At 47.1% G+C, this 234213-nt stretch overlaps 2 protein-coding genes and 1 long non-coding RNA gene across 12 annotated transcripts; 1 reads left to right on the plus strand and 2 right to left on the minus strand.

Moving 5' to 3' along the window:
* Positions 1 to 21902: 21902 nt before the first annotated feature.
* MKRN1 (makorin ring finger protein 1) lies at positions 21903 to 40999 on the minus strand. 2 transcript variants are annotated; one of them, XM_037991167.2, is made up of 8 exons: positions 40654 to 40999; positions 33847 to 33975; positions 27706 to 27935; positions 26983 to 27209; positions 24698 to 24912; positions 23835 to 23945; positions 23136 to 23274; positions 21903 to 22773 (listed from the first exon to the last, which is right to left on the minus strand). In XM_037991167.2, the coding sequence occupies exons 1-8, from the start codon at positions 40836 to 40838 to the stop codon at positions 22561 to 22563; spliced, it is 1449 nt and encodes a 482-aa protein (XP_037847095.1). In that variant the 5' UTR covers positions 40839 to 40999; the 3' UTR covers positions 21903 to 22560. The 2 variants fall into 2 exon arrangements, with proteins under 2 accessions (XP_037847095.1, XP_037847096.1); XM_037991168.2 differs by lacking the exon at positions 40654 to 40999 and adding an exon at positions 40091 to 40113.
* A 36519-nt stretch (positions 41000 to 77518) lies between these two features.
* DENND2A (DENN domain containing 2A) lies at positions 77519 to 204952 on the minus strand. 9 transcript variants are annotated; one of them, XM_037991169.2, is made up of 20 exons: positions 204638 to 204952; positions 172217 to 172318; positions 167918 to 169056; positions 152128 to 152255; positions 150124 to 150245; positions 138056 to 138256; positions 133603 to 133696; positions 132711 to 132761; positions 131018 to 131205; positions 123004 to 123113; positions 121399 to 121468; positions 119242 to 119319; positions 110884 to 111024; positions 108717 to 108865; positions 88031 to 88208; positions 86469 to 86510; positions 84137 to 84254; positions 82378 to 82623; positions 79430 to 79516; positions 77519 to 78535 (listed from the first exon to the last, which is right to left on the minus strand). In XM_037991169.2, exons 3-20 carry the CDS (start codon positions 168910 to 168912, stop codon positions 78504 to 78506), a joined length of 3030 nt encoding a protein of 1009 aa, XP_037847097.1. In that variant the 5' UTR covers positions 168913 to 169056; positions 172217 to 172318; positions 204638 to 204952; the 3' UTR covers positions 77519 to 78503. The 9 variants fall into 9 exon arrangements, with proteins under 9 accessions (XP_037847097.1, XP_037847101.1, XP_037847098.1 ...); XM_037991173.2 differs by having other exon boundaries at positions 138056 to 138253; positions 204638 to 204943; XM_037991170.2 differs by lacking the exon at positions 204638 to 204952 and adding an exon at positions 204074 to 204538.
* Positions 128526 to 138105, plus strand: LOC103227019 (uncharacterized). The gene is made up of 5 exons (XR_012090444.1): positions 128526 to 128934; positions 129528 to 129596; positions 131637 to 131784; positions 131908 to 132795; positions 134789 to 138105. It is a non-coding gene; the product is annotated as an uncharacterized lncRNA (long non-coding RNA).
* Positions 204953 to 234213: the final 29261 nt, after the last annotated feature.

The following is a 234213-nucleotide window of genomic DNA, read 5'->3' on the forward strand; positions in this document are numbered from 1 at the left end:
GTATTCTAGATAGCTAGTGAGATGTGAAAAAATAATATTTCTCTCCTAACATTTTTTTTTTTTTTTGAGACGGAGTCTTGCTTTGTTGCCCAGGCTGGAGTGCGGTGGTGCAATCTCAGCTCACTGCAGCTTCTGCCTCCTGAGTTCAAATAATTCTCCTGCCTCAGCCTCCTGAGTAGCTGGGATTACAGGCGCCCACCACCATTCCTGGCTAATTTTTGTATTTTTAGTAGAGACAGGGTTTCACCTGAACTCTGCCAGGAGCTCACCAGACAGGGTCTCAAACTCCTGACCTCAAGTGATCCACCCACCTTAGCCTCCCAAAGTGCTGGGATTATAGGTGTGAGCCACTGCACCTGATGTCTCCTAACTTTTTATATGAAAAACTTCAAACACAGAGAAAAGTTGAAATAATAGAACAGAACAATGAATGTCTACCTATCACCCATATACCTAGATTCGAATTTTGTTATAATTTTCCCATATTTGATATATAGTAGATATCACACTTCAGCCCCCCAAAGGTTTAACATGCGTTTCCTACAAATAAGAGCATTCTCCTCTTAGCTGGGCGTGGTGGCCCACACTTGTACTCCCAGCTACTCGGGAGGCTGAGGCAGGAGGATCAGTTGAGCCTGGGAGGTCAAGACTGCAGTGAGCCAAGATCATGCTACTGCACTCCAGCCTGGGCAACAGAGTGAGATCCTGTCTCAAAAAATAATAATAATAATAATTCCAGATGTGTGCCAACATGCTTGGCTGAATTTTGTATTTTTTGTAGAGACAAGGTTTTGCCATGTTGGCAAGGTTGATATCGAACTCCTGACTTCAAGTGATCTGCCCGCCTTGGCCTCCCAAGGTACTGGGATTTGGCTACTGCGCCTGGACAAAAATGTATGTTTCAATTACACACTCAAGGCCGGACGCAGTGGCTCATGCCTGTAATCCCAGCACTTTGGGAGGCCAAGGTGGGCAGATCACCTGAGGTCAGGAGTTCAAGACCAGCCTGGCCATCATGGTGAAACCCCATCCTACTAACGCTACAAAAATTAGCTGGGTGTGGTAGTGGGCACCCGAAATCCCAGCTACTCGGGAAGCTGAGGCAGGAGAATCGCTTGAACCTGGGAGGCAGAGGTTGCAGTGAGCCGAGATCACACCATTGCACTCCAGTCTGGGCAACAGAGTGAGACTCTGTCTCAAAAAAAAAAAAATTACACACTCAAAAGAAAGAACACAAAACTTGACAAACTAGTACAATCCTAATGACACTCATCAATCTACCTGCATTTATCTGCACATCAATTCCAATCAATATTTGGAAAGTCTCATCAATTTCTGGGATCGTGCACTTTATGGGATTATTTACCATTGAAATTGTCCTACCAACAAGTTACACAACAGGAGAACATAGTCACTGAAAACCATCGATCTGTAATTAACCAGCCTTTGCTTCTGTTGAAATTACAGTGTGAGCTTGAAAGGGATCCATAAAATTTACCAGTTTCCCTGAATTAGAGGCTACAAGGGTCTTGTCTGCTTGAAAACAGGGACAACTTCTCTGAAGTTTACCACGGTCCCATAACTGGCACTGTGAAACTGCCTCAGGCAGACTTTGCTTTATAGATAGTGTGTGTTAATTCTGGCATTTTTTTCACATCTTCCAAATTGTGTAATTGGTAACAAACAAATGATATGAAATTAAGTGAGGGCCAAGCATGGTGGCTCACACCTGTAATGACAACGTTTTGGGAGGCTGAGGTGGGAATATTGCTTAAGCCCAGGTTTTTGAGACTAGCCTGGGCAACACAGTGAGACTCCCTCTCTATAAAAAATTAAAAAATAAAAAATTAGCCAGGCATGATGGCATGAACCTGTAGTCCCAGTTACTTGGGGTTGGGGGGAAGCCTGAGGCAGGAGTATGCCCAGGAGATTGAAGCTGCAGTGAGCCATGATCATGGCACTGAACTCCAGCTTGAGCAACAGACAAAGACCCTGTCTCAAAAAAAATAAATAAATAAAAATAAACAAAAGTTCCAAGAGGAATATTTTGGGTTTTTTGTTTGTGTGTGTGTGTGTGTGTGTGCGCTTTGTTTTTTACTTTTTTTTTTCTTTTTTGGAGATGGAGTCTTGCTCTGTCACTAAGGCTGGAGTGCAGTGGCTCGATCTCGGCTCACTACAACCTCCGCCTCCCGCGTTCAAGCGATTCTCCTGCCTCAGCCTCCCGAGTAGCTGGGATTACAGGCACGCGCCACCACACCTGACTAATTTTTATATTGTTAGTAGAGATGGGGTTTCACCATATTGGCCAGGGTGGTCTCGAACTCCTGACCTCGTGATCTGCCCACCTCCACCTCCCAAAGTGCTGGGATTACAGGCGTGAGCCACCGCGCCCAGCCATTTGTTTTTTACTTTTTAACCCAACACAAATATGTCTGAACAAAAAGTACATTTCAGAAGAATACAAAAATTTAATATAATTTATTATATTATATTATAATATTAATTATAATATATTATAAAATATCTCAATATTTTATTTTGTCTGCTGGTGTCAAATGCACTTTCATGTGTGGGGGAATCGTTCAGTTAATATATCCATGTTCATAAATTTTTTCTGAATCTCTTCCCCCACTTTCTTACTTTTAAGACCTATTGGCCGGGGAGGTGGCTCACGCCTGTAATCCCAGCACTCTGGGAGGCTGAGGCGAGCAGAGAGGAGAGTAGATCACCTGAGGTCAGGAGTTCAAGACCAGCCTGGCCAACATGATGAAGCCCCATCTCTACTAAAAATACAAAAAAAATTCAGCTGGGTGTGGTGGTAGGCACCTATAATCACAGCTACTTGGGAGGCTGAGGCAAGAGAATCACTTGAACTCGGGAGGCGGAGGTTTCAATGAGCCAAGATCACACCATTGCACTCCAGCATGGGCCACAAGAACGAAACTCCATCTCAAAAAAAATACATATATATATAATTAGTATTAATAGTAATAATAGCATAATAGTAATAATAGTGGTAAACACATATGGCAGTTACTACGTCCCAGCACTGTAGCAAACAATTTACCAACTATATTTTGGACTATGTACAATTTATCATTCCTATTTTTAAAATGAGGCTATGAGACACAGAGACATTAAGGTTACACAGCTAGTGAATGGCAGAGCCAGGACTCAAATCCCAGCAATCTGATTCCAGAGTCCACTTTTTTTTATTTTTTTTTTTTTGAGACAGAGTCTTGCTCTGTCGCCCAGGCTGGAGTGCAGTGGCCAGATCTCAGCTCACTGCAAGCTCCGCCTCCCGGGTTCACGCCATTCTCCTGCCTCAGGCTCCCGAGTAGCTGGGACTACAGGCGCCCGCCACCTCGCCCGGCTAGTTTTTTTGTTTTTTGTTTTTGTATTTTTTAGTAGAGACGAGGTTTCACCATGTTAACCAGGATGGTCTCGATCTCCTGACCTCGTGATCCACCTGTCTCGGCCTCCCAAAGTGCTGGGATTACAGGCTTGAGCCACCGCGCCCGGCCCAGAGTCCACTTTTAACAATTATGCTGGACTGGAGGCTGTGGCTCACGCCTGTAATCCCAGCACTTTGGGAGGCTAAGACGGGCAGATCACTTGAGGACAGGAGTTTGAAAACAGCCTGGCCAACGTGGTGAAACCCCGTCTCTACTAAAAATACAAAAATTAGCCAGGCATGGTGGTGCCTGCCTGCAACTGGAGCTGCTTGGTAGGCTGAGGCAGGAGAATCACTTGAACCCCGGAGGCGGAGGTTGCAGTTAGCTGAGATGGCACCACTGTACTCCAGCCTGGGTGAAAAAACCAGACTCTGTCTCAGAACAAAACAAGCAAAGAAAGAAACAAAAACAATTGGCCGGGCGCGGTGGCTCAAGCCTGTAATCCCAGCACTTTGGGAGGCCGAGACAGGCGGATCACAAGATCAGGAGATCGAGACCATCCTGGCTAACATGGTGAAACCCCGTCTCTACTAAAAAATACAAAAAATTAGCCGGGAGAGGTGGCGGGCGCCTGTAGTCCTAGCTGCTCAGGAGCCTGAGGCAGGAGAATGGCGTAAACCCGGGAGGCGGAGCTTGCAGCGAGCTGAGATCCGGCCACTGCACTCCAGCCTGTGCGACAGAGCGAGACTCCGTCTCAAAAAAAAAAAAAAAAAAAAAAAAAAAATTATGCTGAACTCCCTCTCAGATAATGGCCAGCATCAGATTTGGGTTCCATCATATTAACCCCTCATCATTCTCAGCGCGCGCGCACACGCACGCACGCACACACACACACACACACACACACACGAGAGCGAGAGAGAGAAACGTATCCACTCCAAGATATACTCTCATGCATGTATTTCAATGTCTTCCAAAGTAAAATTGTGCAGCTCTCTGTAAAAGAAGCTAAATAGGGAGGAGTAGGTGGGGTGGAGAAGGTCTAGATGGCTGGGTGGAGTAGCCCAAACCCATCTAACTGTAGGAGAATCAGGGGCAAGCTGTGCCTGTAATGTGCTAGGCACGGCCTGTGTACACTCTCTTAGATCATGAGGAAACGCCAGTTCACTCAGTGCAAGGTTATTTGGGTGAGCCAGGGCAAATCAGGCTGAGCTCCACCCTATCATCCGAGTCCAAGGGTTGGAACAGACACTGGAAGGCAATCCGGGTGGGGAAGGATGCAGTAAGGCAAGCACAGATCAGCGCCCCCTGCAGGTGGTTAGCAAAACTCCGGGTCATTGAGACGAGTTTCTGAGGATTCCTTATCATCAAAGGCAGTAACAGAATGTGTTTGGCCGGGCTCGGTGGCTCACGCCTGTAATCCCAGCACTCTGGGAGGCCAAGGCAGGTGGATCACGAGGTCAGGAATTTGAAACCAGCCTGGCCAAGATGGTGAAACCCCTTCTCTACTAAAAACACAAAAATTAGCTGGGGCGGTAGCCAGCGCCTGTAATCCCAGCTACTCAGGAGTCTGAGGCAGGAGAATCACTTGACCCCGGGAGGCAGAGGTTGTACTGGGTCAAGATCACACCACTGCCCTCTAGCCTGGGCGACAGAGCAAGACTCCATCTCAAAAACAAACAAAAAAAGTAGCTGGGTGTGGTGGCGGGCGCCTGCAGTCCCAACTACTCAGGAGGCTGAGGCAGGAGAATCGCTTGAACCCAGGAGGTGGAGGTTGCAGTGAGCCAAGATTGCACCACTGCACTCCAGCCTGGGCAACAGAGCAAGACTCTGTCTCAAAATAATAATGATAATAATAATAGAATCTGCTTCAGTTTTTCATTTTCAAATATCAATATCCAGGCTGGGTGGGTGGCTCATGCCTGTAATCCCAGCACTTTGGGAGGCTGAGGCGGGTGAATAACCTCAGGTCGGGGGTTCGAAGCCAGCCTGACCAACATAGAGAAACTCCATCTCTACTAAAAATACAAAATTAGCTGGACATGGTGGTGCATACCTGTAATCCCAGCTACTCGGGAGGCTGAGGCAGGAGAATTGCTTAAACCTGGGAGGCAGAGGTTGTGGTGAACCAAGATCGGGCCGTTGCACTCCAGCCTGGGGAACAGGAGCAAAACTCCGTCTCAAAAAAAAAAAAAAAAAAAAAAAAAAATCAATATCCAGGTCAGTGGCTCGTGCCTGTAATCCCAACACTTTGGGAGACCAAGGTGGGAGAATCACTTGAGCTCAGGAATTCAAGATCAACCTGGGTAACACAGCAAGACTCCATCTCAAAAATTTAAAAAGTAGCTGGGTGTGATGTCACATGCCTGTAGTCCTAGCTACTTGGAAGGCTGGGGCAGGAGGATCACTTTAATCCTTGTGTTCGAAGCTGCAGTGAGCTATGACTGTGCCACTGCACTCCAGCCCAGGTGACACAGCAAGATTCTCTTTAAAAAAAACTTCTTTAAGTACATCAGTAATGGAACCGGTTCAAGAGCTGTGATCAATTACTAAATGAACATATGCAAATGCCCACAAGAGGCACGTGGCTGGTTTACTTCAGCAGGATACTGCTAGCTTCAAAAATGGTCTTGACATCCATCCTACAGTTTCTTTTGTTTGTCACTGTACAGTGTTTAATTTGTGCTCAAAAATATTTGCCAACCCAGACACAGTGGCTCGTGCTTGTAATGCCAGCACTTGGGGAAGCTGAGGCAGGAGGATGGCTTGAAGCCAGGAGTTGGGACCAGCCAGGGCAACATAGTGAGGCCCTGTTGCTACAAAAAAAATCAAAAGAAATTAGCCAGGTATGGTGGCATATGCCTGTGTTCACAGCTACTTGGGAGGCTCAGGTGGGAGGATCGCTTGACCCCAGGAGGTCAGGCTGCAGTGAGCTGTGATCTGTGATCGTGCCACTGCACTTCAGCCTGGGTGACACAGTGAGACCCTATCTCAAAAAAAAAAAAAAAAAAAAATCCCTGGAATCACCAAGCATGCTAAAAGTAATAAGGAGCACAATAATTTGGGATAATTCTGCAGAATCATCCAGAGGTTGCTTTTCGCCTGATAGACGTTGCATTTGCTTATTAAAAAAAAATTTTTTTTTGAGACAGAGTCTCGCCCTGTTGCCCAGGTTGGAGTGCAGTGGTGCAATCTCGACTCACTGCAAGCTCCGCCTCCCGGGTTCACACCATTCTCCTGCCTCAGCCTCCTAAGTAGCTGGTAATACAGGCGCCCGCCACCTCACCTGGCTAATTTTTTGTATTTTTAGTAGAGATGGCATTTCACCGGGATATCCAGGATGGTCTTGATCTCCTGACTTCGTGATCTGCCTGCTTCAGCCTCCCAGAGTGCTGGGATTACAGGCATGAGCCACCGCACCCAGCCCAAAATTCTTATATAGTGTATCAAGATATTTCCAGAACTTGAAAGATAGATATTTAAAATAAGTAACATAGCAATGATTATATTCAATAAGATTTTCACTTGTTGGTATTAAAATTATCTGCATATAATTTTTTTCTTTTTTAAAGTTGCTTGCAAGCTGGGCGCGGTAGCTCATGCCTGTAATCCCAGCACTTTGGGAGGCTGAGGCATGCAGATCACTCAAAGCCAGGAGTTGAAGACCAGCCTGGCCAACATGGTGAAACCTCGTCTCCACTAAAAATACTAAAAAGTCGGCCAGGCACCGTCACTGATGCCTGTAATCCCAGCACTTTGGGAGGCCAAAGCGGGCAGATCATGAGGTCAGGAGTTCGAGACCAGCCTGACCAACATGGTGAAACCCTGTCTCTACTAAAAATACAAAAATTAGCTGGGTGTGGTAGCATGCACCTGTAATCCCAGCTACTCAGAAGGCTAAGGCAGGAGAATCGCTTGAACCCGGGAGGCGGAGGTTTCAGTGAGCCAAGATTGTGCCACTGTACTCCAGCCTAGACAATAGAGCAAAACTCTATCTCAAAAAAAAAAAAAAAAGCCATGGTGGCACATGCCTGTAGTCCTAGGTACTCAGGAGGCTGAGGCAGGAGAATCGCTTGAACCCAGGAGGCAGATGTTGCATTGAGCCAAGATTGTGCCACTGCACTCCAGCGTGGGTGACACAGTGAGACTCAGTGAGTCTAAAAAAAAATAATAAAAATTTAAGCTGGGCGTGGTGGCTCACACCTGTAATCCCAGCACTTCGGGAGGCCAAGGCAGGTGGATCACATGAGGTCAGGTGTTCAAGACCAGCCTGGCCAACATGGCAAAACCTCATCTCTACTAAAAATACAAAAAGTAGCCGGGCGTCGTGGCATGTACCTGCAATCTCAGCTACTCAGGAGGCTGAGGCAGGAGAATCGCTTGAACTCAGGAGGCAGAGGTTGCAGTGAGCTGAGATTATGCCACTGCACTCCAGCCTGGGCAACAGAGCTAGACTCCATCTCAAAAATTAAATAAATAAATAAAGAAATGAAAATTAAGACACAAAATTTCAAATACAAAAATAAATTGTGGGCCAGGGCACAGTGGCTCACGCCTGTAATCCCAGCACTTTGGAAGGCCAAGGCAGACAGATCACCTGAGGTCAGTAGTTCCAGACCAGCCTGGCCAACATGGCAAAACCCTGTCTCTACTAAAAACACAAAAAATTAGCTGGGCGTGGTGGCGAGTGTCTGTAATTCCTGCTACTTGGGAGGCTGACACAGGAGAATTGCTTGAACCCGGGAGACGGAGGTTGGGGTGAGCCAAGATTGCACCATTGCATTCCAGCCTGGGCAGCAAGAGCAAAACTCTGTCTCAAAAAACTTAATTAATTAATTAAAATAAAAATAAAAAATAAAATTCAAGCAAAGTTTAACATAATTAAAAATAAACTGTGAACATGACCTTAAATAGTCACAATATATATATTCTGCATATATATATTTTTTTCAATATATCAACATAAATTGTCAATATATCAACATAAAGTCAATATAACAACATAAATTGAAAACTCCACTCTCAGTAAGAGTTGAACAGCATTGTGAATATAATTAATGCCACTGAGTCGTGCACTCACAATGGTTAGAATGACAAATTTTCGGCCGGGCACGGTGGCTCATGCCTGTAATCCCAGCACTTTGGGAGGCCGAGGCCAGCAGATCACTTGAGGTCAGGATTTCACGACCAGCCTGGTCAACACGGTGAAACTCTGTCTCTACTAAAAATACAAAATTAGCCAGGCATGGTGGCGCAGGCCTGTAATCCCAGCTACTTGGGAGGGCGAGGCAGGAGAATCACTTGAACCTGGGAGGTGGAGGGTGCACTGAGCCAAGATGGTGCCATTGCACTCCAGCCTGGGCAACAAGAACGAAACTCAGTCTCAAAAAAAAAAAAGGAAATGCATTTGCCCAGGCTGGAGTGCAGTGGTATGCTGCAGCTCACTGCAGCCTCCATCTCTTAAGGGATCCTCTCCACTAAGTCTCTGGAGTAGCTGGGACCACAGGCACGTGCCACTATGCCTGGCTTATTTAAAAAAAAAAAAAAAAAAAAAAAATTGTAGAAACAGAGTCTCCCTCAATTTTTTTTCTAATATATCATTTTTTAGAATTTTTTCTTATGCTACTCATTGCAGAAAAAATTTTCAATTACAGAAAAGCTTAAGAATATTAAAATCAGCTTAAAATATTAAAATAAAAATTTAATATTTAAGAATATTAAAATGCCTGTAATCTCTGCTACTTGGGAGGCTGAGATGGGAGAATTGCTTGAGCCAATGAGAGCAGCCTGGGCAACTCCATTCAAAAAAAAAAAAAAAAAAAGTCGGGCACAGTGGCTTATGCATGTAATCCCAGCACTTCGGGAGGCCGAGGTGGGCCGATCACAGGGTCAGGAGATCAGGACCATCCTGGCCAACATGGTGAAACCCTGTCTCTACTAAAAATACAAAAAAAGTAGCTCAGCATGGTGGTGCACACCTGTAGTCCCAACTATTTGGGAGGCTGAGGCAGGAGAATTGTTTGAACCCAGGAGGCGGGGGTTGCAGTGAGCCAAGATCGCACCACTGCACTCCAGCCTAGGTGACAGAGTGAGACTCCGTCTCAAAAAAAGAAAAGAAAAGAAAGAAGGAATATCAAATCACCTGGGATCCCATGCAGAGGGACTTTCTCAACATGATTATGTATATGTTCTTTTTCCCCCATACCTTCACTTTCTACAATATTTTGACATGCACAAGGAATTAGCTATCAGGTAGTCCCCAAGGGGTGTCAGTCCTGCCCATGTCATTTACAATATGAACTTGACAACTCATTTCCATTTTGGGGATCTTAGTATTCTCAACTGAGAAAAGAGGTGACTGGACTAGACAATGCTTCCTCAGGCTGGGCATGGTGGCTCACGCCTGTAACCCCAGGACTTTGGGAGGCCAAGGTGGGTGGATCACCTCAGGTCAGGAGTTCAAGACCAGTCTGGCCAACATGGCAAAACCCTGTCTCTACTAAAAATACAAAAATTAGGTGGGCATGGTGGCACACACCTGTAGTCTCAGCTACTTGGGGAGCCTGACACAGGAGAATCACCTGAACCCGGGAGGCAGAGGTTGCAGTGAGCTGAGATTAAGCCACTGCACTCCAGCCTGGGTAACAGAGCGAGACTCCGTCTCAAAAAAAAGAGAGAACGCTTCTCCCTGTGTTCTTAATGTAAAGGCTGGAAAAAAAAAAAAAAAAAAAAAGGAAACTGCTTCTCCATCTTGGCTGCGTAGTTGTGTAGTGACAGGCCTCAGTAGTTTGCTAAGTGTACCAATTCCTAAGTCCCAGCCTATAAGATCAGCTTCAGTAAGTCTGGAGTGGGGTCCATATGTACATTTATTTTATTTTATTTTTTTTAGACAGGGTCTTGCTCTGTCACCCAGGCTGGAGTGCAGTGACACAATCTTGGCTCATTGCAACCTCTGCCTCCCAGGTTCAAGTGATTCTCATGCCTCAGCCTCCTGAGTAGCTGGGACTACAGACATGCACCACCATCCACCATGCCTGGCTAATTTTTTTTTTTTTTTTTGAGACGGAGTCTCGGTCTGTCACCCAGGCTGGAGCAGTGGTGCGATCTTGGCTCATTGCAACCTCCGCCTCCCGGGTTCACGCCATTCTCCTGCCTCAGCCTCCTGAGTAGCTGGGACTACAGGCGCCCGACACCACGCCAGGCTAATTTTTTGTATTTTTGGTAGAGACGGGGTTTCATTGTGTTAGCCAGGATGGTCTCAATCTCCTGATCTCATGATCTGCCTGCCTTGGCCTCCCAAAGTGCTGGGATTACAGGTATGAGCCACCGTGCCCGGCCAACTTTTGTATTTTTAGTAGAGACGGGGTTTCACCATGTGGGGAAAAGAAAGAGAGATCAGACTGTTACTGTGTCTATATAGAAAGAAGTAGACATAAGAGACTCCATTTTGTTCTGTACTTAAGATGCTGTTAATCTGTGAACCTACCCCCAACCTTGTCCTTGCAAGAGACATGTGCTGTGGCGACTCAAGGTTTAAAGGATTTTGGGCTGTGCAGGGTGTGCTTTGTTAAACAAGTGCCTGAAGGCAGTATGCTGGTTAAAAGTCATCACCATTCTCTTAATCTCAAGTACCCAGGGACACGTACACTGCCAAAGGTAAAGGTCGCAGGGACCTCTGCCTAGGAAAGCTAGGTATTGTCCAAGGTTTCTCCCCATGTGATAGTCTGAAATATGGCCTCGTGGGAAGGGAAAGACCTGATCGTCCCCCAGTCTGACACCCGTGAAGGGTCTGTGCTGAGGAGGACTAGTACAAGAGGAAAGAAGGCCTCTTGGCAGTTGAGATAGAGAAAAGCGTCTGTCTCCTGCCCGTCCCTGGGCAATGGAACATCTCTCCCTGGGCAATGGAATATCTCGGTGTAAAATCCGATTGTATGTTCTGTTTACTGAGAAAGGAGAAAACCGCCTTAGGGCGAAAGGTGGGATTTGCTAGCAGTGCTGCTCTTTGTGCACTAAAAACGTTTATGGAGATGCTTGCATATGCATATCAAGGCACAGCACTTTTCCTTAAACTTATGTCACAGAGATCTTTATTCATATGTCTTACTGCTGACCTTCTCCCTACGATGATCCTATTATCCTGCTACTTCTCTTTTTCTAAGATGGTAAAGATAATGATCAATAAATACTGAGGGAACTCAGAGACCGGTGCCGGCGCGGATCTTCTGTATGCTAAGCGCCGGTCCCCTGGGCCCACTTTTTCTTTCTCTATACTTTGTCTCTGTGTCTCATTTCTTTTCTCAAGTCTCTCGTTCCACCTAACGAGAAACGCCCACAGGTGTGGAGAGGCAGGCCACCCCTTCACACCATGTTGGCCAGGCTGGTCTCAAACTCCTGACCTCAAGTGATCTGCCCACCTCAGCCTTCCAAAGTGCTGGGATTACAGTTATGAGCCACCGTGTCTGGCCCTTTTTATAAGTCTCTTCACGAGCAAATTCTCACAAGCCAATCCACAGACTGACATTTGGAAATCATTAGATTAAAACTGATCTCTCTTGTTCCTCCCAGCTCTCAGAGCTTCTGCACCCAAAGCCTTAGTAGCCAGAGACCACAGAGATGTAAAGCATAAATTGACATGCCAAAGAAGCCCACTGCTTTCTAGAAGCTTTTGCTAATCCAAGAATGTGTACCTTCTGCTCAAGTTAAGCCTTACTATATATTTTGTCCTGGGAGATGTGAGAGATAAAGAAGTATCAAGGAGTTTCCTGACCTAAAAGAACTCAGTGTTTAGCAGGAAAGAAGCTGACATACCCAGAAGGGGAAACATGGCATAATTTGTGGCCACCAATGTGGACTCGCAGGGCAGTTCAGGGTGGTGAGAAAGCCCCAGGGCTGGCTGCAGAGTCTGGGAAAATGTCTTCCAGAAACTGGGACCCCAAGGGGTCCTGTGACAGAAAGGACTGCCAAGGCTGACTAAATGACTGGGGTGTGAACATGAAGGTGAGGAGGAGGACACAGCCCAGTGCTCCAAGTGAGGAAGGGCTGGTGCTGGAATGCACTGGGGTCTGGGCCATTCTGAAGAAGCAGAATGAAGAGGTTCATTGATCTGATCCTAGTTCTGCAGGGAGCAAGAAGTACCCAGGGATTTGAAGGAAGGGAATTATATGATGCTATGAACAGAAATACATGAAGGCAAGGGGTGGGGCCACATTTGAGATGAGGATGGTTTCCAGTTGCAGAAACTAATAATGAGGTGATCTCGGGGTATCACAGCTCTCCAGCAAGCTATTACTATTAGAGATCACACCAGCACTTGACAGAAGGCCAGGACTCAGGCACAATGTGAAGTCATGTGACACTGGGGATCATTATTATTGTTTCGGTGAAAACACCACTGGACACAGCTATTTGTGTATCTCCCTGGAGCTCCTCCTTCAAGGCAAGTGTTGTGTTGTCATTAGCTTTGTGTCCCTACCATTGTGCCTTATATACAGAAGTTGCTTAAAATGTTCTTTGGTGAGGCCAGGCACAATGGCTCACGTCTGTAATCGCAGCACTTTGGGAGGCCGAGGCGGGCGTATCAGCTGAGGTCAGGAGTTCATCCTGGCCAACATGGCAAAACCCCATCTCTACTAAAAATACAAAATTAGCCAGGCGTGGTGGAGAACACCTGTAATCCCAGCTACTTGGCAGGCTGAGGCAGGAGAACTGCTTGAACACGGGAGGCAGAAGTTGCAGCGAAGTGAGATCACACCAAGGCACTCCAGCCTGGGCGACAGAGCAAGACTCTATCTCAAAAAAAAAAAAAAAAAAAAAAAGGGAGAGACAGGGTCTCACTATGTTGCCAAGGCTGAAGTGTAGTGGCTATTCACAGGCATAATCATAGGACACTGTGGGCCTCAAACTCCTGGACTCAAGTGATCCTCCCACCTCAACCTCCCATGTAGCTGGGATTACAGGTCACCGTGCCTGCCCATCCCCTGAAATCTTGAGGTTTAGGACTCCACAGGGTCAAAAGAAAACAGATAAGCCACAGACACAGGCACAGTACAGCGAGGAAGAATGTAAATCTACTAATGTCACCCAGAAACGTGAGATAGGTGCACAAAGGCAGCCAACAGTAGCAGATCTATATAAACAAACACAGATTTGGAATCCAAAGCTGTAGCACTTATACACTAGCTGTTAGACAGGGTTAGTTGTTTAACTTCTAAACCTTAGTTTCTTCATTTGCAAAGTAAGAATAATAAGGGCTTAACTTCTTTACAGAAATGGGAGGATCAAATATGACAGCCATGAAAATGGTTTATAAAGCATCACACAAGTGGTGTAAGGATGGGCGCTGTGGCTCACGCTTGTAATCCTAGCATTTTGGGAGGCTGAGGCAGGAGAATCTCTTGAACCTGAGAGGCAGAGGTTGCAGTGAGCTGAGATGGCACTACTGCCCTCCAGCCTGGGCAACAAGAGCGAAACTCCCTCTCAAAAAAAAAAAAAAAAAAAAGGTGGAGAAATTAGAACCCTCACACATTATTGACAGGCATGAAAAGTGGTACAGCCACTTTGGAAAACAATTTGGCACTTCCTCAAAACGTTAAACAGTTACCATATGACCCAGCAATTCTACTCCTAGGTATACACCCCAAAGAATCTGAAAACATATCTTTACACAAAAACCTGTACACAAATGTTCATAGCAGCATTATTCATAGCCAAAAGGTAGAAATGACTTCAGTGTCTATCAAGTCATGAATCAATAAACAAAATGTGGTATATCCATACAATAAATTAGCAGTCCCCAAACTTTTTGGCACCAGGGGCTGGTTTCCTTTAAGACAATTTTTTCCATGGATGGGGGTGGCAGGGATGGTTTCAGGAAGAAACCGCTCCATCTCAGATCATTAGGCATGAGATTCTCATAGGCAGCACGCAACTGGGATCCCTCGTATGCACAGTTCACAATAGGGTTCATAGTCTGAGAATCTAACGCCGCTGCTGATCTGACTGAAGGCGGAGCTCAGTCAGATTACAAGCAAGGGAGCAATGCTTGCTTGCCGCTCACCTACTACTGTGCAGCCCAGTTCCTAACAGGCCATGGATTGGTACTGGTACTGGTACTGGTACTGGTACGTGGCCCGGGGGTTGAGGACCCCTGCAATAAAACACTGTCCATCCATTGAAAGAAATGAAGTACTGATAAATGCCACAGCACAGATGAAACTTGAAAACATTATGCGAAGTCAAAGAAACCAATCACAAAAAGCCACAGATTATACAATTCCATTTATATGAAGTGTCCAGAACAGGCAAATCCATAGACAGAAATCCTGTCTCTATGGAGTAGCAGCATGGGTTAGTGGTTGCCAGGGGCTAGGGAAACAGAGAAATGGGGAGTGATTGTCAATGGGTATAGGGGCTTTTGGGGTGATGATGAAAATGTTCTCGAGTTAGTGGTGAGTACTGCATACTCTTTCTGGTTGGTTGTTTTTGAGACGGGGTTCAGAGTTTCACTCTTGTTGGCCAGGCTGGAGTACAATGGTGTGATCGCTGCTCACCGCAACCTCCGCCTCCTGGGTTCAAGCGATTCTCCTGCCTCAGCCTCCCAAGTAGTTGGAATTACAGGCATGTACCTGGCTAATTTTGTATATTTTAGTAGAGACGGGCTTTCTCCATGTTGGTCAGGTTGGTCTCGAACTCCTGACCTCAGGTGATCCACCCACCTCGGCCTCCCAAAGTGCTGGGATTACAGGCACGAGCCACCGTATCCAGCCTGTTTTTTGTTTTTTTATGAGACAAAGTCTCACTCGATCATCTAGGCTGGAGTGCAGTGGTGTGATCTCAGTTCACCGTAGCGTCCGTCTCCCGGGTTCGAGCAATTATCCTGCCTTAGCCTCCTGAGTAGTTGGGACTACAGGTGCATGCCACCACACCAGGCTAATTTTTGTGTATTTTTAGTAGAATTGGGGTTTCACCATGTTGGCCAGGCTGGTCTCAAACTCTTGAACTCAGGTGATCCACCTGCCTTGGCCTCCCAAAGTGCTGGGATTACAGGTATGAGCCCAGCCAGCATTGTATTTTTAAAACCACTAAATTGTACCCTCTAAAAGGGTGAATTTTAGGGTATGTAAATTAGATCTCCATAAAAAAGAGAAGTGCTGGCATGAGAAATAGATTAGTCTAAGTTTAGCTCATAGATGGTCTTTAGGGTGTGATGGAAGGAGGCAGTTGACAAGCCTCGACGGGGAGAATAATAATGGGATTGAAGGGAGACATATGGGGCACCCAGCAGTATGCAGAGTGGTGAAAGACGATAATGGGGCTGCGATTCCGAGCAAAAAGTTCTACATTCAATGCTTTTGAAATCACGTGTCCTCTCAAACTCAACCACTTCCCTGACGCCACCCATCATAACAGAAATATGTTTACTGAAGACTTACTGGCTTAATAGAATAATAGCTGTTATTATTAGAATACTTCAAAAATCAGACTAAAGAAAGGACTGGGCCTTTCAACGTTGCATGTGTGATGGTTTATCGATCACTAACTTGCTAGATTTGACTGGTTATTGAACCCCAGCAGGGTAAAGGGGTGTTTGGAGTTCTTTTACTAGTACCCTTGCTACACCCCCTTACTTCTTAATACAGTCTGCACTTCCACATGGTCATTTTCAGTTGTAAATTATTTCAAATGTTAAATCAAAGTTCCTCTGCATGCATTTGGCCTGCAGGATTTGCTCTTACTGGTTTTGGTCTATGGAACCAAGTTTAAATTTTTTTTTTAAGTGGCTGGGCACGGTGGCTCACGCCTGTAATCCCAACACTTTGGGAGGCCAAGGCGGGCTGATCACGAGGTCAGGAGATCAAGGCCATTCTGGCCAATACGGTGAAACCCGTCTCTAATAAAAATACAAAAATTAGCTGGGTGTGGTGATGCACACCTGTAGTCCCAGGTACTTGAGAGGCTGAGACAGGAGAATCGCTTGAACCCGGGAAGTGGAGGTTGCAGTGAGCCAAGACAGCGCCACTACACTCCAGCCTGGGTAACAGAGTAACCCAGTCTCAAAAAATAAAAGTGTCTTGTGCCTATTCCAGACCCACTGAATCAGAATCTGCATTTTAACAAGAACCCCCTCCTCTCATTCATTTGCGCATTAAAGGCTGAGAAGCCCTGCGCTGGAGACTGGTTCCAACTGCAGCAGGTCATGATCAGGTGAGTGTGTTCCAGTTTATTAAAGCATAAAATTGTAGAATGTTTTTGATATTTTAAGGCAATCCAACATTATTCCTGTAAATGTTACTGACATTGTTATGTTACTAACTTAAAAGTAAATGTTATACCTAACACAGGAAGCTGAATGTGCCCTGTAGGCCACCAAGTGTCCTTAATGGTGATGTCCAGGAAAAGCTGTTGGATGTCTTGCCTTTGCCTGCCTCAGGCTTTAACACAGGATGTCTTCTGTCTGCAGGGTAGCTTTTCTCCCATTCAGATCTCAATTCAAATGAGCTTTCCATGGCCAGACTAGCCCAGGCCCCCTATCGAAAGCAGTCACCAGTTTTATGATGGGCCACAACTGCCTTATTAGGATATTTCGTATTAGGCTACTGGCAAAACAAAACAAACAAAAAAACTCCCAAATCTCAACTTATCTCTTGTTTACACAAAATTTGATTTTGGGGGTGGGAGCTCTCCCTCTATCCATGACACAGAGATCCAGGATCCCTCCTGTCTTCTGACTCTGCCACTTTAACACATGGCTTCCAATACCTCCATGAAACAGACACGATGACAAGGAGGGCACACGGCACATGATGTGAGTTAACCACGCAGCACCAACCAGACTGCAAAGGGCCTGGGAAGTGGAAGGGACCACATGGGCTAGTTTGATGAGCACTTGTTCTGCAAACTTTGTTCTGCTCACAGCATCTCTAGCACTAGTACAGTGCCTGTATGCACAAGGACTCAAATTATCTCTAAAATACGTGGATACCTTCATTTTGCTAAAGAGGTCATCCATTAAGTGTTATAGGACGGGCGTGGTGGTGCTTGTAGTCTCAGCACTTTGCGAGGCAAATCACCTGAGGTCAGGAGTTCCAGACCTGCCTGGCCAACATGGCAAAATCCCACCTCTACTAAAAACACAAAAATTAGCCAGGCGTGGTGGCTGGTGCCTATAATCTGAGCTACTTGAGAAGCTGAGGCAGAAGAGCTTGAACCCAGGAGGCAGAGGTTGCAGTGAGCCGAGATTGTGCCATTGCACTCCAGCCTGGGTGACAGAGCAAGACTGTCTCAGAAAACAAACAAAAAACATGGCGAAACCCCGTCTCCACTAAAAATACAAAAATTAGCTGGGCGTGATGGCATGTACCTGTAGTCCCAGCTACTTAGGAGGCTAAGGCAGGAGAATCGCTTGAACCCAGGAGGCAGAGGCTGCAGTGAGCCGAAACTGCGCCACTGCACTCCAGCTGGGGTGATGGAGCAAGACTCCGTCTCAAACACACACACACGCAAAGCATATCACTAGAACCTAAAAATGCTTTTATTTGCTCAGGTACTGTGTGGTGTTATTTCTTCTATGCACTGATGAGGGGGCTGAGATAAAGACCTAGTGAACTAAACAAAGAGCCCAGGACAGTTCTGGGGAAGTAAGATCTAAGGCATATTCTATTACCAGCAACAGATCTCTTCCTGTCATTCAATACAAAGAAATAAGCGGTGTCTTAAGACAATTTACGACAGAGCACTTCCTTTATCAACAATGTAAACTTGTTTAAAGGTTTGCGAAGTAAGTCCTGGACACTGAAAAGCAATAAAACACAGCCACTGCGTGAGAGTGAGTTTGTATTAACCACTTCAGATGAACAAGTATGCCAGTAACAGGACTTACTGTTTTTAAAAATTATTTCTCAGCTGGGTGAGGTGGCTTATGCCTGTAATCACAGCACTTTGGGAGGCCAAGGAAGGTGGATCATGAGGTCAGAAGATGGAGATGGTGAAACCCCTGGCCAACATGGTGAAACCCCATCTCTAAAAATACAAAGAAAGTAGTTAGGCGTGGTGGCGCACATTTGTAGCCTAGCTACTCAAGAGGCTGAGGCAGGGAAATCGCTTGAATCCAGGAGGCAGAGGTTGCAGTGAGCCAAGATTGTGCCACTGCACTCGAGCCTGGTGACGGCGAGCCTCCGTCTAAAAAAAAAAAAGTCTTTTGCTTAATTTTCCTTATACAATGACAGTTTAAACAAGATTTCAAGACAGGACAGGCTGTTTGGCTCAGTGGCTTCTCACCCCAAAGGTTTACCAGTTGCTCACATTTCATGTCCCTCATGGATTAACTGAGTGTTCCAGTTAAGTATACCAGCATGGTGACCCGGGCTGGTTGAACAGTCACCTTCTCAAACTTTAGTAGTTGCCATGGAAAAAGGATCACATGTGGGCTTTTAAACTTTCATCCAGAAACGACACTTCTGCTCACATTTCAGCCTAGGAAAGTCAGCTGGGCCTTGCAACGGAACCACAAACCCACAAAGCAGGATTGGAAATCTGTTGCCAGTACTGTGACTACCATTTCAATACCTACCTTTATCAATATCAAGCCTCTTTCTTCTCCTTTATCAACTACCTTTATCAATACCAAGCCTCTTCTCTCCCAAATCACCGGCACGATGCGATGTCATTTATTGTGTATATTGGCAGGGAAGAGGTTGAAATTGTAGTTTTGCACAAATGAGAAAGTAAGACATTCCATCCATCAATGTTACACCTCAGCTTGTTTTGCAACAGGCAATTAACACTAGGGGGAAGAAGAGAACTCACTCTCAAAGGATCCAGCGAGGGGGGCAATCTGCATTCCAGATTACTATGACGAATACAGGAGCTTCCACTGCCTTTTCCAAGATACAAAAGTTGCTCTAAACATACACTTCTCTACACCCCAGAAGTGACTGATTGCCACTCCCTGGACCTTGCCATACCCTTCTCTCCCTGTTGCAGATTCAGATATGCAAACAGGGTGCTTCTTCCTACTTTCCAGAAGTGCTCAAGGCTCTCTCCACCTCCTAGCTCCAGCACTCCCAACCCATCTCTCAGGCTCTTTCTTCCCCATCCCTCTGCAGGTCCCCAGAATGGCCTGATTAGTACAGCTGAGGGTGGGCTTAACTCCCCCAGGGAGCTGCTGTACTGCAAGTTTACAGAAAGAAACTACTCAGTGGATCTCCAGTTATTGTCATGACTACAGTAAGCACACTCAGAAATGATTCCTAGATGGTTAAACATTTTACAATAGCATCAATTCTTTTTTTTTTTTTTTTTTTTTTTGAGACAGTCTTGCTCTTTTGCCCAGGCTAGAGTGCAGTGGCATGATCTCGGCTCACACCTTTCTCCTGCCTCAGCCTCCCAGCCTATAAGCTGGGACTACAGGTGCCCACCATTATGCCCGGCTAATTTTTTGTATTTTTAGTAGAGACGGGGTTTCAGCATGTTAGCCAGGATGGTCTCCCTCTCCTGACCCCATGATCCGCCCGCCTTGACCTCCCAAAGTGCTGGGGTTACAGGCGTGAGTCACCGTGCCTGGCCCCAATAGCATAAATTGGGCCGGGCACGGTGGCTCAAGCCTGTAATCCCAGCACTTTGGGAGGCCGAGACGGGCGGATCATGAGGTCAGGAGATCGAGACCATCCTGGCTAACACGGTGAAACCCCGTCTCTACTAAAAAATACAAAAACTAGCCGGGCGAGGTGGCGGGCGCCTGTAGTCCCAGCTACTCGGGAGGCTGAGGCAGGAGAATGGCGTGAACTCGGGAGGCGGAGCTTGCAGTGAGCTGAGATCTGGCCACTGCACTCCAGCCCGGGTGACAGAGCGAGACTCCGTCTCCAAAAAAAAAAAAAAAAAAAGCATAAATTGTTTCTTTCTTTTTTTTTTTTTTTTTTGAGGTGGAGTCTCCCTCTCACTCTATTGCCCAGGCTGAAGTGCAATGGTGCGATCTCGGCTCACTGAAACTTCCACCTCCCAGGTTCAAGTGATTCTCCTGCCTCAGCCTCCCGAGTTGCTGGGATTACAGGCACGCAACACCACACCCAGCTAATTTTTGTATTTTTAGTAGAGACGGGGTTTCACCAGGTTGGCCAGGCTGGTCTCAAACTCCTGACCTCGTGATGGGCCTGCCTCAGCCTCCCAAAGTGCTGGGATTACAGGCATGAGCAACTATGCCCGGTCATAAATTCTTAATATAAATATTAAAATCGAGGAAGTTATTTTTACAAGTGTGGAAAAAAGGTCACCTGAAGGTCTTCTATGAGAGTGGCAGAATGGTTCTTAGTCACAAAAAATTCACAATAATGAAAACTCCTTAAAAATTCACAAAATAATTATGCAGAACAATAAGCTTTCAAAACACAATTATGTTATGACCTTCCCCCGTTATCTGAGGGCATGAGGCAAGTTCAACCACAAGTGCATAGTGGCAGAAAATTGCTGGTGCCTTTTGCTGATCAGGCGGCTCAGCGTTAGTCTTGAACATTTTCAAGTACAGAATTGTTTGATGACCCCAGCTAAAGTTCCCCTTTCTCTCTCACACACATTTCTCAAATTACCTATCCTCACGAATACCTGACAAGAGACCGATCGAAGAGTCAGTGAAAGAAAAACATCATTATTCTTTGACATTGGCACATTTCAAAACAGCTCATTACACAGAACAGCCAACTTTTTTTTTTTAATTGTTTTATTTGGGAAAAGTGCTTCTTACAAAAGGGCAGCTGCAAAATACAGAGACCTCTGCAACAATTATTTGTTTTTTCTTAAAGTGAAAGAATGGGCGGGATCCAAGGAATCAAAGCAGTAGATGGACAAACCAGGAGCATTCCCGAGTTACTTTTCAGGAAACAGAGCAACAAAACACAAAGGTAAAATTTCCAATCAAGGAATTCTTCCAACAACTTAACTTTAGCTAGTCTCAGGGATTCTCCCAAGCCCTCCCCTTCGGTGGAAAAGTATGACTTATCACTGCAAACCCATTACTCCACTACAATAAACACCTTAGAACAGAGTTGTGAACCACATCTGTCTACCTGAAAGCTCAGGGGTGGAATGAGGCAAATACTCACAAAAACAAACACTAAAAACCCGACAACAAAATGCCCCAAATGAGGACAAAGGTTTCTCAGAAAGTGCCTGTACTGGAAAGGCTAGATCGTAAAACATTAAATACAACTGTGTATCCAAGACCCAGTTTGTGTTAATATATGGGATAACCAGGTAGTTTTCACCTCTATGGCTAACCCCATTTCTCTATTTATATAGACAGAGCTAGCACTGCTATATTGACAACTACCAATATACTGCTTTGCCCTTTAAGATCTATCCGTCACACAAGGCCAAAACCACTAAACCAAGTTTTTCTACTAAGGCTAAGAATACTGCATCTATGCAGGGATGAGAAGCTTATCACACACCCACACTCACACACACCACGTCAGCCCTTGGGAGTCAACTTCCAACTCTGCATTGATGTTATGCCTCTCTATCTTTTATATGTATTCTTTCTCAATTTTCCTATCATGCAAAACAGTAGAAATCTCAACACATTCACACCTGATTCTGGTTACCCAGTAGTATTACTTGTGTGCAATTAAACAAGAGACCAAAACCACAGAACAAGTGCACGTGGTAGGGATTACAGGGTAGGGAACAGATAAAAAAACACAGATGTGCAGATTTCACCAGAAACCTCAAGGATCCACATCCCATGTCTGGGGCAGAGGGTTATTGGCCAGCTTAGGTCCCTTCACCCATCACTCCTATTCTTGGACCCCAAAGCAGGGCCACTGCTTTTACTTTTGAACCTGGGGTCCTCAAAATGAGTGTGTGAAAAGTCCATAAACGCAATCTGGTTGAAAACAGATGACGCAACACACCTACACTAACTGTCTGACAGTTAAATTTGTGTTACAAAAAACTAACTTTAAGATTTATTTTTGTAACTTTTTTCAACAGGGAAAACAACACACTCCTCAGGGAAAGGTGAGGGGTTGAGAAGACAGGCCCTGGGTAAAAATTCTTAGGACAGCACCTGGAGTTGAGAGGCCTGCCTAGGAGAGAACACAGGCCCTGTCACACCACCACAGGGCACAGCTGCTGTCTGGGGTCAGCAGACCAGTTCACACGCCACGCAAGGTTGCTATAGATCCAAGTCATAAAAATCTTCCAGCTCATCATGAAACAAGTCCCACTCATCTTCAGAGTCTGTTAGTTCGTCGTCCCCACCTGCAGCCAAAAGCATAAGCAACATCTCGCCCAGCTCAAAGGTGACAACCTCTTCTTCATCGTTGTCAAAGGGGTTGCTGTTCTCTCTTTCCTCAATGAGTTCCCAGAAGTGGTTCCTTCGTTGGGCCTGTAAAAAACAAGGCCATGATAGGGATGGCACTGTCGAGCAGTATCTTCTATCCTGTGGTTTATAAGGCAAAACGTCCAGCACACCAGAGGGCATGACGAACCAGACTTCTTAGTTAGGGTTTCCATTTACCACTTCCTCCCCTATGGTTACTTGATGGAAATCGTTTAGGCTAGAACTTTAATACACATTTTTTCCTTTCCTATCCCTCCCAGACTTCTGAGGTTTGTTTCCTCCTCTAATACTCTACACTTTTGCTCCCAGACCTGAGCGTTAACCTTTTCCTTCCCCTACCCCAGTATGTGCAGGACTCAACTGATACCTTGGAATTTCCCCTCTTTTAAAAAAACAGTGAGAGTTACCCGGTATCTGCTTGATGTTCCCACTTTCTGTCTCTGTGGCTCCTCTCTACGGCCATCAGGGTACGCATGCTTGTAAAAACAGTTCCCTCCAAATGGGCAGCTCCCACGTCCTTCATCAAAATACCTGCACGCCTTGTTGCTGGAAAGGAAAATATCGCAACCCTTATTCACAGTGGATTTCAGGTCTGTATTTGACTATCATCCGGGGATTCTTTAAACAGGTAGGGATAGAACCAGTATGTCAGCTTACAGCCCTCCCCAAGATGTGTTCTTATGAACATGTGTGTGCCAATGCAAGAAACACTAACTAGAAACCGGTAACTCTGTTCAAGTCTATGCTGGTTAATAGCTCTAGTACAAGCAGATGCCATAGAGAGAAAATCTTCTAGAAAGCCAACACACAAGAACACAGGACAGCTATGACATGGATTCAGAATAACGTAGAACCCCACTCGTGGGGCCTCACTTGTCAACAATAGAGACCTCTTTATAACACAGTCCCTTGGTATGGACCCCAGGGACTGTGTTATAGCAACATACGTACTGGGTAAGTGTTATCAGGGTGACAAAATAAACTCTCCTGGGAAGTCAAAGAAGGGTAGGAAGGAGGTAGGAGTGTATAATGCAGCACCATTCTTTTCAAAGTGAACCCAAGCTCTGTTGGGCTCTTCGCTTGAGAAAAGGCTGCAGTGCTCATACCTCATTGCCTCCTTGTATTTCAGAATGAGTTTCTGCTTCTCTTCTTTCTCCTCCACCCAGTACTCACTTGGAATGACAAAGTTAGATGTGATCCGGCATTCTGGGCAGGACCTGGGAAACAATGAACAGGCTGCAATGCAAATTCCCCTTTCACAGGCCCACTCTTCAAGGACACACCCTGGTGTGTCGTCTCCAGACTTAAAGACTTAACTGAAAGGCACATGGGCATTTCCTGAAAGGGTTCCACATACTGTCACACAACTGACCATTTCTTTCAAGCAAAACAACCTCCTTTATAAATCCAACTCAACGGCTAGCCAGTTCATTTTTTTTTTTAATATATCTTAGGTAAAAAACAAAAACAAAAGAAGACATTTCACACAGACTCCTTTTTCTTTCGTTTAAATAAATTTATTTCTTGTAGCTTTGCTCTGTTTAGATTATGTGTTTTTTGTTCAGTTATGAGAACAAGCTTTAAAGGATGGTGGATTATTGGCTAGCTTAATGAATGGAATAGGAAAGTGGAAAATGTAAAACGTCAGGAAACATACATTCAGAGCTAGATCAGTTTGTTCACTGAGCCTAAACTGGCTAATAATCCATTAAACACAATCTCCTCAGAAAAAGCACGAAGATTCTACTAACTGATACACAAGGTTTCCTCATTCAAATAAAAGTAGATAGATAGACCAACTAACCTAGAAGCTAGCTGAAATACAAAGAAGAAATCCCCATTAGAATATCCCAGTTTCAAGATAAAATGCATGCATTTAAATGCGGTCCATCTGGTTGAAAGTTGGCACAAGTTACTAAATTCTTCCCCAAAAGAGAAAGCACAAATGAAGACTGGGGAGGAGTCTCACTTTATGATCTTGCTCTCAAATTGCTTAGCACTCCTCCACTTGCGAATGCACTTGAGACAGTAGGTGTGGTTGCAGTTGGAGAGGATCCCGAAGCGGCGCTCACTGGGGTTGGCTTTCTCATAGACCACCTCCATGCAGATCCCACACACCATGTCCTTGCTGCGCTGCACAGCAAATGAGAGCTCCATGTCCTTCTCATGGGCCTCAATGCACGACTAGAGAAGGTGGAGAGAGAACAAGTGGAATCGAGTCATTGAATCCTGAAAAACTTGACCAACAGTTAATGATGCCCGTTCAAAGAATCAGTCAACTGAAAAACAATGTTCCCAAGCTGACACAAAAATATGACTAGTAAACACAGGTGTGGTGTTTTTTGGGTTTTTTGTTTGTTTGTTTGTTTTGCGGCGGTACTTAACAATACTAGAAAATCAAACTATGAAGACTCAACTTTGGGAACGGAAAAATTACCCAATTTTCTCTGCCCCAAACCTGGAGCTCAACTACATCAAAGACAGCTTTCCACACTGTTTGTTATTTCTGGTTTCTACATGAAACCAGAGGTTAAGACCCTAGTTAAAACCTGTCAGAAAATAAGGGTGACAGGCACGTAACCCTCTTGTGCCTTTAAAGAAAAACATCTTTGAGATTTTTCAGCTACTCAGCTTGATAGATTGATGCACACTTAGGTTAGGTTAGATTAGCCCACTTTGGGGCTATTATAAATAATGCTGCCAAGAACATTCATGTACCAATTTTTGTGTGGACGTCATATTTTAACTTATAAAAGTCCAAGGTTGGGTGGATCACATGAGGTCAGGAGTTCGAGACCATCCTGGCCAACATGGCAAAACCCCGTCTCTACTAAAAATACAAAAATTAGCTGGGCATGGTGGTGCACGCCTGTAGTCCCAGCTACTCAGGAGGCTGAGGCAGGAGAATGGCTTGAACCAGGGAGGCGGAGGCTGCAGTGAGCCGAGATTGTGCTGCTGCACTCCAGCCTGGGCGACAAAGCAAGACTGTCTCAAACAAACAAACAAACAAAATACAGAAAAGCAATGTCATCCATAATCTCACATCATCACTAAACATATCTTTTCCTAAACCTTTAAAAGAAAAAACATACATATATTCAGAGGCAGGTTCTACTATTTCAATATATAGCTATAACGTACAGATAGGGATCAAATTATGTCTACCTCATAACATGCCTCACTCCCTACAACCAAATTTAAACAGATGGAAATTTAAAAGAGATAGAAATGATTAGAAGCAAACTTTGCTCCAATAAATTTAAAGTTTGTAATACAATGTCTTCTGAACCTACCCTGGCTCCCATACATTGCTGCTGGAAATGTAAAATCCTAAAGCCACTACGGAAAAGTATGGCAGTTTCTCAAAACATAAAGCATAGAGTTCCTATGTAACCCAGCAATTCCACTCCTAGGTATATATACCCAAGAGAACTGAAAACATATCTTCACAAAAAAATCTATATACCAATATTCCTAGCAGCCTTATTCATAATAGCCAAAAACTGGAAATGACCTAAGTGTCCATCAACTCATGAATGGAAAAACAAATGTGGTCTAGTCATAAAATGACAATAATTCAGCCATCAAAACTAAGAACAGATACACACAACCACATGGAGAACCTTGAAAGCAGTATGTTAAGTGAAAGAAGCCAGTCACAACGGACCACATTACAGGATTCCATTTATACGAAATGTCCACAATAGGCCAATCCAGAGACAAAGCACATTGTTATTGCCAGGAGCTGGAGGAAGGGTGGAACGAAGAGTGACTGCTAATGGGTGTAGGATGATCAAAGTATCCTAAAATTTGTAAAATGGCGATGGTTGCACATCTCTGTAAATATTCTAAAAACCAATGAAATGTGCATTTTCAAAAGATTAAACATGTTCAGCGTGAATCTCAGAAACATTATTTTTTAAAAGAGAAAAAAAATGTTAGAAGTCCATAGTCTGAGGTTCTGGAAGTATGACCTCTTTTTCTCTTTTGCCTCAACCTCCCGGGGTTGAGCGATCCTCTTGCCTCAGCCTCCCAAGTAGCTGGGACTACAGACACACGCCTCCATGCCCAGTTAATTTTGTTCACTGGACTTCTTGATAAAGCATCCAAGAAGCCTAAGGAAGGAAAACTTCCCTACTCACTGATAACCATTCAATTCATCAAATGTTTCTCTGAAATAAATCCACCATACTGTGAAAAGGCAAATAATGGTTATCACACCTAATAACACACACACACTCCCTAAAGACTTACTTTGATATGCTGTGATCTCTGGGCAGCATCCATCGGATGCAGGACCTGCAGCCCACACATGTCACAAGAATCTCCGTGGAGATACACACAGTTCTCCCCGTATCGGCACTCTCCCACTGCAGCATAGGGGCACAGCTGCTTCTTTGTCTCCACGGCGGTTTGCTCTTTCTCTGATTCTTCCTTGGTTACTGAGCCCTGCAGGGGTGCTTCAGTGCAGGAAGGTGCAGCTGAAAATGTGTAAGAGGGTGATAAAAGTCCAAACGATAAGGCAGATACATGAACTATAAGGGAACTGAGAATCTAACTTCAAAAAATGAAAATAAAACTGCAATTAAATACCAGAACAGTCTACTGAACTAATTTCTTCACTTGAAAGAAAGGAATGTTTTCTAACGCTGGTATTTCCAAGATTAGACTTGTAAAACAAAACAAAACAAAAAACACTGCTTCTTTATCTATGTCTTGGGTAATTGAAATTTAATTTCAAAAAGTACTCATTAAAGAGAGGATTCAGTTTTTCAAAACATTCTGAATTCATTTCACTGGGATTCAAAGTTTCCTTCACTCTATCTGTAAATCTTAGGTAATCCAAATTAAAGTACTGTACTAAGATTAAACTAAAAAAGGAATGGAATCAGAAAGGGGAAAGTTGTCAAAGCTAAGCAAATGGATGAACTGCTATCCAAGCCCTCTAACTCTTATTTTCTTCCTCAGAATACTTACTACGGCCACAGTAGGGTTGCCCAGGAACAAACTCAATAGCATTCACCCAGTCCTCTGAACCTGCTCCTACAGTTGCAAAGTTTGAATTTCTTGACTCAGCTTCGCCTGTATTCATTTCAACAAGTGGTCCAACTATCGATGAGAGACTCGAGGAAGCAGCAAGGGATGACTTTGTATTTAGCTCTGTAGCAGTTGCTTCTTCCTGTTTCAATGGCTTGCTATGTTCATATCTAAGAAAAAATTCAAAAGTAAGCAGTTGGCTGCGTGTGGTGGCTCACGCCTATAATCCCAGCACTTTCACCAGAGGTCAGGAGTTCGAGACCAGCCTGGCCAATGTGGTGAAACCCCATCTCTACTAAAAATGCAAAAATTAGCTGGGTATGGTGGTGGGCAAACAAACAAAACAACTCTGGTTTAAAAGATAATTTAAAAAAAAAATTATTTTTACACACTTTCTATCTTTTGTTTTCTTTGAGACAGGGTCTCGCTCTGTCACCCAGACTGGAGTGCAGTGGCACGATCACAACTCACTGCACTCAACCTCCCTGGGCTCCCCAGCAGCCGGGACCACAGGTACACACCACCACACGCAGCTAATTTTTATTTTGTAAATACGGGGTTTTTGCATTGGTCTCCTGGGTTCAAATGATCTGCCCCGCCCAGCCTAGTATAAATGTGTAAGGAAGTTTAATCAATTTTTCTGTCTCTGTGAGAGAAGACACCCTTTCTTTCCCCGGCTGGTTTACAACTCCCACCCCATTGCTTCTGTGGCCTTTAGTATTTTAAAGTATCAGATTCTTCTGTTGGTCCAAAAGTCAAAACTCCAAACAAGAAGTCAGCCAAGCCAGCCCAGGCACAGTAGTTCACACCTGTAATTCCCAGCACTTTGGGAGGCCAAGGCAGGCGATCACTTGAGGGCAGGAGTTCGAGACCAGCCTGGCCAACATACTGAAACCCCATCTCTACTGAAAATACAAAATTTAGCCAGGCGTGGTGGCACATGCCTGTAATCCCATCTACTCGGGTGGCTGAGGAGGAAGGTGGAGGTTGTGACACTGTGCCACTACACTCTAGTCTGGGCGACACAGCAAGACTGTTTAAAAAGAAAGACCACTACATCCTAGTCTGGGCGACACAGAGAGACTCTCTTAAAAAAAAGAAAGAAGTCAACCAAGCCAATATCACCCCTTTCCCCAGAGGGTGTCCAGAAACAAAGACTGGGAGTTCTAATGGCATTCTGGGAGAATACTAGTTATCTGCAATATGCAAAACAGTCCCAAAGAACAGTCCCAAAACAGCAACAAAGAACTGGCCTCACTAAACAACAGCACCATCATTACAAAACATTGATGCAGAAAATCCTCTGAACTGTTGTGGCTACGATGCTATCCTTCATTATCAATGATCTACTCCCTCTATGAAGAGGGAAATCCCTGGGCATTGAGCAAGTTACATAAAAGGATCCCAACACTAAGAGTAAGAAGTAGGTGGCCAGGCATGGTGGCTCATGCCTGTAATCCCAGCCCTTTGGGAGGTCAAGGCGGGTGGATCACCAGGTCAGGAGATCGAGACCATCCTGGCCAGCATGGTGAAACCCTGTCTTTACTAAAATACAAAAAAAAGTAGCTGGGAATGGTGGTGGGCGCCTGTTGTCCCAGCTACTCAGGAGGCTGAGGTCGGGGAATCGCTTGAACCCAGGAAGCGGAGACTGCAATGAGCTGAGATCACACCACTGCACTCCAGCCTGGCGACAGAGTGAGACTCCGTCTCAAAAAAAAAAAAAAAGAGTAAGAAGTAGGTTTAAGTTCCTAGATGTAATTTTAATAGGAAAACAAGCAATCACAGAGCAAGCCTCTCTTTAAGATGCCTTCTTTATCTAGTCCATTAAAAAAAAAAAAAAAAAAAAGAGGCAGCTACATCCTTGTTAAAAAGAAACCTAAGAGGTCAGGAGGCCCAGTAGGTCCACACCTATGATCCCGGCATATTGGGAGGCAAGGGTGGGAGGATCAGTTGAGGCCAGGAGTTTGACACCAACCTGGGTGAGATAGGGAGACCCTGTCTCTACAAACAAAACAAAAAACTTAGCCAAAGGTGGTGGTTGCAGTGAGTCGTGTTCACATCATCGCACTCTAACCTGGGCAAGGGAGCAAGACCAGATCTCAAAACAAAGAAAGAAACAAACAAAAAAAACAATTAAGGTTCCTTTCAGCTTTTTTTTTTTTTTTTTTGAGACGGAGTTTTGCTCTTGTTGCCCAGGCTGGACTGCAATGGCACGATCTTGGCTCACCACAACATCCACCTCACAGGTTTAAGTGATTCTCCTGCCTCAGCTTCCAGAGTAGCTGGGATTACAGGCATGCGCCACCATGCCTGGGTAATTTTGTATTTTTGGTAGAGACGGGGTTTTCTATGTTGGTCAGGCTGGTTTCGAACTACCCATCTCAGGTGATCCACTTGCCTCAGCCTCCCAAAGTGCTGGGATTAAAGGCGTGATCCACCATGCTCAGCCGCCCCCTCACCCCCCACCCTATTTTAAGATGAAGTCTCATTCTGTTGCCTAGATCGTACGATCTAGGTTCACTGCAAACTCCACCTTCCGGGGTTCAAGTGATTCTCCCACCTCAGCCTCCCAAATAGCTGGGATTCCTGGCACATGCCACCATACCCAGCTAATATTTGTACTTTTAGTACAGACAGGGTTTAGCCCAGCAAATATTTTTACTTTCAGTAGAGACAGGGTTTAACCATGTTGGCTAGGCTGGTCTTGAAATCCTGACCTCAAGTGATCCACCGTGCCCAGTCCCTTTCAACTTTGAAGTTGAGCCATTTGCATCTGCCTCAACATCAGAGGCTCACCAAAATAGGGAATCTACCTAATTTCTTCTGGTCTCAAAACTATTTGGGGCTGGCAAAGTTGCCTGAAAAAATAAGCTGGTTAATATGCAAAGCCTAGGGCTTAGCACAGATTTCTTCAATTTAACCTTCAATTTTTCCATTCACTCATCCACACAGTCCTTCAGATGAGCACTTCTTCTGAAATAGGGACCAAATGTTAATTAACTATAGCCTTCTGATTCTATCTCAAAGTCTATTCTCATCCCTCTGCTTGGGAGGTTGGATTCTTCACTCTCATCAATATTCAACTCCTCCTGCCCCAGTAACAGTTGGCAGTAACTCTCAAAAGACTGGAACTCAGTTCAAGGAACACAGCTCCCTTACAATTAGCCTCAATACCTGCAGAGACTGTACCACCACAAAGATTCCCCCATTCATCACTGTAGGGTGAAGTTCTCACTACTTTTTCTGCCTTTTACAGTGGGACTGCAGAAGACATGTCTAGTGGAGAGGCCGGGCGTCGCAGCTCACGCCTGTAATCCCAGCACTTTGGGAGGCCAAGGCGGGTGGATCACCTGAGGTCAGGAGTTCAAGACCAGCCTGGCTGGTATAGTGAAACTCTATCTCTACTAAAAATGCAAAAATTAGTTGGGCATGGTGGCGCATGCCTGTAATCCCGGCTACTCGGGAGGCTGAGGCAGGAGAATTGCTTGAACCAGGGAGTCGGAGGTTGCGGTGAGTCAAGATCATGCCACAGCACTCCAGCCTGGAGACAGAGTAAGACTCTGTATCAAAAAAAAAAAAAAGACATACCTGGTGGAGAGTTTGAGAATAATGTCACTGTGTCAATTTCCCCCTTTTCAGCAATACTCTAATGACAAATTAGCAGAGGGCAAAATGAATAACAACTAAATAAAGTTTTCATGGGATCAACTTCTGAAATCCTACAGTCATTTGAGAAAGATCTTCTCTCCCCCCCCATCTTGACTGGACTCTCTAATAAACAGATGTGGGATGATTAATATTAATATCCCACCCCATCAACAATGTCAGGTTCTGAACTCTAATCATTTGAACCCAGTGACTCACACTAGATTTTCTGATAATGACAGTAAAATTGACTATGACACCAGGTGCGGTGGCTCATGCCTGTAATCCCAGTCCTTTGGGAGGCCGAGATGGGCGGATCATGAGGTCAGAAGATCGAGACTATCCTGGCTAACATGTTGAAACTCCACCTCTACCAAAAACGCAAAAAATTAGACAGGCATGGTGGCGGGCGCCTGTAGTCCCAGCTACTCGGGAGGCTGAGGCAGGAGAATGGCATGAACCCAGGGGGTGGAGGTTGCAGTGAGTTGAGATCGTGCCACTGCACTCCAGCCTGGGCGACAGAGCCAGACTCCATCTCAACAACAAAAAAACATTGACTATAACACTGTCAAGTCTTACTGAGGGTAGTGGTTTAAAGTATGTGCAAAACTCTTTGACATGTCTCCCTTCAAAAGTTGGAGCCCAATCCTCTCCCTTTACATGTGGGCTGGACTTAGTCCAGAATCAGTGGAAGTGACACTACATGACTCCTGACACTAGGTCATAAAAGGCATTGTGGTGTCTCCTTTGTTAAATTGTTTGCTCTAGGGAAAGCTAGCTGCCAAGCAGCAAGGACACTAAAGCATCCCTATGAAAAGGCCCATGTGGGCCAGGCATGGTGGCTCAGGCCTTAATCCCAGCACTTTGGGAGGCAGAGGCAGGCAGGCAGACTGCCTGAGCGCAAGTGTTGAGACCAGCCTGGCCAACATGGTAAAACCCCCTCTCTACTAAAAATACAAAAGTTAGTGGGGTGTGTGGGCCGGGCGTGATGGCTCATGCCTATAATCCCAGCACTTTGGGAGGCTGGTGTGGGCTGGTCAGGAGATTGAGACCATCCTTTCAACAAGGTGAAAACCCTGTCTCTACTAAAAATACAAAAATTAGCTGGGCGTGGCAGTGCATGCCTGTAATCCCAGCTACTCAGGAGGCTGAGGTAGAATTGTTTGAACCTGGGAGGCAGAGGTTGCAGTGAGCTGAGATCGTGCCATTGCACTCCAGCCTGGGTGACAAAAGCAAGACTCTGTCTTAAACAAAACAAAACAAACAAAAAACCAAACAAAACAAACAAAAAACAATCCTGGCTGGGCATCGTGGCTCATGCCTGTAATCCCAGCACTTTGGGAGGCCGAGGTGGGCAGATCACTTGAGGTCAGCAGTTTGAGACTAGCCTGGCCAACATGATGAAACCCTGTCACTACCAAAAATATAAAAAATTAGCCGGGCATGGTGGCACACAGCTGTAATCCCATCTACTCGGGAAACTGAGGCAGGAGAATTGCTTGAATCTGGGAGGCAGAGGTTGCAGTGAGCCCAGATCTTGCCACTGCACTCCAGCCTGGGTGACAGAGGAACAAGACTCTGTCTCACAAAAAAAAAAAAGAAAAAGGAAAAAAAAAAAAAAAATATATATATATATATATATATATCCTGGAGTACCCATCAAGTCTTCAGATGACTACTACCCTTGTTAAAATTTTGACTACCATCTCTTAAGAGTCTCTGAGCTAGAACCATCCAGCTAAGGCACTCACAGAATCCACAACCCCAGAAACTGAGTTAATAAATGTTCACTGTTTTAAGTTACTCAATTTGGGGGTGGATCAGGTTCCGTGGCTCATGTCTGTAATCCCAACACTTTTCCCAAGGCCAAGGCAGGAAGATTGTTTGAGCCCAGGAATCTGAGACCAGCCCATGCAACATAGCGAGACCCCCATCTCTACAAAAAATTAAATTTGAGGGTTACTTGTTTAACATATATAGATAATACACCTAAGACATTTCTGAACTAGGAAGACAGAAAAGCCCTACCCAATTTTCTTTTTAAGGTGGAGTCTCGCTCTATTGCCCAGGCTGGAGTGTAGTGGCAGACTCTTGGCTCACTGCAGCCTCCATCTCCCCGGTTCATGCAATTCTCCTGCTTCAGCCTCCGAAGTAGCTGGGATTACAGATGCACACCACTATGCCCAGCTAATTTTTCTATATTTGTAGACACAAGGTCTCACTAGGTTACCCAGGCTGGTCTCAGACTTCCAAGGTCAAGCAATCCTCCTACCTCAGCCTGCCAAAGTGCTGGGATTATAGGCATGAGCCACTGCCCAGTCAAGAGTCATTTTCAAAGCATTATTTTTAATCAATGACATATAAAGCTATCAGAATTACATCTTTTACATTTTTCCTCCAACCCACCCCCGAACAAATTTATAAACAAATTCTTACCTGCAGCGGTCTCCATAAATACAGTACCCTCGCTGAAAATACTTGCACACTACACTATACGGACTGTCAGAGAGGTCATGCGAGTAGCGACAGTTGTCTCCTTCCTTACAAACCCCATGCATAAAATACCTGTGAGACAAACGACCACAAAACTAGATTAAAACCAATCCTTGAAAAGATTAAAACCAATTAGTATTCATGTCTAATATATTCAACCATCAAATACATAAACACACGAAATAAACACAAAGCAAGGGCCGGGCTCGGTGCCTCATGTCTGCAATCCCAGCACCTTTGGGAGGCTGAGGCGGACAGATCACAAGGTCAGGAGATCAAGACCATTCTGACTAACATGGTGAAACACTATCTATACTAAAAATACAAAAAATTAGCTGGGCGTGGTGGCAGGCGCCTATAATCCCAACTACTCGGGAGGCTGAGGCAGGGAAATCGCTTGAACCCAGGAGGCGGAGGTTGCAGTGAGCCAAGAGTCTGCCACTACACTCCAGCCTGGGCAACACAGTGAGACTCCACGTTAAAAAGAAAATTGGGTAGGGCTTTTCTGTCTTCCTAGTTCAGAAATGTCTACGTGTATTATCTATGGATGTTAAACAAGTAACTCTCAAATTTAATTTTTTGTAGAGCTGGGGGTCTCGCTATGTTGCATAGGCAGGTCTCAGATTCCTGGGCTTGAGATGGCGCCACTGAGCCACTGCACTCCAGCCTGGGCAACAGAGACTCCACCTCAAAAAGAGAGAAAAAGAAAAAAAAAAAAAAGAGTCTACGTCAAAGAATTTCTCCTCCAAACAAAAACCAATGAATATAAGTAGGTGTCTTGTTTTTAAACGACACCACCAAAAAAAAAACCATCATCCAAATTCACCTTAATGTCACTACCCAAGTTGAGTTTGCCTTCGGTGAAAGCCTGGGCCATATATTATTTCTGAAGTTCCTTCCACTGTGCAGACTGACTCCATGAGAGACACTGTCCAGTAATAAAGACAAAATTTACTAGAATCCCCCTACTGCTGTGCCTCTTAGAAACCTGATAGTGGCCGCCAAGATAGAAAACAAACTGCCAAGTTACCCTGTAAGGAAGGGTACAAGAGAACCAAACAGCACCCTCAGAGTATCTCTAGGCATCTTAACAACCTCTTTAGGAATTTCTATAAATTATAGATATGGCATTTAATCAATTCATCTGCAGTGACCATTTCTTACTTTGATATTTAACTTTTAATGAGTGAGTACACTGTTTATCAAACTAGATTATAAATTCCTGATGGGTAAAGACTGGTTTATTCCCCCTATTATCTCTCCTATTATCTATGCACATAATATGTACTTGTCAGATAAAGGTAGAAGGCTGGGCGCGGTGGCTCCCACCTGTAATCCCAGCACTTTGGGAGGCCAAGGCAGGTGGATCACCTGAGACCAGCCTGACCAACATGGTGAAACCCGTTCCTACTAAAAATACAAAATTAGCTGAGCGTGGTGACACAAGCCTGTAATCCCAGCTACTCAGGAGCCTGAGAGAGGAGAATCACTTGAACCCAGGAGGCAGTGGCTGCAGCAAGCTGAGACTGCACTGAGCCAATATTGTACCACTGCACTCTAGCCTGGGCAACGAGAGCAAAACTCCATCTTAGATTAAAAAAAGACAGAGAGAGAAGAAAAAGAAAAAGGTAGAAGAGCCGGGGTGGTGGCTCATGCCTGTAATTCCAGCTACTCTGGAGGCTGAGGTGGGTAGATAGCTTGAGGCCAGGCCAGGAGTTCAAGGCTAGTCTGGGCAACACCCTATCATAAAACAAAAAAAAGTAAATAAAATAAAAGGCTATATAGCCCGGTATGGTGGCTCACGCCTGTATTCCCAGCACTTTGGAAGGCTAAATTGGGCGGATCATCTGAGATCGGGAAATAAAAAAAAAAAAAAAAAGAAAAAAAAAAAGAAAGAATAAAAGGCTGTAGGGTGGGCCCCGAGGCTCACACCTATAATCCCAGCACTTTGGGAGGCTGAGGCGGGTAGATCACCAGAGGTCAGGTGTTCAAAACCAGCCTGGCCAACATGGTGAAACCCTCTACCTACTAAAAATACAAAAATTAGGCTGGGCATGGTGGCTCACACCTGTAATCCCAGCACTTTGGGAGGCTGAGGGAAGTGGATCATGACGTCAGGAGATTGAGACCATCCTGGCTAACACTGTGAAACCCTGTCTCTACTAAAAATACAAAAAAAATCCAAAAAATTAGCCAGGCATGGTGGCACGCACCTGTAGTCCCAGCTACTCGGGAGGCTGAGGCAGGAGAATTGCTTGAACCTGCGGTGGGTGGCGGGCCCAGAGGTTGCAGTGAGCCAAGATCACGCTACTGAGACTCCGTCTCAAAAAAAAATAATAAAAGGCTGTAGAAGACAGCTAGATGTGATGGTGAATCACGGTACCAATAGCAAATTAATTTTTCTTTCCCAGCTGCATAACCTTTTTAATACCATCTAAATATTTATTACTTATTTCCTCTCACAATCACTAGGTAGTTTCCAAGTAATAAATTTCACTACGGACATCACAGCACTCAGATAAAGAATTTCTAGAAGGATTTCCTTCCTTCTTTCTTTTTTTTTTTTGAGATGAAGTCTCGCTCTGTCACCCAGGCTAGAGTGCAGTGGCACAGTCTTGGTTCACTGCAACCTCCGCCTCCTGGGATCAAGCAATCTTCCCACCTCAGCCTCCAGAATGGCTGCAATTACAGGCGCCCGCCACCACGCCCAGCTAATTTTTGTATTTTTAGTAGAGACAGGGTTTCATCATGTTGGCCAGGTTGATCTCGAACTCCTGACCTCAAGTGACCCGCCTGCCTTGGCCTCCCAAAGTGCTGGAATTATAGGCGTGAGCCACCATGCCCAGTCGATTTTTAAGTTATGTTAACCACATTTTTCAAAACTTTTGAGACCAGGTACGGTGGCTCATGCCTGTAATCCCAGGACTTCGGGAGGCTGAGGCGGGTGAATCACCTGAGGTCAGGAATTCAAGACCAGCCCGGGCAACATGGTGAAACTCCATCTCTACTAAACATAAAAATAATTAGCCGGGTGTGATGGCACGCACCTGTAATCCCAGCTCCTCGGGAGGCTGAGGCACCAGAATTGCTTGAACCCAGGAGGCAGAGGTTGTAGCGAGCCGAGATCATGCCACTGCACTCCCGCTTTGGCTACAGAGAGCTTAGGAGTTCAAGACCAGCCTAGGCAACAGGGTGAAACCCTGTCTCTACCAAAAATGTAAAAAATATTAGCCAGGGGTGGTGGCATGTGCCTGGGAGGTGGAGGCTGCAACGAGCCAAGACACTGCCATTGCACTCCAGCCTAGGGGACAGAGAGAAACCCTATCTCAAAAAATAAAAATAAAGAAAAGAGTTTTTTGAAAAATCAAAAAACCTTTGGTTTTTGTGTATTATTTCAACTACCAGAACACTCATCTACCATTACAGAAGCACTCTAATAAAGCAGGGTCTAAATTCGAATTACAACTTCTCTTTAAGTATTAATTGTTCTAACTGCACACACTCAAGGTAACTCAAAGTAGCAGATGCAATAGCATATTTCTATTTCTTAGTATTCCTCTAATAAAAGATATGAAAAACAGCCTGGTGGTGGCAGCATAACACAGTTTCTGAGGAAAGGTATTCTTAGGTTTTACTTAAGCAGCAGAAGTAAAACACAATGAAAACCTCAGGAGAAACATCAGAAAAAATGTAACCAGTAAGAAAATACAGGTGATTCCGAGCAATTAAAAACATTCTAATCAAAACTAACTTAAGAGGATTATACCCTAAGCGAAGAATACAGCTTTAGTCAAATTCCTAGACACAGGAGGGATGTGCTGTAGGGAGAAATCAGCACAAACACTAAACCACACCTCTACCTGATTCTCTTTAGGGGACGTTTACCTAGCAAACATATTGAAAATGTTTATTTATAATATAGTATACACATCTGCACTCTCTTGAGCACCTGATATTGTGTCTCCCATTGCTGGCGTGCAATGTTTACTTACTGAATGACTGAACAAGGTCAAGTTCCAGAAAGATACACATGTGGCCGGGCATAATCCCAGCTACTCAGGAGGCTGAGGCAAAAGAATCGCTTGAACCCGGGAGGCAGAGGTTGCAGTGGGCCGAGATCTTGCCACTGCACTCCAGCCTGGGCAACAGAGATTCCGTCCCAAAAACAAAAAAAGAAAGCAAGAAAGAAAACAACAAAGATACACGTGTTCTATTAAGTACTTTGTCTTTAGTAATTTACAATTTTTTTTTTTAAATGAAAGGAGAGGAATCTTACAAAGTTCCTGTTAAAGTGGGTAATTCTAGATATGGCTTTATCAACATCATTCAAGCATTTACTGAGTATCTGCTCTATGCCAGGAACTGAGGAAAGAAAGTCCTGCAGATAAAATAGGGCCCTGCTCTCAGAGAACTCAAAGTGTACAATACAGATCACAGGCCGGGTGCAGTGGCTCACGCCTGTAATCCCAGCACTTTGGGAGGTCAAGGGGGGGCAGATCACCTGAGGTCGGGAGTTCAAGACCAGCCTGACCAACATGGAGAAAGCCCTCTACTAAAAACACAAAATTAGCCGGGTGTGGTGGTGCATGCCTGTAATCCCAGCTACTGAGGCATCTGTAATCCCAGAGACTGAGGCCGGAGAATCAATTAAACCTGGGAGGCAGGGGTTGTGGTGAGTAGAGAGCACACCTTTGCACACCAACCTGGGCAACAAGAGGGGAACTGTCTCAAAAAAAAAAAAAAAAAGCTCATAGTTGACATTCCTCTATCCAAATGAGAAAATAGTTTTTAGTAAGAGATCATGTTGGTACCTAGAACAACCGAAAACAATGTCAAACACTAAAATCCCAGACCTATCAAGTAATCTGCACAACAACAACAAAAAAAGTCTCAAGCAAAAGCTATACAAAAAAACCCCCAAAACTGGTAAATCTAAGGTCTTTCTCTCTTTTTTTTTTTTCTTCTGACAGTTTCACTTTCACCCAGGCTGGAGTGAAGTGGTGTGATCTCGGGTCACCGAAACCTCCGCCTCCTGGGTTCAAGCAACCCCCTGCCTCCGCCTCCCGAGATTACAGGGTCCTGATACCACGCCCGGCCAACGTTTTTTGTATTTTTAGTAGAGATGGGATTTCACCATCTTGGCCAGGCTGGTCTTGAACTTCTCACCTCGTGATCTACCTGCCTTGGCCTCCCAAAGTGCTGGGATTACAAGTGTGAGCCACCGTGCCCGGCCTAGTTTTCATATTCTTAGTAGAGACAGGATTTCACCCTGTTGGCCAGACTGGTCTCAAACTCCTGACCTCAGGCGATCCGCCTCTGCCTCTCAAAATGCAGGGATTACAGGCGTGAGCCACCGCCGACCTAGCCACCCGGACAGGCCGGCTTCAATTTTTAAAAGACTAACTAGCACATATAAATCAACTGTAGCATTGTAAAAGGGAAACAGATACTCAAATAATTTGCTCCATGAGTAGAAACTTTAAAAATCATTCCTTGCAATATTCCACTTTTACAATCCACCGATGAATGAGACAAGCGATCTAAAATTGCGTTTCTGCTTTCTACATCCCATTATGTAAAATAATTAAGCTTATTCTTCATACCTCAAATGTATCATATCAAAGGCTGAGAGAGCTTCGAAGGTCGCCAGGATAAATGTATCCCATCAAAGACTGGGAAGGTTTCAAATTTCACCCTTAATACTACAAGTTCTTACTAGGAATCATTTTTACATACTTGCATTTAAATTACACCACCTAGGTGAAAACCGGCATTTCAGCTGATTTATTCAACTGATAGAAAATGAAAAGCTTACAGTCGCTACTGAACTGTAATATAAAAAACGTACAATTAAATGCCCTCTTCTGCGTAGAGCTAGATAGTTTTTTTTACAAGCGTACACATCCATACAACCGCCATCCCTTAATTTTTCTAATATTTAAGTCTCGCATATCAAACCAAAACCAAACCTCTCTCTTCCGGGAGCGAAGAGCCCTTTCACTCCCTTCAGAAGATGCGTAAATTTCAAAAGAGGAACACAGCGCTGGGGGAGGGTAATAATCTGCAGCTCAAAAACCCGCAGGTGGAGAAGACGACCCCGGCCCCCGAACGCCTGCTTCTAAGACAAAGCTCAGCACCGCCAACCTCGACAAACATACAAAGAAGAAATACAAAAGCTTCTTCTCACAGTTGGGCGGAGGATGGGGGGCGGAGGGACCGAGGGACGTGAAAAGACGTTACAAACGGATGGCACGGAGGGAGAAGAGGGCCGGGAGCCAGGCAAGCTCGCTGGGGCCCTCGGCGGGGTATCTAGGCCCGGAGAGGATCGCTGGGAGACCGGCTGGAAGAGCCCACCTCCCGAGCCCCGGGAGCCGGAGGCAGCGGCGCGGGCATCCTTCCAGCGGCAGGGGAGGAGCCAGACCACCTCTCCCCGATGCGCTCGCAGCCAGCTCAGGCAGCGCTCAGGGAAGGGTAAGCGGCGGTGCAGCCCGGCGGCTCCGCAGCAATCGCGCACCGCCAGGCCTCCGCGGACAGCGCTGAGGTCTCCGCGGCCCAGCGGGGGTTGACGCAGTGACTGGGGGAACGCGGCGGCGGCGGCGGCGGCCGCGAGGGCTGCAGAGGTCGAGACAACGCCGGTCCCCGCCCTCCCGCGCTTCTCGCCGCCGGCCGGCCGCTCTCCTCCCTCCCGCGCCGCAGGCTTGGCCCGCGGCCCCCTCCCCGCGGCAGGCGCTCCGCCGCGCAACGTCCTACCTGCAGGTGACCTGTTTAGTCCAGCCGCCGCCGCCGCCGTCGCTGCCGCCGCCCCCTCCGCCCGCCCCCAGGGACGGGGCGGTGACTGTGGGGATCGGGGTGGGGGAGGCTGCTGCCGCCGCCGCCGCTGCCGCTCCTGCTCCTGATGTTGTGGCTGTTGTTCCGGGAGCTGCAGCCTCCGCCATTACTGTTTATCCCACACAGCAAAGGCCCCGGAACTTCCGGGATCACATAGTTCCGGTCCGGCTGCGGGGAGAGGACTGCGAGGCCAGGAGAGGGGAGGGGAAGGACACTGAGGCACCCGCTCCGTCCCCGCCTGCTATGCGTCGCTTCTCTGAGCGCTCTCGCCACTTCAACTGCGGGCCCGGAGCGTGCGCGCCCGCGGCCCGCCCACGGCGCCGCTGATTGGTGGAGGGGACGTCTCCTCCGGGAAAGGGGCGGGGCTACCGGGGGGTCTGTACAGGTGTGTCCTGGGCTCGAAACCCCAGCGACGAAAGTCCACAGTTAGTGGCTTGCTTCCTGGCAGAGGCTGATATAGTGAAGCGGGGGCTGGGGCCACTAGGAACCCGCAGTCGGAAGACCTGGGTTTGAATCTGCACTTTCCCAATTCTCTAGTAAGATTTGAGCTAGGTACCTGTTCTGAGCCTCAGTTTCAGCCTCTCTCAAATCAGGATGACAGCAGACCCACATATGGTTGCTGTGAGGATTACATGATGTCTTTAGAAATCACTGAACTTAGTGCCTGGTACATGGTAAACAGTTAATAAAGGTTATATCATTCCTGGTATCAGAGATGTCATCTTGGCCAAGTATTTTGGCTGAGCAATGCTCTGAAGGGCTGTTCCCCTTATCTCCCGGCTTCCCTTTCTAAGCTATGTGTGTCTTCCAGCAAATTATCCCACCTCTTGGTGCTCCTGCTTTCTCCTCTGTAAAAATGACAATAATAATAATAATAATAATAATAATAGCAGTCCAGGCGCGGTGGCTCACGCCTGTAATCCCAGCACTTTGGGAGGCCAATGTGGGTGGATCACCTGAGGTCATGAGTTCGAGATCAGCCTGGCCAACATGGTGAAACCCCTGTCTTTACTAAAAATACAAAAATTAGCCGGGTGTAGTGGCTAGTCCCAGTTACTCAGGAGGCTGAGGCAGGGGAATTCCTTGAACCCGGGAGGCGAAGGTTGCAGAGAGCCGAGATCGCGCCACACTGCACTCCAGCTTGGGCGGCAGAGTGAAACTCCGTCTCAAAATAATAGTAATAATAGATAATAGTACCTACTCTAGAGATGGCTGTGAAAATTAAATGAGAGTCTGTTTAAAAACCTTTGCATTGGCTGCGCGCAGCGGCTCACGCCTGTAATCTCAACATTTTGGTAGGCCGAGGGGGGCGGATCACGAGGTCAGGAGATTGAGACCATCCTGGCTAATGCGGTGAACACCCCATCTCTACTAAAAAATACAAAAATATTAGCCGGGCGTGGTGGCAGGCGCCTGTAGTCCCAGCTACTCAGGAGGCTGAGGCAGGAGAATGGCGTGAACCCAGGAGGTGGAGCTTGCAGTGAGCCAAGATTGCGCCACTGCACTCCAGCCTGGGTGACAGAGCAAGACTCCGTCTCAAAAAAAAAACAACAACCCTTTGCGTTGTGCTTTTCACACTGCAGTGAATACAAAATGAGTAACAAAATATGTCTGGAATATCCTAGCTTTTTTTAAAATGCATCTTTAAAATTGTATATATTTAAGGTGTAAAACATTGTTTTAATATACACGTACATAATGAAGTGATTACTACAGTCAAGCAGATTTAGCATATCACCTCACATGAATATTTTGTGTATGTGTTTGTGGTAAAAACCCAAGCTCTACTCTTAGCAATTTTCCAGTATACAATACGATATTATCTATTAACAATAATCATAGTCTTCGTGTGGTACATTAGATATCTAGACTTATTCATCCTACGCAGCTGCAACTTTGTCCCCTTTGACCTAGATGTCCCCACTCCCTACTCCGCTCCTGGTAAACCACTGTTCTACTCTGTTTCTATGTATTCAACTTTTTCACATCTTCACATATAAGTGAGATAATGTAGTATTGTTCTTTGTGTCTGGCTTATTTCGTTTAGCATAATGTCCTGCAGGTTTATCCATGTTGTGGCAAATAAAGGCTACCATACAGGTAGTAACCTTCAGAGACACAATAGGTGGTAAATGTTTCTTTCAGACTTTCAAAGTTGTCAGACTCTCAGTTAATATCTCCTAGATCTGGGGAAGGGAAGGCGCCAAAGAGGTCTCTTGTAAATACAGCCTTCTATTTTATGGCTGAGAAATAAGGCATATCCTAACTTCTGAGGGTTACTTCTTTTTTTTGTTTTGTTTTGTTTTTTTTTTTGAGACCGAGTCTCGCTGTGTCACCAGGCTGGAGTGCAATGGCACAATCTCGGCTCACTGCAACCTCTGCATCCCGGGTTTAAGCGATTCTCCTGCCTCAGCCTCCCAAGTAGCTAGGACTACAGATGCGTGCCACCACACCCAGCTAATTTTTGTATTTTTAGTACAGACAGGGTTTCACCACGTTGGCCAGGATGGTCTGGATCTCTTGACTTCATGATCCCCGCCAACCCCCCTGCCTAGGCCTCTCAAAGTGCTGGGATTGCAGACGTGAGCCACTGCGCCCGGCCTGGATTACTTCTAAAACTATGAAAAGCAAAGTGTACTTAACTTTTAATTTTGTTTAGAGATGGGATCTCACTATATATTGGCCAGGCTGGTCTCCAGCACCTGGGCTTAAGTGATGCTCCTGCCTTGGCCTCCCTAAGTGCTGGGATTATAGGCATGAGCTACCACTCCGGGCCTTAGAGCGTATTTAATTATTTTTCCCCATAAGGCCTACTGTCCACTAAGATGCAACATATTAAACTCTGAGCTTCCATAGGCAGTTTTTCATAAGCCCTTAAGTTTGACTTTTCTTTAGTCTCTACTTTGAGAAAGTGAAAATCAGCCTATTGATCATCAGACCACAATGCGCCCAACACAGGCAAACAAAGAAGGTGGCAAAAACAGAAAAGAATACATCTCCCAAGGCCACACCACAGCAAGATAACTAATAATTTCCTTGAAGGAAACCAAAATATTTCACTTCACCTCAAAATATATACTTCTGGCCAGGTGTAGTGGCTCATGCCTGTAATCCCAGCACTTTGGAATGCAGAGGTGGGTGGATCGTGTGAAGTCAGGAGTTCGAGACCAGCCTGGGCAACATAGCAAAATCCCCGTGTCTACTAAAAATACAAAAATTAGCTGGGCTTGATGGCGTGCGTCTGTAATCCCAGCTCAGGAGGCTGAGGCAGGATAATCTCTTGAACCCGGGAGGCGGAGGTTGCAGTGAGCCAAGATCACACCACTGCACTCCAGCCTGGGCAACAGAGTGAGACTCCATCTCAAAAATAAATAAATTAGTTAATTAAACTTATTTGACATATTTTATTATTTCATAATAAAAAAGAAAAAGAAAAAGAAGATACCTCTTCAGAAGGGTTGCAAATATAAGAATAGAAGGAAAGCTGTCTGGCCGGGCGCGGTGGCTCAAGCCTGTAATCCCAGCACTTTGGGAGGCCGAGACGGGCGGATCACGAGGTCAGGAGATCGAGACCATCCTGGCTAACACGGTGAAACCCCGTCTCTACTAAAAAATACAAAAAATTAGCCGGGCGTGGTGGCGGGCGCCTGTAGTCCCAGGTACTCGGGAGGCTGAGGCAGGAGAATGGCGTGAACCCGGGAGGCGGAGCTTGCAGTGAGCTGAGATCCGGCCACTGCACTCCAGCCTGGGCGACAGAGCAAGACTCCGTCTCCAAAAAAAAAAGAAGGAAAGCTGTCTTTTATGGGAAAGATGTGCCTCTGTAGAGAAAATCTGCCCTGAGGCAGCCAGGCTTTCTTTGGAGCGCTCCCTTCTCCAGATGTAGAAACATTAGCTGAGAGCCTGACAACTTTTAAAGCCTGAAGGAATATTTACTACCTATTTTGTCTCTGAAGGCTGCTACCTGTATGGTTTCAATGACCTAACAGACCACTGTGGCTAGCCAGGCTTCCGCTTCTCTCCATCCCGTAACTGCTGGCCACCATATGATTTCCCCTTATATCCTGTTTTGGGGTATGTTCCCCATTCTTTCAGTAACATCAAGATGGAATATAACCTTCCCTTCCCCATTGAGGGGCTGGGATCATCACTCTCTTATTCTCCCTGTGCGCATTAATAACTTTGTATGCCTTTTCACCAATTAATCTGCCAGGGTTTTTGTTTGTTTGTTTGTTTGTTTTGAGACAGGGTCTTGCTCTGTCGTGCAGGATTAAGTGCAGTGGTGCAATCTCGGCTCACTGCAATCCCCCCACCTCTTGGACTCAAGCGATCCTCCTGCCTCAGTCTTCCGTGTAGCTGAGACCACAGGTACACACCCCTATGTCCAGCCAATTTTTGTAGTTTTGGTAGAGACAGGGTTTCACCATGATGTCCTAGCTGGTCTCGAACTTCTGGGTTCAAGCAATCCTCTCGTCTTGGCCTCCCAAAGTGCTAGGACTACAGCCTCTCAGAGGACTGGGATCTTTGCAGAGATATATCCTAAGTGACTAGAATAGTGTCTGGCGTATGGTAGGTGCTCAGTCTCTGATGTTATCAAAATTACCCAGCAATAAATACTATGCCTTGGCTCACCATCCATAAAACAAAAGTAACAACGTGTTGTATTAAAAGGAAACAAAATAAACAAAAGCCATCTCTCCTTTAGTGTGCGGGGGTAAACATGCAGCAAAAGGGCAATTCATGCATTTATTTCCTACCAAACTATTTATTAGGAACCCTACTGTGCCCAGCACTACATAGCCAGGTGTTTTTTGTTGCTGTTGTCGTGTATGTGTATGTGTTTGTGTGTGTTTGTGGGATGGAATCTCGCTCTGTTGCCCAGGCTGGAGTGCAGTGGTGTGATATTGGCTCACTGCAACATTTGCCTCCTGGGTTCAAGCGGTTCTCCTGCCTCAGCCTCCCGAGTAGCTGGGACTATAGGAGCCCACCACCATGCCCAGCTAATTTTTGTATTTTTAGTAGAGATGGGGTTTCACTACGTTGGTAAAGATGGTCTGGAACTCCTGACCTCAAGTGATTGGTCCACCACCTCCTCCCAAAGTGCTGGGATTACAGGCATGAGCCACCACGTCCGGCCCGTGTTTTTCTTTGTTTTTAATAGAAACCAGGCTGGTCTTATCCCCCCTTCCCTTCCCACGCCTTGGCCTCCCAAAGTGCTAGGATTATAGCCTTGAGCCACCATGCCTGGCCTAGGTTGTTAATTGTAGGCAGAGTAAAGCCTTGGTGTGATGTGAAGGTACCCAGAACTTTCTCCGATTACTAATGCCTTCTCAGATGCCAAAGTCCAGAGGGGGATGCATGTATGCTGGGAAGGACTCCAGTAGTAGCAGAAGATCTTTGCCTCATCCATCTCCACTGACTGGGGTTAAGGCCAGTAAAGGAACACAGGGAACTTCACCCCAAAATATGACTCCCTGGTATAATGAGTCTTTTGAAATAAATATGCCCTAGAGATCAACAGGGTCGGAAGAGACTTCCCCAATCTACATAAAGACCCAAGGACCCTCCAAGAGCAATTGTTTTTCCTCCCCCTGTCTATTATCTTTTGATCTTTTGCAGGAAGGAAGACCAAGAATGTAATCACATCAGAACAGATTCTTTTACAAGACAATGTCTGTCTTTCAGGCTCATTCAGTTTCCAAAGAGAACCATTTACAAGTTAATCTCTGTTCCCTTATCCATTCATTCTGACTTGTAATCATTTATTGCCCCTTAACAGAACTGCTGTGTTTCTGATCTCTCCCTCCTCTCTGAAATAAGGCTATACAACTACTGGGATATTGGGTAATTACTGTGTGATTTGCCCCACCCATACCCCGTGCATGTTAATAAATGTGTATGCATTTTCTCTCTTAATCTGCCTTTGTCAGTTGATTTTTCAGCGGGGACACTAGGTAGAGAAAGCAGGAATAACAAGAGGCGGTGGTGGGTATCTCCTTCACAACTTTACATGAAACTATAGTCATTTTCTTTCTTTCTTTTTTTTTTTTGAGACAGAGTCTGGCTCTGTCACCCAGGCTGGAGTGCAGTGGTGCAATCGCGGCTCACTGCAAGCTCCGCCTCCAGGGTTCATGCCGTTCTCCTGCCTCAGCCTCCGGAGTAGCTGGGACTACAGGCGCCCACCACTGCGCCCGGCTATTTTTTTGTATTTTTAGTAGAGACGGAATTCCACCGTGTTAACCAGGATGGTCTCGATGTCCTGACCTTGTGATCTGCCCGCCTTGGCCTCCCAAAGTGCTGGGATTACAGGCGTGAGCCAACACACCTGGCCGAAACTACAGTCATCTTCTGAGTGTGGTGATCATACTCATTAGAACAAAATGTTGCATGGCTTGGCAAGGAGTGTTGAGTAGAACTAGTCAGGTTAACAGAATACTGAAAATCACAACTGCGCAGAAAATCTGAGCTATATAGGAGTCACATGGGCACTTTTGTTCCTGTGCATAGTGGCTGTGTGGCATTGGGCAAATTACCACCTCAGTTTCCTTGTTGATGAAATAAAGCCAAAAACATGCCGGGTGTGGTGGCTCACGCCTGAAATCCCAGCGCTTTGGAAGGCCGAGCTGCTCGTGTAACCGCTCAAGGAATTCACCTTGCGCGCTGCCTAGAGAGACCCAATTCATCAAGATGAGAATTGCAATAGAGAAAGAGTAACTCATGCAGAGCCGGCTGTCCGGGAGACCAGAGTTTTATTATTACTCAAATCCGTCTCCTAGAGCATTCGGGGAGCAGAGTTTTTAAGGATAACCTGGTGGGTGAGGGGAAGCCAGTGAGCCAGGAGTGCTGATTGGTTGGTCAGAGATGAAATCCTAAGAAATCGGAGCTGTCTTCTTGCACTGAGTCAGTTCCTGGGTGGGGGCCACAGGATCAGATGAGCCAGTTTATTGATCTCTTTCCTGGGAGCAGCTGGGATTATAAGCACCCGCCACCACGCCGGTTTAATTTTTTTGTATTTTTAGTGGAGACGGGGTTGCTCCATGTTGGCCAGGCTGGTCTCAAACTCCTGACCTCCGGTGATCAGCCTACCTGGGCCTCTCAAAATGCTGTGCACTGATCTTAGGAGAAGTTTAGGGAGGGTCAGAATCTTGTAGCCTCCAGCTGCATGACCCCTAAACCGTAATCTCTAATCTTGTGGCTAATGTTAGTCCTACAAAGGCAATCGAGTTCCCAGCCAAGAAGGAGGTCTGCTTTGGTAAAGGGCTGTTATGGTCTTTGTTTAAACTATAAACTAAATTTCTTCCATAGTTAGTTCAGCCTGCACCCAGGAATGAACAAGGACAGCTTGGAGGTTAGAAGCAAGATGAAGTCAGTTAAATTAGATCTCTCTCTGTTTCAGTCATAATTTTGCAAAGGTGGTTTCAGCTGGATCACTTGAGGTCAGGAGTTCAAGATCAGTCTGGCCAACATGGTGAAACCCTGTCTCTACCAAAAATACAAAAATGAGCCAGACATGGTGGTGTGTGTCTGTAGTCCCAGCTACTCAGGAGGCTGAGGCGGGAGAATCGCTTGAACCTGGGAGGCAGAGGTTGCAGTGAAGCAAGATAACGCCACTGCACTCCAGACTGTATGACAGAGCAAGACTCCATCTCACACACAAAAGAAAAGAAAAGAAAAGAAAAGAAATAAAGCCAAAAGCAAAAAAAACCCAAAAAGCTGCACACAAAAACACCTTCCTTATAAATACTAAAGGAGTTAATGGATGCAAAACTCAAAGGATATTCACTTCATTTAATAACTGCTAGATATAGGCCGGGCGTGGTGGCTCATGCCTGTAATCCAGCACTTTAGGAGCCCAAGGTGGGCGGATCACGAAGTCAGGAGATTGAGACCATCCTGGCTAACATGGTGAAACCCTGTCTCTTTTAAAAACACAAAAAATTAGCTGGGCATGGTGGCACACACCTATAGTCCCAGCTACTCAGGAGGCTGAGGCAGGAGAATCATTTGAACCTGGAAGGCAGAGGTTGCAGTGAGCTGAGATCGCGCCACTGCACTCCAGCCTGGCAACACAGCAAGACTCCGTCTCAAAACAAAACAAAACCTATTAGATATGTGTTTGCTATTGTTTTCATTGCTGTTGTTATATGACATTAGAATAGGGTTGTTAAACTTAGCAAATAAAGATATAGAATGGCAGGCGACCCTGGCTTACATCTGTAATCCCAGCCCTTTGGGAGACTGAGGCAGGAGGATTGCTTGGAGCCAGGAGTTCTAGACCAGCCTGGGCAACGTAGTGAGACCATGGCTACAAAATAAAAAATTTAAAAATTAAATCAGGATGCCAAGTTAAATTTGAATTTCAGCTAAATAATCAGTATTTAGTATAAATATATTCCAAATATGAGATATACTTAAAATTTATTCATCGTTTATCTGAAATTAAAATATAACTACTGTGTTGGCTTTGCACAGTGGCTCATGCCTGTAATCCCAGCACTTTTGGAGGCCAAGGTGGGAGGAACACTTGAGGTCAGGATTTTGAGACCAGCCTGGCCCACATGGTAGAACCCCATCTCTACTAAAAATACATAAAAACTTAGCCGGTTGTGGTGGTGAAGTATGCTGTAATCCCAGCTACTCAGGAGGCTGAGGCACCAGAATCGCTTGAACCCTGGAGGCAGAGGTTGCAGTGAACCAAGATCACGCCACTGCACTCCAGCCTTGGCGACACAGCAAGATTCTGTCTCAAAAAAAAAAAAAAATAAAAATACATATATAATAGTGTTAAAGGAAAATAAATCTTGGGGCCTGTAAATCACTAAACTAAAGGGAAAAGTCAAGCTGGAAACTCCTTAGGGCCAACCCGTCTCCCATTCTATTCAAAGTCACCTCTCTGGTCACTGAGATAAATGCATATCTGATTGCCTCCTTTGGAGAGGCTAATCAGAAACTCAAAAGATTGCAACCATTTGTCTGTTATCTACCTATGACCTGGAAAACTCCTCCCTGCTTGGAATCTTCCCTTTTTTTTTGCTTCAAGTTGTCCTGCCTTTCCAGACTGAACCAATGTTCTTCTTGCATATGTTGATTGATGGCTCATGGCTCCCTAGAATATATAAAAAGCAAGCTGTGCTCCAATCACCTTGGACACATATAATCAAGAACCTCCTGAGGCTGAGTGCAGTGGCTCATGCCTGTAATCCCAGCACATTGGGAGGCCGAGGTAGGCAGATTACCTGAGGTCAGGAGTTCCAAACCACTCAGGCCAACATGGTGAAACTCCATCTCTACTAAAAATACAAAAATTAGCCAGGCATGGTTGCATGCACCTGTAATCCCAGTTGCTCAGGAGGCTGAGGCAGGAGAATCACTTGAACCCTGGAGGTGGAGGTTGCAGTGAGCCAAGATCATGCCATTGCATTCCAGCCTAGGGGACAGAGTGAGATTCTGTTTCAAAAAAATTAGCTGGTGGGGCACACCTGCAATCCCAGCTTCTCCCAAGAAGCGAAGGCTGCAGTGAGCCAAGATTGTGCCACCGCACTCCAGCTTGGGCAGCAGAGCAAGACTCCATCTCAAAAAAAAAAAAAAAAGACGACCTCCTGAGGTTGTGTCACAGGTGCACATCCTCAACCTTGGCAAAATAAACTTTCAAAATTAACTGAGACCTGTCTCAGATTTGGGGAGTTCACACTAGTTAATCTATATTCTACCTGGCAACCTTATATAAAGAACCACACTTGATGATTTTCAAAGGCCTTACACCTACATTATTTAGTTTGAGTCCCGCAGTGGCCTTTAGAAGTAGAAGTACAGAGTACTTTGCCATTTTAAAGCCCGGAAAATGAGGTTGTCAAGTCTTGCACAAATGCCCATAATCACATAGCCCGTAAATGAGCTTGGAACTTGAAGAATTTAAGCTTCTGCTCTATTGTTTCCCTAGTTGGTGCTGGAGATGAGGCCTTGCCATAAAGGAGCTTTTCCTTTGAAAGAAAAGACTATGGCTGGGCGTGTTGGTTCACTCCTGTAATCCTAGCACTTTGGGAGGCCAAGGCAGGCAGATCACGAGATCAGAAGATCGAGACCATTCTGGTTAACACGGTGAAACCCTGTTTCCACTAAAAATACAAAAACAAAATTAGCCCAGCATGGTGGCGGGTGCCTGTAGTCCCAGCTACTGGGGAGGCTGAGGTGGGAGAATGGCGTGAACCTGGAAGGCTGAGCTTGCAGTGAGCCGAGATTGCACCACTGCACTCCAGCCTGGGCGACAGAGCGAGACTCCGTCTCAAAAAAATAAAATAAAGTAAAATAAATAAGATAAAATAAAAATAAAATAAAATAAAATAACTCATGGCTGGGGGTGATAGCTCACACCCATAATCTTAGCATTATGGGATTACCGAGGGAGGCCCAGGCAGGAGCATTGATTGAGGAGGATTTCAACGTCAGTGAACCACTGGCCTACAAGAGAATACAGACTGTTTTTACAGGGAACAAATCATTAATTAAACTCCCTTTGGAAAGAAAATAACACATAGATCGGCCAAGCGCGGTGGCTCACGCCTGTAATCCCAGCACTTTGGGAGGCCGAGACGGGCGGATCACGAGGTCAGGAGATGGAGACCAACCTGGCTAACGTTGAAACCCCGTCTCTACTAAAAAAATACAAAAAACTAGCCGGGCGAGGTGGCGGGCGCCTGTAGTCCCAGCTACTCGGGAGGCTGAGGCAGGAGAATGGCGTAGACCCGGGAGGCGGAGCTTGCAGTGAGCTGAGATGTGACCACTGCACTCCAGCCTGGGCAACAGAGCAAGACTCCGTCTCAAAAAAAAAAAAAAAAAGAAAAGAACACATAGATCAACATTATGTTTATTGTGTAGACTATAGTTTCCAGATTAAGGTTGTCAAAACTTGTGTAACATAGTACAAACCAGATCTGCCGACAATAAAATATTCCACACTGGCTTGGGAAGGTGCCAGACAAATCTCTTATCTTTTAATTTTGCAGCACTTAATGTGATTGTGTCTTATTTGTAGTCTTCTCTTCTTTTTTTTTTTTGAGATGGAGTCTCGCTCTGTGGCCCAGGCTGGAGTGCAGTGGGCGGGAGTGAACCCAGGAGGTGGAGCCTGCAGTGAGCCGAGATCACACCACTGCACTCCAGCCTGGGCGACAGAGCGAGACTCTGTCTCAAAAAAAATAAATAAATAAAAGTAAATAAATAAAAAACCAAATGAATGGATGACACATGAATCAATGAATGCAAATGTGAATTTGTGGGGCCTTACCCTATCTCTAAGCTCCCCTCCTCCCTCAAAAGGGTTAGGAACAAAAGGATTTTAGGAAAAGATCAGGCAAACTTAGAGCAGTTCCTCCCTAGATATGGCAAGATATCTCAGCTCTCCCACCCCAGCCCTCACCCCTGGAGGGGATTGTGCTTATGCTGCTGGAGGGCTGTCTTAGGGAGGGGCAAAAATACCAATAAAGTTACCTTCTTCTGTTCTGTCCCCTGCTACCAAATCTGACCTGCAATCAGCCCATAGGTGTCCTAAAGTATGGAAATGTACTGGGGCCACCTGCTAGTGGGAAAAAGATAAATTAGATTTCAGAAAAGGGCTGATAGTAAGCATTTTGAAATATAATACCGTCGACGGGCACGGTGGCTCACGCCTGTAATCCCAGCACTTTGGGAGGCCGAGGCGGGCGGATCACGAGGTCAGGAGATAGAGACCATCCTGGCTAACATGGTGAAACCCCGTCTCCACTAAAAACACAAAAAATTAGCCGGACGTGGTGGTGGGCACATGTAGTCCCAGCTACTCTGGAGGCTGAGGCAGGAGAATGGCGTGCACCCTGGAGGCGGAGCTTGCAGTGAGCTGAGATCGTGCCACTGCACTCCAGCCTGGGTGACAGAGCGAGACTCCTTCTCAAAAAAGTAAAAATAAAAATAAAATAAAATATAATACCATCGAGCGCGGTGGCTCATGCCTGTAATCCCAGCACTTTGGGAGGCCAAGGTGGGTGAATCACCTGAGGTTGGGAGTTCAAGACCAGCCTGACCAACATAGAGAAATCCCATCTGTACTAAAACTACAAAAAAATTAGCCAGGAGTGGTGGCGCAGGCCTGTAATCCCAGCTACTCTCAAGGCTGAGGCAGGAGAATCACTTGAACGTGGGAGGCAGAGGTTGCGGTGAGCCGAGATCTCACCATTGCACTCCAACCTGGGAAACAAGAGCAAAACTCTGTATCAAAAAATAAAATAAAATGAAATAAAATAAAATAAAATACCAAGAAGCTATATTTATAAAACTCTTACATGCTTGAACCTTTACTTCCTTCATTTTTTTGTTTCGTTTTTTGGCTTAACATCCATTTACAGGCCAGGATTAATGGTTCATGCCTGTAATCCCAGCACTTTGGGAGGCTGAGGTGGGCAAATCATTTGAGGTCAGGAGTTCAAGACCAGCTTGGCCAACATGGTGAAATCCCATCTCTACTAAAAGTACAAAAATTAGCCGGGTGTGGTGTTGTGCCTCTAATCCCAGCTACTCGGGAGGCTGAGGCAGAAGAATCCCTTGAACATAAGAGGCCTGGGCAACAGAGTGAGACTCAGTCTCAAAAAAAAAAACAAGCCAGGCGTGGTGTCTCATGCCTGTAATCCTAGCACCTTGGGAGGCCAAGGCAGGCGGATCACCTGAGGTCAGGAGTTTGAGATCACCTTGGCCAACGTGGTGGAACCCCATCTCTACTAAAAATACAAAAATTAGCCGGCTGTGGTGGCAGGCACCTGTAATCCCAGCTACTCGGGAGGCTGAGGCTGGAGAATCGCTTGAACCCAGGAGGGAGAGGTTGCAGTGAGCCGAGCACGCCACTGCACTCCAGCCTGGGCAACACAGTGAGACTCCATCTCGAAAAAATAAAAATATATAAAATCCATATATTAGTGAGGAGTTCTTGATTTTTTTGTGTGTATGATTTAAAAGTTATAAATGGAGGCCGGGTGCCGTGGCTCACGCCTGTAATCCTAGCACTTTGGGAGGCTGAGGCAGGTGGATGACCTGAGGTCAGGAGTTCGAGACCAGCCTAACCAACATGGAGAAACCCCGTCTCTACTAAAAATACAAAATTAGCTGGGCGTGGTGGTGGGCGCCTATAATCCCAGCTACTTAGGAGGCTGAGGCAGGAGAATCGCTTGAACCCAGGGTGCAGAGGTTGCTGCCAGCCAAGATCACGCCATTGCACTCTAGCCTGGGCAAGAGGAGCGAAACTCCATCTCAAAAAAAAAAAAGTTATAAATGGAACTACGATGTATTAATGTGCATGAGTTTGTACTGCAGTTTGATAGAAAGCCTGACTGCATTGTGTGGTAAGCGTGTGTGAGTGATTTGTGTGCAGGTACCTTAGCCCTTCGAACTAATGCTGCTCCAACTCTCCTCTGCCATAGCGGAACCCAGCCTTCCAGGAAAGAAAGGCCAGGAAAGGCAGCCTAGTCTCTGCAGAAACTAGGAGGTGAATGCTGAGAATGAATTGATGAATTTCCTGGGCTTATTTGGTGAAAATGTAGCTTGCTTTAAAAAGAAAGGTCTCAGGCCAGGCGTGGTGGGCTCACACCTGTAATCCCAGCACTTTGGGAGACCAAGGCGGATGGATAAAGAGGTCAGGAGTTCAAGACCAGCCCGACCAACATGGTGAAAACCCGTCTCTACTAATTACAAAGATTAGCCAGGTGTGGTGGTGCGTGCCTGTAATCCCAGCTACTCAGGAGGCTGAGGCAGGAGGATCACTTGAACCCGGGAGGTGGAGGTTGCCGTGAGCCGAGATCGCACCATTGCACTCCAGCCTGGATGACAGAGCAAGATTCTGTCGAAAGAAAGAAAGAAAAGAAAAGAAAGAAAGAAAGAAAGAAAGAAAGAAAGAAAGAAAGAAAGAAAGAAAGAAAGAAAGGAAGGAAGGAAGGAAGAAAGGAAAAAAGGCAAGAAAGAAAGAAAGAGAGAGAGAGAAAGAAAGAGAGAGAGAGAAAGAAAGAAAGAAAGGAAGGAAGGAAGGAAGGAAGGAAGGAAAGAAAGAAAGAAAGAAAGAAAGAAGAAAGAAAGAAAGAAAGAAAGAAAGAAAGAAAGAAAGAAAGAAAGAAAGAAAGAAAGAAAGAAAGAAGAAAGAAAGAAAGAAAGAGAGAGAGAGAAAGAAAGAAAGAGTGTCTTCCAGGTGCAGCCTAAATGAGCCACAGTCTTAGGGGATAATGGCATCAGTGGATTCATTCATTCCTTCATTCAGGTACGGTGGTCAGGAAAGGCGCTTCTAAGACAGTATTTGAAAGTAGTCCTAAAGGAGTGGAAAGAATGAGCCATGTGAAGACATGAGGGCAGAGTGCACAAGCCAGAGGGAGCAGCAGGTATGGCCCGGAGGCCGGGCACTGCTTGGGGTGATCCGGGATCTGCTGACGCCACTGTGGCTGGACCCAGGGAGCCAGGCCAAGGGTGGTCAGAGACAAGGCAGACTGGAGAGCAAAGGGGAGATGGAATCAACCGATGGGTTCTTCCTGCCCGCAGAATAGACAAATTCGATCCCCTGAGACCATGGCACAGCAGTAAAGAATGCTGAATTGACAGAAGCTGGCTACGAATCAATCTCCTTGAAGTCTCTGAGGTTAGGGATTTTCTTTCCTTTCCTTTTCTTTTCTTTTCTTTTCTTTCTCTTTTTTTTTTTTCTCCATATCAATACCTGGTTTAAATTTTTTTTTTTTTTTTTGAGATGGAGTCTTGCTCTGTCACTCAGGCTGGAGTGCAGTGGTGCGATCTTGGCTCACTACAAATTCCATCTCCTGGGTTCAAGCGATTCCCCTGCCTCAGCCTCCCAAGTAGCTGGGACTACAGGCGCCCACCACCATGCCCAGCTAATTTTTTGTATTTTTTTTTTTTTTTTTGAGACGGAGTCTCGCTCTGCCGCCCAGGCTGGAGTGCAGTGGTGCGATCTCGGCTCACTGCAAGCTCCGCCTCCCGGGTTCCCACCATTCTCCTGCCTCAGCCTCCCAAGTAGCTGGGACTACAGGCGCCCACCATCTCGCCCGGCTAGTTTTTTCTATTTTTTAGTAGAGACGGGGTTCCACCATGTTAGCCAGGATGGTCTCGATCTCCTGACCTTGTGATCCGCCCGTCTCGGCCTCCTAAAGTGCTGGGATTACAGGCTTGAGCCACCGCGCCCAGCCAATTTTTTGTATTTTTAATAGAGATGGGTTTTCACTGTGTTAGCCAGGATGGTCTCGATCTCCTGACCTCATGATCCGCCTGCCTCGGCCTCCCAAAGTTCTGGGATTACAGACGGGAGCCACTGTGCCTGGCCAATTTTAATTTCTTTTAGAGTAAACACTATAATCTTTTTTTTTTTTTTTTTGAGACAGAGTTTCACTCCGTCACCCAGGCTGGAGTGCAGTGGCATGATCTCAGCTCACTGCAACCTCCACCTCCCGTGTTCAAGTAATTCTCCTGCCTCAGCCTCCTGAGTAGCTGGGATTATAGGTGCCCGCCACCACACTCAGCTAACTTTTGTATTTTTTTTTTAGTAGAGACTAAACACCAGACCATGTTTTTTTTGGAGAGACTAAAAACCTGACCATGTTGGTCAGGCTGGTCTCGAACTCTTGAACTGGTGATCCACCCACTTTGGCCTCCCAAAGTGCTGGGATTACAGGTGTGAGCCACCGCGCCCAGCCGGAAATACTATAATCTTAAAAAGGAGTTCCAAAAAACTTAACAGCATTTTCAATCATGACTATTTCTGAAATGTAAAGATTTGAAACATAATTTATACAAAACTAAAAACCAGAAAGATTCATTTTTGCTTTTTCTTTTAAAAAAAATCCAGATAAAATTTGTCACAAGAAAGTTCGGCAAGTTACTGGGCACAGTAGCTCACATCTATAATCCCAGCACTTTGGGAGGCAGAGGTGGGTGGATCACCTGAAGTCAGGAGTTCAAGACCAGCGTGGCCAACATAGTGAAACCCCATCTCTACTAAAAATACAAAAATTTGGGGGACTTGGTGGTGCGCCTGTAATCCCAGCTACTTGGGAGACTGAGGCAGGAGAATCACTTGAACCCATGAGGTGGAGGTTGCAGTGAGCCAAGATCATGCCATTGCACTCCAGCCTGGGTGACAAGACAAAAACTCCATCTCCAAAAAAAAAAAGTCATTCTACTCAGTGTCTGCATTGGGGGTTCTACATCTTATTTCCAGTCACTTAAACCGGTTGCGCCACCTGAGGTTAAGGGTTTTCAAGGATTGTTTGGTGGGCAGGGGACTAGGGGTTGGGGAATGAATGCTGGGGATGCAATCGTAGGGGTGTGGAAAATGGAGCTTGTGTGCTGAGTTCCCCTCTGGGTGGGGTCCACAGGACTGGTTGAGTCATGAGTCACAAGTGCAGGTGGAGCCGTCAGGTAGCCAGAAATGTAAAAGTGTGAAAGGACATCTGGGAAGGCCAATCTTAGCTTCTACAATCGTGATGTTATCTACAGGAGTAACTGGGGAAGTCACAAATCTTGTGACCTCCAGAACAATGGCTGGTTATCCTTTAACTATGCCTATATCTCAGCAAAATTCAGGCTCCTCTCATAATCCTAAACTTATGGCTTTTCATTAGTTTTACAAAGGCAGTTTGGTTTTGGGAAGGGCCATTATCATCCTTACTTTAAGGTTAAATTATTTATTTATTTATTTTGAGACGGAGTCAGGCTCTGTTGCCCAGACTGGAGTGCAGTGGCATGATCTTGGCCACTGCAACCTCTACCTCCTGATTTCAAGCAATTCTCCTGTCTCAGCCTCCCAAGTAGCTGGGATTACAGGCACGTGCCAGCATGCCTAGCTAATTTTTGGTATTTTTAGTAGAGACAGGGATTTCACCATGTTGGCCTGGCTAGTCTTGAACTCCTGACCTCAGATGATTTACCCGCCTCGGCCTCCCAAAGTGCTGGGTTTACAGGTGTGAGTCACTGCGCCCTGCCTAAGGTTAAACTATAAACTAAATTTCTCTCAATGTTAGTTTGGCCTACTCCCAGGAATGATCAAGGACAGCTTGGCGATTAGAAGCAAGATGGAGGCAACAATGTCAGGTTTCTCTTACTGTATTCATTTTGCAAAGGCGCTTTTAGAGACACAGTGAGAGCTAGTGTTCCCACTGAACAGACTCCTCCTCCCCAGCTCGCAGCGCGCTTTAGGGTATCTTTGGGTGTTACTCTACCAGCCATGCAGAAGTTATCAAACCCAGTGAGACTGCAGCAGACTCAGGCGGCCGGGATGGGAGCGTTCTGAGTGGTGGGGTAGAGGGAGAACAGACTCCTTTTCCACACTTGGATAATCCCAGGTGTGCAGTGTCACTCTGGCTTCATGGCTGCTGCGGGTCCTGGCCTCACATTTGTCTGGGGGCTACAGTCTGAGGGACTGCAGCAGTACATTCTGGATTTGGTAGTTAGCTAACATAGTGCTCAGTGTCGTGTGCCTACTGTCCAAAAAATAAAATCGCACATGTCATTGATGGCTGAAACCTGTTGATAAAAAGAGCCAGATTCTAGGGGTTGGGCTCAGTTGCTCATGTCTGTAATCGAGCACTTTGGGAGGCTGAGGAGGGAGGATCACTTGAGCCCAGGAATTTAAGACCAACCTGAGCAACATTGTAAAAATTTTAAAAAATTAGCCGGGTTTGGTGGTACGTGCCCATAGTGCCAGTTCTTGCTCTTTGTTTTTTCATTAAAAAAAAAATATTCTTAGGCCTGGCGCAGTGGCTCATGCCTGTAATCTCAACACTTTGGGAGGCCAAGGTGGGCGGATCACAAGGTCAGGAGATAAGAGACCATCCTGGCTAACACGGTAAAACCTCATCTGTACTAAACATACAAAAAAATTAGCTGGGCGTGGTGGCGGGCACCTGTGGTCCCAGCTATCCAGTTACTTGGGAGGCTGAGGCAGCAGAATGGCATGAACCCCAGGAGGTGGAGTTTGCAGTGAGCCAAGATCGAGCCACTGCACTCCAGCCTGGGCAACAGAGCGAGACCCTTTTTTTTTTTTTTTTTTTTGGTGCAATCTCAGCTCACTGAAACCTCCACTTCCATGGCTCAAGCAATCCTCCCACTTGAGCCTCCTGAGTAACTGAGACCACAGGCATGCTCCACTACACCTGGCTAAAGTCCCAGCACCTTGGGAAGCTGAGGCAGGAGGATTGCTTGAGCCCAGGAGTTCAAGACCAGCCTGGGAAACATAGCAAGACCCTGTATTTATTTATTTATTCGTTATAAAAAAAGTGTATTTATTTATTCATTTTTGAGGTGGAGTTTTGCTCTTGTTGCCCAGGCTATAGTGCAATGGTGCAATCTCAGCTCACTGCAACCTCTGCCTCCTGGGTGCAAGTGATTCTCCTGCCTCAGCCTCCCAAGTAGCTGGGATTACAAGCGCCTGCCACCACGCCCGGCTAATTTTTTGTGTTTGTAGTAGGGACGGGGTTTCACCATGTTGGTCAGGCTGGTCTTGAACTCCTAACCTCAGGTGATCCACCTGCCTCGGCCTCCCAAAGTGCTGGGATTACAGGTGTGAGCCACCACGCCCAGCTGACTTGGGCAGGTTTCTTGCTGGGTTGTTACAGTGACCTCCTAACTGGTCTGTCAACATCCACTCTGACCCCTTCTGTTCTATTGTCTGCATTGCAGTCTGTGATTTTCTAAATCCAAAGGTACTTAATGTCATTCTCCTGCTTAAATTTTTTTTTTTTTTTTTAATTTTTTGAGACAGAGTTTTGCTCTTGTTAGGCAGGCTGGAGTGCAATGGTGCGATCTCGGCTCACGGCAACCTCCGCCTTCCGGTTTCAAGTGATTCTCCTGCCTCAGCCTCCTGAGTAGTTGGGACTACAGGTGCCTGCCACCACGTCCGGCTAATTTTTGTGGTTTTTTTTTTTTCTGAGACGGAGTCTCACTCCTTCACCCAGGCTGGAGTATAGTGATACAATCTCAGCTCAGTGCAACCTCCGCCTCCTGGGTTCAAGCAATTCTCCTGCCTCAGCCTCCTGAGTAGCAAGGAGTATATGCATGCGCCACCACGCCCAGCTAATTTTTTTTGTATTTAGTAGAGACAAGGTTTCACCATGTTGGCCAGGCTGATCTTGAACTCCTGACCTTGTGATCTGCCCGCCTCGACCTCCCAAAGTGCTGGGATTACAGGTGTGAGCCAACGGGCCCTGCTAATTTTTATATTTTTTAGTAGAGATGGGGTTTCACCATGTTGGCCAGGCTGGTCTTGAACTCCTGACCTCAGGTGATCTACCCACCTCGTCCTCCCAAAGTGCTGGGATTATAGGAATGAGCCACCATGCCCAGCAAAAATTTTTCATAATTTCAGATTCCTTTCATCTGATTTTTAAATTTTTATTTATTTATTTTTTTTGAGATGGAGTCTCATTCTGTTGCCCAGGCTGGAGTGCAGTGGCACAATCTCAGCTCACTGCAACCTCTGTCTCCTGGGTTCAAGCGATTCTCCTGCCTCAGGTCCCAAGCAGCTGGGACTATGCCATGTGCCACCATGCTTGGCTAATTTTTTTTTTTTTTTTTTTTGTAGCAACAAGGTCTCTTTATGTTGGCCAGTTTGGTCTTGAACTCCTGGGTTCAAGTGATCCTCCTGCCTGAGCCTCCCAAAGTGTTGTGATTACAGGCTTGAGCCACCACATCCAACCTCTGATTAATGTTAAAGTTAAAATTAAAATCTTTAACATGATCTACAGAGCCTTATGAAATTTGACCCTTTTGTGAGCTAAATTGTATCCCACACCCCTAAATTCATGTAGAGTCCTAACCCCCAGTAGCTCAGAATGTAACTGTATTTGGAGACAGGGTCTTTATTGAATTAAAATGAGCTCATTAGGATGGGCCCTAATCCAACATGAGTCCTTAGAAGAAGAAGAGATTAGGACATAGACACCCATAAAGGGACGGCCTTGTGAGGACACAGAAGACTCCTCTGCAAGCCAAGGAGAGAGATGTTAGGGGACACTTGCCCTGCCAATAAAACCACGTTTGCCAAAATTATAACTGACAGAATTATTACAGTGAAAGAGATCTGACTTAACTGACTCCGTCCTGCTTCATTTTTTTCTTTTTTTAAGACCAAGTCTCACTCTGTCACCCACGCTGGAGTGCAGTGGCTCGATCTCGGCTCATTGCCACCTCTGCCTCCCGGGTTCAAGAGATTCTCCTGCCTCAGCCTCCCGAGTAGCTGGGATTACAGTTGCCTACCACCACCCCTGGCAATTTTTGTATTTTAGTAGAGACGGGGTTTCACCATGTTGGCCAGGTTGGTCTCGAACTCTTGACCTCAGGTGATCCACCCACCTCAGCCTCCCAAAGTGTTGAGATTACAGGCGTGAGCCACCACACCTGGCCTGAGCTGTGCATTTATTGTTGGAGCGTAAAGGCCTAGGCAGCCAGGGCAGCTTGCAGCCAGCTGGTGGCTAGACTGAGTCCTGCAGGCCACAGGGAGCCCCTGGGTGGTTTCAGGCAGAGGACTGGTATGGTCAGATTACATTCTAGCTGTGGAAGAAAGGTAGCTCTGGGCCCTGCAGCTGCCAGTTTTGCTGGTGTTATCTAGCCTTCTAACTGGGATGTTTCCAAGTTCTACTCAAGGTTTCTACACACAAGCTGTTCTGAAAAACAAATCAACTCTGTTAATTGAGTCAAGTAAACAAGTCCTGACCATTTATCAGAGACCTTGGCGCCCGCCTTGAAGTCTTTCTATGCCAAGCCATATCAAAATTCTGGACATCTTTAAAATCCACATGTGGGCTGGGTACGGTGGCTCATACCTGTAATTCCAACACTTTATGAGGCCGAGGTGGGAGAATCGTTTGAGCCTAGCAATTCGAGACCAGCCAGGGCAACATAGTGAGACTTGGTCTCTACAAAAAGCAAAAAATTAGGCCAGGCGCAGTGGCTCATGGCTGTAATCCCAGCACTTTGGGAGGCTGAGGTGAGTGGATCACCTGAGGTCAGGAGTTCTAGACCAGCCTGGCCAACATGGTGAAACCCCATCTCTACTAAAAATACAAAAATTAGCTGAGTATAGTGGCAGGCACCTGTAATCCCAGCTACTCGTGGGGGCGGAGGCAGGAGAATTGCTTGAACCCAGGAGGCGGAAGTTGCAGCAAGCCAAGATCACGCCATCGTAGTCCAGCCTGGGGGACAAGAGCGAGACTTTGTCTCAAAAAAAAAAAAAAGAAAAGAAAATTAGCCAGGCATGGTGGCGCACACTTGTAGTCCCAGCTACTCGGGAGGCTGAAGTGGGAGGATCACCTGAGCCCAGGAGGTTGATACTGGAGGAAGCTATGAGCTCACCACCGCACTCCATGCAGTGTGTGTGACAGTGAGACCCTGTCTCAAAATAAAATAAGAAAAACATAGTCAAATTAATACAGACAAAAAGTAGAATGGTGGTTGCCAGGGGTTGGAAAAAGGGAGAATAGGGAGTTGTTTCATGGGTATAGAATTTGGGAAGATAAAAAAAATTCTAGAGATGGATGATGGTAATTGTTGTATTAGGTTGGCACAAAAGTAGTTGCAGTTTTTGCCATTACTTTCTTTTTTTTTTTTTTGAGATGAGACGGAGTTTTGCTCTTGTTGCCCAGGCTGGAGTGCAATGGCATGATCTCAGTTCACCGAAACCTCTGCCTCCTGGGTTCAAGTGATTCTCCTGCCTCAGCCTCCCTAGTAGCTGGGATTACAGGCGCCCACCACCATGCCCACCTAATTTTTTGTATTTTTAGGAGAGATGGGGTTTCATTATGTTGGCCAGGCTGGTCTCGAACTCCTGACCTCAGGCGATCCACTGGCCTCAGCCTCCCAAAGTGCTGGGATTACAGGTGTGAGCCACCATCACTTTCAATGGCAAAAACCACAATTTATTTATTTATTTATTTGAGACAGAGTCTCGCTCTGTTGCCCAGGCTGGAGTGCAGTGGTGCAATCTCGGCTCACTGCAAGCTCTGCCTCCCAGGTTCACGCCATTATCCCGCCTCAGCCTCCCCAGTAGCTGGGACTACAGGTGCCCGCCACCATGCCTGGCTAATTCTTTGTATATTTAGTAGAGATGCGGTTTCACCATGTTAGCCAGGATGGTCTTGATCTCCTGACCCCGTGAACCTCCTGCCTCGGCCTCCCAAAGTGCTTGGATTACAGGCGTGAGCCACCGCACCCCTGCCACACAATTACTTTTGCACCAACCTAATACAATACTTAATGCCACTCAATTGTTTATTTTAAATTGATTAAATGGTAAATGTTATGTTATATATATTTTACCGCATTTTAAAAAAAGATGTATGGTGTAAGCCGGGCCCGGTGGTGCACGTCTATAGTCCCCGCTGTTTTCCAGCCTGAATAGCATAATTAAAAAAAAAAAAAAAAGTATGGTGTGTGGTAAAATGCTCCCTTTAATGGTGGGCCTTCACCAACTGGAACCAGGGAAGACCAGCTTGTTTTATCTGAGTTTCTTTCTCAGGAAAGACTTTCAATCCTCTAAAAAAAAAAAAAAAAGAACAAAAAGAAAGAATGTATCACGTCAGGCATGGTGGCTCACACCTGTAATCCCAGCACTTTGGGAGGCTAAGGCAGGTGGATCACTTGAGGCCAGGAGTTTGAGACCAGGCTGACCAACAGGGTGAAACCTTGTCTCTACTAAAAATACAAAAATTACCCAGGCGTGGTGGTGCATGCCTATAATCCCAGAACTTTGGGAGGCTGAGGTGGGTGGATCACTTGAGACCAGGAGTTCGAGACCAGCCTGACCAACATGGTGAAACCAGGTCTCTACTCAAAATACAAAAATTAGCTGGGTGTGGTGGTACACGCCTGTAATCCCAGCTACTTGGGAGGCTGAGGTAGGAGAATCGCTTGAACCTGGGAGGCAGACGTTGCAGTCAGCAGAGATGGCCCCATTGTACTCCAGCCTGGGTGACAGAGCAAAACTCTGTCTCAAAAAAAAGCCTATCAAAGAATTGAAACTCACCAGATCACTACCTCCAGACAATGAGATACCTGATCCCTCATTCATCATGATTGTTGCTTCCTTGCCCCTCTCTAGTTCCTGTTTTTTTACACATTGTTACATTTCTTCCCTGCTATATAAATCCCTGGCTTTAGTCCATCAGGAAGATGGATTTGAGACTGAGCTCCCATTTCCTGGGCTGCAGCGCCCCTCGCACCCCCCACTCCAACACCAATTAAAACCTTCTTCTTGGCAATACTTGCAGTCTCAGTCATTGTCTTACTGTGTGGTGAGCAGCAGAACCTAAGCCAAGCTTATCCAAGCCGTGGCCCAGCCTGGCCAACATGGCGAACCCCATCTCTACTAAAAATACAAAAATTAGCCGGGTGTGGTGGCCCACGCCTGTATTCCCAGCTACTCACGAGGCTGAGGCAGGAGAATGGCTTGAACCTGGGAGGTGGAGGTTGCAGTGAGCCGAGATCGCGCCACTGCACTCCAGCCTGGGCGACAGAGTGAGTGTAAGATTCTGTTTAAAAAAAAAAAAAATTGGCCGGGCGCAGTGGCTCACACTGTACTCCCAGCACTTTGGGAGGCCGAGGTGGTTGGATCACCTGATGTTAGGAGTTTGAGACCAGCCTGACTAACATGGTGAAACCCCGTTTCTACTAAAAATGCAAAAAAATTAGCTGGGCGTGGTGGCACGCGCCTGTAATCCCAGATACTCGGGAGCCTGAGGCAGGAGAATCGCTTGAACCTGGGAGGTGGAGGTTGCAGTGAGCCAAGATCGTGGCATTGCACTCCAGCTTGGGCAACAAGAGCAAAACTCCGTCTCAAAAAAAAAAAAAAAAATCTTCCCCACTAGGTGGGATGTCTCCTGAGAACAAAGAATGGATCATTTTTCTTGTGCCATTGCTTGCTGGAGTCTCCGGCCCATAGAAGATACTAAAGCGACATGTGTTGAGTGGAATCTCAATGGATAATTCCTTTAGGGGTGGACTGTGATGTGGGGAGGGGTGGAAGGACTCAGGCCTGTGGAGCATTGTGTCTTGATTCACGGTCATTGCTCAATGTGTTTACATAGACATGTGTCTATGTTAAATGCTGCCTCACTGGCCACAGCCTCTACTGGGGAAATCCTCGTGGCGCAAATGAGGCCTGGGAAGCTTGGTTTGAGGTGGGACCCATGTGAGATGGGCAAGTTGGAAGGCCATCAGAGCTGGGAGAGGACAGCAGTGACACTGGCTCCTTGAGAAAGTAGCAGGGATCTATGGGAAAAGGTGTCCGTCCAGAGGTCCCGGGAATCCTGGTGTGTCTGTGCTGTGGAGGACTGAGGAGGGTGAGCCTCAAAAGCCCAGCCAATGCTTTGCCATGTGAACCTCTCTTTGCCCCAAAAATCAAATTTGAGGAGGAATCCAGCTCAGGATATTCTTTGTAAAATCAGAGAACAGAGGAGGGGAGTCGTAAGAGTTGACTAGGGCTGCCATTACCAAGTTTCACAAACGTGGCTTAACTAAGAGAAACTAATCGTCCCCCAGTTCTGGAAGCTGGAAGTCTGCGATCAAGGTGTTGATTGGCAGAGTTGGTTTCTTCTGAGTCTCTCTCCCTGGCTTGTAGATGGCCACTTTCTCCCCATATCCTCACACAGTTTTCTCTCTAAGTGTGTTTGCGTCCACATTTCTTTCTTTTTTTTGAGACGGAGTCTCGCTCTGTCACCCAGGCTGGAGTGCAGTGGCATAATCTCGGCTCACTTCAACCTTAGCCTCCCAGGTTCAAGTGATTCTCTTGCCTCAACCTCCTGAGTAGCTGGGATTACAGGCATGCACCACCACGCCTATTTTTTTTGTGTGTGTGTTTTACGTAGAGATGGGGTTTGTCATGTTGGCCAGGCTGGCCTCAAACTCCTGACCTCAGGTGATCCTCTTGCCTCGGCCTCCCAAAGTGCTGGGATTACAGGCATGAGCCACTGCACCTGGCCCCAATTTTCTTTCTTTTAAGGACACTAGTCATGTTGGATTAGAGGCCACCCATAGGCCCTCATTTTAACTTAATTACCTCCTCCAGACCCTATCTCCAAATACAGTTACATTCTGAGGTCCTAGAAGTTGAGACTTTAGCATATGAATTTTGGCATGGACACAGTTCAGCCCATAATGGGTGGGAGAGGAGAGACGGGTACCCATTGTGCCCCCAAATGCATGACAGGGTGGAAAGACTGGCCCTTTAAAGATTCTGGGGGTTAGCAGGTGTCTTGGATTGGTGAGAGTACATAGGCTACAGTGATCACCTCCAAACCCTGGCCAGTCACAGAGGGCATCCTAAACCCCATTATCTTCTTTTTTTTAAAGTATAGATGGGGGTCTTGCTGTGCTGCCCAAGCTGGTGTCAAACTCCTGGCCCCTCAAATGATCCTCTGGCCGCCTCGACCTCCCAAAATGCTGGGATTATCTTATGTGTATTTTAACACAATTAAACATGTAACGGCTATGTAAATGACTTTAAAGGGCGTTTGGAATAGGTAAGTCTCACACAGCTGTGAGCCTGTTCTGTGTAAAGCCTGCAGGAGACTGAACTGCATCAGGAGCCTGGGCTGCTTGTCAGGAAGGCAGGCATCCCTGTGGAGAGAGGCCGCAGCCTGCAGTGCAGTCAGCTACCAAATAAGGAGGCACCCGAGCTATAAATAGCTGTTAAGGCAAGCTGAGGCATGCCCTGACTTTAAGGTCAGCTCAGCTGTTAGCTGCTTGGCAGACATGGGGGCAACAGCTAACTCTTGTCTCCTCCCTCCTCAAGCACCCCCTTGTTTTGCACAGGGCTCCAGCTCCTCCCTGCCTCCTGAATCGGACAATGTCACCATCAACTGAAGGCCCTGGACCAGGCTTCCAGGTCATCCATCCTGGGTATGGTCACAGGTGTGCCAGGTGTCAGACAAGGCTGGGGACAGGAGGGACCTCTTCTGTTGTACAGATAGGGGAACAGGGGGCCAGGAGGAGAGGAGTCATGTTCCAAGTTCCACAGTAAGCAGGTGGCAGTGCTGACGCAGCTGCTCCATGCCTCACTCTCTCCTGTGCCCCTCGGCCCCTTTGGTGCCCTGGCCCCCAGAAGGGAAGGTAAGAGTCTGCAGTAATGGCTGGCATAAATCTCCTCCCCTCCCCCAGGAAAGGCCAAGACAACCGGTTTGCCATTGAGATGCTAGCTGGGGCCGTGTGCGATGGCTCACATCTGTAATCCCAGCACTTTGGGAGGCCGAGGAAGGCGGATCACCTGAGTTCGGGAGTTCCAGACCAGCCTGGTCAACATGGTGAAACCCCGTTTCTACTAAAAATACAAAAAAATTAACCTGGCATGGTGGCATGCACCTGTAATCCCAGCTACTCGGGAGGCTGAGGCATGAGAATCACTTTAACCCAGGAGGCAGAGGCTGCAGTGAGCTGAGATCACACCACTGCACGCCAGCCTGGGTGACAGAGCAAGACTCCATCTCAAAAAAAAAAAAAAAAAAAAAAGAGAGAGCGAGAGATGCCAGTTGCCTGGGCTTGGCATAACATGAAAGGGGGATGATGACTTTGTTTTGAAGATTATTGCTTTTTCTCAGCAATGTGCACAGTTTAAATGGAAAGGGATCAGGTTGTGCCAGCCCCAAGCAATGCACTTTGGCATAGGATTATTTTGAGCTGAAAGAAATTGAGGATCAACAGATGGAAGAAGGTTCTCTGCCCTCTTCTTAGCCAACCAAGAGCAGAGCAGAAATTTCCCTCGGTGGTGTGAATTTCCCTTGTGAAGGTGCCTCCCTTCTTGTACCAGAAAGAGGAGAGCCGCTCTTATCACCAGAGACAGAGAGCTGGCAGCAGGGTGAGTCTGCATAAACAAGCCTGGTGAAAATAACCCTTGTCTGCCATTAGTTTCTCCTGTATTCCTAGTCACTTTCCCACAAGTAGTCAATCAACCCTTGAAGCCCAAACCCCCTTTCTTTTGTTAAAATGGTATATAAGCCCCAGAGTCTAAGCGACCTTCTTTGAGTTTCAATTTTCTGTGAACTCTTGTGCTCATAAATATTAATTAAAAATTTATGCTTTGGGGGCTTGGTGAAGTGGCTCATGCCTGCTACCCCAGCACTTTGGGAGGCCAAGGCGGGTGGATCATTTGAGGTCAGGAGTTCAAAGCCAGCCTGGCCAACATGGCGAAACCCCCCTCGACTAAAAATACAAAAAAATTAGTTGGGCATACCTGTAGTCTCAGTTACTCAGGGGGTTGAGGCAGAGAATTCCTTGAATCCAGGAGGTGGAGGTTGCAGTGAGCTGAGATCGCACCACAGCACTCCAGCCTGGGTGACAGAGCGAGACTCTGTCTCAAAAAAACAAAAAAAACATAAAATTGGCCAGATATAGGGGTGTGTACTTGTAGCTACTTGGGAGGCTGAGGTGGGGTTGAGCCCTGGAAGTCCAAGCTGCAGTGAGCTGTGATGGTGCCATTGCACTCCAGCCTGGGCAACAGAGCCAGATCCTGTCTTAAGGAAAAAATAAAAACAACTAATCGTTTGTTGGTTATATGTGTTACAAATATCGTTCCCCAGTATATGACATATCTTTTCACTCTCCTAATGATATTTTTTGATGAGGTGACTTTTTTCCCCCAGTATTTTTTTCAATTACACTTCTCAAATTGAGAAATAATTTACATTTCCAGCCAGTGTATCTGCAGAAAAAAACAAAAACAAACAAACAGTGGGGCAGGGCTTGGTAGGTCACACCTGTAATCCCAACACTTCAGAAGGCCAAGGCGGGCAGATCAGTTGAGATCAGGAGTTCAAGACCAGCTTGGTCAATATGGTAAAATCCATCTCTACTAAAAATACACAAATTAGCCAGGCATGGTGCCCCCTACCTGTAATCCCAGCTACTCTTGGAGGCTGAGGCAGGAAAATTGCTTGAACCTAGGAGGCGGAGGTTGCAGTGAGCCAAGGTTGTGGCACGGCACTCCAGCTTGGGTGACAGAGTGAGACTCTGTCTCAAAAAAAGAGAAATAATTTACGTGCAAAACCATGCACAGATATTACATATTCAGTCCTTCCCTTCCCTTCCCCTCCCCTCCCCTCCCCTCTCTTCTTTCCCTTCCCTTTCCTTTTCCTTTTTCTTTTTTTTTTCAGAAGGAGTCTCATTCTGTTGCCCAAGCTGGAGTGTAGTGGCACGATCTCGGCTCACTGCAATCTCTGCCTCCTGGGTTCACACCATTCTCCTGCCTCAGCCTCCTGAGTTGCTGGGACTACAGGCGCCTGCTACCACGCCCGGCTAATTTTTTGTATTTTTAGTAGAGATAGGGTGTCACCATGTTAGCCGGGATGGTCTCGATCTCCTGACCTCGTGATCGGCCTGCCTCGGCCTCCCAAAGTGCTAGGATTACAGGCCTGAGCCACCATGCCCAGCCTTTTTCCTTTTTTTTTTTTTTTAAAAAGATGGAGTATCCTTTTGTTGCCCAGCCCAGAGTGCAGTGGCATGATCTCGGCTCACTGCATCCTCCACCTCCTGGGTTTGAGCAATTCTTCTGTCTCAGTCTCCCGAGTAGCTGGGTCTACAGGCGTGCATCACCGTGCCCAGCTAATTTTTGTATTTTTTTTTAAATTTTTTTTAGACAGGGTCTCACTCTGTAGCCTAGGCTGGAGTGCAGTGGCGCAATCTCGGCTCACTGCAACCTCTGCCTCCTGGGTTCAGGCGATTCTCCTGCCTCAGCCTCCTGAGTAGCTGGGATTACAGGCGCACACCACCACACCTGGCTAATTTTTGTATTTTCAGCAGAGACGGGGTTTCACCATGTTGGTCAGGCTGGTCTTGAACTCCTGACCTCATGATCCGCCCACCTCGGCCTCCCACAGTGCTGGGATTACAGGCGTGAGCCACTGTGCCTGGTTAATTTTTGTATTTTTATTAGAGATAGGATTTCACCATGTTGGCCAAGCTGGTCTCGAACTTCTGACCTCAAGTGAGCTGCCTGCCTTGGCCTCCCAAAGTGCAGGGATAACAGGCATAAGCCACCACACCTGGTCTTTTTTTTTTTTTAAGCTTAGTACCCCTAGTTGTTTTTTTGCCCATGCTGGTGTCGAACTTGTGGCCTCAAATGATTCACCTGGCTGGGCCTCCCAAAATGATAGGATTACATGCACGAGCCACCAAGCTCAGCTCTGCTTTTTGCTTTTAATTTTGGTAAGGCCAGGAAGTACAGTCATGACGCCTCTGCTTGGTGTGGCAAGCCCTCATTCGGCCTTCCTGCTCAGAGGGTAAATGGCCCCCGTCTCCAGATACAGGGCATCTGTGGCTTTACACTTGGCTCTCATAGCCCCATCTCTTTTAATTTTTTTTTTTTTAAGCTTTTTGTTTGTTTTGTTTTGTTTTTGAGACAGAGCCTGTTACCCAGGCTGGAGTGCAGTGGCGCAATCAGGGCTCACTGCAGCGTCATCCTGTGGTTAGTCCTGCTCAATCACCCACAGCCACATTGAATAGCTCTTTCACACCTGTCCATGGGGCTGGTGAGAGAGAAGGGCAGGTCGGTGTGAATCTGGAGTTCTCTGACAGGAAAACAACCCAGTCCACATTCCGCCGGGGTGGGGGGTGGTGGCAGGGTGAGGGGCACTGGAATTAGCTCTATAGCGGGAGGGACAACCTGTTACGAGGTTCCAGTTTCGGACCTTAAGTGTGTGGTCTTTTAGGATTATACTGGGGCGGGAAGGGGTGATGGACAGAGTATGAGGAGAGCAAGAAGGACCCGTAACGAGCCCAGGGCTGATCAAAGGTCAGATGGTTTGCTCCCTGGCCTGCTGCCAGCATCTGTTCATGCCAGAAAGAAGTCAGAGGTTGGGCTGCTGAACTCCAGCTAAGTGCCGGGTGAGGGCTGGGTGTGGTCACTGTACAAGCCGTGGGCTGAAGTTAATTGGCTTTCACAGGTGTCAGCAGGTACATGGCCCTGCTCGCTTGCCTTTGGCTTTGCTTTTTTTTTTTTTGATTTTGATTTTAGGTTCAAGGGTACATGTGCAGGTTTGTTATATAAGTAAACTCGTGGCTGGGCGTGGTGGCTCACGCCTGTAATCCCAGCACTTTGGGAGGCTGAGGTGGGCGGATCACCTGAGGTCACCTGAGACCAGCCTGGCCAACATGGTGAAACACTGTCTCTACTAAAAATACAAAAATCAGCCGGGTGTGGTGGTGGGCGCCTGTGGTCCCAGCTACTCAGGAGGCTGAGACAGGAGAATTGCTTGAACCCGGGAGGCAGAGGTTGCAGTGAGCCAAGATTGCTCCACTGCACTCCAGCCTGGGTGACAGAGTGAGACTCCATCTCAAAAAAAAAAAAAAAAAAAAAAAAAACTCACGTCACTGGAATTTGTTGTACAGATTGTTTCATCTCCCAGGTACTAAGCTTAGTACCCCTAGTTATTTTTTCTGATCTTCTCTGTCCTTCCACCCGTCCTGTCCCAAGTAGGTGCCAGTGTGTTCTCCTCTTTGTGTCCATGTGTTCTCATCATTTAGCTCCCACCAATAAGCAGGAACATGCGGTATTTGGTTTTCTGTTCCTGCATTAGTTTGCTAAAGAAGATGGTTGGCTGGGTGTGGTGGCTCACACCTGTAATCCCAACACTTTGGGAGGTCGAGGCGGGTGGATCACCTGAGGTCAGGAGTTAGACCAGACTGACCAATATGGTGAAACCCTGCCTCTACTAAAAATACAAAAAAAATTAACCCGGTGTGGTGGTGCATGCCTATAATCCCAGTTACTTGGGAGGCTGAAACAGGAGAATTGCTTGAACCCAGGAGGTGGAGGTTGCGGTGAGCCAAGATTGTGCCACTGCACTCCAGCTGGGATGACAGAGTGAGACCCCATCTCAAAAACAAAAACAAAAACAAAAAGATGGTCTCTAGATCCATCCATGTTCCTGCAAAGGACATGATCTAATTCTTTTTTATGGTTGCATAGTATACCATGGTGTATATGTACCACATTTCCTTTTTCTTTTTTTTTTTTTTTTGAGATGAAGCCTCACTCTGTCACCCAGGCTGGAGTGCAATGGCACAGTCTCAGCTCACCACAATCAGTCTCCTGGGTTCAAGCAATTCTTGTGCCTCAGCCTCCCGAGTAGCTGGGAATGCAGGTGTGCACCACCACGCCTGGCTAATTTTTGTATTTTCTTTTTTTAGCTTTAGTAGACATGGGGTTTCACCATGTTGGCCAGGCCAGGCTGGTCTCGAACATCTGACCTCAAGTGATCCACCTGCCTTGGCCTCCCAAAGTGCTGGGATTACAGGTGTGAGCCACCACACCCGGCTCTCAAAATGTTTGAAGAAAGTTAAGGAATTTGTGTTGGGCCACATTCAAAGCTGTCCTGGGTCGTATGTGGCCCATGGGCTGTGGGTTCAACAAGCTTGTTTTAAGCGTTATTTTTTTGCAAACAACCTCTCCAGCATCTGTTATTTTTTGACTTTTTTTTTTTTTTTTTTTTAATTGAGATGAGGTCTCACTCCTCTGCCCAGGCTCGTCTTGAATTCCTGGCCTCAAGTATTCCACCTGCCGTGGCCTCCCAAAGTTCTGGGATGACAGGCATGAGCCATCACGTTTGGCTGACTTTTTAATAATAGCTATTCTGAGAGGTGTGAGATGGTATCTCATTGTGGTTTTGATTTGCATTTCTGTAATGTTAAGTGATACTGAACTTTTTCTCATATGCTTGTTGGCTGCATGTATAACTTTTCTTGCTAACCTTTGCACAGGCCTCCACCTTCCACTCATCTTATCCTCCCCTAAGCGCACTCCCACAGCTTGCTTGGCTCCTCAGGGTCTTCGGGGCCTGCTGTGTACCGCTTTGGGTTTGCTTTTCAAGCCTATGCAAGGTATCCAGAGCAATGGTACTTAAAAGAAAAAAGACCAGGTCAGCCGTGGTGGCTCATGCCTGTAATCTCAACACTTTGGGAGGCTGAGGCAGGAGGATTCTTTGAAACCAGGAGTTCAAGAACAGCCCTGGAGGCCGGGTGCAGTGGCTCACGCCTGTAATCCCAGTACTTTGGGAGGCCGAGGTGGGTGAATCACAAGGTCAGGAGTTCAAGACCAGTCTGGCCAAGATGGTGAAACCCCGTCTCTACTCAAATAAAGAAAATTAGCTGGGCATGGTGGCGGGTGCCTGTAATCCCAGCTACTCGGGAGGCTGAGGCAGGAGAATCGCTTGAATCCAGGAGGCAGAGGTTGCACTGAGCCGAGATAGCACCACTGCACTCTAGCCTGGGTGACAGACTGAGACCCCGTCTCAAAAAGAAAAAGAACAACCTGAGCAACATAGTGAGACCCTTATCTCTACAAAAAAAAAAAAAGAAAAAAAAATTTCAGTTTACCAGCTTTGATATGCCTGAGAGTGTGACACTGGTGGCCTTGGATGCTTTCACTCATTTTATTCTTTTTTTTTGGAGACAAAGTCTCACTCTGTTGCCCAGGCTGGAGTGCACTGGCGTGATCTCAGCTCACTGCAACCTCTGCCTCCCGAGTTCAGGTGATCCTCCCACGTCAGCCCCACGAGTGGCCGAGATTATAGGCGCCCGCCACCACACCTAGCTACCTTTTGTATTTTTAGTAGAGACGAGGTTTCACCATGTTGGCCACGCTGGTCTTGAGCTCCTGACCTCAAGTGATCCACCCACCTCAGCCTCCCAAAGTGCTGGGATTACACGCGTGATGTTTTGCTTTGTTTTGTTTTGTTTTGAGTCAGGGTCTTGCTCCATCACTGAGGTTGGAGTGCAATGGTGCAATCTCGGTTCACTGCAACCTCTGCTTCCCAGGTTCAAGCGATTCTCCTGCCTCAGGCTCTTGAGTAGCTGGGATTATAGGCACCCACCACCACACCTGGCTAATTTTTGTATTTTTGGTAGAGATGGGGTTTCACCCTGTTGGGCAGGCTGTTCTTGAACTCCTGACCTCAGGTGATCCGCCTGCCTCGGCCTTACAGGCGTGATGTTCTTATTCTTCAAAGCACTTTAGAAGCTCTTAGGTAATGCTGAATTTAGGACTTGAGGGACTGAAGAGTTGTTTCCAAAACTTAGTCCTAAGATCACTCTCTGTCAGTGAAACTTAAGGGAGAATATGCATAAAATAGAGGCTATCAGTCACCTGAGGAAATGAGCTAACGAAGACATCCTTTAAATGCAGGCATTTGAGGGAACTATTGCCCCACTGCACTCCAGTCTGGGTGACAGAGTGAGACCCTGTCTCAAAAAATAAAACAAAATGTTAATTTTATGTTGTGTGAATTTCACCTCAATAAAATAAGAAAGAAGAAAAAGAAACAGGGAAGAAAGAGAATGGGGAGGGTGGAGAGCGCAAGTGGTTGAGGAGTGAAGGGTTGTCCAGCGCTGCCAAGAGGAAGCAGAGGAAGATCTGGTGGGCAGAGGACACACTGTCTTGTAAGACAAGGCCACAGTGCCAGACCTCCCCAGCCCTCCAGGGAAAATGTTCCTCAGGCTCTTCGATCCCTTGGTCTGACTTCCTACTCACCAAGCAAGCTTATGATGATGATGATTATTTTCTGGCTGGGCACAGTGGCTCATGCCTGTAATCCTAGCAGTTTGGGAGGCCGAGGTGGGTGGATCACCTGAGGTTGGGAGTTCGAGACCAGCCTGACCAACATGGAGAAACCCTGTCTCTACTAAAAATGCAAAACTAGCTGGGCATGCTGGCACATGCCTGTAGTCCTAGCTACTCAGGAGACTGAGGCAGGAGAATCACTTGAACCCGGGAGGCGGAGGTTGCAGTGAGCTGAGATCGCACCATCGCACTCCAGCCTGGTCAATAAGTGTAAAACTGTGTCTCTAAATAAATATTATTTTTTGGAGACTGAGTCTCTTACTCTGTCCCCCAGGCTGGAGTGCAATGGCTCTATCTCGGCTCACTGCAACCTCCACCTCCTGAGTTCAAGCAATTCTCATGTCTAGGCCTTCTGAGTAGCTGGGATTACAGGCATGTACCACCACACCTGGCTAATTTTTGTATTTTTAGTAGAGACGGGGTTTCACCGTGTTGGCAAGGCTGGTCTTGCATTCCTGACCTCAGGTGATTTACCCACCTCGGCTTCCCAAAATGCTGGGATTACAGGTGTGGGCCACTGCGCCCAGCCTTTTTCTTTTCTTTTTTTTTTTTGAGACGGACTTTCACTCTCGTTGCCCAGGCTGGAGTGCAAAGGCGTGATCTCGGATCACTGCAACCTCCGCCTCCCAGGTTCAAGGAATTCTCCTGCCTCAGCCTCCTGAGTAGCAGGCACGTGCCACCATGCCCAGCTAACTTTGTATTTTTAGTAGAGACAGGGTTTCTCCATGTTGGTTAGGCTGGTCTTGAACTCCCGGCCTCAGGTGATCTGCCAGCCTCGGCCTCCCAAAGTGTTGGGATTACAGGCGTGAGCCAATGCGTCCAGCCTATTATTTTAATTTTAGATTCAGAGGATATGTATGTAGATTTGTAACATAGGTAAACTGCATCTGTTTCTTCTTTTTTTTTTTTTTTTGAGACAGGGTCTCACTCTGTCACCCAGGCTGGAGCGCAGTGATGCAGCCTAGAGTGATCCTCTTGCCTCAGCCTCCCGAGTAGCTGGGACTACAAGAGTGTGCCACCACGCCAGGCTAATTTTAAAATTTTCTGTAGAGACGGGTGGACCCACTATGTTGCCCAGGGTGGTCTTGAACTCCTGGTCTCAAGCGATCGTCCTGCCTCAGCCTCCCAAAGCGTTAGGATTATAAGCATGGACTTCTGTGTCTGAAAACCATGTTTATTTGAGGATAGCCATTGCAAAGGTAATACATGGGACATAGTAAACTATGTGCTGCATATTCAGGGAGGTAAAGGAAGATGAGGATTTTAAACGAAAAGTAGGGAGGACTACATTGTTTTGAGATCATTATGCTTGGCTACAAGGATCTGTAATAAGGCTGGCACCCATCTGAGGCTGGACAGGCAGTTGCTGGGCAGATACCCTCACACAAGTATTTTGTGTGTCTGTGTGGCTCCATTTTGATTCTGGCAACGTTCACATGGTCATTTGTGAACATTTGTTAAGCGGTACACTAATATCTGTATGTGTATTTTTAAAGCATGTATATTTTGGCAGGGCGTGGTGGCTCACGCCTATAATCCCAGCACTTTGGGAGGTCAAGGTGGGCGGATCACCTGAGATCAGGAGTTTGAGACCAGCCTGGTCAACATGGTGAAACTCCGTCTCTACTAAAAATACAAAAATTAGCCGGATGTGGTGGCACACGCCTGTAATCCCAGCTACTTGGGAGGCTGAAGGGGGAGAATTGCTTGAACTCGGGAAGTGGAGGTTACAGTGAGCCAAGATCGTGCCACTGCATTCCAGGCTGGGCGACAGAGCGAGACTCCATCTCAAAAAAAAAAAAGTAAATAAATAAAAAAATAAAGTATGTATATTTTACTTTAAGCAAAATGAAAATTAAGATGGGGCAAGTGTGCTAAGATACTTGTACAAAGATGCTTTTTTCAATATTATGATGTTAAAAATTGGAAACGTCCTGCATGCATAAAGAGCCAAAGGCTGATGAACTCATAGCTTTTAGTATCCCCACAAAATGGAGTATTATGCAATCATTAGGAATGTTGATAAAGATGTACATTTATTCGCTTGGAGTTATTAAGTAAACAATATAATGCAAAATAAGTTAAAAAAAGAAAGTATATTCCAAAAAGTGACCCTTTCTGGTCAATATACAAATATGCAGACTATTAATAAAGTTGACTAGTCTGAGGAGCTTGTTAGATACATATATTCCTGAGCCCCCACACAAACTTGACTAATCCAAGGAGCTTGTTAGATACATATTCCTGAGCCCCCACACTCAAGGATTCAGGGATTCTCATTCAGGCATCCCCCCAGTCCCCACCCACACACACCCAGCCAGAGTTTTTTTTGAGAAGGAGTCTTGCTCTGTTGTCCAGGCTGGAGTGCAGTGACATGATCTCGGCTCACTGCAACCTTTGCCTCCCAAGTTCAAGCGATTCTTCTGCCTCAGCCTTCCAGGTAGTTGGGATTACAGGCGCTCACCACCATGCCCTGCTGAATTTTTTTTTTTTTTTTTTTTTTGTATTTTTAGTAGACATGAGGTTTTGCCATGTTGGCCAGGCTGATCTTGAACTCCTGACCTCAGGTGATCCACCTGCCTTGGCCGCTCAAAGTGCTAGGATTATAGGTGTGAGCCATTGCGCCTGGCAAGGCAGGTTAATTTTTATGCACAGCCTGATTTCTACCATTCTGGGGGCATCTTTGAGAATTTGATGTGAACTGTGGATCCTCACCTCTGAAAAAGTAACGGACACACCAAAGCCTGGGTAGAACTTGGAGGGGAGAGGTGGTCCATAATTCCAGCTGAGAGGAAGGATGAGAGGTCACCTTCCCTCATTTTCCTCTTGTTTCTATGTATCCTCGGGAGGTCCCTTGCTCCCCCTCCCTAAAGGTTGAGAACCCCTGCCAGGTAGCACAGACCCCCTGGACCACTGTTGAGGTCGGGGCCCCTCCCTTTTGTGTTTCTGTGAGGGTCGCTGGTGAGGGCTGCGGGCAGCGGTCCGCTCGGTAGTGGCCCCGAGGCCTGCTCTGGGAACCTGCCTGAGCTGCATTCTGGGCTCTTCTTGCCTCCCCGCTGTCCCTGCTGTCCGCACTGTCCCCGCTGCAGGACGGCTCTTAGGTCGCCCTGCGGTTTCGGCCTTCTCCACACTCTCCCTGCTTCTGGTCCAGAAAAGGCAAGCTGCCTGTCTGGCTGCACAAGGCTAATGACGCTGCCCCAGCGTTCTCACCCTCCATCTTGTTACCGTCTGTCGCAAAAGGTCCCCCCGCCCCCACCGTGTACACGCAGTGCACATCCACTACTCCATGAATGCTGCTGCTCTGGGCCCCTGGAATGAGATGGGAATGGGGTCAGAGTTGTGGCTATGTGTTGGAAGGTGGGCCGTAGGCAGTGTCATAAACTTGAGGACCCCCAGAACAGTTTACTAACAGACTTCCTCTTTTCGTGTGTGCCTGTAAACGCCAGGGACTACTCAGGCAGTGGACAGTTCATGGCTGCTTCTAAGAGAACAGGCGGTCAAGAAGAGTCAGGTCCATTTGGGAAGAGAGACGTCCATGGCCTCGGCCACCAGGTGGCATCACTGACCCTTCTGGAAGTGCAGCCTGTCTGGGAAGCCACATCCGTCTACAGGTCCCGTCCCTCCCCGGCCTCCACTCTAGGGCAAGGGCCCAGCCTTTCACCAGGAGGCCTCGCGCCCTGAACCCGAGGCACCGGCTCTGCCTCCTCCCCTCACAGTCCTCGTGTGTCCTCAGCCCCGCCCAGAGGAGCACCTCATTTCTGTTGCCCATCACCGTACCTCTTAGCTCCACTGCTGAGTGGTTGGATGGGACGAAAAAGGGGAACATGTAGGGCAGGACAGGCTCCTCTTGGCCTTGGCATAATAAACAGAAAACCCACACATTTTTCTTACTTTTAATATCTAAGATAAAAAAAAAACCCCAACCACCAAAACAACCCATTTGCATGTCGGTGACACGCCTGGTCTCGGGCTCCCTTTCCGGGGCTGTCCTCCCGGGTGGCTCCCAGGCCCCCGTCCAGGGGAAAACCCAGCCTCAGTCAGAAGCCACCGTGGCCTCCAGTTCTGCACCAGGACAACCTGGGAGCCAGCCTTTCAGAAAGGCCACCAGGAACTGCTTTTAAAGCATGGAGCTGCACTAGGAGGAAGTTTTCCCTTGAGGCTGAGCTGAGAGTTATTTCTTGTGGAGAAATTTCATTTTATTGCCTAAAAAAAAGGAAAATGAGAACATTTCACAAGGTAGACAAAGGAGGGTGAGATAAATCTTGCCCTTTCCACCCAGAAGTGGTGTGGGTAACGGGGCCCCCACGCCACCCCAGGGAGCCTCATCCCCTGCTCTGGATAAACCAAAGGGGCTTTGTTCTTTCCAGAGATCCCCCTAGGGTCTTCCTTAGACTTTGAGGGGTTTGAAAGGAAGACCATCAGAGCTGTCTAGGAGGGCTGGCTTCTGCTGTGGTAATAAAGGAAGCACCGAATTGACACATCCCTCAGGAGCCAAGGGAGGAGAAAGTGCCCAGCAATGCTGTGTTATTTAAAACACTCCGCTTCCAGGTAGCCCTCCATCCTGCAGGAGGCACAGACATGGCACCCCTGGCAGGCCCTCTGGGAGGGCCTCACTGCTGCAGACACCTCCCTACTGGGGCCTCTGTCCTCTTTTTCTGCTGTGTTCTTCATCCTCCCTTTCCCTGTAAGGCCTTTTCACTGATTAAACTGCAGTCCTTGTAAGTGTCACGTTTCTACTTTCCAGGGGAATTTGGACACCAGTGCGAGTCTTCCTTGTCAGACATCCTTGTCTGGTTCCCGCCATGCTCCCTCGGCTCAGTTCCACTGAGATTTAAAAGTGTAGGAGATCATAGAGAAAGAAGATAGCGAGAAAGCCCGGGGACCCAGAAAAGGAGGTGCTGGGGGCAGCGTTTCCTTTGTTTTCTCTTTGGGGACAGATTAGAACAGGAGGTTAAAATGCCAGTAGCATCTGCCCAGCGCAGGCCACAGAGCTCTGCATTATTCAGGGCGCTGGCTCCAGTGGAGGGAACTGGCTGGGACTCGGAGACAGACAGCTCAGAGGCACATAGGCTGGGCACCCAGAGCCCGGGTCCTTACCTAGTCCCTTCAGGAACTTATTGACACCGCTGTGCTCTCCACTGGGGAGTGTTTCCAGATACTCTTGGGCTCGGACCTCAAACAGACCTGTTAACAAGAGAAATCCCAGTCATTTGAGTTATTGGTCTTTGTGCTTCTAAACATGCCCATTTCCTCCCTACCAGAAAAAAGAGAAACCTTGTTTCTGAGACTAAGCTGCTCCTATAAACATGCTCTGAATCAGGTTTTATAAGGGTTTTATTGCTCTTATAGTTGCCCCACCTGTGCAATAACTGTCTTTGGAAGGCTATAAAGCCACCTCGTAGATGAAATCCTATTTTTATTCAACAAACGCCTTCCAAGCGTCTACACTGTGCCAGGCGGGCGGTTTTAAATCTGAACCGGAGTGGCCAGGCACGGTGGCTCACGCCTGTAATCCCAGCACTTTGGGAGGCCGAGGTGGGCAGATCACCTGAGATCAGGAGTTCGACGCCAGCCTGGCTAACATGGTGAAAGCCCGTTTCTACTGAAAAATACAAAAAATTGGCCGGGCGCGGTGGCTCAAGCCTGTAATCCCAGCACTGTGGGAGGCCGAGACGGGCGGATCACGAGGTCAGGAGATCGAGACCATCCTGGCTAACACGGTGAAACCCCGTCTCTACTAAAAATACAAAAAACTAGCCGGGCGAGGTGGCGGGCGCCTGTAGTCCCATCTACTCCGGAGGCTGAGGCAGGAGAATGGCGTAAACCCGGGAGGCGGAGCTTGCAGTGAGCTGAGATCTGGCCACTGCACTCCAGCCTGGGCGACAGAGCGAGACTCCGTCTCAAAAAAAAAAAAAAAAAAAAAAAGAAAAATACAAAAAATTAGCCAGGCATGGTGGTGCACACTGGTAATCCCAGCTACTTGGGAGGCTGAGGCAGGAGAATCACTTGAACCTGGAAGACGGAGGTTACAGTGAGCCAAGGTTGCACTTTTGCACTCCAGCTTGGACAAGAGTGAAACTCCATCTCAAAAAAAAAAAAAGGAAAAGAAAAGTTGAACTGGACTGTCCTGGCTTAGGAGGGGTGCCTGTGCACTCCCATGTCCCTGCATTCTCCTGTAAGAGAGCCCTAGCCAAGTGGCTTAGTTTTCCAGGAGTCCCTCTGTGGAGGGAAGATGGCTGGATAGGCCATCTCCTAGGCAGCTTCTCAGACCCCTGGGGTCTGAGCTTCAGGCACTCTGTCTCATGGCTGACTGATTTTTCATGGACAGAGGGTCCTTTCCAGGATTTTTTTTTTTTTTTTTTTTTTTTTTGAGACAGAGTTTTGCTGTGTCACCCAGGCTGGAGTGTAATGGTGCCATTGTGGCTCACTGCAAGCTCCGCCTCCTGGGTTCAAGCGATTCTCCTGCCTCAGCCTCCTGAGTAGCTGGGATTACAGGCGCCCGCCACCATGCCCAGCTAATTTTTGTATTTTTAGTAGAGATGGGGTTTCACCAAGTTGTCCAGGTTGGTCTCGAGCTCCTGACCTCAGGTGATCTGCCTGCCACGGCCTCCCAAAGTGCTGGGATTACAGGAATGTGCCACAGCGCCCGGCTTTTTCCAGGTAATTTTTTTTTTCTTTTCTTTTTCTTTTTTTTTTTTTCTTTTTTTTTTTTTTTTTTTTTTGAGACAGAGTCTTGCTCTGTAGCCCGGGCTGGACTGCAGTGGCCGGATCTCAGCTCACTGCAAGCTCCGCCTCCCGGGTTTACGCCATTCTCCTGCCTCAGCCTCCGGAGTAGCTGGGACTACAGGCGCCCGCCACCTCGCCCGGCTAGTTTTTTGTATTTTTAGTAGAGACGGGGTTTCACCGTGTTAGCCAGGATGGTCTCGATCTCCTGACCTCGTGATCCGCCCGTCTCGGCCTCCCAAAGTGCTGGGATTACAGGCTTGAGCCACCGCGCCCGGCCTTCTTTTTCTTTTTTTTTCTGAGATGGAGTTTCACTCTTGTTGCCTAGGCTGGAGTGCAGTGGTGCGATCTTGGCTCACCGCAACCTCCGCCTCTTGGGTTCAGCAATTCTCCTGCTTCAGTCTCCTGAGTAGCTGGGATTACAGGCACACACCACCACGCCTGGGTAATTTTCTTTATTTTTAGTAGAGATGGGGTTTCACCATGTTGGCCAAACTGATTTCAAACTCCTGACCTCAGGTGATCTACCTGCCTCGGCCTCCCAAAGTGCTGGGATTACAGGTGTGAGCCACCACACCCAGCTTCCAGGTAGTTTTTAAGCTTGTGTGTCTCCCACCTCTCTTACCAAGTGATCTGTAAAGAGATATTTAAATGGATCTGGTAGATCTATTAATATTTTAAAAACTCCTTCGGCAGGTGCCTCCTGTAACTCATACTCTCCAATCAGTTTTCTTTTCTTTTCTTTTTTTTTTTTTTTCTGAGATGGAGTCTTGCTCTCTCAACCAGGCTGGAATACAGTGACATGATCTCGACTTATTGCAACCTCCACCTCCCAAGCTCAAGTGATCCTCCCACCTCAGCCTCCTGAGTAGCTGGGGCTACAGGCACATACCACCACACCGATCTAATTTTTAAAAATATTTTTGTAGAAAAGGAGTTGCACCGTGTTGTCCAGGCTGGTCTCGAACTCCTGACCTCAAGTGATCTGCACGCCTCGGCCTCCCAAAGTGCTGGGATTATAGGCGTGAGTCACTCACTGTGCCCAGCCTGAGAATTTCATCAATTTGGAAAGAATGGGATAGAAGGAGACCTTGCCACAGATGCTGGAATGTGGTTCTGGGAGAGGCTGGCAGAGGGAACAGAGAAGCCAGGAGAGGGGCCCTTCCCACCAGCTCAATCAGGGCATAACTGCAAGCTCTCTGGGGGAGGTGGGCACAGCCCTATCTGTGCCCCTGCCCTGTGATCTTTCTCCCTGCTCATCAGCCGCCTGGAATAGGGGGAGCTCTAGCTGACTTGGCCCCAACAGAGAAGATGCCCCTAACCTTTGGCATCCTGCCGGCGCAGCTCCCGCTCCTGGATGAAGCCCCGAAACATCTGAGTCTCCATGAAGACCTCCAGGAAGTGGCGGAGACTCTTGGAGGAGACGGCTTTGCGGAAGGCCTCCCGCTGCAGGGTTCTCTCCTCGCGCTCACCCGACGTCAGGAACAAAGAGTAGTGTCCCACAATCTCCACGAAGAAGCGGACAAAGGCTTCAGACACCACCTCATTCAAGGGGCTGGACTCTGAGCCTGAGTAAGGGGAGGAAAGGCCAGGAACGGTGAGGGCAGACAGGCTGGGCCAGAGCCCTTGAGACAAGCCAATTAGTAATCAAAGTACAGTAACTGCTAGTTCCCTTGATGGAAACTGTGATTATCCAGGAGGAGGGTTACCCTAGGTTATTAAGACATTTCTTTCCCTGCTTAATATTTTAAATTTTAAATTGTTAAAAACAAGTTTTTATTTTTATTTTTATTTTTTGAGATGGAGTCTCACTCTGCTGCCCAGGCTGGAGTGCAGTGGCATAATCCTGACTCACCACAACCTCTGCCTCCTGGGTTCAAGTAATTCCTCTGCCTCAGCCTCCCGAGTAGCTGGGATTATGGGTGCGCACCACCATACCCAGTTAAATTTTGTATTTTTAGTAGAGATGGGGTTTCACCATGTTGGACAAGCTGGTCTCGAACTCCTGACCTCAAGTGATCTGCCCACCTCGGCCTCCCAAAGTGCTGGGATTACAGGGTGAGCCACTGCACCCAGCCTTTTATGTTTTTGTTTTGTTTTGAGACGGAGTCTTGCTCTGTCGCCCAGGCTAGAGTGCAGTGGCACAATCTCGGCTCACTGCAAGCTCTGCCTCCTGGGTTCATGCCATTCTCCTGCCTCAGCCTCCTGAGTAGCTGGGACTACAAGCACGTGCCACCACGCCTGGCTAATTTTTTTGTATTTTTAGTAGAGATGGGGTTTCACCATGTTAGCCAGGATGGTCTCGATCTACTGACCTTGTGATCCGCCCGCCTCGGCCTCCCAAAGTGCTGGGATTACAGGCGTGAGCCACTGTGCCTGGCCCCAGACTTTTATGTTTTTTGAGATGGAGTCTTGCTCTATCTCCCAGGTTGGAGTGCAGTGGTGTGATCTCGGTCCACTGCAACCTCTGCCTCCTAGATCAAGCGATTCTCCTGCCTCGGACTCCCGAGTAGCTGGGATTACAGGCACTTGCCACTATGGCCAGCTAATTTTTGTATTTTCAGTAGAGATGTGGTTTCACCATGTTGGCCAGGCTGGTCTCGAACTCTTGACTTCAGGTGATCCACCTTCCTTGGCCTCCCAAAGTGCTGGGATTATAGGTGTGAGCCACCGCGCCTGGCCACAGTTTTTAATTTTTGATTTTTTGAGATGGGGTCTTACTCTGTCGCCCAGGCTGGAGTGCAGTGGTATGGCTCACTGCAGCCTCAACCCCCTGGGCTCAAGGGATCCTCCTGCCTCAGCCTCTCGAGTAGCTGCGACCACTGGCATGTGCCACCATGCCCAGATAATTTCCACATCCCCCTTTTAAATAGGTACTTTAGGGCCAAAATGGGGGAGGTGGGAAAATGTTTCCCACAATTCATCATGGGAATGAAATCCAGATAAACAGAATGAGGCCCCAATTTCTCTCCTTAGGTCTCCCTTGCCCATTTTCCTACTTGGCCCTTGGCCACTGCCCGTTTGTTCCCTGACCCTCAGAGCGGAAGGGAGAGACCCACTGGGAGGTGGCCGAACACTTACCATGCCTGCTGTCTAGGGGCCCTTCGTCCTGCTCACGAGCCAGCTCGTTCCTCTGTTCCAGAATGTGTTCCAGGGCCACCTGAAGCTTCCGGGGCAGAATGGAGTCCTCATCATCCATCTGGAAAGCAGAGGTAGCAGGTGGGTGTATGGGCATGGTGGCTGTGTCCTGGCCACAGGACACACTGGAGTCACTGCAGGGCAGGCCTGGCTCAGTCCCCAGTTTCATGGAAGGAACACAACTGAAAGCCAGAGGTCCGAGCTTTCCATCTTGAGCCTACCTTTTTTTTTTTTTTTGAGACAGAGTTTCACTCTTGTCGCTTAGGCTGGAGTGCAATGGCACGATCTTGGCTCACTGCAACCTCTTCCTCCCGGATTCAAGCAATTCTCCTGCCTCAGTCTCCTAAGTAGCTGGAACTACAGGCGTGTGCCACCACGCCTGGCTAATGTTTTGTATTTTTAGTAGAGATGAGGTTTCACCGTGTTAACCAGGCTGGTCTCAAACTCCTGACCTCAGGTGATCCGCCCACCTTGACCTCCCAAAGTGCTGGGATTACAGGCGTGAGCCACCGCACCTGGCCGAGCCTACTTTTTACAAGCAACGGGAGCCTCATTTTCCCCACTTGTAAAATGGACTACCAATCAATCTGTACCTTGTTGTGAAGCTAAAATGGACTACAATTACCCTGTGAAAGGGCTTGGCACTGACAGGATACTCAATAGATGATTTCCACTGCCCCATCCTGTAGGGTAGCCAGTGGATTCTGGTAACCAGGGGATTCTGGCCAGGGCAGACGGCCTGCGTGATCCAAGGCTGGCTTTGGGATCTATACCTCAGAGCAGGAGGGTCTTGGGAAGGGCCTACCCTGTGGGCCTTGAGGAAGTGAAAGTAATGATAAAAAAAACAGCATTAATGCTACTGAACTTTTCAGCAATGTGGCAACACTTGGAAGTAATCCATCAGAATGCCCACAGAAAATTTCTGTAATTACTATAATTACTTCTTCCTAGATCTGATAGAAGTTAGGCCTCTCTGGCAAATGATTAAAAAAAAAAAGTGTGTGTTATCTTCTCTGCTGGTGAAAGTAACCGATGGTCATTATAAAAATATATGAATGTACTAAAACAACTTAAAATCACTCATCATCTGTCTCCTTTCAGTTTCCCTCCCCAAGACAACACACATTAATGTTTTAGTGGGTTTTCCTTTCAGTCCTTTTAAGGTGCACGTGCGCACGCGCGCGCACACACACACACACACACACACACACACAAACACATTTTTTTTCCTGTCTCCTTTTCTCTCCTTTTTTTTTCTTCAGGAAAGGTTTTCACTCTCTCTCAGGCTGGAGTACAGTGGCACGATCACAGCTCACTGCAGCCTTGACCTCCTAGGCTTAAATGATCCTCCTGCCTCAGCCTCTTGAGTAGCTGCTAGGACTACAGGTGCACACCAGCAGGCCTGGGTAATTTTCAAATTTTTTTGTAGACACAAGGGTCTTACCATGTTGTCCCAGGCTGGTCTTTAACTCCTGGGCTCAAGTGATCCTCCTGCCTCAGCCTCTGGAGGTGCTGGGATTATAGGCGTGAGACACCAGGCTGGGGCAAATATTCTTTAAATGCATATTGAAGCTGGGCATGGTGGTGCACGCCTCCAGCTACTGAGGAGACTGAGGTGGGAAGATCACTTGAGGCCAGGAGTTTGAGACCAGCCTGGGCAACATAGTGAGAACCTATCTTTTTTTTTTTTTGGGGGGGGGATGGGTTCTTACTCTGTCGCCCAGGCTGGAGTGCAGTGGTGCAATCTTGGCTCACTGCAACCTCCACCTCCCGGGTTCAAGCAATTCTTTTGTCTAAGCCTCCAAAGTAGCTGGGACTACAAGTGCTCGCCACTACGCCTGGCTAATTTTTGTATTTTTAATAGAGATGGGGTTTCACCATATTAGTCAGGCTGGTCTCAAACTCCTGACCTCAGGTGATCCACCTGTCTCAGCCTCCCAAAGTGCTGGGATTACAGGCATGAGCCACTGCACCTAGCTATTTTTAAAAATGAAATATCTGGGTATCTATAGTTACAAGATTACAAAGATTCTTTTTCTAATAGTTAGAAAACCATTTTGTGTCAGAACACGTGGAAAGCAATCCTTTGCCCAAACCCTTCCTTTTTGCCCCTTGCCTTCTGGCTTGTCCTCAGCCCAGCCCCGTCCTTGGGTCACACAGCTCTGCCACCCTGCTCTGCAATTCCACGGAGCCTTTCCCAGGCTGGAGAGCTGAGCCCCAAACAACAAATACGTGAAGACAAAGGGAGCAGGAGGCCGTCGCTGGCCTCACTCACCTGTCTGAGGAACCGGCTGTTGACGAGGTCAACCACAAGGACCTATGAGATGAGAGGAGAGGGACTGTCACTGTCACCAGGGCTTTTGGGATAGGGATGGACTTGTAGCCTTCTTCCTTCTTGGCATGCAGAGAGGCAGCTGGGGTGGGACTGGAGGTGAGCCATTTGTGGTTTCCTGATATTGCCACAGTAGCCACAGATAATGAAGAGCAGGGCTGGGGAGGGTCCTTCCTGAACTGCATGCTTTCAACACTGACACTGCAGGCTGGGACACATGTGTGCTGTGGCTGGACTCTCCACCTGGCTCACACTGGCTGAGGCAGAGCTTCTCATGCTGCCTTCTAGGGTGTGGGCTACTGAGGTGGGCCAAAGACACTACAGGCCTCCCTGGTTCCCACCCTGGGGTCGCTGCCTTGTCCTTCCCCCAGCTGCCCACTTAACCGTGTCATTTCTCTCCAGCGGAGAGGAGGAGAGAAACCCACCTGAGACTCGGTTAGGCTTTGGGCTTTCACTGCTGAAGCCTTTCAGGATAAAGCACTTCCTCCCTCACTCCTCAGAGTAAGAATGAGACTTGGGCCAGGACCAGGGTGGGGCAAGTGAGGTGCCTGGGGCGCAAAGGCCACACAAGGGCTGCTACTCCTGAGAGCACGACCCTCACTCAGACCCCAGCCAAGGCCACTGGCCATGATGGAGGAGGAGCCAGGGGCCTGGATGGTCACCATAACAGCTGGAAACACAGGAGTTCTCCCATATCCCAGAGGCCTGCCCAGGAGCGGAGGGCCACCTCTCCTTCCTTCCCACTCACACCCTCCAGGGATGAACTGAGCCACCTGCAGGAGCACAGGGCGCCAGACGAACTCCTGGCGGCCCTCAAGCCTGCACTGAAAGCCCTAAGGCCGGTGGGTGACGTTTAATGGGGCATTAGGACTATCTGGGCAATTCGAGGAGACGCTTCTAGGCACCCAGACAGAACTGCCGGACACAGGGACAGGCGTTCCTCCTGGCGCTTCAGGGCTGAGCAACATTATTTAAGCTTCCCTCTCTGACTGCTGGAAGTCCCCAGTCCTCAGGGTCGAAACCATTTAGAAGAAGGGGCTGGGGCTAAATAACTCCACAAGTGCCAAGCAGGACTTTCCCCGCTTCGATGCTAAACTGGACACCCAGAACTTGGGGATTAAAAACATTTTTAACGGATATGACAAAGGACCGGATCTTGCTAGCTCCTCAATGTGGGGGAGCGGGCGGGAGGGCAGGGGAGAGCAGAGGGCTATTCATGACTTAAGAGTTTCGACATCTGGCTAAATTGTTCGTTGCTGACCTTCTCAAGGGGTGCTCATACCAGGCATTTCATTTGGAAGGGAAAACAGTGTTTGCAGTCACTGAGGGTCTGACTGAGTCAGCCTCTGGGCAGGACACATGCCAGACAAAGCCCTGGTGGCCCCTGCGCCCTGCTCCCCAGCACTGCTGGCTCTGAGAACTGCTCCATGATGCCTGCAGGGCCAGCACCCTGCTCTGTTCTCTGCACCCTGCAGGGAGGGGGACAGGGCCGAGTGGGAGCTCACCTCTTCCAGCGGCAGCTCCCTGAGCAGGGGCAGAGAGCTGGAGAGCAGCCCGATGAGGAAGGGCGTTGGCGAGCACACGATGTCGACCATGGCGGGTGGCAGCACCGGGATGTAGGTGTGCTGCCAGGTGAAGGGGTAGATCAGCGCCACCATTGCGTGGCAGCACTTGGACAGGGTGCTGCAGCCAGGGAGAGAACAGGGAGAGAGGCCGGCTCAGCGAGGGCCCAGGGAAGCCTCCAGGGGAGAAGGCTCCTCCCAGAGGCAGGATGATTAGGAAAGGACACACTTGGATGGGGCATAGCACGCATAGCACGGGACAGTCTCAGCACAGGCCACACCAGGCACTTACAGCCTGTGCAAGAGGCTTGGAGGCACAGCTGCAGGGACGAGTTTAATGTCCTGGATAATTTTTACAAGTGTGTTTTCACATGTGAGCTACACGCCCTGCACCCTCCTGCCCTCAGCTTTTCTGTGTGAGCTATACTCCTGTAAGGTTTTTATTTATTTATTTATTTTTATTTTTAATTATTTTTGAGACGGAGTCTCACTCTGTTGCACAGGCTGGAGTGCAGTGGTGTGATCTGGGCTCACTGCAACCTCCGCCTCCCAGGTTCAAGCAATTCTCCCACCTCAGGCTCCCGAGTAGCTGGGACTACAGGCACTTGCCACTACACCTGGCTAATTTTTGTATTTTTAGTAGTGATAGGGTTTCACCATGTTGGTCAGACTGGACTTGAACTCCTGACTTCAAGTGATCTCCCCACCTCAGCCTCTCGAAGTGCTGGGATTACAGGTGTGAGCCACCGTGCCTGCACTCTTGTAAGGTTTTAATTTACATTCCTTTCCACCCCTACTCCCTGCCCACTCCCCAAACAAAACAAAAACACAAAAACAGTGAAAGCCTATTTTCTCAAGAATGCTCATTCTCTTACTAAAGATCTGAAAATGCTTTCTATCGAAACACTATAGCTTTGGCTGTGTTCTGTTCCCAGCCTTCTCTCAGCTGAGCATGAACACCTAGGTGCAATCTGGGAAAAGAAGGACAGAAAACTCCTTTGGTACTCACATGCCAGTGGTCAGCTCCAAATGGGTTCATGTAAAGGTGAAACTCATATACAGTTGAGCATCACCCAGAATTCTGGTCAAGGATGATATGCTAGAGATGACTGAGGGCTGCCGGGCACGGTGGCTCACGCCTGTAATCCCAGTACTTTGGGAGGCCAAGGTGGGTGGATCACCTGAGGTCAGGAGTTCGAGACCAGCCTGGCTAACATGGTGAAATTCTGTCTCCACTAAAAATACAAAAAATTAGCCAGGTATGGTGTACCCTAGCTACTCAGGAGGCTGAGGCAGAAGAATCGCTTGAACCCAGGAGGCGAGATTGCGCCATTGCACTCCAGTCTGGGCAACAAGAGCAAAACTCCATCTCAAAAAAAAAAAAGAGATGACTGAGGGCTAACCATTTTAAGCATTGAAAGTTTCAAAAATAATAACATAGTAACATTGGGAGAGGTCAGGCACAGTGACTGATGCCTGTAATCCCCGCACTTTGGGAGGCTGAGGTGGTCAGAAGTTCAAGACCAGCCTGGCCAACATGGTGAAATCTCATCTCTATCAAAAAATACAAAACTTAGCTGGGCGTGGTGATGCACGCCTGTAATCCCAGCTGCTCGGGAGGCTGAGGTGGGAGAATTGCTTGAACCTGGGAGGCGGAGGTTGCAGTGAGCAGAGATTGTGCCGTTGCACTCCAGCCTGGGCGACAGAGTGAGGCCCTGTCTCAAAAACAACAACAACAACAACAACAAAACCTTGGGGAGAAATACTGGTAGTTTCTCTTCAAGAAAAATGGTCAGGCTGGGTGTGGTGGCTCACGTCTGTAATCCCAGCATTTTGGGAGGCCGAGGTGAGTGGATCACCTGAGGTCAGGAGTTCAAGACCAGTCTGGCCAACATGGTGAAACCCCATCTCTACTAAAAATACAAAAATTAGCCGGACGTGGTGGTGGGTGCCTGTAATCTCAGCTACTTGGGAGGCTGAGGCAGGTGAATCGCTTGAACCCGGGAGGCAGAGGTTGCAGTGAGCTGAGATTGTAGCTTGCACTCCAGCCTGGGCGACAGAGTGAGACTGTCTCCAAAAAAAAGAGAAAAGTTTATTAACACTGATAATGGCATTGTGGTTATGGAAGAAACAAAAAAAGAATAAAGAAAAATGGTCAGCCCTGCCTTCGTATCTCAGGTCTGTAATCCCAGCACTTTGGGAGGCTAAGGGAGGATCACTTGAGGCCCAGAGTTCAAGACCAGCCTGAGCAACATAAGAAGACCCCCATCTCTACAAAAAATGTAAAAATTAGCCTGATGTCTGATGGGTCATTGGATGGGGAAAATAAAAAATCATAAAGTATGAAAAAGTTAGCCTGGTGTGGTGGCACACACCTGTAATCCCAGCTACTGGAGGCTGAGGTGGGAGGTTCTTGAGCCCAGGAGGTCCAAGCCGCAGTGAGCAGTGATCGGATCGTGCCACTGCACTCCAGCCTGGTCAACCTAGCAAGAGTGGGTCTCAAAAAAAACCAAAAAACAAAAAATAAAACAAAACAAAAACCAAAGCAAGCAAGAAAAAGAGTAATGGTCACAATGTAGCCTTTTTTTTTTTTTATTGGCAAGCACTGAGCATTATTGATCTCTCCGCAACAGTGCCTGAATTCAAGCTCAAGTCTGTTGAATGAAGGAATGGATTCTGCAAGGTTATCATGTTGAATTATCAACTCTATTATGCTGCAAGACAGTGATGACTGATGGCCTTCCAAGGTGAGTGGGAGTTGACTTCCTCTCTTCTTCCTTGCAATGATCTGTTACTGCTGCTGAGCCTGCTGCAGCGGCTCCTCTCTCCTCTCATTCTATTATACGATTTCTACAATACGATAGGATTAGAAACCTTAGACATGGCTGGGCGCTGTGGCTCATGCCTGTAATCCCAGCACTTTGGGAGGCCGACGTGGATGGACACGAGGTCAGGAGTTCAAGACCAGCCTGGTCAACACGGCGAAACCCCGTCTCTACTAAAAATACAAACATTAGCTGGGCGTGGTGGCGGGCGCCTGTAATCCCAATTACTCGGGAGGTTGAGGCAGGAGAATGGCTTGAACCCAGGAGGCAGAGGTTGTGGTGAGCCAAGATCGCGCCACTGCACTCCAGCACCTGGGAGCGAGACTCCATCTCAAAAACAAACAAACAAACAAACACCTTAGACGCTTGTTAGAAGTACTTGTAAGAATAAAAGTGAGGGCCCAGTGGTTCTACCATGAGTGTACTACATCCTCCTCAGGTGTGGGGCCTATAGCCAGCACTGCATTTGTTAGAAAGCCTGCTTAACATTAGCCTTCTGGACATTTGCCCAAGTTCTGACCTAGGCTTTGCTTAGGTAAAGTTGCAAGGAAGCTGAGTTTTGCCTAGATGGATCTATGCAGACACCCCTGACATCAGGCACCTCTAATCTCATTGTCCTAAAAGTTTCCTGAGCCATTAAAAAAAGAATCAATTAGCTCTGGCTTACTTGAGGGGAAAATATGTGAATTAAAAGATATTGGCAGGTCAGGAGTTTGAGACCATCTTGGCCGACAGGGTGGAACCCCATCTCTACTAAAAACACAAAAATTAGCCGGGCATGGTAGTGGGTGCCTGTAGTCCCAGCTACTGAGGAGGCTGAGGCAGGAGAATTGCTTGAGCCTGGGAGGTGGAGGTTGCAGTGAACTGAGATCATGCCATTGCACCCAAGCCTGGGTGACAGAGTGAGACTCAGTCTCCAAAAAAAAAAAAAAAAAAAAGGATATTAGTGGCTGACTGTGCCAGTAATCCCACCTAGCACTTTGGGAGGCTGGAGGATCACTTGAGCCCAGGAGTCTGAGATCAGCCTGGGCAACATAGCGAGACCCTGTCTCTATAATAACATCACAAATCATAAAAATAATAAATAAGATATTTGCTAGCAAGTGAACTGAGCTAGACAGAAAAAGACAAATACTGTATGATTCCATACATATTGCTTAGTGCTTAGACTAACAAATTCGTGGAAACGGGAAGGAGACAAATGTCTAAGGGCTAAGGGGAAGAGAGAATGGGGAGTATTGCATAGTAGCTACAGAGTTTCAGTTTGGGACAATGAAAAAGGTCTGAAAATGGGTAGTGGTGATGGTTGTAAATATTGTGAATATACTTAATGCCACTGAAGTGTATATTTAAAATGATTAAAATGGTAAATTATGTTATGTATATGGTAAATTTATGTTATGTATCTTTTACTACAAAAAAAAAAAAAAAAAAAAGCAGCCCAGATCACACCTATCACACCTGTAATACCAGAACACTGGGAGGCTGAGGTGGGCAGATCACCTGAGGTCAGGAGTTCGAGACCAGCCTGGTTAACGTGGCAAAACTCCGCCTCTACTAAAAATACAAAAATTGGCTGGGCGTGGTGGTGCATGCCTGTAATCTCAGCTATTTGGGAGGCTGAGGCAGGAGAATCGTTTGAACCTGGGAAGTGGAGGCTGCAGTGAGCCAAGATCATGCCATTGCACTCCAGCCTGGGCAACAAGAGTGAAACTCTGTCTCAACAACAACAACAACAAAAGCAAGCCAGCTGTGGTAGCTCACATCTGTAATCCCAGCACTTTGGGAGGCTGAGGTAGGAGGATTGCTTGGGGCTGGGAGTCTGAGGCCAGACTGGGCAACATAGTGAGACCCCTTGCCTACAAAAAATTTAAAAATTAGCACAGTGTGGTGGCACATGCCTGCAGTTCTAGCTACTCAGGAGGCTGACATGGGAGGATCGCTGGAGCCCTGGAGTTCAAGGTTGCAGTGAGCTATGATCGTGTCACTGCACTGCAGCCTGGATGACAGTCTGTCTCTAAAAGAAGAAAGGGTTAAAAACAAAGATCACCTTGCTTCCAAGTGAGTTTCTCTTGGATCTAACACCCCCTGAAATATCCTTAAAATATACATTAGCTCATATATAGAATGAATAAGTTAAAGAGATCTATTGTACAACATGGCAATTATAGGTTAATAACAATGTATTGTAGAAAATTGCTGAGAGTAGATTTTAAGTTTTCTTATCACAAAAAATAAGTATGTGAGGTAATACATATGTTAATTAGCTCAATTTAGCCACTCCACAAAGTAAACATATTTCAAAACATCAGACTGGGCGCAGTCGCTCGTGCCTGTAATCCCAGCACTTTGAGAGACCAAGGCAGTTGGATCATCTGAGGTCAGGAGTTCGAAATCAGTGTGGCCAACATGGTGAAACCTCATCTCTACTCAAAATAAAAAAATTAGCTGGGCATGGTGGCACGTGCCTATAATCCCAGTTACTTGAGAAGCTGAGGCGGGAGAATTGCTTGAACCTGGGAGGTGGAGGTTGCAGTGAGCCAAGATCGCACCACTATACTCTAGCCTGGGCGACAGAGTGAGACTCCGTCTCAAAACCAAACAAAACAACAACAACAACAAAATAAATGTATGTATTAAAATATCATGTTCCGGTTGAGCCCAGGAGATTGAGACCAACCTGTGCAACATGGTGGGACCCTGTTTCTACAAAAAAAAAAAAAAAAAAATAGCCTGTGGTAGTGACATGTGGTCCCAGCTACTCAGAAGCTGAAGTGGGAAGGTTACTTGAAACTGGAAGGTCGAGGCTGCAGTGAGCTGTGATCATGTCCCTGCACTCTAGCATGGATGACAGAGGGAGACCCTGTCTCAACAACAATAATAAAATCATCATCGTCACACATGATAAATATATGCCATTTTTATATGACAATTAAAAATAATTAAAATTTAAAAATATATGTACACATAGCCTTCTTTTCCATTCCCCAATTTGGGGGCCCCTGGACTAATAATGGTACTATTGAATCTTGTTCATTTATCACCCTAAGTCTCTTAACCTTCCTGTTCCCCATCTCTGCAAATAGTCGTTCTCCTGATACTCACTGGAGTTGTGAAATACCTCTTAGCAGCATGGCATCCGCGCATGGCACTGATATTCGGTCCTTATCTTTTCTTTCAAATGATCACTCCCAAGATGAGAAAAACGCTATCCCAAGATTTCATTCTTATCCCTATACTGTCTTGTTCATTAGCTGGGTAAGAGTAAGACATTGCATTTGGAAGATACCAAGAAAAAATAAAAAGAGTGAGAGAGTAATGAAGTTAGGACTTATATTAAGGACAGTAATATCAATAATCCAGCCAGAGCTTAACGTGAAGTGACTTCTATCTCTTTCTTTTTTTTTTTGAGACAGAATTTCACTTTGTCACCCAGACTGGAGTATAGTGGCATGATCTCGGCTTACTGCAACCTCTGCCTCCCGTGTTCAAGTGATTCTCCTGCCTCAGCCTCCTGTGTAGCTGAGATAAACAGGCGCACGCCACCATGCCTGGCTAATTTTTGTATTTTTGGTAGAGAGAGGGTTTCACCATGTTTGTCAGGCTGGTCTCGAACTCCTGACCTCAGGTGATCTGCTCACCTTGGCTTCCCAAAGTGCTGGGATTACAGGCGTGAGCCAACACATCCAGCCGACTTCTACGTCTTTTGAAGGATCTAGATCTACATCTTCTGTCAAAGCAGAGATACCTTTTCCTAAGGCATCACTTCCTCTCAAATATTCAAGAATGTTAATACTTTTAGTTAATTCCTTACCATTTGTGTTTTAGTTCCTTGATCTATAAACCACTGAATGTGCTGAATTCACTTTGCTCTACATTTTTTTGATTTTAGGACGAATCTATGTTGATGTGTGGAGCCAGACTACAAAGTTGCTATGCTTGTGTCGTATGGTTGTAAAGTCAGGACTTAGAAAATCAGAACATTAAGATACAAATGAAGGTAGTTGTTTCTGGAGCAAGATTTTTCAGACTATAGTTGCAGCCCATTAGTGGGTCTTGAAATCATTTTAGAAGTTGCAGTCAGCATTAAAAACAAGAACAACAACAACAAAAAATAGAATAGAAAATAAGAGTGTGCTGCATGTTTCCCAGCTGTAAATAACTATCTGTGTGTCGGCCAGGCGTGGTGGCTCACGCTGTAATCCCAGCACTCTGGGAGTCTGAGGCGGGTGGATCACTTGAGGTCGGGAGTTCGAGGCCAGCCTGACCAACATGGAGAAACCCCGTCTCTACTAAAAATAAATAAATAAATAAAATAAAAAGAGCCAGGCATGGTGGCATGTGCCTGTAATCCCAGCTACTCGGGAGGCTGAGGCAGGAGAATCACTTGAACCCAGGAGACGGAGGTTGCGGTGAGCCAAGAACATGCCATTGTACTCCAGCCTGGGCAACAAGAATGAAACTCTATCTCAAAGGAAAAAAACAAAAACAAAAACAACTATCTGTGTGTCTGTGGCGGGGGCAGGTGGAAGGACATACCCTGGGTCTGATTATAAAATGTACTTCTCATTGTGGGCTGCAATGAAAAAGGCTTGAAGCCAATTATTTGGACTAGAAGACTGGGAGTAGGGGCGGGCACAGTGGCTCACGCCTGTAATCCTAGCACTTTGGGAAGCTGAGGCGGGTGGATCACCTGAGGTTAGGAGTTCGAGACCAGCCTGGCCAACGTGGTAAAACCCTGTCTCTACTGAAAATACAAAAAAGTTAGCCAGATGAGGTGGCGGGCTCCTGCAGTCCCAGCTACTAGGGAGGGAGCTGAGGCAGGAGAATCACTTGAACCCAAGGGGCAGAGGTTGTTGTGAGTCAAGATCACCATCACGCCATTGCACTCCAGTGTGGGCAACAGAGTGAGACTCCGCCCCAGAAAAATAAAAGAGACCTTAAGAAGGAGATCCCTGCATGAAAGTATTTTGCATGACACCAGACTCTTTTTATAGCACGTTTGTCAAAGTGCCTAAATGTGACTTGGAAACAAAGTGGTTCATGACAAGATCCATGGTCCATTTCCCTAGTCTTTGAAGCTCTCACTTTAGTCCCTTAAAGGAGAAGAAAAAAACGCAGTATTTGTGTTTAAGATTCCTTTCAGAGTTGTGGTTCAAGCACTTTTGACTTCACAGTTACAGAATGACAGAATTTTAGACCTGGAAGAGATCTTGGGGATTGAATTCAGTTTCTTTTGGATTTTTAAGGTAGGAAGAGTGAGGCTAAATGAGGCTAAAGTAACCTCTGAATGTAGGATGGGGCAGAGTAGGGGGAGAAGGGTCCTGGCGACTGGAGGAGGCAGGATTGCCGCTCAGAGGAATGCAGGCATTAGGACGCACCCTATGATCCAGGCACAGTGGCATGTGCCTGTAGTCCCAGCTACTGAATCCCAGAGGCTGAGGTGGGAGGATCTCTTGAGCCCTGGAGTTCAAGTCCAGCCTGGGCAACATAGTTAGATCCCCATCTCTAAAACAAAAAAATTACACGTATATAAAAAGAAGGCACAGTGAGGATAGCCTATGTGTGTTGTTTTTTTTCAATCATTGCAATAGAAAAACAAAACAAAACATGTTTTTAATGTTTTTTCCCAACTCAAAGAAAAGGCTACCTTTTTTTTTTTTTTTTTTTTTTTGATTTTGAGACGGTGTCTCACTCTGTTGCCAGGCTGGAGTGTGGTGACGATCTCGGCCCATTACAACCTCTGCCTCCCAGGTTCAAGCGATTATCCTGCGTCAGCCTCCCAAGCAGCTGGGACTACAGGTGCGCACCACCATGCCTGGCTAATGTTTTGTATTTTTAGTAGAGACAGGGTTTCACTATGTTGGCCAGGATGGTCTCAATTTCTTGACCTTGTGATCTGCCTGCTTTGGCCTCCCAAAGTGCTGGGATTACAGGTGTGAGCCACTGTGCCTGGCCGGCTACCCGCATTTTTACTTCCTTGTGGTCTCATTCCTAGAAGGAGGAAGGGCTGCTCCTTTCTCCTTGCTGTACAGCCATTTGGGACTCCTAAAGCCCTATGTTGCCTGCAGTGACAGAGAGGCCCCCGGGGCCTGGGACACCCAGAGGCCCTGGTTCAGCTGCAGCGAGTGTGAACCGTCTGGAGGAGAAGGTCGTGGGAGCAAGGTCAGGAAAGATGACCAGCAATGCTGCTGCTAGATGCAGAGGCTGGTGGAGAAACGTGACAGAAAGAAAGTCAAAGTTCACTCAGTGAACTGGATGCATGGGGCTCCAGGACAGCAGTGTTCAGGCTTGATGCAACAAATGATGACGACTGGCTGGGGAACCAGCTGGCCGCGTGGGAGGAGCTGCCGCTGTTGGTTCACTATCGCCTGTAGTAAGTTTGTTTTGAGTAGTCTGATCCCACTGTCGTGGCTACAGTGAACATTTCTGTACCTGGTTATCATGAATACCTCGTTAGCTGGAGCCCATGGAGCACAGGGTGCTGGAGACAATATGGCAACAAGCAGGCAGGCGAAGGGGTCTCACTCCTCTTGCTCTCTAGCCCACATCAACTTTTTTTTTTTTTAGATGGAGTCTCACTCTGTCACCCAGACTGGAGTGCAGTGGCATGATCTCAGCTCATTGCAACCTCCGCCTCCTGGGTTCAAGCGATTCTCCTGCCTCAGTATCCCAAGTAGCTGGGATTACAAGCATGTGCCACCAGTGCCTGGTTAATTTTTTTTTTTTTTTTTTTTTGAGATGGAGTCTTGCTCTGGCACCCAGGCTGGAGTGCAATGGTGCAATCTTGGCTTACTGCAACCTCTGCCTCCCTGGTTCAAGTGATTCTCCCGCCTCGGCCTCCCGAGTTGCTGGGATTATAGGTATGTGCCACCACGCCTGGTTAATTTTTGTATTCTTAGTAGAGACGGGGTTTCACCATGTTGGCTGGCTTATCTCGAACTCTTGACCTCATGATCCGCCCACCTTGGCCTCCCAAAGTGCTGGGATTTACAGGCATGAGCCACCACACCTGGCCCACACCAATATTCTAAAAATAATTCTGCCCCTAAACATTAAAAAGTCAAATTTTGCAAATAATTACACGAGTGGCAGCCCTTTCCTCAAAATAAATGATAGAGCAGGAAAGGATTATTTTGAATGGAGCTTGTTTTTCTCAATCCCTGATGCAAGTGGTAATAAAATTTTGTTCCCCGACTTGTGAAGGCCAGAGGAGCCCTCAAGGAGGGGGATGGGAGGTGGGCACTGCTGGGACTGGTGGTCTCTTAGGAACATGCCAATAGGCAGTGGTTCTGGGGATGCTAGGGATGACTGGTCAAGAGGGCTTGCTGCAGAGCGTGGAGGTGGAGGGGCTGGAGGAGAGGCAGTGTTTCTGAAGGAAGTCATAGAGAGTCCTCGCTCGCAGCTGGTTTGCATTACAGTGGTGTGGAGGAAAGAAATGCCAGCACTCACAGCTGTGATCAATTGTACAGAAGTGGGGCAGGGAAGAGAAGGCCCCAGTGGGAGGTTGGCTGGGCCGCAGAGCTAAAAGTTGGGCATGAGTGAGAAGGGTTGGGTCCAAGGATGTTTTGCTGTTGGGTGGTGGTTCCTGAGGGTTGGAGCAGTATTCCAGAACATCAGGACGCACTTGTAAGGAATGTGAAAGTTTTCCCGGAGCCGACTCTTTAGTTCTGGTTGCTACCAGGCCTCTGCTCCATACTTGGTGTTCCTATGCTCAGCTGGCTTCCAACTCTCTATGAACCAGTAAGGATCCAGCACAGAGCTTCCTCTAAGATGCTACCAGAAAAGTAAATGAAGAGTTTCCCGAATTAGAGGAACACCCCTGGAACTGGAAGGTTGATTCAATGACTACCCTTTAGTATCCCAAGCAAAGTAGCTCTCCTGTTAATGCACCACTCCCGAGAACATGAGTGAAAGGTAAACTCAGGTGTGGTCTGGTGCCTGGTGAAACCTACCAGGAGGGGCTGCCTGGTTTCCATCACTGTACTTGCAAACCCCGAGGCCGTGTGCCACACAGTTGAAAACGAACACGGGCTGGGCTTCAAGACAACTAGTTCTGTTACTCTCTGCGTGATCTCAGGTAAAGCCCTTAACTGCTCCAGGCCTCAGATTCTTCACCTGTGAAATAACTAAAGTAGACTAGATCATCGCTAGATTGTTGCTGATGTCCTTCTAGCTTTTTCCCATTTCTTACTTTTTGAGATGGAGTTTCATTTTTGTTGCCCAGGCTAGAGTGCAATGGTGTGGTCTTCGCTCACTGCAACCTCTGCCTCCCGGGTTCAAGTGATTCTCCTGTCTCAGCCTCCTGAGGAGCTGGGATTATAGCCATGTCCCACCACATCCAGCTAAATTTTGTATTTTTTAGTAGAGATGGGGTTTCACCATGTTGGTCAGGCTGGTCTCAAACTCCTGACCTCAGGTGATCCACCTGCCTCGGCCTCCCAAAGTGCTGGGATTACAGGTGTGAGCAACCGCACCTGGCTGTCCTTTCAACTTTAACTTAATCTACAAATGATGAACCCAGAAGAGAGAGCAAAGGCCAGGAGCTGGAAATAGGAGCTTTTGTTGAGGCCATCAAAAGAACGAAGGGTGTCACGGGAAGGTAATTCTAGGGCTCCTTCGCCAAGACAGAACAAAATAATGATGGTGACACTCACTAAGAAATTCACAGAGAAGGCCGTGTGCGGTGGTTCACGCCTATAATCCCAACACTGTGGGAGGCTGAGGCAGGCAGATCACTTGAGGTCAGGAATTTGAGACCAGCCTGGCCAACGTGGTGAAATCCCGTCTCTACTAAAAATACAGAAAAATTAGCCAGCTGTGGTGGCACTTGCCTGTAGTCCCAGCTGCTTGGGAGGCTGAGGCAGGAGAATCACTTGAACCCGGGAGGTGGAGGCTGCGGTGAGCCGAGATCATGCCACTGCACTCCAGCCTGGGAAACAGAGCAAAACTCTGTCTCAGAAAAAAAAAAAAAAAAAAAAAAAAAAATCAGAGAAACCTGTCTGAGAGGTTTCCAGCGGCTGCAGCGTACCCAAAAGGTGAAGATGCCAGCGTTTCAAAGCCAGTACAGTCTGGAAGGGATTTGACTCCAAGAGAAGAACTGGAGTAAGCTTCCAGCCCCAGCATATGTTACTGATGGGTCTGGATTAGAAGACAACAGCATTTGAGGCTATGCTAAACTCTAAATCTTGCTCTAATTGGTACCTTGTTGGTGTTCATATCCAAAAATAGGTAGTTAATTCTTAACATTTAATCAGGCTGTACAATTATACTATTAAAATTGTATTTTTTTTTGAAATGGAGTCTGGCTCTGTTGCCCAAGCTGCAGTACAGTGGCACCATCTTGGCTCACTGCAGCCTCCGCCTCCTGGGTTCAAGTGATTCCCCTGCCTCAGCCTCCTGAGTAGCTGGGATTACAGGCGCCTGCCATCCGCCCCCCAGCTACTTTTTGTATTTTTAGTAGAGACGGGGTTTCACCATGTTGGCCAGGCTGGTCTCAAACTCCCGACCTCAGGTGATCCATCTGTCTCGGCCTCCCAAAGTGCTGGGGTTACAGGCGTGAGCCACCACACCTGCCTAAAATTGTTATATTTCATAGGACTTTGCTGAACTAAATGTACTTATCTCTAAGACTCTGTCAACCACGCTGAGGACTAGCTAGACGTCTGAAGTATCTTATGGATGCCAGAGCAGCAAGGTGGCAGCTTTGAACACTTTCAGCCAGGCCTTGGGCAAACTCATCTCCCTGGAGAGGGTGTGGTGAGAAGCCCAACCTCTTGGGATGACAAATGTTGGGTGCAACCAATTCTAGAGAGGACATGGGATTCTCATTTAAGCTTGTGTAAACTTATTAAAAATGAACCAAACCAAACAAATAAGAGGATGAAAGTGCACAGCTACATATGAACTTATTTGTGTAGTTACCTATATGTCAAAGACAAGGTTCAAATTCCTGTATGTGTCAAGATTTGCCTACCTAATCCTACTTATCACTAGCCAGTAGTCTATCATTTAGCTTATGGTTTAATGCACTACAAAGATGTAAGTCAATTTCTTACTTGTTTTATTTTTTAATTTGCTTTTTAAAGACAAGGTCCGCCCCGGCTGGAGGGCAGTGGTGCAGTCACAGCTCACTGCAGCCTCAAACTCCTGGGCTCACATGATCCTTCCACCTCAGCCTCCTGAGCAGCTGGGACTACAGGCATGTGCCACTATGTCTAGCTCATAAATTTCTTGAATATTGAAAACTTTGTCAGCTATAAAGGTTTTTGTTTGTTTGTTTTAAGAGATGGGGTCTTGCTAAGTTGCCCAAGCTGTTCTCAAACTCCTGGGCTCAAGCAATCCTCCCGCTTTGGCCTAAAGTGCTAGGATTATGGGCATGAGCCACCATGCCTGGCCTCCCTCTAAAACTTTTTGCACATATTTGTTTATATGCAGCTCTGACTTTATCATTCAGCCTGGTCTATAGGTTTAGCCAAAACTTTGGGGAACTGAAATTAGTAAAGTAAAACACAAAATGTTTATCATCAGGAAAATGAAGGCGAGGGTGTAGAGAAGTATTTATCTGTTGTCATGACCACAGAACAAGCCATCAAAACAGCATTCTTTCCTTTCCATCTGTCAAACTCCAGCTTGACAGAGCCATTAGAACACTCAATGTCCACCCTAAAGATAAAACAGAGCAAAAATGTTATTCTAAACTTGATAGATTTTTGGCTCAACTTAAAACCCTTTTATAACTCATACAATATTTGCCATAACTCCCTGAAGCTTCCTCTTGCAGTGGGAGACTCACAGCAGCGAAGATGAGAGAATAAATTGTATTTGTGGGGGAGAGTGCTGCGGGGGTGCCTACCGATCTAGAGTGGGCGAAGGTCCCCTCTGGGATGTCACCGGGCCATGCACTGAGTCTGTGACATGTCCTGTTCTCATGCCCTGTTCCGTGCCCTTACTAACTTAAGGGCTACAGCTGGAAATCAGGAGAATAAGGAGGCTTTCTGCCACGTTAGTGGAGTAGGGTTGGGTATCAGTGCATGTGCAGCCCCGGGAGTACTGGGGATGAGGGTACCAGCTGTAACTTAACCTGAAGACTTTCTTTTTAAAAATTTTTTAATTTTTTAAATGTTTGTTTATTTATTTATTTATTTATTTTTGAGACAGAGTCTTGCTCTATTGCCCAGGTTGGAGTGCAATGGCATGATCTCGGCTCACTGCAACCTCTGCCTCCCGGGTTCAAGCGATTCTCCTGCCTCAGCCTCCAAAGTAGCTGAGATTACAGGCACCCACTATACCCGGCTAATTTTTTTTTGTATTTTCAGTAGAGACGGGGTTTCACCATGTTAGTCAGGCTGGTCTCGAACTCCTGACCTTGTGATCCACCTGCCTCGGCCTCCCAAAGTGCTGGAATTACAGGCATGAGCCACTGTGCCTGGCCTATTTTATTTTTTATTGAGATAGAGTCTCACTTTGTTGCCCAGGCTGGAGTGTAGTAGTGTGATCTCAGTTCACTGCAACCTCTGCCTCCCAGGTTCAAGTCATTCTACTGCCTCAGCCTCCTAAGTAGCTGGGATTACAGGCGCCCGCCACCATGCCTGGCTAATTTTTGTATTTTCAATAGAGATGGGGTTTCACCATGTCGGCCAGGCTGGTCTTGAACTCCCAACCTCAGGCGACCCACCTGCCTTGGCCTCCCAAAGTGCTGGGATTACAGGCATGAGCAACTGCACCCAGCCTTTTTTTTTTTTCTTTTTTTTTGAGATGGAGTCTTACTCTGTTGCCCAGGCTGGAGTGCAGTGGCTTTATCTCGGCTCGTTGCAACCTCCACCTCCCTGGTTCAAGTGATTCTCCTGCCTCAGCTTCCCAAGTAGCTGGGATTACAAGTGTGCACCACCATACCCGGCTAATTTTTTGTGTTTTTAGTAAAAATGGGGTTTCACTGTGTTAGCCATGATGGTTTTGATCTCCTGACCTTGTGATCCACCCGCCTCAGCCTCCCAAAGTGCTGGGATTACAGGCGTGAGCCACCACGCCTGGCTGCTCCCGGCCTTTTAAAAAATTTTTTTTCTTTCTTTGTTTTTTTTTGAGATGGAGTCCCGCTCTGTTACCCAGGTTGGAGTAGAGTGGTGCAATTTCAGCCTACTGTAACCTCTGCCTCCTAGGTTCAAGTGATTCTCCTGCCTCAGTCTCCCGAGTAGTTGGGATTACAGGCGTGTGCCACCACGCCCGGCTTATTTTTGTCTTTTCAGTAGAGATGGGGTTTCACCACATTGGCCAGGATGGTCTCGAATTCCTGGCCTTGAGAAATCCACCTGCCTCGGCCTCCCAAAATACTAGGATGACAGGCATGAGCAACTGCGCCTGGCCTAAAGACTTTCCAGAATTTTCCAGGTCAGGCAACTTGCAGCCAATCATTGGTCTCCAAACCCCTTGTTTGTCATGGCCTGGCCAAATAACGCTTCAATTCCCTATGGCTACTTTCCCGTAAATCAGACAGATTGAGGTGGATACGGATTCCTCCACATGGCCCGTGGAGTCAGAGAGTTTCAAAGCTGGGGGAGGCCTTGGGGGTGACCTGATCACACCTCTCTCACTGGGACCCTGCTGGAAAGACAAAGGCATAAGGGAGGCCGGGCAGGCCCTGAGGAGAAAAGCACAGACTTTCCCTGACTGCCGAGCACGAAGCAGGGCCTGAGGGCCTGTGCTAGGGAGGCTTTCCTTATACATTTCTGTAGACAGACAGGTCCCCAGACCCTGCTCTTCACCCATCCCTGGAGCCTGCAGCCCAGATGGTTTCCCTCCGTCCTCTCCAAAGCTCGGCAGCTCTCCCACTCCCTGCTTCTTTGAGCAGAATGATGGATCCTCTGCACGCCTGTTAGTTACCCATGTGACAGGGCTGTGGGGGGGCGTGAAATGACGCAGGTCAGACCCTCGGAAGGCACCTGGCACAGAGGCCGCTCCACGCCTGGTCGCTGCCGTCATCCTCATCAGCTTCGCTCACGCTTTGTTTACCCTCTTCCTGTCTCAGAGCTCTTCAGGCCTTTCTTTATGCAGATTTCCATCTCTTCAGGTCTGCATGGAACCCGTGTAGGATGGAAGGATGATTTATTGGGCAGCGGGGAGAGCATGTGGAGCCATTTGTAACAGGAAAAGCGAGGGCTGCTTTCAGAGAAAACAAGACAGTGGAGTCCTGGAAAGTCAGAGCCACGTGGGGCCGCGTCTTACGAATGAGGAGACCCAGGGCCAACGGCTAAGGATGCCCAGGGGTCCTCCCTACTCTGGGAAACCTCCCTGCGTGATGGGGGAGGGATGTGTACCTCTGAAAGCTGTCAAGGGTCTAAAAACCCAATAACGGTCTTTCTTACACACGCACACCATTACTGTACCATCGTCTGGCTCTGGCTCCAAGGAGGGCACCAAAATGATACCTGCCTTCTCTTTTCCCACAGAAATCCCATCCTCATAGCGCCTGACATCTGGCAGCTGCTGCAGAAGAAAACCCCTGATGGGCACAACGTGCCCATGGGGAGACCTGCTTGCGGCAGCCACAGCTGGTGTCTGGACCCACTCATGGCATGAGCCGTTTGAAAAGATGAACCCTCCAAGGGAGAATGCCAGGCACTGTGGAAGGTTGGAGAGAAACACCAATGCCTCTCCTATGGATCCCACTGGTGACTGTCTCCTCCGTTGAGGGGCCCCAGAGCAGGGCAGGCAGGGTGGCTGGGGAACAGCCAAGGCCCAGGAATCCAGGCGGGGTCCACTCTTGGCCGCTGGGCTTTGCTTATTTTTGTCTGTCTCTCGTGACAGCAGCTCTGTGGGGCTGGCCCAGCGTCCAACCTGTCCACCCAGATATCTGTCCAGCAAAAAGGCGGAGGCATCTAGTCCTCTCCCACATGTGGGGCAGGCATTTCCAGGCTTCTTTCTTTCCTTCTTTTATTTGTTTAGACAGTCTCGCTCTGTCGCCCAGGCGGGAGTGCGATGGCGTGATCTAGGCTCACCACAACCTCTGCCTCCCAGGTTCAAGTGATTCTTCTGCCTCAGCCTCCCGAGTAGCTGGGATTACAGGCGTGTGCCACCACGACCAGCTAATTTTTGTATTTTTAGGAGAAACGGGGTTTCGCCATGTTGGCCAGGCTAGTCTTGAACACCTGACCTCAGGTGACCTGCTCGCCTCGGCCTACCAAAGTGCTGGGATTACAGGTGTGAGCCACTGAGACCGGCTGGCATTTCCAGGTTTCTTTGTGTCCCGAGCCTTCTGACATGTCCCCCTGCATTGCCCTTTGGGGATGTGTTTGTCTCTGACAACGCCCCTTCCCTTTTCTGTTCCCACCTTTTCTCTCCCTGCACTTTGTTTTTAAGTTTTGTTTTTTTTTTCCTCAATTTTTAGAGACAGAGTCTTGCTCTGTCACCAGGACTGGAGTGCAGTGGTGTCTCACTGTACTTTTACCAGAAAAACCCATGAAACTTTGTTTTCTTCCCCCTGGAGGGAGTCTGGGGGAGGCTGGGGTGTGTGAAGGGGGCCCACGGCTCCTCTCCAGCGGTGCCCTTCCCAGACATCTTCTCAGGGTGGGTCCTCCCCAAATCTAACATCTTCACCCCGCAGGCACATTCCCCGGGGACTCTGTCCCCACCACCACTCCAGCTGGGTTTCCTTGGCTGGCTTTCCACTTCTAGCCCAGGCCTTTCTGAAATCCATCATTTTCCCCTCCCCTAAATCCAAGCCTGAGAATTCCACCTCTAGGGGATGGAGGGAGTGGGGGATGGAGAGGATAAAGACAGTTACTGTGGTGCTGATGAAATCTGATCCTGGTCACTGAAGGGTTATTACTCATCCTGGCTTCCAGGGCTCCAACCTTGAGAACTCCCTCGGCTGAATTCCCCAGTGCCCAGGAGCTTGGAGAGCTCCCCAGCGCCCAGCACCAGCTGCAGGCTTACAGAGAGGGCCCGCTTCCAGAGCTGACAAAAGTGCACCAGGAGTACAATCACGCTGACATTTAAAAGTGAATAGTGAACTAAAACACAGGGTGGGAGCAGGCTGGGAACAGCCAGATGGCTGCTGTCCAAAGAGGTGCATCAGAAAGGTGACCAGATGTGCCGTGTGAGGGGAGAGGGTGGGGCCGCTTCCCGCCCCGCCTATCTACAGAGTTTGTCCCTTCCATTCTTCTATGCCTTTTTTTCTTCTCTTTTGTTTTCCATAGGTCAGAGTCAGATTTCCTCTCCAAACCACAGTGCTCCAGGTTTTTTTTTGTTTTGGCACTGCTTCTTTCCAGATGTACTTCTCAGGTGGCCTCATCTGCACCACCCGGTTGGCTGGCCCCGCATCTCGGCCCTTTCTGGGGCTGCAGCCACCCCTCACGCTTCTGTGCCCCCAGTTCCAAAGCAAAGAAGGCTCTGATTCAGTATTTCAAAAATGCAAGGAATTCTCTTTTTAGAAGCTTAGAACGAACCCAAGTCCTTGTCTGCATTTCCTTCCGGATCTTCTTTGATTTGTGACATGGCCTTAGCAAATCACTGAATGTGCCCACTGGGATGGGGGTGGCCTCCTATGGGGCACTGAGTCTGTGTGTGTGATGGGAGGGCATTCGCTTTAACGGTGAGGCAGGGATGCCCTTAGGACGGTCTGTCCTCTCGAGCATGGCCCTGCAGCCTTCTGTGAGCTGGCTTCTGTCCACCACTGCTGGCTCATCTCCCTCCCCCACCTTCCTCTCTCTGCGCCAGCCCTAGTGAACTACTTTGCAGTTATTTTTCTTTCTCTCTCTCTTTTTTTTTTTTAGTTTCGCTCTTGTTACCCAGGCTGGAGTGCAATGGCGTGATCTCGGCTCACTGCAACCTCTGTCTCCCGGGTTCAAGCGATTCCTCTTCAAGCCTCCCAAGTAGCTGGGATTACAGGCATGCGCCACCATGCCATACTAAATTTTTTGGTAGTTTTAGTAGAGACGGGGTTTCACTATGTTGGTCAGGCTGGTCTTGAACTTCTGACCTCAAGTGATCCACCCGCCTCAGCTTCCCAAAGTGCTGGGATTACACTCATGAGCCACTGTGCCCAGCCTACTTTGCAGTCCTGAAGGTGACAGCTAGGCCTCACTTGTCCCCACATCTCTGTAGGATGGCTCCTTTTGCCTGCAATGTGCTGACTACTTGTTCTGAGTGTTGGCCCTCAGAACTCGCCTCCCTGGAAGTGAGTGCCCTCCCTTGGTCTCCAGAACTCACTGCCTCCACCTGCCTCTAATGTGGTCCTGGATAGTCGGCTTATGTCTCTGTTACCCCACTGCACTGAGACAAGTCTGTGTTTTTTTTTTTCTTTTCTTTTTCTTTTTTTTTTTGAGACAAGGTCTTGTTCTGTTGCCCAGGTTGGAGTGCAGTGGCATGATCATAGCTCACTGCAGCCTTGAACTTCTGGGCTCAAGTGATCTTCCTACCTCAGCCTCCCTAGTAGCAGGGACTGCAGGCTCGAGCCACCATACCTGGCTAATTTTCTTTTTTTTTTTTACATTTTTTGTAGAGATGGGGATCTTACTGTGTTGCCCAGGCTGGTCTCAAACTACTTCACTCAAGCGTCCTCCCACGTCAGCCTCCTAAAGGGCAGTGATTACAGGCATGAGCCACCATGCCAGTTGTGTCTTTTCTCTGTTTTCCTACACATAGTGGAGTGTCTGACACATGGCAGAATGAGTGGAAAGCCCACCAATGCCAGGGAAGTTGCACACAGCAATGCAAAACGGTATGCCTCCCAGATCTCCAGTCTGAGCTGCCAACTGATTCCATCCTTTATTTTATCTTACTTTTTATTTTTTGAGACGGAGTCTTGCTCTGTCTCCAGGCTGGAGTGCAGTGGCATGATCTTGGCTCACTGCAATCTCTGCCTCCCGGGTCCAAGCGATTCTCCTGTCTCAGCCTCTTGAGTAGCTGGGGCTACAGGCACCCACCACCTTGCGCGGCTAATTTTTGTATTTTTAGCAGAGACGGAGTTTCACCATGTTGGCCAGGCTGGTCTCGAACCCCTGACCTCAAGTGATCTGCCTGCCTTGGCCTCCCAAAATGTTGGGATTACAGGCATCAGTCACCACACCTGGCCTATTTTATTTTTATTTTTGAGATGGAATGTCGCTCTGTCACTCAGGCTGGAGTGCAATGGTGTGATCTCAGCTCATTGCAGCCTCTGCCTCTGGGGTTCAAGCGATTCTTGTGCCTCAGCCTCTCAAGTAGCTGAGCTGGTATTATAGGCATGAGCCACCATGCCTGGCTAATTTTTGTATTTTTAGTAGAGACGGGATTTCACCATGTTGGCCAGGCTGGTCTTGAACTCCTGACCTCAGGTGATCCGACTGCCTCAGCCTCCCAAAGTGCTGGGATTACAGGCGTAAGCCACTGTGCCTGGCCATCCTTTTTTTGTGGGGGCAGGAGGGAAGGTCTCCCTCTGTTGCCCAGGCTGGAATGCAGTGGCGAGATCTCAGCTCACCACAATGTTCACCTCCCAGGTTCAATCAATTCCTGTGCCTTAGCCTCCCAAGTAGCTGGGATAACAGTTGTGGGCCACCACAGCTGGCTAATTTTTCTATTTTTAGTAGAGACAGGGTTTCACCATGTTGGACAGGCTGGCCTCAAGCTCCTGGCCTCATGTGATCCATCCATCTCAGCCTCTCAAAGTGCTGAGATTACAGGCATGAGTCACCGTGCCCAGCCTATTCCATCCTTATCTCAGAAGGGCTTACACTTCAATGCTAGGCAGTCACCTGCTCTACAGACTAGAGGGTCCAAGAGTGACTGTCATTCAAACTTCGCTTTAGCGAAGTAGCCAAGGCGGGTACCTGAGCTTGTCTGCAATGAAGATGACCCTCCTCTCCAGAAGCAGGGAGGCAAACACACAGACCAGGTGGCGGACGCTGAGGGAGGAGAAGAGAGACTCAAAGTCCACGTGCTCGAGCCGGGAGTCCAGCGGGCGGCACAGTTCGATCACCTGCCAGGGAACAGGAGCGGCCATGAGGGAGGGGCCCAGCTACGCAGCCAGGCCTCTCACGGGCGTCGCAGTCACGGGGCTCTGAGATCCTCATCAGGGGTGACCCACTGGCGGGGGAAAAGGGAAAGAAAAAAAGCAAAACGAAAGGATTGGGGGAAAAGAAAGATGCCAGAAGACTGGGGAAGGAGGTAGCTTTGGTAGGGAAGCAAGCGTCTCACATTCGGCTATGAGACTGAGGATGGTGTGGACGAAGGGGAGGAGACAGGATGGCAAAATCAATGGTTTTTGGCCCCAAGTGGTTGGGGGGCTCTCCCTGGCAACAGCATATCTGCACTCGCCATGGAGAGTGTATAGGACTTTTGAAAACTGTTCTGTCCCTGAGAGTCCAGTGGAGAGCATCTCTGTCTCTTGAGGAACTGTTACCTGCTGGGTGGAAATCCCAGGCTAGCACGGAACACCCAGCAGGCCTGAGCAGCACTTCGGAGACTTGCTGCCACCTCAAGAAGGTGTTTTTTAGGTAATCCTGACTCCATCCCACTCCATTTCTGATGACGTGTGCTTTCAGCTTTTGTGCTTTGTGTCTATATCTTCTTTTTTTTGAGATGGAGTCTTACTCTGTTGCCAGGCTGGAGTGCAGTGGTGCAGTCTTGGCTTATTGCAGCCTCTGCCTCCCAGCTTCGAGCAATTCTCCTGCCTCAGCCTCCCAAGTAGCTGAGATTATAGGTGCCCGCCACCATGCCCAGCTAATTTTTGTATTGTTAGTAGAGACAGGGTTCCACCATGTTGGCCAGGCTCGTCTCGAACTCCTGACTCCAAGTGATCCACCTATCTCGGCCTCCCAAAAGAAGGGATTACAGGCATGCTGGGATTACAGGCGTGAGCCACCGTGTGCCCAGCCTGTGTATATATCTTCTTCTTTTGCACTTGTTGAAGTGTTCCTGAATTCCCTCAAGTTGGTACCCATGTCATGTTTTTTTCTCTTTAAATAGCTGCCTCCTTCCCAGTGAGTGGAGAGTGGATTTCACTCTTAGCATTGCACCTGCCTGGTGCTGCCCCCACGGTGAGGCTTCCCCTCTGGTAACCTCCCTGCTACATCCCCACGGCCAAGCCACTGCATCTGGTATGGGATGTTTTCAGGTTCTCTGGCAACAGAGAGACTGCTGTTCTCTCTGCTGGGAAACTAGGTTGTTCCAGAGTGTTCCAGGCCTATTCTCCTCCCTCCTTTGTTTCCAGAGGTGATCTGGTTTGCTGAGGGTCTCTGAAACTGAAGACTCAAGGCTAAATGGGGTCCTTCTTCTGATGTCCACCAAGCCATGCAAAGGGGATGGGAGGGATGAAAACAAACTCTTTCGTAAAATCCCAGCCCAGGCTGGGCACAGTGGCTCATGCTTGTAATCCCAGAACTTTGGGAGGCTGAGGCGGGCGGATCACGAGGTCAGGAGTTTGAGACCATCCTGGCCAACGTGGTGAAATCCCGTCTCTACTAAAAATACAAAAATTAGCCAGGTGTGGTGGCAGGCACCTGTAGTCCCAGCTACTTGGGAGGCTGAGGCAGGAGAATAGCTTGAACCTGGGAGGCGGAGGTTGCAGTGAGCTGAGATTGCACCACTGCACTCCAGCCTGGGCAATAGTGTAAGACTTGGTCTCAAAAACAAAAACAAAAAATAAAGTTATAGAGGCGATACAGACTTGAAATGTAAATAGGTTTCAATACAATCTATGAATGAAAATGGGCTATTAAAAGAAACTAAGGATGTTCCGTGCAGATCCCTAACCTGAGGCCAACATCATGCAAAGGAACACCCCAGCTGCCGTAGCATAGTTCCCGCTTGGGCAGAGTCCTAGCCTGGATGGACTGAGGGTGGAACTCATGATGAGTGATCTGGGCCAACCCGAGGGGTGGGGAGAGGACACCATGGAATTGGACTGCTCACTGAAAGGCAGCCCCTCTGAGCACGGAGACTCAGCTGTCTGGGCCACTACCTCCCCAGGGAGAAGGAAGGAGTCTGGCAACTTACCTCAGTTCCTGAACCTGGCAGGAAGTTCTTGACAAGGATGGTTTTGCCCAGGGCTGGGAAAGGAGCTTCCATGACACTTCTCATGAGTGGTTGAACCAGGGCAGGAGAGATGCCTCGTCTTTTTTCCACCTCATCCAATATCTGCAAGGGTCAGAAACGCGGCTTAGCTATTCTGAAGCCAGAGCACCATGGCATGGTGACTTAAGAATTACGGGGAAGCCCTGCTTTCCCCATGAGGCCGGAACAGGCCTTCTGACCCTCCACATGATTGTCCCCAATTTTTCTCCCCTCTGTGTGTCCACACCCTTTGCCATGCAATGTTGCAGCTCCTACTCAAGGAGTGAAGTCTACTTCCTTGCCCCTTTGACTTAGGGTTTGGCCATGTGACTGGTAGTGCTAATACATGCATTCCCAATGGGGGTAATATCACCCCAAGGGGGTAAGAACTGGTTTTTGGCAGGAGTGAAAAAACTTAGATATTATCATGGTGTGTAGCCCTCTAAGAGGTCAAAGTACATAAACAGATAATACAGTTTATTTATGGATTAAAATGTCACGGGAGGGGATATCCATCAGGAAAATACAAATCAAAAGCACCATGAGATACCACTTCACACCCGTTAGGATGACTCTAATAAAAAGACAGATAATAACAAGTGTTGGCAAGGACGTAGAGAAATTAGAACTCTCGTAAACTGCTGGTAGGAATGTAAATAGTGAAGCCACTCTGGAGAACAGTCTGGTAGTTCCTCAAAAGGTTAAACATAGAGTTACCATATGACCCAGCACATAGCACTCCTAGGTCCCTACCCCAAAAAAATGAAAACATATATGTTCACATAAAAATTTGTACATGATTGTCTGTAGCAGCATTATTCATGATAGCCACAACACGGAAGAAACTTAAATGTCCGTTAACTGAGGAAATGATAAACAAAATGTGCTATATCCATATAATGGAATATTATTTAGCCATCAAAGTGCTGATATATGCTATAACTTGGATAACTCTTGAAGACATTATGCTAAGTGAAAGAAGCTAGTTATAAAAGGCCATCTAGTGTATGATTCCACTTAGATGAAATGTCCAGAATAGAAAAATCCAGAGAGACAGAAAGCGGATTGAAGGTTGCTTAGAGTTAGGGAGTAACTGCTAATAGGTATAGGATGTTTTGTTGGGGTGATGAAAATGTTCTAAAATCGTGGTGATGCTTGTATAACTCTGTGAATATGCTAAAAGCCATTGAACTGTATATTTTTTTATTCTTTTAGAGATGGGGGTCTTGCTAGGTTGCCCAGACTTGCCTTCAACTTCTGGGCTCAAGTGTCCTCCTACATCAGCCTCCTGAGTAGCTGAGACTACAGGTACTTGCCACTGTGCTCAGCAAATTGTGTACTTTAAATGAGTGAATCCCATGGTATTTGAATTATATCTCAATAAAGCTACTACTAAAAAACTTAAAAAACCACAAAAAACAAAATCCAAACTCTCCACAATCCAACTGTAAATCGAAGAGTCTAAATTAAAATGCCATTTATGAAGCTGTGTAAGGTGGCACACACCTGTAATCCCAGCTACTTGGGAGGCTGAGGCAGGAGGATTGCTTGAGCCCAGGAATTTGAGGCTGCAATGAGCTATGATCATGCCACTGCATTACAGCCTGGGCAACATAGTGAGACCCAGTCTCTATTTTTAAAAACTGCCATTTATAAAAGTATCACATGTAGCTATTGAGCCCTTGAAATGTGGCTAGTCTGAATTCAGAGTTTTTTTTTCATTTTTTATTATATTTTATTTTTTTGAGACAGAGTTTTGCTCTTGTTGCCTAGGCTGGAGTGCATTGGCACGATCTTGGCTCACTACAACCTCCACCTCCCAGGTTCAAGCGATTCTCTTGCCTCAGCCTCCTGAGTAGCTGGAATTACAGGCATGCACCACCGCGCCTGGCTAATTTTGTAGTTTTAGTAGAGATGGGGTTTCTCCATGTTGGTCAGGCTGTCTCAAACTCCCGACCTCAGGTGATCCGCCCATCTCGGCCTCCCAGTGCTGGGATTACAGGTGTGAGCCATTGCGCCCAGCCCAGATGTACTGTTAAGTGTAAAATACTAGCTGGGCACGGTGGCTCCCACCTGTAATCCTAACACTTTGGGAGGCTAAGGTGGGCGGATCACCTGAGGTTGGGAGTTCGAGACCGGCCTGGCCAACATGGTGAAACCCTGTCTCTACTAAAACTACAAAATTAGCTGGGCGTGGTGGCAGGCGCCTGTACTCCTAGCTACTTAGGAGGCTGAAACAGGAGAATTGCTTGAATCCAGTAGGCAGAGGTTGCATTGGGCCAACACCATGCCATTGCACTCCAGCCTGGGCAACAAGAGCAAAACCATCTAAAAAAAATAAAAGTGTAAAATACCAACTGAATTTCAAAATACACAATTTTTCTTTTCTTTTCTTTTCTTTTTTTTTTTTTGAGACTGAGTCTTGCTCTGTCGCCCAGGCTGGAGTGCAATGGCGCAATCTTGGCTCACTGCAACAACCTCTGTCTCCTGAGTTCAAGCAATTCTTGTGCCTCAGCCTCCAAAAAAAAGTGTAAAATACCAACTAAATTTCAAAATACACATTTTTTTTTTTTTTTTTTTGAGATGGAGTCTCGCTCTTTCGCCCAGGCTGGAGTGCAGTGGCGCAATCTCAGCTCACTGCAAGCTCCACCTCCCAGGTTCACACCATTCTCCTGCCTCAGCCCACCGAGTAGCTGGGATGACAGGCGCCCGCCACCATGCCTGGCTAATTTTTTTGTATTTTTTTAGTAGAGACAGGGTTTCACCGTGTTAGCCAGGATGGTCTTGATTTCCTGACCTCGTGATCCGCCCATCTCGGCCTCCCAAAGTGCTGGGATTATAAGCATGAGTCACTGCGCCTGGACTTTTTAAAAAATTTTTTTAGTTTTTGAGACTGAGTCTTGCTCTGTTGCCCAGGCTGGAGTGCAATGGCCCAATCTTGGCTCACTGCAACCTCTGCCTCCTGGGTTCAAGCAGTTCTCGTGCCTCAGCCTCTCAAGTAGCTGGGATTACAGGCACGTGCCACCGCACCCGGCTAATTTTTGTATTTTTAGTAGAGACGGAATTTTGCCATGTTGGCCAGGCTGGAACTCCTGACCTCAGGTGGTCCAACCACCTTGGCCTCCCAAAGTGCTAGGATTACAGGTGTGAGCCGCCGTGCCCAGCCCTCGAAATAGACAATTAAGAATATAAAATATATCAATTTTTTTTTCAAGTCAACTATATGCTGAAATAAAATAATATTTTGGACATATTCTGTTAAATAAAATGTATTATTAAAATTAAAAAGACAGGTTGGCAGTTCCTCAAAAAACTAAATAGAATTACCATATGATCCAGCAACTCTATTTCTGGGTGTGTACCCAAAAGAATTGAAGCAGGGACTTGAATAGATATTTATTTGTACACGTGTGTTCCTAGCAGCATAATTCACAATGGCCACAACGTGGAAACCACCCAAATGTCCATCAATGGATAAATGGATAAATCAAATGTTGTACATACCAAATGGATAAATAAAATGTTGTACACACATACAGTGGAATATTATTCAGCCACAAAAGGAATGAAGTACAGATACATGCTACAACATGAGTGAACCCTGAAAATATTACGCTAAGTGAATTGAAGTCAGTGGCAAAAGGACAACTATTGCATGGTTCTACCTCTATGACACTCCTAGAATCCTCAAATTCATAAAAATAGAAAGTAGAATGGCGATGGTAAGGGGTTGGCAGGGGGAATGGGAAGTTATTGTTTAATGAGTACAGAATTTCTTTTTTCTCTTGAGATGGAGTCTCGCTCTTGTTGTCCAGGCTGGAGTGTAATGGCGTGATCTTGGCTCACTGCAACCTCTGCTCCCCAGGTTCAAGCGATTCTCCTGCCTCAGCCTCCTGAGTAGCTGGAATTACAGATGCCCACCACCACACTCACTTAATTTTTTTTTTTTTTTGAGCCACAGTTTCGCTATTGTTGCCCAGGCTGGAGTACAGTGGTGCGATCTTGGCTCATTGCAACCTCTGCTTCCCAGGTTCAAGTGATTCTCCTGCCTCAGCCCTGGCTAATTTTTGTATTTTTAGTAGAAATGGGGTTTCACCATGTTTGCCAGGCTGGTGTTGAACTCCTGGCATCAGGTGATCTGCCCACCTCAGTCTCCCAAAAAGTGCTGGGATTACAGGTGTGAGCCACTGCACCTGGCTCTAGCTAATTTTTGTATTTTTAGTAGAGATGGGGTTTCACCATGTTGGTCAGGCTGGTCTTGAACTCATGACCTTAGGTGATCCCCACCTCAGCCTCCCAGAGTGCTGGGATTACAGGCGTGAGCCACCACGCCTGGCCTCAATGGGTACAGAGTTTCTGTTGGGGGAGATGAAAAAGCTCGGGAGATAGATGGTGGTGACTGTTGCACAACAATGTGGATGTAATGCCACTGAACTGTTAAAATGGTTAAGATGGTAAATTTTTCGTTATGTATATATTTTAGCACAAGAAAAAGACAATAATATGAAAAAAATTAGTAAGAATTTTGGGGGAGGCAGTTAAGGAAAACACATCTAAAAAGGCTGCTTTGGGGGACATTAATTTAAAAAAGCTCGCGGCCAGGCACAGGGGCTCATGCCTGTAATCCCAGCATTTTGGGAGGCCGAGGCAGGCAGGTTACCTGAGGTCAGGAGTTCAAGACCAGCCTGGCCAACATGGTGAAACCCTGTCTCTACTAAAAATACAAAAATTAGCTGGGTGTGGTGGCAGGTGCCTATAATCTCAGCTACTCAGGAGGCTGGGAAGGAGAATCACTTGAACCTGGGAGGCGGAGATTGCAGTGAACCGAGATCGCAACACTGCACTCCAGCCTGGGCGACAGAGCAAGACTCCATCTCCAAAAAAAAAAAAAAAAGCAGCTTTTGGGACACTGGCCAGAATGAGGCAGAAGCATTGCCATGCGAGTTCTCTGTCCAGGCCTTAGGAGGCCTGCCTTTGTGTTTTGTGTGCCCTCTTGTGCCTCTGCCATTGCCACGAGAAGAGCACATGTGGGCCATCTCACTGTCTAGGAGTATGGGAGACATGTGGAGCAGGCCTGCGCCCAGACTTGCAGCCTCTAGAGCAGCTAGATCAGCCAACCAGCCAGCCTCAATCAGCCAACCCAGACTCTTCACAATACTTGCCGGGCCCAAACCCCAGCTAACCTCACAGCTGGGAGAACAAACGATTGAATATTGAAGGCTCTGTGGTTCATTAGATGGTATTACTAGAGCAATTGTTCACTGATACCCTTTCCTTCAGAGATTCTAAGAGCTGCTCTCTTCTTCTTCTTCTCCATGACTCCTTTCTGTTCTAAAGGACAATATGCCATTTTGGCCATCCTTGCCCCACACCTAGAAATAGCTCAAGTTCCTGGGCTCAGTTAGCTAAAGCTCTGGTTCCGGTTCTCTCCTGAATATCTGCTGTGTGGTCTTCAGCAAGTCATCACACTGTGCTCCTAAAATATCCCTGGTCAGAAAACAGACAGGAAAACCAAGGACTCTGCATCACAGAAGTATGTTAGCACATTTACTGGCTTCACGTCCCCTGCCCATGACAGTAAGGACGCTTATGCGAACTTCAAAGCCTCCACTTGGAAGCTGGCCTAACTCACATGAGCTGTTTTACTTCCAGTGTTCATAAGCATTCTGACAACAACAAAGGCTACGACCTATAACCTTACTTCATATGTAAACAAATCACATGAAAGACTGGCCTGAGCAGTAATGCCCAGCCTGCTAGACCTTGCCAATGGCCAACCCCAACATAAAATGACGACCACTTCTGGTGGAGGGGAGGGGAGACCCTGGCTAAGATTACACTGATAGCATTCATTTTCCTTCTTTCTTTTTCCTTTCATTTTCCTTTCTTTCCTTCCTTTCCCTCCCCCTCTTCCTTCCTCCCTCCCTCTCCCCTCCTCCCTCCTTCCCTCTCTCCCTCCCTCCCTTCCTTCCTCTTTATCTTTCTCTTTATTTCTCTTTCTTTTCTTTTCTTTTTCCTTTTCTTTCTTGACAGGGTCTCACTCTATCGCCAAGGCTGGAGTGTACTGGTGTGAACGTGGCTCGCTGCAGCCTAGCCTCCTAGGCTCAAGCAATCCTCCCACCTCTCAGCCTCCCAGGTAGCTGGAACTACAGGTGCATACTACCATGCCTGGCTAATTTTTTTTGTATTTTTTGTACAGACAGGGTTTCACCATGTTGCCTAGTCTGGTCTTGAACTCGTGGACTCAAGCGATCCTCCTGCCTTGGCCGCCCAAAGTACTAGGATTATAGGTGTGAGACACTGCGCCTGGCCTTCTTTTGTTTTTTGTTTTTTAATTAGAGACAGAGTCTCGCTAGTTTTCCCAGGCTGGAGTGCAGTGATGAGATCACAGCTCAGCACAGCCTTGAACTCTTGGGCTCAAGTGATCTACCGGTCTCAGCCTCCTGACCAGACATTAACTCTTTCAAACAGACTTGCAGAGAAGTACAAGTTCTACCATGGGAAGAGATTACACTGCATCTGTATAATTCAGGCTTCCTCTGAATTTAGGGAGAGGGCGGGCAGGAGGAAGGCTTTTTTTATAGAAATGCTTTTAGGGGCTGGGCGCAGTGGCTCATGCCTGTAATCCCAGCACTTTGGGAGGCTGAGGCGGGTGGATTATGAGGTCAGGAGATGGAGACCATCCTGGCCAATGTGGTAAAACCCCGTCTCTACTAAAAACACAAAAATTAGCTGGGTGTGGTGGCATGTGCCTGTAGTCCCAGCTACTCGGGAGGCTGAGGCAGGAGAATTGCTTGAACCCAGGAGGTGGAGGTTGTAGTGAGCCAAGATTGCGCCACTGCACTCCAGCCTGACAACAGAGTGAGACTCCGTCTCAAAAACACAAACAAAAAAGAAATGCTTTTAGGGAGTACTGCTTTAACATCCATGGACCGTAGGTGCAGGAACTTCAATTCCCAAAAGAAAGCTCAGACAGATCTATATACTCAAGAAGGACTGAAAATAAATTTATCAATTAGGCTGGATGCGGTGGCTCACGCCTATCATCCCAGCACTTTGGGAGGCCAAGGTGGGTGGATCACTTGAGGTCAGTTTGAGACCAGCCTGAGCAACATGATGAAACCCCATCTCTACTAAAAATACAAAATTAGCCAGGCGTGGTGGTACGCGCCTGTAATCCCAGCTACTCAGGAGGCTGTGGCACAAGAATGACTTGAACCCGGGAGGTGTAGGTGGCAGTGAGCCAAGATCGCGCCACCGCACTCTGGCCTGGGTGACAGAGTGAGACTCTGTCTCAAAAAAAGAAAAAAAAAATTATGAATTAGACACTCATGTCTGGTTAATATAGGAAATGATGTTGGATTATACCTAGTTTTTGAGATCAGCATCATATAGGATAGTAATTCTTTCCTATATACCAATCCAGAATACTGGGGTAGATGAGCTAATTCAATATGGCAATTCCTATGTGTTCATATATTGGCTCATTTTCCAGAAGAGAAGACCAAATTATATGAATATTTTGATAAACTTAGAGCACTATTAAAAGAATTAATCCCCCCTCCACAAAACTGTTACACATACATGACACATATACACGTGGGTACACACCTATCCATCTATTATAGTAGCTTTTTCACGCCAAAGCTCATATGACAAAAGGCAATACTCAGAAGAAGAAAAATAAAACACCTGCAATATTCTGGGAGGGTCCTCTACCCCTCCCTTTCTCAACTTCAATTATCTCACCCTCCCTGCACCACACACACTTTCTGAACCTGGCCCTTCATTAACTCTTTTTTTTTTTTTTTTTTTTTTTTGAGACGGAGTCTTGCTCTGTCACCAGGCTGGAGTGCAATGGCATGATCTTGGCTCTCTGCAACCTCCACCTCCCGGGTTCAAGTGATTCTCCTGCCTCAACCTCCCGAGTAACTGGGACTACAGGCAGGCACCACCATGCCCGGCTAATTTTTTTTGTATTTTTAGTAAAGATGGGCTTTCACCATGCTGGTCAGGCTCGTCTTGAACTCCTGACCTCAAGTGATCCGCCCGCCTCAGACTCCCAAAGTGCTGGGATTATAGGCGTGAGCCACCCCGCCACTGCACCAGGCCCATCAACTCTCATTTCCTGAACCAGTGGTGAGATAACAGAGGGGTGATGAGGAGAGGAGTGAAGAAATGGGAAGGGAAGTAGGTAGAGAATAAAATGAGAGAAGGCCCAGGACATGGGGGTATTCCCTGGACCCCTCTAGAGCCCTCCCATTCCTTCCCTTCCTCTTTCTCTGAGGTCCAAGTTCTCACCTTTGAAAAGAGGCTGAAGCATCCGAGGCGGCTCACAATGCAGTAAACTTCAGGAAGGCGCTTCCCTTTGCCTCCAGGCTTTTTGGAGAGAAACACAAGGGAATTATGAGTGTTGACAACTTCAGGGAAGAAAGGAACCCACATGTTTTTTGGGAAACTATCAAGTGCCAGATGTTTCCACATATCGTAGCTCTGGAAAACCCAATAAAGTAAGTTGTTATCCCATTGTGTTGATTATAATGTTTGTTATAATTGTTTGTTATCACTATATGTTTATTATAATGATAATTTCAAGTGAGAAATCATTTCTGAAGATCTTTCTGAAAACTCAGTTTTAAGCTAATTTTCAAACCAAAAAAAAAAAGATCAATCTCAATACTTTTTTTTTTTTTTTTTTTTGAGACGGCGTCTCACTCTGTCACCAGGCTGGAGTACAGTGGAACGATGTTGGCTCACTGCAACCTCCACCTCCCGGGTTCAAGTGATTCTCCTGCCTCAGCCTCCCAAGTAGCTGGGATTACAGGTGCATACCACCACGCCCTGCTAATTTTTGTGCTTTTAGTAGAGAAGGGGTTTCACCATATTGGCCAGGCTTGTCTCGAACTCCTGACCTCGTAATCTGCCCACCTCGGCCTCCCAAAGTGCTGGGATTATAGGGGAGAGAGAGCCACGCACCCTGCCCAATCTCAATACTTAAAAAAAATTTTATTTATTTATTTCTGGAGACAGAGTCTTGCTCTGTTGTCCAGACTGGAGTGCAGTGACGCGATCTCGGCTCGCTGCAGCCTCTACCTCCCGGGTTCAAGCGATTCTTGTGACTCAGCCTCCTGAATGGCTGGAATTACAGGCGTGTGTTGCCATGCCCAGCTATTTTTTTGTATTTTTAGTAGAGATAGGGCTTCACCATGTTGGCCAAGCTGGTCTTGAACTCCTGAGCTCACGCAATCTGCCTACCTCAGCCTCCCAAAGTGCTAGGATTACTGGCGTCAGCCTGCGCCTGACCTCAATCTCAATACTTTAACCCTAAAGTAATTTGATCAACAAAATTATTATCTCACTTAACTTTTTCAATTATCCATGCTTTTCATTTTACTGATTACTTCAAAAAATGTTTCTTGAACACCTACTATGTGCCATGTATTATACTTGACTCTAAAGTTTTTCAGCCTATTTTAGGGACTCAAGTATATTCTCAGTGGAAAAAGATTCACCATTACTGAAGATTTTCAAAAGAACGGGCCTCAAAATGACAATTCTAAAATGCTTTAGCAGGATCATTGCACTGAAATAAGTTCCTGACTTTTAAAGGTGATTCTTCTGAAGGGGACATTCTTGAATTATTTGAGTCTTCTGTCTTTAGCAACCATTCTGAATGTTCTCTCTAAGTGATCAGGGTCTGTTTGGCACAATTTATTAGAAAAAAATATTTTGCTTAAAGAGAGAAAGGTCTTTTATTTGGCAGGAAAAATAATGGAGAAAGTATTTCTGTCCAGTTGCAGTGGTTCATGCCTGTAATCCCAGCACACTGGGAGGCCAAAGTGGGAAGACTGCTTGAGCCCAAGAGTTCGAGACCAGCCTGGGCAACATAGCAAGATCCTGTCTCTACAAATAATTTAAAAATTAGCCATGTGTGGTGGTACATGCCTGTGGTCCCAGCTACTTGGGAGGCTGAGGCAGGAGGATCACCTAAGCTGGGGAGGTCGAGGCTACAGTGAAACATGATCCACTGCACTCCAGCCCAGGCAGCAGAGTGAGACTCTATCTCAAAATGAAATAAAAGTATTTTATTTCTGATGGAAACAGACATTCCCACCTACCAAGAAGACTCAGGTGAGCACCCTCAATTCCTGTTTTTTAATTTTTTATTTTTTAGTATATATTTTTAAAATAGAGCTGGGGCCTCATTTTGTTACCCAGGCTGGTCTCGAACTCCTGGTCTCAAGTGATCTGTCCCCCTCATCTCTCCAAAGTGCTGAGATTATAGGCATGAGCCACTGTGCCAGATTTTTCTGTGGTATTAACTATCCTGATTCACCTGCCACTCCCCCTGCTCCTTCTCCTCCTGTGGCCCATTGGGGAATCTCAGTCTCACGGGACCAGGAAGTCAGACCTGGCTGTCCACGAGGCTCTTGCAGGCTGAAAGCAGACTGTACTCACCAGCAGTCTTCGGCAGTAACCGAACCTTCTGCTCCCATCTTCTCCAGTTAAGACAAATGAGAACGTTTCACTGTGGTTGGGAAAACACAAACGCATCACAAAGCAAAACAAAACCAAAGACACCTCATCACTCTGCAGCAAGGGGTGGCAGTGAGCAGCCAGGGGACGCACTGCAGGAGGCCGTAGGAAAGGCCGCTCCCCGTCCCACCTGTCCCTGTCCGTGCTGAGACACGGCTCACCCATAGCTTCATAGTAAATGTCAGTGAGACCGGGCTGGGCACGGTGGCTCACGCCTGTAATCCCAGCACTTTGGGAGGCCGAGGTGGGTGGATCACTTGAGGTCAGGAGTTCGAGACCCACCTGGCCAACAGGGTGAAACCCCGTCTCTACTAAAAATACAAAAATTAGCCAGGCATGGTGGCACATGTCTGTACTCCCAGCTACTGGGGAGGCTGAGGCAAGGGAATTGCTTGAACCCAGGAGGCGGAGGTAGCAGTCAGCCAAGATCATGCCATTACACTCCAGCCTGGAGGAAGAAGCAAGACTCCATCTCAAAAAAAAAAAAAAAAAAAAAAAAAAAAGTCAGTGAAACTGAGAACTAAAGTGTTGCTGTGGCCTGAGAGGAAATGTGCTACTTTGTTTCCATCCGGGGCTCTCCCATCATTTTTTCTTTCTTTTTTCTTTTTTTTTTTTTTTCCTGAGGCAGAGTCTCACTCGGTTGCCCAGACTGGGGTGCAGTGGTGTGATCTCGGCTCACCACAACCTCCGCCTCCCAGGTTCAAGCGATTCTCCTGCCCCAGCTTCCCCGAGTAGCTGGGATTACAGGCACTTGCCACCATGCCTAGCTTAGGGCTCTCCCAGCATTCAATCACCTGGGCTGCCCCACTTTACAAAACACAACTGTCATTGACTCTGGAGGCTGAAGAGAGCGCCTGGGGTGCTGTCCTCAGGGAGCCGAGCATGTGTGAGTGCAGTGACATCTGCTCATCTGGGGATGTGACTCGGTGAGAGAGCAGCGGAAGAGTGGGACAGTTCTGTGCCCCTCTTGGAATTGCCCCGGGACAGCTCTCTCAGGTCATGGTCTGTACAGGGCAGCCCCAAAGCTTGGACGGTCCTTAAAGACTGCTGAGCCACCCTCAAGGAACACGGTACCCCTTAAAGACAGGACCCGCAGCCTACTGAGTTTGGCCAAATGCTGAAACATCTGATAATAAAAACACTGGTGTCTAATAACACAAGATGAAGCAGAAACGTAAACGGATCCCAATCCAAGAAACGGTTGGATGGGAGACTGAAGAGATGTTTCGGGATGAGAACCGGGAAGGGCAATGTTGCCCTAACTTTTCCCAGGCTAAGAATTACCTTCCGGGAGGCTTCTGAAACAAACATCCCCAGATTGAGCAGGAGGCCGGGGAGGTCTGCATGCTGGGCAGGTGACTCTCACCTTCAGGGAAGCTTTAAAACACCCCTTGGGGAAAGCTCCAGGCCAGGGCCCATCAGGATTGCGTAACGGTGGGAATGACTCACGGGGTCTGCCACCTGTAACCCCGTCTCTAAGTCCCACCTGAGTCTTTGGGGCTGGGAAGGGGAGAAGCCAGCTCGTACCTGGTGAACTGCTGGACAGGAACCCAATCCTTGGCATCAGGGAAACAGAACTGGGGAATGGCCTTCAGCTGGTCCTCAGCCTCTCTCATGAACTTGAAAGATCTTTCCAACTGCAGGGAGAAAGGTGAGAGACGGTTGGAGAACAAACCCCAGCGTGGGAGAGTGAGGCAGATGATGGAAGGATGGCCTCTCTCACCTCTCCACATTTGTGACTGCCGCCTTAACCTCTTCCCTTGGGAAGGGCTTGCAGCTCAGTCTGCTGGGGCGTTTTTTCCCCCAAGGCGGTTCCAACTATATACCTCTGGGAGAAGTTGGGAGGAAAAAATAGTATGCTTGAGAGAAACGTTATCTATGCTTCTCCACTTGACATTCTAGAATGTAACTATTTCAATGAATAAAAAAAAACTACCAGGGGTCTTTTCCAAATAGGAGGCTCAGGAAACTGGAGGGCAGAGCCTCCACTCAGGCCTTTCTATCTCTGGGCCCAGGCAAAGCAGTCCCTTCTCACTCCAGGCAAAGACTGTTACAACACTCTCAGTGAATAAATTCAGTAAAACCATATTATGCTGGGAAATTCAACTAATTTCATACAGTCTTTGAGTGTTGGAACTAGAAGGAAGCGTGACGCCATCCAGCCTGACATTCCTATTTCAGCAAGAAGGAAATAAGCCCTGGGGTGTGACGTGATGTGTCCCGGTCACATGAGTTAATGTTCAAACTTGGAAGAAAAATGATCTAATCTTTTTTTTTTCTCTCTCTCTCCATGAGATTCTAGCACATCATACAGTATCTGACATATCAAAGACCGGATGAATGTTATCTTGTTAAAGAACAGGATGAGCACTTTGGGAGGCCAAGGCAGGAGGATCACTTGAGGCCAGGAGCTCAAAACCAGCTGGGGCAACATAGCGAGGTCCCACGTCTACGGGGGGAAAAAAAAAAAAAAGAACAAGGGCCGGGCATGGTGGCTCACACCTGTAATCCCAGCACTTTGGGAGGCTGAGGCCGGTGAATCACCTGGGGTCAGGAGTTTGAGACCAGCCTGGCCAACACAGCAAGACCCCATCTGTACTAAAAATACAAAAAAATTAGCCACGTGTGGTGGCGGGCACCTGTACTCTCAGCTGCTTGGGAGGCTGAGGCATGAGAACTGCTTAAACCCAGGAGGTGGAGGTTGCAGTGAGCTGAGATCACGCCACTGCACTCCAGCCTGGGCAACAGAGCAAGATGCTGTCTAAGAAAAAAGAAAAAGAGTTGGGCACAGTGGCTCATGCCTGTAATCCCAGTACTTTGGGAGGCCAAGGCGGTCAGATCACGAGGTCAGGAGATCGAGACCATTCTGGCTAACGTGGTGAAACCCTGTCTTTACTAAAAATACAAAAAAAAAAAAATTAGCTGGGCGTGGTGGTGGGCGCCTGTAGTCCCAGCTACTCGGGAGGCTGAGGCAGGAGAATGGCGTAAACCCGGGAGGCGGAGCTTGCAGTGAGCCGAGATCACACCACTGCACTCCAGCCTGGGCGACAGAGTAAGACTCCATTTCAAAAAAAAAAAAAAAAAAAAGGGACAGGATGAATTAATGAAGTCTGATTTAGAGATTATATTTAAAGTCGTGAGTTTGTTTGTTTTGCTTATGAACAGAAATTTGTGATTTTTTGGTCTCTCTATGTATAAATATATATTTTTTAGAGCCAGAATTTTGCTATCTTGCCCAGGCTGGACTTGAATTCCTGGGCTCAGGCAATCCTCCTGCTTCAGCATCCTGAGTAGCGGGACTTACAAGTGCATACCATCACATCTAGCCAGCAATCTGTGCTTTTAAAAAGCACCCCAGATACAAGTTTGGGAAACACAAAATAATAATTTCTAATTATTTATCTCATTATTATTCATATTTGCTTATAAACAGATACTTTTTCATGTGAGGAGAATTGTAGGCTTTGTTGCTATTGTTAATAGGTTTATACTTGTTAAATTTCCTTTATAAAAAGTCTTTAAAATGCATCATGCTAAGGTTATCTTCAGTAATTTGAAATATCACATATCTGGATATCTGAGGTTAGGAATTGATAATGTCTAACCTAAATATAACGGCTAACTTCCTTCCTTCCTTCCTTCCTTCCATTTTTTTTTTTTTTTTTTTGAGACAGAGTCTCACTCTGTCACCCAGGCTGGAGTGCAGTGGTGTGATCTTGGCTCACTGCAACCTCTACCTCATGGGTTCAAGTGACTCTCCTGCCTCAGCCTCTTGAGTAGCTGGGATTACAAGCATGTACCACCACACCTAGCTTTTTTTTTTTTTTTTTTTGTATTTTCAGTAGAAACAGGGTTTCACCATGTTGGCCAGGCTGATCTTGAACTCCTGGCCTCAAGTGATCTGCCTGCCTTGGTCTCCCAGAGTGTTGGGATTACAGGCGTGAGTCACGGTGTTTGGCCCTAACCTAAATTGTTTCTGTAATAATTTGCATCCATTTCTTTTGTTTCCAATAGCTTGCTAGTGAGCTCCACTTTATTTATTCATTCATTCATTATTTTGAGATGGAGTCTTGCTCTGTCACCCAGGCTGGAGTGCAATGCTGCAATCTCGGCTCACTGCAACCTCCACCTCCTGGGTTCAAGTGATTCTCCTACCTCAGCCTCCCAAGTAGCTGGTATTACAGGTGCCTGTCACCACGTCCGACTAATTTTTGTATTTTTAATAGAGACGGGGCTTCACGATGTTGGCCAGGCCAGTCTCGAACTCCTGACCTCAAGTGATCCACCCGCCTCGGCCTCCCAAAGTGTTGGGATTACAGGTGTGAGCCACCGCGCCTGGCCCGAGCTCTACTTTAAAATACCCTTGCCGACTTTCTGAAGTCGGCAGGCTAGTAGTCCTGTTCACCGCTCCTGATGGTCAACAAGCCTTCCCAAAGTCACCAAGTGTCAGGGAGGGGAGGGCTCTGAAGAAGAGTATCCAAAGGCAGAGAGCACCAGGCTGATTGTTTTCAACTTTAAAAACTGCTTCCTGGCCGGGTGCGGTGGCTCACGCCTGTAATCCCAGCACTTTGGGAGGCTGAGGTGGGCAGATCACGAGGTCAGGAGATCGAGACCATCCTGGCTAACACGGTGAAACCCCGTCTCTACTAAAAATACAAAACAATTAGCTGGGCGTGATGGCGGGCGCCTGTAGTCCCAGCTACTCCGGAGGCTGAGGCAGGAGAAAGGCATGAACCCGGGAGGCAGAGCTTGCAGTGAGCTAAGATCGAGCCACTGCACTCCAGCCTGGGCCACAGAGCGAGACTCCATCTCAAAACAAACAAACAAACAACAACTACAAAACCCACTTCCAGTATGATTCCCCTCAGGCTAGACCAAATTTAATTGAAGCCATGGGGTGCTACTAATACTAGTGGTTGAGACAGCAATCAATCCATAAAACACAGTCACTATTTATAGACTTAGTTGTCCTTTAGTTGTTCTCCTTCAGAATAAATAGCCACTATTTATTTTCTATATAACAGTTCTTTCTTCCATCCACGACGACACAGACGAACCCAACTGGCCCAGGCAAAGTCTTTGAGTTGATAATTTACAAACTCAGACTGTCCCCTAAACAGTAATTTTGACTGTCCTTGCACAGTCATGCAAAGAAGCAAATACCAGCGGGGTGTAATTATAGGAAGGAGTCATTAATTACCACAGAGTGAATGACTTAAATTATAAAGAACACCAAAGAAAGGACCAGCCAAGAACACCAAAGGAAGGAAGAATACCAAAGGAGTTTCTCCACAAAAGAAACAGCATTCAGGACTGAAGAGCAGACCTTGTGGGGAAACAAGTTCCAGCCCTTTTCAACAGTCCACTCGCTACTTGCATGCACCCACCCCAGATCACACATAGGACACACACAAATACAGGCACACATGTGCCTACGCACACGTCGTCAACCTATGAGTTATCAGCGTATGCGCACACAGGCTCGTATATACACAGGAGCACAGTTACAGGCAGCTGCACACAGAAATCTCCCACAAATACAACCAATCACAGATGGCTGGAAAACTGCCCAGTCTCCTTGAACTGTCAAAGATAAATATGGGATAGGAAACATTTTAATGGAACATTAGCATGCAAATAGGGACTGTGCCTTGATTCAGGTGACTGGACAGAAGTGAGGGATAAAACCCACAAAAAAAGTTTAAAAAGAGAAGAGAGAGAAGGAGGAAAAGGTCCTTTCTACAGAGGGAGCAAGTGAGCAAAGGCAAGGAGATAATGCCTGACATGTAAAAATGCACGTACAAGGATGATCACCATTGCATTAAAAAAAAAAAAAAAAAAACAGGCAGAGTGGATCCCAGCACTTTGGGAGGCTAAGGTAGGCGGATCACTTGAGTCCAGGAGTTCGAGGCCAGCCTGGGCAGCAGAAGAAGACCTGTCTCTACAAAAGAGACTACAGGCTCACACCTGTAATCCCAGCACTTTGGGAGGCTGAGGCGGGCGGATGACGAGGTCAGGAGACCGAGACCATCCTGGCTAACACGGTGAAACCTGTCTCTACCAAAAATACAAAAAATTAGCCGGGCATAGTGACGGGCGTCTGTAGTCCCGGCTATTTGGGAGGCTGAGGCAGGAGGATGGCGTGAACCTGGGAGGTGGAGCTTGCAGTGAGCTGAGATCACGCCACTGCACTCCAGCCTGGGCAACAGAGGGAGACTCCGTCTCAAAATAAATAAATAAATAAAACTAAATAAATAAATAAGCTGGGCATGGTTGCATGTGCCTGTAGTCCCAGTTACTTGGGAAGATGAGGCGGGAAGGATCACTTGAGCCCAGGAGGTTGAGGCTGCAGTGAGTTGTGATCGTGCCACTCCATGCCATCCTGGATAACAAGAGCAAGAGTGAGATCCTGTCTCAAAAATACACACACAGGCTGGGCGTGGTGGCTCATGCCTGTAATCACAGGACTTTGGGAGGCTGAGGTGGGAGGATCATTTGAGGTCAAGAGTTTGAGACCAGTCTGGCCATTATGGTGAAACCCCATCTCTACTAAAAATACAAAAATTAGCTGGGCGTGGTGATACATGCCTGTAATCCCAGCTGCTTGGGAGGCTAATGTAGGAGAACTGCTTGTACCCGGGAGGTGGAGGTTGCAGTGAGCCAAGATTGCACCACTGCACTCTAGCCCAGGCAATAGAATGAGACTGTCTCAAAAAACAAAACAAAACAAACAAACCACACACACACACACACACACACACACACACACAACACTGGTAGCCAGACATATTTCCAACAGAAGGGGACTGGTTACATAGATAAATAGACTGGGGAATACTCACATATTGGAGCATTATATAACTTGAAAAATGATGTTTTAGAATTTTTATTAAATATGCTTATAAATAATGAGAGGTTTACAAAAGAGTACATGCAGCATGATACAAAAACTCTGCAGTGTATGATTCCACTTTTGTCAGAAAATTACACCATTAGAAAAGACTGGAAGAAAAAGAAAATGCTAACAGTGATGGTCTCTGTGTGGTGTGATTACCAGCAATTTCTTTCCCAATACATTTCTGGATCAGTTTCTTTTTAAACAGTGACTGTGCAACTTTACTTTAGAAAAAAAATTTAATGTGGGTGACTCCAGGCTGGAAACAATAATCATTTGATCATTATAGTGAGTCATTAACGAACTCATGAATTAATGCAGCCTTGATTCCTACAACACTGATTAAGCATTGCCATGTGAACAGCATTGTGCTAGGCCCCAAGGCAATGAACAGGATAGCAGGACAAGCCTTCACGCCTCGGTGATCTCTGTTGAGAGTCAGTGTGAGTACACCCAGCGGCCTCTCTTATCCATGGGCAGCCCCTGCCAAGAAAAAAATCTGGGCATACCCGTGGTAGTGGGGTGTCGGGCTCATTCCTTAGAGGTGTGACAACTAGAGGAAGGTGAGTGTCACCTTTGGAAGGCCAGTGCCTATGGTTTACTTCGATTTATGTAATTGCTATCCTGAACTCCAAAAATAGGACTTGATTGTGGTGTTGCAGCACAGTGGGCAGGATGGAAGGACGGCTGGCCTGGGAAAGGAGGGGAGGCCTGGGGACAGCGGGATCTGGGCCTTGGTAGATGCTGGGGTTATGCCTGGGTCGTGGTGGCAAAGGGAGGCCCTGAGTGGGCAAGGACAGAAGCTCCCTCCCTTCTGCCCACCCTGAGGCATGAGTCTGTCCAGAGACCATCAGATTCTACCTGGTGAATCTCTGCATGCTTTTCCGGGGGTGGGGGGAGATGGTTATTTTATGTCCTCCTGGCAGAGTTTAAATTCCTTGAGGACAGGAGACACATTTTGTTCATCACTGTAATCCCCTAAGGCCAAGCAGAAAATTGCTTGAATGTAATATATTCTTAGTAAATTCTGGTTGAACTGAATTAGAATATGGTGGAAGCTCTTTAATACTGATGTCAAAGCCTAAGAATAATTTATAAATTATTGGCCATGTTGCTTCAGGCTATATTAAGCGCTATTTTATTTATTTTATTTTAGGTGCCATGATTTAACATACGGTAAAGCTGAATCCACACGACCATGGTCCATGACGTAAAAGTGTCAGAGGTGTGTGAGCCACAGTGACTCCATTTTGAGTAGGGACTGGGTAAAATGAGGCCGAAACCTACTGGGCTGCATTCCCAGATGGTTAAAGCATTCTAAGTCACAGGATGAGATAGGAGGTCGGCACAAAATACAGGTCATAAAGATCTTGCTGATAAAACAGGTTGCAGTAAAGAAGTCAGCCAAAACCCACCAAAATCAAGGTGGTAATGAGAGTGACCTCTGGTCGTCCTCACTGCTACACTCCCACCAGCGCCATGACAGTTTACGAATGCCATGGCAATGCCAGGAAATTACCCTATATGATCTAAAAAAGGGAGGCATGAATAATCCACCCCTTGTTTAGCAGATAATCAAGAAATAGCCACAAAATTGGGCAACCAGCAGCCCTCAGGGCTACTCTGTCTATGGAGTAGCCATTCTTTCGTTCCTTTACTTTTTGCAATCTCAGCTCACTGCAAGCTCTGCCTCTTAGGTTCAAGCGACTCTCCAGCCTCAGCCTCCTGAGTAGCTGGGATTACAGGTGCATGCCACCACACCCAGCTAATTTTCGTATTTTTAGTAGAGACGGGGTTTCGCCACGTTGGCCAGGCTGGTCTCCAACTCCTGACCTCAAGTGATCCGCCCACCTCGGCCTCCCAAAGTACTGGGATTACAGGCGTGAGTTACCGCATCTGGCCTCCTTTACTTTCTTAATAAATTTGCTTTCACTTTACTCTGCTGAACTCGCCCTGAATTCTTTCTTGTGCGAGATCCAAGAACCCTCTCTAGAGGTCTGGATTGAGATTCCCTTCCTGTAACAAAAGGAAGGGACACACACAGAGATGCACAGCACACAAGCAAAGCAGACATTTAGCACAGACACAAGCGTGATGGTGCTTAGGGAGACTTGGGGCTTCAGGGGAAAGAGACTTCTAGGCTAGGTTAAGAAGAGATGTGGCTGTCTGAATAAAGAGATGGAAGGAAAGGGCAAAGAGGATGGCATGGTCAGCACAGGAACCACAGGAAATGAGAAAGCATTTCTGGCCACCCTTTTTTTTTTTGAGACAGAGTTTCGCTCTGTTGCCCAGGCTGGTGTGCAGTGGCATGATCTCGGCTCACTGCAACCTCCACCTCCTGGGTTCAAGTGATTCTCCTGTCTCAGCCTGAGTAGCTGGGACTACAGGCTGTACCACCATGCCTGGCTAATTTTTGTATTTGTCTGGCCATACTTTTTGAGTCCCTGAATCTCTCCTTTCTGGGACCTCCCAAATTCTCTAGCAGCAGCATTTTTTTTCCCCATCTGATATACCCTAATTAGGATCCATTTTCAAGATTCTAGCTGCTAGGTGGTCCTCAGACTCCCACACCTCCCTGAATTCACGAGTCCCAACAAGGTGATGGTTAGAACGCTGGCAGGCCACAGGGACCTGGCCACCCTGTACCTTCAGAGGGAACTGTTGGGTGAGTTCTGGCACGTAGGCAGCCCCAGCCTGCTTCTTGTGCAAAGACACAACCACAAAATACTCGAAGAGCTGCCTCTCCTGGTACTCGATGAGCTCCCGGGCAAGTGATGGGTACCGAGGCGCCTGCTTCAGGCGGGACTTCACGTTGACCAGGCGCTGGCTGTGAGCTGGGTGAGGAAGAGGGAGAGGGAGAGGGAGAGGGAGAGGGAGAGGGAGAGGGAGAGAGAGAGAGAGAGAGCGCAAAGAGCCTGAAATGACCATGAGCCCAGTGGAACTGTACTGAGCTGCAATAGGTTATGTAATTCTCAGCTCAAGTACTTTTTTCTAATCCCCAAAGTGCTTCTGTGTCTAACAAATTAGTAGGAAACTCTTTACTTGGGATCTCTGCCAAAGTTCTGGGAGAAGCAACACTCAGTTGGCTACCAAATCAATCAGGGTGCAGGAGCCTGGAATCGTGGCTCTACTCTGCCATGGTTTTGCTGTCTGGACTCTGGGCAGAGGCTGAAGATGTCCTTGCCTTCATCTGTCTGATGAGGTAGGGACAGTGACTCCTCCCCTCACCCATTTCCCTCGTCTTTTGGTTTGTGTGATTTGACAGAATCCAGACTAGAGGGCTTTTGGAGCTGGGAGCTTTATAAACATCCCTTGTGACTCAACTGGCAGAGATCCCACTAACTCAGGAACTCCTGTCCACCTCCTCTTCTGTCACTGACTCTGCAATGAAATGGCCTTGCTTCATTCTAGAGGTGAGTCTGGGAGCAGCTGGGTGTCTGAGGCGAATGCAGCAGGGTCACTGAGTGGACGGGTCCCTGTCATCTCGTTCAGCAACCTGGACTTGCTGTTTTCTTCTTTTTCTTTTTCTTTTTTAGATGGAGTCTCGCTCTGTTGCCCAGGCTGAAGTGCAATGGCTCAATCTTGGCTCACTGCAACCTCTGCCTCCCGGGTTCCAGCGATTCTCCTCCCTCAGTCTCCCGAGTATCTGAGATTACAGGCACCTGCCACCACGCCTGGCTAATTTTTTGTATTTTTAGTAGTGACAAGGTTTCACTATGTTGGCCATGCTGGTCTTGAACCCCCGACCTTGTGATCCACCTGCCTCGGCCTCCCAAAGTGCTGTGATTACAGACGTGAGCCATCGCGCCTGGCCTCTGGACTTGCTTTCTTTGGCTTCTCCCTGGGGTCTGAAAAATTGCAGAAAACTCACTAAAGCCTAGGCCCAGACTATCTAATTTTAGACCCACAGGGACCAATTATTTCAACAACTTCATCAGACAGACGAGGAACTAGAGGCCCTGGATCTTAAGTGATTTCCTCCAGATCACACAGTAATTTGAGCAGAAGTGGGCAGAAGCTCCAGGTCTCTGAAGCCTTAGGGCCGCAGTGTCAATCCTTTAAGCATGGAAAACATCAGGACATAAGGAGAGGCATGGGAGCAGAGGTTGCCGCTGTTACTGTAGGCTCCCTGGCTCTCAGCAACTGTAGTGCCATTTTGATCATGCCCATGACGGACCGGCCCTGGAGCACCCTGTGGCCCCACTGTCTCCCAAGATGTTCACATTTTGCCAAGAAAGCTCGGGCAGGACGCTTCTGTCCCTCATACTAAGGAGGAGGGGCCACCTTTGTAGCTTCCAAGTCACCTGCCTGCATCCTGCACAATAGCAGCTCTCCTCACCTTTCAGCTTCTCCTCTGTGTCACTGTCAGACTCACTGTTCTCATCTGTCACTAGAAGAAAAGAACAAGGAAGAAAGTTGCAAATGTGAGTTCTTCTCATGTAGGAAACTCTTTCTGTGTGGTAGCACAGATCAAACGTTCTAATTCAGAGGGGGTGTTCTGTTGTCTTTTTTTTTTTTTGAGGCGGAGTCTCACTCTGTCACCCAGGTTGGAGCGCAGTGGCACAATCTTGGCTCACTGCAACCTCCACCTTTCAGGTTCCAGTGATTCTCCTGCCTCAGCCTCCTGAGTAGCTGGGATTACAGGTGTACGCCACCATGCCTCACTAATTTTTCTATTTTTTAGTAGAGACAGGTTTCGCCATGTTGGCCAGGCTGGTCTCGAACTTCTGACCTCAGGTGATCCGCCTGTCTCAGCCTCCCAAAGAGCTGGGATTACAGGCTTGAGCCACTGTGCCCAGCCTCTTGCTGTCTCTCAATGTATTGCACAAACCACATCTCGTCCAACTCAATGTACTGCCAAATTAATTTGGTTCTAGTTCAGATGGTACTAGGTTGTACCTATATCAGATAGTACAGCAGAAGGTCCTGGTCCCTTTTGTGGAGGTTAAGCAACGAAGGTTGCTCCCATAGTCACACCAGGGCCTGTAGTGCTGGGCTGACTTGGTGGTGGGCGAGGACAAGGATGAGGACAAGGATGGGGAGGCAGGGGATATGTCGCCCAGGCTGAGCTCCCAGCCCCACCATTGTCCCAAAGACAGTGCAGGACATTTACAAAGCATCAGCTTATTCTCCTCCTTGGTGAGCCAACCAGAAAAAACAGGAAGCCACTTCTGGAAAGAATCTCTTTTCCGATTCTTGCGGGAGAGGGCTGGTGGTGGTGGGGGTTCTACCTTTTCCTGAGTTGCTCTCCATTGACTGGGACAGCCTCTTCACCCGTTTCTTTCCTCTCCGGACCTCATAAATGGCGTTGATTCGCAACACCAGCTGCCAGACACCAGGAGAAGAACAGCCAGTGTTAGCAGCACGCTCTCTGTGGCGGCTGGGCTTCCCTCACTGCCCCTCTCCTACGACGATGGAGGGCCAGGGCCAGGGGGAGTGGGAGAAACTTCCTATGGGCTCATGGGTGTCTTTCAATTATTTATTTATTTATTTATTTTTGAGACAGTTTCGCTCTTGTTGACCAGACTGGGGTGCAATGGTGCCGATCTCAGCTCGCTGCAGTCTCTAACTTCTGGGTTCAAGAGATTCTCCTGCTTCAGCCTCCTGAGTAGCTGGGATGACAAGTACCCACCACTATGCCCAGCTAATTTTTGTATTTTTAGTAGAGATGGGGTTTTGCCATGTTGGCCAGGCTGGTCTTGAACTCCTGACCTCAGGTGATCCACCCACCTCGGCCTCCCAAAGTGCTGGGATTACAGGCGTGAGCCACCACACCCAGCCCAGTCATTTTTTTTCTACCACACAGGAATGTGACTGTCAAGGAAACTAAAGGAGGCTGCCAGCCCTACTGCCCTGTGGGCGTCTGTTGTCTGGATGGGGGGACAGCCCATTGCTCACAGTGTGGTGACTGCTTTCCCTCTGAGGCTTTGATGTCACAGCAGCTTGGGAAGGAGCTTTTCCTCCCAAAACAAAACAAGAAAAGGAAGAGACAGAAAAAAAAAAAAAGGTTCCCAGGCAGGGCTCCCTTCGTGGGAACCATTCCAAAGAATGTCAGAGCAGCCCTGAGTGGGGTGGGAACTGCGATTAGAACAGCTCCCGAGCCCTAGCTTGGGACTTCGGGGAGCGGCACCATGCACCCGCGCGAGCAGCCCCATCTGTAGAGGGACACGCACCCCAGATGTCATGCACCCTCCATGTGTTCACAGGACACACACATGCAGTGTGCAAGTGCACATGGATACCCTGGTGTGGGACACATTCCAAGCCTCCAAGCAGGCCACTCAGCCTAAATGGTCTCCCCCATCACCACTGCCAGACGCCCTGTGCCCTGCCCCTCCTCACCTCCCAGGCCGGCCTAGTTATCTGATGCATTTGAAAGGAGACCTGCTTCCATGGAAAATGTTTTTCATGTTTCAGATCAAAAGAGTTTGGTGTTTCCTACGTATTTGTTTTCCCCTTTCTTGCGTGAGAAGCTGGTGAGTGCGAATTTATATATTTTGCTTTGCTGGGTCCCCCGGGGCTTGCTATCAAAGAGCACACATTCATGCCACATGTGATTTAGAATCCCACACGTGGAGGAACTCTAAAATTAGTTGTTCTGTGTGCTTACAAAATTAATCTTATTATCTCGTAGCTGTATGTTAAATGTTAGATAACACTTTTATCTGTATGTCAGTAAACAAAAATATAGGATGGTAACCAATTTCCATGTTCTATGAATATTTTATTTATCTATTTATTTTGAGACAGAGTCTTGCTTTGTCACCCAGGCTGGAGTGCAGTGGCGTGATCTTGGCTTACTGCAATCTCCGACTCCCGGTTTCAAGTGATTCTCATGCCTCAGCCTCCCGAGAAGCTGGGATTATAGGTGTGTGCCACCACGCCCAGCTGATTTTTTTTTTTTTTTTGTATTTTTAGTAGAGACAGGGTTTCACCATGTTGGCCAGGCTAGTCTTGAACTTCTGACCTCAAGTGATCTGCCCACCTCAGCCTCCCAAAGTGTTGGGATTACAGGCATGAGCCACTGTGTTGGCTTGAATATTTTAATTCTTATTTTCGATATTTAGAAATTGTCTGGCCCTCTTTGCCTCTGGCTGGTTGGGTGTCTCAGGGCCATTTAGTTGACCTCTGTGGGGTCAAATGTCCTCATTGGAAAAATGAAGGGGTTGGAGTGTTTCACTTCTGTTGAAACACTCCAAATTTCTAACAGCCAAGTGTCCATGGACAGATAGATGGATATACAAAATGTGGTATATACATATGATGGAATATCATTTAGTCTTTTTTTTGTTTTGAGACAGAGTCTTGCTCTGTCTCCCAGGCTGGAGTGCAGTAATGCGATCTCGGCTCACTGCAAGCTCCGCCTCCCGGGTTCACACCATTCTCCAGCCTTAGCCTCCCCAGCAGCTGGGACTACAGGCCCACGCCGCCATGCCCGGCTAATTTTTTCGTATTTTTAGTAGAGACGGCGTTTCACCGTGTTAGCCAGGATGGTCTCGATCTCCTGACCTTGTGATCCGTCCACCTCGGCCTCCCAAAGTGCTGGGATTACAGGCTTGAGCCACCGCGCCCGGCCCATTTAGTCTTAAAAAAGAAGAAAATGCTGACACGTGCTTAAACCTTGAAGACACTAAGCGAAGTGAAATGTCATTCACAAAAGGACGATACTGTGTGATTCCACTTACGTGAGATACCTCCAACACTCTAACTTTCTCGGTTCTAGGATGAAATTTCTTAGCTGTCCTCAGACTTGCCAGGTCCTTTCATAACCTCTCCTAGTGCTGACAAAGTGAGTCACTCAACAGGCACCACTACTTAAAGGCAATATCCCTAGGTGGACTTCAGCAGAACCATCTCTTTCTCTTTCTCTCTCTCTTTTTTTTTTTTAGAGGCAACATCTCGCTCTGTCACCTAGGCTGGAGTGCAGTGGCGCGATCATAGCTCACCACAGCCTCTAACTCCTGGGCTCAAGTGATTCTCTCTCAACTCAGCCTCGCAAGTAGCTAGGACTATAAGTGCACACCACCATGCCTGGCTACTTTTAAAATTTTTTGTAGAGATGGGGTTCCACCATGTTGTCTAGGCTGGTCTTGAATGCCTGGGCTCAAGTGGTCCTCCTATCTTGGCCTCCCAAACTGCTGGGATTACAGGTGTAAGCCACTGCATCCGGCCTCCCTTGACTTTCTTTCAGGTTGATGAGTTACTCAGAGAAATCCCATGAAAGCTACGGACAATGTCCCACATGGAAACTTATCTGCATAAAGTTTTACATTTTTATGGATTTCATGACCCCCTAAAGCCCATCCATGAACTCTGAAATTAAGAATCCCTGCTCTACAGGTTCCTGTAAGAAGCTGATCTTGGCTGGGCACAGTGGCTCACGCCTGTAATCTCAGCACTTTGGGAGGCTGAGGTGGGCGGATCACACCATCAGGAGTTCGAGACCAGCCTCGTCAATATGGTGAAACTCCATCTCTACTAATAATACAAAAAATAGCTGGGCATGGTGGCTGTAGTCCCAGCTACTCAGGAGGCTGAGGCAGGAGAATGGCTGGAACCTGGGAGGTGGAGGTTGCAGTAAGCCGAGATCACACCACTGTACTCCAGCTTGGGCAACAGAGTGAGACTCCATCTAAAAAAAAAAAAAAAAAAAGTTGATCTTGAAGGAGTTCAGGACATAGCTCCCCAAAATATGCCACTTTGGCATATTGATTATTTTTAACTAAAGACACTTGAAAAACAGAAGGTGCACGAAGGTCGCTCTGACCTTCCCTTTTCTTCTTAAAACAGGAGATGAAACTCCACATAAAAGAGGCCCTCCTTATAACAGGAGGAAAGACACATTATCACCAGTGATGGCGAGTTGAGGCCAAGATAAATCTAATCAGACAAATCTTGTTTAACCCCTATCTTCCTGGTTACTTTTCCACAATTGCCGCTCTTTGTTCAGCCTAGTATATAAACACATAGATCCAGTCACTTCTTTGGGTCTTACATTTTTCTTTTGAGGGCTCCCACGTACTTGTAAATAAAATGAGTATGCATTTTTCCTGTTAATTGTCTTACGTCAGTTTAAATCTAAGGCTCAGCTGGAGACCCTAAGAGGGTAGAGGAGAAATTTTGCCTACCCTACAGTACCAAACTGGTCAATGAAGAGAGACCAAACTGCAGCACTGAAACTGAGCAAAAGGAAATGTAACCAACAACAGATGCATAAAGATGTATATATCCAAGCCCCTGGGAATATTTTACCTTTTTGGCTGCAAAGAGCCACAAGAGGATTGTTGACAAGGGCTGTCTCAGAACACAGACTGGGACCTGCCTCTGCAGCGGGTGTAGACCAAGTCTCAGGTCAGAGCATGATGGATGGAGTTCTGTTTTTTTGTGGCGATGAAGGAAGGAGCTGTGGCTTTTTGAGGATGGGCATTAAAACCTTGTCTGGGATCAGACAAGCAGCTGAGATTGGGAGAAGAGTGGCTAAGAGGAAGACCACAGGACCACAAAAATGATCAGGATGAAGGTCCAGATATTCCAGCCTGCTGGCTTCACTGTGTCCCCCTGGCCTGCAGCAACACAGGTGGGAGAGGGGCCAGTGATGTATTCCCCACCCAGACCCCTCTGCAGTCTTCTTTCACAGAGAAAGGGTCATGCACATCTGAGCATGAAGCTTGTTGCCACCATTACCTTAGGTATCTTTCTCTTCTTCCTGCCGTTCTGTGGGTCTCCAAGGTTAAAGAAAGTGTCGTCAGGGCTGCTGGGAGTGGAGGGGGGGCTGATTTTGGAAGGGGACCCAGTTCCATCCCGACTCAGCTTCCTAGTGTCCAGCAGTTTGAAGTTCCTCCTCTCTGAATTTTGTCGGAAAAAAGCAGGTTTGGACAATGACTGCTATGAGGGAAAAGGAGAAAAGAAGAGTAAATGAATTCAAACGAGACTAACCAGTGGATAACTGGTGGTGCCAGGGACAAGACAATGAAATTGAGAAGAGGAACTGGTCTAGTTCCTCTACACCTTCCCAGGGTAGGTGGAGTTTGGTTATGCCAGTAAGTGTTCAATGAACACGTATCATCCAGTTACCAAAAATGTGTGTGATGAGCGATGTAAATCTAATCCAGTTTCTCTTTTTTTTGAGAAGGAGTCTTACTCTGTCACCTGGGCTGGAGTGCAGTGGCGCGATCTCAGCTCACTGCAACCTCCACTTCCCAGGTTCAAGCAATTCTCCCCCTTGAGCCCCTCGAGTAGCTGGGACTACAAGCACACGCCGCCACGCCCGGCTACGTTTTTGTATTTTAGCAGAGACGGGGTTTCACTGTGTTGCCCAGACTGGTCTCGAACTCCTAAGCTCAGGCAATCCACCCGCCTCAGCCTCCCAAAGTGCTAGGATGACAGGCGTGAGCCGTTTCTCTTCTTGGACAAGTGCAAGGTCACCTGCCTCAATCCCTAGACGTTACAGCTGAGGCCTTCTGACAACCCAAGACACAAGGACTGGGAGTTACAGGGCCTAAGCCTCACTTTGGCCTTGCTGCAGGATTGCTGCGTGCCTTTTATACAAGGGATTGTGTTTCTTTTTTTCTTTTCTTTTCTTTTCTTTTTTTTTTTTTTTTTTGAGACGGACGGAGTCTCGCATTGTCGCCCAGGCCGGAGTGCAGTGGCGCGATCTCGGCTCATTGCAAGCTCCGCCTCCCGGGTTCATGCCATTCTCCTGCCTCAGCCACCTGTAGCTAGGACTACAGGCGCCTGCCACAGCACCTGGCTAATTTTTTGTATTTTTGGTTGAGACGGGGTTTCAACATATTTGCCAGGATGGTCTTGATCTGCTGACCTCGTGATCTGCCCGCCTTGGCCTCCCAAAGTGCTGGGATTACAGGCATGAGCCACCACACCCGGCCGGAATTGTGTTTCTTTGGGCCTCAATATCTTATTTCTAAAACAGGCCTCTTCAAAGTCAAAAGGCTGGCCAGGTGCGGTTGCTTCACACCATAATCCCAGCACTTTGGGAGGCCGAGGAGGATCACTTGAGGTCAGCAGTTTGAGACCAGCCTGGCCAACATGGTGAAGCCCTGTCTCTACTAAACATACAAATTTAGCTGGGTGTGGTGGCCCACACCTGTAATCCCAGCTACTTGGGAGGCTGAGGCAGGAGAATCACCTGAACCTGGGAGGTGGAGGTTGCAGTGAGCTGAGATCACACCACTGCACTCCAGCCTGGGTGATGGAGTGAGACTGTCTCAAAACAAAACAAAAAACAAAGTCAAAAGGCAAACAAAACACTTGCTAAAAAAATTTAGAACCCATAGAAAATAACCCACAGAATTAACTCATTTTCCTAAAATGCACTACAAATTAATGAGAAAAAGACTAACGACTGAAAAGAAAAACAGGCAATAATGGAAAATTTAGAGAAAAAGAAATACAATGATTCTTAGATACATAAAAAAATTCTTAGCGGCCGGGCATGGTGGCTCATGCCTATAATCCCAGCACTTTGGGAGGCCAAGGCAGGCAGTTCACGAGGTCAGGAGATTGAGACCATCCTGGCTAACATGGTGAAACCCCGTCTCTACTAAAAATACAAAAAAAAAAAAAAAAAAAAAAAATTAGCGGGTGTGATGGCAGACGCCTGTAGTCCCAGCTACTCGGGAGGCTGAGGCAGGAGAATGGCATGAACCCGGGAGGTGGAGCTTTCAGTGAGCCAAGATCGCACCACTGCACTCCAGCCTGGGCAACAGAGCGAGACTCCATCTCAAAAAAAAAAAAAAACAAGATTCTTAGTTTCACTCCCAAGAGAAAGGAAAATTAAAACTCCATTAAAGAAACATTTTTTTTGCTCAGAGATAAGAAAATTTGATAGCTCACTCTGTTGGTGAAAGTGAGAGAGAAAAGTCGCTCCCACACTGTCATACAGGCTTGGCGGGAGTATCACTTGGCACAGGGCTACGGAGGGCAGTCTACATGAGCTAGCAAAATTATGATGCATATAGCTTCAGACCCCGCAATTCCACTGCTAGGAATTTATCTGCTGATATACTCTTATTTGTGCAATGTTATTTTTTACAAGGAAACATATTGTGCAAAGGATACTGTACATTGCGACATGGTTTGTAATCACAAAATACTGGAAATAACCTAGATATCCATCAATAGAGGCTGGTCAAACAAATTATGATAAACCCACATAGCGGGATGCTATGCAATTATTTAAAAAATCTTAATGTACTTGTCAGGCATGGTGGCTCACACCTGTAATGCCAGTACTTTGGGAGGCCAAGGTGGGTGGATCACCTGAGGTCAGGAGTTCGAGACCAGCCTGACCAATATGGTGAAACCCCCGTCTCTACCGAAAATGCAAAAATTAGCCTGGCATGGTGGTGTGCACCTGTACTCTCAGCTACTCGGGAGGCTGAGACAGGAGAATTGCTTGAAGCCAGGAGAAAGAGGTTGCAGTGAGCCGAGATCATGCCACCGCACCCCAGCCTAGACAACAGAGCAAGACTCCGTCTCAAAAAAAAAAACAAAAAAAAAACCTTAATGTACTGATATGGAAAGTTCTTTCAGAGATATACATATATAATTTTTTTACAACATTGACATTTTTTCATACTTCAATATACCAAGTGTATTTTTCTTTAGTATATTTTTTATGTTCTTTGTTTATCTTTTAGGATTCTAACGTTTTTACTATTTTCAATGAGCTCTACATAGAACAGATATTAACTATTTGTCAGGTTTGCTGTAAGTGTGCTTTTCCCATGTGGTTTATTTGTAGTTTTATTTTAGTTATAATAACTTTTTATATGAAAATGTGTTAACCTTTTCTTTTGTAATTCATTTAATCTCTTCTTTCTTTGCCTAAAAAACTATCTCCTTTTAGAGGTTTAATAAATACTCAATTCCATTTTCTTCCGGATTTTCTTGGTTTGTTTCAAACGTATTTTATTTATTATTCCATCAGTAATTTATTTTGTGATATGTTCATCTAAATAATTTTTTCCCCAAAATAACTTATTCCTATTCTATTTAATGAATGAGCTTTTCTTTATCAACTTATGAGGCCACATGTATCCTGTCTTAAACTTGCATAGAACAGGCATATTTTGCTACATTGATTTCTCCATTCACTATTTGTTTAGTTCCAAATAGTCAGTAGCAATAACTTCAGAATCTTTTCTTTGTAAAGATTTCCAAAAATAAAGACTCCTAGTTTCCTAAGCGGCCAGCTCCAATGTTTTATCACAGGTCTCCAAGGAGCAATAAATTGTGTAGTACCATAAACTTTCAGCAGAGGAAGAGCTGACTGGATTAGGCACCATGAGCATCTCAATCCTACCAGCACAAAAAGAAGGAAGCGGGGCAAGCCTTCTTGGAGGCTACAAATTCCATCTACGGTAGAATCCAAGGAAATGATCCTATCATTGCACTAGAATCTCCTATCAAATTGTTGGGAAAACGCAGGTATCTGCTTTTGTTAGAGATGTAGACTGTGATGGTGTTCATTCAAAGATCTGACCTGTGAAAAGGTCAGAGGAGAAAGAAACCAGAGACGGAATGGAAACACAGCACACAGCTTTCTGAAGAATGTGTGGGTTGCATCTCTAGAGTGGTCACCCTGCTGGAGAACGGGGATCCTGATGTGTCCCACAGCACCCCCAAATAAGCCACCAAATGTTCAGGGAGCTTTCGTGATGGGGTGGGATTTCAGTAGTTATTTATTTGCTAGAATGGGAAGACTTAGCTGTGGTGGAGAGTATTAGCAATGACACAGCACAATCTGAGAACAGTGGGAGGGAGAGTAAATTAGATCCAAAGAGTCTTCAAGGTTTAGAGTAAGTGCAGTGAAACAGATGGAAGGGATGATACAGCAATGAAGACATCTAATTGTCTACTGAAGGCCTTTGAAAGTGAGGATGTGAATCTTGGACTTAGGGATCAGAAAACTTTTTTTTTTTTTCCTTTGAGATGGAGTCTCACTCTGTTGCTGGAGTGCAGTGGTGCAATCTCGGCTAACTGCAACCTCCACATCCCAGTTTCAAGTGATTCTCCTGCCTCAGTCTCCCAAGTAGCTGGATTACAGGTGAGTGCCATCACGCCTGGCTAATTTTTGTATTTTTAGTAGAGACGGGATTTTGCCATGTTGGCCAGGCTGGTCTCGAACTCCTGACCTCAGGTGATCCGCCCACTGTGGCCTCTCAAAGTGCTGGGATTATAGGCGTGAGCCACCAGGCCTGGCCAGCACACCTTTTCTTAAAAGCCAGATTGTACTTAAAGCTTTGTGGGCCATATCCTCTCTGCTGCAACTACTAAACTGTGCCCTTGTAGTATAAAAGCAGCTATAGATAATATGTGAATGAATGAGCCTGGCTGTGTTCCCATAGAACTTTATTCATAATGTCAGGGTACCAGCAGTTGTTTGTTACACCCAGAATTACAGTATAAAAGGAAAGTCACTCTAGGGTCCCAAGAATGATGTGTCAGACTGTGGTCCACAGAAGATTCTAGCTTTTGATCAGAGGAACTTACACCAACATGTATGGCACCCAATCCCATTGTGTCTCTCTGGAGTAACCTCAGGGGCTTAGCTCTGCTGAGAGGCTCGCAGACACCCCTGATTGTATAGATCTCCGACTCACGATGGGCACAGCAAAAGATCTGTAGTGTCCAAAAGGGAAAAGAGACAAGAACCCTCATGGTCTGAGGTCTGACATCCCTGCTGAAGCCTCTTCAGTTATTTCAGGAGAGTGGCCAGGGGACATCCTAGTCGGGTTGGGGCGCACAGTGGCAAGGAAGCTGTGTGCCCCATCAGAGAGGCCGGAGCTGGACTCGAGCCCAGGTTCATTAACCCTTCTTGTCTGTGAATGGTGGCTGATGGCTCAATTCCTTCCAGTCCTCTACTGCCCCTGTCTTTACTGCCTCAGGAGACTCTGCCTGTGGGAGACTACAGGGGTCCTTGATATAAACTATCCCCATCCCCCTCACCCATGTCAACATCATTCTTACTCTTAGGAGACCTCCTGTGCTGTCTGTCATTCACACAAACATACATATCTGCTCATACATGCCTGTAGGTATACACATTCTTATATGAAAGAAGAGACACTTCCCTAAATATATATACAGAGAAAGGCATACAAGAGCCGGGTGCAGTGGCTCACACCTGTAATCTCAGCACTTTGGGAGGCTGAGGCAGGCGGATCACTTGAGGTTAGGAGTTCGAGACCAGCCTGACCAACGTAGCGAAACCCCATCTCTACTAAAAATACAAAAATTAGCCGGGTGTGGTGGCAGGCACCTGGGTTACTCAGGAGGCTGAGACAGGAGAATCGCTTGAACCCAGGAGGCAGAGGTTGCAGTGAGCTGAGATCATGCCACTGCACTCTAGCCTGGGCAACAGAGTAAGACTTTATCTCATAAAACAAAATAAAAATATAAAGGCAGACAAGGGCATTCTAACAATGGGGACTAATAACATTCTATTAAGATAATGGAATACTGTGCAGGCAATAAAAACTGTTTTTAAAAATAAATTAGGCTAGGTGTGGTGGCTCATGGCCTGGCCTGGTGGCTCATGCCTGTAATTCCAGCACTTTGGGAGGCCACGGTGGGCAGATCAAAGGTCAAGAGATCAAGACCATATGGCCAACATGGTGAAACCCTATCTCTACTAAAAATACAAAAATTAGCTGGGCACGGTGGCGCGTGCCTTAGTCTCAGCTACTCAAGAGGCTGAGGCAGGAGAATCGCTTGAACCCAGGAGGTGGAGGTTGCAGTGAGCCGCGATCATGCCACTGCACTCCAGACTGGCAACAGAGAGAGACTGTCTCAAAATAATAAAAATAAAAATAAAAAAGAAATTGATGACATGGGAAAATACTAATGATCAATATAAAAAAGCATCAAAACTACATATACAATATAATCACAAATTTTTTTTTTTTTGAGACGGAGTCTCGCTCTGTCACCCAGGCTGCAGTGCAATGGTGCGATCTTGGCTCACTGCAACCTCCGCCTCCCAGATTCAAGCGATTCTCCTGTCTCAGCCTCCTAAGGAGCTGGGATTACAGGTGCATACCATTGCGCCCGACTAATTTTTGTATTTTCAACATGTTTGCCAGGCTGGTTACAAACTTCTGACCTCAGTTGATCCGCCCGCCTCGGCCTCCCAAGATCACAGATCTTTTTAAAAAATGTATACTTACATGCACACAAACACATGGATGCACACCACACACAGTGTGTGTGAGAGAATCAGAGAGGAAATAAACCGAAGTGTCAGCAGTGGGTGTCGGGGTTACATGTGTGTTTTAAAAAGATCTTTAAAATACACACACATAAATACACATACACAAGATGCCAATCTGGGCCAGGCGAGGTGGCTCACGCCTGTAATCCAAGCATTTGGGAGGCAAAGGTGGGTGGATCACCTGAGGTCAGGAGTTCAAGACCAGCCTGGCCAAAATGATGAAACCTCGTCTCTACTAAAAATACAAAAAAAATTAGCTGGGCGTGGTGGTGGACGCCCGTAGTGCCAGCTACTTGGGAAACTGAGACAGAGGTTGCAGTGAGCTGAGCTCACGCCACTGCCCTCCAGCCTGGGCAACAAGAGGGAAACTCCATCTCAAAAAAAATTGTAAATCTATTACAGAAATACTAGGAAATAGAGGCATAAAGAAAAGTAGAATTCCCCAATTGTGGACGAGTTTTATTTTCTTCATTAAACTTTTCAGTAATTGAAACACTTATTCCGTATCATGTAACCAGAAAAAGTTTTATAATTACAATGTTTTCAGAAAAAAAAAAAGAAAGAAAGGCATGTATGTATGTATTTACTTATTTTTGGAGACAGGCTGTCACTCTGGAGAGCTGTGGCACAAAAATAGCTCACTGCAGCGTTGGACTCCTGGGTTCAAGTGAATCTCCCATGTCAGCCTCCTGAGTAGTTACGACTACAGGCACACACCACCATGCCTGTCTAATTTTTAAATTTTTTGTAGAGATGGGGTCTTACTATGTTGACCAGGCTGGTCTTGAATGCCTGGCCTCAAGCAATCCCCCAACCTTGGCTTCCCAAAGTGCTAGGATTATAGGCATGGACCACTGCACCCAGCCTGTTATTTCACTATTATTACTTTTTATTTAATTTTGAGATGGAGTCTCATTCTGTCACCCAGGCTGGAGTGCAGTGGCGTGATCTCAGCTCACTGAAACCTCCGCCTCCCAGGTTCAAGCGATTCTCCTGCCTCGGCCTCCCAAGTAGCTGGGAATACAGGAGCGTGTTGCTACACCTGGCTAATTTTTGCATTTTTGGTAGAGATGGGGTTTCACCATGTTGGCCAGGCTGATCTCAAACTCCTGACCTCAGGTGAGCTGCCCGCCTTGGCCTCCCAAAGGCTGGGATTACAGGCGTGAGCCACTGTGCCCGGCCACCCAGCTTGTTATTTTTAAAAAGAACATATATTGAAAAGTATAGGCCAGGTGCGGTGGCTCATGCCTGTAATTCCAGCACTTTGGGAGGCTGAGGCAGGCGCATCACTTGAAGTCAGGTGTTCGAAAGCAGCCTGGCCAACGTGGTGAAACCCTGTCTTTACTAAAAATACAAAAAATTAGCTGGCATGGTGACCTGTGCCTGTAATCCCAGCTACTCAGAGGGTGGGGCACGAGAATCACTTGAACTTGGGAGGTGGAGGTTGCAGTGAGCCGAGATCGAGCCACTGCACTCCAGCCTGGGCGACAGAGCAAGATTTTGTCTGAAAAGAAAAGAAATGGTGGGTGATGCGTAGCAAGAAAACAGTCCCTTTCAGGAGCTTGCAGTTTGTGTTTAGTAGCAGCAGCATCTGCCCCCAGCTGCACGCTTGGTCCTTTCTGAGGAGCGCCTATCCAACAGGCCCTTTCCTCTCAAATGGAAATTCTAGTGACTCAAATAACTAGCCATGGCCTAATAAAATGAACATCCCAAAGGCGGCTGAGGATCTCTCCGCGGCTCGTAGGGGAGGTCTCATGGAGGGACTGCTCCTGCAAGCTCTGAGGTCCCAGATGCCGCCCAGATGCGGCAGATGCTCCATGAATATTTGATGAGCTAATGGAGGAAGTGGTGAAGTCTCCAGCTGTCCCCTAGAGCAGGGCACACAGCCGACACCCAGATGTGGATGAGCAGAATAATGAGCATGGACACGGTGTCCTGCTGAGGGCTTGCAAGGATCTGTGGCAATCAGACACATGCTCTGGACAACTGGATTCTCTTTCTCCAGGACAGCTACAGCTACAGATACAGACACAGCTGGACGTTAAGTTCTTGTTGACATTCTCACTTACTGGGCTCAGCTGCTTTGGTGGTAGAGGCTTTAGGTTTTCTCTAGCCCAGCAGGGACAGGAAGAAAAGGGTTGGTAAGCCTTTATTTCCTGGTATCAGGCAGGAGTGCTCTGCTCTGAATGCAAAGCTACCTTGGGGTAGATGTTTTTTTTTTTTGAGACGGAGTTTCACTCTTTTACCCAGGCTGGAGTGAAGTGGCGTGATCTTGGCTCACGGCAACCTCTGCCCCCTAGGTTCAAGCGATTCTTCTGCCTCTGCTCCCGAGCAACTGGGATTATAGGCACCCGCCACCACACTTCACTAATTTTTGTGTTTTTAGTAGAGATAGGGTTTCACCATATTGGCCAGGCTGGTCTCAAACTTCTGACCTCAGGTGATCCACCAGCCTCGGCCTCCCAAAGTGCTAGGATTACAGGCGTGAGCCACTGTGCTTGGCCTGGGCAGATGTTTTTCATTGTTCCTGAGGGGTGAGGCAGTTCACTCCCCGCATGAAGTGGGGAGCCAGGTAGGACCCAAAGGGGACAGACCAGGTGTGACAGCTTGCTTTCTTATTCTAAGTCAGGCTTCTCTGCCATGGGAAATGAAGGATTTCCTAAATGTTGAAGACATCCCTATTGCAATGAAAACACTAACAACACATTTCCAAGGCAAGCAGAAAATATTTGCTAATTGTCAGTTGCCATGGATTATTCTTGATGACACCCTTTTCCATATGGGAAGAGAAATGGCAGTTAACTGGTACAGGCAAGTATTGTAGCAATTTATCTGGGTCTGTAAGATCCATTCTTCGGGATAGGTTGTTCCCTCACCTCTTCCAGAAGCCTGGTGGCAGGCAGCATCCTTTTATGGCCATCAAGCACAGAAGACAGGCTTCAGGTGGAGACAGCCCCACCTGCCAGCGATGCTGACCCTGTGGGGCAGGGACAGGAAGACCACTGCTTTTCCTAGGCTGGAAATGGAGCCTTGCAATGAGATTTAAGTTGACCTTTGCAGCCGGTACTTGGCCTTCCTTAATTTCTTCTACTAAATATTGTAGAACTGTTAGGCCTTACGGGAAAACCAAAGAAATAGAATATATACATTTTTATTTATTTATTTATTTATTTATTTATTTTAACTTAGGTTAAAATATATACCTTTTGACCTTGAGGAATTTATAATCTAGTTGGGGAGATGTTTTTAGGATATATTAAGGCTGGGCACGGTGGTTCACACCTGTAATCCCAGTACTTTGGGAGGCTGATGTGGGCGGATCACGAGGTCAGGAGATTGAGACCATCCTGGCTAACACGATGAAACCCCATCTCTACTAAAAAAAAAATACAAAAAGTTAGCTGGGCGTGGCAGGCACCTGTAGTCCCAGTTACTCGGGAGGCTGAGGCAGGAGAATGGCATGAACCCGGGAGGCGGAACTTGCAGTGAGCCGAGATCATGCCACTACACTCCAGCCTGGGCGACAGTGTGAGACTCCATCTCAAACAAACAAACAACAACAAAACAGCAACAACAAAACATGAAATGATTTAACTGAGTGTTACAGACAATCAGAGAGGAAGAAGTCCCAGGGATTGGGATGGCTGGCGAAGCTTCTTAAAGGACGCATGATTGAACTAGGCCTCAGAGGATGGGGAGAGGTCCCAGTGAGAGCCAAAGGCAGAGGTAAAAATGACCTAGCACAGGAGTTGGCAAATTTTGGCCTGTGGGCCACATCTGGCCCACCACCTGTTTTTGTACAAGCCATGACTTAAGAATTAACTTTTACATTTTTAAATGGTTGGAAAAATAAATAATATTTCATGACAAGTAACAATTATACAAAATTCAAATTTCAGCATCCAGGTCAGGTGCGGTGGCTCACGCCTGTAATCCTAGCCCGTTGGGAGGCTATGGCAGGCGGATAATTTGAGGTCAGGAGTTTGAGACCAGCCTGGCCAACATGGAAACCCCGTCTCTACTAAAAGTACAAAAATTAGCCAGGCATGGTGGCGCATGCCTGTAGTCCCAGCTACTTGGAAGGCTGAGGCAGGAGAATCCCTTGAACCCGGGAGGTGGAGGTTGCATTGAGCTGAGACTGCGCCACTGCACTCCAGTCTGGGTGACAGAGCAAGATTCTGTCTCAAAAAACAAAAACAAAAAACAACAACAACAAAGGTTGATTGAGATACAGCCACATTCATTTATTTACACATTGTCTATGACTGCCTCACACTACAGTGGCCACTCTCAGTAGTTACAACAGAGACCACATGGCCCACACAGCCCAAAATATTTACTCTCTGGCCCTTTAGAGAGAGTGCGCATGTCCCAGGCCTACATCAGAGGGGTAGTTGGTAGGCTCTGGCTGGAAGGGGCGTTTGTATGTAGGAACTATGGGAGATTAGGGGTAATGGGTGCCAAGATATCTGTTACAAATGCTAGCCCTGCAGGCAGTAGGTTGAAATTACCATCTACATGAATATGGTTACATTATCTATATGCATACGGTATGTCACTCCAAAAGGTTCAAAAGGATATTCTGTAAAAAGGAGGTCAGCCTTCCCCCCCTGCCGGGTATTCAGACAGGACAACCCCTCTGAGGTCCTCAGTTCCTCATGCTTGGGCATCCACACAGAGATTTTTTTTTTCACCTCCAATATTGGGGATGGATATATTCTTATACATACATGTGTGAGTTTACATATATGTATATTCTTTCATATTTTTATATATGCATATTCTTTCACTAAAAAACCCACATACAGACATGTGTGAGTTTACATATATGTATATTTTTTTCATTAAGAAACCCACAGGCTGGACGTGGTAGCTCACGCCTGTAATCCCAGCACTTTGGGAGGCCAAGGCTGGTCAATCACTTGAGCCCAGGAGTTCAAGATCAACATGGCCAACATGGTGAAACCCCGTTTCTACAAAAAATACAAAAATCAGCTGGGCTGGTGGCATGTGCCTATAAACCCGGGTACTTAGAAGGCTGAGTTGGGAGGATTATTGAGTCTGGGAGTTCACTTGCAGTGAGCCGTGATTGTACCACCGCACTCCAGCCTGGGTGACAGAGCAACAACACCCTGACTCAATTAAATCAACAACAACAACAACCCACAAATACTTTAAAACTACTGTTCTACATCATGCCTTTCCATCTTGTATCTTAGAGTGTGCTCTATGTTAAGACATTCTTAACAGTTGTATGAGACAGATGTACATCTTTTGTTTACCCTGTTTGAGGAGGTTTCTGAGCCAGAAGCTCAATGGTATTTTAGGAAGCTTTTTTGAGCAGGGGGGCTCCAAGAGAACTAGAGGCAGATAAACCAGTCAGCCAGCGATGTACAAATCCAGGAGCCTGGCAGGGCAAGTGGGGGTGGCCTGGAATTCCAGCGCCGGCCGGAACGCCAGAGTGCTCAAGGTCACTGTGCTGCGGCCCCTCTTGCCACCACTCCCTGGGGACTCATACCTTGGTGAGCGTGTCAGGGATGGAAGAGGTGGGAGAAGCAGGAAAATTCAAGACACACTTCTTTCCCAGGCAGCGACCGTGTAACTCGATGTCCTCATAAGGGTTCTCCTTCATTGGCGGATCTGTGTTTAAAGGCAATGTGTCAGGAATCTGGGAACACTGAGGACATTTCCCTTTTCAAAACACTGAGGTCAGCATCTTGGCCTCTCCTGTCTCGGTCCCTGCTGTTTGCCATCCATGCGCCCCTCCTCTTGGTAGCAGCCCCTGATTTCACCAGGTTACCTCTCCATCTCTTCATCTGTGGCCATGGGAGATTAACTCCATTCTCAGTTTCAATGCTTTAGCTAATCTAGGTATCCCAAATCCCTGCCTCAGTGATCAGTTCAGGGAAGGGCTCATATTCTAAGCCTAAGGGGATATCACTGCATGGCCTTCCTGGGCTCCAAAGGTGAACAAGGGACCTCGGCTGGTCTAATGAGGGTGAACCTCAGGATTTCTGGTGGGAATGGCAGGATATAAGCTCTTCTCTCCACCAGGAAGATATGAATTCCGGGAAGCTGGTGGCAGCCACTGTGGGGATCCTGGGAAGCCTGCTGAGAATAAAGCTAACCTGAGAGGTAAGAAATAGAGGAAGGAGGCTGGGTGTGGTGGCTTACACCTGTAATCCCAGAACTTGGGGAGGCTGAAGCGGGTCGATCACTTAAGCCTAGGAGTTTGAGACTAGCCTGGGCAACATGGGAAAACCTCGTCTCTACTAAACACACACACACACACACACACACACAAACAAATTAGCCAAGCGTGGTGGTGGGTGCCTGTAATCCCAGCTACTTGGGAGGCTGAGGCAGGAGAATCGCATGAACCCAGGAGGCGGAGGCTGCAGTGAGTCGAGATTGTGCCATTGCACTCCTGGGCAACAGAGTGAGACTCCTGTCTCAAAAAAAGAAAGAAAGAAAATAAATGGAGGAAGGAAAAGCTAGTTGAGTTGAGTTTTCTGTTCCTTATAACTGAAGCATCCTCTTAGGCAGCCACTGCTAAGAGAAGTCCAGATCTCTCTCCCGCTTCAGATCTGGGAATCCTGCTGCTTTGGCAGGAGCCCATCTCCAGCAGCCTGGACACATGCAATTCCAATTGCTTAGCTCAGTATCTGCCCTTCCTCAAATGTTCTATTTCCTCCTTTTGCAAGTTTTTTCTAGTATTGATGATTACATGCCCGCATGTCTGCGTATATCCACCCTACCTGCCCCTCACTGGCACACACATACGGGTTTCTCCCTTTTACCAGCTTGTTTCTTCCCCCAGCCCTCACCCCCCATAAGCAGTTGGATTCGCCTTTGACTAAAACCATCAACCTCCCTGAAGATGACTGAACTCACCAAACTCTGAATCTGAGACCCGCTCTGAAATCTCAGAGGAAGCTTTGGAGCCCAAGTTACTTTTTAAATCACAGACATGCATTTAGTCTGTGTTCTGATGCCGTTAGTGCCACACTCTGACAGTTTCTGAAGGAGGCTCTGGTGTGTAGTGTTTTCTTTCATTCAGTAATCCCTGCAGTTGGCTGAGCATCTATCACAAGTGAGGGAGTTGACATACCATTCTCTCCAGTCCTTAACCTTGCAAGGGAGCTAGCTTCATTCTCATTAGGCAGATGGGAGAACTGACATTCGGAGACGTGAAGTCACCCGCTCAAAGTCCTGCGGCCAATAGGCAGCAGAGCCAAGATGTGGTTCTGGATCTTCAGACTCTAGGCCCCACGCTTCTTGCTACGCCATGCTGCTACACTGCCTCCTTGGCCACGTATCACCAGCCAGTCTTCCCCCTCCAGCCCCACAGTCTCTCGCATATCCTGCGAGGCTCGCTCTCCCACCCACCTGCCTGCTCTCTCATCCGAGTGCACAGGTGTCTTCGAGTGTCTGCATGTGTGTTTCCAGCAGCCAGCCCCATTCTCCCTCCCCTTTCTCCCAGACAGATTCAGACCCACACACAGACGCTGTGGCCTCTTACCTAGAATGTCTTCATAGACGTTCTCCTCCGATAAAGTACGTGTCAGCCCCAGCTTAGTCTGCGCGTACCAGTCCACCCTGCTGCTCTCAGAGGAAGACTGCAGTAAATCTTCAAACTCATAGGACTTTCTGGAAGGTGCAAGATGGGAGGAAAAAACAAAGAATTTGAATCAAATTAGATTCAGAGAATATATTAATATATCCCCTCACCCAAATTTTCCTTTTCTAGGAAAAATTATTACCGAAATCAACTTCTTTTATTTTATTTCATTCTTAGAAAAACTATTACCAAAATCAACTTCTTTTATTTCATTTTTTGAGACAGAGGCTTGCTCTGTCGCCTGGGCTGGAGTACAGCGGCACCATCTTGGCTCACTGCAACCTCTGCTTCCTGGGTTCAAGCAATTCTTCTGCCTCAGCCTCCCGAGTAGCTGGCACTACAGGCGTGCACTGCCATGCCTGGCTAGTTTTTGTATTCTTAGTAGAGACGAAGTTTCACCATGTTGGCCAGGCTGGTTTCAGGTGATCTGCTGACCTCAGGTGATCTGCCTGCCTTGGCCTCCGCAAGTGTTGGGATTACAGGCGTGAGCCACTGTGCCCGGCCTGAAATCAACTTCTTTTATTGTAAAAGGTGTGAAAATCCATGAATAAAAGGTGTGGCTTTTATGTGCAAGAATGTTCATGTTATTATGCTAAGTGAAAATAATAAAGTATATGTAAAAAAATACAATCCCAACTTTGTAAACAAACATATACATAGAAGATAAAAAAGGGGGCCAGGCGCAGTGGCTCACTCATATGGACAGGAACTGTCCATACTATTTTACAAATCAGGACACTAAGTTTCAGCCCATTTATGTAGTTCATCCAAGACTAAAAGGCTTGTGAATAAAGATATGGAACAGTCCTTATTATAGTATAGATAGTCCCTGACTATCTTATTACAGTATAATCAGGGACTGTCTATGCTATAGGTACACAGAACCACACCCTGCTAATTTTTGTACATTTTTGTAGAATGGGGTTTTGCCATGTTGCCTGGGTTGGTTTCAAACTCCTGACCTCAAGTGATCCTCCTGCCTGGGCCTCCAAAAATGCTGGGATTACAGGTTGGTGCCACTGTGCCCAACCCAAAATTATTACTCTTTTTTTTTTTTTGAGACGGAGTCTGGCTCTGTCGCCCAGGCTGGAGTGCAGTGGCCGGATCTCAGCTCACTGCAAGCTCCGCCTCCCGGGTTTACGCCATTCTCCTACCTCAGCCTCCCGAGTAGCTGGGACTACAGGCGCCGCCACCACGCCCGGCTAGTTTTTTGTATTTTTTAGTAGAGACGGGGTTTCACCGTATTAGCCAGGATGGTCTCGATCTCCTGACCTCGTGATCCGCCCGTCTCGGCCTCCCAAAGTGCTGGGATTACAGGCTTGAGCCACTGCGCCTGGCCCCAAAATTATTACTCTTATCCCCCCTCCTTTTTTTTTTTTTTTTGAGATGGATTCTCACGCTGTTGCCCAGGCTGGAGTGCAGTGGCGTGATCTGGGCTCACTGCAACCTCTGCCTCCTGGGTTCAACTGATTCTCCTGCCTCAGCCTCCTGAGGAGCTAGGATTACAGGCATGCACCACCATGTCTGGCTAATTTTTGTATTTTTAGCAGAGACAAGGTTTCACCATGTTGGCCAGGTTGGTCTCGAACTCCTGACCCCAGGTGATCAGCCTGCCTCAGCCTCTCAAAGTGCTAAGATTACAGGGGTGAGCCACTGCATGCGGCCTCTTACACACATTTTATCTATCAGAAGACAGAGGCATAGAGAGATTAGATAAATTGCTCCAGGTACATTCGGAAAAAGTGGTGGAATCAAGGTCTGACTCCAGGAAGTCTGGTTGGAGACTGATGCTCTTAATGACACAAGGCATTATGTATGGAGAGCATTTATTTAAGTGAGGCACATCAGGAGGAAGCTGCATTCACAGGCTCCAAACTAAAACAGGCTGAATTTCAACAGTTTGTTGTTGGGAACCTGAACTAATTTTCCATGCAAAACTGCATTACACAGTGATAATTACATTACTGCGTTACACAGTACTGTGTGATACCCAGGCAGACCCTCTATTTCCCTCACATAGTAAGTAATCTATGCTATGAGGAGATGCTATGAACCCTCACAGGGAAAAGGCGGACAGGAAAGGGCCATTTCACTGGGAGCCAGGCAGTTTCTCCCACTCTCAGGGCCAGGGTAGTAACCACCACCTACAGGTAAAGCCTTGACTGCCCAGAATTAGAGCATGACCCTGGCTGAGTTTGGCCTTTTCTTTGAGAGAGAGAAAGGGTCTGTAGCTGTGCCTTGCTTTGCCATGGAGAGAGCTCTGTTTATTTTTAGAAACAGGGTCTCCCTCTGTTGCTCAGGCTGGAGTGCAGTGGTGCCACCATAGCTCACTGCAGCCTCAAACTACTGGGCTCAGGCAATCCTTGTCCCTCAGCTTCCTGAGTAGGTGAGACTGCAGTTGCATGCCACCATGGCCAGCTAAGTTTTAATTTTTTGTGGAAATGGGGGTATTGCTTTGCTCCCCAGGCTGGTCTCAAACTTATGGGCTCAAGCGATCCTCCTGTCTCAGCCTCCTTGTTGTCTGAGATTACAGTTCTGTTTTTATTTTTTAAAATCTCATTGGAAACAACATTTGTATAGGTCAAATTTCAAAATGATAAAGTACCTATGAAATAATATCTGAATCTTTAAAATGTTTTCATAATAAGTGCCCTAACAACAAAAGATATTTGTACGGGTTAAAGGCTCTCCAAATCTCAGCAGATGGTTTGCTTATTTAAAGCAAATGCAATGCAGGTCGGGTGTGGTGGCTCATGCCTATAATTCCAGCACTTTGGGAGGCCAAGGCAGGCTGATCACCTGAGGTCAGGAGTTCATGACCAGCTTGGCCAACATGGTGAAACCTTGTCTCTACTAAAAATACAAAAATTAGCCGGGCATGGTGTTGTGCCCCTGTAATCCCAGCTACTTGGGAGGCTGAGGCAGGAGAATCACTTGAACCCGGGAGGTAGAGGTTGCAGTGAGCTGGGATTGTGCCACTGCACTCTAGCCTGGGTGACAGAGAGAAACTCTGTCTCAAAAAATAAAGTAAATATATACATACATACATACATAAAAATAAAGCACATGTAATGCAAGCGGGAATCCGGATTATGTGTTGGGGTTTGTTGGGATGGGATTAGCCTTTATCCCAGTGGTTACTGTCAGACACCTGAGATTTCAAGACATAGTTTGAATGTTTTGTATAATCTTTCTATATTTCCAAGAACAAGATGCTAATATAAGAGTTCGGGCCAGACACAGTGGCTCATGCCTGTAATCCCAGCACTTTGGGAGGCTGAGTCAGGAGGATTGCTTGAGGCCAGGAATTCAAGGCCAGTCTGGGCAACAAAGTAAGATCCCATCTCTGCAAAAAATAACAATTACAAAAATTAGCTGGGCGTGGTGGCATGTGCCTGAAGTCCCAACTACTTGGGAGGGTGAGGTGGGAGGATCCCTTGAGCCTAGAAGGTGAAGGTTGCAGTGAGCCGAGATCATGCCACTTGCACTCCAGCCTGGGTGAGAGAGTGAGACCTTGTTTCTGGAGAGAAAAAAAAAAAAAGTCAGTCATGCTTTGCATTTGATTTCTGACACATAAAAGGTATCACTAGTCTAAACAGCATTAGAAAAGTCCATTTGAAAACAATTAAAAACTTCCTTTAAAAAAATTAAGATGGGGGTAGGTGCAGTAGCTCACACCTATAATCCTAGCACTTTGGGAGGCCAAAGCAGGTGGACTGCTTGAGTTCAGGAGTTTCAGATCAGCCGGGCAACACAGCAAGACTCTGTCTCTATAAAAAATACAAAAATTAGCTGGGTGTGGTGGGGCACACCTATAGCCTCAGTTACTTGGGAGGCTGAGGTGGGAGGATCCCTTGAGCCAGGGAGTGGGAGGATGCAGTGAGCCAAAAGCAAGCCACTGCGTTCCAGCCACTGCACTCTCACTCATTTTGAGACAGAGCGAGACCCTGTTTCAAAATAAAAGATGGTTATTCACATCGCAAAACTAATTTGCAAAACAATTCATCAAAAGGTTTCTCAAATAGCAGCTCTATTTCTTGTATTAAAGTGTTGGTTTTCAGGTGACTAATTCCTATGCAGTAAGTCTGAAAGGCAAACAAATTAACATGAGGTCCAGTCCATTAGAAGATCAAGGAGAAGCCAGAAATCTTTACCTGCCCAGTTTCTAGAACTAGTGGGAAAATAGGATTCCAATTACAACATTTGATCTATCATTGTCATGTGTCGGTAACACATGCCAAAGCATTTAGAAAATTAGCTCTTCCTAGCAGTTCTTTATTTTCTTTCTCTTTTCCTTCCTTCCTTCCTCCCTCCCTCCCTTTCTCTTTCTTCTTTCTTCTTTCTCTCTTTTCTATCTCTTTCTTTCTCCCCTTCCTTCCTTCTTCTTTCTTCCCTCCCTCCCTCTTTCTTTCTTTTTCTTTCTTTCTTTCTTCCCTCCCTCTCTCTTTCCTTTCCTTCCTTCCTCTCTCTTTCTTTCTCTCCTTCCTTCCTTCTTCTTTCTTGCTTTCTTTTTCTCCTCTCCCTTCCCTTCCTTCCTGCTCTCTTTCTTTATTTCATTCTTCCTCTCTCTCTTTATCTTTCTCCTCCCTTCCCTTCCCTCCCCACCCCTCTCCTCCCCTCCTCCTTCCTTCCCCTCCCCTTTCTTTTCTTTTCTTTTTTTTTTTTTTGTGACAGAGTTTCCCTCTTGTCACCCAAGTTATTGTTACTTAGGCGCAATCTCGGTTCACTGCAGCCTCTGCACCCTGGGTTCAAGCAATTCTTCTGCCTCAGCCTCCCAAGTAGCTGAGATTACAGGTGGCTGCCACCACGTCCGGCTAATTTTTTTTTTTTTTTTTTTTTTTTTTTTGAGACAGAGTCTCACTCTGTCGCCCAGGCTGGAGTGCAGTGGCGCAATGTTGGCTCACCGAAAGCTCCACCTCCTCAGTTCACACCATTCTCCTACCTCAGCCTCTCCAGTAGCTGGGACTACAGGCGCCCGCCACCATGCCCAGCTAATTTTTTTTTTTAATTTTATTTTTAGTAGACACAGGGTTTCACCGTGTTAGCCAGGATGGTCTCAATCTCCTGACCTTGTGATCGGCCTCCCAAAGTGCTGGGATTATAGGCATGAGCCACCGTGCCCAGCTAATTTTTTGTTTTTAGTAGAAACGGGGTTTCGCCATGTTGGGGAGGCTGGTCTCAAACTCCTGACCTCAGGTGATCCGCGCCCTGCCTTTTTTTTTTTTTTTTTTTTTTGAGAGAGTCTGGTTCTGTGGCCCAGGCCGGAAGGCAGTGGGGCGATCTCAGCTCACTGCAACCTCCGCCTCCAGGGTTCAAGTAATTCTGCCTCAGCCTCCTGTGTAGCTGGGATTACAAGCCACCATGCCTGGCTAATTTTTGTATTTTTCATAGTGATGGGGGGGTTTCACCATGTTGGCCAGGCTGGTCTTGAACTCCTGGGCTCAAGCAACCCACACACCTCAGCCCCCCAAAGCGCTGGGATTGCAGGTGTGAGCCACCATGCCCGGACCACCTGGCATTATTTCTATAGCCTACAACAATGTCAGGGACATCAGTCCTCCCCTTCTGAGGTTCAGGTGGTGATCAGGCTCCCTGAAGAGGAGAAAGGTGATCACACTCATCCTCCAACCGCTAAGCTAATTCTGTTCTGTACAATTTTTTTTTTAACTTGAAAGTTTTAGTACCCTCATTTATACATTAACTTTGAGAGAAAGGAAACTGTGAAAGGTTAATGAATGATAACCACATCCAAACAGGCTTCTCTCTAATTTAAACACGTTCAACATTCATTCCACATCCTGCCTGCATGTTTAATAAGTAAACATGCGAATCACATTGCACTGTGCTCAAAGTGGGTGATACAAAGGCAAGAGGTCCCTGCCTTTGGGGAGCCCACAGCCTGGGAAAGGAGTGTAACTTCCAGTCAGCCTCACTTTACTTCCCAGGTCCTCAAATGATCGTTTGATATTTGGTACTTCTGAGTTTCAGAGATGCTAGAATGAGCTGGTTGTTCCAAAGAACTTTGCTGAAGGGCATTATAACCTATGCAATAGCCAAATTTCAACAACCAATGCCAAACACTGTGATTCTGAGTCGTATTTTGAATGTTCTTCATGACTTCTCCATGTTTTTGTAAATGAAATCCTAACTTAGAGCTCCTTCTGTTTGGACAATGCACAAGAATCTCAAAGCTGAACTTGTAATCCCACTGCCTCTCCCTGATGAGAACCAGCCTCTTGCCCACTGTTGCCATCCAGAGGTTTAGGTCTTAAACCTGGAAATCAGACTCCCAGCATCCCTCCCACTTACTGCCTACGTCTAACTAGTTAACCCAAGTTTTACCTCCAAAGCATCTCTTGAACCCACCCACTTCTCTCAGTCCCTAAGGCAGCTACACCACAGGGTAACCACAAGACCTCACTGTTCCTCCCCATCGCCTCTCCCCACCTGCCCACTGGTGCCCACCCAGTCTCCAGGCTGCTGCTAGGATGGTCTCTTAAACATGCAAATCTTATTTTTTTTTTCCTTTTTTCTGAGACGGAGTTTCACTCTTATTGCCCAGGCTGGGGTGCAACAGCGTGATCTAGGCTCCCTGCAACCTCCGCCTGCTGGGTTCAGGCGATTCTCCTGCCTTAGCCTCCCAAGTAGCTGGGATTACAGGTGCCTGCCATCCATGCCCGGCTAATTTTTTGTATATTTACCCGAAACGAGGTTTCACCAGGTAGGCCAGGCTGGTCTTGAACTCCTGGCCTCAGGTGATCCACCCCACTCAGACTCCCAAAGTGTTGGGATTACAAGCGTGAGGCGCTGTGCCTGGCCTTAAACGTGCAAATCTGATCATCTCTCTCCCTTTCTTAAAAATGTTCCTGTTTTCCATTGCCCTTAGGTAACAGGCCCAAATCCATACCGTGTGTACAGGTCCAGAAGGCTTTCAGGCCTCACCCCAGACCCTTCCTGGCCCCTCGGGCCACACTCCTGCCTTGCAGTTCCTCTGACATGATGCAGTCTTTCTTCTCTCAGGGCTTTCACCTATTAGTTCACTCAAACTGAACGCCCACTCCCCACCCTCCTGCTGGCTTGAGCGTCACTTCCTCTTGATCCCGTCTGTTTCCCTGATAGGCTACACATCCCTACTGAATGTTCCCATGGCACCAGGATTCCTCACAGCGCTGACAGCAGTTATGATCACACCAGCTGTGTCCAACTATTACTGGTTTGCAAATCCTGTGAAGACAGAGTCTCTGTTTATCTTGCTCATTATTACATTCCTATGTCTTAACACTCAATAGGTGTGTGGTAAATATTTGTTGGTTGAATAAATGAATGAATATTTTATTTTATTATTTATTTATTTAGTTGTGTTCTGTTGCCAGGCTGGAGTGCAATGGCGCATCTCAGCTCCCTGCAACCTCTGCCTTCCGGTTCAAGTGATTCTCCTGCCTCAGCCTCTCAAGTAGCTGGGACTACAAGTGCGCACCACCACACCTAGCTAATTTTTGTATTTTTAGTAGAGACGGGGTTTCACCATGTTGGTCAGGATGGTCTCGATCTCTTGACCTTGTCATTCGCTTGCCTCAGCCTCCCAAAGTGCTGAGATTACAGGCGTGAGCTGAGATTACCAGCTGAGATTACCTCACCGGGCCTATTTCATTTTTTGAGATGGAGTCTTGCTCTGTGCCCAGGCTAGAGTGCAGTTGCACGATTTCGGCTCATTACAACCTCTGCTTCCTGGATTCATGTGATTCTCCTGCCTCAGCCTTCTGAATAGCTGGAATTGCAGGTGTGTGCCACCATGCCTGGCTAATTTTTGTATTTTTAGTAGAGACAGGGTTTCCCCACATTGGCCAGGCTGGTCTCAAACTCCTGACCTCAAGTGATCTGCCCACCTCGGCCTCCCAAAGTGCTGGGATTACAGGCGTGAGCCACCATGCCTGGCCCAGTGAATAAATATTTTAAAAGCTGGTTTTAAGTGCCACATTTACTGTTTATAGTTTATCTCTACTTCAAGATTAAAAAAAAGCAGCTGTATTCTTGAGTTAATTTTTAGCAAATTGGTTTGAATCCATTTCCCCCAGGATTATTTTCATCTATGGATTAAAAAAGCTTGGCTACAGGTCAGGTGTGGTGGCTCACGCCTGTAATCCCAGCACTTTGGGAGGCTGAGGCAGGCGGATGACAAGGTCAAGAGACCGAGACCATCCTGACCATCATGGTGAAACCCCGTTTCTACTAAAAACACAAAAATTAGCTAGGCGTGGTGGCACACGCTTGTAGTCCCAGCTACTTGAGAGGCCGAGGCAGGATAATCGCTTGAACCGGAAGGCAGAGGTTGCGGTGAGCTGAGATGCGCCATTGCACTCCAGCCTGGCGACAGAGCAGGTTTGAGTCCAGGAGTTCAAGACCAGCCTGCTGGGCAACATAGCAAAACCCTGCCTCTACGAAAGTACAAAAATTAGCTGGGTGTGGTGGCGTGTGCCTGTGGTTACAACTACTCCTGAGGCAGAGGTATGAGAATTGCTTGGCCCAGGAGGTGGAGGTTGCAGTGAGTCAATACTGAACCACTGCACTCCAGCCTGGGTGACAGAGCAAGACCCTGCTAAAAAAAAAAAAAAAAAGCTTGGCTAGCCTGGCACCTAGCAACCATTTATTTATTTATTTATTTTTAATTTAATTTTTTTTTTTTTTTGAAATGGAGTCTCATTTTGTCGCCCAGGCTGGAGTGCAGTGGCACGATTTCAGCTCACTGCAAGCTCCGCCTCCCGGGTTTGCAACATTCTCCTGCCTCAGCCTCCTGAGTAGCTGGGATTACAGGTTTGCGCCACCACGCCCAGCTAATTTTTGTATTTTTGGTAGAGACGGGGTTTCACCATGTTGGTCAGGCTGGTCTCGAACTCCTGACCTCGTGATCCACGCACCTCGGCCTTCCAAAGTGCTGGGATTACAGGTGTGAGTCACCACGCCCAGCCCCGAGCAACCATTTAAAACATCATCCAGCTGGGTTGGAAACCAAGGATGCGCTGACTTCCATCATCCTCCTCCAGCTGCCAGAGTCTTTCTGCCTGTCTATCCTGAGTGGCCACAGGCAGCTCTTCCCCATGGCTCACCATACCCCAGGAAGGGCATTCCTACCCCCAGGTGCTCAGGGCAGGCGGCTAGGCAGGGGGAGGCTTCTGTTAGCTCTCAGCTTGCATTCTGTTATCAGGTAGTTCCTCCACTGTATACTAGGACCACTCACAGGGTTTCTGCTTTTCTCTATCCTGGATCCAAACCCTAAATGTCAGAAGGAAAAACTATTTCTGTCCCCCATTGCGGCTAATATCCAACAATTTGCACCTTTCAATGAGAAGTGACATGAAAATCACTCTTGTAATGGACAACAGCAACCTTGGAAGAGCAAGCACCATCTCTCTGTTTTCCAGTGCAGCTTCTATTGAAATAAATGGCTTTACTAAACCAAGTTTCTCAGAAGCTTCCAGAGTAGCTTTTGCTCTAAACGTCAACTAAATTGAACAATGTCCTCCTTTGAAGACTTGAAACATTCAGTTTTTAGACGCGGTAATTCCGAGTTGTCTCAGGGACGTCTTGCCGCCTGAGACGGACCACCGCTTGGCTGGTAAGTTAATTTTAACTGTTAAACCGGTGAGAGCCGAGGGCTGCTGCCCAGCCAGAGAGCTGTGGGGAATCCGTATCGGTTCCACAGAAGATGGAAATTATGGAATCAATAATAGCACAGTGTGATCTGGCAGCCATATAATGACTGAGGTTTCGTGTCCTCAAGAAGTTCTGAAAGTCTTACACTAAAGCCCCAAGGAAAGGCCAAACCTATATGGTGCCAAAACAATCAGCTGAAAAGTTGAAATTTTGGTCAATGCAGTTATTTGGTTTCATAAAGATCTACAAGCTGTCACATGACCAAGTTAAACAAAAATTTAAAAATCTGAATTCCAGTTAAGACATTTTGAGTATGTAGACACATGTGAATTCAAGATGCTGCTCACACTTAAAAAGTAGGAACTTTTCTTGTTATACGTTGGCCTTAAGGCATTCTTGCCAGAGCTATTAAATGTATGCCATAAAACACATAGAACCAAGTTAATGTTGCTGTAGGAACCTTATCTTTGGAATTTCCTGACATTTGAGGGTTTCTCATTTTCCATTTTAGGATTGAAGGCCTGAGTCCTTGCATTTAATTTCCTGGGGCTTTAGAGAAATGAAGAAAGAAGAGAGAAGACAGCAAATAGAGAGGGAGAGAGGAAAGGAGGGAAAAGGGAAGGAAAGAGAAGAGGAGAAAAGAAAAAAGAAGAGAGAGAAATGGGAAGAGAAAAAGAAAAATACTCTTTCTTTTTTTTTTTTTTGAGACGGACTCTTGCTCTGTCACCCAGGCTGGAGTGCAGTGGCCGGATCTCAGCTCACTGCAAGCTCCACCTCCCAGGTTTACGCCATTCTCCTGCCTCAGCCTCCCGAGTAGCTGGGACTACAGGCGCCCGCCATGTCGCCCGGCTAGTTTTTTGTATTTTTTTGGTAGAGACGGGGTTTCACCATGTTAGCCAGGAGGGTCTCGATCTCCTGACCTCGTGATCCACCCGTCTCGGCCTCCCAAAGTGCTGGGATTACAGGCTTGAGCCACCGCGCCCGGCCTAAGAAAAATACTCTTTCTTAAACCGAGGCTCTGAAGCCACAGGTTTTACTCTTAAGGAGGTGAACTAATGGGCCTATGAAAATAAGCTGAGTACGTTCTCTAAGGCACACACAGCCTGGCCATGAAATTCTAAACCCTCATAACCTCTAAATCCTTAATCATTTCTTTCTTCAACCTTGGTTTGGCTTTCCTCCCTCAGAGGGGGTGGTGCGTCTGCCAAATTCGTGGTACAGGCCTTTTTGTTTTTAAGAGATAGGACCACAGTAAAGAGCATACTTGATTTTTTTAAGAGTAGAAAGTGAACATCTTGCCCTAATCACCTCCATTGTACTATTTTAAACAAAATGAAAAACCCAAAGCCAAAATTGTTAAAACACAGCTGATGCAACCATATTCAAACTGGCCAAGAAAAATTTCATCTTTGGACTGAAATAAGTAACTTTAGCTGGTTATAAAGAAAATGCTGGAAGACTGAAAAGCACAGATGGTAGTTAAGAGAGAAAAGATAATGGGAATAACTGTTCCCCAGGTTGACTTGCCTGCCCAGTGATGACACAGATGAAGGATTCCAGTTTCCCAGAACCAACCTGTCCCTGGGGCTGTGGGGCCTCCTTGGAGGAACAGCCAGAAGGGGCGTGGAAGGGCTGCTGTGGGAAGCACTGGGCAGGAGCAGCAAAGTCATGGGAGTGCTCGGGGACCCGGGCTTTGGCAGTGGCTGGAGAAAGGATTTATTATTGGAGATGGATTCAGATTTTCTCAGAACATAAAGAAGGAAGCATCTAAGTTCTTCTCCAGACCTCACGTAACACTGACACTCAAACCTAGTAAAGGTAGTGCAATCATCCTGTATGTATTCTGTACAAAAAAAAGATAGTGCAATAAAACCCAAGTATAGACCAGTCCAATTTATTTACTGATCCAAAAATCTTAAAATATTAGCAAATAAAATTCAGTAGTACATTAAAAGAATAAACAACCAGGCCCGAATGGGAGTTCATCCCCCACATTTAAGGATGGGTTAGTATTAAGATATAAATTCACTATGAATGGATCAGAGCAGAAGAATCACATGATCATCAGGAGTTTCTGAAAAGTACTTTAACAAAAATCTAATCTCTAATCCTAATTTTTAAAACTCTAAGTTAAAAAATAAATATAAAAGGACACTAACTTGATAATGTAAAAACGTGTCTCAAATAAGAGTGCCTGCGAGTGAAACTCTAGATGCATTACCATTAAAGTTAGGGGTGAAGTAGGGCTGCACACTGCTTTCAGCACTATGATTTAACACTGTTCGGAATTCTCAGCCAGTCAATTTGGTAAGAAAATTAGGTATAAATTAAAAAGAAAAAGGTAAAATGATGATTCTTTTAGACAATATAGTTATATTCATAGAAAGCCCAAGAGAATCAACTATTAGAAATGATAAGAAATTTAAGACGTCTTAAAAAATATATATATATACACACACACACAAAATAAGTAGTTTTCTTAAATACAAAGACCATATGAGAAAAAAGACTACATTAACCATTGCATTAAAAAGAGAAAAGACTTAGAAATAAACGTAGCAAATACACAGCATGCCAAATAATTATATATTAATAACAAAAACGCCACATATTTTGTGTATGTGAAATTTGATAGTAATATTTAGAATATTCAGAAAAATACAGGCAGAAACACTCAAGACATTTTTGGAAAAGGTGAATAATAAGTAAATAAACAAATAAGAGGTTTATAATTACTAAAAAGGAGAGAGACAAAACGATTATTATTTTTTGCATATGACATGATGTTATATATAGGAAGTCCAAGAGGATCAACTAATTATTAGCAACATTATAAATTTCTATAAGCCCTGCTAGATATTAAAATACATTATGGGCTGGGCATGGGGTTCATGTCTGTAATTCCAGCACTTTGGAAGTCCAAGGCAGGAGATCACTTGAGGTCAGGGGTTCAAGACCAGCCTGGCCAACATGGTGAAACCCTGCCTCTACTAAAAATACAAAAAATTAGCCAGGCGTGGTGGTGTGCCCCTGTAATCTCAGTTACTTGGGAGGCTGAGGTGGGAGAATTGCTGGAACCCGGGAAGCAGAGGATGCAGTGAGCTGATATTATGCCACCACACTCCAGCCTGGGTGATACAGCGAGACTCTGTCTCAAAATAATAATAATTATAATAATAACAATAATAATAATACATTATGAATTTAAAATAAATAGTTTGGTACTGAAAAAGATATAGCCTGATTAATTAAACAGAATGGAGCCATAGAAAAATAAAACACTTAATACATATTGAAGAGGCTCTGTACTAAGTTTATGTTTACACATGTTAACTCATTCAATCTTCACAACAACTCTGTGAAGTGGTTACTATAATATAATTATCACCATTTTACAGGTAGGTAAAATGAGGCCAACACAAATTTTTTTTTTTTTTTTTTTGTAGGTATCTCAGACCTAACTTTCTTTTTTTTTTTTTTTTTTTTTAATTTATTTATTATTATTAAACTTCAAGTTGTAGGGTACATGTGCACAACGTGCAGGTTTGCTACATATGTATACTTGTGCCATGTTGGTGTGCTGCACCCATCAACTCGTCATTTACATCAGGTATAACTCCCAATGCAATCCCTCCCCCCTCCCCCCTCCCCATGATAGGCCCCGGTGTGTGATGTTCCCCTTCCCGAGTCCAAGTGATCTCATTGTTCAGTTCCCACCTACGAGTGAGAACATGCGGTGTTTGGTTTTCTGTTCTTGTGATAGTTTGCTAAGAATGATGGTTTCCAGCTGCATCCATGTCCCTACAAAGGACACAAACTCATCCTTTTTTATGGCTGCATAGTATTCCATGGTGTATATGTGCCACATTTTCTTAATCCAGTCTGTCACTGATGGACATTTGGGTTGATTCCAAGTCTTTGCTATTGTGAATAGTGCTGCAATAAACATACGTGTGCATGTGTCCTTATAGCAGCATAATTTATAATCCTTTGGGTATATACCCAGTAATGGGATGGCTGGGTCATATGGTACATCTAGTTCTAGATCCTTGAGGAATCGCCATACTGTTTTCCATAATGGTTGAACTAGTTTACAATCCCACCAACAGTGTAAAAGTGTTCCTATTTCTCCACATCCTCTCCAGCACCTGTTGTTTCCTGACTTTTTAATGATCGCCATTCTAACTGGTGTGAGATGGTATCTCATTGTGGTTTTGATTTGCATTTCTCTGATGGCCAGTGATGATGAGCATTTTTTCATGTGTCTGTTGGAGGCCAACACAAATTTAGTGGCTTGTCCAATGTCCCACAGCTAGTAAGTAGCAAAACTAGTAATACTATATGCTCCTTATGACAGCATTATTTGTAAACTGGGAATAACTTATATATATTTACACATATATATACACATATATATGTAAATAAATTCTAGAATATACAAGTTTTTTTCCCCCTTGAAGAGAACGTAAGAAATTATGCTATTTACAGCCAAAAGAATCATCTTACATGACAGACCATGTTGAGTGGGGGGTGACAGGATTTAATTTATAGTTTATATTTTTAGAAGACTCCTCTGGCTGCTGAGGGAGGAATGTTCTGGGGGTGGGAGGTGAATCCAAGATGATTAAGATGGTAGCAGTGGAGGAGGTATAGGCAGATTTGGGATAAATTAGGAGGGGGTATGTGAAAAAGATAGGAATTGAAGGTGACTTTTTAGGTTTGTGGCCTAAGCAATTAAACAAAGGGTGAAGCCATTTAGTAGGATGACAATTATTGTAAGAGGAGGTGGTTACTGGCAGCCTGGATGGAGAATTTAGGTTTGGACATGTTAAGTACGAATGAGCAAATGAAGATCTGAGCAGGAGATGACTACACAAACCTTCAGCTGGGAGAGGGAGCTGGGGCTGAATGCCTCCATCTGGGAATCATAAACATGACACTGACATTGAAAGCCATGGGACTGGATGAGATCATTTAGGGAGTGAGTGTAGACGGAGAAGAAAAGTCTCAGGTCTGGCCCTGGGTTGAGGTGGGGATAGGTTTGGGGTGTGCTCTGACAGACAGAAGGAAAAAAGAATGGAACTCAGAAAAGCCAGAGAAACAGGACTTCCAGGGACGTGGGTGACCCAGAAGCCAAATGAAGGAAGTGTTTCAAGATGGAGCGAGTCAACAGGTGTTCCTCAAATACTGAGAGGGGCCAATTAAGAAAAGAACAAAGAACTGGCAATTGGATTTAGCAAGATGGAGGTTACTGGTGGCCTTGGGACAGGGTAGTTTCAGGAGGAGGTTCCCAAAGCTCAATGGAGTGGGTCAGGAGAAAATAGGAGGTGAAATGATGAAAGGGAGTACGACAACTGTCCTGAGAAGATTGCTCTAAAGCTGGTTTCTAGATTAGTGGGTATCAAACCAAGTACCATGTTACAGAAATGGACTAGAGATTAAGCTGCAAAACAGAAAAATTGTTTTCGAAGCACAGATTTTATTTTTAAGCATCAACATGCTTTATTATTTAATGTGTTATTTTAACGTTATAAAATATTCACAGCGTGTGCATCTATATGTATAAACGAGGAAACTGAGGCTTCAAGAGGTTAAATAACTTGTTTAAGCTCACATAGATAGACACTGATAGGGCCAGTGTAGACTCCAGGCAGTGTGTTTCTAAAGCCCATACCAAGAAAAATTCAAGCACTGGTAGTTAGCAGGGACTACCAGGTTGTAGACTGCCAGGGTTACCATGAGTCCTTCATTTAACTCTTGGTTACTGTCCCAATTCCAAGTCCTTATTACATCTAAAGGGTAATTTTTAAAATCAAATACTCTTATTTTTTGAGAACTGAGAACAAACACAAAATACATGCATCAGTTACCAAGTTTCCAGGTTAATTAACAAAGTATCTTAAGCTATGAACCATCTGGACTACAAGATCCATCAGTTTAATAAAACAAATAATTCAGCTGAGAACAGACAGTTACGATGGGACATAAACCACTGAGAGAGCCAGGTGGCAACGCTCTGCCCTGCCACACCGGCACCTACCTGTGGTCTGCACTGGACTTCTGTCTCCCAGTCCACAGTCTTCTGTTCACAGAGGACGGCGGGGGAGAGGAGGGCAGAGGCGGGGGAGGTAGAGAGGGCAGAGGAGGCAGGTTTCTTTTCTCTTTCCTGAAGCCCATGCCAGGCTTCCCATCTTTGTCCCCTTCTCCGGCATGTTTGAACGTTCTCCGGGGTTTTGGCAGAGGGTTGATGAAGGGCTTTGTGGGGGAACCCTCCGAGCCCCTGTACACGTTCTCAAGGCTCCGGTCCCAGGGCCTTCTGCACGAGCCCTTCCTGTCCTCCGCAGCCTCAGAGGCAGGCTCCCTGCCTTCCAGGTCGGAGGGGTGGACCCTCTGGCTGACTTCCGAGCCACTCCCGCCTCCCAGGTTCTCAGGAAGGGTGGGCCCCGCCTCTGCCTTTTCAGGTGGGCAGTGTGGGGAATAACAAGTTCCTGGCGGCTGAGGATCCAGCCCTGCTGACCCATCCTTCAAAGCCTGCTCGAGTTTCTTGACCTGCTTCAGCACCGAGAGGTGATCATTCTGAAAGCGTAGCTTGCCAAGTCTTGGCTCTCGGCCTCGGCTCCAGCTAGGATCCACTTCCCGGTCTGGCTGGCTTAGGCCTTGCCCCGGCTCTGGGTCCTGTCCCGCGACGTTCACTGCTCCTTTATTCCTCTCCTTCTCTGTGCTCTCTGTTCCTGGCCTCATTCCATTCTTAGCCTCTGTGACCTGAGTTCTCACCCCATCACTACTCCTCCTCTCCACCAGACAGGACGTCAGATAATCCCCCTGTGCATCTGCTCTCCTGCTGGGTGCAGGAGCGGGCACCTCTTTCTTCCCTTCCCATTCTGATATCTTGTCCTTTATGTTGAGGGACTTGTGCCGGGGTCCGGCTCTGGCAGATGAGCAAGGGTTCTGAACGCCTCCGAGCTGCTTCTTCCCAGCCCTGCTGGCTTCCGCAGCTGGGTCACTGATGATCATATCCAAGCTGAACATATCCATTCTTGACTCTAGCGTGAGGTTGCGGAGCCCTTCCAGGGGGCTCCTTCTGAAGCCCAACTCCTGATCAGTCTCTAGGAAAGGAATGGAGGACTTAAGCGATGCCTTTGAGGGTCTTTCTCAGTCCTTGGACCTTCCACCTTGACCCTGCACAAGAAAGACAAACACCAGGTGAGTGATTCTTATTGTTCTTGGCTGGTCACAGAGATTTGCTAGAACTTAGATATAAATGTTATATGAAAGTCACAAACCACAAACATTGAAATCCCTATTTAAAAAAAAAAATCACTTTGTGGGCAGGGTACGGTGGCTCGCGCCTGTAATCCCAGCACTTTGGGAGGCTGAAGTGGGAGGATCACTTGATGCCAGGAGTTCAAAACCAGCCTGGGCAACATAACAAGACACCCATCTCTACAAAAAAATTTTTTTAAACCATCAATCTGTGTTTTTCTTGGGGAGACAGCAAGGTGAAATGAAGGAGCAATCAGGTTTTGGAGTCGAATAGGCTTAGGTTTAAATCCTAATTCAGCCACGTGACCTTAGGCAAGTTGTTTAAGTCCTCTAAATCTCAGTTTCCACCTCTGTAAAATGAAGATAATAATAATATGGGCCGGGCATTGTGGCTCACGCCTGTAATCCCAGCACTTTGGGAGGCCCAGGCGGGTGGATCACGAGGTCAGGAGTTTGAGACCAGCCTGGCTAACACGGTGAAACGCCATCTCTACTAAAAATACGAAGATTAGCCGGTATGGTGGCAGGCCCTGTAATCCCAGCTACTCACTTAGGAGATTGAGGCAGGAGAATTGCTGGAACCCGGGAGGCAGAGATTGCAGTAAGCTGAGATTGTACCACTGCACTCCAGCCTGGGCGACAGAGCGAGACTGTCTCAAAAATAAAAATAAAAATAAAATAAGAGTAATTTCATGAGGTAAAAGATTACATATGCTGTTTTTCTTGCTTTTTGTATTCGCAGGCAGTTCTTTGCAATGACTATTTAAAAACTAAAACAACATCACACGTCATGAAGTTTGTGCTACCCCTGAACTTGACAAATTGTCTGATTCAAGTGGGCAAAGCCACAATGATTGGGTGCATCTGAACAGAACCTCCTCGGGAATGGAGCCTCACTAGAGTGAGCTCTCCATGAGCCTTGCCACCAGAACAGGGATTGTTCTGTTATTTTGGCCTGTTGTGGCCAAGTCTGCATCCCTAGCACCCAGAACAATGCCCAGGAGAGTTGGTGGTCAGTAAATATCTGGTGCATGAATGAATGTGTGAATAAAGAGGCAGATTCAGACTTCACACTTGGCCTAGAAATGCACCAATAGAGTGGCCACCAGCCACACGTGACTATTTAACCTTAAATCCAATGAAATTCAAGCTTCAGTTCCTCAGTTACACCTGCCACATGTCAAGGACTCAGAAGTGCCATGTGGCTGATGGCTACTGTACTGGATGGGAAAGAAGAATATTTCCGTCACTGAAGAAAGTTCTGGTCTAGAAAATATATGTAATGATATATGCTTCCAAATGTAATTTTAGGAGATTAGGTAATGCCATGAAGATATTAAAAATCATTTTGAAAGGAAAACATTTTTAGATTAGTCTAACAAAAATGAGAGTATTTGTGTTTTCCAACGCAAACATTCTTCCACCAGCAAAGGTTATGACTGGGCACAGTGACTTTAGATGTGCCGACACTAGCTAACACCTCCTGGTGCCTGTTTTCTGAATGTATAGATCTGACCACATGGAAATTCTGAAACTCCAGTTAAGGTTCACCATGGGGGATGAATAAGTAGCAATTTCATGCATCCTGTTACTATTCAGCTTTCTATTCCAAAGGTTGTTTGTGTAAAGACCTCTTCCTCAGTGGAGACATTAGCACATAAATTACGCCACAGTTCTTGGTTGCACGGCATAAATTAGAAACTTGTGAAAATGCAAACACATTTTTTTGGCAAACACATTTTCCTATTTTAAATATGGCTATCAAGGCAGAATTCCTTGTTTAAATAAACAATGAGGGTTCAAAACAGTGTGTTTACAAAGAGAAAATATTTTTAAATTGTTCCGTCACCACTGGGGACGTTAGCATGGATTCAGATTTTAGTCAGAATCAGTGTGTTATTTCACTGAGGGTTCAAAAGGCAGAAGTGATAGTCCTTGCTCTCACGGTGCTAGAGGCAAGATGAAGAGAGAGACAGACACACACATTAAAAACACAACAATCCAGGTTAGTGCCTGCATGGGGATGACTGATGATCTACAACATGGTTATTAATGTCCTATGTGCTGTGAGGCACTATTGCCTAGTTAAATACATGGGCTTTGGAATTGAGGGACTTGAGTCTTGAATCCTAAGTTTTTCATCTTCCTTCTGCAGACTGAAACTTTATGAGTCAGAGGCCACATTTATGTTGTTTACTGTGTCTGGTGCATAGCAACTAGTCAACAAATATTTATTCAATGAATGAATGAATTCATGAGTTAACACGTAATATGCCCAAAGTACAGCATACATTCTAAATCTCGGTATCAACAAATGGAAACTATTATTATTGTAAGTATCATAGTTATTATCTAAGAGCCCAAACACATGGAGTGACGTCACAATCATGGAAACTCTGTCTGAAAACTCCAGAGGAACAAACGATGGCTTACTGAAAGCTCACACTGGATTTACAAAACTCATGCAACAGAGGCAAGGATGCCGCATCCGCCCTACGAGTCCCCAAGGACAGAGTTCCTGCTCCACGTGGTTGCCGGCCCAAGAGTTTCTAGAGTTCCTGTTTCCAGGATTCTCTCGCCCCATAAGGGGTTCCAGCCTGGGGCGCAGAGCTGAGAACCCCTCAGTGGCTGCCAACTGCTTTGTGGAATGTGAGAGGATCAGAGAAAGGGCTCCATCTGGGGAGAAGGAAACAAGCACGCTGATATTAGATGGGAAAACTGACTGTGGACAGGTACAGCTGCAAAGACTTAGGACTCAAACATAATTAAAATACCTGAACATCCTAGTAGTTAGAAAAATACACCTGGAATTGGAATGCATCATGGGGATAGGGCTAAAGTTGCCGGGGGATCATCCTCTCCACACACGGGGCCATTAGTCAGACTCTCTCTTGACCACTTTGGCCTGAAGCCTTAAATGAGTGCAGTGCATGGAGACAGCCTGCAGGAGGCTCATTAGAATGACCTGGAAAAGAGCTCCTTAGCTCAAGGAAGTAGAATCGGTGAAGAAGGAAAGGTGGTAAGAGAGTAAGAAGCTGGGCCAGCGTCTACACTCTCAGGGGAGAAGTGTTCTTACTTGTCAGCCAATTTGTAGCTCAGGTTTTCAGTCTGGCTGAGGCTGCCCTTGGCCGGCCTGCACACTGTCATCATGTCAGCACCGAGGGGAGCTCCAGGTCTCCTGGGGGGACAGGGATGCACACCCAGTGAGCCACGACAGCAGGGCCTCCCTCGGAGGGGAGCAAATCTAGGCCCACACTCCAAACCATTTATCCCTGATAGGTTCCACCCAGGAGCAGGGGGTGGAAAGAACACACAATTTGAAATCCCTGGCCTAGCAGGTAGAGCAAGGGTGCAATCCCGAGGTCCACCCGGATTCAGAACTCATGCCACCCTCTTTGTATATATCTTTTCTGTTCATTTGTTTGTTTTTTTGAGACAGAGTCTGGCTCTTGCCCACGCTGGAATGCAGTGGCATGCTCTCGGCTCACCACAACCTCCGCCTCCTGGGCTCAAGTGATTCTCATGCCTCAGCCTCCCCAGTAGCTGGGATTATAGGTGTGCACCACCATCCTTAGCTAATGTTTGTATTTTTAGCAGAGATGGTTTTTCACCTTGTTGGCCAGGCTGGTCTTGAACTCCTGGCCTCTGTAATCACTACCGGGATTACAGGCGTGAGCCACTGCGCCTGGCCATCTTTGTATATATCTTTTAGCTAAGTTCACCAAAAATTTTAAGAATACATACAAACTTAGAAAGCAAAACATAAGTAACAACAAGACCCAATGCTTTTTCAGGCTCTCTAAGAACCACTGTGATGAGCTAATAGTCCCCAAAGAAGAAAGTAGTTGCCCTTTTATTTGACACAAGACATAAACCACACACCAAAGTGGAACTGTCTCAACAGGGATACTCTAGCCTTCTGCGAACCCTGACGCTGGGTGTAAACCCACACTGCCCTTGTCTGCAGAGCCCCGCATGGGGAGCCCCTCCCAGCTCCTCCAAACTGAGGAGGAAGAAACACCCAGTCACGAGGTCATCTGTCTGGTCTGAGGAACACCAGGAGATGATCTTGGCAAGCCCAGGAATCCCACTGAGTTCCTTAAACCCCCCAAATAGCAAGGCCTGTGTGGTCACCAAGGCAGCAGCCTCAGCTCAGAAGTAGCAGTTGAAGACTCTGGTGCCTGACCCCCATATAAACTGAAGTAACTGATTAAACTTCATTGCTTCATAGCAAGTCCCTCCAGAACTCTGTGGGAAGAAGTGTCTCTCAACACGAGCATAAATGGACATGGCTCAGGTGAAGGTGCTGGCAAGATGAGGCCCATCAGAGAAGGCCAACAGCATGGGCCACGCAGTCCTTCTGTAAGGCACGAACACCAGCTAGCTGGTCCTCCCTAGTGGAGGGGAGCCACCTCCTTGACTACAGCTCAAGGCATATCAAGATACTGGGTATTCACATTACTTTTCCAGGGAAGCCCCCTCCCAACTCCTTCTCCAGTTTCCAAGATTCCTACCCTATTTCCCAGGATCATTTCCCTGTTAGGTGATGGGACAGCTGCCTGATGTCCTGGCCTGGGCATCCTCTCCCTCCGGAGAAATCAAAGGGCAAAACTTCAAGACATGCAGGCAGCTCTTGAGAACAAGGAGAGGAAGGGAAGAAAGCCAGAGAGGAAGAGAAAAAGAAAAGGAGAGTGCACATGGGTAACAAATGAACAAGACGGAGGCTGGGGAACCAAAAGCTGAGGGAGCAAGGAAAGGAACAGACACATCTGCCAACTGTGTGTGTGTGGGTGGACAGGAACATGGAGCTCTGGCCTGTCCATGGAGTTCAGCTGTCCCCCTACCCAGCAACTCAGCACCAGACATTGTAGGGCTCGATCTATGTTGTAACCAAGCCTACTTCTTTAAAGTAGCCAGGCCCCAGGGCTTGCCCATCCCATCATGCAGCATAGCCCTGAAAGGCCTTTCAGGGACAGGAAGGAACTCATTGTCCCTCTTACAAAGCTCCGCAGAGCTGAAAGCTTCTGGAGTCCCTCCACTTGGCTGGGCCCACAGACACTACTCTTCTGTCCAGCATCTGGCAGAGGCCCCAGTGGACGTCAGGGAGAACAGACCCTCCCCACCACCGCCACTACCCTCCATGCAGACCAAACCCACAAGAATCCAACCTTGTTCCATATGAGCCAGCAGCTCTCTTCCAAGCTGGCATCCCCTTTCATTGGCCCTAGGACAAGGTGCCAGGCCGTGTGCAGGATGCACCGGAGGACTCGAAGATGAGTGAGACACAGTCTCTGCCGTCATCGACAGCACCAGGGCTGTGCCTGGGTCACAATCAACTCTGTAACCCCTCCCATGCCCTCAAGAAAACAGTTTCCCTATAGTTCTCAGGAAGCACAGCTTTTCCAAAAGGAAAAAAGTCCACTGTGTCTAATGCACAGAGATGCATGTGTGAACCTGGAGGTCAAAGATCACAAAAAGCACTTAAACAACATGGTACTTAAGTGAACTCACTTCCCATCAGGGAGTAATAACTTCCAGCACGAAAACCACGATCTCTAGAGAAACGGCTGATGCCGTATACTGAGAAGCAAGTGCAGGGGGCTTCAGAGGCTGGCACTGAGGGGGCATAGAATCCCCCTGCACACTCAGCAATCAATCCATCAGCATTTCTGAATTCACAAAAATATTAAAAATGCTGCTATAAAAAATTGACCTTTCCCTTTTTGTCTCTGATGATTAGCAATTGTTAACTGGCTGGGCACGGTAGCTCACACCTGTAATTTCAGCACTTTTGGAGGTTGCGGTGGGCTGATCACTCGAGCTCAGGAGATTGAAACCAGCCTGGGCAACATGGCAAAACACCGTCTCTACAAAAACACAAAACCGGGTGTGGTGGTGCATGCCTGCAGTCCCAGCTACTTGGGAGGCTGAGGTGGGAGGATCTCTTGAGCCCAGCAGATGGAGGTTGCAGTGAGCTGAGACTGCACCACTGCACTCCAGTCCAGGTGACAGAGTGAGACCCTGTGTCAAAAAAAAAAACAAAACAAAACCCAAAAACCATTAATTAAGTAACGAACCCAGCTGAATTTGCTAGTTGGGAGTGCTCTGTGACTTAAAACACCATGATAAACTTCATTATCACTTTACAGGTCCGGGATTGTGAGACAGAACTATTTTCCAAAGTGTGGTCCATGGGGGATTAGTTCCAGTCAATCTGGGGGCCCTATCAGACATGCAGATTCCTGGGCGCCTCTCCAATGTACCAAGACGTACCAAAGCGAACTGTCTGAGGGCTGCTCTGGAATCGGCATTTAAATACGGTAAATCAAAGGCCACAGAGGCCAATGTCCTGGCCTGGGCATCTCTCACTCCCAAAAAATCAAAGGGCTGGGCTTCAAGACAGCTTGAGTTTTTACACAACCCAAGGTTCCTTATTTCTTTTTAGGCAATTTGGTCTTGTGATCCAAGTAGACTATATTCCAAGAGAGATAATGGAATGAGTGATAGTAATAACACATTTTCCCACTCAACTGCTTTCCATAAAAATAGAACTTTCTATTAACCAGATGGGCTTATTACTAATAATTTTAATTAGACTGGCTGTAGCATGGTGGCTCATGCCTGTAATCTCAGCACTTTGGGAGGCCAAGGCGGGCGGATTACTTGTGGTCAGGAGTTTGAGACCAGCCTGGTCAACATGGGGAAATGCTGTCTCTATTAAAAATACAAAAATTAGGTGGGCATGGTGGTGGGCGCTTGCAATCCCAGCTACTGGGGAGGCTGAGGCAGAAGAATCACTTGAACCTGGGAGGCGGAGGTTGCAGTGAGCCAAGATCGCCCCACTGCACTCCAGCCTGGGCAACAAAGCAAGACTCTTTTTTGAGACTCTGTCTCAAAACAAACAAACAAAAATTAGACTAAAAAGTCATACAAAATTTTGAAGCTAGCTGATGAGTACACAAGAGTTCATGTAATTTTTGTAGGCTTGAACATTTCTGTAAGTTTCAGAAACTCAGTCCTACAAGCTGAAGAAAAGTATTTTTAAAATTCTAACATTTATAGCTGATGATGTTTATCAACCCAGTCCATAATCTAACCCTGTTGTTCCTCTTGCTGAAGTGAATACTGTAAAATCTTTTCTTGGCTCAAAAATTTTGTTTGGCCATTGACATGATGTTGACTGGAGGGTTCAGAAGTTAAGAAGCTGGGTGGGACTGGTCTGAAGGCAGTGAGTCAACTCAATTGATTATTCACAGTCAGTTACGCATCCAATGCCTTATTCTACTCTTCCCCTCTCTTCCCCTCTTCTCACTACTGCATTTGACTAGTATCTTTGTGGGATTTTTTCAAGTATTCTTTTTTTTTTTTTTTTGGAGACAGGGTCTCGCCCTGTCACCCAGGCTGGAGTATGAGCCTGATAGAAATGTCCTAAAATTTCATAGCGGTGATAGTTGCACAATATGGTGAATACACCACAAGCCACTGAACTGTACAGTTTAAGATGGTGAATGTTGGCTGGGCGCGGTGGCTCATGTCTGTAATCCCAGCATTTTGGGAGGCAGAGGCAGGTGGATCACCTGAGGTCAGGAGTTTGAGACCAGCCTGACCAACATGGTGAAACCCCGTCTCTACTAAAAATACAAAAAATTAGCCGGGTGTTGTGGCACATGCCTGTAATCCCAGCTTCTTGGGAGGCTGAGGCAAGAGCATCACTTGAACCCAGGAGGAGGAGATTGCCATGAGCTAAGATTGCGCCATTGCACTCCAGCCTGGATGACAGAGTGAAACTCCGTCTCAAGAAAGAAAAGGAAAAGAAAAAGATGGTGAATGTTATGTGCATTCTATCTCAGTGGAAATAAATTATGTAAGTACAGTGTATATTGCGTGAAAAAAATAAGATATATGCACGGGGAAGAGGTGGAGTGAGGAGTAAAATCCACACAATTATAATTTCCCAGTGCCCTTTACTAATCTAAACTTGGTATGTCAGCTCTGAAGCATAAGTAAATATGTATTATATATAACTGGACACCAAAAGCGTAATATTTGTTACACTAATTTTTTTTTTTTTTTTTTTTGAGACAGAGTCTTCCTCTGTTGCCCAACCTGGAGTGCAATGGTACAATCTCAGCTCACTGCAACCTCCACCTCCTGGGTTCAAGCGATTCTCCTGCCTCAGCCTCCCAAGTTGCTAGAATTACGGGCATGTACCACCACACCTGGCTAATTTTTGTATTTTTGGTAGAGAGAGGATTTCACCATATTGGCCAGGCTGGTCTCGAACTCCTGACCTCAAGTGATCCGCCCACCTCGGCCTCCCAAAGTGCTAGGATTACAGGCGTGAACCACCGCGTCCAGCCCTGTTAAACTAAATTTAAAAATAAGGTTTAGGGCCAGGCGCAGTGGCTCACACCTGTAATCCCAGCACTTTGGGAGGCTGAGGTGGGTGGATTACCTGAGGTTGGGAGTCCGAGACCACCCTTACCAACATGGAGAAATGCTGTCTCTACTAAAAATACAAAATTAGCCAGGTGGTGCATGCCTGTAATCCCAGCTACTCGGGAGGCTGAGGCAGTAGAATGGCTCGAACCCAGGAGGCAGAGGTTGCAGTGAGCCGAGATCACGCATTCACTCCAGCCTGGGCAACAAGGGTGAAACTCTGTCTCAAAAAAAAAAAAAAAAGTTTAGCTGAGTACAGTGATGCAAGCCTGTAGTCCCTGCTACTGGAGAAGCTGAAGCAGGAGGACTACTCGAGACTAGGAGTTTGAGGCTGCAGTGAGCTATAATGGCATCTGTGAATAGCCACTGCAGGCCGGGTGCGGTGGCTCATGCCTGTAATCCTAGCACTTTGGGAGGCCAAGGCAGGCAGATTACTTGAGTCAGGAATTTGAGACCAGCCTGGCTAACATGGTGAAACCCCGTCTCTACTAAAAATAGAAAAATTAGCCGGGCATGGTGGTGTGCGCCTGTAGTCCCAGATACTTGGGAGGTGGAGGCAGGAGAATCACTTGAACCCAGGAGGTAGAGGTTGCAGCAAGCCGAGATCACACCATTGCACTCAAGCCTGGGTAACAGAGTGAGACTCCATCTCAAAAAAAAAAAAAAGGCTACTGCACTCCAGCGTGGGCAACACAGCAAGACCCCATCTCCTAAAAAATAGTTTAGACTACTCTGCCTATGGGGTAGCCCTGCTTTGCCTATGGAGCAGCCACTCTTAAAATTAAAAAAAAAGAAAAAAAAAACCCACCGCTTAGATTGTGAAACAAAAATAAAATATCAGGACCTCCAACTCACTATGCCAAAGGGAAAATAACAGCTTGGGAACTGAGTTACACACAAAAAAATTGCCTTCCTTTTGTTCCCAAACAAATAGCTGTAATTTCACATGCTAACTTTATCTGGTGTCAAATGTAGACCAACTGAGAGTTGGATGAATACACAACTGACTTTTCCCCATTCCCTTCGTTTCCCAGGGAAAACGTGGATTCACTGAGCACGAATCAGAGCCTCATCAGAATGTGACCACTTGCCTCACTGCCTACCCTTCTCCCCTTTTCTCTTTTCCTCCTTCCCCTCCTGCTCACTGTTCCACTTTCAAACACTGAAGTCCTCAAAGCCTCTTTGGAAAAAGCACAGGAGACACAGATCTTTTTAATTTTTTTATTTTTTATTTTTTGGGGACAGAATCGCTCTGTCACCCAGGCTGGAGTGCAGTGGCGCGATCTTGGCTCACTTCGACCTCCGCCTCCTGGGCTCAAGTGATTCTTGTAACTTAGCCTCCTGAGCAGCAAGAATTAACAGGTATGCACCACTACATCCAGCTAATTTTTGTATTTTTAGTAGAGATGGGGTTTTGCCACCTTGCCTAAGCTGGTCTCGAACTCCTGGCCTCAAGTGATCCACCTGCCTTGGCCTTCCAAAGTGCTGTAATTACAGGTGTGAGCCACCATGCCTGGCCAGGAGACAGGTTTTACTGGGACTTGTGTTCTTTTTCCCAGGAGTCTCCTCAACCTTGGCAAAATAAACCTCTAAATTGATTGATATGCCTGTTATTTTTCGGTTTACAGGATTGTAAATGATTACATATTAATAAAATTACATTTTTTTTTTTTTTTTTTTGAGACGGAGTCTTGCTCTGTCGCCCGGGCTGGAGTGCAGTGACCGGATCTCGGCTCACTGCAAGCTCCGCCTCCCGGGTTCACGCCATTCTCCTGCCTCAGCCTCCCGAGTAGCTGGGACTACAGGCGCCCGCCACCTCGCCCGGCTAGTTTTTTTTTTGTATTTTTTTAGTAGAGACGGGGTTTCACCGTGTTAGCCAGGATGGTCTCGATCTCCTGACCTCGTGATCCACCCGTCTCGGCCTCCCAAAGTGCTGGGATTACAGGCTTGAGCCACCGCGCCCGGCCATAAAATTACATTTTAAATGGTTTTTGTGTTGCAAATAAAGCCACGGCTATTCAGCTTTAGTGATTCCAATATCTCTTAGTTTTATCAGCTTATGAAGAGCAGGCAAAAAATAAAGAGGAAACCATAGCAATTACAGTAGAACAAAAATTGTTGTTTTCTTGTCTGAGCATTCTTAGCAAACATATCTGGAAATTATTTGTTTCCAAAAACAACTTGAGAAATAAAAGCACACAATCAATGTAATACAACTCTTGCTGTGTCTAACTACATAGTGCAGCTCATTCTGGAGTCTCGATGCTTCATTTTCCTCATTTTCTTTAAACGAAATTTTTTTTTTTTTTTTTTTTTTTTTGAGATAGGGTCTATTGCCCAGGATGGAGTGCAGTGGTGCAATCACAGCTTCCTGCTGCCTCGATCTCCCTGGGCTCAGGTGATCTTCCTACCTCAGCTCCCCACTGCCCCAGGTAGCTGGGACTACAGGTGTGCACCACCATGCCTGGCTAATTTCCATATTTTTTGTTGGGACAGGGTTTCACCATGTTACCCAGGCTGGTCTCAAATTCCTGGCCTCAAGCACTCCTCCTGCTTTGCCCTTCGAAAGTGTTGGGATTACAGGCGTGAGCCACTGCACCCAGCCAATGAAAAGGTTTTAAAAAATTTAAAATGGGTTGCTCTAGGCCTATACATAACTTTATTTATTTATCTGATTCGTTATATTGTCAGAACCAAACCAATATTTTTGCATTTGGAAGAAGACAGAAGATAGAAGAATCTGAAGCAGATGAGGAATAAGAGAAGCCAAAGGCAGTGTGCTGCCTCAGAACACCTGGGTACAAATTTGGTGAAACTGTGGACTGCATCCTTCTTGGACCAAATGCTTAAACTGTGCCCTGCACAAAAGCACCGTACATCAAGCCCTTAGAGCACCACACCAGATAGATGGAGGCAGTACCAAAGGTACAACTTCTCTGCTAACAACCAAAGTCTGCCCATTTCTAGTTCTGCATTTTTTTTTTCTTTTTTGAGATGGAGTCTCACTCTGTCATCCAGGCTGGAGTGCAGTAGCACAACTTGGCTGACTGCAGTCTCGACCTTCCTGGTTCAAGTAATCCTCCTGCCTCAGCCCCTCAACTAGCTGTGACTCAGGCAAGAGCGCGCCACCCTGTCCGGCTTTTTTGTTTGTTTTTTGTTTTTTTGTGGTTTTTTTTGTAGAGACAGGGTTTCGGGGTTTTGCCATGTTGGCCAGGCGGGTCTTGAACTCCTGAGCTCAAGTGATCCACACACCTTGGCCTCCCAAAGTGCTAGGATTACAGGTGTGAGCCACTGAACCCAGGCCTACATATCATTTTTCTTATGCTTAATGTGTCCACCAGCAAATAACTGGATAAACAAAAGTGTTCCACACATACAATGGAATAGTATTCAGCCATAAAAAGGAATGAAGTTGAGATACACGTTACAACATGGATGAACCCTGAAAACATTGTGGTAAGTGAGAGAAGCCACTGACAAGAGATCATACATTGTGTAATGCAATTCTCAAGAAATTTCAGAATAGGCCAATCCTGGCCGTGTGTGGTGGCTCACGCCTGTAATCCCAGCACTTTGAGAGGCTAAGGTGAGCTCAGGAGTTCAAGACCTGCCTGGCCAAAATGGTGAAACCCCACCTGTACTAAAAATATAAAAATTAGCCGGGTGTGGTGGCCGGTGCCTGTAATCTAAGCTAGAGGCTGAGGCGGGAGAATCACTTGAACCCAGGAGTGGAGGTTGCAGTGAGCCGAGATCACGCCACTGCACTCCAGCCTGGGCAACAGAACAAGAGACTCCGTCACGCCCACACACACACACACACACACACACACACACACACAATGGGCCAATCCACAGATACAAAAAGTAGATTAGTGGTTGCCAGGGGCTAAGTGAGGCGGGGAAGTGAGAAGTGACTGCTAATAGGTATGAATTTTGGGGGCAGGATGATGGAAATGTTCTAAAATTATAGAGTGGTGGTTGTTGCACAACACAGTATACTAGAAACCACTAAATTGTACGCTTTAATGGAGTGAATTTTATGGTATGTGAATCATATCCCAATAAAGCCATTATTTAAAATAAAGAATCGGCAGGGACAATTACTAAACGTGAGGAGTCCCGGACCCACTCTAGACCAAACGAAGCCGACTGCCAGAGTAGGATGTAGGAATTTACATTTGTAAGTTTCCCAGAGAGTTCACAGGCATAGTAGTAAGAGTTGCTGGTCTAGAGTTGAATCCTGGGGTTTATTTTCATGTCACTTGCATTGTCAGTCAGCATAAGAAATACTCTATTTTGCCCTCTCCTTTGTAAGGTGGTATTTTAAAAAATTAATTAATTAATTTTTTTGAGACAAAGTCTTGCTCTGTCGCCCAGGCTGGAGTGCAGTGGTACCATCTCAGCTCACTGCAACCTCTGCCACCTGGGTTCAAGCGATTCTCGTGCCTCAGCCTCCTGAGTAGCTGGGATTCCTGGCGTGTGCCACCACATCCAGCTAAGTTTTGTAGTTTTAGTAGAGATGGGGTTTCACCATGTTGGCCAGAATGGTCTCGAACTCCCATCCTCAGGTGATCCGCCCGCCTTGGCCTCCCTAAATGCTGGGATTACAGGTGTGAGCCACTGCGTGTGGCCTGCAAGGCAGTATTTTACTCCAGTAAATACTTCTGTTTCAGAGCATCTTGGGAATCTGATGCAGGTGTTACCGGCACAAAGTGCATGCACCTTTTCCTCGAACCCAGATGCTGGTGCTCGGAGACGCTGCTCTGCTGGTTCTTCCCTCCATAGCCTTCAATATCAAGGCTCCCCTGTACTCTAAAGGAGGCTTCAGGACCAGGAGCATCACCGGAGTAATTTCAGGAATTTCTGTCATTATAAATACTCAGTCATTGACACTAATACTTTCTTTTAACAACTTGAAGGCCGGGCGCTGTGGCTCATGCCTGTAATCCCAGCACTTATGGGAGGCTGAGGTGGGTGGATCACTTGAGGTCAGGAGTTCGAGACCACCTGGCCAACATGGTGAAACCCTGTCTCTACAAAAATACAAAAATTATCTGGGCGTTGTGGTGGGCGCCTGTAATCCCAGCTACTTGGGAGGCTGAGAGAGGAGAATCGCTTGAACCTGGGAGGCAGAGGTTGCAGTGAGTCGAGATCGCGCCACTATACTCCAGCCTGGGTGACAGAGCGAGACCTTCTCAAAAAAAACCAAAAAAACAAAAAACAAAAATCCAACTTGATCAATATTTTCTTGGCCAACACCTGTCAGTTTGTTTGACAAATGAAGTCACTGGGAATCTGTGGCTTGGGCAGCCTGAGACTGCAGACTGGACTGACCACACTCTGTGATGTGCTGGATGCCAGAGGCAGCTAAAGATGCAGATCATTCTCACTTTCATAAACCTAGGAAGGGTTTTTTCACATCTGCAGAACATTCTAACATATAGAGATGCATTTGGCTACCTTAGTAGGATAGAAACACACTTTGGACTTGACAATATTTGCAAATCATGCTTTTTTACCATTCTCTAGAGGGTGAAAATAGAAGTGCAATTTAGTGGCCACCTTGGATAGGAACACTACATTACAGTGTGTAGAAAGTTTCAGTGGCAACAGTCCTCCAGAGTTAATGCTCAATAACTGCTAGGGTCACCTCTCTGATCAAGGCTAGTATGAGTTTGCCATAAATCATTAAAGCATGAGTTACAAAAGTTATGAAATATGCTAATACAGGTAAAGTATGGTTTAACAGTCTGAATTCAGATAAATATATTTTTTGAATAAAAAAGTACACTTCCTTTTGTGTATTACAGATCACCAACAGGGAGGAGTCAGGTTCCAACTTACTTCAACTTCTAAATATTTAAACTTGCTCTTCCTTCTCTCTGTTCTCAGGTAGGCCTAAAATTGTTCTCTGTTCTCAGGTGGTGTTCTAAAATTGCTGGTGGTGAGGGGTTGCACAACTCCATGAATACACTAAAAACTCTGCACTTTATTTATTTATTTATTTTGAGATGGAGTCTCACTCTGTTGCCCAGGTTGGTGTGCAGTAGCGCAATCTCAGCTCACTGCAATCTCTGCTTTCCGGGTTCGAGAGATTTTCCTGCCTCGGCCTCCGGACTAGCTGGGATTGCAAGTGTACACTACCATGCCCAGCTAATTTTTGTATTTTTAGTAGAGACAGGGTTTTGCCATGTTGGCCAGGCTGCTCTTGAACTCCTGACCTCAAGTGATCTGCCTGCCTTGGCCTCCCAAAGTGCTAGGATTACAGGTGTGAGCCACCACGCCCAGCCAAAACTGTACATTTTAAATGTGCACACATTAAACTATACACTTTAAATGGGTGAATTGTAAGGCATATGAATTATATCTCAATCAAGTATCTCAATCAAGCTATTATTTAAAAAGAAAATTTTAGGCTGGGTGTAGTGACTCACACCTGTAACCCCAGCACTTTGGAAGGCCAAGGCTGGTGGATCACCTGAGGTCAGGAGTTCAAAAACAGCCTGGCCGACATAGTGAAACCCATCTCTATTAAAAATACCAAAAACATAAGGCGGGCATGGTGGTGGGTGCCTGTAGTCCCAGCTACTCAGGAGGCTGAGGCAACAGAATCGCTTGAACCCAGGAGGCGGAGGTTGCGTCAAGCCAAGATTGCGACACTGCACTCCAGCCTGAGCGACAGAGCAAGACTCTGTCTCAAAAAAATAAAAAAAGAAAATTTTAAACTGAAGCTAAAAAGACTATTATTAAATGGAAAAAACGTTCATGTTGTAGTGTTAGCCAAAAGAAACAGAATCCAAAAGCTTGTGTCCAAAATGAATGAAACAATGTTTAAAAGGGGCGGGGGAGGAGGAATTTATTACTATTCAAAACTGCACACAAAAGAAAATGACTGGAAGTAAATTTAATGAGGGAGTAACAGTAGCTGCCATTGGGTAAGAAACTTTGATTTTTTTTTTCCATTCTCTAATATCTATATTTTTAACAACAAAACCCAACCCCCTAGGTTTCCAAATTTTCTATAATGAGCATGTATTATAGTTGCTGTTACAAATACAGCAGGGGAGGGAGGCATATAAGTGCTGCTGTTGTCTGTGGGTGTCTGGGTCTGCTCTGCGGCGCCCAGCAAGCCCCACAGCTGCCTTGCAGCCACGACCACAGCTGCAGGGCATCCAGCTCAGGTGAGTTCATCACTCCGCACCTGTTTTGCTTTGCCATTGTATTTCCTGAAGGGAAGGCTAAGTGATACTTTATTCTCATTAGCTCCTTTCCCTTAGAGACAACCAAGATTTAGATCCTGTTCTACCGTAACCACATCCCAGTACAGATGTTTCAATGGGTCCAGAGTGATTATGTGGAAACCAATGGCTAAAGGGAAATACAGTCATCCCTTGGTATCCTCGGGGGATTGGTTCCAGGATGTCACTCAGATACCAACATTCATGGATGCTAATGGCAAAGTATTTGGATATAACCTATGCACATCCTCCCATATTCTTAATTTAAAAATTATTATTATTATTATTTGAGATGGAGTCTCGCTCTGTCACCCAGGTTGGAGTGCAGTGGCACGATTTCGGCTCACCGCAACCTCCACCTCCTGGCTTCAAGTGATTCTCCTGCCTCAGCCTCCCAAGTAGCTAGGATTACAGGCACACCCTGCCACGCCCAGCTAATTTTTGTATTTCTAGTAGAGACGGGGTTTCACCATGTTGGCCAGGATGGTCTCGATCTCCTGACCTCATGATCCGCCCACGTCGGCCTCCCAAAGTGCTGGGATTACAGGTATCAGCCACCACGCCCGACTAAAAAAATTTTTTTAAGACACAAGGTCTCGCTCTGTGGCTGGGCTGGAGTACAGTGGTGGCATCATGGCTCACTGCAGCCTCAACCTCCTAGGCTCAAGTGATCCTCCCACCTCAGCCTCCTGAGTAGCTGGGACTACACGTGTGAGCCACTAGGCTCAGCTAACTAAAAAAAAAAGTTTTGTAGCGACAGGGTCTTGCTATGTTGCCCAGACTGGTCTTGAACTCCTGGCCTCAAGCAACCCTCCCAGCTTGGCCTCCCAAAGTGCTGGGATTACAGATGTGAGCCACCAGCAGGCCTGGCCCTTCCACGTATTTAAATCATTTCTAGATTACTTATAATACCTAATATAACCTAAATGCTATGTAAATAGTTGCTATACGGTATTGTTTAAGAAATAATGACAAGAGAAAAATAGTCTGTACACGTTCAGTACAAATGCAGACACCCTAGGCATAACTACATTGTACACATCTGCAACGTAACACATTCTGGAATTGTTTTTTCTGAGTATTTTCAGTCTGTGGTTGATTGAATCCTCAGATGCGGAACTCACAAATACAAAGGGCCTGTTATAGTCATGTAATTCATTCTTGCAATAGTTGTGCCTGCTTCTCTCAGGGAACAGAGTGACACCTGGGAGAAATGTAAAATAGATTAATTTGCCCTCTGACAGTTTCCATTCTCACACAGGAAATAAGATGCACATGAATGTCTCCAGTACAAAACACAGTAACATAAGCAAAACAGGTGAAAGTGAACGCCATTTGTGGAAGAGCAGCCCTGAGTTAGGCTTGAAGATTGGGCTGGATTTCATTTCGGGTACGTGGCTGGAAGGCACAGATATTTGCATAATCTCAGAATGACTAATATTTAAGGAAGTACCAACCACTGAATGAAAAGCAACACTGTTTCCATAAGGAGGAGACGCCCAAACGATTTTTAGGATCTCTTTGCAGGGGTCAAGCAACACACAAACCAAGGCAGAATCTGTGAACACAACCTGTGTAGACTTTCTGAAAGCTGTTGTCAAGATGATACCAGAAGCATAATGACCTTTAAATTTTTAAATTTTGGGCCGGGCGCGGTAGCTCATGCCTGTAATCCCAGCACTTTGGGAGGCCAAGATGGGCAGCTCACTTGAAGCCAGGAGTTCGAGACCAGCCTGGCCAACACGGTGAAACCATCTCTACTAAAAATACAAAAATTAACCAGGCGTGGTGGCACATGCCTGTAATCTCAGCTACTAAGCGGGTTGAGGCAAGAGAATCGCTTGAACCCGAGAGGCAGAGGTTCCAGTGAGCGAAGATTGTGCTGCTGCACTTCAGCCTGGGTGACAGAGCGAGACTCCATCTCAAAAAAAAAAAAAAATTAATTTTGAAACAATTTCAAGTTTACAGAACAGTTGCAAGAATAGTACAGAAAGTTTATATACTCTTTATACAAATTCACCAAGGTTTCACATCCCCTCCTCCTCAGACTGTTAAAATGATCTTTTGGAGGCTCAGCTTAAATGAGTGCTATCCAGCCATCAGGAGCTTTCAGTGCTCGTGAATATAAAAGAACACAGAATTTTACAACCCCAGCGTACTGAAGTAAGCATGCCCAGGTCCAAGAGACAATTCAACTCCCTGTCGCAGCCCCAACCATCCACCTCCAGGAGGGCACTGAATACCTTGTCCTTCTTCTTTTTTGTGGAGATGGGGTCTTGCTATGTTGCCCAGGCTGGTCTAGAACTTCTGGACTCAAGGGATCTGCCCACCTTGGCCTTCCAAAGTGCTGGGATTACAGGCATGAGCCATCACGCCAGGCCCCTATGACTGTTTTAAACACGATCTGTATCCACATGGCTGGAGCTGACTAAACTTTGGCTGCTAAGTAAACTAAAGCCCTCATTAGGTTTGCCTCTAGACTGGCCCAGGAAGTTTGGTGTGAACTGATCGTTCTCTGCATTATGGAGGTCACAAAAGCAGCCCTCAAGAAGTCCCTCTCTGGCTGGGTGCAGTGGTTCACGCCTGTAATCCCAGCACTTTGGGAGGCTGAGGCGGACAGATTACCTGAACTCAGGAGTTCGAGACCAAAATGGCAAAACAAAAATTAGCCAGGTGTGGTGGCAGGTGCCTGCAATCCCAGCTACTTGGGAGGCTGATGCAGAAGGATTGCTTGAACCTGGGAGGCAGAGGTTACAGCGAGCCAAGATCATGCCACCACACTCCAACCTGGGCAACAGAGCAAGGCTCTAGCTCCAAAAAAAAAAAAAAAAAAAAAAGTGCCTTTCCCTCTCAGAGGAGACTCTCATGACACTGAAGGTGCTAGGAACATCTGAAGTCTTAGTAAGGGTGTTGTCAGGAGACCTAATCTTTCTGAGGACCTAAAGGGTGTATGGAGGGCTGGGTGCAGTGGCTCACACCTGTAATCCCAGCACTTTGGGAGGCCGAGGCGGGAGGATTGCAAGGTCAGGAGTTCGAGTTCAGCCTGGTCAACTTGGTGAAACCCCGCCTCTACTAAAAATACAAAAATTAGCCACGCATGGTGGTGGGCGCCTGTAATTCCAGCTATTCGGGAGTCTGAGGCAGGAGAATCACTTGCACCCGGGAGGCAGAGGTTGCAGTGAGCCAAGATCACACCACTGCATTCCAACCTGGGTGACAGAGCAAGACTCTGTCTAAAAAAAAAAAAAAAGAGCAAATGGAAAGTGTCACAACAGGAAGATCTGCTGAACCCCTGAAGTTAAATAGGCCACGGTATCAGAAGGTGTACAATTTTCTTCCTCGCGCACTTCCTTCCTTCCAGTAAAACCCCACTGAAAAAACTCTGGCCTTATACTGACATGGACAAAGGAGAAGTTTCCGTGGGAAATTAAAAATAAATAATGGCAGGTACACCTTCTTCAGTTCTTGTTTGGATCTACAATCTAGGAGAAAAGTCTATCTCACATCCCTGTTTCCACCCCTAATGCCCCGGCAGGGCCATATGTGAGTGAAAAACATGTACGAGAGGCTGCGGAGTCCGGATGAGCAGAAGGAGGAGCTGAGCTGACAGGAGGAATCGGATGATCGAATCCTTTTCCCAGCTCCCGGTCTATTTATGGAGTCATCTGCCTTCAGGAAATGCTGAGCCCCCTCTCCCAGGACCCTGTTGGGAGTGACGCCTGCGCTGGTTGACCCAGCCTTCCACATCCTCCTCCTGGCCTCAGCAGTTCTCTCCTTGTGACCCAGTGGGTTACTGGGAACCCAGCCGGTATATGACAGTGCTTCTCAGAGGTCCCAGTCTAGTGAGGAAATTCAAGGAGGAAAGGCAAAAAAAAAAAAAAAAAAAAAAAGTAATGATGTTGGAAAAGCCCCTGGCACGGAGAGGCTCCTCAACACCGACACAGGGAGGGGACAGGTGGGATGCCAGGGCTGCAGGTGACAACACTGTGGCCCAGGGCTTTTGTGGCTCACCTAGCCTGTCACCTGGCCACACGGTGGCAGAGGTAGAATCAGAACCTAGGGCTCCTGTTACCCTGCCTGGGGCTCATTCACCCCCTCACCCTCCTTTTCCATTGCCTCAGGGGACTCAGGTTTCCACGGAGAAGCTATCACAGGAGAACCTGGATCTGCTAGTTACATGTTCCATGTTCTTGAAGGCATTTCTTCTCTTTTTTTTCTTTTTTTTTCTGAGCTGAAGAGCCACTTCTTTAGAAACCCAGAGAGATTTGTGAAGTTCGTGTTTCTGGTGACTATTTTTTTTTTTTTTTAGAAGTGAGAAATGTTCTTTGTTATTTTCAGGCTGTTGAGAGATTTTTTTTTTTTTTTTGCTTTTTGAGAAATCTCTCTCTGTTGCCGAGGCTGGAGTGCAGTCTTGTGAATACAGCTTTGACCTTATGTCCAGCAATCTTCCTGCTTCTGCCTCCCAAGTAGCTGGAATGACAGGCGTGCACCACCATGCCTAGCCTGGAGATTTTTTTAAAAACAACAAAAAATAAAACACATTTGCCTTATAGCTACCAGATAACATTAGCCATGAGGCCGGGCACAGTGGCTCATGCCTGTAATCCCACCACTTGGGAGGCCGAGGCAAGAGGATCACCTGAGGTCAGGAGTTGGAGACCAGCCTGGCTAACACGGTGAAACCTTGCCTCTACTAAAAATACAAAAATTAGCTGGGCATGGTGGCACATGCCTATAATCCAAGCTAGTCTGGAGGCTGAGGCAGGAGAACCACTTGAGCCCACGATACAGAGGTCACAGTGGGCCGAGATTGCGCCACTGCATTCCAGCCTAGGCGACAGAACGATACTCCTTCTCAAAAAAAAAAAACAAAAAACAGGCTGGGCACGGTGGCTCATGCCTGTAATCTCAGCACTTTGGGAGACTGAGGAGGGCGGATCACTTGAGGTCAGGAGTTCGAGACTAGCCTGGCCAACATGGTGAAACCCTGTCTCTATTAAAAATACAAAAAAATTAGCTGGACGTGGTGGTGTGCGCTTGTAAATCTAGCTTCTCTGGACGCCAAGGCAGGAGAATCGCTTGAACGCAGGAGGCAGTGTTTGCAGTGAGCGGAGATCACGCTCTGGCAGAGTGAGACTCCGCCTCAAAAACAACAACAACAAAAACAAACAACAAAAAAAAGAAAACAAACAAAAAAAATTAGCCATGGGCTCCTACTGAATGCTTTCTCTTCTTTTATTTTATAAGACAAGAAGAAAAAGTTGATGTTCTAACTAAATATATATAACCTTGTGTTATGTCTTCTATGGTTGGCTTCAAATGCTATTTATACATTTTTTATTGAAGGTTTCACATTATGTTTTGACACCTCAAATTAAGCTGCAATGATCAATGAACAGCCGATACTAATTGAGCACTTACTATTCCCTAAGCAAGATTTTACCCAGGTCATTTAGTTTAAGGCTCACAGTAAGCTTACTATCGCCTCCCCTTCTCAGATGTGGAAATTAACGCCTGGAGGGATTAACTTTTCCCAAGGCTGCATGGGTGCTGCATGTGTCAGGGTGTCTGACTCCAGCGTCCAGGCGCCTAACGCCTACATGTGCACCTTGGGGGCAGGGTATGGGCCTTCCACTCCTCAATCCAGAGTAGGAACTTGGGAAAGTTATGATTTGATTTTATTCAAAGTACCCACCACCCAGTCTCCTCCCTTCCCCTTCTCCGTCCCCTGCACACCATGCAGTCCGTGACACTGAGGCCCTGCCTGGCCAGCTCCTCCACTTCCAGAGGCAGCCCTCGGGCTGCCATTTTGTGGCTTATTTTCCCTCTGAAGGCTTTCCTGCTGTTGATTGTGATCTGACCTCACCGGACAGTAATCCTGAGAATGGGAGGAAGGACCACCCGGTGTGATCTGTCCTGGTCTCTGAGCACCTGGACAGCTCCAGGATCTGTGCCTCCCAGGGCTGGAGGCTCACGCTGCACCACTGAACAGCCCACTTGGATGGAATGCACCCGAAGGTCACGTTCGTTCGCTTGCTTCCTGGCATAACATCTCCCTCTCCAGCTGTGCTACCCACAGAATCCTCTTTCCCACCTCCTTTCTCCCTCTTGCCTTCCTGTCCTCCTCTTCCTTTCCTCCCCTCAGACTCTTCCCACCCTCTTTTGCTGGCTTCTGTTCTTTCTTTCCATGAGCAGAGAGTTTCCAGGCCTGGCTCCCGGCCAGCACATTTGGACAAAAGGCAGCAATCTTAGAGGGAGACGTCATCTCCCATCCCCTTGCTTGGGGCCAGCACAAGAGAATGGAGCTGAGGCTACTCCTGCAGCTGCTCCCGGGTTCTGAGAAAAAGCTTGAGAAAGGGTTTATCATTAGGATTAAAAGCAAAGGGTTTGAAATCAGACAGACCCAGGTTTAAATTCCAGTGAACTTGGAGAGCTGCGGGACCTTGATCAAGTTGCTTTTCTAAGCCTTAGTTCTCGCCTCTGTAAAGTGGTGATAATGGTAGCACTTACTTTAAACAACTGGTAAGGATTAGATGAAACTGCACCTGTAAAGCATTCAGCACAGTGCATAGCCCAGAAAAAGCGCTTGGTAAATGTCTTCCATTATTCTAAGGTGAACTTAACCCTGTCAAATAATACTAATAAGTAATAATGCTCTAATATATTGCTTTAAATTTATATTTATTTTTAGTTTAGTTTTTTGAGATGGACTCTTGCTCTGTTGCCCAGGTTGGAGTACAGTGGCACAATCTCGGCTCACTGCAAGCTCCACCTCCAGAGTTCAAGCAACTCTTGTGCCTCAGCCTCCCGAGTAGCTGGAACTACAGGTGCACACCACCATGCCTGGCTAATTTTTTTGTATTTTTGGTGGAGATGGGGTTTCACCATGTTGGCCAGGCCGGTCTCGAACTCCTGGCCTCGTGTGATCTGCCTGCCTTGGCCTCCCTAAGTGCTGGGATTACAGGTGTGAGCCACTGCACCTGGCCTGTTTTTATTTTTAATTTTTTCTTTTTTTTTTCTTTGAGATGGGGTCTTACTCTGTCACCCAGGATGAGTGCAGTGGTGCAATCACAGTTCACTGCAGCCTCAAACTCCCGAGTTCAAGCAGTCCTCCTGCCTCAGCCGCCCAATTAGCTGGGACCACAGGAGTGCACAACCACAGTTGGCTATTTTTTTTTTGTAGAGACATAGAAACAGGGTCTCGATTTGTAGCCCAGGCTGGTCTCTAACTCCTGGGCTCATGCAATCTTCCTACCTCAGCATCCTAAACTGCTGGGATTATAGGTGTGAGCCACCATGCCCAGCACGCATTCATTCTTTTTTTTTTTTTTTGAGACAGTGTTTTGCTCTTGTCCTCCAGGCTGGAGTGGTTCAAGCAATTTTCCTGCCTCAGCCTCCTGAGTAGCTGGAACTATAGGTGTGCACCACCATGCCCAACTAATTTTTGTATTTTTAGTAGAGATGGGGTTTCACCATGTTGGCCAGGCTTGTCTCGAACTTGACCTCAAGTGATCTGACAGCTTCGGCCTCCCAAAGTGCTGGGATTACAGGTGTAAACCACTGTGCCCAGCCAGCATGCATTAATTCTTAATGAATTAGTAATAACACCATGTCCTCAACTCACCTGCAGGGCTGCTCACGAAGTCTCATTTGTTTGCAAGTGTGGGTATGCTCTAAACTACTCTTCAACATATAAGTGCTGTTATAATCTGAAAAGCTGGTTTTGGAATTAGAAGGTGACCTGCTCCCCTTTCCTTTGCAGCAGAAGTCAGGGTGCACAGTGACTTGTTGCACTGGCTATGGTGCCAACTGTGAAAGTAAGGCGGAGGTCACCGACCAGAGCAGCCTGCTCTGACTGACCTGAGACCCTACTTCTGTTTGTTTACTATCTGTGCCTGGTGTTTTGTACTCAGAAGTTGTGCAATGACTGGAAATGTGTTCATTTTTATTTAGCTAACTTTCAAGATACAGATAATCCCCTTTGGCCTAAAATTTCTTTTTCTTCTCTCTGTTTATTTATTTATTTTTTTCGAGGCAGAGTCTTGCTCTGTCACCCAGGCTGGAGTGCAATGGCGCGATCTCAGCTTATAGCAACCTCTGCCTCCCAGGTTCAAGCAATTCTCCTGCCTCAGCCTCCCGAGTAGCTGGAACTACAGGCACATACCACCACGCCCGACTAATTTTTTTGTATTTTTAGTAGAGACGGGGTTTCACCACGTTGGTCAGGCTGGTCTTGAACTCCTGACCTCAAATGATCCACCTGCCTTGGCCTCCCAAAGTGCTGGGATTGCAGGCGTGAGCCACCGCACCTGGCCTATAATTTCATTTAGTTAATCTGAGCCAGCATTGATCGATTTAAAACTAATCAATATGATTAATCAGCAAGCTGGAGTCAGTTCTCTTTGAGGTGCTGTTGGCAATACACAAGTATAAAAAATGGTCCCTGCCCTCAAGCTAGAGACAAAAGATATAAACCCTATCAACCAAATGGCAATAAAGGATTGCAATTGTTCAAAACAGAAAGACAAGGTTGGTTTAGAGAATGCCTGACATGCCCTTAATGAAACTCACAGAAAACTCAAGAGGAATCCATGAAGATCTATTTTTCCAAAGACAGGACAACCAAAACAGAGTGGTGTCTAGGGTGAAAGGCAGTATTCAAAATTAACCGCAGAGGTGTGCAGGAGCGACATCAGACTGGGTGGAGGAATACTTTTGAACTAAGGGGGCAAATGTTACGAAACAAATATAAACAGGAGAAATTTGGAGGAGGGCAATGAAAGGGGAGCCAGGGACTGCTTCAAAGAGGTCGCGCCTGGTGGCCAAGAAAGACTCCACTGGATTCCGAGAGTTGGGGAAGGGAAAGTGCTCCTGAGGAGGCCAGCGCATGGAGTAAAGAACAAGGCGAAGTCTGCCCAGCATGAAGACCGCTTGCTAGGACGGGAGCCCGGGACTCATGCGGGAGCCAGGGAGCAGACAGACCCGGCAGCAGGCTAGACGTTGGGATGTTTTGAAATAAGAGGAGTGAAGGTTTGCTAAGCCAGGGAAATAAGGAGGCCACAGAATGTAATGAAAATATGTTTTCTTTTGGACACATTAAGGTGAGAGTAGTACATGCAAGAGGCAGTGAGAGGTAATGAGCTAACGGTCTGTATAAAGCACCACTCAGAGGTCCAGTTTGGGAGGGAGCGATGAAACTGAGCATGATGAGCCGAGGGAGACAGTGAAGGAGAAGGTAGTGAGCAAGTGAGGCATGGGTTGCTCTTATGGTGCTCTTGTTACTTCACTCTCTATATGATGTCTTTTATGTTTCTTTCTTTCTTGTTTTTTTGAGATGGAGTCTCGTTCTGTCAGCCAGGCTGGAGTTCAGTGATGCCATATCAGCTTACTGCAACCTCCACCTCCTGGGTTCAGGCAATTCTCCTGCCTTAGCCTCCCGAGTAGCTGGGATTACAAGTGCCTGCTATCATGCCTGACTAATTTTTGTATTTTTAGTGGAGACGGGGTTTCACCATGTTGGCCAGGCTGGTCTTGAACTCCTGACCTCAAGTGAGCCACCATGCCAGGTCTTTTTTTTTTTTTTTAAGACAGGGTCTCACTCTGTCACCCTGGCTGGAGTGCAGTGGCACCATCACAGCTCACTGCAGCCTCTACCTCTTGTGCTCAAGTGATCCTCCCACCTCAGCCTCCTGAGTGACTGGGACCACAGGCATGTACCACCATGCCTAGCTAATTTTTGTATTTTTCTTAAAGACCGGGTTTCACCATGTTGCCCAGGCTCTTTGTATGTTTCTTTACCTGGGCCTTCCAACTAGACAGGGAGTTCTAATGGCAGAACACACACACCGGCTTCTTTTTATTCCCTACAATGCCTAACCGAGATTTTGGTCTACTGTGAGTGTTGTATAAATACCCGTTGAATAAGAACAGGAGGAATCAGTGACTATCTCTTTTTTGAAAGACAATTAAAACAACCAAAACAGTATGGTTTCTACACTGAGGCAGTATTATTCAAAATATCTAACAGGACGGGCTCACACCTGTAATCCCAGCACTTTGGGAGGCCAAGGCGGGCTGATCATTTGAGGTCAGGAGTTCGAGACCAAACTGACTAACATGGTGAAAGCCCATTTCTACCAAAAAAAAAAAAAAATACAAAAAATTAGCCAGGAATGGTGGCACACACCTGTAATCTCAGCTACTCGGGAGGCTGAGGCAGGAGAAACACTTGAACCTGGGAGATGGAGGTTACAGTGAGCCAAGATCATGCCACTGCTCTCCAGCCTGGGCAACAGAGTGAGACTCTGTCTCAAAAAAAAAAGGAAAAAAAACACAAAAAAACAAAAAACACACAACAAAATTATAACAAAAGTGTGCAGGAGCCCAACAAGCTATGGCCTTACTGTTAACCCTTTAATGGCCAGCTCTTGGCAGGGGGAGAGTTAATGGTTCTGGGAGTGTGGGACACCCTATTTATCAACCAGAATAGCAGCATTTCAGTATTTTGACAAGTGGCGCAGATACATCACTGCACGCATTTTACATTCACCTTGACTTGGGTTTCAAGAAGGAAGGGTCAGGGGTGTGTCAAGTGCATTAGCGAGATAAAGAAGCACGAGAACAGGGAACTGGCCACAGATGAACCATTAGTAACCTGAGATGTGGTTTCAGCAGATGGTTAGGAGTAGAAGCCAGATTTCCGGGGTGTGGGGAAGGAACATGTGGATCTGCCTCATGGGACTCCTGCATTTGTTCTGCTGCTTTCTTGCTCCCAAAAGGAGCATTCTCTTTCTCGCTTTCTCCTGACAAACTGGCAGTCTGAATCTCGGGGTTGGGTGTGTACCCGGAAGCAGCCTCTTAGCCCGCTTACCCATCTCTCTCAGTTCCATACCAGACCAGGAATCTTGGCTGTCCTATGCTCAAGGGAAGGAAGAGCCTGGAGTAAGAGGCTCTCCTGGCTCTCTGCAGTGCTGGAAACTTCAAGTCTGGTTGCTTTGAGAGGGATTAAGAAGCTCTCTCTTCTCTTTTTTCCACCCCATTAGATGCATCAGTCAGCGGGAGAGTAAACAGAGGGTACTGGTCCCCTTCTGATATCCTGTAAGGTTGTGTATGTTTGTTGATTGTCACAAATACAGATGATGAAATGGCACAGATGACAGATGACAGTCACCACAAGATGCCAGGGAGTTGTATTTGAGGTTGGATGACCACACACTTCATGACAAATCTGAACAAATCTCATCTGCAGCTCAGAGCATTAAGTAGAGAATCCCTCTGAGACGCCAGGGTGCTGGAGACATTGCCCTGGCTGCAGATCCCAGAGCATGAGGCAAGCTGGTTTGGGAAGTTCCTTTCCATCTTTGTGGTCACCACCCCGACCAAATCTGTGGCTGAGAGACTAGTCTCACTCCAAGCTCGGGGGACGCACGTTCTATGTCTTAGGCTGTCCCATTATTTCTGTCTAGTAACCAAACCAGAGCATATGGCTTCTTCCCCAACCAACTTCACCCTGGACCATGCTGGGTCAGTCTGAATTGTGATTTGCTGTATGATCCCTTACAAATGCCTCTGCTTGGTCATCTGGGGAGGTTTAGCCTGTATTTCCCAGGCACATGAAATGCCCAAATAAAATTATAGAAGTGTCCTGTTTTAACGCTTTAAAGTTTGATGGAAGAAGATAGGCAGTTATTATTTTTCCATGGTGAGCTGGGAGAGGCAGTGAAAATAGAATCTGTCTCCTCTGATTCACTGAATGGGAGCAAGAAGGAAGTTCATATGCAACCTTGGACTACCCACCTGGCCTCCTCCCCTTCCCTAAACTCAAGCCTCAACTCTAGATGTGGATAAGAAAGGTGGTGGGAGATAGACAGAGGGGTGGTACCAAATCACCTCTGGCTGGGTTAACACACCTGTCCCAGCAAGGAGAATGAATGAGCATATCCAACTCTCAGCCTTTTCCAGCGTGGCCACAAGGTGCAGTTTGCAGGGACCAGTCCAGGTTAAGCCTATTGTATATCAATTAACAACTTATTTTTAGTGTTTTTATGTTTGTTTGTTTTGTTTGTTTTGTTTTGTTTTTTGAGGAGTTTAGCTCTTGTGACCCAGACTGGAGTGCAGTGATGCAATCTTGGCTCACTGCAACCTCTGCTTCCCAGGTTCAAGTGATTCTCCTGCCTCGGCCTCCTGAGTAGCTGGGACTACAGGCGCCCGCCTCCACACCTGGCTAATTCTTGTATTTTTAGTAGAGACAGGGTTTCATTGGCCTGGCTGATCTCCAACTCCTGACCTCAACTGATCCGGTCTGCCTCCCAAAGTGCTAGGATTACAGGCATGAGCCACCACGCCCAGCCCTAATTTTTGTACTTTTTATAGAGATGGGGTTTGGCCAGGCTGGTCTCAAACTCCTGACCTCACGTGATCCACCCGCCTCGGCCTCCCAACGTGCTAGAATTATAGGTGTGAGCCACCGCGCCTGGCCTAATGCACGCTTTTTACTTTCTCTACTGTCCCACTTTGTGTATATGGTTACCCTATCTTTTACCTACCATGAACTTGCAGAGAATTTAGTGCTGAATCAAATTTGACCATTATTGCGTCTTTTCTTCTGATAAGTGAGGGAGTGTAAGGGAGAGAAAGAAAGGCCCTTGAAATTGCTTTGCTGGGTTGGCTGTGCTGTGTCACTTAGTCCACCCATCCTAGGTTTCAACCTACACAACATGTGGAATTGTGGTGATGTGCCATCAAGGTTATGGAAACATGAAACCAACAGCAAGAGACAAAACTGAGACAACATGGAAGACAATCTATAAAGATTTTTTTGAGACTTCTGTCGCCCAGGCTGGAGTGCAGTGGCGTGATCTTGACTCACTGCAATCTCCGCCGCCAGGCTCAAGTGATCTCCCACTTCAGCCTCCAGGCTCAGCTACTACCAACAATGCTGCCACAAATACTCTACAGCCCTTGTTCCAATATTTTCCTAAGATAAATTCTTAAAAGTGGAATTGCGAGATTCAAATAGATTTCTTTTTTTTTCTTTTTTTATTTTTTTGAGACAGAATCTTGCTCTGTTGCCCAGGCTGGAGTGCAGTGGTGTGATCTCGGCTCACTGCAAGCTCCACCTCCTGGGCTCACGCCATTCTCTTGCCTTAGCCTCCCAAGTAGCTGGGACTACAGGCGCATGCTGCCACGCCCAGCTAATTTTTTGTATTTTTAGTAGAGACGGGGTTCACCGTGTTAGCCAGAATGGTCTCAATCTCTTGACCTTGTGATCCGCCCGCCTCGGCCTCCCACAGTGCTGGGATTACAGGCGTGAGCCACCGCGCCCGGCCTAAAATATATTTCAAAGCCACATACTTATTGAATCTATTTGTGCCAAGTGATGGTTATTTTGAAAATGAGATTCTAATACTCCCTTCTAAAACAATAATAAGATATAGTAGCTGTCTGTTCCTTAACCCAATTGTTCCCACACTGGTTTTGCCCTGAATATTTTATAAATTTCTATTTAAGTTAATATGAACATTAAAATTCATACTATGGCACATGCACGGAGGCAATGTATTATATTTTGAGTTTTGTTAACTTTTAAAAGAAAACATATTAAAATTAGAAATTTAAAATTTTTGGCCAGGCGTGGTGGCTCACGCCTGTAATTCCAACACTTTGGGAGGTCGAGGCCTGCAGATCACTTGAGGTCAGGAGTTCCAAACTAGCCTGGCGAACATGGTGAAACCCCCTCTCTACTAAAAAATACAAAAACTAGCCAGGCGAGGTGGTGGGCGCCTGTAGTCCCAGCTACTTGGGAGGCTGAGGCAGGAGAATTACTTGAACCTGGGAGGCAGAGGTTGCTGTGAGCTGAGATCACACCACTGCACTCCAGTGCAGCTACTTGGGAGGCTGAGGCCTGCAGATCACTTGAGGTCAGGAGTTCCAAACTAGCCTGGCGAACATGGTGAAACCCCCTCTCTACTAAAAAATACAAAAACTAGCCAGGCGAGGTGGTGGGCGCCTGTAGTCCCAGCTACTTGGGAGGCTGAGGCAGGAGAATTACTTGAACCTGGGAGGCAGAGGTTGCTGTGAGCTGAGATCACACCACTGCACTCCAGTGCAGCTACTTGGGAGGCTGAGGCAGGAGAATTGCTTGAACCCAGGAGGTGGAGGTTGTAGTGAGCCAAGATCACGGCACTGAACTCCAGCCTGCGTAACAGAGCAAGACTCCGTCTCAAAAAAAAAAAAAAAAAAAAATTTTTGACCAAGTGCAGTGGCTCATGCCTGTAGTCCCAGCACTTCGGAAGGCCAAGGCAGGTGGATTGCTTAAGTCCAGGAGTTTGAGAACAGCCTGGGCAACATGGGGAAACTCTGTCTCTCCTAAAAATACAAAAATTAGCCAGGTACGGTGGTGCGCACCTATAGTCCCAGCTACTCAAGAGGCTAAGGCAGCAGGATCACTTGAGCCCGGGAGGTGGAAGCTGCAGTGAGCCATCATTACATCACTGCACTCTAGCCTGGGTAACAGAGCAAGACCCTGTCTAAAAATAAATAAATAATAAATAAATAAATGTTTTATGACAAATATAACTTTCATATATTACATATAAAGTTTATAAGTAAACCTACAATTTTTAAGTGTACTTTTTTAGAAGACAAAACAACAAAAGGAAATGCATTTGGCACTCTGCTTGAAGTGGTCTGACAAGCCCTTCAGATAAGATCCGCAGTGTGTGGAAGGCCTGGGGATCCTGGGAGGAGGGGTCACAGCCAAGGTCACGGCTCCCTGTACTGGCCCCACTCTCCAGCCAATGATCCCTGCTTTCATTTCCTTCTGAAGGGATGCTTATGACCTCCTGGTTCCTTCCACTGAGGGAAGCTAACCTCTTCCCTAAGCTTGCTGCAAGGGTGACTCACCCCTTCCTTCCCCAAGACCAGGGGAAAAAACGATCACTTGGTTTCCCGTATTTCAACCAGTTGGAAGAGTGGGTCTCGGGCTTATCTGTTCTTTAGCCCCTCTGAACTGCAAGCCAGGGACGAACGTGCCAAAGAGCAGCTGAAGCTAGAGTGGCAATTCTAGGCCCAGCTGGCAAACAGAGGGCTGACGGAATAAACTTTTGCCCACGTCAGCCATTGATTTTAAGGCCAGAGTAAAGGAGAGTCTGACTCCGGCTTCCAAGCATGTCGCTGTCTTTTGCATATGAAAAGTAGAGAACTTAGCTCATCGCTTGCCCTAGTTCCAGGAAGTGCTTGCCTCCTATCACTAAAAGGGGCAGCAGGACCTGGCGCTCTTCCCCCTGAGTAACCAGCACAGGGAATTTCAAGAGAGTCTGGGGTATAAGTGGAGGCCATCTGGTTCAGGTGGCAGAAGAAGGGTTTAGGCTTGGACACACGAAGCTGACAGCCAGTGCCCAGGGCCAGGCTCCTGGGGTAACAAGCAACAATGCGTGTGGGCAGAGAGGCAGTGATGAGGACAGTGAGGAGTCACGGCCCGAAGCGGGCTACACAGTGAACCCGTGGAAAACCAGTCTCACTAAAATCTCTCCAAGAAAGAGCAATCCAGGGCAGCTCCAGGGAAGCAACTCCTAACCCCCAGTCTTCAGCAAGGTGACTGCCAGAAGGAACAGAGGGCTGGTAAAGACAGACCTTGGGGGAGAAGCAGCGAGACCAGGAGTCCAGGAGACTGTGCGGAACGCCAGGAACAAGCAAGGCCAGCCTTGTCCACTTTTGAGGACCTGCGAGGCATCCCATGTGCCCCACCCAGGATCTTTTGGAATCTGAGTTTCTATCCCGCCCTGTGATGGGCTCTCTATAAGTGAGTGTTAGAGCAGCCAGTCTCAACCTCAGCTGTATCATAAAATCATCTGGGGATCTTAAAAAAAATACTGATGCCAGGGCCTACTCTCAGAGATTTTAATTGACCTAAGTATCAGTTGTTTTTAAATCTGCCTCCCCAGCCTTTTTTTTTTTTTTTTTTTCCCAGACACAGGGCCTCACTGTCGCCTAAGCTGGAGTGAAGTGGCACAATCATGCTCACTGCAGCCTCAACCTCCCTGGGCTCAAGTGATCCTCCCGCCTCAGTCTTCCGAGTAGCTGGGACTACAGGTATGTGCCACCGTGTGTAGTTAATTTCTTTTATTTATTTATTTTTGAGATGGAGTCTTGCTTTGTCGCCCAGGCTGGAATGTAGTGATGCAATCTTGGCTCACGCAACCTCCGCCTCCTGGATTCAAGCGATTCTCCTGCCTCAGCCTCCCAAGTAGCTGGGATTACAGGCATGTGCCACCACGACTGGCTAATTTTTGTATTTTTAGTAGAGATGGGGTTGGCCAGGCTGGTCTCAAACTCCTGATCTCCAGTGATCTGCCTGCCTCAGCCTCCCAAAGTGTTGGGATTACAGGCGTGGGCCACTGCACCTGGCCAATTTCTTTTATTTTTTATAGAGATGGGGTCTTGCCATGTTGCTCAGGCTGGTCTCAAACTCTCCTCCCTAGCATTTAAATGTATATTCTAATGCACAACCCAAGATTAAAAATGTTAAGAAATTTAACTGGAGGGGTAGAATCCTACCCCTACTGAATGTTAATTTTAAGACAGCTATAGTTGGCAAGAAATAGTTTAAAGTTCACAGGGTATATTAGCAATGTATGGACATAGATTCTGCAGGTTCTCTGCCTTCTGCAGAAACCAAAGAGAAGAGCCTGGCCAGGAAATCTGTGCCTGAGTCTGCAGGACCTCACAGTTCTCAGCTCCCACTCCTGGTTTCTCTGCAAGTTCCTTATGTTGTAGCAAACAAGATTTCCACCCTCCTGGGCCTCTCTGGTCTCCTGAAGAGGATCTCTGGTCTCCTGAGTCCCACCCTTTTCCTACCCCTTTAGAGGCAGGATCTACATCAAGTCTGGAGGCAGAATGACCAGGACTGCCCTGGGAAGTGGACTTGCCCATATGAATGGAATTCTACAATGCTGTGTGCACTCTCCCTGCCTGTTTCCCCGGGGGCCAGGATTCCTGGATGCTGGCCCTTCCAACATGCTATGCCCTACCTGTCCCCTTCTGCAGACCAGAGTCTCAGTCCACCCCTCTCTGGGCTATACTATGATGAGCCTCCTTCCCTTCATGGTTGAGCACCCCAGACGCCTTGCTCTCTACATTCATGGAGATGGGCGTCAGCTCTTCCTGCACTTGACGTACCACTGTGTCCTCTGTATAGGATTCCCCTGGCCCCATACCCTGAGATGACACCCAGTCCTCACAGAAGTGCAGTTCACTCCTCTAGACATAACAGGATGGCAGAGGAAGGCAGTAATGGGGAGTTTTATCTTCCCATCTTTTGTAACACCAGCAACGAGGATTTTTTTTTCTACGTCACTCTTCAGTCTTTACATAAAGTTCCACATGATAAATTCCCAGCTGAGTTCAATTCCAGGAAAAGTTTTGTTCTGAGAATTAATTTGTATGGTTTCTGTTGTCCAAAATCCCAAACTATGCAACCCAGTGTATTTTTGTTTGTCCCTAAGCTGCCAGAAAACTTACAGCCAAATGCGTTATCCAAGTGTTGTAATCTGCTAAATGCAGGCCACTCCGAAGGTCCACATTCCTTTTGCTTTGCTTTGTTTTCTCCTGAGCATTTCTGTACATACTTGCTTTTAGTCTAAGTTATCACACTCTGCCCAAACCAGTCATCAGGTCCTGCCTCTTGATCCTGGCATCCTTTCAGCTTCTCCTGCTCCTCAGTAATTCTGGCCTGGGTGTTGCAAAAAGTCTTGGTCTCTTCCTCCTCCTCCAGGCCTCCCCAACCAACAACCAGAAGGAGCGCATCACTCTTGCTTCAGTGCATACTCCTGCCTCCTTCTGGCAGATCCTTCCTTCCCTGTGCCTCTGCCCTGACAGCCCCCGCCTCACCTCTCCCTAGCATGCACTCACATCCTGCAACCCGCAGCCACGCTGAATTCCCCTCACTGGCCTCTCCTAGACCCTCTTGGTGACTTTGTACATTCTGTCCTTTCAGCCTGAAACAACCTTCCCTGCTGTTTCCTTGGTGAGGTGGTTTTCAGGGCTTAGCCCAAGCATCACCTATCTGTGGGGCTTCCCTGCAGCGACTCCTCTCTGGGCTGCCCTAGCTCTACGCCATGCAACCCTCACAGCCAGGCTGGGCCAGGACTGGTTTTACTTTTTTGTTTGACTACCCAGCTAGGATGGCGTTCCTCGAAGGAAGGGGGACGTCTCATTCCTCGCTGTGCCACTGATGTCTAGCATGCATGCCTTGCACACAGAGCTGTTTAAGGGGATGAATAGAATACTTGACACACAATTTTATTAATCTTCCAGAATGAAAGGACTGGAGGCCAGGCACAATGGCTCATGCCTGTAATCCCAGCACTTTGTGAGGCCAAGGCGGGCAGATCACCCGGGGTCAGGAGTTTGAGACCAGCCTGGCCAACATGGTGAAACTCCGTCTCTACTAAAAATACAAAAATTAGCTGGACGTGGTGGTGGGCGCCTGTAATCCCAGCTACTCAAGAAGCTGAGACAGGAGAATTGCTTGAACCCAGGGGGCGGAGGTTGCAGTGGGCTGAGACCGGGCCACTGCACTCCAGCCTGGGTGACAGAGCAAGACTCTGACTCAAAAAAATAAAAATAAAAAACAAACAAAAGGACTGGAGGCCAGCCTCCCGCCAGCCTTTTCATTACCAGGCCTCAGAAACCGTCTCTGACACACACACACACTCACACACACTCCTCTCAGAGTTCTGCTCCCTCCCACACTGCCCACCCAAAGACTTTCTACTCCACTCTTTTGGTATCTGATATTTGATGATGTAAGGAGAAGGGATTTCTTTCTCTTCTTTTATGTGGTAACCGCAGAGGGTGTAAGAGTTTACTAACAAGATTACTGTAGCACGCCTATTACAACTCTGTTACCCCCAGCCCATTACTGTCCGATGTCATTTGGAACCTTGGGGAAGTCACATTCCTGAATCGCATCTGAACAGCAGCTGGAAGTCAGCACCAGCTGGTTAAGGCAGGGTCACTGCACTTCCCTTGCCCAATTTACGCCCCTGGAGAGCCCTGACCAGCTTCCTGCTTCCCGTCCCAGGCCCCCCATAACAAGATTCCACGGCTGAGGTCTGACTTTGCTCCGTGGTCTCACCCAGCTCTCTGTGACCCTCCTAATACGACTGTGTCCAGACTTCCCCTGGGCTCCATCTGCTCCCAACTCCACCCTTGGGGACAAAGTGGAAGAAGTAAGACCATTCAATCATCTTTACCTTCTTGCTTTCCCAAGACTGCAAATGCTGACCGCGGTGAGGGGAGCCCAGCTGCTCAGCCGCCTCGATGCCCTGCGCTTGCACGCGCACGCACACACTCACACACACTCGCACACACAGACACACAAGCGCGCGCACACACTCGCACACACACACACAGACCCGCGCGCGCACACACACAGACAAGCGCGCGTACACACACTCACACAGACACAAACACGCGCGGACACACGCGCACACACTCACACTCGCACTCGCGCCCCGAGGGACCCAGCACAACGCAGGGCGGGGGTCTGCAGGCTTTCTGCAGGTCCCCGAGGCGCGCGGGACGGCGGCGTCCGGGCTCAGCCCTGGGAGTCAGCCAGAGCCCGGAAGGGACGCCTGGATCGCGCTCTGCACAAGTCCCGGGACCAGGCGGGAACTCAGACTCCCGTCTGCAGAGCCACTTCCCCCGTCAGGGCTCGGGTCGCGCGAGCCGTTTCCTCCCTCCCCCGCGCGTCCCCTCCTCCGTTCCCTTTCCCTCCCCAGCTCGACCCTGCACCCCCGGACCCGGCCCGGCCCTACCTTCCCGCGGGCGGCGGCTACGCGGGCTCTGGGGCGTATCTGGGGGGCTCCGGGGCGGGCCAGGACGGCTGGCGGCACGGCTCGGGGGCGGGCGGCGGCGGGGGCCGGGGAGGCCATGGCTCTCCGCCCTCCGCCCCTTTGTCCGCCGAGCCTCCCCCGGCCGCCCGCAAGCCCCTGGGGGTCCCCGCCGCGCGCGCTCCCGTGGGGTCCCCGCCGCCCCCGGCCCCAGCGGCTCGCTTCCCTCCCTCGGCCGGCCCAGCGCAGGCTCGCCCGCTGCCCCTGCCTTCTCTTCCCGCGGCTCCGCGACGATCTGCGCGACGCGCGCCCCCTCCTCCCGACCCATCCCGCCCGGCCCAGTGAGCTAATCCGCAGCTGGCGGGCGCCCGGCCGGTTGCCACGGCAACCCCTCTCCCAGGGCCCGGCCCCGCGCGGAGCAGCGGTAAACAGGACCTTCTGCCGGACTCGCCCCCTCGCCTCTCGGGGTGGGGGAGAGGTGGCTTAACCCTTCCTGGGAGGACGCCCGCCGCGCGCCGGCTCCCTTCCACCCGGGCCCGGGCGGATTCGCGAGGTGCTCCCGGCCCGGGGCTGAGAGCTGGACGTCCAAGCCAAGGGAACGGCGGCCACATGCCCGGCCCCGCTCACTCCAGGCGGTTAACACACTCTTGGCACTGGGCCCGGGTCGGGGGCACCCCGGGCAGTAAGTCAGGCACCGCCCTTGCCCCAGGCAGCTTGCCGTCGGGCAGGGGTAATGACAGTCATGAGACGGGCGATGAGGGTGATGGAGGCCGGAGAGGGCCCAGGGCCAAGCGCCCTGCAGAAGGTCTCCCAGACCGGGCGGGAAGGGAGGAGGTCAGGAAAAGCTTCCAAGAGAAGTGACTTCATAGACCCGCTGCCCGCACTCACGCAGGACACCGTCAAGGGACACAGACTGCAGGATGCGGGCTGCCAAGCAGAAGTCTGCAGGGAAATGCCGTGGGCGCAGGGAAGACGGTCTGGAATACGGGTTGGGGCCTTCGAGGAAGTTCCCTGGAGCTTTGACCGGGCCGGGAACACTTAATAGTATTTGCATAGGTGGAAGAAAGTGGGGGAAAGGAAAGGGTTCTGAGTGGAGAGAAGAGCACCAGCGGAGGCCAGAAGCGGAGGCTAGGCATTTCAGAAACAGCCGAGTGAGGACTAGTGGTGAATCCGGTCTGTTAGGTAGGCTTGGCCAGATTTCAAGTGGGGGACGGAACGTTTTTGAGCAGAGGAGTGCCCTGGTGACAGTGAGGGGGGCCTGGCGGGGTGATTTGCGCGCGGTGGGAGCAGGCTTCAGGTCCATCTCCACACCAGAGGATGGCCATCCTCGTCTTTAGCTTAGTGACTTCCAGAAGGACTGGGAGCCATGGTCCTGCGGGACAGCAAAGAGGCCTAAAGTTCAGGCAAGTGGGAAAGAGAGAAGAGAGGCTTAGCCTTACAAATCCACAGAAGGAGTGTGCGCGCGAGAGAAAGGCAGAAGGGAGACAGTGAAAAATAAAAGATGGGTGTAATGACGTAATACTGCCCAGGCAGTGCCTATAGACTGGGCGCCTGAGATTTGAGGGACTTGTTCAAAGTCACAGGAAAAAAAGCTGTTTTCTTCTCAGCTGAGGGTTTTATGCATTCTGGGAACTCTTTGAAGCTTTTCCAGGGCTTACGAAGTTCCTTAAACTCCTCATGACATACCCATTTTAACTAAGCATAGTCAACTTTTAGAGCCCACATTTGCAAAGTGCAAGCTTTTTTTTTTAAGTGTAAGCATTTAAAATATTGTTTTGTTTGTTGAAGCATTATTCAGTAAGTTTTTCACTTTCTAAATAAAGATCAGAGGCTTGACTTTTTTTTTTTTTTTTTTTTTTTTTTTTTTTTTTGAGACAGAGTCTTGCTTTGTTGCCCAGGCTGGAGTGCAGTGGCACGATCTCAGCTCACTGCAAGCTCCGCCTCCCAGATTCACGCCATTCTCCTGCCTCAGCTTCCCAGGCTTGGCTTGTTTTTTACTGATTGATTGATTGAGGCAATCTCAGTCTCTCACCCACAGTGGAATGCAGTGGTGCGATCATAGCTCACTGCAGCCTCGAACTCCTGGGCTCAAGTAATCTTCCACCTCAGCCTCCCAGTTAGCTAGGACTACAGATGTATGCCATCATGGTTGGCTTTTTATTTTTTGTAGGTCTTGCTATGTTGCCCCGGCTAATCTTGAACTCCTGGCCTCAAGTGATCCTCATGATTTGGCCTCCCAAAGTGTTGGTATTATAGATGTGAGCCATCATGCCTGGCCAAGACTTGGCTTCTTGAGGGTTAATTATTCCCAGGACTGCCAAAACATATAAGAAAGCAAACTGGTGCGATCTTGGCTCACTGCAACCTCCACCTCCTGGGTTCAAGCAATTCTTTGGCCTCAGCCTCCTGAGTAGCTGGGATTACAGGTGTCTGCCTGTAATTTTCTTGTATTTTTAGTAGTCGCAGGGTTTCACCATCTTGGCTAGGCTGGTCTTAAAAACTCCTGACCTCATGATCCACCTGCGTTGGCCTCCCAAAGTGCTGGGATTATAGGCATGAGCCAGCGCGCGTGGCCTTTTTTTTTTTTTTTTTTGAGACAGATTCTCACTCTGTCACCTAGGCTAGAGTACAGTGGTGTGGTCTTGGCTCACTGAAGCCTCTGCCTCCCGAGTTCAAGTGATTCTTCTGCCTCAGCCTCCCATGCGGCTGGGATTACAGGCGTCCGCCATCATGCCCAGCTAATTTTTGTATTTTTAGTAGAAACAGGGTTTCACCGTGTTGGCCAGGCTGGTCTCGAACTCTTGACCTCCAGTGATCCTCCCACCTCAGCTTCCCAGAGTGCTGAGATTATATTATATAGGTGTGAGCCACTGTGCCTGGCCTTCCACTCCCTCGTCTTTGACTTCCAGACACTAACTTGTTTTAGGAAAGTAACTCCTGCCTTAGTTCCTGGGGTCTGAGCCTGATGACCTTTGTGTATTTCTAACCCTGCCTGCCTCTCACAGCCCCCAGCCCTCCAACTTCTCAGAGCTGGCTGCTCCCATTGCTGAGTCATCCTGTGGTTCTGACCATGACAGGTGTCCCACATATGGCCCCCTCCCTCCTTCCCCATGTGGCCCTGCCCCTGCTGGCTCCCTGGAGAAGGGAGACAAGGTAGCCCATGATAGCCCTCCAAGGCTGGTGCTACACGTTGGAGCCTGGAGGGGCCTCTCAGTCATCCCCTCTTCTCCTGTTCCTGGTGCTGACAACTCCAACAGTATATTCGTCCTCTGCCTTCCTTCTCTGTCCACAGCTTCTCTTCATGTTGGAGAATGAAGCTTAGGGTAGGAGATTATGTCTGGCCTCAAGTTGGGAAAAGTGAGGGTGAGAGGAAAGGGTCAAGTTGATTTCTCTTTTGAGTATTTAATCTTGCTTCTTTATATTTTATTTTATTTTATTTATTATTATTATTTTGAGACAGAGTCTTGCTCTGTCGCCCAGGCTGGAGTGCAGTGGTGCAATCTCAGCTCATTGTAACCTCTGCCTCCCGGGTTCAAGTGATTCTCCTGCCTCAGCCTCCCAAGTAGCTGGTATTGCAGGTGTACACCACCACACCCGGCTAATTTTTGTATTTTTAGTAGAGATGGGGTTTTGCCATGTTGACCAGGCTGGTCTCAAACTCTTGACCTCCGGTGATCCCCTCACCTTGGCCTCCCAAAGTGCCGGGATTACCAGCATGAGTCACCGTGCCCAGTCTTTTTTATTTTATTTTAAAATGTATTTTAATTTGTTTATATTGAGACAGGGTCTTGCTATGTTGCCCAGGCTGGCCTCAAACTCCCCACTTCAGCCTCCTGAATAGTAACCTTGTTTCCTCCACGCAGAGCAGCCCTGGGCCACTGCCCAGGAGAAAGAACATTTCTTCCTTCCTCTCCTCCTTTTCCTCCAGCGTCCTGCTGAGGAGCGCAGACCTTGATTGGAGAGGCACGTTCAGCTTTGCAGCAGGTTGCTCAGCCTCTAAATCCCAGTTTTTTAAACCTTCATCTGTAGGGTGGAAATGGCAATGGCTGTGACCTCCTAAGAGCACTGTTGTGAGGTTTTAATATGGTGCCTGGTCCATGGGAGGACTCACAGGTACTCTCCTGTTGGTTATTATTATTTTCCTAATCTCCTTCCCCCCCACTCCATGAACACAGAGCGTCAAGGTTGAAGAATGGCAGGCAGGCAGTTTTTCTTCTCCTGCATCAGTGCTCAATTCCCCCTCCCTCCCCACCCCTTGTAGGTCCAGGACCATCTACCAGCACACACAGGCAACAGAGCTGGCTTTATCTTAGCCATAAGCCAAGGGAGTAGTGCATTCAATGGGCCCGCGGCTCTGTCTCTTGCTCCGACAGTGTTTGGGTGGAACAGACCCTCTCTTCCAGGTTCTGACTGCCCTCCAATAAAAATAAAAATAAAGAAACCAGGCAGGACGTGGTGGCTTATGGCTGTAATCCCAGCACATTGGGAGGCCAGGGAGGGCAGATCACCTGAGGTCAGGAATTCGAGACCAGCCTGGCCAACGTGGTGAAACCCTGTCTCTACTAAAAATACAAAAATTAGCCAGGCATGGTGGCAGGTACCTGTAATCCCAGCTACTCTAGAGGCTGACGCAGGAGAATCAATCGCTCGAACCTAGGAGGGCAGGCAGGTGGTGACGAGACAGAAGAAAGATCCTGCCAGCCAAGAGGCCAAGAAGGAATGGATCACAGTGACCCAAGCAGGGGAGCCAGATCTCAAGGGGATGGGTTGAGTCAGGGATGCCCCAAGGAACTGCACTGCCTGTACCTTCCAGAGGAGGGAGCCACAGTGAGGACATGGATTGGATCTTGATCCAGAACTCTCCCTCCAGAGGAGCTGGCTCTGGGCAGAGCTGATGCTCACGGGTTTCATGGGGTAACAAAAAGAACATGGGTTGAGCCAGACAGGTCTGGGTCTGTAGGACCTCAGATAAAGCACATAACCCGTTGGGGCTTGGTTTTCCCATCCATGAAATGGCAGGAGTGATGCTTCCTTGTTCAGAGTTGCAGGGCGGACCTAATGCCATGACTGGTCAAAGTGCCTGGGACAAAAATGATGCTCTGTCAACATTTACATCCAAAAGGAATCTCAGTGGAAATGAAAACATTTGAGAGAGTGTCTGAAGGCTCTTTCTCAGGCTCTGTCTTCTGCCTTGATGGGTGGGGCTAGCCTTGTCATATCCCTTGGTACTTCCCATTTCCCGTGGTTTCTTTCTTTTTTTTTTTTTTCTTTTGAGACGGAGCCTTGCTCTTGTTGCCCAGGCTGGAGTGAGTGGTGTGATCTTGGCTGACCGCATAGGTGCATAGGTGAAAGGTATACATGGGAGGCTGGGGCGGGAGGATCACTTGAGCCCGGGAGTCCTGGGTTGTGGTGTACTTTGCCAATCCAGTGTCTGCATTAAATTCAGCATCAATATGGTGACCTCCTGGGAGCAAGGGATCGCCAGGTTGCCTGAGGAGGGGTTAATTGGCCCAGGTCAGAAATGGAACAGGTCAAAACTCGCGTGCTAATCTGTAGGGGGATCGCACCTGTGGATAGCCACTGCACTCCAGCCTGGGCAACATATCAGAATCCATCTGTAGAAAAAAAACTGGAAATATTTACGCTGGGTTCAGTGGCTCATGCTTGTAATCTCAGTCTCAGCACTTTGGGAGACCGAGGCAAGTGAATCACTTGAGCCCATAAGTTCAAGACCAGCCTGACAACATGATGAAACCGTCTCTACTAAAGATACCAAAAAATTAGCCAGGCGTGGTGGCGCACGCCTATAATCTCAGCTACTCAGGAGGCTGAGGCATGCGAATCACTTGAACCTGGGAGGCAGATGTTGCAGTGAGCAGAGATTGCGCCACTGCACTCCGGCCTGGGCGACAGAGCAAGACCTTGTCTCAAAAAAAAAAAAAAAAAAAAAAAAAAAAAAGATGATAATTGAATTATATTTAAAAAGAAAATAAAAAAGCTATACACACAGTAGATGATTGATGGACAAGAGGTTTATTGATTGATTGATCATCTGGAGAGCTGGTGTGGGGAGAAGAATCACATGTCTGTGCTTAGACAAGTTTGGATGAGGTAGAGCAAGGAAGGAACTTATCTTAAGGGCTGGGAAAAGTACACAGCCTTGGCATCCCTCCCATCCATAGACCAAAGCCCTGCAGGCTCAGAGCCCACCGACCATCTTAGAGAGGCTCTAAGTCAGGGCTGACAGATGTCGGGCTTCCCCTTCTAGTCTCTTGCTGGCACCTGATGCCTTTCCTCCACAGAAGGCCACCTCCCTCCTGCTCTCTCATTCTGTCTCTAACCCCATCCTCGGCCCATTCTCCCACCTAGACACAGCTGGGTGCCAGTTCCTTGCAGTCCCTGCTGGCTGCCTCTCTCTGAGGAAACAAAACCAAGCCAAGCATCCTACCCAAACCTCAAAACCAGGCTTGGTTTGTTATTGGTCCCAATCAGATGCAATCCAGGAGGTGTGGGATGGGAGTGGGAGGGATGGGGGGAGCGGAGGCCACCCAGGAGTGTGCAGAGCCCAGACTGAAGCCCCAGGGCTCTTTCATCCTCCCTGGCTGCAAAGGGCTGGTCTTTGGCGGAGATGCCTCTGTGCCCTCTGTCCTCCCAGGATGCTCTCACACCTACCGCTTTCGCTGGGACTGTAAGATGAGCAGCTGTTGAGGCCCACTAGGGGTGCTGTGGGGCAGATGGTCTTTGTTTTTACCATGGATGGCTGACCTTTCCCGGCTTACCATGGGGAATCTGGGAGAATCTCTGCATTGGCAGATAGCATCTCAACATACCGTTTTGAGATAAGAACCATTTCTGTTTCATTTCATGACCCTAATTTATTTTGGACTGTCTTTTTTTTCACACAAAGAATTAAAGTGTTTGTAACTTTATAAAGACTGGCATGTTTATGACAAAAAGCAAAGAACAAAGGTGTGAACTTTCCAGGTCATTCACCACTAAGCAATGTCTCAAATATGAAGCCTGCCACGCCAAGTCCCCTCTATACTTATATTCTTTCTGCTCCTTTTGGACGATGTATTTGAACAGTAAAAAAAAGGAACAAGAATGCGGTGATTTGGATTTAGAGGCATGGCTTTCTGTGTTTAAGCTGTTGTAGCTGTTTGTGGTCACTGTGATTTCAGAATACAGGAGGACAGTCAGGCCAGTGAATCCAAGTCTTTTGCATGGACTTCTGTGCACGGGATGCAAGGCACCTACCTCTTGCTTCTGAGAGCCTTCCCTGCCTATTTTCTGGCCCAACGAGGCAATCTCTTCAGAGTCAGGAGAAGGAGTGAGGTAATACTCTTCATTAAAGAATTTTTTTTTTTTTTTTTTTTTTTTAAACAGAGTCTCACTGTCTCACCAGGCTGGAGTGCAGTGGTGTGATCTCGGCTCACTGCAACCTCTGACTCCCTGGTTCAAGGGATTCTCCTGCCTCAGCCTCCCGAGTAGCTGGGATTACAGGCACGTGCCACCATGCCCAGCTAATTTTTGTATTTTTAGTAGAGAGAGGGTTTCACCATGTTGGCCAGGATGGTCTTGATCTCCTGACCTCGTGATCCGCCTGCCTTGGCCTCCCAAAGTGCTGGGATTACAGGTGTGAGCCACCGCGCCCAGCCCTCATTAAAGATTTTAATCATGCCAGACATAGTGGCTCATGCCTGTAGTCTCAGCACTTTAGGAGGCCGAGGCAGCATGATCACTTGAGGCCAGGGGCACAAGACCAGCATGGGCAACATAGTGAGATCCCCATTTCTACAAAAAATAAAAAATTAGCTGGCTGTGGTGGCACACACCCGGGAGGTTGAGGCTACAGTGAGCCATGATCTCATCACTGCACTCCAGCCTGGGCAACAGAACAGGACTCTGTCTCACCTGTCTCAAAAAACAAACAAAAACAACAACAAGAAAGGAGAAAATACTTTATTTTATTATTTTTTTTTTGAGACAGAGTCTCACTCTGTCACCCAGGCTGGAGTGCGATGGTGTGATCTCGGCTCACTACAACCTCTGCCTTCCAGGTTCAAGCAATTCTCCTGCTTCAGCCTCCCTAGTAGCTGGGATTACAGGTGCATACCACCATGCCCAGCTAAGTTTTGTATTTTTAGTAGATATGAGGTTTCACCATGTTGGCCAGGCTGGTCTTGATCTCCTGACCTCAGGTTTTTTTTTTTTTTTTGAGATGTAGTCTCACTCTGTTGGCCAGGCTGGAGTGCAGTGGCATGATTTGGCTCACTGCAGCCTCTGCCTCCTGGGTTCAAGCAATTCTCCTGCCTCAGCCTCCCGAGTAACTGGGACTACAAGCATGTGCCACCGTGCCCAACTAATTTTTGTATTTTTAGTAGAGACGGGGTTTCACCATGTTAGCCAGCATGGTCTCGAACTGCTGACCTCGTGATCCACCTGCCTCGGACTCCCAAAGTGCTGGGATTACAGGTGTGAGCCACTGCGCCTGGCCAAGAAGAAAATTTTAATCACACCAGGTTATGAGCTAGGCATTACATCCATGTCCTCATTCCTCATTGCCAGATCACCCTCTCTCTACCAAGATCCACCCCAGGCCCAAGGTCAGCCTTCAGACCTCCAAATGACTGTACAGCACTGCACTGCCTCTCAGAGGCCACACCTTGCTTGAGAGAACATATTCTGAAAGCTCTAATATCCATCCCCTTCCTACCTCTCTCAGACTAAGTCAAATCAAAATACAAAAGATTGGCTAAAGGCAAGCCAGGTGATATACCACTGCTCGTGCTGGGAGTGTGACTTTGGGTGAGTCAACTTCCCTCTCTGGGTGTCAGATTCCTGGGGAGATCACAGGGGCTGTCTGGTCCCTCCCAGCCCCAGCCTTCTCATGTAGGCAAAAAAGCGCAAGAGCAGTGGTCTGTTCTCATTCTCACTCTATGTTTTCCTGAATATGTGCTGGGCAGTGTTAATGCATTACAGAGATTACCTAGTAGGTAGGTTCTAATATTAGCCTCTTCTAGAGATGAAGCAGCAACCAAAAAGGGGTTGGCTGCCTTGCCCAGGGCCACTGCCAGGGAGTACTGGGGCTGATATGAGCCCAGGCAGTCTGAGCCCAGGACGGCACCATCTTGGCTTTGTGGCCAGGACAAGCTTTAGAACAGAGAAGTTAACAGGGCTTGGTGGGGCATGGTGGCTCGCTCCTGTAATCCCAGCACTTTGGGAGACTGAGAGCGGATCACCTGAGATCAGGAGTTCGAGACCAGCCTGGCCAACATGGCGAAACCCCATCTCTACCAAAAATACAAAAATTAGCTGGGTATGGCGGCATGTGTCTGTAATCGCAGCTACTCAGGAGACTGAGACAGGAGAATCGCTTGAATTCAGGAGGTGGAGGTTGCAGTGAGCCAAGATCGCACCACTGCACGCCAGCCTGGGTGACAGAGCGAGACTCCGTCTCAAAAATAAAATAAAATAAAGAAGTTAAGAGGGCCCAGGGGCAACAGAGTTGCACACAGCATGGTGGGGGCATAGCTTGTCAGAACAGGAAGTGGCCTCAGAGATGAGCAACTCAAGCCCTCCAGGCAGGAGGGGAGGGGACTTGCCTGGGCCACACAGGGTTAGCACATGCACTGCACGTGGGTAGCAGTAGCGCCAGTTCCATGGCACCGAGAGAAAGGTGTCTGGAGCTAGCCACCTGGAAACCAGAAGGCAGGAAGTAGAGGAGGAGAGATTCTCGTGATAAGGAGTAATGGAGACAATTCAACTGAAGAGGGAGAAAGAGAAAGCCAGAAGGCTGTGGTCTCACCAGGAAGGGATGGGTCATTGCCACAGGGCACACGCACACAACGGCCTCCTCCTTTCCCTGCTTCTTTCAGTATTATTTCTGATTTTTTCTCCTCTGCCAGCTTGGGGAGTAGATATGGGTGGCCCAGGGCCCAAATCCACATGCCAGGGCCCGACTCTCTTAGGAAGGAATTGCAGGCCAGAAACACCAAGCAGGACCTGGGGGGAGGGCCAGTGCTCCTCATACTTTTTTTTTTGAAACAGGGTTTCCCTCTTATTGCCCAGGCTGGAGAGCAATGGTGCGATCTCAGCTCACTACAACCTCCACCTCCCCGGTTCAAGCAATTCCCTTGCCTCAGCCTCCTGAGTAGCTGGGACTACAGGTGCCCGCCACCACGCCTGAGTGATTTTGTATAGTTTTAGTAGAGACGGGATTTCACCACGTTGGCCAGGCTGGTCTCGAACTCCTGACCTTAGGTGATCCACTCGTCTCAGCCTCCCAAAGTGCTGGGATTACAGGCATGAGCCACCACACCTGGCCTTTCTCACACTTTTTATCTGCCTGATAATCCCATTGGGTTTACAAGAGAAAAAGAAGAAGAAAAAGGACAGATTCTGGCCTTCCCTGAATGATCCTGATGCAAGGGGTCTGGGATACAGCCCAGGAATGTGCAGTTTTACAAGCACTCCAGGCGTGTGTTTGCTTGTAGAGACAGAGTCTCCTATGTTGTCTCACTCTGTTGCCCAGGCTGATCTTGAACTCCTAGTTTTGAGAGATCTTCCTGCTCTGTCTGGCCTCCCAGCGTTCTAGGATTACAGGTGTGTGAGCCACTGTGCCCAGCCGTCCAGGTGTTTTTGGTGGAGGTGGCTCAAGTCCCCACCAAAGACGCACTGGTTTACAGCCTGCTCAGGGGGGAACAAAGAAGTTGAAGCTGCAGCAGGTAAGTGCAGGGCGTTCCTTTCTTTTGTATTCAGTTCTAAAGAAAGTGTGGGTGTGCGGTGGGAAGAGGGGTAAGGAGGTCAGGGGGTACTGAAAGGGTCTCTGCAGAGAACTGTTCACAAGGACCTAAGACCAGTGATTCCCAAGCTGGGACAACTTTGCTTCTTTGCTTCTCCAGGGGACATTTGGTAGTTTTTCTTTCTTTTTTTTTTTTTTTTTTTAAGAGACAAGGTCTTACTCTGTCCCCCAGGCAGGAGTGCAGTGGCACAATCATAGCTCACTGCAACACCAAACACCTCGGCTCAAGCCATCCCCCCACCTAAGCCTCCTGAGTAGCTAGGACTACGGGTGTGCCCCATTGCCATGCCCAGGTGTTTTATTTTTTGTAGAGACGGAGTCTTGCTATATTGCCCCAGCTGGTCTAAAACTCCTGTGCTCAGTCAGTCCTCCCACTTTGGTCTCCCAATGTGCTGAGAATACAGGTGTGGGCCACCATGCCTGGCTGACATTTGGCAATGTTTGAAGACATTTTATTGTCATAATTGGGAAAGGGAAGTGCTATGGTCTGAACGTCTGCCTCCAAAATTCAGATGTTGAAATCCTAACCCCCAAAGTGATGGAGCCCTCATGAATGGGTTTAGTGCCCTCATCAAAGAGGCTCAGAGAACGCTCTCATCCTCTCCCACTCTTTCCACCACGGACACAGTGAGAAGGCAGCAGTCTGCAGCCCAGAAGCAGGCCCTCCCCAGAACCCAACCATGCTGCACCTGGATCCTGGACTTCTCAGCCTCCAGGACTGTGAGAAATAAATATTTGCTGTTTCTAAGCCACACAGTTCATGGTATTTTGTTATATAGCAGCTCAAACGGACTAAGACTAGGAGTGTTTCTGGTATCAAGTGGGTAGAGGCCAGACATGCTGCTAAACATCCTCCAAAGCACAGGACAGCCTCCCTCTCCACACACAACGAAGAATCGTCCTGTCCCCAATGCCTAAAATGCAGAGGCCGGGAAGCCCAGAGCCAGCCCCATCCCCCACCTCCACCCTCTTCCCCTTGAACTAGTACTTGCCCTGCATCACATCTGCTGGGTAGCAATGTTACGTGCGAGCTGCTAAACCCGGTCATGTGGTTCACGTGGAAAGAGAAGCACAGCCAGATGGGCCTTTGCCGAGTTCCCCTTCCCTTGCCTACCGCCTGGGTCTGGGCACCTCCGGGAAGCGTGTGTTACTCTTCCCGAGTGAATGGTGCCACCTAGTGGGAATAGAGTTAACAACATCAGCAGAAGCATTTCATACACCTGGAAACCTAAAAATTAGCTGGCTTTCCACTGTTGAGAAGATTCAATGGGAATCAACGAAAGCCACCCAAATGAGGAAGGCAGAGGCTATTTATTTAGTGCTTTCCAAGACCAGTCAGCCACCATCGCTTGCATTTGGCAGGGAGTCAAATATAACTGGAGACTCAAATGCTAGTGGGAAAGGCTTCTATAGGAAAAAAGGAAAGATTTCAGGTGGGCTCTAACTGGAAGATGTTGGCAGGGGGGAGGTGCAGGCAGCAGCATCTTATGTGATGGGTTTGGAGAGGATATTTGGCTTTCTTGGAGTGGTCCTGGGTTGGAAGTGTCGGTGAAAATTAGGGCAGCAGGCAGTCACTGAGCAAGTCCTGACGTTCTGGGCCTTTGCCATAGAAGGTTGGCTTGGCTTCCTGCCCCAGTTGCTGCAGAGGTTGCGGGTCACGGCCTCTGAATATGCAAAGGGTCAATGACCACATATGACACTAGACTTCCAAATGCATAGTTATATATGGTCATTGTCCCTTTGCATATTCAGTCTCTTAATTCATTAAATATTCTAAATATATCTCATCCCTCCTGTTACTAATCCTGAAACGGATTGCATAAAGTTACCCATGTGAGCAGCAGGTTGACTCCAAGCCAGCATCTGTGATTTTCAATGGTTGCCCTGATAAACTTTGATTTAGGGTTCATATGTGATATAACTGTTTTTTATTTTTTACTGTCCATGGTGCCTTCATATGCATGACATAATTCTCCTAACTGACATGGGTCTCAGTAATAATCTCAACTTTACCTGTGTGGGAGCTGACTCTAGCTCTTTACAATGCTACACTTTTGTCACTACCACCACCACCACCAGTCATTTGGTGGTGGTGATGGTGGGGAAGGTGATGGTGGGGAAGGTGATGGTGGTGGATGGTAACAGTGGTGGTAATGATGGTGGTGACGGTTATGGTGGGCCTATTGCTGCAGAGATTGTAGGTCGCCACCATCACTGTCACCATTACCACCACCACTGTCATTATGATCACCACCACTTTTGGCACCACCAGCACCAGTCACCACCAACACCATCAGCAGCACCATTGTCACCACCACTACCAATATCAATGCCACCACCATTGCCACTGTCGCCACCATCACTGTCACCATCATCACCATCATCCCCCCCACTGTCACCACCGCTACCACTATTATCACCATCACCACCACCACCATCAACAATATCATCATCATTACCACTATCAATGCCATCACCATTACCGTCACCACTGTCATCACTGTCACCACCATCACTGTCACCACCATCACCACCACCACTATCACCACCACCACTATTATCACCATCACCACCACGAACATCAACAATACCACTATCATTACCAATATCGATGCCATCACCATTACCGTCACCACTGTCATCACTGTCACCACCATCACTGTCATCACCATCACCACCACCACTGTCACCACCACCACTATTATCACCATCACCACCAACATCAACAATACCACTATCATTACCAATATCAATGCCATCACCATTACCATTACCACTGTCATCACTGTCACCACCATCACTGTCACCACCATCACCACCACCACTGTCACCACCACCACTATTATCACCATCACCACCAACATCAACAATACCACTATCATTACCAATATCAATGCCATCACCATTACCATTACCACTGTCATCACTGTCACCACCATCACTGTCACCACCATCACTGTCACAACCATCACCATCACCACCACCACTGTCACCACCACTACCACTATTATCACCATCACCACCACCAACATCAACAATATCATCATCATTACCAATATCGATGCCATCACCATTACCATCACCACTGTCATCACTGTCACCACCATCACTGTCACCACCATCACCACCACCACTGTCACCACCACCACTATTATCACCATCACCACCAACATCAACAATACCACTATCATTACCAATATCAATGCCATCACCATTACCATTACCACTGTCATCACTGTCACCACCATCACTGTCACCACCATCACTGTCACAACCATCACCACCACCACTGTCACCACCACTACCACTATTATCGCCATCACCACCACCAACATCAACAATACCACTATCATTACCAATATCAATGCCATCACCATTACCGTCACCACTGCCATCACTGTCACCACCATCACTGTCACCACCATCACCATCACTACCACCACTGTCACCACCACTACCACTATTATCACCATCAATACCACCAACATCAACAATATCACCATCATTACCAATATCAATGCCATCACCATTACCGTCACCACTGTCATCACTGTCACCACCATCACTGTCACCATCATCCCCATCCCCACCACCACCGTCACTACCACCACCACCATTATCATCACCACCAACAACATAACCACCACGCCCATTACCAACGTCAATACCACCACCATCACCATTGTCATCACCATCACCACCACCACTATCACCACCACTACCACTATTATCACCATCAACACCACCATCAACAATACCACCATCATTACCAATATCAATGCCATCACCATCACTGTCACCACCATCACTGTCACCACCATCACTGTCACCACCATCACCATCACCACCACTACCACTGTCACCACCACCACCACCAACATAACCACCATCACCAACATCAATACCACCACCATCACCATTGTCACCACCATCACCACCACCAGTTACCATCCACCACCGTTACCTTCACCACCACCACCATCTTCACCACCACCACTGTCACCACCACCACCACCACCATATTCACCACTATGACTATCTAAAAGGTCAATGGTTCTCAAAATGTTTTCCCCAAACCAACAGCATCAGCATCACATAGTAACTGTTAGAAATGCACATTCTTGGGCCTCACCCCAGACTTACAAAAATCAGCAATGGGGTGGGGCCAGCACTCCAACTAATTCTGATGGATGCTAAAGTTTGAGGGCCACCATTCTAGATAAATTTCTAGGATGCCCACAAGGGCCTTATTTTAAGTCAGACCTTCCACAATGTATCCTTTAAATTTGTGAAAATTTGCCTGTCTTATGAAGTAGTCAGAGAAACAGGTCAACCTTTATCTAGATAATATCGAGGCAGAAATTCAAGCAAAAATAAATACCACATTTATTCACTCCAAGAAAAGTAAGGGTTAAGTGAGAAACATAAGTTTTCCTCTACTGCAAGCAAGGCTATATACAGGTTGTGGTGACCTAGCCTGCAAAAATGAGCTCCAGACACCCCTCAGCAAGGTTAAAAGAAAAAAATAATTCCTTTGCTGTCTCTCCTGTACTGAACTATTAGTTATGACTATGTTTGCCAATGCTTACATTTAGTAAAAGTTGTTTTTTTTTTGTTGTTGTTTTTTTTTTTGAGACAGAGACTCACTCTGTCGCCCGGGCTGGAGTGCAGTGGTGCAATCTTGGCTCACTGCAAGCTCCACCTCCCGGGTTCACGCCTTTCTCCTGCCTCAGCCTCTTGAGTAGCTGGGACTGCAGGCACCCGCCACCACGCCCAGCTAATTTTTTTGTATTTTTAGTAGAGACGGGGTTTCACTGTGTTAGTCAGGATGGTCTTGATCTCCTGACCTCGTGATCCCCCCACCTCAGCCTCCCAAAGTGCTGGGATTACAGGCGTGAGCCACTGTACCCAGCCAGTTTATTTAGTAAAATTTGTAAGTTCCTGTTTTTCTTTTGATGCAGCTGCAAGGCCAACTAGCTATACAAGGCCACAAGTTACGCCAAGTCAATAGTTATGCCATAAATTACATGAGCTTGTCACTGTATAATTTACTGCCTTTGTTTTGCTCTTGTATACTAGCTGATATAAGCTAAACTCTGTCTTTGTTTGGGGCTCAGCTTTTTGGATGTGAATCCACTGAGCTGGTGCGCAGCTTAAAATAAATATCCTCCTATATTCACCCATACTTGTCTCTCTAGTCCTCTGCATTCCGCAACATTTCTTGGTGAGCCAGCCAGGAAGAGTGGAGACGGCAGATCTACTGTCTCCTTTGCCTATGGGGCTGGAGCCATGGGCCAGGGGAGACCTGTGACCCCAGGCGCCACCAGGAGAACTTCAGCCTGGAGGGAAAATTAGCTCTCCTGTGACCCGGCACCCCTACCCAGCAGCACAACGGAACCTGAGAGGGGCTACAGGACAATTCCAGAAACAGCATGCTTCAGAAACTGCGATAAGGTATTGGGGTCCAAGGCAGGACCCGTCCCATAAGGACGGAAGGGGCGCCTGATCACTTCCCAGGGTGTAACTGGTAGTCTGACCCACAGGGGTTAGGGGTGGCAAGAATGGCTCACCAATTCGGATGAAACTCACGCCCCAACCGACACAGGACGTGAGAGTGGCTCGCTAAGTTGGTTAGGAAAAGGAAACTGGAGGCGGCGAGAGTGGCTCACCACCCCAATTAGGAACACGGGAACTGGGAGCAGGGAGGTGTGTGAAAGTGTATGAGAGACGGTTCTGGGAGAAACCAATGTGGGGAGTGACGTGGGGAGTCACAGATCTCTTAGCGTGAACTGTGTGCTCCAGGCGAAGTGTGGGGCCAACCTGGACTAGTGGCGAACTATATGTGGCTAACAGGAGCTGCCCTACAGCTCAGAGTTGTGGTGGGAATAAGAACCTCTCCAAAGGCAGGTGGTGTCTGAAAACTCCTGTAATAGGAGAAGGTCTGGTTGGTCTGAGGCAAAAGGAAGAATGAGTATGCTGCATCTTAAAGGGAGGATATGGGAGGAAGGTCATCAAAACCCATTCCATTGGAGTGCAGGTTGCAAAACTCTAAGAAAGGTTTTGCAGGGGATTATGGAGTTATGCTGACCCCCCAAAGGTTGAGAACTCTCTGTGAATTAGAATGGCCTTGTTTTGGAGTTGGATGGCTGACCGAAGGAATTATAGACAGGGAAATAATTGGCCGTGTATTTAGGGTGGTGACAGGGGTCGGAGGACAGGCTGGGCATCAAGATCAATTTCCTTACATTAACTCATGGTTAAATACAGTACAAACAAGACCAGCCTGGATCCAGCCCTGTTTAGCAGCTCATTACAAAACACCTGTGGCCCAAGCTGAGCCAGAAGTGAAAGTAAGAGCAACTTCGCCAGCAGATACAGAGTTAAAGGAGAAGTCCCAGAGGGAGTAAGAAAGGCCAGTTCTGCAGGAGCCACCAGAGGGAATAGAGATTCCTCCTCCATATGTCCCAGCCTACTCACCTTTACTGAGGTCAACAGCTCCCCAGGAACCAAATTCAGGAGCTAGCACACCCCAAGTTTCACCCCAAAGGGAAGAATCAGAGCCTTGAGAGGCCAGGGAAGGAAATCAAGATAGTCAAGCAGGGCGTCTCAGATCTGGCCGTGCTCGAGCAGGCAAATGCCTCTCAGAGAGACGGGAGGACCCATTTATTATGATGACCAAGGCCAAGTCCAAGGGGGGCAGCAGACTTTCATCTATCAGCCCTTTTCAACCACTAATCTCTTAAACTGGAAACACCATACTCCCTCCTATACAGAGAAGCCCCAAGCTCTTATAGATCTGATGCAGTCCATCTTTCTGACACACAATCCAACCTGGCCAGACTGCAGGCAGCTTCTTCTCATGCTGTTTAACGCTGAGGACCACAGGAAAGTAACCCGGGCAGCTCTCCGCTGGCTAGAAGCCCACGCATCAGCAGACACAGTGAATACTCAGGCATACGCTCAGAGCCAGTTCCCAGACCAAGATCCCAGCTGGGACCCAGAAGATGAGACCCAGTTTCAGTGTTTGCAGAGGTACTGAAAGACACTTTTGAAAGGGCTAAGGGATGGTGGAAAAAAGGCAGTCAGTAAGAAAAGATCTCAGGGGTGCTTCAGGGAAGTGAGGAGAACCCTAGCCAGTTTTATGAAAGACTCTGAGATATGTGGGCTTTCCACCCCATTTGACCCTGAGGCTGTTGAAAATCAGTGTATGGTAAATACATCATTTATAGGACAGGCCCAGGGTGACATAAAGTGAAATCTTCAGAAACTGGAAGCTTTCGCAGTCATGAATGCCACCCAGCTTATAGAAGTAGCCACCAAAGGCTCACACCTGTAATCCCAGCACTTTGGGAGGCTGAGGCAGGCGAATCACGAGGTCAGGAGATCGAGACCATCCTGGTTAACATGGTGAAACCCTGTCTCTAATAAAAATACAAAAAAATCAGCCGGGTAGTCCCAGCTACTCGGGAGGCTGAGGCAGGAGAACAACGTGAACCTGGGAGGCGGAGCTTGCAGTGAGCCAAGATTGCACCACTGCACTCCAGCCTGGGTGACAGAGTGAGACTCTGTCTCAATTAAAAAAAAAAAAAAAAAAAAAGAAGTAGCCACCAAAGTGTATGTTAACCGTGACCAGGAGGCAAAGAAGGAAGCAGATCGGAGGCTTAAAAAGAAAGCCGATCTGTTAGCAGCAACCCTCATGGAGAGAGAGACTAGCAATGTGAGAGGATGAGGATGTGGATGTGGATGTGGAAGAGGCCAAGACAAGGATTTGAGAGCTGACCAAGGTTAGAGAAGTATCAATATGCACAATGCAAAAAGAAAGGACACTGGAAGGGTAAATGTCCATAAGGCAATGAGAGAAATGACCAAGGCCGTGAGACAAAGAGGCCACCAGCCAGGGGCTGCCACACCATAGCCGACCCAGATACTGATCTGATCGGGCTGGCAGGGGCTGAAAGATATGAGGACTAGGACAGACCACACTCCTTCTCATTGGGCCTTCAGGAGCCTATGGTCACATTAAAAGTTGGAAGCCAATTGATGGACTTTATGGTAGATACTGGGGCTGAACACTCTGTAGTAACTCAACCCATAGGGCCACTAAAACTATACAACTATTGTAGGGGCTACTGGAGTCTCAGAGAGGAGGCTATTCTGCTGGCCAAGGAGGTGTGTTGTAGGAGGATGAGAAGTCCAGCATAAATTCCTATACCTCCCAAAATGTCCAGTTCCCTTGTTAGGGTGAGACCTACTCCAAAAACTGCAAACACAGATTACTTTGGCTCGCAGGGAGGTATGACTTTCAATCTGACTCACCCAGAGGCCCTGGTGTTAACCCTTTCCGTCCTGCAGGCTGAGGAGTGGAGACTTTATACAAAGAAATTGCAGGCACCATTGCAACCTCATACACAAGAGGAAGAAAAATTACTATTTCAGTTCGTTAAAGAAATTCCTGGAGTATGGGCTAAGGACAACCCACCTGGGTTAGCTGTAAATCATGCACCAGTAGTAGTAGAATTAAAACCAGGAGCAACTCCTGTTCGGGTTCATCAGTACCCAGTTACCCAAAAGGCTGTATGGGGCATCTGTGAACACTTAGAGTGGCTCTGTAAACATGGGATTTTAGTCCAATGCCAGTCGCCCGAGAATGCTCTACTTTTGCCAGTATGAAAGCCACTGCCAGGACCGGGGTCTGATGAATACAGACCAACGCAGGACTTACGTGCCATAAACTGGGCCACGGTAACCATCCATCCAGCGGTATCCAACCCGTATACTTTAATGGAACTCATTTCAGCAAGTGCTACCTGGTTTACAGTCTTAGACTTAAAGGATGCTTTCTTGCATGAAAAGCATACTGATGGCGTGGTACCAGTGAGTCAGCCTATCTTTGCATTTCAATGGTACAAAGAAGCTACACAGCTCACCTGGACTAGGCTCCCACAAGGGTTTAAAAACTCTCCCACAATCTTTGGGGAAGCATTGGCCTCAGATCTCAAAGCCTATACCCTGCCAATGATAACTGCGCCTTGTTACAGTGAGTAGACGACCTTCTTTTGGCGGCCCCAATCCGAGAGGACTGTTATCAGGGAACACGAGACCTCCTCCGTCTCCTATGAAAAGCAACCATCTCCTATGAAACGTACCTAAAAAGAAAGCTCAAATTTGGCCGGGCGCAGTGGCTCATGCCTGTAATCCCAGCACTTTGGGAGGCCGAGGTGGGTGGATCACAAGGTCAGGAGTTCAAGACCAGCCTGGCCAACACGGCGAAACCCCCATCTCTACTAAACATACAAAAAATTAGCCAGGTGCGGTGACAGGCGCCAGTAATCCCAGCTACTCAGGAGACTGAGGGAGGAGAATTGCCTGAACTCGGAAGGTGGAAGTTGCAGTGAGCTGAGATCACGTCACAGTACTCCAGCCTGGGCGACAGAGTGAGACTCCATCTCAGAAAAAAAAAAAAAAAAAAAAAAAAGCCCACATTTGCCATGCAGAGGTTAAATATCTAGGTTTCATAGTCAGCCATGGGGAACGCCGGCTTGGCAATGAGCAGAAGCAAGCCATTTGTGCGCTTCCAATCCCAACCACCTGATGTCAAATAAGAGAATTTTTAGGGGCAGCAGAATTCTGCTGCATCTGGATTCCAAATTTTTCACTGATGTCTAAGACATTATATGAAGCCACAAAGTGGGGGAAAAAAGAGCCCTTCCTTTGGGAAACTAATCAGGAAATAGCATTCAAACAGATCGAGGAAGCTTTAACTCGGTCCCCAGCCTTGGGACTACCAGACATAACCTAGCCTTTCTTTCTGTATGTTCATGAACAAAAGGGAATGGCTATAGGGGTTCTGACTCAACTTATAGGATCATGGCATCGCCCAGTGGCATAGTTATCCAAACAGCTGGACTCTGTGGTGCTAGGATGGCATCCTTGCTTTAAAGCATTAGCTGCCACCATCTTGTTAGTACAAGAGGCTAGTAAATTAACTCTGGGACAGCAGCTAACCATCTGGGTGCTGCACTCAATTATAACTTTGACAGATCAAAGAAGACACCATTGGTTGTCAAACCTGAGGATGACTCAGTACCAAGGGCTTCATGTGACAACGTGTACATTATTTTAGAAAGAGTGAACAGCTTAAACCCAGCTACTCTGCTCCCAGTTGAACCAGGAGCTCCCCTCCATGACTATGTCAAAACAGTAGATGAGGTATTCTCTAGTTGAAAAGATCTTAGGGACCAACCCCTCAGAGATCCAGATATTAAGTACTTCACGGATGGAAGCAGTTTTGTGCTAGAAGCGGTTCAACATGCCAGGTATGCAGTGGTAACGTTAGACTCAGTAGTAGAAGCTCAGTCTCTGCCTACTGGAACATTAGCTCAAAAGGCAGAATTAGTAACCCTGACAAGAGCACTGTTGCTAGCAAAAGACAAAAAAGTCAATGTTGGCAGGGCACAGTGGCTCACGCCTGTAATCCCAGCACTTTGGGAGGCCGAGATGGGCGGATCACAAGGTCAGGAGTTCGAGACCAGCCTGGCCAACATGGCGAAAACTCGTCTCTACTAAAAATACAAAAAATGAGCTGGGCGTGGTGGCAGATGCCTGCAATCCCAGCTACTTGGGAGGCTGAGGCAGGGGAATCGCTTGAACCTAGGAGGTGGAGGTTGCAGTGAGCCGAGATCGCGTCACTGCACTCCAGCCTGGGCGATAAGAGTGAAACTCCATCTCAAAAAAAAAAAAAAAAAGTCAATATTCACACTGATTCTAAATATGCTTTTACTACATTGCATGCACATGGAGCCATGTACAAAAAGAGAGGACTTTTCACAGCTGGAGGCAAAGAAATAAAGTACAAGGAAAAAATTCTACAGCTCTTAGAGGCTGCATGGGCTGCAGAAACAGTAACTGTAATGCACTGCAGAGGGCACCAAAAGGCAAGGACGCCAGAAGCCAAAGGAAACAGAAAGGCAAGGCAGAGGGGCAAAGCAGGCAGCAATGATTATGCGGCATTTTAAAGAGAAAGCCTTAGCTATGCCTCTTCTCCCAGAACCTCCTTTCCAAGAGGACCCACGTTATACTCCAAATGAAAGAGCCTGGTTTGCCCAGGAAGCTGGAAAATATATTAAAGGAGGGTGGTGAAAATTCTTCAGTGGAAAGTCAGTCATTCTGGAGATGTTAGCTCATAAGTTTGTGAAACAAATTCATCAAGGAACTCATATAAAAAAAGGCACTAAAAATGTTATTAAAATGTCATTTCTTTTTTTCTTTTTTTGAGACGGAGTCTCCCTCTGTCGCCTAAAATGTCATTTCTATGTGCCACGGCTCTCTGCCATCACTCGAGCCATCTGTAAACAATGTTTAACCTGTGCCCACATGGCCCCCAGGAATTCAGGAAATAGGAGCCATGCCTTGTAAAAACTTACTTATAGACTTTACCGAACTGCCTCATGCCGGAGGCTATCAGTATATGCCAGTGCTTTTTTGCACCTTTCCAGGATGGGTTGAGGCTTTCCCCACCAGGACAGAAAAACCACAAGAAGTGACTAAAGTACTGTTAAAAGACATTATCAGTCAAGTACGGTGGCTCACGCCTGTAATCCCAGCACTTTGGGAGGCCGAGACGGGCGGATCACAAGGTCAGGAGATTGAGACCATCCTGGCTAACACGGTGAAACCCTGTCTCTACTAAAAATACAAAAAAATTAGCCGGGCGTGTTGGCAGGTGCTTGTAGTCCCAGCTACTTGGGAGGCTGAGACAGGAGAATGGCATGAACCTGAGAGGCGGAGCTTTCAGAAGCTGAGATCGCGCCACTGTACTCCAGCCTGGGCGACAGAGCGAGACTCCGTCTCAGAAAAAAAAAGACATTATCTCCAGGTTTGGACTGCCTCTAACTTCAGGATCAGACAATGGGCCGGCATTTGTAACTGAAATAATGCAAGATTTAGTAAGACTGTTAAAAATAAAATGGGAGTTACACACAGCCTATCGGCCACAAAGTTCAGGAAAAGTAAAATGCATGAACCGGACACTCAAGCAGCTACTGAAGAAATATTGCCAAGAAACTCATCTAAGACGGGATCAGGTCTTGCCTATGGTCCTCCTCCGAGTCAGGTGCACCCCTATCAAACAAACTGGGTATTTACCCTATGAAATTTTGTTCGGTCGGCCTCCCTCAGTCACAAGTCAAATAAAAGGTAATCTTCGGGAACTAGGGAAATTAACTTTAAGAAAGCACATGCAGGCATTAGAAATAGCCATGCAAGAGAAAGAATGCCTATAAGGCTGGCAGACCCAGTACGCCCCTTTAAACCTGGAGACTCTGTTTGCGTTAAAAAGTGGAATCCAACTTCTCTAGGACCCAAATGGCATGGGCTGTATACTGTCATCTTGTTCACTCCCAATGCTGTTAAAGTTGTAAGTGTTGTACCTTGGATCCACCACAGTTGGCTAAAACCAGCAGCTCAGGACAAGTGGACCAGTCAGCAGGACCCAGATCATCTAACCCGGCTGATTCTGAGATGAGACCACGCTGCTGCTAAAGATGACCGCCCTGCTCTGGTCACTCCAGAAGCTGACTAGTCTATGCATGGCCGAAGCTTGAGGACTCATCAAGCAAGTAAATGTGGTTAGAAATCTTAGAACTAATAGCTTTCCTTGTAATACTATTTTCCTATTGTTCTGTTGCTCTGCTCAATCTCCTCCCCCAGGAAAAGACCTCTTCTGTCTTTGCTGAATATAAATCTGTACATTCTTTTGCTGTTCTGTACATTGTTACAAAACAATTCTGTACATTGTTTTGCTGTCTTAACCATGGTAGAAGAAGCACCTATAGAAGGGTGTCCCCACTGTACACATGCTACCTGGTCAGGAAACAGTATAACTAAAACTCTATTGTACCATACTTATTATGAGCATACAGGGACTCGCTTAGGAACTTGTACTTATAATCAGACCACCTAATCAATTTGTGACCCAGGAAATAACCAATCTATGTATGTTATGACCCCAAGTTTTCACCTGGTAAATGGTTTGAAATCCATGCAGCGTCAAAGGATGGTCCCCTCTTAAACCAAAACAAGGTGTCTCCCTTTTACCTAGGGCCTATTTCTCTATATTTTGATGCTTGTCAGGTAGCATACCTAGACTCACCCGTCTGTGGTAACCTACATTTTAAAAGATACTATAAAAATGACGACAAATATGTATGCACCTTGTCCCCCTGGGACCCCAGAAAAAGATTGTTGGTATTGCATATCATGACACCCTAGCACACAACAAAGGCCAATTATCCTAACCGAAATGCTGGTAAAACCAGATTGTAAAACAAAAACCTGTAATCCTGTAAATTTTACCATTCTAAGGCCAGATCTACCTATATGTCTACAGGTTACCCCACATATGTCTACACAGACACCTACCCAGCAACCTACCTATATGTCTGCAGGTTACCCCACACATGTCTACACACACATACCCAGCAACTTACCTACATGTTATCAACACAGAAACCCGGACCCGTCCGGCCCAGCAACAGTTCTGAGTCTTTAAATCATTCTATAAGCATGTAGACCAAAAGTTACCAGAGCCTCGTCCTTTAGCCAAAAACCTGTTTGCTCAGCTGGCTGAAAACATTGCTGGCAGCCTAGGCATTTCCTCATGTTATGTTTATGGAGGAACTAACATGGGAGACCAATGGCCTTAGGAAGCAAAAAAGTTAATGCCACAAAATAATTTTACTCTGACACCGAACTGATGCCCATAAGTTCAAGCGTCTGGCTCCTAAAAACTTCTGTTATCAAAAAACACTGTGTCATTCACTGGGGAAAGGCTTTTACAGACCCGGTAGGAGAACTAACCTGCTTAGGACAGCAATATTATAATGAAACACTAAGGAAAACTTTGTGGCGGGGCAAAGATAACTCCAAATCCCCTCATCCAAATCCATTCATTCATTTCTCTTCTCTAAACCACACCTAGTATCAGCCTAAAGCTCCAAATACCTGGCAAGCACCTTCTGGTCTCTACTGGATCTGTGGGCCAAGGGCCTACCGACAGTTGCCAGCCAAATGGACAGGGGCTTGTGTACTCAGAACAATTAGGCCATCTTTCTTCTTACTCCCACTGCAACAAAGAAAAACTTTAGGGTATCCTGTCTATAAATAAAAATTTAAAAAAAAAAAACCACAAAAGAAATATAGACATAAAAAAAGATATAAAAATATAACATTAAAAAGACACAGATTGGCCCCCCGAAAGAATAATTCAATACTATGGGCCAGCTAGGCACAAGATGGGTCGTGGGGATACTGCATCCCAATTTACATGCTTAGCTGCATCATAAGGTTGCAGGCAGTACTTAAAATCATCACTAATGAAACAGCAAATGCACTGGATTTACTGCCCAGCAAGCCACAAAAATAAAAAATACTATCTACCAAAGTAGATTAGCTTTAAACTACCTCCTAACCCAGGAAGGAGAAGTATGTAAAAAGTTTAACTAATTACTGCCTAAAAATTAATAACTATGGGAAAACTATTATGAAAATAACTGCAAAAATAAAAAAATTGGCCCATGTTCCAGTCCAAACTTGGAAGGGGTGGACTTCTAATTCCCTCTTTGGAGGTTGGTTTTCCTCCTTCAGTGGATTCAAAACCTTAATAGGAGTAGTTCTAGCCCTACTAGGAATTTGGTTAATACTCTCTTGCCTCTTATCCCTCCTTATTAAAAGCATCCAATCAACTATAAAAAGCAATCGTAACTAGGCAAACTACCACTCAGCTAATGGCTCTGTGAATATCAGCCTGTGCCTAAAAAAGAAGACCTGCTCTTTCATAAAAAAATCAAACAATAGGGATGCTTTCTATTAAAATCTTGTTTATAAAAGCATCAAAGGGGGAAACCAAGGCAGAAATTTAAGGAAAAATAAATACCGCATTTATTCACTCCAAGAAAAGTAAGGGTTAAGTGAGAAACACAAGTTTTCCTCTACTGCAAACAAGGCTATAGACAGGTTGTGGTGACCTAGCCTGCAAAAATAAGCTCGAGACACCCCGAGCAAGGTTAAAAGAAAAAAAAAATTCCTTTACTGTCTCTCCTGTACTGAACTATTAGTTATGACTATGTTTGCCAATGCTTATATTTAGTAAAATTTATAAGTTCCTGTTTTTCTTTCAACGCAGCTGGAAGGCCACTAGCTATACAAGGCCATAAGTTATACCAAGTCAATAGTTATGCCATAAATTACGTGACTTGTCACTTTATAATTTACTGCCTTTGTTTTGTTCTTGTATACTAGCCTGTATAAGCTAAACTCTGTCTTTGTTTGGGGCTCAGCTTTTTAAATGTGAATCCACTGAGCTAGTGCTCACCTTAAAATAAATATCCTCCTATATTTACCCATACTTGTCTCTCTAGTCCTCTGCATCCCCCAACAATATAAATGACAACATTTGCTACTGTTTATTGAATCATGGTGCTAAGCACATCACAGACAGCTGGCTTACTCCTTACCACAGCCTCCAGTGGTTACAGATGGGGAACAGAGGCTCAGAGAGGTTAAGTAACTAGGAATTGAAGCCATACCTATTTAGCTCCATAATTTGCCGTTCTTAACTACTGTTAAATGTACTAATTCCCAGAATTGATCGAGACCATCCTGGGTAACATGGTGAAACCCCATCTGTACTAAAAATACAAAAAAATTAGCCAGGCATGGTGGCAGGTGCCTGTGTCCCAGCTACTCAGGAGGCTGAGGCAGGAGAATGGCATGAACCTGGTAGGTGGAGCTTGCAGTGAGCCAAGATTGCGCCACGGCACTCCAGCCTGGGTGACAGAGCAAGACTCCATCTCAAAAAAAAAAAAAAAAAAAAAAAAAAAAAAACCCAAAAAACAAACAAAAATTGTACTAATTCCCAGAATCATAAATGCACATCTGGAGGACTTGTAGAGCTTTTTTTTGTCGGGGAGGGGGGATAGATTTTCCCTCTTGTTACCCAGGCTGGAGTGCAATGGCATGATCTCAGCTCATTGCAACCTCCGCCTCCTGGGTTCAAGCAATTCTCCTGCCTCAGTCTCCTGAGTAGCTGGGATTACAGGCATACGTCACCACGCCCAGCTAATTTTGTATTTTTAGTGGAGACGGGGTTTCTCCCTGTTGGTCAGGCTGGTCCTGAACTCCCGACCTCAGGTGATCCACCTGCCTTGGCCTCCCAAAGTGCTGGGATTACAGGCGTGAGCCACCGCACCCAGCCTGAGCCACAGTGCCCAGCCCCTGAGCCACTGAGCCCAGCCTGAGCCACCACGGCCAGCCTGAGCCACTGAGCCCAGCCTGGAGCTTTTAGTTGAATTTGGATAGCTCTTATTAAATTCTCCCCAGTGTTTTGCTTAAGGAGAAACAAAGGTCCAGAGAGACATACCTGGAATCATATTGTTTTGTTGCTGTTATTGTTTTCGTGCTTTGAAGAGAGCAGTACTAGAATCATATTGTTACCTCCTAATAAAGGGGCTAGAACCTAGGGCCCCTGGTTTCAAATTAAGTCCTCAATTAACCCCTTGGTGAATCAGAGACACACAAGAATATTCTATACATCTTTTTTTTTTTTTTTTTTTTGTCCTAAATAGTGGGTAAATAAATCAGGAGGAAGTTAGGGAAGGGGTCAATTAATGACTGGTGCTATTGCAAACTAGTGGTGGTAGGTTTGACTTCTGGGGAGTGGATTGTTAGTTATCAAGGCAAGAGGAGCCATTGGTCATCCCCCCATTCCTGTCTGTAGCAACAGCCTAGGTCCCACAGTTTGGGACCTCCTTAAGGAATGGCTGTCACACTTCCAGCAGTGGGAACCGGGGGCATAGGCCTGTTCTTGCTTCTCTCTCTCTCTCTTTTTTTTTTTTTTTTTTTTTTGAGACGGAGTCTGGCACTGTTGCTCAGGCTGGAGTGCAGTGGTGCGATGGCGCCTCACTGCAACCTCCGCCTCTCGGGTTCACTCCATTCTCCTCTCTCAGCCTCCCGAGTAGCTGGGACTACAGGCATCCACCACCACGCCCGGCTAATTTTGTGTGTTTTTAGTAGAGACGGGGTTTCACCGTGTTAGCCAGGATGGTCTCCATCTCCAGACCTAGTGATCCGCCCGCCTCCGCCTCCCAAAGTGCTGGGATTACAGGCGTGAGCCACCGTGCCCAGCCCCTTGCTTCTCTGTCCTTAGTGCCCCTTCCCCTTATGATGCCCACAGACCGACCCTTGGGCAGATTTCTGTGGAAGCCTCTCACTCACATGGGGATAAAGCCTGTCTATATGTAGAGGTGACTGTGGTCCCTCAAGGCAGGCAGCTGCAAAAATCTCAAAGGACAGAGAAGATGGTTGTAGAAGCAGTACCATGGGACCCTTGGAGGTCTCTGTGGGCTGATTTCCAAGCTCCACCCCTCTCCCCTTGGTCACAGGGCCACCCGACTTCAAGGTTACACAACATCCCCGCCTCCCAAACCTCACACCAAACTCCCTCCTATGTTTAGGGCTTTATTTGACCCCCTCCTCTAAGGCCTTCTCTGGCCTTCCCTTCCTCTCCAGGGTAGCCGCATGCTCTGTGTGGCCCTGGTAATTTTTTTATTTCATGTTTTTTTTTTTTTTTCAGAGTCGCCCTCTGCCGCCCAGGCTGGAGTGCAGTGGTGCGATCCCGGCTCACTGTAACCTCCGTCTCCTGGATTCAAGCCATTCTCCTGCCTCAGCCTGCTGAGTAAGCTGGGACTACAGGCGTGCACCACCACACCCAGCTGATTTTTGTATTTTTAGTAGAGATGAGGTTTTACCACGTTGGCCAGGCTGGTCTTGAATGCCTGACCTCAAGTGATCCCCACCTCGCCTCGGCCTCCCAAATTGCTGGGATTACAGGCGTGAGCCACCGCGCCCTATTATTTCTTGCATGACTTTGCCACACTTTGAAATTGCACATTTTGATTTCTTATCGAGGGTGTTTTTTAAAAAAAATTTAAATTGCACATTTACGTGTTCCCATGTTGGGTCCCCATCATTACCTATTCAGCCAGTACAGGCAGGATATTTGTGTCCACTTTCCCAGGGTCTAGCACATTACCTAGCTTGATCAGTACATATTATTGAGGCTCGACAAATATGATATTGGGCTCAATAAATATTTACTGGGCTCAATGAGTATTGTTGAATGAATGAATATGGCCTTTCCGGAGCCTTTCCCCAAGGTCCAACACAATTGCTGAATTAATGCAGCCGAGGACACAGCATCCAATTCCCCCATCCAACACCGCCCCCAAACCCCCGCTGAAAAGCGAACCTGTGTTCAGAACCTGCCTTCATACTTTTCAGCCACGCTCTTTGGAATAATGAAAGATACGAAGAAGTCAGTGGGGAGACAGACGTGCGGAGGGGGACATAGAAGGTGCCTTTGCGTTTTGTTACCCGGGACCCAGGACTCAAGCGCAGGGCGGTCTCGGCCTGGGGTCGCCGTCCTCTTTAAGGGGCGGGTCCGGGGCGCTCCCAGAAGACCCCGGCTGCCCAGGCCTCTGTCACCGACCCTCTGCTCTCCGCCCAGCACCCAGCCCTCTGCCCCTGCAGGCCTCCTTGTAACAGCCCAGCGGGTTCACCTTGCCCGCTGCCTAGACAGAGCCCATTTATCAAGACAGGGGAATTGCAATAGAGAAGGAGTAATTCACACAGATCCGGCTGCACAGGAGACCGGAGTTTTATTCTTACTCAAGTCAGTTTCCCCAAGCATTCGGGGAGCAGA

Source organism: Chlorocebus sabaeus, chromosome 21 (assembly GCF_047675955.1).
Source record: "Chlorocebus sabaeus isolate Y175 chromosome 21, mChlSab1.0.hap1, whole genome shotgun sequence".
Lineage (NCBI taxonomy): Eukaryota > Metazoa > Chordata > Mammalia > Primates > Cercopithecidae > Chlorocebus > Chlorocebus sabaeus.

Coding starts and splice junctions, on each gene's coding strand:
- MKRN1 (XM_037991167.2), bottom strand. CDS start 40,838: ATGGCGGAGGCTGCAGCTCCCGGAACAACAGCCACAACATCAGGAGCA. Junction 24,913..26,982: donor AGAGATCACAGCATATCAAA/GTAAGTCTTTAG, acceptor CACCTTCTCTAG/TCGTGCATTGAGGCCCATGA. Junction 22,774..23,135: donor GAACATCAAGCAGATACCGG/GTAACTCTCACT, acceptor TGTTTTTTACAG/GCCCAACGAAGGAACCACTT.
- DENND2A (XM_037991169.2), bottom strand. CDS start 168,912: ATGGATATGTTCAGCTTGGATATGATCATCAGTGACCCAGCTGCGGAA. Junction 123,114..131,017: donor CCCAACAGTTCCCTCTGAAG/GTACAGGGTGGC, acceptor TTCTCCCTGCAG/TTGGAAAGATCTTTCAAGTT. Junction 88,209..108,716: donor TTCATTGCAGACAAGCTCAG/GTACCCGCCTTG, acceptor CCCTGGCTGCAG/CACCCTGTCCAAGTGCTGCC.